This window comes from Anarhichas minor, unplaced genomic scaffold (assembly GCF_050575085.1).
Source record: "Anarhichas minor isolate MPS153535 unplaced genomic scaffold, ASM5057508v1 ptg000054l, whole genome shotgun sequence".
Classification (NCBI taxonomy): Eukaryota; Metazoa; Chordata; class Actinopteri; order Perciformes; family Anarhichadidae; genus Anarhichas; species Anarhichas minor.
Genome location: NW_027466500.1, coordinates 205,518 through 493,875, shown reverse-complemented (window position 1 = coordinate 493,875; position 288,358 = coordinate 205,518). Strand labels below are relative to the sequence as shown.

At 41.0% G+C, this 288,358-nt stretch overlaps 2 protein-coding genes and 1 pseudogene across 5 annotated transcripts; 2 read left to right on the top strand and 1 right to left on the bottom strand.

Moving 5' to 3' along the window:
- Positions 1–8,619: 8,619 nt before the first annotated feature.
- LOC142931767 (cGMP-dependent protein kinase 1) lies at positions 8,620–87,702 on the top strand. Of its 2 annotated transcripts, none has more exons than XM_076075849.1 (18): positions 8,620–9,880; positions 19,115–19,281; positions 38,129–38,242; positions 58,099–58,204; positions 61,173–61,236; positions 65,368–65,445; positions 66,959–67,053; positions 75,855–75,920; positions 77,957–78,031; positions 82,123–82,219; positions 82,334–82,473; positions 83,000–83,089; positions 83,255–83,396; positions 83,843–84,006; positions 84,524–84,646; positions 84,749–84,811; positions 84,917–84,983; positions 85,117–87,702. In XM_076075849.1, the coding sequence occupies exons 1-18, from the start codon at positions 9,579–9,581 to the stop codon at positions 85,213–85,215; spliced, it is 2,052 nt and encodes a 683-aa protein (XP_075931964.1). In that variant the 5' UTR covers positions 8,620–9,578; the 3' UTR covers positions 85,216–87,702. The 2 variants fall into 2 exon arrangements, with proteins under 2 accessions (XP_075931964.1, XP_075931963.1); XM_076075848.1 differs by lacking the exon at positions 8,620–9,880 and adding an exon at positions 13,186–13,646.
- Positions 87,703–89,464: 1,762 nt separating this feature from the next.
- LOC142931846 (dickkopf-related protein 1-like) lies at positions 89,465–90,828 on the top strand (annotated as a pseudogene).
- A 30,409-nt stretch (positions 90,829–121,237) lies between these two features.
- LOC142931822 (protocadherin-15-like) lies at positions 121,238–250,374 on the bottom strand. 3 transcript variants are annotated; one of them, XM_076075937.1, is made up of 37 exons: positions 250,284–250,374; positions 238,606–238,620; positions 237,186–237,251; positions 218,244–218,404; positions 215,858–216,013; positions 214,598–214,717; positions 214,360–214,470; positions 211,955–212,125; positions 208,191–208,299; positions 207,924–208,036; positions 204,702–204,908; positions 202,200–202,334; positions 199,090–199,239; positions 197,367–197,560; positions 196,342–196,474; positions 195,941–196,020; positions 189,699–189,792; positions 185,492–185,620; positions 179,565–179,870; positions 178,206–178,436; positions 174,967–175,083; positions 169,258–169,398; positions 167,933–168,045; positions 153,783–153,892; positions 152,365–152,505; positions 148,446–148,573; positions 143,997–144,212; positions 142,234–142,322; positions 140,974–141,150; positions 137,932–138,150; positions 136,554–136,562; positions 135,329–135,448; positions 127,998–128,013; positions 127,297–127,335; positions 127,081–127,151; positions 125,367–125,481; positions 123,315–125,204 (listed from the first exon to the last, which is right to left on the bottom strand). In XM_076075937.1, the coding sequence occupies exons 1-37, from the start codon at positions 250,372–250,374 to the stop codon at positions 123,315–123,317; spliced, it is 6,483 nt and encodes a 2,160-aa protein (XP_075932052.1). The 3 variants fall into 3 exon arrangements, with proteins under 3 accessions (XP_075932054.1, XP_075932055.1, XP_075932052.1); XM_076075939.1 differs by lacking the exons at positions 123,315–125,204; positions 136,554–136,562 and adding an exon at positions 121,238–122,532; XM_076075940.1 differs by lacking the exons at positions 123,315–125,204; positions 127,297–127,335; positions 238,606–238,620 and adding an exon at positions 121,238–122,532.
- Between the last annotated feature and the right edge of the window lie 37,984 nt (positions 250,375–288,358).

Here is a 288,358-nt window from a genome sequence, read left to right as displayed (position 1 = left end):
ATCAAACAATCTTCTAGGCCACTGTTAATTTGAACGACTTACTCTGAATCAGTAATCTTTGATATTCAAAAGAAACTCTGTTCTGATGTTCTGTAGCTGCTCCATTCAGGTCTTTTTTTAAAAACTCAAAAGTAGAGCCTGTAAACGCAGGTTCAGCCGCTGTCTCATCTTTATTGTAATTTAAAAAAAGCTGATTTATGTACCTGATCCTCTTAAGTCCACTCTGTTAAGTAGTCGTACTTTCTTTGGCCGTAGGAGACCTTTCGCTCCGCGATGAAAAATTTAAAATGGAAGACAGGTTTGTGTGACAAATAACCCGACTGGAGATCAGATAAAAATGAAATATATATACGTCTGACATGGCCTCAGAAGCAATGGTGCTAGAAAATAGAGAAACACTGCAGCTGCAATCTAAATCTATGCGGGTGAAGAGTGACACTGTTTGTCTTGATGAGCATGCACAAGGTGAAAGGTTTTTCCATCATGAAGGCCTGCATGGCTGATTTACTGCAGCACACGCAAATGAAGAGCGATCACGCCTGGAACATGAAGACGAGGAGTGTTTAACAGCTGACTTTTTACCAGATACCTCCGAGCGCTCTTTCCGGCTGAGTCATCCACCAGTTTGTTTTTTTCCCGCAGCAATACAGTAATGTGTGCTCATCCAGAAAACTATGGTCAGATTTTTTTTACTGTACGCTGTTACGCAACATAGGCACAGATTCACCCAAGCATCTATGAAGAAAGTCTCTCTGTTTCTGTGAATATCTCACACACTATCCGTGATATCCAAGAAATAGATGGCCACTCAGCTCGTGCATATTACATTAGTGAGCGGTTGCCCCTGGAGGCCCGTCCAGTTATTCTGGGTGAGCTCCTCTGGCGCCATATGATGTCGATTGGAAAGGAAGAGGGCGTCGCTGGCTACTAGGCAACTGCTATGAAGCGCAGATCAGGCGATAAGATCTCAATCTCCCCTAATATCAATCAGTCTAGTCTTTGTTATGCAAATAGGGAAATTACATTTGCACTTAATCCACAGTGAACCTCGAAGATTTCTTAAATTAAACATCAAAGCCAATTGTTGCATTCAGCTGCCAAAGAAAATGAATTGTGTCATCTTCTTTCTTTTTTTTAATCACATTCAGTCAAATCTTTTCAAGAAGATGACTAAGGGAAACACTGTACACAATAAGAACGAGACAAAGAGAACAAAAGATGTTCCAGTGTGGTTTTATTTGGCTGGTGGAGAGGGGATCTCAGCTTGTGGAGGTGACTGAGAGATGTGGGCATTGTTTTTCTCACGTTTTTCCCACCACAGGCTCTGAAGTGACAGCTGAGACAAGACGCCGAGTCTTTCCTTCCCCCACTGTCAGCACTGTGGGCAAATGTCAGTCAAAGACATCAGCCTTTTGTTTTGAGCGTCAGCTGTATCCTCAACATCTCTTCTTGGTACATTCTCTTTATTGTGTATGCAGCATCATCTCTGTTCTTCGCTTTGTGTTACTGTATATCTTAAAAATACTTTTAAATCACCCCTCTCTTTGCCTCTGACGTTTCTATTTCCTATTATTATTGCTGGACAGTGTTCACTAACAGGTCCTGTAAGTGCTTTCAGACACTATTTGTTTTACAGCACCTTCCAGTTAGGCTGATGGTAAATGGTTTCACAGTGAGGGGGGGATTATTAACCCCGTAGAGTTTGTTGACATGCCGCAGGTGGTGGCCTGTTGAATGTCCAGCTGAGCCAGGAATGTGGGGGCCCTCTAGGTGTCAGGCTCAACCGTGAACAGTTCTCCTACAGAGCTAATGCTAGCACTGTTAGTATATTAACGGTATGACACGTCCTCAAGTCATTGTTTGGGATATTAAAGCACCGTAAGAGGCTTTGGAGCATTATAGGTCTTTAGGTGACAAGTTGAGAAGGGTGTAGTTCAGTGACAGGCTGAGGATCGGCACAATGGCAGCAAGCTAAGCAGCATCCGAGGGCCCTGGGGGTCTCCTGCTGGTTTATTGCCGTGTCCCTCTGACCGCATGTGTCTATCTTTAGCGGCGCAGACTTTTATGAGTTTGCTGAGTTTGCTGAAGTGTGGCACGGTTGTTCCAGCTCGCTGCAGACGCTTGGACCAGCCTCCGCTGTGACTTTACATTCTGTCCTTTCACTGGTTGTGCAAAGCGAGCTCAGTTTGCCGGGATCCCCGGAGAGAAAGCATGTGCCGAAGAATTCAGGGGTCCAATAGCTGTGATTTTACACTTCTGTGCGCCACAACTGCCACTGTCTTCTAGCTGTCAAGTGCTGTACTTAAGTGCACTTCTACTTGACTATTTCCATTTCCTTGCTCTTTTTTTCTACTCCACTACAAATCAGAGGGGGGAATATTGCACTTTTCACTTCACCGCATTTGTTTAACAGCTATAGTGAAAGTTACTTTGAATAACTTCTAAATGGTAATGAAATGCTCTCAATTTGCTAGCCGACTGATGGCTTTCCATGACATACACAAGTAAACGAGGCCGTCAGCGAGAAGATTGATTCCTAAATAGTTGCTCTTAATAGTTGTCAACTGGGCCACTGGGTTCCAAAATCAAATCAAATCATACTTCACCAGAAACTCCTTCAAATCAGACTACAGATTCGGCTTTGCTCCCGCTTTTGACCTTTAGTTGGAGCTCTGGCAGAAGGTGGAGAGCTCATACACTGTACATCTCTGAAGAAACCTCCCAAGTTACATCAAACTCCATCTAAGCTACATACAACATCTTTCTCTTTTCATAGCAGAAGCTGTGAATAGTTATTGCTGGAGCTGAATAACAGGCCAAGGTGATTTGTAAAAGCTTTACAATAATCTCATTTTTAAGAGGAAAAATATTTTTCACATTTCTCAGTTCCTTTTCGGCACAAACATTCAACTGACTGCACAGTTGTTGTCCATCCATCCATTTTCCTCCGCTGTCGGGTTGCGGCGGCAGCAGGCCAAGCAGGCTGACCCAGACTTCCCTCTCCCCCGCAACATTTTCCAGCTCATACTGGGGGATCCCGAGGCGTTCCCAGGCCAGCTGGGAGATATAATCCCTCCAGCGTGTTCTGGTTCTTCCCCGAGGTCTCCTTCCAGTTGGACGTGCCCGGAAAACCTCCAGTGTGTTCATTTTCTTATCTCTGTTTCCTGGACTACAGATGTAAATTAGCTTATAGTTAACTCTGGTAAACCAAACAAACTGAGCTCTGTCATTGTCAAATAAATAAAATAAATGATTACCAATATCATCAGTCTCATTCTGTGTTGTCTAAAAATCATCAGAAACATACTGATTTAACAACAAATAAACGATATAATGAAATGACATTAGATATCTCACATGACAAACAATTTATTACCAGAAAACTATTTGGTTTCATTTCTTAAAATATATTTTTTCCATTTTTTTCAACAGTACATTTACGGATGGATATTTCTATCAGTAGAGCATGTTTTTGAATAATTGTTAAAATTATCCGACTTTTGAGGGCTATTAATTTACATAATTCTGTTTATTAACCCCTCAAAAACTAAACTTAATAATATGTATTGTCAGAAAAACTCCATGTGTGCTTCTTTTTCCCTTATTGGACATTATCAGTCAGGCTGGATAAAGCACAACTTGTTTTTCCACAAGATATCAAAGCTCAGAATGTGTTCTGAATGGTTGATAAAACCATTATTAACTCATTGTATGTGAAAGCTTTGTGCAGATTCATTCCCTGACCCTCGCAGAACAACGCCTGGCATACAGCCTCCATATGGTATGGTTTACAGGGGGAGGAACGTGCTCTCTCATACTGGCTTCCATTAAACGCATTCCTTGTTAACAGCCTGATAATGGCACGCTAGTAGATCCTATAGCTCTCCGGTGATGTGACTCATATCTCAGGTGTGTTTACAGCTTGTTACACAAGAAAAAGAAGCTTCTCTGGAGATGGACTACCTCGCCTTGCAACACATGTTTCGAGCTCCAAGAAACAGTCCAAGCAGGTCATCCTCTCAGGCGGTTATTCATCGCAAATGTGTGGCAGGTGACGACCTTGTCAAACACGCGCTTTCGCTAACACAAACACAAAGGAAGAGAGGCAGAGATGGAGAGAGAGAGAGTAAGGCAGCATCCATGTAGGCCTACTGTATGTGTGAGGCTGAGAGGGCTGAGGTGAGCTAAAGATGTCAACGGGGTCATTTCATTTCACTCAAAACCATCAATTACATCCCACCTCCACTGCTGTATTCGTTTGTTGCTTTAGTGCAGCTGCTGCACGGCCAGCTGGGGAGGAAAGACGGCTACTTGTTGTCTCGCAGCCTGAGAGATGAGAGGAATTCTCCACAGCTTATGTCACATGTCCCTTTTCATTCAATACATCCACGGCTGGTCACCATAATATTTCGTTTACAGAGGTCAACTCCTCCATCAAATGCCTCGGTGCAATGGAAACAAACACACGCAGGAATTTTTCCTGTGATGACGACATCACAACCCTTTTGTCGCTGCTCCTTGATGGTAAAGTGTCAGACAGCTTGGGACAGGCGTGAAAAGAGACACCTCTGTTTCACCCGAGAACTGATAGGGGAGCAAAAAATAATCCGGTTTCGAGCGAGCGAGTGCAGAGTGGCACAATATCCATTTTCTCAAGAAAGGTGAGCTGATTATGGAGCCATCTGGAGTCAGGCATGAGGGATAAGAGCTGATGAAGATATCCGTCCGGCTGTTGTATGTTTTCTCCTGAAGTGTCCACTCTGTTTGTCCATACAGCTAACACCTTCAGAGCAATATACTTATCGTGACTAGAAAACATCAGTGGACTTAGAGCGTGACAACAAAGTCAACAAAGTATTTTCATTTGCTAAAGCCAGTTTATTTTAATCACTAAAACAAAGGACATAGAAATGAAATACTCATTGTCTGCTAGATATGAATAATTCATTAACCTAAACTGTTATTTTCAGTTGACATTTTGCTGACAAAAGATGTAACTCTGAGACAAAGTCCCTCTGTCACAAGGTTGAAGACCCCATCAGTGTACGGTGGCCCTGAGAGCTCAACACGTGCAACTAAAGCAAACACAAAAAGACAAAACACAGCAAAATAGAGAGCATATCTTCTCCAATGTGACAACACGTATACAGCATGACGAAATGTGACGCAAATATGAGGCTGTTCTCACACACCGTTCGCAGCTAAACTCAGCTATATTCCATGTAATCACCAACAAGAAAGTATACAACGCGACAAACACTGCTCAGAGAGGAGGTTAGGGTAGATGGCTGGGTAAAGCACCGGACGCTTATTTGGGAGACCACTGTTCATGTCCTGTGCTTAACCAGAAGTCACAGCGTTGATTTATTGTCAAGTAACTTCTGTAGTTATTTCAAGACAAACCATGACCTTTTCCCAAACCCAAAATAGTTGTGTTGCCTAAACCTAACAAATGGAGCAAATGGAGATACACAGAAAAACTGTAAAAGAAAGCGGTTAGCTCGCACTAAGTACACAGATCAACAAATTGTGTGTATTTGCCAGCATATGTTGTCAGTTTCAATGAATTTGGAGGCTAGTTTGGCTAACGGTAGAAAATATTTTGCAATAAGATTTGAACCATGAAATCAGAATGTTTAACCTAGATTAAACCTAAAGTTTCTGGATTGGTTTATGTTTCCTGTATTGTTGCTACACATGTTGTCAAGTTGGTGATTGTATTTCCCAATTTGCCCATATTCTATTTACCTATATTTGCTGTGTTTTTTGCTTATTGCATTGTCAAACTGTCGATTGCTCGTGTTTGTGGCAGTGCTTTGAGCTCTCAGGGCCACCGTACAATTGACTGAGGTCATTTACACAGTTAGTCACCCAGCACACCTGGAAGATGACGAGAATGCAGCATTCCAACCAGTGACCCGTGACCTCCTGTTCGCCTCACAGACACATTTCTTCTCTCCGTCACACCAGAACCAGAGCTTATTCTCACACTTACTGTCATCTTCTGATCACAATACAGCTTTTTTTTTTCTAATTAGACTTTTTCTGCTCAAGCAGTAAAAAATGTGTTGATGGCTATATGGGGGCAGGGGAAACAAGCTGTAAACTACTGACATATTATATCTTTGTAAAGGTGATGAGGTGATGAGGTGATGAGGAGATAGCAAACTGTTGCCTTTTTACACATCCAACAAATACGGAGCAACATCAGCATTCACTTGTGTTTGTGTTTCTGTCCACTTGATGAATTTAAGTCCAATATTCGCTCTATTTTCATTATTCTCTAAGTCACAAACTGTAGAAACAGCTCTGAGTGAACCACAACAGTAAAACAACGAGTTAAAAGATGGTAAAAGCTCTGTAAAGCTGAGGGGGAATGTAAAGTCGGGGGAGGAGTTCTCTTCGGGTTTATCCCTACAGATGTAGGTTCTTTGTTAATATAAAAATATTGATCATAGACACTTTAAAGATGATTAGCCTCCTCTTAAATAATCTACTGGAAGTCAAGTTAGCTTTGACCGAAGATCTTCACAGAGATTAAGTGAGAAATAAATTAATGATGAAAGTAATCGTTAGTTGAGGCCCAGGAAACGGTGAACGATCACCTATCTGAGTTTGATAGTGCTAATACAGGAAAGCAGGAAGTAACTATCATCATTGCGTTTTGCTAAGTCAATTTCCTGAGCTATGGTTCTACCCATCTCCGGTGTGAGCGGAGTGATCAATCTGCAGTTCTGGATATGATATCACGTTACGACGTGAGACTACATCTTTGTGATGATATTGCTGCTGAAGTGCAGGATTTGCTGTGTAGTCTTTTACGGGACTGGGGAGGCTCAGAAATAGATTGCCCCGGGGCTAAAGCATCTCTCCCGTCCTCGTCCCAGGATGTCTCTCTCCGTCTTCCACCTTCTCCCAGCGCCCATATCGCCTCTCCTGGGATGGCTGGTCCAGGCAGGCGGCGATATGGGCGGCAAGCAGAGACACCGACAGCACAGTCAGATGTAGTATCAAAGACAACGGGGGCTTAAGGGGGACGATACTCCAGAGACACAGCAGCATACCTCTCCTACCATTGCACTTACAGTAATCCCGTCTAAGGTTTCCATACTGGCATGATCATGTGTGTGTGAGTGTGTGTCTGTAGGCAGTTCAGCTTTGTGAATGGTTACATAAATCTCTGCATGCAAGTGTGTGTGCGTGGGTGATAATGATGTGCAAGCATATGTCTGGGAATACCCAAGATACCTCTCTCTAGTTCTTCTGTGTGTGTGTGTGAGCATGTGTGTGAGAGAGAGTGTATTACAGGAAAACAGTGACTAATGTCTGCCCTCGTCTCTTCCGTAAGATGATCTGTCCCTGAGGCGAATGAGACGTCTCTGCCCAGAGACGCTTCAGAAACAAGGCAAGGACGAGCACATGGAGCCCTTTATTACAGCGCGGCCATGCTCAGAAATCATGAACTCAATGGGACCCGTGAACGGCCACTCTCGCAAACGCAGCCAGAGCATATATCTCTGGGTGCAGCGGGGTTATCCTTGGCGTCCATTACCTATTGCCACAACTCACAAGGGAGATGACCCGTGTAGTGCTCAGACAACACAAGCTGGAACTGGTAGTGCAGCATTACTCACTCTGTGTAAACATGGGGAATAGTCGAGTACGCAACACAGATGCACCTCTTAGGCCAGTGATGCTGATATAGTCGTGGCGATGATGTAATCACAGTGTACGGGCGCCAATGGGGGTATTAATTGTAGTAATGACATAAGATCAAAGACATTCTAGATTGATGATACTCTGCATCTTTTTGTCTGAATGCATGAATGCCCTTTTTGTGAATAGGCTGTCAGTAGTGCTTTTCTCAGTGCACCCATATTCCCAGTGGATATGGACAGGGTCACAGAGAGTGACACTTAATTTTCCACTGTCATAATGGGCGCAGTGTCTGCTGCATACATAATTAATCGATCACTGTTTTCCACATTGATAACAACACGACCCGGGTCCTCACCTTGTCTTTGAATGCCGAGTGCATTCACTTCGCCACTCATCATTACTGTGAGACACGTGACCCACTCACAGCACAGAAGCAGATCATATCTGTTTCACCATGCATGACTTGATAACGCTCATCAGCTAAGCTGGCCATCACAAGTGTCACATGGGAGATGAGGGTTTTACAACCATGTTATGGTCCTCTTAGATGCATTTAGGAGGGCTGCAGGTTAAAAGGGGGAAAGAAAATGTCAAACAGTGTGTATTAAAACTCTGGAAAAAGACTCATACAGACACGCTTTTCCGGCAGAAAGCGTTCATCCCTCACCCAATAAGGAGTTGGAAGGATAAGAATGCAAGAAGTAGACAAGGGTGAGATATGTTGAACCACACCAGCAAAGGGAAGATCTGTTCACTCTATTTTTAACTCAGAATCTTAATGAAACATCCCCCTAGCGCCCATAAGCCCCCCCCCCCCCCCCCCCCCCTCAATGAATTCATTGAGTTGAAACTGATTTAGGCAGCAGAATGAAAAATGGTGCATAGAAATGACAGGCTGGGGTTTGGAGATTAATATTACAGTGGGAGAAGCGATGATCTACTGAACTCTCTTCGGTCCGCGCAGCACACCGAGGATGAAAGTGATGAGCTGCTGTTGCCAAAAGTATGGAAACTGATTACTCTAATCATGAAGACAACGGGCTCCGGATCGGTTGTGTAATTAACTTTACTTCATGCTGGATGCATCATGATAACAGACATTTATTTTGTATCTTCTGCAACTTTGAATCATCCATTTTGTTGTGTAAGACAAGATTTCAAATGTAACTTAATAGACTTTTTGTTTATCAACAGGGACTGAATTTGATGTTTCATAACCAACGCATTTTTAAAAACTAACTTTTTTTTATCCTTTGAGTTTAGATAAGATAGGATCAATCCCCTTGACAAAAAAAAGGTGCATTGATCCTAAAAAAACATGCATGTATGAAATAAACCAATCTTCACATATAGAGGGCAACCTCTATAAAGGCCATCTGGCTCATTGCTTTCACTCCACCGATGTGTGCCTACACCATGTGACCATTGCAAACCAGCTACCGTCCAGTCCACTGTCCTACGAAAGGAGTGCGGGTGCGGGACAATTGATTTTTTATTTTTTTTTAGTTGCAATAGGTCGGGGAAGGTGATGTGGGTGTTTAACATTGCGCTCAAAAGGACGGCTCGGGATCGTGCATATAGATGGTAAACAAATATCTGACAGCAGCAGCAGCAGAGAGGCGGTGAACTACAGGAGTTGCCTCGGCTCTTTCAGTGCCCTGTTTGACGGCCTGCCCGCGTCCCTCGGAGAGAAAGAGCTGCTGTAATTGGTTTCTCAATGAAGGATCACCAGCGGCTCCCCGGAGGCTTGGTGGACTGTAGCGCAGCGCTCCTTTTCTCCTGAAATAAACAAGTGGACAGCGAAGGGAGCATCACCATCCTGCGCGTTCTTAGAGGGGAGGGAGGGGGGGGATCTGTGTCCGTTTTCACAACCTGTGCGAGTACTGGGAGATTTACTCGCTTTATTTTTTTTGCCCCGTATGGCGGAGAATCGCAGGCAAAGTTTAACGTTAAGAAATTCCAACATGAGTGACCTGGAGGACGACTTTGCCAAGATCCTTCTGCTGAAGGAGGAGAGGATACGGGACTTGGAGAGGCGTCTGGCGGACAGGGAAGACGAGATCCAGGAGCTGAAGAGGAAATTACACAAATGTCAGTCGGTCTTGCCCAGCGCTCAACTTATTGGACCGAGGACCCGCAGGGCGCAGGGCATCTCCGCGGAGCCTCAGACGCACCAGGACCTGTCGCGGCAGGCGTTCCGGAAATACGCCAAGTCCGACTGGTAAGAGCGGGCGTTTGTGCTTTGTTTGCTCCGTGACGCCCATGTGCAAACTTTGTGTCCTGTCTTAAAATATATTTCTGAGTGTTTTTCCTCTCCCTTTACTACCAGAATCATAATGTTTTGCCATTGATGGTGTGCATGTGTAATTGGGAAGCACAACTGTCTCTCACAGGAAATGTGCTTCAATGAACGTGCATGTGTTGATGGCAACTCTACACACTCGAATACACTCTCATAGGTTATTGTGTACTTCCGTGTCCTCTCTCTCCACAAAGCTTTTCTTTCTGTCTGTTTTCTACCTTTACTTTTTTTTTTTTATAAATGGGAGATGGAGACGTTTGCCATGAATGGACAAGCACTTTCATTCTTGGCGGCCGATGACGCAGCTCTAAGGCGAGCTTCAGAAAGAGCTCCTAATTGATCAGATCCATCAAGGCAGTCCCACGGGACACAGACAACAGGAAGTGCGATGCATTATTGGCTTTTAGTAGCTTGACGCTGAGGACCCGAAGTGCATGTCTGAGGATATTTAATACTCCATTAGAAAACGCTTTGTTTGACCATATGCTTCCTTCATCACCTTTGGGTGCTCGTTTTAGCTTCACGATATGGTTGTTCTGATTTTTGAGGGTTTCAAATCAGACCTGAGCCTGAATAGCAGCTGCTATCTCATACTTTTCACTTTGCTGTAATTGCTCCCAGCAAAAAGTTTGACCCTCTTTGTCCTGATCTTTTAATTTTTTCTTCTCATTCCTATTATAATAATCTCAGCAGGATTAATTACTTGCTATATTGATATCACACACACACACGCACACGCACACACACAGGCAGAAACCTGACTGAATTCATGCCATAGACAATGGGGTTAATGTTATTAAGATGGCTAGACAATTTCCAGTCTTCATTTGTATTATCAACTGGTGCTCAGTGTGCGTTCAAACAAACACAGAAGTCTTCAGAAAGAGTCCTGAGGGAAGAAAAATAAAACAAAAATACTTAAGAATGAAGTGCGGAGGTCAAGAATGAAACAATGACTAACAAGCTACATTCAAAGAATACTAATCGTATTCCCAACCTTCCTCAGGGCTCATTATGAGTATACCCAGCTGATGAGGCATGCTGTGCTTGAATGGGCCTTCATTGGTTAACTAGGTTAATTGCACATGGCCGTACACTCTGTGCAGTGAAACGGAAGTAAACCTGTTTGCATTCGTAAGGTGACATGAATGCTCTCAGTGCCACCAGTGTGTCTGGAGGAGGAGGGGGGATCCGCCTGCACTGCCGCGCCCGCCGGGCCGCTGCGGGGTCGGAGACAGTGTGACCCCCCATTAGAGTCAGGACGTGGCACCAGCCGGCGTCCCGCCCTGCTCATCGGATTACCGCAGCATGGAGCAAAGGATCCTGTTTCTATTGATCTGCATAGGAAAAGGGCTGAGCTGGATGGTTAGAGAGGTGAAATTTAAAGCGCAGAGGTGCTTTGAAGGACAGTGGGAGGGCCTTTTGATGATGGGAGGATGTGGGGATGCAACCCTGGACTGGAGAGAGCCTGAAGTCTCCAGGCACTTGCAGTTTCCCGATATGTAGGACACTTTGCTGCTGATCAGGCTTTGTGTCCTGCGCCCTTCCCTTGACAGAGATTACAAGAAAACATGATGTTTTTTAATTGGCTCAGAGGAGAAAGGCTGCCTTGTCTTCATTAAAACACCGCTTTGGAGGTGGAAAAATATACTTATATTACTTTAATGACTCAAACAGACAATAAACATAATTGTTTGTTAATCAGGTGTTCCTCGCAGTTGCTTTATCTCATTCATACTTTTATATTACTCTGATGTCTGAAAGCAGGTTTAGAATTGTTTGCTTAGATGTGCATTTGTTTTTCACTGATTGCACGTGTCGCATGTCAGTATTTGCAATGGAAGAAGTAATTGTTCATTTCACACTGTACAAGCTATACCTATTTCAGTCACCCACTAAGGCAATGATACATGCAGCATAGGATCATTAAGTGTTGGGCATGTCTGCCTGCAGAGCAGAGAGGCATGATGCCACCGTGTTGTTGTTTGCATGAGTCGACGCTTTATCCCACCACAAGAGGGCAGCTGCGATCTATTATTAGAACAACCGGCTCTCTCCAGGGTTGTTTACACGCTTTTCGTCAGGAAAAAGATGCTATTTACCCCCAAACGCAAAAAAAAAAAAAAAAAAACTATCCTAACAGCCAAAACAATCTCCTTCACTCTCCTTTTTATAGTCAGTCAGCCTGCTATACTTCCCACTCGTCTCAGCGCAGTGGTCGCTGCTGTGGCTCCTCACCCTATCAGATTGTCCTTGGCAGTTTACCCTCGTCTGAATTTGTCCAGGGCGCATGAGGCTAAATGCTGTTCGCTGAGCTTTCAGATGACTCATTGGGATAATATGGACAGACACCAGCAGCGCGCACAGTCACCGCAGACATGATCAAATGAGGAATGTGGAGCTGCTGTGGAGAGTCGTGAGCCACTGTATCTTTGGCATATTCATGTCTGCTGCTGCTGCTGCTGCTATCGTTTTTCGCCTTTAGCACCTTCACTTGCTCCTCAGTCTTCAAAATGAATAGTGGACATGGATTTGGGAAAAGCGGAAATATTATTGTCCACTTTGTGCCCAAAGCATAATTTGGGTTGAAATATGGAGCATTGCATTTTTGTCCATGTAGACAAAAACACACAAGTAGTCCGACACAATACATGCAGTCTCCTTCCCCAATGGTTAGAGAAAAAAAAAAAAAAAAAAATCCGCGTTGTTTATTGTAACACTGAGGGTCATTACGTTTCCATCACCGTCAACCTCCATTAAGGCTCCGGTGCTCATCTATTTGTAACTCGGCAGCCTCGGGGCGATCTGCCGAGGTATGATGCCACGGTTCTCCGAGCAGTGGCTTTTCTCACCGAGTCCATTATTCATGTGAGACGAGCGCGCGACTCTCTCTGGAGTGACAGACTGCACTGTGCCATGGATTCCTGTAGGCGCCCTCCTCACCATGCGCTCTCCCCGGGTCGCAGCCTGACGCACTCGGAGAGGACTGTCCTCCGCCGAGGGAGGGAGGGAGGAGAGAGGGAGAGAGAGAGAGAGAGAGAGAGAGAGAGAGAGAGAGAGAGAGAGGGAGAGAGAGAGAGAGAGAGAGAGAGAGGGCAAACTTTACGTGATAGTGGTAGAGACGCTTTACGGGCTCACCTTGGCAATCGCGTCAACCACCGAACATACCTTCGCTTACATTCCCAAAATCCGCAAGTGACGGACAGCGACGAGGACCCCCCCCCCCCCCCCCCCCCCCTACAGGAGAGACAGGGGCTGCATCCTCTGACGCTGTTCATGCCGGATAAAGTTTATGAGCAGCGTGGCAGAGGAGAGGGGACAAAGACTAGACTGCATACCTTTCGATAAACTTATCGGGAAGTCGCTCGTCGCCGTCTGAAATGGGCACCTTGCGTGACCTCCAGTACGCGCTCCAGGAGAAGATCGAGGAGCTGCGGCAGAGGGACGCGCTCATCGACGAGCTGGAGCTGGAGCTCGACCAGAAAGACGAACTCATACAGAGACTACAGACCGAGCTGGATAAATACCGCTCCGTTATCAAACCGGCGACCCAGCAGGTCCACAAGCAGAGCGAGCTGCACGAGCAGCAGCGGACGAAGAGGCAGGCAATTTCGGCCGAACCCACAGCCTTCGACATCCAGGATCTTAGCCATGTCACCCTACCTTTCTACCCCAAAAGCCCACAGTAGGTGTAAAAATTATAAAGGCATTATGTTCATAATATATATTGTTTTGCAGTAGCTGTTGCGCTCCAGTTCTTTAATCCGTTGTCACCTTTCTGATTCCTGTGCGTAATGTTACGTGTGGCGCAGCAGGTACGGCACCTGTAGCAAGTATGGATGAAGTGGTGCTCTGTAGCACACACGCACACACACACGCACACACACACGCACACACACACACGCACACACACACACACACACACTAGATATAAGGAAATTGTGACATAGTGTCGTCAACTATGAAAATGAGCGAAACAATGTCAGGAAACTGTCATGATGACAATTATCAATAGGATTATCAGCAGCTTGGTGATAAAAGGCTGGATATCAATAAGCCTGATCCCAGCCTAGCATGAGAGAAAATTAAATGCCATCCAGTGATGGGAATTATAGGTTTAGAGAGCCAGTGACGGCAGCTTTGTCTAATGTACCAGTGTCAATTTTATACAAGCTGCAGGTTCTGTGACAGGCAGTCTTAACAGGCTCCCCGTGCATGTTTACCTTATGATTTGTACTACTCCCCCTCTCTCTCTCTCTCTCTCTCTCTATCTCTCTCTCTCTCTCTCTCTCTCTCTCTCTCTCTCTCTCTCTCTCTCTCTCTCTCTCTCTCTCTCTGTCTTTCTTCTTTTCAAACTCTCCCCCAAACATCTCTCTCCTGCAACATGAGGTCTGGCACTCAAACTGCAACTGGCGCTAAAATAGCCATCTGTTGTGAAATAATCCAGCTGTGTGTCGGGTTTCAACTTGAAGGTTGTGATATTATGAATCAATACACTTACCCCCCTGGTGGACAGGACAAACATCCACTCTTCATTCTTCAAGCGCATTGAAAAATAGACGTATTGAATATAATCGATACATTTAAAAACTAAATCCATCTTTGAAATTACATATCAGGGATGTCAAATCCCAAAAAAAATGAGCAGAATGCTTTAATATCTACTTTTAAATCCATTATATGAAATAACGCTGTCATTGTGTTGCTGTTTTCAGACTTTGCAGAGAGATCAGATGTGTCAGGTATGAATGTAATTCATCTCTCGACACGCAAACAAACGAAGCTCCGTGGATTTCATGAAAGAAGATTCAAATATGAAGGGGATTTCTTTTATCTGAGCGGGGAAAGGCCATTAGTCTTTGTTGTAGCTGTCAGCTTTGTGCGTTGGCTGAAAACACAGAAAGCACAGAAAGCAAAAACACAACACAAGGAAGCACAATGCTTCCTTGTGTTGTGTTTTTCTTTTCTTTGCCTCGCTATAAGCGTGAGACCCTGGACATGTAGCTTGGAATGGCAGATGAGGAGAACCAAATACAGTGACCATTTCATTATGATATTAAGCTTTTATTTTGTATACATATTTTCATTAAGAGAGTTCCCAAAGAGGCTTTTAGGGAGACCTTGATGGTAAGTTTGTTATTATCATCCTTTCGCAAAAAACAACAAAAAAAAACCCCAAGAACAACCATTATCCTGCATATTGACATTTTTCAAACAACCCATTTTGATGTCTCGGCCATTATGGAGTTTCAATGTAATCATCTGTCAATTACGATGGGGAAAGAATGATTGACCCCCACAGATGAAACAATCAAATGAACTGCTTCTAACCGAGTTTGAACTTCCATCAAAGTCTCAACTATAGCTTTAATGTTCATAGCGTCAGCCACACCTTTTCATGACATTTATCCCTCTTCTGATAAGCAGATGGATGAAAAATTATGATTGGAGAGAAGCCGACTGTTTAATGCAAATTACTTGAGCCTGTTTGAGCACTGTTCTGTTATTCGTTCATCATTATTATGACTAGAAAAAAAGAGGAATAGAAAACCTTTCTTTTTAATAAATTACGCAAGTGCCCTCAGGAGATGAAAACAGCTCCATTACATTTTCATTTTGTTTTGGTTGTTGAAGTGTAGCGATAATGTCTGTTGGATTTGGCTAAATGTTTAGATTTTTCTTCCATTCGCACTCACTTTATCTTCTTTACAAGACCCATAGACCATTCCTCACACATAAGCTATCCACCCCTTCCCTCTGTCCCACTCTTATTTTGGTTAGCCTCTCCCACTTTTCTGCCACCCCTCTTATTTTTTCCTCCCAAAAGAGCATATCTTCTCCTTTTAAGGAAGGCTGAACTTGCCTCAGCCCTAAACTTCACTACGGGATGAAGGCAAATATATCATCCTCACAAAGGAGAGGAAGGCAGATGTTTTTATAAGGGTCTGGTTATAAGACGTTGCCTAACGTTGCTATCAGAGGCTCAAGTCGGAGGGTCCAGATCAGGGTTGAGAAGGCCAGACATCTCCTGGGAGTAAAGTAACAGAAAGAGGGTCAACGAGGCACATTTCCAGAGGGCTGGAGGTCCATTTGGGGAAATAATGGTTTCCAATCGGTTCCTGTTAGTTAAGTTAATGATATGCAGAGTTCTGCCATAAAATGGATACAATTAAGTAAAGTTAAAGCATCATTAACTCAGCTGGAACATCACAAGAATCATCACAGTCCAGACTCACTTCACACCTTTATTAAGAATCACTCCCTATGCATATCAGCACAATGTAACTTTACATTTTCAACTTCAAGGTTCAAGTTTGAGCTTTTACTTGTCATGGATACAAGTATAATCCTGAATAGACCTTTTCAGACTTCACAACATAAGCATTCAAAATGGGCCGTTTTGTATTTCTTCTAGCAATGTTTGACAGGAAGTAAACAGCAAGGCCGGGTCCTGACAGAATGGCTTTGAAAAAGTATATATATATATATATCTCAATCTGCAACATAACCAAACCAAAGGCATAGTAGTACAAAAAGTGAGTTGCATATTTTTTGAGTGCTTTGGAGGACTTTTGTAAATTATTTCGGGGTACGATGAGTCAGAATTGAAAGAAGATTTTTCATATCTTAATATAAAAAATATGTTGCTGTTTGGAGCCCTTTTAGTTGGGGGCCCCAGGCACAACAGTTATGTCTAGTTCACAGGCAAAAACCCACCAGGGCCAGGGCGTTTTTTCGCCGGTGTTTCTGACCGTGACTTGGGTGTGTGATGCAGATATGGCAGGTGTATTGCTCAGGACCCAAGGCAGCACATTGTTGAGTGTGAATTGTTTGGATGAGCGGTTCTGGAGAAAGCCGCAGACAGCAAGACCACAGGCCAAGCAATCGGTCTGTTCTGAACAGATATGTTTTTAAACGGGCACTGCAGTAGTTAAGTCTAAATCATTGTCTCCTCTGTGCGCAGTCTCTGCTTAAAAAAGTGAAGTTTGAAGAACATAGATTGTGGGACGGGAATTTAAAAATAAGTGCAACACCTTAGTCTTCTTTCAATTCCCAGGAGTAGGGCGTCAGGATTGTTCTGACGCCCAAGGGTGGAATAAGATACCATTGGATCATCTTGGTTGCTGCACTGTCTAAAGTTCAAATAGATGAAAATCCTGACACTTTAGATGCTTGTTACCCCATTGTCTCTTTCTTCTTTCTCATATCTGGGGAGTGTCTAACAAATGAGTTCCCTGAAGTAAATGCTGAAAAGGCATGTCCTAAAATGACGGGGAAATCTGGGATAATGATGCTACCATAAGAAGGCATTGTCTGAAAATCAGACTTTTGTACAGTGGCATTTACATGGTGAAATTTAAAATATACTAGTATTTCTGACCTGTCACTGATATTATTATCCAATCAATCCAGTGTTTGCACTTTAAAATAACTAAGTAAGTAATCTGTGTATTCCCAGCAGATTGTGACAGCTAGCTAATGTTGGTCTTTAGTGATGTAGCTCCTATAGTCTCACTGCTCTCAGAGAGTAAAAGCAGAGTTGTTGGTCTTGGTACCCTTAGTGAAAATTCACCAGACTGTTATGAATACAGAGCACACATTATGAGAGTCTTGTTTTTTGATATTATTGATAGCATGCCATTTTGAGACTCAAACCAAAACGAATCACTCAGCTGATGCTGTAAAATTTCAGTTGAGTAGATGCTGGCCGGGGTGGAACATTTTGTCAGTTTTTCATCTGAAGGAGCAACAGTGTCTCTCCACAGATTTGATAATGTGTCTCAAGAGTTGAGAGAGAAGCGGTCGTGTGACCTTATAAATTCAAGATAAGCCCTTGAGGAGAAGTAAGACACTGACTATAAAACATAACCTCACATCATAAATGTGCAGAAGGGGGTTTGCAGACACTGAAGTGTAAGAGCTTGAAGTTTGTGTTGCTGTGTGTTAGCACTTTGCTTCGGGCTGGCAGCAGGTCAGAGGAGCCTGTGTGTTGTGGGAGCACTGCTTCATAAATGCCTTCCAGGTTATTTGCCCTTTTAGCTTTAAGCTCTTCAGGTGATCAGCGTCAACAATGCGCCCAGAAATCAGTTTCTGAAAAGGGCACAGAGAGCAGAAAGGCAAGGCAGTTCACCAGTGCCCTTGAATCTTGCAAGAGCTTGAGAGTGCTTTTAGGTTATACAAGTTTAGCTCCTCAGGAGGGGACTCCTTGTTGAATTAACCTTGATACATTTTTTTTTTAAACTTCATTCGTCCAGCTGACACTCTGTCAAAACCTGCCAGACGAGTAACTTTGACTCAGATGATTAAGCGCTTCAATGAATGAGTGATCTTGATTCACTTTCTGGAGACGGGTCCGCTTCATATTTCTCTCCTGTCTCTCTGGACACTTCTTTGACTGTTGCTTTGGCAGTTTGAACCTTCGCTGCGCCTGGCTCTCGTTCACATGTTGTCAACACATGAACGAATGTCTCTCTCCTCCGTTGATGGTTCATAATTAGCATCTAATTGTCTCTCGTTCCAAATGATAATTTGACATAATGTCCCCTTTAAGGCCGCCTGACAAATTGCTCTGTGCACCGAGCTGCACTTTGGTGACTGCACGTTTTACAGTTAATTGCATTTTCTCCTTTCCTTGCAAAGACATTGCAAAAAAAGACTTACCTGTGGAATGTCTTAATGACTCCACAGTCTTGAGGCCTTTTTGGCTTTCAGAAGTGCACCTCTGAATCCAAACAACTTGCTTTGAGTTGGCGACTCATCAGTCAGTACAGCAGCAACAAGGCAACACATTTATAAAAAACATTAAGACAAGACATTTCTGATTTAAAACAAGACAGTCAATAAATATATACAAGATAAAACACATGCATGAATGGCTTTAAAGTGAAAAAAGTTGTTAAAGTGTCGTTTTATTGCCTATTTTTGTTTCTCCGCAGCATAATTAACAGGCCTGCTTGTTGAATTGTTATCTCAGCCAGGGTTTTTGCTTGAGATGTGTGTGTGTGTGTGTATGTGTGACACATTTAGACTCTCTAATACTAATTGATATCCCTAATCCGATCTCATTATGTTTTTCTACTATAATACCACCGATGCCATATGAATCTGTGTTTGCACAGTGATGGTCTCATTTTGTTTCGCCTTTGTCTTCAGGTCCAAGGATCTGATCAAGGAGGCCATTTTGGACAATGACTTCATGAAGAACCTGGAGCTGTCGCAGATTCAAGAGATCGTGGACTGCATGTACCCTGTGGATTATGGAAAGGACAGCTGCATCATTAAGGAAGGCGACGTGGGCTCACTGGTCTACGTCATGGAAGGTAAGAGCACACATGCACCAATGTAAACATCTATCCTGCAATGAAACGCAAGCCACAATGAGAAAGAGTAGACTTACCCCAAGAAGAATAGCTACTCTTGTTAAACTGATTCAAGTAGATCTGTAGGGCTGCGTCTGGCGAGCTTTAGGAGCGCCAGCATGACAATGACAGAAAATAAATGAAAGGACATTATTGATGGGTATCTGCGGAGCGATGAACTCAAATTCAAAACTTCACTTTGTGATGCTCTATTATTCACTCATGTCCCATTGATTTTATTTTGTGGGATGCTGGGATCCTTTCTATTTCATTCTTTTTTAGCGGTATTGTTTCAGCATGGGGTATTCATGCTCATCTTTTTCTTTTGAAAATGATCCTCGATACAGAGTGTGAGAGCTCTGATGACGTGAACAACAGTCCACGCTGCCTGGCGCTGATGGGATTTGTTGAAAGGGCATTTTTTCGCACAACCGACACCGCTACAAAATGTTGGTCAATGACAATAGATTTGACCTCAGGGAAAATGGCCTCAATCAGTGCTCGCACAATATAACTGATCATTACATAGAGCTGAACTTCGACACTCGCCTATTAATATAGATTAAAATATATAACGTCTAAATTACTATTATTGCTCACTGCCTCTTTAAAACCTTAATTACTTGCATTTAGCTCTCACATACAATCAATTGCATTGACGATGTAAATGATCTAATATGGATTGAAAATGTTTCACGATGGAAATATATTCCTCTAAACTAAAAACAACATGGCACAATGACGAGAAGGAGAGAATAAAGAAACTGAAAAGCCATAAGCTTGAATCTTTTTGGTTGGTATATAGCCAGTGGCATTTAAAGGTTAATACTTTACTAGGAAGAATGCTGATATTGATTGTTGCCCCCATTGTTTCATGTTGGCCACTTACTATTTTAATTATTGAGTTGGAAAGACAATTCCCAGATGTGGGATGGTAGAACCAAAATAATGAGAAAGCAAATTTTCGAAACTTTTTTTTGTCAGTTCAGTTCCATCACAACTCTATAATTCTATAAACACATTGTCTTCAAGCCGAGGCAGGTAGGATTTGTCACACGTGAAAGGGCTCCAGAGACGGACGGTGTCTGTGTTGGGATGCCAGCAGAAGTTTTATGGCTGCTTTCCATCTTCATCTGGTCTTTAGTGAGTCACTGGGTCTGAATTCAAAGACTTTTTGTGTACGCATCTAAGAACTGTGACTTTAAAGGTTATTGTATTAGGGAGCTGACTCGCTCATATTGATTAGTAGACCACCAGAGATCTCTCTCTCTCTACTGCCATCTTGGAGAAACGGATAAAGGGTAATTATATTAAGCACAATAAAACAAAAGCATAATGTATTACTTTAGGTTAACCAAAATTTGCGCTTATGCATGCGCACACATCAGGATGGGGAGCAATTACTTCAGTGTTCAGCACACCTGCCGAGCACACCTTTCAACACCATGGACAGCGTCTCAGCAGACGAAAAAGTTATGTTTTGTCTCCCGAAATCCACCAGAACATAGTTTATTTGAAAACTGTCTAATAACACTCGTAAACACAAAATACAAGGATTGTATTTGTGTAATATAACATATTTATTGATTGTCAGATACCCTTTGAAAACTAAACAGACGTTATTAGCCAGTGTGCACAAGTGCAGGCTGCCTGCTAAATGGCCGACTGTGACATATTTTCTGCCAGCTATTGTATATTGCTATCTGGCCGTCTTAATATGATCTTTTTTTATCGGCATTTCCACTGTACGTGACTGATAATGTACTCTTGCAGTGTGGCCTTATGAAGGAAGGAGTAAGCCTCCTGGAGCTCTTTAGAAAAGACAGACTGTCTCTGCAGCGTGACAGTTAACTGTTAGCCTACTGTCAGGTTCTGTCAGAAAGAGCCGCAAGCGTCAACGCAACAGCCTTAACAACGAAACACTGATTGATTGACACACATACAGGCAAAATCAGTAATGAGTTCAGACACTGTTTATGTTTTTATATTGGGTAAGGCAATAATGAGTAGCATAGAACATGACAAACATCTATGTGAGGGCTGAAAACAAGTATAGTATCATCATCTTAATCGGTGTAAAAACGGGGACAATGTGGTCGTGAGTGTTTTACAGATATTAGAACTCAGGACAACCAGCTTGAAACCAGGACAATCCCACACAAGAGGATGAATCCTTCTGACATTATGTCCAAATACCTGCTAAACTAGTGACATTTCCATCAGCCTCAGCTGTACGCTGTGCGTTTTGGGCTAATTCTAGCACGCTAACATGCTAGATACTAAGATGGTGAACATGTTAAACATTATACCCGCTAAACCTCAACATGTTTACCTTGTAACTGTGAGCATGTCAGCATGTTGATTTTTCAACTCACAGAGATGCTAGAGTGGCTGTAGACGTATATCAGTCACAGGGGCCATTGTTCTGCAGAAGTACCTTTTGCTGATAATACTTTACATGGTGGTATTGATACTTTTACTTCAGTAAAGAATGTGAGTGCTTCCATTCACATCACTGTTGCACTTGTCATCACTTGTCGCCCTTATCTGCAGACTGCAGAGAGTCATATATGTAAAGAGTCTGACATATAACTGGCATCATGCTAATTAAATGCAAAACTGTGGCCTGTACAAAAGTCACCTGAGAGCAAATTTGGGTATTAGGCACTGTAAAAAACAAATCGTGGATTATGTTTTTAATTCACTGGCAACCAATGAAAGAAATTTGAAGCCACATCCCTGTTTATTGATCCACCGTGTTCTGTTTAAAAAAGCTGTGGATGAAAACAGGAAAAAGAAACCGGTTCAGTTTTCCAGAAAAAAAAGCGAAGGCACGAACCCCAGATGCTGAGCTGGTTGTCAAAAAAATCTGCGGTCTTTAACGATTGCTACCATTTAATAGGTACTGAATAGATTTTAAGCTCTCCCTGTTATGAAGGCTGTGAGAAGTCGATTGCACCAGAGGTGACTCGTCATGCTAGGTCACAAATGAGCAAGCGCCACACTGACATGATGAATAAGTTCCTGTTGAGTGCAACAGAAAGAAAAAAGATACAAATCTGTAAGAGAAATAATTGTTGAAGGGCTTTGTGATTTCCTCTCAGACAGTGGTAGGGGAAAGACCTGTAGAATGAATTAAAACAGGGCTTCAATTCAGCAGTGCTCATGTGCCACTAATATCAAATGTTTGGTTAATTGATTTCCATTTTGTAATCCTTAAGGGAAGCTTACCATATTTATCTTCCATGAATGTTGTCAGCTCTCTCTTGCGGCCCCAAACTCTTTTCTGCTCCACTTTCTGTTCGTCTGCATGTTTCTCTCTCTCTCTCTCTCTCTCTCTCTCTCTCTCTCTCTCTGCCTGCAGTTTTCACCCTAACTGGCCTCGTTTTGTTTTGCATAAAAAGCAAATGTTAAAAGCGTCTGCCCAGGGGTTGACGACTTTGTGTCAAGGTCTGTAGAGGCCCATCATAGTCTGTGACTTTTTAATGCACGCTGACGGGATGTCTGACTGTGCCACGCCTTGTAAAACATACTGCTGCGCGTGCTCATGGTACATCATTATTCGAGTAGATGGAGTGTTCACTGCTCAGCCACTGGTGTCATTTCTTAGTGAGACTTGGCAGGCTAATCATTAACGCTTTGCCACGGGGCTGACATCGTTTATCACGCATCATCTAACCAAATGAGGCATGAGTCACTTTTTTCTTTTATGATACTATATTGATCCTGGAAGGGGAAATTTGTCTCTGCATTTGACCCATCCCTGTATAGGGAGCAGTGGGCTGCCAATGACAGGCACCCGGGGAGCCGTTCAGTGTCTTGCTCAGTGACACGTCCCAGTCAAGGATCGAACCGTTGACCCTGCGGTTACCAGACAACCCTCTTAACCTAGTGAGCCACGGTCGCCCCAGAGTAAACTACACCAATGCAAAAAAACGCAAAAAATGGAATCATTGTGTGTTACATCATAACCATTTTTTTTTTTTTTAAAGTTCCGAAAGCATATGCATAACGTATTACCCCCTATAATAAAGAAAAGACTGATATCACAGCCTCCCTGTTTGAACACCTGTTTGATGCACCTGATAATTAAAGATCAGACGACACACGAGCTGACGAAACAGAATGGATTCCGGCTCTGGCTCGCATCTACGATGAGGCCGCCGTAGCTGCCTTAATGAACGTTTGCTGTATTTTGGGCATCCACTGGGCTGTAACTGACGGTCCACTTTAACATATTGATTGCAACTGAGACAATAGCTCTCACGTTTCCATGGAGACGAGAGACGCTTTTGATTGGATGCGTCGTCCACGAAGACCCGTACAGGTGGCTGATGATAATAACTAGTATAATCACATCCAATTACTATCAAGTACTGCCATGACAGTAAAACCCCATTGATTTTGTTCATAGTCGTTACTCAACTTGATCTAACGAGAGGTAGCCCTGGCTGCTGTTGCAGTAGTACACAGAGTACGCCTGTCAAAGGTGTAACACAGCCAAATCCTTAGCTTTGATATCGTGATCAGTTCGGATGGCATGAACACATGGAAAACTGAGCTGAGGCCAAAATGCAAATGCACAGGAATATAAAGGGCACACGGTCGATCTAATTTCAGTCTAATCTGCAGTAACAATGGTGATCATTTCACCAGAATATTTGAAGTTTAATTTAGCTTGAGTTACAAAAACGGATTGACCTGTCAGCATTAAAAGGTCAGCTTTAGTTTCGTATACAAAATATTTATGTTTTTTGCTGCGAGTAAAGACTATTTTCATTACTGATTAATATGCCTATTTATTGTTAATTGATTGACAATTTGGGCTACAAAATGCAAGTAAATAGACAGATTGACAGATTTAAATGGCATGTTTGTCCCACCAGTGGTCCAAGGCCTCAAGACATTCAATACATCAACAAATATCCCCATTTGAGGAGCTGGAACAAGAGACCTTGGGTCATTTTTAAAACAGCTCAACTGAATTGCTTCAGTTCTAGTTATGTCTGGATAAAGGCCTTTAGATGGTTAAGTTAAATGGTTTGGTGTTGTTAATATAAGAGTAAACATCTGGGCTGTACTCTCTGTCTGCACATAACAACCACTTGGAGAGGAAAGCATTACTGAACAGTTTTGTCAGCTTCATCGTGATAACAGGATGTATGAGGTCTCTTTTAACTAGGTTTCATTTTGCCAACTTCGCATTTTCATATGAATGAATTTAATTTAGGATTCCTTCTTTGCTTCCTTCTTTTTCACCTTGTGTGGGAAACAAGTACAAGTGCATTCATTGGCAAAAAAAAGCCTGGCCTGGAGGATGCAGGCATAGGTGATACTGACTATACATTATTCATAGTATATTTTTGTTATTTTTTATACATACTTTTTGGGAGAACGAGCTGTCTTTTACTACGTTTACTGGGAGGGCAGACTGAAAAGTGAGGAGAAAGAGTGTTAATGTTACAGTACGAGTCAGCTCCAAATCCCAGGTGTTCACAGTGCATTGACAGGTTCTCTGACAGGTTACCATATTCAATGCGACCATCGATGCACTGTAGACCATTTTATTCAGCTGGAGATGTTCGGGGGATTTAAAAAGACGCCTAGGATTTGGCACTTTCTCAACACAAATTGGATAGAGTCCCAATTATTTTATTTGACCTGCTCTTAGGTAAGACAAATACAATATTTTGACAGATTTCTTCAAGGAAAACTTAAACGGCATCCTTTTTAATGTCTGAATGTGACAGAAACAAACGTGCTGTTTTGAGGCTTATGCCAAACTACTCCTGTCAGTCAATTTTCCTTTTCTTTTGCTGCTTTTACTGAGATATACCTCTGAATAACAATGAATGGCGATCTTTACCCACCGTGACTCGATACTAGTTTCTTTTGAGGGGGAGTATTTGATGGTTTTTTGACTCCTTGACACTCAAGACGCTTGGTAGACATGACTGTGTGTGTGAGCACTGACACTGATCTGTTTGTGTGCTTCTCTAATCAAATATAAACAGCATATTTTACCCTGTTAATAATCCCCCTGTAGCTTCCACTAGCACTTTATCTTACCTGTCACCTTGTACACTACCTTACAGGCTGAGTTATTAAACCTGACATGAAAACAGATATCCAGAGTTCCCTTTAACATTCAGTATTTTATCTGTTTCATCAGCCCCAGGATAAAATATATTAGTTCTTCAACCTCAAAATAATATGAACTTGATGGCAACCAGCCAAAAGAACAACCAGTCTACCACCTGAACAAGTAACAAGTGGACCAATGTGTTGAAGAAATACAACAGATGAATGTCTCTGTCTGAGGCTCGTCCTCTCACTGTGCCACAGGCTTGAGTCCATCGAGAGATGCCCTCTGTGCTCACTGGCCTACGAGGCAGAGTAAAGGGAGATGATCACCCGTCTCCTCCTGAGCAGAGTATAGAGATGTAATCAACAGGGGGCACCCGAGTGTGACTCAGTGTCATGTGTGAGAGGACATGAAGCACATTACTACTGTAGCCACTGCCTTTGATAAACTATCGGCTGATTATTATGATATATTCGCATACTAATAAGCTAATATGGAGATAGAGGATGCATTGGGTTACAGAAATGCGAGTGCACAAACCCACTGCACCGCATTGTTGCCTGGCAACTTAACTAATCCAGCCCAGGAAAGCAAAGATGCTCACAGAATTTGAGTTGATTGGCCCCAGAGAATACAGCATGTAGCACGCATTCAATACAACAACCGCTGCCTATTGTATCTTGACAGCACTGTACAGCGGCCAATTGTAGTTCAATAATGAACCTTAACCCACCGCTGAGGCTCAAACTCACCCCGCCGGCTTCTCAGGAGAACTCAATTTCAACTACTTGGGACTTAAATCGAATTGAGGATTGACATTGTGTGTGTGTGTGTGTGTGTGTTTCTTGGTAACATGGCATGCAATACTATTATGACCAGGCGATTGAGTCACATATAGCTGTCACTCTTCAAGGCTGTCGGCTCTCATGTTAACCCTATTGAGGTAAAAGGTGAGGGGTCTGTAATTGGACTGACATTTAAACACACTCCCTGGTCAGGATCAGGGAGTAGCCCTTTATCTGTCCACTTAAATGTGGCCGCCCCTCCCCGTTATAATGAAATGGAAGAAAGTGCAGAGGAACTAGGTTGACAAAGTTGCGCATTACTAGATGAAAACACGTGTAATGGCATTTTTCCATGTTGCTGCAGCCGGAAATGTCACAGCGTGATATTAATTCTCTTACACCTTTTAGAAATCGATACAGCACGTGTGCATGTGCGTGTGTAATCCTTTTTATTCACATGACTGTCTGCAACTGTTGAGGCATGACAAATCAATTACAGTGAAATAAAAAATCAATTAAAGAAATAAGATATTTGAACTTTTTAGCATTTTTGCAATTTGATTTCTGATTCAAAGCTGAGTTTTAACCAGATGCAAAGGCTAGTTCAACGCAATATCAGAAATTGTTTTTTTTTATTCATGAATGAGTGGTGAGAAGAGATGAAAACATGTGGACAGTTTTCTACACACGACACCGCATTCAGGTGGCTTGTTGGATTTTAAGAAGGAATCCGCCAGCATTTGCTGACACACAATAGCCAAATTATCTGAAATACCTCTATCAAGATGAATAAAACGTCCGCTAATGTGTCATTTATGTGCAAATGGTGTGCATGCGTGTGTTGCAGACTAATAATCCCACCTACGCTGAGCAGTGCACCATCTGCCCTGAACTAGTGAAAATACTCTTGTCTGGCAAGTGTCTGTTCTCATTTGCCCTGTCTACCTCGAAGTCCTTCCCTTTGTTACTTTTACACAAACGCACACACACACAGGTTCAAGTTATCAATTCAAAATGCTTAAATACAAAACCAGAGACATGCACCAGTTTCCCCACCGTCACTCCTCACATTTTACCTACTTTGACCCCAATCTGTCCTCTTGTCACCATCTTTCTCCACTTGCTCACTTCCACCTTTTTTTTTACAACTGCCTCATTCTTCTTTGTCTCTCTTCACCCACACACCTGTCCATCATACCTCATTTTCATTCTGCTATTCTCTTGATACTCTTTGCCTTTCTTTCCCATACACCCCCTTTCTATTCTGTCTTTTAGTGTGTCTTTTAGTTTTTACACCTGGATAAGAATTGATCCCCATTTTCACTCCGCAGAGGCCGATGAATACACCTCGGAGCAAGAATTAATGTGTGATTTGTGAATGATCCCTGAGCCTTCATCACTCCTTTGTGGTTAACACCACTTTTCAGAGTTCCTCTACTGGAAAGAGGTTGAAAGGTGTGTGTGTGTGTGTGTACATGTGTGTGTGTGTGTGTGTGTATCTTAAGAGGAGTGGAGGAGGAGGAAGAAAAGGCAGAAACAGACAAAAAGAGCTTACAAACACCATTAAGTATTATGCAAATGTATTATTTGAAACTCCATTCTTTGCTTTGACTTAAATAGGTATAAACTGTACTGTATTGAGGACGTATTTGTGTGTGTGTGAGTGTGTGTGTGTGCCTGTGGAGGTGGTGGCCATGGACTTGGAGTGATGCTGTGTGTCTGCTGTGACTGGATAAGCTGTGTGTTTGCTGAGGTTCACACTGAGGATACAAGATAGGGCACGAGTAATATGCTGTGCTACAGTGATAGATGAATCCCTTCCCTTTCATGGGCCCCTGGTTGTGTTTTAAAATGGGGGAGCAGACTTGGAAAGATACATACTTGGCGGGATTTTGGGGGGTCATGTCCCCAAAATTCCTTTAATTTAAAACAAATTCCATGCATTTCTACACCATCTAACCTCTTGAATGAAGTCAGAGAAAAACGGACACTTGCCTGGATTAGATAGTTAGAAGATGCTATGAAAACCCCAAATATGCAGAGTATACTGTAAATAGCCATGTAACACTTTAAAGAGCTGACTCTTTGAACTGGCTCCTTCGCAAACGTCCAATCTCCACCGCTGAATTATGTCTGTTCATCGAGCTAATGGGCTGGCTGGCTAGCAAAGTTAGCCGACATTTTGGTAACAGTACAATTTAAAGATTGATTGGAGTCGGTGGGCCAAGCGGGTTCATTCGACATACGTCATTCATCACAAATGAGTGATTACTTGTTTTTGTCAGTTGCTGACAGTATTAAAATGATCATCTATATAGGCTGCTTTAATATTATCACAGGATTGCCGGGACTGTGTGATGATAAGTTTAACAAAGACAAAACGTGGGGTAGCAAAAGACTTTGCTCCCCCTGATTAAATAATGGGGATGCATTTGCTCCACTTGCTCCTTTCATCCTTAAACCGGCACATGCACTGCACACACACACACACGTATTGTATATATTTGCATGTGAAATAGCTGCAGGAATAAAGGAAATGTTGTACGCTCTGGCTTTAAACCACCTTCTCACCTGAGGACAGTGTGACGATGTCAAACCTTGAAAGTTGGTCTGTGTTCAAGGCTTTTATTGAGAAAAACTGAATACGGTGAGCTTGGAAAGGCCAGTTTCATCAATCAGTATCTCTGGAGTCAAGGTTTACAGGAGACTGTGAGATAGGGGTTTCTTTTAAATTACTGTTCTCTGACTACAGACTTTTTTTTATTGAGTCTGCTGTGTTAGAATTCATCTCTTTGATATTTTTTTTTAAAACTTTGATTGCTTCCTCCAATGTCTCTCCACTCCAGCATAGGAATTTACACATTTTGTGCTGTGCAAAGTACAATTCACTGTTATAAGCTAGCATATCGCTGTTGTATCTTAAATATCTCAACTTTTGCGATACTAAGAAAAACAGCCTTGTTTTAAGCTTAACAAAGCATTTTTTTTTTTACATTAATTAAGAGATTTTGAAATGATTACATGAGCCAAGAAAGCTAAACAATTCTCAGCCCATCAAGCAGCACGTAATCTTTAATCAGTCGGGGGGGAGGAAAGTCTTTTTCTTTTTTCCCAAATACCTACAAAGCTAATGACTTTCCCATCAGCCTGAGCTTCACTTTGTGTTCAGTGCTAATTTGAATGTGCTAACATGCTAATAAATAAGATGCAGGACTTTGTCAACATTCCGCCCACTAAACATTAGCATGTTAGCATTTAACTCAAAGCTGTGCAGTACACCCTCACAGAGCCACGAGCGTGACTAGACTCCTGGCCTTGTTGCGTATTCGTTTCCCTTTATGCATGGAAATATTCAATGTGTATGTTGGTGAAAAAAACGTGTGTCCCTAACACTTTGACAACACTGACAGGGAATACAAATTTCCATGCAAATGCCCTCTCATGTCTACAGCGATACAGCGGCTACTGAAATGGGAGAAGGCTGCGGAAATGAGAGGGGCCCATTATTGTAGTACTTCAGATGCCATATTAATTTGTATTCTGATGTTGACGCTGTCTAATTAAGTCTGGTCTGCATAAAAGGAACGCCGCAGTATGTGCACATGGCATGGACGCTAACTGCTAATTACAACACAGTGATTTTGTCTGTGAATATAAAATGATCATTTTCACTGCCCCCTGCTCAAGCCATCAATCAGCTTGTCAAAACAACAGCCATAATCAGAGGTTGATGACTAAGAGACTAGCAGGGAGGGAACCAGGACTATTATAATGTTTTAATGAAAAAAGGAGATAGGAGCGGGTTCTAGACAAGGGAATTTAACTGTCGTGTCTCACCTCACATGTCCTCTTACTCTCACTGTGTGAAAGTAGCCTACAGTGTGAGGCTGACAGGCTCCAAAGGTAGACGCGGTACTACTGTGTGTTCTTGCTGAATCCCAGTCTCCAAGGTAAAATGATGTAAAGAGGATGAAACCAGCTGGCCCTCGTATCCCATCGACGACGCTCTTTTTTTTTTTTTTTTTTTGCGTCTTTAGGTCTCACAAACCACTCGTACGGAAACGGCAGTGCAATTTCCCACTGTGCTGATGGCAGGAAGCCCTGCATGAGGGTGCCTCAGTTGAACTGAAAAAAAAATGTGAATTGCTCTCATCTCAAATGATGCGATGTTCAGCATCAGGTGTCCGTCCTCGTCTTCCTGCGTCGGCCCCCCCAGCTTTCCCTGTGTTTCTCTTCAGCGCTGCCTTCTTACATCTCTCACCCCACTCGCATTTTCACAGCCTTTTTATTTGCCTTCTGTTCTTCCTGAATGTTTTGACGTCAGCCAGTTTGAACTGAGAGCCGACATGTAAAGCGGTGAATATAAACACAACTGTCTGCTCTCGTCGGTGGTGCAAAAAAACGAATGAAGGTGAACTGAGTGCACTCCAGCCACAACAGATAACAGTCAGAAAATGTTTATTTTGATTCTATTCTGCTTTTCTACCTTGATGACGGGAGTCTTGAGAAAAACACCGACATGACCACAACAGCGACCAATGAGATTCACAAAGAATCTTGAAGTTGAAATATTTTGGCACCACTTTTTTACAGCATAAGTGGATTTCCACTGCACAGTATAGGAACTGCACTCTCCTCCCTCCATCTATAGATTCGTGAAGCTGGAGAAGCTTTCACAGACTGCTCCACAAGTCTGTTGACAGAAAGCTGATGACAGTCAATAAGGGTCTTTTTCTTTGGAGATGATGCAGACGTGCCGCTCTGTGGAACAGGGATAGAGGACTCTGGGTAAACATCAAACTGTCTTTATGTTTATAGGCTGCAGCTTTTCCACCTTCTCTAACCACATCATCATGTTGCTAAACAGCGCAGGTTGTTGCTCAAAGGTTAGAGAATGGTAAAGCAGTATAACATAATTAAACTGACTCGTATCATACTGTTCATTCAAGTGTGTGGTCATTTTGGAGGCTGTAGTTTGTTGTGCTGTTGAACTGTATTATAGAGAGATGTTTCTGTTATTTAACCTGCATTCATTGATATAAATGGGGTGGACAAAATAATAAAAATAAACAAAATAAACACCTGTAATATAACTCTAAGATCAGCACTGCCAACGGCAGCTTCCAGAATAATAATAAAGTTGAATTAATACCTCTTTAAAACATATTAAACAAAAACTGGCTTAGCCACCTGGTACAAAGTAATAGTGGGCAGCATTTCACCTCGGTCATCAGTTAAAAAAAAAATCCAAGCAAACAAGGACATTGCTGAATAAATGCCAGCGTATAGTTTTTGATAGACATCTGTGTGTTGGTGCCACTGACCGGGGGTCTAAATCTAAAGGGGCAGAAACAAGAAAACGACCCACACCTTCATCTCGTCCTGCCGGAAGGAGAGCAGTCGGCACTCTGCAGCTCTGGGAGACCTCAGTGCTATGGATTCACAGCGGGCTGGTGGAGCACTGGGTCTAACCTCTGTAAAACGGCAGCTACAGAAGGTTTGCTGATCCTGCGGGGGGTCAGGGCAGTCCCCTGAGGTCAGATTCCCGGATGTTTAATTTGAGCTAATTTCTAACTGGGCGTAGCTGCAGCACGCTCTGCTCCCAGAAAAGCAGTCTCTCTGCGATGGGGAGGACGCGCGAGGGTGGGAGTGATTTTCTTGTTTCTGCCACTTTAGATTTATTCCAATTAACTAACTTTCTTTCAGTACATGGACCATGGATTCATTATTGACAAGCCCTATCGTGCAGCTCTACTTCTTCCTTCTCGTGACTGAGGGCAGACTGCCACTCCAGTGACTCACCACCGCCTCTGGAGGAACTGGTGGTATTACAAAAGATGACGGGCTGGGTCCGGCAGTTTTATTGCCATGTACATTACACATACAAGGAATCTGGCTTGGTGATTGGTGCGTGACAATAAACATAGTAAACAATAGTAAAATACATCATTTAAAAATGGAAAATATTCAAATTTGCAAAAGCAATATGATACATAAACAAACAAACAAACAAATTAGGAACACCGTAGCTAGGCGATGATATGAATAGAGTAGATAGCCGCGGCGGCAGCAGCCTGCAGCGCATGGTACAGCTTTATAGTTGGATTGGATCTAGCTGTTAGCCGTGACAGCAGAGTTGCACCCTGCTGCTGCTGCTGCTGCCCATTCAAAATACACAAAACCAACACAACCGTGTGTCAGGTACAGAGGTGGCCACTCACTGTCTGAGAGTGTCTCAACATACGCGTTGCACAAATCAAAGACAACACACCTCAAAACACTGGCGGTCAGCTAAGCATCATCCTGCTGCTTGTATTGTTTCCGCCTGCAGTTATACACACAAGGATTCTGTGAAACAACAACTTTCAGTGTTTGTCATTTTCAGCACCGGGGCGCTTTCAACTTAATACAAGTCCCTCCAATTCTTAGCCCCCCTACCCAATTAATAACACAACAGTGCCCTGACTCTCTTTCTCTCTCTTTGTGTTCATTCTTGCTGTTGGCTCCAGCTTACATCTGTATTTTCTTAAACTTTAGGGTTTGTTTTGTTTTTAACTGGAGGGAAAAATAATGTGTGCTTTACGCCTGAATGCTGCATGGTCACAGTTCTGTGATCAGGAGGAATGGCCAATTTAACAATCGCTAAATTTAATTTAGCGATTAAATATCTTCAAACCCAAACACAATCAGTTTGATTTCCAGCTCTTTGAATAACTCTTTTTTTTCTGAAAGTACAAAGAGCTGTTGCTTTCATCTTGAGATCTATTTATTTTATTTTTCATTTCCTGACGGCTGCCCACTTTGTTGATTCATGTGTGCCATTTTTCATGACTGGGCAGCTGTGAATATTTGTTCAGCTTAAAGTGTTTTTTGAGAGGTCACATTGGGTTCTTTGAAAAACAAGGTGAAAACACAAATAACAGCTCAGAGCAGATGCACAATGAAAGGCTAACACTTCATTCGATATTTGAGCTTTTTTAAACCACATCTATTTTTTTAACAAATGAAAAGCAGATAGCGATTTTTAAAACTTCAGAATTTTCCGAGGCCATTTCAGTCCCTGATGAATAGATCCCACGCTCGACCAAAAAGAGCTTTCCGCATCAGTCTTCTTCCTCTCTTGGCTTCCTCTCCACAAAACCATTCCCACTGTCAGAGAGAACACAACGTTTTTTTTTTCTCACAGATATATCATTGCTGAGCTGAAGTCCCTTTGTGTCAACTTTAGGGTTTGAACACCGAACACCTTCAGTGGTAATGACCCCGTCTTTCCAGTGAGAGCAGGATGCAATAATGTTCGGCTTGATGTACTTTCAGTGTTGCTCTAATGGATAGGGATAGTATCGGGAAATCAAACCTCTGAGCAGTGACGGAAGAACACGGCCCAACAAGATGGGATAGTGGTTGTATGTTATGTTATCCTCTTGGGATTTTGAATTCCCCCACATCCTGTTTCCTGATGTACATTTTGTGATGCTTGAAAAACATAAAAACTGTCAATAAAAGAAGGGAAGTAATAATTGCGCCTGACGCCTAAAACGTTATTTATAGAAGCGGCCTAATGGCCTCAGTGTGAAAGACTTTACGTGGAAATCAACAGATTCCCTTTTAAGAACATTGTGTCACATGCAGTTCACAGAGGCACAGCTGAGTAGACTCATTACAAAAATGCCTTTATCTTTAATTTAACCGTGTTAATCGTAGCCATGAGGTTCAGTCTAAAAGACAGATATCTTAATAGAAAATATCTTTTAATTTGGTCAGATATCCTTCAGATCGTAGAGGATTATTTAAATCACTCCTGTCAGAGGGTTAGTCGGAGCACATTTGCATTGACTTTTCATCTGTGCAGTCTTCAGCACCAGTGTGAGATAAAGTCAACCCAAAAGACAGCAGCTTTTTGATTTGGGATGCAGCCAGAATCGCATCTGATCTAGAGCCAGAGGGAAGTCTGCTCGGTCCGTCTGTCCTAATGCCCCGCTGTGTGCATTCAAATGATCAGCCATTAACACAGCGACACCACCTCAGGGGGAGTATACACGCTGGAATACATTGACAGGAGAAAAATAATAATCCCTATTGCCAGTTAATATTATACAGGTGGAATGTTATGCATATTTTCTTTCTTCCTCTTATTGAGTTTTGAATTTGCTACAGACAGGACAGTAAACGGCTGTTATTAAATGGCTCTGTGAGATGTAAATTTGCTGTACTTTGATATCAGATCGACTGCCCAAGAGAGCATGTATTTGCCTGTGGTGTTGCTATTTGAATGGGATTTGAGTAGAACCTGCATATGTGAGGGGAATTACAAGTAACTGTGGAGCTATTGTAGTAAAGAAGTGTGATAAAAACAGGTTTTATTGAGGACAAACACAGGAAATGAGCTGGTTCACATGTTGGTGTGTGTGGATAGATTTAATGGGGACCTCTGAATAGCAATTTCTTTGCTATATTGCTAATCATTTAATAATTGGATTACTTAATTTCCTACCAATTCCCTCACAGCCTTCAGCCAGCAAGTCGTCCAAAACAAGCACTGTGCTCCAACTACTCACCTCTCTCAGGGATTAATTACGTGGCCATCCACAGGAAATGATTAGCTTTGTCCATAGTCAAGCGTTACGTTTTTGCTCCCTTATGTTGTCTGTGTCCTTACACGAACCCATCCACAAGACACTGCTGTTATTAAACCTCAGACCGCCCTTCATTGCACTTAATGAAGCTCTGTGTCTTGTGTCCTTTTGAGAAGGGCGGCCATTATCTGTATTGATACAGAAATAAACTGCAAACGTTTTGAGTCACTTGATGTTTTTCTTCTTTCCTTCAATAATATATTAAAGTATGGTATTATTCAGACACCAAATGTATTATTTACATCTGAAATAGTTTATGGCCCCAAAAGTAGAAGAATTAAATTATTCAAAATTACTTTTAGTCAATGTCCCCTCAGTGTTATATGTCTGGGGAGAATGTTGTTAGAACAATTTCTTCCTGATTTTGTATTCATTTTCCAGTCCAGAAACGTACAAGTGACTCTGGATCATTATTGAACCACATGGTGCTTAAGTTTGGGCTCTAATATTTTGGGTAGCCGTTTCTCTTTGGGCCCTCTGCTGTCTGAATAAACTGTGATATGTCAGTCCATAGTATCTTCAGCTAATAGTCCATTAGTTCTAACCCTACTCTTACCTTCTATTTCTATTGTGACCTGTTGATTATACAGGCTTTATTGTGCGCTTGACACTGAAACAGGAACTTGTTCCTATTTAAATCTGCACACATTATAATGCTAAGCTCCAGTTTCTTTGAACAATTGTATTCTTATTCAACAGTTTCAGGTGGATTTTTGTCTCCTTCTGCACTTTCAATTGTCAGTCTGGTTGAACAAATTATTGGACAGCGTTTTCTTCTCCACGTACAAAAACCCTTCATACAAAGTAACATTATTTGTAAAGAGGCAATCTACGACCTTTTAATAATGCACGGAAGATGATTCGAAACATATCGAGCGTTCCTCTCAGCCATCAGACTGTAACACATCAAGCTCTTGTGGCAGGCAATCCCAAACCTTTGAATAACAGTGTACATTGCATCTAGTTCACTGCAGAGACTTACTTTGTTTCTTTCTCCTGAAACACAACGTCCATGTTGCTACTGATGGATCAAAGCCAACCATTTTTGCTTTGCTTATTGTGATGTGGCAAGGCGTTAAGAGGCACCCGAGGGGGTCACAATTGTTGATGGACAGTCTCCTCCCTCACACAGAAATCAGTACGAACTGAACACCTGGTGAGATGAACAAACAAACACACAGGGTTTTGTCTTTGCTTACAATTTTCAAACTGAAAAAGGGGCTCAGGGGCTTTGGGAGGTAACGACTCAAATGAATCATCTCAACAGCCCTCACAGTCCGTTGATTAGTTTGGCAGATATATGTTGGGCTCATCGATTCTCAATGGGTGTTCTTGCAGCAAATCAAAGCTCAATAATAACAGTCATTACTTTGCAAAACTTGATTGACACTACAAAAGATAATTCAGCCATACTTGGGTTATGAAATGTTTTTACAGTTCCTCTTGTGAACAAGCGTTCCCTATTTTTACTGAGAGAAATCCCAATGTGCACAGGAAGATGTCTGTTTCATGCTCATGAAAGCAGAAACACGAGTTTGTTTGGAAATTGGAATTGGAAATGCAAGATGCTACAATCTACAATGAGTGTTTTCATATGTTTTGTGCACTGAAAAACAAACTTCGAAAGCATGGCACTCGTAGCTGTAATCTATTAGATTCGGACTCAACAAGCTTCTGAAAGCAGTCTGGTTAATATGAGCCATGCTAAACCGAAAGAGGTTTTTTAATCTATTTAAGAGAGCTCTTAAGTTGATAATAAAGAAAGATGCACATTGTTAAAAAGCTGAATGGCGAGACATCCCAGTTAGGTTTTTTGATCTCCAGCCGTGTCTCCCTTCGAGTGGAAATGGGAGTGTTGCAGGAAGCTGAGACACACAACAAAAAAATGCTGTGAAACATGGGCAGTTAAAACAGCGGGGAAGTAGACAGTAAGATGGTGACGCTGTTTATGAGCTGAAAATTGTGTGTAAAGTTTCATGCTGGGTGTTAATGGATGATGTATTGTTTACCACGATGCAAAAGCTGCACTATCGTTCCAATAAAGTGCAACAAACACAAAGCGGAGAAGATAATTAGTCCCGACACATGGCAAGTTTTCTGGAGGCTTTCTGTCAAAGGAGTTCACGGCCTTCTGCAACAAGATAAAGTGTCAAACTCTTTCCTCCGTGGATGACTCGCCTGCTCTTATCGTCATGCCATATTTCACCAGTAGCTTAGAGCCGACTTTAACTGTTTTCTTTGGGATTTTTGCTCTCTGTGAGTCAGAGTTATGGTCCTGCTGCAATGCTGACTTTCCAGGAAAGTATACATGCTTGGTGAAGCTTTTCTAAACACGGTGGCAGCAGCTTCTTTCACCCTGGTAATCGTGGAAATAAGCCGCTTCATCCGTGAAAACTCAAACATGAAAGAATTTGGAATCATAAACATAAACGGACGGGACATTGACGAGAAGAGCAACGGTATGACGTGCGTTGCAGAGCTTAAGATTCCGATGCTCTGCTTTGCGTACATTTCGCCATAGTGTTGCTCACTTGTGACAGTACTATGGTGAAGAAAAAATAAAGAAAACTCCCCGACAGGAACAAACTGTCAGCTTGCTGGGATTTGGGAGGTGTGCACGTTGGCTCCTCTTCGACCTTCGGTTGCCCTTCTCTGCGTAGGTTCGCCAAGACGTTGACGTGTATCTCTGCAGCCACATGATTCCAGCTTTAATGTTTTTTTAAACATGGGATTTTGTTTGCAAAAAACTATTGTTATTGGAATATATTAGATTAATAAATTAAAAAGAAGTTAAATGGTAGGCAATGCTTTTTTAATGCAGAAATAGATCTGATCTTAATGGTGACTTTGTGAATCAACCAATACTGCAGTAGTCTTATTATTTGTGTGTGTTTGAATTTACTGGTCCTTACCTGAAGGCGTAACATACTGTGTCTGTGAGCTATGGAGTGTTACGCTTTCAGTATAATTTTCACACGTTGGTACTGCTGCATTGCTGTTTAACAGGGCCACGTACAGGCTTGGTAGGAGGCCAGTAGCCCCTGGAAACTCCACGTTGCAAAATAATCTTATTTTTTTCCAGCCCAGTGAGTCAATGGCACTGGCTGGGTGCCCCCCAAAATGCAGCAAAGCCCCCCAGACACCTATCATCCACTCCATTTCTTCACCGAAATTTTGTTTGCTGCACATATTGAATGTAGCAGAGGACTCTCACGCTTGGGTAATCAGGCGGGAAAATGAATGTGCAATTTGAATATCAAATATGCCTTATGACGCACCTGTATTTCTTTGCATGTTTTCAGATGGTAAGGTGGAGGTGACGAAGGAGAGCCTGAAGCTCTGCACCATGGGGCCAGGAAAGGTGTTTGGAGAGCTTGCTATTCTCTACAACTGCACCAGGACCGCCACTGTCAAGAGTGAGTCTCCACAGACACCTGGAAAAACATCCGTCCAAAGTGCTCACATCATTCTGTGTTGAATGTCCACAGGTTCCCCCAGGTGACGGATCATGTCACCTGTTCACACACACACACATACCCACGTCCACTGAAATCTGCTCCCTTGGTGTGGAGGATTAGGGCTCTTTCTGCCTGTAAGACATCAGTCTTGCGTTGACACAAAGAGGATGATCAACCAGTCACTGTATAGCACAGATAGCATTGTTCCTCGGTCGTGATGAAACACTCATCGTCCCCCTCCGTGTTTCCACAACACTCCAGGCAAGTGTCTTGCGAGACCCCCCTGTGAGGTGCATGTCAAGGTCTACTCTTTCATGTGTCAAAGCTCCAGCTATCAAGGACGCACAGTGGGTGAGTAGGTGGTCTAACTTGGGATTTGAACAGTCAGCCTAATAGAGTAAGGAGAGGAGACAGAGAAAGGACAGGACAGATGGTGGACTGCGCACATTTGAGACGTAACGTGTTAGAAGAGAGTGTGTCAGGAGGAAATATGTGTGTTTATGTCAGGCAGGAAATAGGGAATAACTGGAAACGTGTCTTTGGATAGAATATTAAATGGACTAAATGGTGAGATAAGGTGTCATGGGTGAAAGCATTTCTGTGCAGATGAATGCAGCTCAAATCAAGTGTCTGGGTAAGTGCTCCAGCTGGCGCTTACGGTATCATAATTCAGTATAATCACTATTGGCCTGGTAAATAATTCCACACACCGTGAGGCGGTGGATTTCTGCGTGTGACCCAGGTGGGAATGATTGCACGAAGGGCAGTAGGGGTCCCTCGGGCCTGTCGACGAAAACGAGGAAGCGCCAGTTGGAGTGTTGAGGAAACCAGGGTTGATGGTGGTGGCAGCGAGGTCGCACTCCCCTTTCTGACCCCTTTCATGTCCTGTGATCACCTACCACTGACCAGCCAACCCGACGGAAAACTCCTGACTCCCGTTGCTACGGCAACGGGTGCCCGCAGGGAGATGAGCCAGCTCTTAAGGGATAAAATATTCCCCTTCCCACAGGCGACAGTGCGTCTGTCTTTTTCTTCTGTAAATCCTCTTGCCTGCCACCAGCCCACCGGCAGGAACTTTCTTTCGCGATCTTTAGAAGTGTACGTCAGCGCTTTGCTGGCGATGTGGCGGCTTCATAAAAACTCTGCATGGAACAAATGACGTAATTGTCTACATAGGCAGAAGTGTGTTTACGGTCTAACAGGGTCGGTGGCAGTGTCTTTACACAAGAGTGTACCGAGGAATTCAGCCATTAACATAGGATATTAGAAGTGACGGCTTTCAATGGAAATCATGCAACGACCTGATGAGTGTGCATGAGTTATCAGCTTCCAATCAGATAACTTAATTTGATCTGCTCGTGGAACCCTGTAGGAGGATATATCCTCACTGTAATTTCATCATACATTGCATGGCTTCATATGCATGAATAATTACATATCAGTAGAATTTAGATGATTAACCTGCTCATGTGGACTCCATAAAGGTGTGTACAGTACCCCCTTCTGTCCTATTACTGCAAAGGAAACTCAAAATGTAATGACATTATTGCTAACTGTGATAATTATGAGATTATTGGAGGCTCACAGAAACAATTAAGAGCCATTATGTGCAATAACTAATTTAAAGAAATTGTTTGCAGTTATGATTTGAACACAGTCAAACTGATCAAGCACACCTGAAGGCTTTAACGTCACAATGTGTTTAGGTAGCTGACATAATTATGACATTTGTTTGTTTGTTTGTTTCAATTTGTTTCAAAAACATGATTTCATTCACTCCAACAACAGTAAAATGAGCTTGAACTGTTGCAATCCAGCTGCTTTTAGTCTTAAAGCGCCGTACCAGCATATTTTAGCCCTTTAACTTTACATTAGTGCCAACTATTTTCCAAAGCATTTGGGATTTTTCATTGTTTCTTTCCTATAATCCTCCAGGCCTCATTTGGTTTCTATTCATTTTAGAACATCAAGAAAGTCACTGACTTGAAACTGGCTACATTTTGGAAATTCGTCACAGCCAGTGTCCGTCTGCTGGCTTTCCAAATCAATTTGCACTTGCAACAATGGGATAACACGACTCTGACAATAACAAAAGCAGACTGTGATTGATTGTCTATCATACACTTTATTTTCAGTTCGATGGAAGTTGTTTGTCAAACCACACTGGTATGAATAGAAACCAGATCGCCTGGAAAGAAGAAATAACACATTTTTGACAAATGGTTGGCAGTAATGGAATGAGCAATATCCATGATTTATAGAAAAATGTCTAATATGAAAAATTATGGATGTAGTCTATTAAATTAGAATAACATACAAAAACATAACACACTAAATCAATAATACAGGTTTCATTTTCAAAATGTTTAAAAAACACTAATTTGTGTGCAGAAATGTGCAATTTTTTTGTCCAGTTATACAATTCTAATAAGACAAAGTTGCAAGCTCTTCAAAGTAATATGAGGATTGATTGAATTTGTATTGATTCTTGCACATCATACAAATCCCTGGAGGGACTGACAAAGATATTTGCTTTCCACCAACCCCCCTCCTTTTTCAGCCTTTAGGGGATTTCACGTGTGAGCACTTGCTTGGACTCTCCCAAGAGAAATGGATCCCGTAAAGTAAGCCCTGATTTGAGCGCATTGTCTCCAACAAGCGCCACCAATCAATATGTTGTGTTTAGTTTCAGGATACAGACACTTAAGTGCAGAGTTGTGGACACATTTGGGGTTTGGCTCTGCCAGTCCTGGGGAATGAGGTGGGATTTCATATGCAGCCTGAGAGAAAAATGTTCCCCTTGCCATCAAATTCATATCAGATCATTTTCACATGATATCAATTGGGAGGATGCTGGCTGAAGATTAGAGAATAAGAAAGGGGTAGGAGTGAGACAAAAGAGAGAGCTGGACAGCAGTGATAACAAAATGAGGGACCCGCCTCAAGGGAAGCAGGACAAAATTGGTATTTTTATTTTGTCTGCAGACTGACGGACAGTGGCCTTCTGCTAAAAAATATTCTTTTATAGCATCAAAATGTCACTGTTTCACGAAGACTGAGACAGCATAACAGGATGCAATTCAGCATGGTGCGGCATGAAGCTGTGCAGCAGTCGACTGTAGTGAGCATCACTGCGCCACATGACAACAGCAGGAAAGCAATAATTTTATCTTGTTGTTGTGGCTCAGGCTTTTGTTTGGAAAAAGCTTTAACTTTAGAGTGCAAGAATGTATTTGCAAACTTCAAAATCATGGTAAAAGGTTTATCTCGGCTAATAGCAACCATTGTCATGATCGATTAATATGACAATTATCTTTCTTGATTTCTTTGTTTGGTATATTAAATGTCATAAAATAGAGAACAATGACTGTAACAGTCTTCAAATGTCTAATTTATTTTAGAACTAAGTCAAAAATCCAAAGACATTTAGTTTACAGTGATATAAAACAGAAAAGCAGCAAATCCTCACATCGGAGAAGTTGTGACTACCTGTAGGTACTGTCTGGCATTTCTGATTAAAAAATGACTTAATCAAATAACCAATTACTAACATAGTTGGAGATTACATTTGCTGATTGATTTAACAATTAAATAATTAATTTCAGAACTGCACCATCAATATGGTCAAACACTAGTGTACTTTACTCTGCAGGCTTTGTAGTTCCATCTAAATTTGCCTACAAGCTGTCACCTCTTCTAAACATACTTGCTCTAAATATTAACCAATCACAAGCACAATCTGCAGATGTGGCCCTTATTAAACATTCTACACTATGAATGTAGACCTTTTGAAATCCTACTTTGTTTTCTTCTTCTGTAGCTTCTAAACCACATCTCAAGGTCTGTCTTTATAAAAAAGTGGACCGACAAAGATTTTTGTTGTTTCAACAGTAAAATTAATCAGTAAAAATGTATCCTCACATTAAAATATAGTCTTTTTTATTACTAGCAAATAAAATAGAATCACATTATGGCTCTAACAAATATGATACCAGATTGTATCACACACACACAAATAAGCGTATTGCTTATTCATAGGAGCACCAAACGAGTGTCCGGAATCCTGACATTGTTTTTGGACTCGTCCTCTCTTAGAGAGTGAGGTCACTGCCAGTCACTAACATAATCAGTCAGACTGATTATCAGTGTGCTCCATCTTAATGATGGTGGTGGTAAAGCAGTCTCAGACGTCTCTGCAGAAACTCAGCACAGCTCTCAGTTGCACATGCACATGAATACTTAAACATGCACTAAATTGTACTTTTGTAATAAAAACAATGTCATAATGTGTTTTAATCAAAGGTGGCGTCGGGAGGTGGTCGGGGTAGATGGATGGGTCCAACATGGGACTTTCACCCAGTAACCAAATTTAAAGCTGTTACGCGGAACTTTCATTTCCTGTAGATTTTGGCTGCCCCTGTGGACAAAGTGTGTTTCCAAGCAACAGAGTCTCTTTGGAAAACCTCTAGTTTGACAGCAACAGGGTCTAACCGTCCGCTCAGTCCTGGTTCTGGTTCTTCTACGCCTCCCTTCCCTCCAGTGGGCCCCCACTGCATTCATTCCTGTGATCTTTACCTGCTGAATGTTTGGAGCTTTTGTAAGCACCCTCAAACATCTTCTAGACAGCACCTGACAGCAAGCACAGGCCCAGTGCTTGGGCATCAGTATCCACACACACACACACACACACACACACACATACACGTGTTACTAAAAAAAGCACTTGGTATCATGGTATCACAGAAAGAAAATTACACCTCAGCAGCAGCATTGTCCTGGAGACCTCTGGAGAACGGCCCTTGTGACAGAGTGATAGCTCAGCTGTTTAAAACCCTTCCTTCCGCTGGGGATTGAGCAAACAGTCGTCTTTCTAATCAATCTGAGAGAGGAACATGTGCATGCCCAGTGTGTGTAAATGTGTGAGCGTGTGTGTAGTAGGCTACGTCTGCTCAGTCTCAGGAATCTCCCTGTTCCCAGTGAACCTTGTTTTGGCAGAACTAGATAAGTAGCAGGCATGACTCCTTGGAGAACCAGGCACCGAGTTATTAAACATTATGACTGGTGGAGAATGGCGGCCTTTGCTGGGGACTCTGTTGTGTTTACACAATAAAACATGCTGATTGTATGGCTGTCAGTGTGCCATCTTAGTCTCGTGCACTAGAACTCTCAAAGTACAGCATTGATTAAGAAAATAACGTTTCTGCACTTAACCATTTCCACATGACTTGATAATGAAATGTGAGATTGCCCTCCAGCCTTTCTTTGACCAAGCAGTATGATTCCTCAACATCATTACCTGGTCATGGTCTCCTCTCACTCTTGGGGACTCCTCTCATGTTCAATCTGGCACAGAATCCCATGCGCCGGCTGTTTGCCTCGCCAGCAGAGAAAAACAGCAGCTTTATTAATATGATTTGTTTACAGTATGATTCAAATCAAGTGAGTGCAGAGAATATAAAAGCACCCTCCAAACAAAAGGCATTATTTTTGTGCTTTTTGAAACCCAGAATGAGCACTTTCACTTTGCACTTGAAATATGCCTATAAATTCAGCTGAATATTAGAACGACGACATCGCTATGTGTCCTCCACAGTGATAAAGGTTTTGCATGTCAACGAAGGAAATATGTTGGAGCAAGTGTTATCTTACATTCATTCTAATAATTAGCAACTGTTAGCAGCTACGTAACCCACATTCAACATTCAAGCAAACAGCATTAGCTGATGATATAATGCAAGCATAAGCATTAGTTTGCTGAAATGCTTTGCAGCCGTTTGCCTCTTTTTCTCCTGTTCCTGCAGAACATTTTATAAGCGGAGTATACGCTGCTTGTATTTAATCAGCTGGACATGTTTTCTAGCAGAATGAAGCATAAATGCAGCCTCGCGGGCAGCCTCATTCTAGCTATCTGTATCTAGCCAGCTACGTTATTCGGTGGTGCTAAAAAAAATATAGATAAAAGAAATTAGCGACAGTACCGGCAGAACACCACAGTAAGTGTTTCTGCAATCCAAAACGTTAGTGTCAGGTTGTGTAGTAATCTTTTTAAATGCGAGGCTTTATGATACATTCCAGTTACAGATATATGAAACCTGGAGAACACTTGCTGCCTTATATCGCATCATTTACCTATATTGGTTTTATTTAATTTCAGATTTTTATATGTAATGTAAAAACTCACATAAGACACATTTGTAATTTGCCAGCTTCTTTCCATCTTTGCTTATTTTCATTCAATCATAGAGATAAGGTTGGAAAAAAGTGGAATATTCCTTCAAAATTCTAGATTGATTGTTATTGATGTACAATAACGCTAGTGCTATGTCGCTATAATTCATAAAGGTGTGTATGTATATATACAAGGCCCTATGTATTAAGTGAGAGAAGAGCACATTTGCTGAAGATGGTAAAACATTGTACTGTTGAGACAATTGACAGATGGCTCAGAGAGTATGCTAAGAGTATTAATTGCATATAATGAATATCTTGGAGATTCAAAACCACTGCAGCTCTTAAGAGAAATGACAAATGATACTCTTTGTTGTATCATTTGTCATGAGCACCGTTATTAGGCTGGGCCAAGCTGTGAAGAGTTGGAGATAAGGGCTCTTAGAATCAGGAAAGCTATAGCGAGTGCACTCTTAACAAGAAGCACAGAGGAACCATCTATTCTGCTGCTGCAGGCTACTCAACACAATTATAGGTGCAACCAAGAGCAGCGAAATAAGAGATTGATGGACATGCAAATGTGAATATGAGAGTAGGCATTACACGTCGGCATTCAGACAAGCAATTCGACAAACGAAGAAAACACATCTAAAATCGCACAAAGCAATAGGAAATACTAATGACTCACAAATTGGCATCTCGTTTGCTCCGACCGACATGTCTGTAATTTTGCTCAGATATTTTGTTGCAAAAGTTGAGACACAATCACTCTGTCTCCATCACCCGGTGCAGATGTGTGCAGAGCTTCAGGAGCGATGTATTGCCGTATGATAAAGGGTTTCATTGGTAAAACAAATGAAATGCAGAAACGGGGACAGAGAGGAGAAGACAGGAAGAATGGCGTCGGTAGATAGAATTCCAGTGGGACAGAGCGGGAGAAGAATCTTCTCTGTTTCCAGGGCTGCCATGGTAACACTGTTGCCACAGTGCAGCAAGAAATGTGGTGGCGACATTGTGATGGTGGCGGGGAAGCCCCCACCCAGCTGTTTGAAGTCAAGGTTGTTCCTGTCTGGTGCCTTTAACTTGACAATGTGGCTTTTTTTTAGTTCAATGAAGGCATCTTAATTTGTGTGTAAGTGCCTCTGTTAAATGTTGTTAGTGTGTGTGTGTGTGTGTGTGTGTGTGTGTGTGTGTGTGTGTGTGTGTGTGTGTGTGTGTGTGTGTGTGTGTGTGTGTGTGTGTGTGTGTGTGTGCTTCTAGACTGAGGGCCCCTGCTGCTGCTGTTGTCGTGATACTCGGTTGGAGCGCAGGTGTGATCCCGGAGCTGGAGGCTCTTCAGGGGTTTTAGACTGCTTGAAAGGTTAAAACACCCAGAGAGGCAGCAATATACAGTCAGTCAGTCAAAAAAAAAAACGCTCCACGAGTGTAGCTTTAAGCAACTGCTCCTTTTGTTTTATGTGACAATATGGACAGGCTGAAAGAAAGAACATACAGTTTGCTTCGGGGGAATATCAGGGTAACTCAGGACATTTCTCTGCGCTCAAACATTATTTTGTTGTTGTTTTTCTTCCTGCTTTACAAGCTGTTAGTTGCTGGTGAAGTTATAGCCCAGTGTCACTGAGGGAACGTGGCTCAGGGAACTTTGTTGAGCTGCTTCTCTTAGCAGTACTGTGAATCAGGCGCTACTTGTCTGGAATCTTCTACCGTATCTACATAGTCACTTAAAGGTGCGGCGTATTATTTGGTGGCATCTAGAGGCAAGGTTGCAGATTGCAACCAACTGACATTTTTCCCGTGTGGTGTTATAATGAATACTTCAAGAGAGACCCTGTGTATTATTCGAGCAATCAGATTTGTGATCTGGCCAACGGAGGCGCATATATGTGGCTATAGGTGTGAATGGATGTGCCTTAAATCTCATCTGGATTTGATCCAGATACAAGACACTTGAAATGGTAAGTGTTAACGGGCTCTCGGATACATATAGTGATCTTTGGAAGATGTTTGCTTGAGAGGAACATGAAAGGTAATCCTCCATAGACGAAACTGGGGCATGTGTGACTCACACCTTTGGCTGTTTAATGGACTTATTGATCTTAGGAACTTGTTGATTCATCTGTGGAAAAGGAATTCTGTAAGCGAGCTGTTTCTCACACAATGTAGAAAATGTAGCATGAAACAGTGTGAAACCAGATGCTTGTTACAGATTTAAATGTGTCGTTTTGTTTGATTTTCCCAGTGCAAAGATCAGATAGGTCTAGGATACATACAATTTTGCAATTAGTCACTATTTGTTGAGCAAATCTGGGAGAGAAGGTGTGACTAACCGTTCCCCTTTGGAAGGTTGGATTGTCGTTTGTTACCTGACAAATACAATCATACCAGAACAAGCTGTATGGCTGGCACTGAGTGCAAGGGCAGAAGAGGAAGACATGAACGTTTATTAATCAGAGCACTTGCATAAGAACGTAGCACTGTCAGAGTGCTAGATATATTTTGAATTTATGAACGAATCTCTAAAATCAGCTGGGGGAGGCGTATAGAAACAGCTGTGCAAGCAGTGCATATCACAGCTGTCTGAGGCTTGATTCTCCGTCTCCTGTTGACTGTCCCTCCACTACCCTGTTGTTTCCCCTCTGTCTGTGGATTACTACAGTGAGGAAGTGGAATTAGGACCAAAAGTTGTTCTTACAACCAGGAAAAGCAAGCAGGCTAAAGAGCTGTACCTCTTTGTCCAATGATCTTGGCTCAGATTCAGTGCTACAGACAGCGCAGCAACTACACACACACACTCACACACACACACATTATTCTGAAACAGTTAAGCGATAGTCACATATATCTCAGCCAATAATGTTGTTGTTGCTATTTTTCTGTAGATACAGCTTAAACAGTGGGTGATCAATTCGCAAGGGAAAAAAGGGTTTCAATGATCAGTTGACTATGGGCAAGACTTGAGCAATTTGACTCTGTAACTTCTCACTCAGGAATACCTCTAAAAAGGGAAAGAAATTATAAGCCAGCTTTTACGTGCTATTTTGCCCACAATATTTCCTTTCCCACCTGCTTTCGTCACAATTTCATCAAGTAAATTGTGTCTTGCCAATTCTGGTCTGAGGCAGCGAAGAGGCCCTGATGTTTGGGACCATAGCAATACAATTAAAGTAACTGACAGAGAGGCAATGCAATTTCTATTTGCTGACCTCCATCCTCCCAAAACCAAGCTTAATTTCATGCCCTGTAAGAAGTGGACGATGGCGAACAAGATGTGCTATTTTCTAGCATTTATTTACAATATATCCTCTGCCCATTTTATATGTATAGGTGCTAGTGCTTTGTAGCAAGCTAAACACACCTCCTATAGAGGCCGAAGACAGGGGATGGCCGTCAAGTCCTTTTATTTTATTTCAATATTTAACAGCGACTTCAATCTTTCCTTAGCCTTAACCAAGTGCTTTGACTGCCTAATTGTAACCATAAAATGCATTTATGATAGTTGCTACAAGCAGATAATGGATTGTAAGTGCAGATAGTGCAGGAAAAACCAATTAAGTTTGTTGTTTTGTTGCCACATTCAGTATAAACATTCTCCAAATATAATCATCAAAAATGTTTACTTATTATGTTAATAAAATATAATTCAGATGGCATTATGTGACTCTAAAAACACATTTGCAGTTGCAAATGTTTTATATACAAACACAATTTCTGGGAGACAGGGTTGCAGGAAGAAACAAAGGAAAGGATAACTATAAGCTAACAGGATGCTATAGGAAATGAAGTACACATGATGGTCCAACAACTGCATTTAGAGGATTAATCGATACTTATCAATATTTGCTTGGTCGCAGGTCTAACAAAACGGTGGATGTACCAATCATAAACTCATAAACTCCTTTAGGCTGTTCTGGTACTGGTTGCTACTAGCAACAGACTGTTAAACTGAAACTAACTGTTGGTGGCAGAATGATAACACTTTATATGTGTTGACCAGTAGGTTGGAGATCGTGGACAAAGGATAAGGACGAATATCAAAGGATACATACTAACGTGTGCGCTTGAAGTTGAAATGTATAAAGTAAGATGTTATATTTCAAACATGGCAGAATTGTTCTTTTTAATCACACAAGATCACTGAACAGAGGAAGCCATCTGTAATATTCCGGGCCACACATTAGTTTGATTAATATTTGCATGGTTATGCGTCTTTTCCTCCTATGATGAACAGTTTCTCAGTTTCAGAACCTGAGCTGAATCTAGGACTCCTGCAGAGTAAAGAGTCTCTTGTCAGAATAATTGCTGCCTCATAAAACAAAAAAACAAAAAAAGATCAAGAGTGGCAGACAAACGTATACAACGAGTATGTGCACCCATGCTGGCATGCAGTCACTCACTCACACACAGTCGCAGAAACATACATTCATCACCTTCTGGCAAAGCAGTGGGGGGAATTATCACGCCGGCGTCGCTCTGTATTTTTGGGTGCTGATGCTTTTTGCCTCAACGGGTTTCAAAACATCAGCTTTGACTGACAGAAAGCCTGATGAAATGCAACAATGACACGAGTTATTTCTTCTTGTTGACAGAAACCAAAACAAGAACTCACAAGTCTGATGTAATTTTAGTGTAGACACTATGGTTACGTAATTCGGTAGGGTATCATCTGCAGATATTAGACAGATGGTTTAGTATTTGTCCTCAAGGAGGAAATTATTTTCCACAGTAGGTGCATACATAGCACAAACAAGTAAGACATACAGATATAAACTAAATTATACAAAAAGACAAAGACAAGGATTAGCAATACACACTAATGTCTGGATGTCTTGTGATGTAAGTTACTTTTTTAAAGTTTGGACCGATGTAGGGACAATCGGACAATGCGCCTCATTCACTAATTTGTTCTTATAATAAGCACACACCAAAATTAGCATCGGGATACAGAACACACGTGCACTGTCCAAACCAGTAATTCTTACCGCCGTGCGCATGTTAGTGAATCAGAATCATTCTAAAATGACAGGCACATGTTCGCTATTTTCAATCAGCATACTGCCACGCCCACAAGGAAATACACATTTGACTGCCTGAAAAATCAATAATTTGACAAATTTCAGTGTGGAGTTTGAGTAGTCCACAGAACCAGATATATAGAGAAATACATCATCTGCTGTAACCTGCACCAGGGCCTAAAAATAGCCTACATGCTGATGAATAGCAAACACACTTCATTTCCTCCATTTGATTTTCTACAGCCGGGCAGACTGAAACTTATCAGGTTATTTCCAACTGATTTCCTCTGTGGCAAATAGTTTCTGGTAGCTTGTATATGACGATGACGACAACAAACAATTAAAATTGATCTTACAAACCGACGACGAAGCAACTTATGCTGAAAGGTAATGTTTTATTGGAGTTCAGAGTTCCTCCTCCTTTTGAAGTCATCAGCTCAGTTAGCAGTACTTCAATCATGACGCCATGAAATTAAATCGAAGTGGGAAGAACAAAAGATGAATTCCTGTTAATGGAAAATGTTTTCAACAAAAGACAGAAGCCTGTTGAAAATTGATTTGGATAATTAAAGGCTTTTAGAAAGAACAACATGTTAACAGATTGCTTCATTTTTCTTTAATATAATGCACTGGTCTTTTGTTCAAATTCACTTTGGTCTTTTCTTTTCTACCGTTCATGAATTACTCCTCAAAGAGAAATTCCACTTTCCTTCTTGGCCCTCCTCCTCCTTTCCTCTCTATTTCTAGACTTCAGATACTTCAAATGGAAAAAATTAAAACACATGGCATTGTATTGTTTTGCCGTTTCACTAATGTATCCCTAAAATTACAATACTACAAATATTATGTGTTTACATGTTATATTAAAATATATAACATTACACAACATTTTTTTATTTTATTTTATTCCCTATAGCCTGTTTTTCCCATCCTTTAGAGGTTTATAATCCGTTCACTCTGCACCACACATAACATTCTCCCCGCCAGTTATTAATGTCAATACTACTCAAGTCCATTAACTATGACTCAAAAGGTTGGATTGCACTCATCTCATTGTACTATAAAATATATAATCACTGCTCTACAGTACTTTCCAATTCAACCTATTTCCTTTTTACATTCCTTATAAAATGTGTTTTTTGCTGTGGTATTGAGCAAAGCCTTCCTGTTTACATGTTTCCCTTACATTGGTGACAGTTTGCACATTTCTTTCCTTCTGCTTATTTGAATTGTTAGCAGTGAACAAGTGAGCGACAAGACTGTTTTCAAAATAGCATAAGGTAATGAAAATGTCACCCATCATGAATGATTGTCTACGAAGACAGCACATCCCTTCTCGAGACGCTTCTCCTTGAGTGACTCTAGTAGATGCTATTAGACAGTATGATGAGGTCACCTCAATTCAACTTTTCAACAATAATGCTTTTTTTATGCATAAGATTACAAGCTGGCAATGAGAAATATTTACTGCTTTGCTTCAGATATGAGTTAGATCACAGAGCTAACTTTAGACGGATGAACGGGATTCGTATTCAGTCCCGACACCAAAACTCCAGTCTTCTAAATGCGTGCATGTTTATGACGAACTTCCAAACAAGATAGGCCGTAATTGATGAATAAAGGTTGAGAGTGAGGTTTGTTAATGTTACAGAGACGAGCCAAAAGCATTTTAGATATACTCCTATTCAATCAGCCTTTTTGACACGGTTTCCAACCGAAATGTATACCGTCTGTGCTCACTGTTAGATTTATGCATTTAAAATGCATTTAGATATTGTGACTCCCACACGTCTAGGTGTCTTTTTCATTTTTAATGGTGTACATGGTTAAACATAGATAGTTTTGAAATTAAACACATTTTTATGTCACTGCAGCTGAAATAGAAACCCCGAATGTAACAGCAATGAAATCTGTTATTCTCTAAAACAAAAGATGGGTTTTCCTCTATACAACATAGCGTGGGTGGCATGTCGTTCAGCACAATATTTCTCAAGCAGCTGCTGCTCCAAGTCCATGGACTCCTGTCTCCCGCATGGGAGCATTGGTAGAACTGGCAGCTGGAGACGGCATCTGATTAAGCCGGCTAGTTTTCCATGTCGTGATCCACTGAGATGTAAATGCTGTCAGAAGAGCACACAATACCACCCTACAGACTTGCAATGCTCCAGATAACAAGGAGGAATCTGTATTTCCTACACTGTCTTGTGTTTCTTTAAGCCTCAATATTCATAATAATTAGATCCGTAATTATGAGGAGAATTCCTCTAATGTTTTTCTTTTTCGTTAGGCTGTGTGACACTGGCGTAAATGACCTGTCCTGCTTTCTCACGCTCTAAAGAGCTCATCCAGATGTAATCAGACTTGGCTGATATTATTAATGACTTAGGGGGGAAAGAGATTAGACTCTTCCAACCTGCCGCCCTGGCAGCATCGCTCTCTTAACGCTTTCCAAAACAAGATATGTGGGAGGCCTCGAAGGAGTAGAGTTCACGTGACTGTGATTTTAAGTGTGTGTCTCTGAGTCAGTGAGAGGAAGACGGTTGATCTTCTCATTTTCTTAGACATTACTAGGAAGTAAAGAGGGAGAAAGTTTAGGAAAAAATGTTAATGAGAGAAATAAAGTTGCAGGAGGAGGCAAGTCACAGATTTGACAGAAGAGTTTTTAGAGTGACGGTGAAAACCAATTCAAATGCCCACAAACCCAAACATTAAAACAATATTCCAGGGTGAAAATTCGTATGGTGGTTGCTTCCACTAATTAGTTTGGAGACGCCAACTCTCCACGTGTCTCAGAGCTGTGTGTAACCCCAATTTAAAAATCTACAAGTGCTAAAATGATATTTCACAGCCGAGCACATCCCAATAACCAACATGGCACCAAAGACACATGTTGATTAACTTTTCCAAGATTGTCTAATAAATGTTCTTTTACAATGATGCTGTAAAAGTGTGAGAACACAATGAACAGAAATCACAACTTAAAACTTTGCTGTTAATAACATACAGTATTGTGTCAAGATACGTGTCATTATCTGTCTTCTACTTTAGTGTAAACACAGTGACGTACATTGAGCAGTGCATTACACTGGTGTTTATACTGTGTTACTAACAAATATTTTTCTTGCCAACAGAGTGTGCACGCTTCTGCACACACTTCACTGCTTGCGACTCTGGTCTAATCTTTATTTAAGTACCACTTTCATGTAGCCCTGTGGTGCTTTTGGAAAGGATTGTGGATACTTCAGATTAATAACCATCGTGGGGCCAGACGTAGACAGGTTTGAGTCATTTTTAAACACCATTAGAACTTACAGCACACTACCAAAATCAAGATTACAGTCACAGTAACAAACATATGCCAGTTCTGATGTGTCCAACCCCCCCACACGCTCTGTGGATGTAAACTGTCATGACCCGAATACAGAGAAGAAACATTGTTGAGCTCATCCTATATTTATGTCATTTAATGAGCCAAAATTAGATTACAAGAACAAACACACATGGAGCATTTGCATAATCCCCTAGGCTTAAATTCAGTTACAATGAATTATGACTGTGCCAAATGAATGGGGAAGGCCTTGTCCGGCGCTCTATCATGTGGCAACATCCATATGTATATTACCTCTCACTGTTTTCCTCAGGTTAAAACACAGATCCTCTCTTTTGGGCCCTCTGGCGTGTCAAAGGAGCTAGTTGTCCAGTTTTGCCAGTATTCACAATCAACAATCTATTGTTGCAAATAATTGGGATGAATTGAAGGCTCAGGAATAACAATCCCTTCATCAAGGAGAGGGAAGGAAAGGAAGAGCACGAACAAATGCTAATGATAACGTGCTCGGCTGTTGGCAGCATGGCTATGAATAGCCATCTCTTACTCCGAGGTGGGATTACATTCAATTTAGAGGAGCTTTCAAGGGGCAATGAGAAAATAGGTGTAAAACAGTAATCCGCAGGGTTATAGTGATTTTCAATTTAGGGAGCAGCATTTTTAATTCAAATTTGTCAATTACACACTTTACATGCACTTAGAAAAACCAGCCGTTGTTGGAATGATGTGATATTTGATGAGTAATAAGCAATAAAGTGCAACACACACCTGTTGCACATGCACCCATTATTGTCTATGTACACCCACACACCGCTGGATGGATGCACGTCAAGAGGCCACTTTCGCAGCGTCAATGGCGGTACATCTTTTCACAATAGCAGCAATTTGATCCCTTTGCCACCTGGAATCGGCTCATCCTTGCTACACTATTCAAACTACCTCCTCTGTCTGCATGACGGCATGTTTGCTACAGGTGTCAGTCGACGTGCATCAACACTCAACACTGCCAATGTGTGTTGCATGAAGACATTTTTTTTTTTGGAAAGAGAACGGATGTGCACATGTTAAACTTTTCACCACCATATCCACTGCAAAACAGAAACGACTGAAATTTGACAAATGCTAATGATCATGTTCTCAGGCTATATATGATGTGCATTACATGAAGTGGGCATGACAACAGCAGATAAGTTACAATATGATGCAACAACAATACAATGCAATCAAGAGCAACATGCTCACCACCAATTTTCTTTAAAAAAGTACTTGTCAAGCCTCAGTTGTATTGCATTAAATTGCACAGGTGTTCTTGTTTTTTTTGTCTACCCCTGTACACATTTTAGTTTCATATCGCATGCATTTACAGCCCACCATCGCATGATTGTTGAAGCCCCATCCAACTGGAACAACAAACTGCCAAATTCCTCAAAAGCTTTCACAGACAACACCCCTTATCTTTCCAGCACTGCCTGGGGTGATATGAGCATCCAGAAGGCTGTGAAGCTAATGGTCGGCAACCCATGAGCATTATGACATTCATCTGCGCCCTCACTACGGGATAACTAGCTCCCTGAGTCTCACCGCAATTTATTCAAGCCTCCGAATAATACGTTTACCTACTGTGGTGCGCTGCAGGCTCCCTACATATCTTATTTCCCAGTGCCCAACTCTCCCACACGCCAAAACACTTATTTGCACACTGCATAGTGATGTCTAACCTCCCACTCTTGTTGCTTCGGGGTCAAAGTAGACGACTACTCTTCATAATTTCACCCAAGACCGATCTCCATATACCAGGTTGGCTAGGCCCTCAGTCTACCTTGAAATCATTTGTCCACATCACCCCTGCAGAAATAACCTTTTTGATTAAAAAAGACATAATGATATCCAGATAGGGAGTATCTTTTTTTTTTTTTACAACAATGCCTTTGGAAAGCTTGCAAGAAGGAGGGGAAATCATTGTGGAACATGTGTGTTTGGACTCTGATATCAGTGTTCCTATCCACTGTGCTGACCGTATTTCACGATGTATAGTTTTACATTATTACTTCAGGCAAATAATATAACAGCTAGAACAGTCTGATATTTTACTTTACTGTAATGCAGCCTTTAAAACCAGGAAAAGACAACACTGCCATATTATGATATCCGAAATTGAAGAAGATACCTCTCTTATCACGATATTGATATAATATCAATATATTGCACAGCTCTATGTATCTGATGTATGTGTGCGCTCGTAAAGGATGTCTGCATGTCTGTGTCTACACACATCTGTGTCTGAATACATTTATATGTCATGCTGTGTGTTTTGGGTTTCCCACTCCGAGAAAGTATCTTTCACCAAAAACCGTGTCAGGCTGTTTAATGAGGGCATTTCTCCTGTGGTTTGGCCCTATTTTAAACTGCAGCCAAACTCTTGGTCAGCAGAGGTAAAATTGTGGTGTCTGTGAGAGCGTGTTCACTCACTGTGTGTGTGTTTGTGTGTGTATTTGTACATAAATACCTGGAGTATAAGAGTTTGTGGGTTAGCACACGTGTGTATTTTTGTCTGTGTGTTCATGCAGCTATATTTAAATTACTAGTATTTTCCAGGTTATCACAGACAATTTTAACTTGAGCATTAATCCTAAACTGGTCAGTTACATTAGCTATTATTCTTACCTAAAATACATCCTAAAAAAACAATATTCCCATGAAGACATGACAACTGGTAAGAATCCCAAAATATCCTCACTCTCTGAAGGTAGACCTCTATACTCACAAGAATAGAAACATATGCTGGTTTGCTGTGTGTGTGTGTGTGTGTGTGTGTGTGTGTGTGTGTGTGTGTGTGTGTGTGTGTGTGTGTGTGTGTGTGTGTGAGAGAGCGAGAGCGAGTGGGCATCACATTTGTTAAGTGTAGCAGTATCAAATATACACTATTAGGGAATGCCCATTAAACTGCAGCCCCAGGCCTGCACTGTGCCTTGACAGATCCAGATCAGCTTTATCGTCCAACACCGGGAAATTTGTTTGGTCCAGTGCTTCAGACACGAGGACACCATAAAGTCCACAGTAAAAACAACAAGACCACAATATACTCATAATAAAACACATTTGATAATGCCGAGACTGAGACAAAATAAACAATAAGGTGAAATTAAATTGAAAAAAACAGTCAATTCACTTTAAAATCAAACGTGACTTAACAAGAGACCTGTTGATTATTAAGCTATATGTTATTCTGGCTGATGACTTGAGGGAAAAGAGTTCCTGTATCCACCTGTTTTGATTTTGTGACGAAGTCTTTCCCTGCGTCAGGTTGAAAATCGAAATGAATGGGGTTGGATACTATCCTGTAAAAAAAAGATTTTTGTAGGATAAGTTTGGTTTACAGGCTAGTGGCTGTTTCTTGGTCAATGCCATTGATTTTTCCTGCTTTCCTGATTTGTCGTTGCAGCCTGGCTTGGTCCTTTTTGCACAAGATACCAAACACACAGATAAGACAAAAAGACAGCACACATGATCAATACATACCACATTGATATTGACAAAACTGGATTTTATCTTAAAAACTAATGTTAAATACGTGTCGGACTGGGAGGATGAGATACAACGATCAGCTTCTGCAACAGACACTCAAAACAAAATACCAAGCAGTCTGACTCTTATCTGATGAATTCTCTTCTAATATTACTACACGTCCCTGTGGCCACAAGGCTCCTTGGGGATCTCCAGTTTTTGGGGTCAGACTGGAGATTTTCTCTCTCTTTTCATTATCTCTAACAGTCTACTGTATAACTGCACAATTGAAGCCGTGAAGTCGAAATGAGAGCATTTCTTGCAAAAGATAATGATCGGGGGAGATACTCCAAAGTAATTTTGAAATAATTACCATGAAATGCTATTAACAAAGTGAAGCACTGAATTCTGGAAGTTACTTTACAGTTGAAATATGGGGTTTTGACATGTTTTGTTATAAAGTTTCTGCCCCAACAAGCCAATTTATTCTGGGAAATGGAGCTGAATGTGGAAATATAATGACATGCAGGTGTGGGTTAGAGGTCCACTGCTCTGATGAAAACCTGCATGGCCTGGTTCCAACAGGGCCGGCTCTTCACAACAGAGATCTGTCGAGGTGAAACTTATTCTGATTAAAAGTGACTACAGAGGACCTCAAAGCTGCTGAGGCTCAAAAAACACTGAAAATGAAAAGAAAGGGAATTCTGAAAGACCCACGCCTCCATCAATCACCAGCTCGGCAGAGGAATGGAATAAAATGCAAGAGATTCAGCACCATTTCTGATCAGGGACTGGGCATTCTGTAAGGATTGCTGCAAGAGAACTTTATTATTCAAAGGGGTGTCAAAAAAATGTAGCGTAACAGCGATGCTTTCTGGGTATCTCTTGCGCCGACTAAATCCCACAATAAGAAAATCGCCAAAACATGAGTTTTGCCATGCAGAGAAAACTATTACTCTCAAAAGACAAAGTATTGCTGCACGTGTAATGTTTGTCTCACATTACCTGGTTGGTTCATGGAACAATGCTCTGTGGACAAACGAGACACAGTGCGATATTGAAACAAAGAAAAACACACTTTAACCTCCATCTACTGAATGTACAGCGAGCATTATGGTTATGGGGTTGGCGCCTCAGGGCCAACGCAGATTGCAATCATTAGTGGAACATTTAATTCCAAATTGTTTTCAAGAAATTTTACAGACAAATACCAGGGGTGGCTGTTTGCCATTTGAAACTTAACACAACTTTCACAGTTTTACAATTGTCGTTAATACAAAGAGCAATCAGTAACTCAAGGGGTTGAACTAATAAAAGAAACTTGAGCATAATCAAGTCAGACACCTGACCTTACACCAATTACAATGCTGCAGTGTGACTTGGAGCAAGCCACCCATGCAAAGTATTTCAACAATACCAATTAACTCCAGCTGCTGAATAAGACTGAGTATCCAGAAGTCCTCCTGTTTGCTTTGCAGGCCTGATCAGCAGCTAAAGAAAACATTTGGATGCAACTTATTGCAGACAAAAAACGTACCCAAACATAAAGGTCCACAGATTCCCCCACCTTCTCTCTGAGCAGTGATTTCAGTGTAGGGTTTTAGTTTGAACTCTCTCATGCTACATGCAATGACACAACTATGATTATTCTCACATCTCAAGTTCAATATCAAATGCTTTAAAGTGCATTGGATATTCACAATATCCATAATGCGTAAAATGTGCTGTTTAATTAATCTGAATGCCTGAGGGTAAAAACTGTCTTTCTCGACATTGCTTATTTCGTGTATTCCTCTTTCCAGCTCTAACAAATGTGAAGCTGTGGGCCATCGACCGACAATGTTTTCAGACGATCATGATGAGGACGGGTCTCATCAAGCACCAAGAGTATATGGAGTTTCTGAAAAGGTGAGAAACCCCAATTGTCCCACAGACAAATGCCCCTGAATAGGACTTTGATTTGAAATGCAATGAATGAATTAACTAAATGGATGAAGGAGAATATGTGTGAGCAGTTTCCCTGAAGATTCCTTATTCATTTGTACTAACAAATTATCTAACTCTAAATGAATTGCTGGTGTCTCACTGAAGGTGTCATTCATCCAACTGAAAAAAATACCTAGTAACTGTATCATCTTTCTTTAATATCCTGATCTCAATCGGAGAGCTTTGCAGCCTAACCACCAGAAGCCCATTATCACTTAAAAGGCCTGCATGGAGTACAGGTTAAAAGGAAAGACTCATCAAAAGACAGCGGGAGAGCAGTGATCCGGATGCATGAGAGATTCAATTCTAGTATAAATCTCTCTTGTCCCCCTGTCTCTGTTCAACTTTCCTGTTTTTCTTTCATCCACTTTGGTCTTCATCAAGCCAATTATGAATATTATACCACATCTTCCCTATATTTCAAATGCCACACCATTTTCTCATGACTTTGTTTTCAGGGCCGATATTAGAAGCTGCTCTATTGTCTTTCTCTCGTCCTCTCGTATGTTTCTGTTTTTGTTTAAAGTTGCCGGTGATAAAAGCACACGCTCTGCCGAGGATCATTTCTACTGAGCGAGGCCTCGTGAATAACTGTGATAATGATCAGACTCTGACACTACAGAGATGTTTCAAGGCAGGCAGGAAACCAACTTTTCACTAGATATTTCCAACACATCCTCATACCTAAACTACAAAATCGGTCGTACGTCAGTACCTTTCAACTCGTTTGACTGTTCCAGAAATGACTCCTATGCTGGTTTTTTGATGTGCAGCCTTTAAGGTAAAAGTATAGTTATGTTTTGGAAATGAAACTACCTAATTAATGATAGGGAAAGATCACAGACATGGTTAAAAGATACCATTGTTTACTGTTCGTAGTAGACTGATGTAAAGTCAAACCCTTTGTACACCCAGCCATTCTCTTTCACCTCTTCCCTTAGATGTAAGGGCAAGGGTAAACCCAATTTTAACTCATTTGCCTTTGCAGCAGTATAAAAATGTCAGACTAATTCTGCCTTTGCTTCTGAGAGTGGACTGTATTATTCACAGTAATGTAAGATATTACCGGTTTGGGAAACATAAACACAAGTTGCTTCAAGTGTTTGACCATAATGACAAATGCTTTCGTTGTTTCTGGCGAGAACAGTCTCCATGGATAGTGTAACAGTCTGTGACATTTGCAGGTCAGTCACAATAAAGCCACTTTGCTGTATCCTCAGTACCCTTTCACCACAAAGGAAGACATTTAATACCAAAAATATATTTTCCAAAACAAATCTACGAATCTTACTTTCATGTCCTATGACTGAAGCAATTTTCGTGATGGCTTTGACTAAAGAAAGACGCTTGCTATCTCTTCACTGAGAGCATGTACTTTGTGGCAGCTATGGCCTCTCAGCAGCTCTTATATAACAGGCCAACAGATGAGTAAATATTTAATAGATATCACTTGGTTTGGGCTCACTCTATGTGTGTTTGCTTTATAAAGGGGCGGGCAATCAGATATTTATCGCATCATTTGTTATTGTAATGTAAATAATTATATGTGCTGCTTCCGAGAAGCAAATCTAATAAAAGAGCTGTCGTTAATTCATGCGTATAAACAAACATGCTGGTCCCTAAGTCTTCTACCCACTGGTAAATTGTCCAACTATATATTTGCTCTCACAAGTTGTGGAGGAGGAACACAGATGAAAAACTGACAGGGAAATCCCACATGATATTACATACGGGTGCTTGTGAAGACCTTTTTCATTACCTCTTTCTAGGTCGGTGGGCTAATAATCTACCCTCGGCCCCCTTCCACTTTAGGTAAAAGTCTAGCTATAAGGCATGGAATAAAAGCAGACGGCCATCCGCTAAACAATATGTGAAAAGGTGCAGGAAATGAGCGTGGGGAAGCGTTAATCAGACCCCAAAGAAGTGCTGGTTTCTCTCTGCGTTTCCAGGATTGCCAGAGAAATTATTTAAAGTTGTCCTATGCTTTACTCACAGTGGCACAGTGCCATGAGTGTAGTGATGTTAGAATGTTTCAAATGATCAAAAACACCACATGAGCGAAACGGCACTTCCCCACTTGCCTCGTAAACATAATTAATTTCCTGCAACACAATTAAGTTGTTGGATTGGAATTTGACTACAACAGAGGCTTTTTGTTTGTGTCAACAGCTTCGCAGCTCAAGGGTTTGAAACTCCATATGTTTCATGTGAGGTAGGGTCAGCTGATTAACTAGAGCCACTGTGGAGGAAGCAACAACCCGAGGATGAACACAGCGGCTTGGGCCCCGGGTTGGGGGCCAAGGCGAGATGGATCAGATTACTGTAATAAAGCATGGAAAATGAGGGGGAAGAGGGAGATGGAGGAACACACAGAGTGATAGATGATATAGGGAGATATGCCCTTTGTTCACCAACAGGGGTTATTTTCCTCCTTGATAAACACTGGGCCAGTTTTATTTAGTAGGCCTGATAACAGGCAGATAGGGTTCATTTAGGCTGCCGGGAAGCCAACAGAACAAACATTAGGGCCTCATACTGGTGTATTCAACCTAGGATCTGATTCCCTGCTGAGTAACTAGACACGTTGCCGAGGTTATGCTGAAATATTTATATGCACCATCTGTAATACAATATACAGGCCAACTGCCATAGCATAATATTGATTTAGATGTGTTCCTGTTGCTAGTTTTTATGTTATTCTCTACAGATCAAGGGTCTGCTTTGATTCTCGTCAACACTTTCAAAGCCAATACCTATACTAAGCTGCCATCTACGCTGCTTTCTACATCTTTTGTTTTCCGACAACAACAACAAGAGTCTGAATCAGTAATATATGTAATATGTAGGAACCTTTTCGATCTAAAAGCACTTTATTTTCTTTCTCCTGCAGCGTTCCCACATTCCACGACCTGCAGGAAGATATTCTGAGCAAGCTTGCCGATGTCCTTGAGGAGGTAAGTGCCTTGTTCCAAAGCCTGTGACACCTGCAGCACAAAGCAGATGTCACAAGCTTACTCCACACATCTTAATAGATTTCCATACATGCCCTTTCCTTTATTGCAGAGAGAGCGGTGAACCAGAAGGGGAATGAGGACATAATCCAGATAGTGAGCTCTGGGTGAAGGCAGGTGCAGATTTTGGAAGGGAATTAAAGAAACAAAGTGTGCATAGTGGGGATTTCAGAGTAATTGTTGCTCTTTCAGTATGTGCTCAGTGTGCTGATGTTAAACCAAATAGTCCACCTACTAAATGACAGTTAATTTCATGAACCTGTACAAGAAGTCAGTATACTGCTGCCAGAAGCTATTTCAGGTTTCGATGGGAGCGGAGGGGGGGGAGGGGGGGCAAACAATCTAAGCAAGCTGAGGCACATCGTAATCACAAAGTGAACAATGTATTTTATAATGTAATGTAAACCAATTCTCAAAGAAAGACTTCAGAAAAACACATTCAAAAACCTGAAACACTTCAGCATATTTTGCAAATGGACAGCAGTTGAAATATGTCTAAAATATGCCAAATAATTAGTATGTCCTCGGTTTTTTCATGCTGATTTCAATGTGTGTTTTGAGATGTTTCTCAATATCACATTTTCCGCCCATGTGCATGTTCGTTTGATGTTTTTGCCAGCATAATTTAGTTATGCAAACACATTCTCATTTACACTTTTGATTTGTGCTGCTAACATTGAGGCTTTCAATATGTTGAATTGCATTAAAATATGGCCTTTGCCTTTTTTATGTTGTTCAATGTTGATGTCTGTGTATGTGCAGTCAATTATGTAAGAGGAGTCTGTTCCAGATCCTTTTGCTTTTAAGAAAAGATAAAGAACATTGATTATTCAATCTGTTGCAGAGTTTTTTAACTATAGACTCATCCAGAGGATACCTGATTATGTAACGTTAACGCTGGTTTTTAGGAGTTTCTAGTTGTGTAGTCTAAAAATTTGAGATATAATTTAGTTCTTCGATATGAACATGAATAATCGCAAACATCCCTGCAAAATGGTGGCTACTGTTACTCAGACACATTTTGAACCTGCAATTAGTTCCCAAACACTGAAACTATAGAAAAGATAGCATCACATTCAATTCATCATGTCATCATATCATCTTTGTATCAAATCATCATAGTGGAACAATTTCACATAATGTGCTATTTCACATTTCCCACACAGTTTAACAAAGGTGAGAGTCTTACTGGGCTGTTATGCTGCTCAGTCACCCGTTTGTATGTGCTGTCAGTTTGTGTAGCTGTTAGCTATGTTTGCTCTGCCGAGCAAGCCAAGTTTCACTACGTTGTCCCGCTGCTTTCAAGTTTGGTAATCCTCTCAAACAAATGCTTGAGATCCTGAAAGTCTGTTGTTGGACCAGGTACCATCCCCTCCGAATAACACACGGGAAACGTCCTCTCTGACAGGCTAGCAGTTAGCCATTGGAGGACCACTCCACGTTAAATCTGATTCTTTTTACCAGACGTTTGGTTTATAACAATAATCAAATTCCAAGGAGGCAACAGGTAATCAGCCCAATAGCTTCAAATGTGTGGCACGAGCTTTCATTGTCAACGGCTTTGGACATGTTGTTGTTTTCACACACTCGGGGGCACTTGACATTGCGTGGGAGACTATCCACTCACATCGGCCTCTTGAGTCAAGTGCAATTAAAACACAATTTATTAGATTGTAGAAAAATGATAAATAAAAAGCAGGATCTGAGGATTTATTAGCTATGTCATGCATTGATACAGAATTACTAAATGACTCAGTATCACTGGAACTACTATTTTTTTGCTGCCATCAGGTGGGTTTATATACAAATAATGAAACTAGGTAATAGTGTAAATAGTTTACCTGTTTACAGCAACTTGATAAACATACATAAAGTCATGTAACCACTGTGTCAATTGTATACTAATCAATAATGCACCACTGCAAAATCTACTGCATATGAACATACTGCTATGGTTTGACTTACACTGCTGTAATTGTCAGTGTCATAGCACAGTGTTGTGACTTGGACCTTGGCCAATACCATTGTGTGTTATTTATGCCATGGTGAATAATAAGTCCCTTATTCTTATCATTGAATGTACGATGTACAACAACAAAGACAGCCGCAGTATAGAACTTTGTTAAAGGTGGTTAAAGGTAAAATTGACGATAATTCAATCGGTTAAAAGGGTCAGCAGAGCAAGAGACTCGAGAGAATCAGTTCAGTTCAGCAGGATGAAGCAGCAGGGATGTAGATGGCCAGGAGAAGCAAGAAAAGGAAATCTATGAGCTTTCACACAACAACCTCTATAGCGAAGGACAACTCCATGAAGGAAAAGAAAGAGGTTGTAGGAAAGTACATTGTTGCGGGGGAGGCTGCAAGCTATGCCACCCACATCAAAACAGTGTGAACGGCTGAATTTTAAAGTGTAAAATGGGAGAAACGCAGCTATAAGGAACTTTGGGTTATGCAAGCAAACATAAAGCGGTTTCACAGATTTGGGATTTTCAAGATCTCTGTCTGCCTAAAACAAGCCTGTGTGGCGATATATGGCCAGTGACCCACAGTCTTGTCTGACAACCTTCACATTTCCGTAATCAAATCCTCCACAGCCAGAGTGCAAACTATTTTGCCGGCAAATAAAATTAATGAGATTATCATTTTTGGCTTGGTACAGGGATGACACACCATGCCCAGTGAAAATGAGATGTTTTGCATGGCATTCTAGAAATGCCTATTAAATGTACTCTGATTAATATGTTTGCACTGTTGACTGAGGGGGAGATACTGTATTAGTGTCGGGTAGTTGATTGAATTTGTATTCAATCAAGCAGGGGTGCATGCATTTGACTTGGCCTATGCACGTCCAATGTTTCTTCTATTTTTAAGAGTCTGCGTTTTTCCCTCTACAAGCAGAGGTCCTATAGGTTGGGTGTGCACATATGGCTAACTGCATCATGCTGTCCTATGTCTTGTCCTCTACTATAATAAATCATTTTTGTCTGTGATTGATTTTTGAATAGATAGAGCAGTTCTTTTCTTTCCTCCAGCTTTCTTCTCCTTGAGGACATGCTTGAGAAAAGGGGCCACATGATATAAATAGATAAACCTGAACTAAACATCATAACTGCAACCTACTATCAACAAGAAGCTCTGCTTTTGAGTGACGCACAGCGGAAATGAATCCTACACTCACTGCTTTGTGTGAAGTAAGATGTGAGGTACCGTAGGTGAAATAGTGTGAGAATAGAAACCTGGCAAATGTCAACTGGAGTGCGGAGTCTGCTTATGATCAAACAGGAAAGAGTGAGCTCTGTCTTCAGTCTAGACTTAGTGCAGCATATTGTGTATACAGTTTGCTGGGAACGTCAAAATTCCACCGGAACGTGCATTATGAAAATCAAAAACTGATGCTTGTTAACCTTAGGTCCCCTATAAGGGTTTTAGTGACTCCTTTAGCTTCTTGTGCCTTGGTTCTATAAATCATGTTATACCTCTGTATCCAGTTTTCTCCATGGCACGAGAGGTTTTTCACATCATATGAAGTTGTGTCACATCTCACGCATCAGGCAAGCAAATGCATTTCTTATCTGGCACGAAAGGTTATTTTCAACGCAAGGAGGGAATGTCTTTGTGAAAGTGTTTTTCTTTGCTCAACCAATGAATGCTGGGATACGTTCCGGCACCAGCCACCCTCAACAGGAACACTTGGTGTAGAAAATGGATTGATGGATGGATATATCAGTTTTGCTCTTGGGAAGGAGGTGTGATTTGCCTTCAGATTTGATGCAGTACTATTCATTTTATTTACTCGTTTTCTGTAGATGCTCATTCAAGGTCACGGTGCATGTCCAAGCAAGCAGTGGGTGGAAAGCAGGGAACCCACCCGGACAGCCGGCCAGTCTCTGCTATTAACAAGGAAAAGCATCTAATTGTTGTATAGCTCACTGCACCCAATTCAGCCTCACTTCCTCTGAAGGGTACATTTTGGTCCGTGGAGTGAGGAGTCTCACTCCCAATGTGGGAAAGGAGATAAAATAATGATAGTGTGCCTGAATAACACGACTCTTCTCTGGTCTTCTCTTCTGACAGACACATTATGGAGATGGAGAGTTCATCATCAGACAAGGGGCCAGAGGAGACACCTTCTTCATCATCAGTAAGGGAAAGGTGAGAACTGTCCTTCTAGCCTACCACCAAAATAATCATCATGACATCGCAACGGAGGGCCTTGTTGCACACATGGCAACAGACTTTGCTCTTTTGGAGCAAAGTGCTAGTATTTTTGGATGAAAGTTGGCCGTCATCAATCATCTTGGAGATAAGGGAGAGAGGCCGCCTCTGTCATCATCTCCTGCAGATGCTCTTGGAGCATCTAGAAAGGAGGATGGAGTCACTTTCATTTCACCTTTCTGTCGTCAACACTGGCTTTTACACTGAGCACAGATGACACACTGACTCGTCTGGCATCAACACCGTTGGTGGGCTTTCATGTGCTTGCATTGTTAACATGTTTTGATGCAGCTACTCTTTCTCCTTTGCTTTCTCTCTGCTCTTTGTCCTCATTTTGTTTATCCTCCTTCTGAGGCTCCTTCCACTGTTCATGTTTCTCCTTCACTATCCTTCCTCCTCATCATCGTTATGTGCATTTGTTAACAACATAATTCTCATAAGTCTCTTAAATCCACATATGCTAAGATTTGAACATGTCTTACTTTTATATATATGTTTCAAATTCCCTCACAAATCCCAGTGAGTGAGACAAATTCACAGTTATTATGTAGCATTTTCTAACAGTTGACATTTCCAGGATGTACCTGTCATTGTAAAGGATAAAGATACATTATGTTTCCTGTCTTTTTTTACTCCCATTTGACCCCAAACAGATCCCACTTCACAAGGTCGGCACAACTACATCAAAAAAAGAAAACAAACACATTGGCGCAGACATGAGCGGACACGCTCCAGATTTTATCAATGCTTTACGCTTGGCTATTTCCACATCACTCACCACACAACTGTCTCCAGCCAGACCACAAACACTAGAGAGCACACACAAAACCTGCCGTTCGGCTGAACCTTTTACCATCTTTTGCTTCTTTTTGCTTTTTTCTCCCCTGCCCCCACGCGATTATATTAGATCATGAATACTAACGCTGTTACTCAGGTGTTGTTGTGACAGTGTGCTGGTGCTGGATACGCTGCTACACCTGTGCAGAACTGACTAATGGATGAAGACAAGATCCTTCATTAGGCGAAACGACCGTCTCCATTCACTTCCTCTAAAGATCTACGTACCATCACTTTGATTTGAAAAGACAACCGGCACGGCACAGTGCCATCACTCACATGTCATCTGGCTAATGAAGTAGTCTTCCAGATGCTCACAGAGATGGCAGTCACCTATTTGTAACAAACCACCCATGAACAGAGATATCGGTCACACCAGCGCCCCTCCCCTGTTTGTAATGGTGTGATTAACCTGCCATATTGAGAAGTCATATACTATCACTTTCATTTGGAGCGATGTGTAAATGAAATGTCCTCTCCTTTACTTGGCACACATCTTCATACTGTTATACATCAAGCCTTCTTTCATCACTTTTTTTTCACATCTTCCTTCCTGTCACACTATACTCTTCTGTTTAACTCTCTTCCACCTGCATTTTCCTCCTTTCGCCAGGTTAATGTGACCAGGGAAGACTTGCCCAATGGAGAGCCTGTCTACCTGCACAGCCTCGGAAAAGGAGACTGGTTTGGAGAGAAAGCACTGCAAGGGTAAGGTTGTTCCTAATAACAATGCCTCTTCCAATTTAAATCTTCTGTTCTCCCGCTGTTTCTGTCTGCTTCTCTGTCACCCTCTTCCCTTCTAGTTTTCACTCGCACCCTTTCTTTAATATCCTCCCTCTTGTACCTAACGTGCATTTATCCTTTTTAATTTGCTGTCATCAGCCTCCAGCTCTTGTCTGTCCCTATTTGTTACACCACTCACTCATCCTGAGAGGCATGATAACTTGCTAAGTGTTTGGAAATGAAAGCCCATGCCACACATTACACAACTTCAGGCCTGATTTACTGTCGCTATTACAGTCACATTTTATCTGTCTCTGAATCACATAAAATATGTTTAGTCTGACCTGATCAGACAGAGGGAGTCATTGAAATACATTTAAAAGAAATACAGTATATATTCTGCAACTGAAAATACGCTGAGATACACTTTGAGTCGCAAACATTGACAAATGATTCGCTATGTAATTGTATTCCTTGCAAAATCTATATAAATAGCATGCATATCTAAAGATGCAGCTATTTTACCTTCAAGCACCTTCGCATAAAGTAAAAATGAGGGCAAATACAATTACTGATGCATGCTCCTCTTTCTCAAGCTCTATTTTTGCCCAAATCAAATGAAAAAAACAGTGTGAATGTTCAGCGGACAGTGGAGATCCCTCACAACCACATCAAGTCACAACCCGTCTGTGCTATATTTTGCAAACAGCTAGTCACACAGAAACTACAGGGTAAAAGTCATTATTTTGAGTGGACTTTTGTGTTTGTCATATAGTGTGCTCTTAGCTGGAGAATTATTTTATTTAGACAATAATATATATGTGTGTGTCTCTTAGATTCTTTTGTCTTTTCTTCTCATTCCCTGTCTTGGTTGCCATATCAAGGGCCCAATCCCAATCTCCACACTCACAGACTCAGACTTTGAGGCGTGTTCCCGCAAAGACCCTGAGGGTTTAGAGTTGTCCCACTGTCAAATTGTCAGGTGCTTGAGGGCTCTCTCGCAGACATCTTGAGCCCTCAGTCCTCATTTGTGCAGCCTTTGCCTGTGAGAGTTACCCACAATTCATAGTATTGTGACGTTAAACACCGGGTTACTAAGGGGAACGTAGAAAGCAGAGAAACAACAATGGTAAATAAAGAGGATGGCACATGGGTGTTCAGCCTGGAATATTACAGTTACACAGAAACATTAACATCAATAATTTAGTACATATAAAACACTTGAAATCATTGGAATGCAAGCAGAGGCTATATTAAACACCTGGTTTATTCATCAACCATTTCTTATAATTTTTCTTACTTAAGCTGTGTTGACAAAAACAAGTAAATAGATTATTTGACAATTAACTCTCGTCTCATAAAGCAGGCACATGGAAGACGTTGAAATCAGGCATCAAAAAACATAAATTAAAAACCCACAATTGTACAGAACACGTTATGATGTTGTCATGGTACTGGTTATGTTGCCGCAAAGTGCTGTCCCACAGGTATTCAAACCATTTCATGCCCTCACTGCCTCTCACACACCATTCGCCAGGTGACGTCAGGGCCTTTGGGTGGACATTGGGATTGGGCCATAGACATCTTCTTGGTGTCCCTGATTGTAACAATCCCTCTCTTTGATGAACACGTGTGGTAAGTATGTGAGCATAGTGGCTGTTCCTAACACAGAAGCGTATTTCAATAGAGAAAAACATGTAATACAAACATCATGTACTTTAGACGCCTCGGCCAGAATTGTCTAGCTCTGAAGATGTACTGAGGCAAGTTTGAAGTAACCAGGCTTTATAGACTGTAGGGATCAGATGACTCACTGCTGCCGTACTGCTAACATTCAGTGGCATCCAAGCTCTCAAATACTTTCACTGAAAGGACACTTCAGTATAATAAAAACATTTTATGTGGCTTCTGGCGTCAAAGCACCGTGCCCCGATGGGATATTTTTACCCCGCTGTTTGTCCTGTCTTATACTGTGTGCATCTGTGTACAATGTTTTATTAAAACAGAGGGAGGGGAGAGAAGAGTGTATTATACCTGTGAGGGGAAACAGAGACCATATGCACTCATGAGAGAACATTTGAATGCGTGCAAACACACGGCCAACAGTGTCAACATGAAAAAAATGTAGATGTTGCCATCTTGTGGCTGATGAAAGTGAAAGCCTCCTGATGTTATGTCTCAAGCCCTTAACAATCACATCTCGAGAGCATATATTAACGCCTTCAAACACAAAGAGACTTAAATTGACCCAAAGCAGTGTCCTGTGAAAAATACATGCTCGCTTATTTGTTGTCAAAACTGTCAATCATTATTTTTTTGATTTTTTAAGAGGTACACTCCAGATGTTAGATGTGAGGTTCGGGCGACAGCTGGAATTGCACAGATGGTTGGGCTTCTTCCCGTATGTTAAAGCTAACAACCATAGGATATAAAATATGACAGAGCATTAATATTCATGCAGAACATGTGAGGCACGGGAAGCTTGATCTCTTGGCAGTGGGAGGAGTAGGTTGTCCCAAAACAGACATTCAATACTTTACACTGATGAGATGTCAACAAAAAAAAATTGCTGTTTGATGGATGAGATCATGACACAAAGTACTAATTTATTATGGATTTAGCAGCTGTGCTACTTTTGTGTTGAACTATTTGAATTTTTCAGGAATTCAATGATTTTACGTAATTGTTTAAAAGAAAGACCGCAAAACATCTGGATGTCTCACGCTGACGATTTTGTATGTCCACACACACACACACACGCACAACACACACACGTCTCTATATAAATACATGCCATATCACGCATTTCCGTGAATATATCTAATACATTTAGTATTTCCCAGAATAGTAGTGTGCCGTTTTGAAGAGCTCTTCAAAGCACCTTCGAGAGCATCTCATGCTTTCTTTTTTTATTCAAGAAAACAGTACCTTTTCTACATCCCACTAAAACAAAGTGCTCTCCCCACCTCTGCATCTGCTTGGTATTATAATCCTCTTTTGGCCTGACCGCCTTTTGTCTTGGAGTGTCTTGAGCCAGAGAAGCCCATTCAACTACACCTTTGATGGTCAAGCATGACTCGTAAATTTACATGATTGAGATGCTGGCCATCTTCGAAGTAGGCTTTTGATCACAGGGCTCTTCTGCAGGGCCATCTTTGTAATCAGAAGTTAACTGTCTGTGCCCATGCTCATGAAACTCAATAGCCCCTACTCAAAGGCTACTGTGTCCATCTGAAGACTTTGCCTTTGATCTGTGAGAACAACATATTTAGAAATCAAAGTCTGTTCCCCTGCCAGTGCCAGACATAATGATTTTGTTCGGGCTTATGTGTATATTGTAACAGCTGAAGAAAAATCACATTACATGTCTTAGCCCTGAATGAATCCTTCGTTGGTGGATGTTCCAGGAAAAGATGGATCAACAGCATATCTCATATCACATTCTTCCTGTCATGCTGAAGTGTGAACTCCCAGTTGAGGTGTAGATCCATCTATAGCACAGACAATATGTGCCCTGACCTCCTCACCCAAGTGTACTTAGTGTGTGTGTGTGTGTGTGTGTGTGTTTTAATAGAGAGTGAGAAATAAAAAAAGTGTTATGTCACAGACAGAAATGTGATTGGGATTGGTGTCAGTGTCAGACCACTTGAAGACAAACAATATAGCCCTCTGATTAATCACCCTGAGAGGCTGTGTTAGTGTGGGTATGTTGCTAAAGGTATATGTTGAGAAGATGAGACATACATTGTTTATCCTATAGACACTAGATAAGAAGTGGACGTAGTCGTTGTGACGTCACCCATTGGTCTGTGGACTGCGGTTTTGAAGCCTCCCCATCTTGGGTTTTGGCCGTCGCCATTTTGGGATTTTTTTGTAACTAGTGAATGGAAGTGACCGTATTTTGGTACCAACATTCATGTCCCTCTCAAGATAACTTGTAATCACTTCGGCGATCTCTTAAAGGGCCTTAGAGGTTTTGCACTCAGCAGCTCATGATACCGCTGTCTTGGAAAGGGAGGAGTGAGCCGAGGGGGATTCAGTTGGTTGCAATCTACCAACACACGGCTGATACCACCAAGTCCTACACACACTGTGCCTTTTAACTTTTTATCTAGTGCCACCATTAATTCAAATTGTTTATTTGTCTGATACTTTGGTTCACGACTAAACACAAAAACATGACATTCACATCAGCCTTGGCTGTACTTTATGTTTTGTGCTAATTAGCAAATATTATCCCAGCACGCTAAAATAAGATGATGAACATTACACCTGTTAAACATCGGCATGTAAATATTGTCATTTTAAACATGTTAGCATGCTTATGTTGACATGTAGCTCAGCACAATAGATGTGCTACCATGACTGTAGAGTATCATTACACCTGGTCCGCGCCCATAATTTTGGCCAGGGCAATCTGCAACACAATGGTCTCATTGAAATCAATGCTATATTTTGAAGTGATGAAGTGCTCATTGGTCTAAATGCTGCTTTGTAGAATCACCCATCTCCCTTCACTCCAAGCCGTAGCCTCAGTCTTTTAATAGCTCATCCCCCACGAGTCAAAGCATTACCTTCTGCCATCTGCTATTAACTACAAATCTGTATATTTGTCATTGCTGCTGTATGTTCCTGTCCGTATCCTCTGTATATTTTAGTTTGGTCTAAAGCATACCATGGATCTTTAGACTGAAGACATTTGTTATTTTATACAGCTACTGCTCACAGTTCATACCATTACAGCATGCAAATAAACCAACAATGATTTGAAGCTTTTTTGAGACATCTTGAAAAGTACTTTGTCAAACTGAATCCCATGTTGCCCCTTTTCTTCTTTTTTTGCATGCACAATTGTTGTGTTGATATGCAGATATGAACAGGGACTGTTTATTCAGACTTTCCCGCAGATCACAAATGTATTTCAGATGTTGGAACCCAACTGTAGATGGGAATGGAGGAGGGGGGAGAGCTGAAAACGTTTTCAGCTAGAGACTTGAATTTACAAAATAACGAACAATTTCACAAGTATGCCCCATTATGTCAGACCGAAATAATTTCCATACACGAGAAACACTGGTTCCCCAGTTAGTGTTTTCATGTGTCTGTGGCAAGCTCAGACATCTTGAGACTCAAGAGTAACCATTCCACATTAGCATTTTCCTAGTGTGTTTGGTTAATCGACAGCATAACATGTGACTGAAATAATCTTCAGCAGCTAACACTTACATCTTGGATATGGAAGAAAAAAACAACACAAATGCACCAATCAGGAAGTTTTAAGCTCCCTCTGATTGGAATAATCTACCTGTGAATATCCGATCAAAATCATCCGTCCACTTTCAGTAATAACGTCTCTATAACTTTATATTTTATAACTTTATTACTTAATGTGATCACTGACTTTAATACTCTCCGATAATCTATGAATGAATGGTCTATTCTCAGTTTGACGTCCTAATTTGTTTTGTCTTATTACTTGATATCTGTTTATTTTGTTTGTTTGTTTTTGTCACATTTGTATCTTTTGATTATCTTGTTTTGTTTCGTGTTAAATGTTTTGTCTAATTGTGCTCATGTTGTATTGTTGTTGAGGCACCTTTGAAAACGAGATGGTGCATATCAAGGGTTTGTTCCTAGTGAATCATTTCCAGCCAGTGTGAAAGTGGCTGCCCGAAAGAGGAGGATAAATATATTCATATATGTAAAAATGTCTGGTATTGAAAAGTGGTCATACTTTGCAGTTATGTGTAAAATCCACAATTTTGTAGTTAATGGGAAAATGCTGCACAAAAGCACTGGCACAGTCATTTACGTAAGTGCTTTAATAGAAATCTGTGACACAGCTATCCAGGCCCACCTGAATACCTGCCAGTCACAGAGATTAAGCACAAATTATTGGCTGTGTGTCCCACAGCCACCTCTTGTTCCTGCCCCAGTCCTGACCCCGGCTTTACTTCCCTCACTGCAGTCCCGTAGCTACTGCCCCACTCTCAGCCTCCAAGCCTGTACGTTATTTTCATAACCCCCTTCCCGGGACACCAGATCACTGTCCAATTACCAGGTTCATTTCAACTATCTACTGGAAATCAACACCACGGGCTCCCTCCTGTGTACGTCCAAAGGACATTCCAGACACGGCATGCAGCTGTTTTTAGTGCGTCTGTGTGCGAGTGGGTGTCTGTTTTCCAATGCGTTTCTTGCTACAGTTAACAAGTGCAGAGCCTTCTTTGGCTTAGTGGATGATTTAGGCTCATCAGCATGCAAATGAATCATTCTGACACATATTGTTTAGCGATTGTGTTTCCCATAGAACATCGCTAGCATCAAACGCAATTGCACACTAAGTTGTTTTCCTCAGCCACACTCGAGCAGCAGGGGACAGGTGTAACAAGCTGCTCTCTAACATGAAGCCCTTGCGGTCTCTAAAGGATAATTCATGCTTAATCACTCTTTCAATATAGCCCAAGTGTTGTGTTGTGTTGTCTTGTTCCATCACCATGGTAAGTGAATTACCCAAATGCTTTCTTTTATGAGACAAATTAAATCGTGTAACAGATTGTTACTGTCGTTGTAGCTCATTGTCATGAGAAAACGGATGCGTTTGTGTCTGATGAGTTGACTCTTGTTTAAATATCGGCCATTTAGAAAATGTGCTGCATAAGCTTCTTGAACTTAAAGTTATGACAAAAGCTATTTAAAATGATTTAAATCCTTGGCATTCTTGAACAGACACACACTCTTGAGGGAATAGCATTTGAAGATTTCGGTTTTTGGTCACACATTACATTCCCACTCAGTTCAATGCAATTAACAAATTGGATTCCAACTGGTGCCTTCCAGTCATTAGCTTCTCCAGCCTCTCAGCTTCATTACCCCACAATACAATAGTGCATCCAGCTAAGGACATAATGATAACAGTGGAGAATAATGTGTGAAGTTCCACTGTGAACCCAAATGTTGGTTAAAATTAATTGTGTGTTTTTCAACAGCAGTGAGCAGGATTTTTTTACATTCATTAATTCAGCTTTATCGTTCAAAACTTCAGTTTATTGGATTACCCCGGTGTACTTAAATCAAACTATTATCTTAATCTGATTACTTTGTATTTTTGTGCATACATGTAAACATAGTTAGTGTATAGCTGGAAATATTTAACTATTGTTTCTCTGTAATTCATTCGTGTTAATTGTGCGCTAAAGTTCTTAGTTAAGTGAGAAAATATTCAGCACTTTTCATTCGTCAATTGCTTGTTGTTATTTCATAAAGACTACCAGAACAGTTATGAAAGGACCTATATCAGGATTAAAAGGGATACAGTATTCAACTCCGATATACAGCTAGGCCAACGTTTATGAGGGTTTCTTACGCCTCCCTTTACGAATAACACAAATCCAATAACTTTTCTTCACATCTTCTCTTCCCACCTCACATCTTCTCTTCCCACCTCAGTCTTGAAAAATCATTCCCACTGACTGTCAATCATCACGACTATTGTTCCCCAAACAAATCAACACATAACCAATAGTGACAACCACGTTGTGTTGTGTCTTCATCCAAACGGGGACATCAAGTGCTTTCACCCATTAGCCTGGTTATACTGTAAGTGTGCTTATTCAAATGGTTTTGGATTCTGTTGTGTGCAAACAGAAGAACAGGTGGAGCGGTGTTTGCCAGAGTATTGTGTTTTAAGAGCATGGAAGCCGGCCATAGGAGCTTATCGGGCATGAATGAAATACTGTATTAGCGATGATAGCGCGAGGGCCCCAATGTATCCTTTGCCCCCTGACAAACACTCCTCTGTAGTCCTCACCTTTCACAATGTGTTGTTCCCCCACCAGCTGTGCCCTTTTATTCAAAGGGGTCAGCCGAAAGAGTGAGGCAGAGTGTATGTGTGTGTGAGTTTGTGCTCGAGAAGGGGGAGGGGGGGGGGGGGGGGGGGGCGGGGGCGGTTGACATGGCATGAGGAGGAATTGTCACCTCAGCTCATTGAAATAGGCTGCCATGTGTCTGAGTTCGGATCAGACGCAGAGAGTGATTGTCAGCTACTGTCAGCAATTCAATTTAATTGAATCAACTTTTGCGAATCTCGAGCAGAGTCTGTTTTGGCTTTTTATTTGCTCCCCAATGGGACAGTAAATTCATCCAGAGTATGATCTTTTTTTTCATTTTAAAAGAAAATGGGGCACGGAATAATCTGCTTGTGGGACATCCCCTGAAGAATTTCCCGTCTTTTTGTAATATTTTTGTCTGCGGCAAAGTGGGTAACACTACAATTGGATTGGAGATTAATGTACAAGTACGACAGACGTGTCTTTTGTCGGAGGGCTGCCCTGAGCAGTGCGCTGGTTCAGAGTTAGAGCTCATCCCTTGTGGGACTCTGTGTGCAGAAAGTCCTTCACAGTGAAGGATGGATTCTTGGGATACAGACTCTGAGGACTCGTGCGGTTGGGGCGACTCCTCTGAAGAAGCATCGTCATCAGAGGAAGACAAACTTGATGTCAAATATAATAAAGAGTAATGCCAATCATGCATCGATGTGTGTTGCCCGTTGAGAGTAATGCTTTCATTGTGTGCCAGTGGCATTTATGGAGTGAATGGAGTTGAATAGCCCATCATTGATATGCAGGTGTTACGTTTCGACTGTTTCCATCATCACAGCTCTGATAAAACATTTAAAACTAATAATAATGTGATTTAATAACAGCCGCACGGTGTGTGTTCATATTGGATCAAATGTGCCAATGTGGCTTCTGTGCCTGATTGTGTTGTATGTTCTTTTTGTTCAGGGAGGACATCAGGACAGCCAACGTCATTGCAGCAGAGGCAGTCACCTGTCTAGTCATCGACAGAGAGTGAGTATCAATAAAGTTTTGCCTCAAGAAACATAACGACTGTTATACATTATTGATCCTTTTGTTCCATCGGCATTAAAGTGGTCTGCCATGAGCAGCCTTGCAAAACAAGCCCACAAACTCTGCTCTGCTCATCGTGGTTATGCAAGGACAATTTCTCGGTGGTACCTTCACTGAGACATCCACATGAACCCACTTCTGCACCTTATGGATGAACATGGCACACATTTAGCTGTCAAAAAACATCAAGCTCTCGTGGAAAATGTATCCTACATGATCTAATACATTACATTTCTACACATTCAATAAACGTGATGTGAGACAAGAATTGTGCATTCTCCAGGATCATGCTTCCCCTTAGCTTCAGCTCCAGTGTCTTGTTTGAGTGCTCACAACGTTTGGGAGTCCTAACAGGCGATGTTCAGGACTCACCGAAGAGCTAAAATTATTAGATTTACTTTTCAAGTAATGCCAAGAAGGCATGTGTGTTGAATCCTAAATCAACTTCAGCAAAGAATTTCAGTTTATGCCATGACTCACAAGGGCTGATTTTCCAGTGGTGTTCGTCAGGAGATTATCAAAGAGCAAAACCACATTTTTAGCTTTGCATTGCAGGGGCATGGTGTGACATTTTAACACAAAGCTTATCGTGTTTTTGTACTTAAAAATGTAGATCCTCAGAAGTTTATCTCCGGTCGCTATCTAAGGATTAAGTCCTGTGGTGAGAATAGAGAGACAGATGGATTGGGGCGCAGGGAGGAGATGGTATCAGTTTACCCAGGGCCTCCCTCTAGCCTCAGGGAACACGGCATCCTCAGGGCTAGCAGAGGGGATCGTGAGTGAGTGAGTCATCTAGCACAGGTGATTATCACTGCCTTTCACTCTGCCTGTCATACGAGCAGCTAATACCCTCACTGCCCCCAAAACTAGCTCATTGTGTGTGTGTTTATGTCTCCCAGCCAAGACGTCGGTGCAGATTCCAAGTTATAGTATTTAAACCTTCTGTGTGCATGTATTTGTTTTCTTTATGTCCGTGCACGTGTGATGCATCAAAACGAAACGGTGCAGCTTATTAAGAGGTAAGATGAGGATAATTGCGGGAGGAGATGGAGACAGTTGGAAAGAGATGGGGAATGAAAACAAAAGGCAGGGAGTCGCCGATTCGCTACTGCAATAGAAACTGTAAGGAAAAGCTCAGCGTGGAAGCAGTCCCAGCTTACAGGCATTACAGTCTCAACAGGAGAAAACACCAGATGTATTACATTGTCTGGCTGACAGCTTGATGAGCCTTGAATGAAAACTGTCTTAGTTATTTGTTCTTCTAGGCAGCCATACATAGCAATGAGCCCAAGCGTAGTTATTATTTTTCATGTACAAGATCTCCCCAGAAGTGCAACTTTGGAGGATTTTATTTCAGCAAATTAGCTTATTATGTAGCTTGTTATTCTGCAGTCAACCTCTAATCGTAAACTTTCTTTAATGTTTGTATCCTCTGTAGTCATACTAATAATAATTAATTTTTTTCTGATATATCCAGTGACAAAATTGTTTCATTCACTATTGTAATTGTATTATTGTGGCCTGAAAAGAACATGGTTGTGCGGTTTCTTTCGGTAAAATAACGTCAAGAACAGAAAATATTGTTCTTTAGGTATTATAATATTGGTCATAATACCCAGTGACTTTTTAAAAAATCCCCCAGCAGGGTATGTTTTCTATTCTATAATTCATTCATTAAAACATTTCTTTGACTTTCTTTTGCCGCTGAGACATCCACTCATCCCACGTCTGCTATCACACAGTTTTACACCTCTTCGAGGTTGCTCTGTCTTCTCATCTCTTCCACAGTAAATGCAGACTGATGAATATTTAATAGTAACCGGCAGTGTTCTTAATGACAGTCTGGCCATATATTGCACCAGCTACTTATACGGATCGCCTGTAGTGTACAAACTGCATTAAATAATTACTATAAATTCTCGAACAAATCAAATCATGAATGTTTGCTGTTTTAACATTTTCTGTCTGTGTTTCAGTTCATTCAAGCACCTGATTGGAGGTTTGGAGGATGTGTCCAGTAAAGGCCATGAGGATGCTGATGCCAAAGCCAAGTAAGACAGTTATAATTTATTAGTACGCACAAATTCATTAAAATACCCACTATGCAAATATATCTTTTTACTTTGGGCTTACTTGAGTCATTTTTAGATTCAATAAACAACATTGTGACGGCCCACCGGCGGCAACACTTTATAAAGAAACATGCTCGAGGCCAACTGTTAATGTATTGTGTCTTATATAACAAGACCATACCCATGTGGCAGGCCAGAAAGCAGAGGCTACGACCTTCGCCTCTATTTTTGGAGGAATTGATATGTACTCTATTTATCGTCGCTATGGAAACAAGAGAATAGCACTAGAGAAGGCAATGAGGTGGGCATCTTGGGGTACATGCAGCTACATATTGGCATAATCTGATACCTCGCTCGCCCGGTGCTATGTTGCGAGTCAAGGTGAGGAGAAACAAGAAGCCGGTAATGACAGATTACTAGAGAGCGAGAGAGAAGGAACAGCTTATCGCCCCGGAGAGGAAAAGAGAGCCGTAGATGGAGGGACTGAGGGAGGAGAGAACAACGCGGGGGACAAAGCAGATCAGACTTCTGTCCGACGCTTTGGATTTCTAGCTGACTGCCGAGAGTGTCAGTCACCTTTTGCAAGTCAGTGGAATTTAGTCAGCAAAGAGCGGAACACAACACCCTGGTGTGTTGGACAGAGGCACTTAGGAAAGAGAGAGAAGACAATGGGGGACTGGTATAATGGGAGGGCTCGCATTGGTTTTTGCCTGTGGTATTCAGCTCTGGCCAGGTCCCCCTTATTGCTCACTACCACTGATGATTTCCAGCAAATATGTGTGATAGAAAGAGACCGGCGGTGTGCATTCTCTACCCCATCCCTCTCTAGGCCTGTAGGGAGGCTGATTTAAGACTGATTTCATGCAAATGAGCAACACATCATGGCCATTTGTAACCTTATAATCAACCCTATTTGCTACAGAAGTGTATCTAAAAAGCCACTCTCTCCCTCTGCTCCCTACAATCTGTCACATCAAAGACATTAAGGTATCTCTCCCTGCTGTGTGTGTGCCGTCTCTTGCTGGCGCTCCCCGCCCAACAGAGCACATTTGTTTCTTGGTGAGGAAAGCCTGAGTCAGGATCCCACAGTGATGGAAACTATCTCTAATTGGTCACAGCGGATGAGCGCCATGCAGCAGTATTCTAACTATACAGCAAACTACTACAGCTGCTCTCTGTGAGGTTGACAGGTCTTTTCTTCAAAGACAAACCTCACTGCTGTGCTATATGTGCACACTGCTTTTGATCAAGTCGCTGCTTCTCTCTGCAGGAGAGGAGCTCCACGCTACAGAAAGTAGAGCCAATACATCAGTCACTGTTGAAATGTTTGACATTTCTGCATGCATAAAGCATAGATTTAAGTATTTTGTTTAGTGGAAGGCAAGATGAGCGTCTGTAGATGAGAGAAAAAAGATTACGTTATCTTATCTAAATTCCCCTATCTTGAATACAATTGCAAAAGTCTTTAAAACATTGGGCCGTGGGTTATAGCTCCTCCGACCTCAAACTGCAACATCCCTGGTTTGCATCCGGTCAGGGACATTGTTGCATTTCATTCCTTAAAACTTCTGTTTCCTGGTTCTCAAATTTAAAAAGTAATTTATTTAAACTATCCTCTGATAGGTCAACAGCTGCTTTTGTTTTCCATTATTTTGTGAAGAACTTGATCTTGTTTTCCTTTCAAACTGTCAAACAAATTTCTCAAATCTAAGTTGATGAAACTTGCAGAATGTCCTGTATTTAGTATAAATACTTTACTTTCCACTCACTGCTAATCATGGCCCGTCCTGCATGACGAAGATTGATGAGAAAATACGAACCCAGTATGACTCACCACGTCCAGTGTCTGTTGAGCAGGTGTAGCAGTTCAATAAGCGGGAATTGCTGGTTAATAAAAGTGACATTTAATGAGAGTCAGCTTTAAGGTCAGAGATGCTGTCTTCTCCTCTTTCCTCTCCCTTGAGTCAGGCTAGACCAAACGAAATGAGGACAATAGCACACACACACACACAACCACATACACACGCACACACTCTCAAATACACTCTCACACACTTAGACACATGGGGATTGCATCATTTATTATGATCTCATCCGTTCACTGATACAGATTATCACCCACTGGGGCGCTATTTGACCTGCATAGGAACACTTTGCATTGCAGTGCTAGTAACAGATTTTCCACTTAACAGTAATAAGTTACAGTTCAATTTCATGTAAGGCACCTCAGAATACACAAAGGCCTCTATGTAACTTACTAGGGTTCAATTCTAATGTCTTTATTTGAAAAGGGACAATGTGCATTAATCAACATTCATACCAATGTAAATGTACACGAGTTAGCTGGATCACGCTGGATCTACTCGCCAGTATCCCACAGTGCTTCTTCAGCCATGGACATAGACGAGTGAGGTTCTGAAAAAAATCGATACAGAGTGTTTGTGTTGCCGCTTTTGTAAATATCTCTGCAATACATCGACTACCAGAGAGCCTACGTGTCCTCGGCTGAGACATTCAGCTAAGGGAAATGTTTTTCCTGTAACACAACTATTCATTCCCATTCATTGCAATGCTCTGATAACTTCACCAGCTGGTTTCAAGGTTGTCACATTGTATTCACTTAGAAGAGTTCATCCTTAGCACAGAATAGAGTGCGTATTTGGTCCTTACCTTGAAGCTCCTCATGGAGCAATGCTGCCATCTGTTGGCCAGATCCTACTATTACTTTAAAACCTTTTTAATGGCCTGCATGATGTAAAATGATGCATGATGTAAAACGATCCCCTCATTCCTGACCCCTTTATATCGATACAGAATTTACGGGACCTCCCTCATTATGGGCGCTCGTACATCCATGTATGCGCACGTGTCAGGCATCACGATCTCATTAATAATCCTGTTCCACACGCAGGAATGCATGTACTCTCGGTTGCATCTCTCCATCCTTTTGTTAAGCAGAGCGCATTTGGGGATTTTGAGTGTTTTCTGGGCCTGCTTCCAGTTGATGGGAGTGGAGGAAAAGATGAAAGGATCACCTACAAATCTTACATGCTCGTAGTAGTGCCTGTTTAAACACAAATAAACAGTGACTGTCCTAGAAACCCGATGTGTTTCTGAGAAACATCGTGGCTCAGTGACCTGCCAACACATGCCCTCACGGTGCCCGCTGGTATTCAGCTTAGGGAAAAGGTTTTGTTGTCCTGGCTTGCAGTGTAACCGATGCATCTGGTGGATCTGGTGGAGTAAAATCCTCTTTCCACATCTCAAATGGCCACATGAGCTCAGAGTATCATTTGCCATTTTATTTATCAAATTCGAACCCAGAACTGAGTGATTGTTGAACTTTTATGTAAATAAACTCAATCCCTGCCGCAACATGGAGGAAGACTTCTGACTTATCGAAACAAGTATTCCTTGTAGGGGTATTTTTGGTAAATGTCCACCAGTGGAATACAGCTGTGCTGCTTTTGGTTAAGAAAAGGCCTGATTTTGAGGGCGATAGTCTTTTCTGACTGACCCAGAAAAGGCTGTCCGGGCTCAGAACCGTCGTAAGCCCACTGATCCAGAGACTGAGCTGATGAAACTCTGTCCGCATCAAAAAATAACCAGAGAAAGACACGGGGGATCTGGAGATACAGGTCGGACACGAGGAAGCAATCTTTTTCTGCCGACATGTGCAGGTCTGCAGTGCCATGTTGGGGTGTTCGGTGGCAGAGCCGGCGCATGTCTTCGGAGCCAGATGAGTAGTGAGCTTGTGCGGCGGACGTCCCATCTTTGGGTTTTTTCTATCAAGCCTGGGGACAGACAGTATGTGTTCAAAGAGAGGTCAAAGTGGTTTACCAGAGGACTAAACTCAAACACATCCTGTTCCCATTTATACAATCCACATCCTCAATAACATCCTTGTTAGATTACTCTGAGTTAAGCCCTCTAAGATTTGCAAACAAATGAGCACACAGATATTTTGTCTCAGGTTGTTGAAAGTGGATTATCTCTTCTTTCATCCATCAGCTCATCTCTAATCCTTTTCCTATTCTGTCTTTTTTCCCCGTCTTTTCCCGGCACCGCAGATATGAAGCAGAGAATGCGTTTTTCTGCAATCTCAACCTAGCTGACTTCAACATCATCGACACTCTGGGAGTTGGTGGATTTGGCCGCGTTGAGCTGGTGGGGGAGCGCTGCACATAGACAGTAACATCTTCACAGTCGTCTCAGCAAGCTGTGCGGGTTAATGTGCAGCCCATCTTTGTGTTTCAATGTCTTTTCTATTCCTCACTGCAGGTTCAGCTCAAGAGCGATGAGAACAAAACCTTCGCCATGAAGATCCTGAAGAAGCGGCACATTGTCGACACAAGACAGCAGGAGCACATTCGTTCAGAGAAACTCATCATGCAGGAGGCCCACTCTGACTTCATTGTTAGGTACACCCCCTGAGCAGCTTCATTGACTGTTTTTTTTTCTCCATTCATGTCACGAGAATCAGTGCTTTTTTGCCTCAGAGGACCTGATTCTTTAAGTGCTTGTGTGTCTAACTGTGATGCTCATGTGATGCTTCGTGTTGTCTTCTCTGTGTATGCTGGAAGATGTTTGAATCTCTTGTGACCCTGAAAGAAAATAAGAAGGCACATGAGAGTTGTTGTTATTCTACACTGTACAGTTAAAGGTGTATAAAGGTCTAGTAGTATCAACATCACGGCTCTATTTCTGGCCATATAAAGATACGTACCTGAGGCATTTGACTGGACGTTGTATTTGTGTTAATAAAATAATTACATTCAAAAGCATTCATACAGATTTTTAATTTAGATGCACTGTGCACTAGTGTCAGCAATCATTTTGTAAGAGTTTAACTTTGGAATATTAATTAAATTGGACTTATCCAACTAGATATTCACAGCTTTTGTATTTAAAAGGTGTTTTAGGTAACATTGGCTTTTGTGTTTTCAGACTCTATAGAACATTCAAGGACAGCAAGTACCTCTACATGTTGATGGAGGCTTGTTTAGGAGGAGAGTTGTGGACCATTCTTCGAGACCGGTAAGCTTCTTTTTCACCAGGTCAGATACGAGTGAATTGTTTTAGCTGGTTCATATTTCTGTTCATGTGAGTGATGCTAACCGTAAGTACAGCGACCTGAATAGAGTTTCAGTGACAGTAATAGTCCTAAAACCTCCAGTATCTGTTGTCCTGCTGTGTTGCCAGGGGTTCATTTGAGGACTCAACCACCAGGTTTTACACGGCTTGTGTGGTGGAGGCCTTCGCCTACCTGCATTCCAAAGGAATCATCTACAGAGACCTCAAACCAGAGAACCTTATTTTGGACCACAGGGGATATGCCAAACTGGTAAGAGACCATTAAGGGATTACCACCCAAAGAAATTGCCTTTTCTGTCTTTTGTGAGAGAAATATCATCTTCCTATAATGTTACCACGAATAAGCAAATGAAACTTGTACACTTGCTTCATGTTGGCAGTAAATAAAAGTATAATTAAACTATAAAGAAAAGTATAATTGAGGTTTAGTCGAGTTCTGTGTTTTTTGGGTTCCGCCACTCCCTTTGTTGCTTTTGGCAGAGCAGCAACCAGCTGCTCAACTCTTTCTATCCATCATGTCAAAGCATCAAGTGATAACTGCAATACTGAAATAATTACACCATTTCCAACTTTTCCCTTATTAGACACAAGAATGTACATGATCTGGTACAAATTAGGAAGAAATTGTTATGACATGAATTCATATTCCTGTTCAACTTCATCTGACTGACGGAACAAAACCTTTCTTCTTCTTAGGTCGACTTTGGCTTCGCCAAGAAGATCGGATTTGGAAAGAAAACGTGGACCTTCTGTGGGACGCCGGAGTATGTAGCACCAGAGATCATTCTGAACAAGGGCCATGACATCTCAGCCGACTACTGGTCTCTAGGAATCCTCATGTTTGAGCTCTTAACTGGCAGGTACACACAAGCCCGGGCATGTCCATACAACTAATATCTTAAAGAAACAGTGTGTAGAATTTAGGGGGATTTGTTGGCAGAAATAAAATGGTGTTGATGTCGATGTTTTCATTAGTGTATAATCTCGTGAAACTAAGAATCGTCGTGTTTTCTGTAGCTCAGAATGAGCCGTTTACATCTACATAGCGAGCAGGTCCTCTTCACTCAGTCAGTTGTGTTGAGCCGCCATGTTTCCACAGTAGCCCAGAGCTACCAAACCAAACACTGGCTCTAGAGAGGGGAGTACCTGAAAGCCATCATAGTTCTCCAACACATTTGGAAAGGGAGGGGGGACTGGAGGGGTATTCAGTTTACAATCTGCAACCTCACCACTAGATGCCACCAAATCCTACACACTGCTCTTTTAAGTGTTCCCTGTGATGGCATATATGGTTTCAATATCATACACAGCAACATACAAATCTACAATAAATGAAATACTATTAAGAAGACAACAATCTTTGCCTCTGTTATGTAGCCCTCCATTCTCTGGCCCTGATCCTATGAAAACCTACAACATCATCTTAAGAGGCATCGACATGATCGAATTTCCAAAGAAAATTACCAAAAATGCTGCCAACCTAATTAAAAAGCTATGCAGGTGAGTGCTGGCACTTCCGGCTATAGTTGAAGCTCAGAGTAATTCACTTAAGTGGTCTGTGCTGAATCATCATGTGTTTTTTTTTGTTTTTTTCCATTGCAGGGATAATCCTTCTGAACGACTGGGAAACTTGAAAAATGGTGTCAAAGACATTCAAAAGCACAAGTAAGCCTTTCTTTAAATTATTATAATCATCTTATTTAATAATTTCTCCCAGTATAACTGTGTAGTAACACATGGAATTAAGAAGCAATGCTGTTTTTCCTTTAGATGGTTTGAGGGCTTTAACTGGGAGGGCTTGAAGAAGGGTACATTGACACCCCCTATCGTCCCTAATGTAAGTGCACACCGCAGATACTCCTCGTCATTTTCTTTCTAGTTGCTCTTTTGTAATTAATCTCACATTCAAAATATTTTTTTTTTCTTCTTGTCTAGTCGTTCTGTGAACAATTCTTCTGTCTTTCCACCAGGTCACATCAGCTGTCGACACAAGTAACTTTGACAGCTTCCCAGAGGACAACGAGGACCCGCCTCCTGATGACAACTCCGGCTGGGACGTTGATTTTTGAAGTCCTCCTCTCATCTTAAAACCAAAAGAAACTCTTCTTTTGTTGGCTTGGAGGCTGTCTTGAGGACATGGTTGTGTTGTAAAAAAAAAAAAGAAAACTGCTTTAAAAAGAAAGAGAGGATATGGAAAAGAAGATAAACGGATGGATGGGTCACCGATATGCCTTTATTTCACTGTGGCTCTGGAACAAGCATTTATAATGGGACTGCTGTAGCACTTCTTCAGTATTGTCTTACACTCGGCTCTAAAGGCAAAGAAAGTGCAGGGATACACACATATACACACAACATAGGCTGATAATGGAGCCAGGTTTTCCCTTTGAAACGGGGAAAGATGTTTAGCGGGTGGATGAATGTTCGATCGTTTGTCTAAGTTTTGGTTCTAGGATAAATAAGAGTGAGAAAAAAAAAGAAATCAATCATCGGCCTCCTCTCTTTTTGAGCAGTCCACATTTTTCAGTGTTTGTTTCTCCGCAATATTTGATGAAATGTGTGGAGGGTTTAAGATGTCACTGCAGTTGCTCCCTGGTTTCTGACTTGCAGCTGCTTGCTGCAATCTCCGATACTTTCCAGAGGTCGACACACCACAGTTTGCAAGTAAAACTGGTATCAAGTGCTCAAGACTAACCTGAATGTCTCTGATTATCTTCTAACTTAACATCCTCGTGGCATACAGCATGCACGGAACCTTGTATTTGAATGTACATTCACACACAGGACCACAGCGAAATTAAATACTTTCTATGAGATTAACCTTGAAAAGCACAAACACTGTGCATTCAGTGGAAAGAGACTCTTAAAAGTGCCCTGCTCAATATTTAATGAAACACACCAACACACATTAAATAGTAGCTGGTATTTCCATGAAGCAATGTGTCATTATGCACTTAAGACCATTAACTGAAAAATAAATTAGCAGTTACAGCTAATTTTAAGCTTCATTGGATGAAGTTACACTCTTTTTGTTGTTATTTAATATGCTTTTAATCACTCATATGAATGCTTCTCTGCATACTTCTTAATTTTGTTTTTAAATCACCCAAATGCCTCGTCCTCAGTTCGCCCCTGTATAGTTCTGACATAACTGTGAACATGGTTTCAATGTATTTGGTGCTGTTGATAAATTATAGTAAGCGATGGTGAAATGACAGTACTGGCTTTTGTTTTGTGAAGTGTTTTTTTGTGCTCGATTCCTTTGTGGCGTACTTGACTTCGCTCTTTAGAAAATTGGAGACTTTGTGTCAATTTGTAAACTTGAGTGAAGATTTGTTTGAAATCACTTGACACCTGTTACATTGTGCTAAGTGGTATTCTCGAGGTTTTTAAACAGGTTGAGTTCATCCATATAAATTAAGAATCCTCATCTTGAGAGGCGAAAGACCAGATTCATATAATCTTAAAACTATCTTGACTTAACTTCATTTTACGGATATTTAAAAAAATATCTCCTAAAAACAAAGAAGAAAGAATGATAGGCAGATGATATTGTTTTAAACTCACAACTTTGACCACTAGCTCCACGATCTCTCACCCAGCTCATCACCTCTCATGTCCAAAAATCAGAGCATTAAATCTAAAGAAATATAAGTGCCTTAAATCAATGGCATACAAAATTAACATCACGAGTCCTATTCGATGCTGCATGAACACATATACACCTCAAAAAACGTGTGTCCTCTTAGATGGCTGCTTCTCATCCGTTTGTTATATCTAATAAATACATTAATCACCATGGAAAGAGAATTTCATTTGATGGCTGACAAAACTGCATATGAAATACAATTCCTGCTTTCTGCTTTTGATTTCTCTCACAGGAACATTATTATATTAAATTATGGAGAAAAAAGAATAGATCATATGATACGCCTGCAATGACATGCTTGTCTCTACATTCTAAAATGGTCTCATGAAGTCGACCACAACTGGCCTGATATAAAGTGAACTGTAAATCAAGGCTCAGAGGGACCATCCATCCATCACCTGTTTCAGTCATGACATCTGAGCATGTAGAGAAAGCGAGAATGATTTGCAGTTTGGAACATTTCACGGATTGGAAAAGCGTCATTCCTCTTTACCACTGTTGACAATCATTGATGGCATGATGGCATTAATCGTAATGTATCGTCATCCAAATTCTCATTCTATAACAGCTTCAACTCGTATTTCATCCCAGGAAGCCAACCAGACCGACACACTTACATTTACGTGATATAAATCGTTGAATGATGTCGATGGAGAGCTAAGGAATCTTAGTTCTGTGGGTATACCATAAGTATTTTTGCTGTATTAAGGGCAGGTTATGTTTATCACAAAGCCTTATGTATGCCATCACTTTACAAACCACTGGTTTTGAGTCTTATATTGACCGCCTTCTGCAATGTTACCTGATATTTGCCTTGTGTTATGTTGTTTATTCTGCTGTAAATTCATTTTGCAGAGTGCCACCTGTAAGATTTTTGAAATTATAGAGTAAAAAACAATACTTTTGAGTGCTGTCTGTCTCTAAAGTTATTTTAAACAACTCGGATGAGTGACTGAAAGTGGGTGCTGGGGAGACGTTACAGTTTGCTCGTTGCCACGAGAGGGAGCTGCAGGTAAGTCGGATCTCCCTCGAACCAGCTCTGCCTGATGTGAACCGGTTAAAGTTTGCCTGAGATCTAGTAATCGGTGCTTTGGTTAGTGTCATCCACTTTACTGGTAAGTGCAGATGATTCAGCTTCTCTGGTCGCGGTGTTATTCGCACAACAAATCTGTTTGGGGGGGGGGACAGGGAAGTGGCTTCAGTCATAACAACAGGGTGACACCTCTGCGAGATCAAAGGGGATCAAAGTGCATCAAAGGAGCTCACCTTACCAGCACTGACATTTAGTAAAGTGGAGATAAAAGCTCCACTTCAAAAGAGATACAGCAATTCAAACGTGCAAAGTGCCACAGTGTGTTTGTCAGGTGTCTATAGCGCATCTCTCTCTCTCTCTCTCTCTCTCTCTCTCTCTCTCGCACACACACACACGCACACATCCTCACACTCAAACGTAAGCTACGTGACCAGCAGATGACGTCCAAGTGCCAAGAAATCTTCATAGATACACTAAAGGACTCGTTTCCCATCACGAACTTCAGCACCTTGATATCGGAAACTAAAAAAACAAAACAAAGTGGGTCCTAGAATGCAGTTTCACTTCCCAGGAGCAAATTAAGCAATTTAACATCGCTGCTTAAGCAAAATGTGACTTAATTCAAGAGAACATAAAAGGGTGGAATTATCTGACTTGGACTGTGGTTGGTGGACTGAAGTGAAACACATGCTTTTAAGACTTATTTTGAATATTTCAGGGTGCGCATTTCTTCCAGCCGAGGAGCCCGAAGGGTCAGAGAGCGGGAGAGATCAGAGTTGCCTTTAATCTCAAAGTGCCAGTCAACCCTGAAAGGCCGCGCCACGGAAGTCCATTAATTCGGTAAACTTTTCACACCCCTTAATGGTCTGCATATCCCACACATTGATGTCCGCCACTGGTGTAATCAAGCACACTTTGGAGGATAATTGCCACCCTTTGCAATCAGAAGGATCAAATGAAGTAGACCCAGTTAATCGACGCGAGGAACTTCAATCGCTGACTTCACACAGCCGAAGGGTAGCAGGCTACTTGAATGTCAAAGAAAACTAGTATAACCAAACAGCTTGTTTAAAGAAGCGCAATAGAGCTGATGAAGAAAGAAACCATCCCTCATTTTGAGTTTCTGTCACGGCTATAAAGAGAAATCGCATATAAATTGTGCTGCAATATTTTGCAGCAGATGCATTTGTTGTTTTAAGTTAATTTAGTCAGAAAGTCATTCAAATAAACTATAATTAATAAATGGCGAACTGTTGGCTCCAATGTTTTTGGAAAAACAAATGAAAATTCGTCATCTGAATAAGTGATTTTTTTGTCTCATGAATGTTTTATTTGGAAACAAAACCATAATAAATTATAGGAGTTATATCAATGTGGTGAGACTATCGCATTTTTTTTTTCCTGCTCTGTTGAAACACAAAACTGGTGGACCTTGACAACATTTTTCTTTTCTTGTAGAAATTCCTGTCTGCACATACTTTTTTTTTAAACTTAGTGATGGTAATACAGACTTTGCAGGTCATTATCATTACACACGCACATTGTGAAGCAGTCCTGTACAGTGGGGCTCTCTTTGAAATTCCACCCCTCCGCCTTTGTTGTGCTCAGCGAGGGGCGGGCAGACAAACAGGTCCACATGTATAAAGAGATCATCCCAGGACTATGAGGCAGGAGGCTCCGACAGCATCGTTCCCAAAACTCTCTGGAAACGTTGTGATTCAGGATTCAAGGGCCCTTTGGACTTTGTCACACAGCCACTTTTTTACAGCAAAACAGACGGGATCTTTTTTTCCCCGTGTTTTGGCAACACAGCAGTATTTAACAGGAGAATCATGGTGTTACCGACAGCGCATCGCTTCTTGGCTGTGTGTCTCATGCTGTTTGGATATCTTGGGGACGTTTACGCGGGGACAGTCCTGGTGAACTCCAATGCCATCAAAAACTTGCCCGGTGCTTCGGGTGTCAAAGGCACCGAAACCGTCAGTCCGAGTCCGCGCACCTCACCCTCCGGTAGCATGGCACACAAATTACCCGGGGACACCTTGCAGGTAATTCGCTTTCCCGTGCGTAAAAGTCAGTTCTGCGCGCCGGGACAAAAGTTATCGCTTGTGTAACGTTTTATATTTACTATCCAATGACACGCTGCTTTTGTTTCTATCAAACTTTAGCAGACAGGTGTTTGCACGGATGATGAAGACTGTGAAGGTGATGAATTCTGCAACGACGCCCGCGGCGCCTGTCTGCCCTGCCGTAAGAGCCGGAAGCGTTGCGCACGGGACTCCATGTGTTGCGCAGGAAACCGCTGCAGCAATGGTGAGCAGAGGCATCCCATCCGAAATTATTACTGACATTCATAATGTACTAATTTGTTGATGATAATTCTGATAGTTGGGAATAGTTTGCTTGTAGTCATACTGTCTGTATGTTTACTGACTGTGGTAAATGCAGAGCCTAACTGAATTTATTTCTTTTGACCATTCTAGGTGTTTGCCAGGCAAATGACATCGACCCTACAGATGCATCCATCGTCACAGGCTGGCAGAAACACAACACCACTCTGGAGCATCACACCAAGAAGCCCACTACTGCCCACAGCATTCAGCCTCATGCATCAAAAGGTGAGTGTCCTGTTAAGAATTATCAGTCTTTATTACATAAAAAACAACGACAGCACAAGCAGTTTTTTAGTAAAGTCTGTTTCATGTAACATACTTTCATCTCCCTCTATCTCCAGGCCAGGAGGGGGATACTTGCCTGAGATCTGCTGACTGCTCTGAGAGTCTGTGCTGCGCCAGACACTTCTGGTCTCGCATCTGTAAGCCCGTGCTGACGGTGGGCCAGGTGTGTACGCGCCACCGCAGGAAAGGCACTCACGGCCTGGAGCTGTTCCAGCGCTGTGACTGTGGCGACGGTCTGGCCTGCCGACCAGAGAAAGGAGAGCGAGACCACAGTGTCAGCAGGACAGCAGCCCGGAACCTACACACCTGTCAGAGACGCTGACACCAAAGCGTGCACACACACAGAGACATAAATACACACTCACACACACACACACATTCATCAAACCCGCAAATCAGTCACAGACACTGACAAACACTTTTTAGCCTTCCACACACCAGAGATGCTGACACACACACACACACGCATAGACACCCAACACCTAAGACATTCTTTCCTGCCAAAGTTGCTGACACAAACAGCACCCGGAAGGATAGACATGATTCCTGGAAAAGTGATACACCCAGAGGGATGCAACAGTGCAAGACGGACTGATCCAATTCTCCATCAACAAATGAGGAGTCGGAAGTTAGGAAGTGACATTTCAGAAGTCTTGGGAAGATCGATACATGTCGTCGGTAATGGCAGAGCTGTTTTGTTTCTCTTTTTATGGAACTTCAAGCCTCAGTTATTGCAGTAAATTACTGTATTGTAAATATTATTCTGAAGGTGGCACTTAATTGAGCTATTAAATTCTGTCAACACTAGTATTATAAAGACATGATGCTGCATGATTTGTAAATGTGTTATGTATATTGTTTTTTATAAGAAAATGTTATAAATAGAAAATTTGAATATATTTGTTTTTATTAAACATCATGTGATAACCGTACTCCTTCTTTCTGCCCATCATTTATTAGCAGTAGTCTTCGGATCTACTGTGTTACAAAAACAAACAAAATAAATGTCTTTTGGGACATTATTTCAGTGAGGTTTCACTCAAAACGTCTTGAATATAAAGTCTTCTGCAGCAGGCTCCAAAACCATTTAGTCGAAATATTCAGCTGGTACAAGTGGGAAATGTTTCTTGCAAAATAACCACCACCCCCCTTTCTGGAAAGCAAAAGTTATTTGAACAATCACTTGATGGTGTTTAACTCGTAGCCCAGAATTCTCAAATCAGTGGTTGAGGCTGAGTGGATGGTTTGAATGTTTGGCCCAGATATGCTTCTCAGACTCACTACACACAGCTGCTGGAATATGTGCAGACAAACACTCCGAAAACATACTTACAACAAACTTTGATGAGTCATTACTGGAGCCTCAGCTGGCCACATCCTGCTATAGAAACAGATGATGGTCCATCAGGGCTATGTCATCAGACGAAGATAAAAAAAACAGGACAGGATGCTGTATTATCCAATGATAACTGCAAAGGGGTAATAACAAAGTATGTGTGTCCTGGCCAGTGTTTGCCACCTAACCCTTTGGTGTTGCTGGCTAGTTTCTAATTATACTATTACTTCCCTGCCTTCATGTGCAGAAGAGCAGATAGCTAGCTATCCAAACTAAAGCCTTTAATTACTTCATCTTACTCAATCTACACAAGGATTCATGAAATGAGCTGCACCACAGTTTTTGTGACGCAAAAAAAAAAAAAAGGATCTTGGTTCTCATTCGATCCAATTGCTCAGCACACCCCATTTCCTGGCAGTTGTGCGGTGGCTGTGCTCTAATGTGTAGGCTATGAATCCACCCAAATACACCATGGTGTCTGTAATTAGACCTGTTTAGATTAGAAGATGGTGAGGAAATTACTGTACTTTCTTCTTGATTCTCATGTCAGATCAAAAGGAGCACAAGACGCTGTTGATATCTGACCGAGCCAGATAACCTCATCTGTTTACTTCCATAGACATTCATTTGAAGTTTGTCAACGGAAGACACGGTGAGGTTGAATCTGAATCTGTCATTGAGGATCAGTGTTTAAAAGTAACTCATGTCATGTACTCAAGTGCTTTAATTAAGTATAATTCGGAGGTACTTGTACTTAACTTGTGTATTTCCTATTTAAGCTATACTTTATACTTCTTAAGTACATTGGAGAGGGACACCGTGTACTTTTTTCACCACAACACTTATCTGGCGGCTGCTACTACCGGTTACATAGCAGATCGATTTTTTAGAAAAGTTATAATGAGCCTATAAAATACAATGCATTGTATAACAGCACGTTAAACTACCCAACAGTAATAGCAATAATAGTTGAAATTTGCTGTTTACATGTAGATGCATGTGTAATAATAATACACCATTATAATATATGAAAATATAACACTGACAGGAGCCATTCTACCTGCATATCTACCTGAGAATGGTACTTATAATTTTGCTGAGAAATACTTAAAAACTATCACCGAAGTTACATATGGGAATTTTACTTGTAATAGAGTATTTTTCCACTGTGTTATTGAAACTCTTACTGAAATAGTGGATCTGAATACTTCTTCCACTGTTGAAGAGTGATGCATTGACAAAGAGGCCGGCAGACATACAGAGACACACTCCATTTAAACAATTTAGTGTCCATTCTTCAGAGTAATTAAGAGTAATGGGAGCATTGTCAGCAGTACAATATACCATGCAGGCTCGGCCAAGTCATGTTTGTGGGGGTCCTGGAATCTGCGTGTGTGTGTGTGTGTGCCTGTCATCATTACACCAACCACAGGCTAACACAGGCCACAGGCATGTGCCCTATCCAGCAAGGGCACTCACAGACACACACAGACACACACACACACACACACACACACACACACACAGCTACGGTACATTTAGTGGACTCCAGAGAAACAACAGCAACAACATCCACGATAACATACGCACACAACCGTGTCCCCACATGCCACCTCACAGCGATTACACATATACAAACAAGTTTACTCATGTCCACACATGTACACACACATTCACACACCTTTACACTGTAAAGGCGAATCTTGGGGTGTGAGAGGTTTAGAATAACATGCCCGCCAAAACAATGGCATCCCTACCAACAACATTTAGTCTTGTCATACCACAAGAATGAATCAGCATTTCCACCGACATGCTTTTTCATGCGACTGTGCTGAAGCCGAAAAATGTAACTACAGCAAATATGTATCTTAACAACAAGCATGCATGCTACGATTCAAGAAAACACTGATTAACGCCTATATTTATGTGTGTTTTATTTGCAAACTTAACACAAACCATGCTCTGATTCAGCTGGTTAAATATTCATCAAGCAAAGTGTTATATGAAAACATTTAATGGGCAATAAAACCCAGAACTTATTTGTTTATACCGATGCCTTAGAATCTGTTATCTCCCTTCACGATCTCAGTGGTACAATAAAGCTTTTCTCTGCTTGAGTACCTGGCGTATCTGCAATTGTTTTTCCAGCGTCGCTGCCAAACACCCTTGACAGACATCCCCGAGTTAACAAACTCGTGAGTGAGAGAGATGAAAGGGTGCCGTGTACACAGAGGCAACGCATGTCAATTTGTCAGATAAGGAGATGACATACTTCTGGAATGAGCATTCGGATCAAAACCTATAATTGCTATGTAAACAAAATTTCACAGGGAGGTGTCGAACTTCTTAGAGCTGGTCCTAGAGAAGAAGCACAATGCTCACTATTCATCTCAATACTCTGCCTGATTGAGCAATACGGGGAATCCTTGGGAAAATAAAAATTAAACAAAGGACAACTCATTCGACACAATACGTTGAGTGTGTGAATGCAGGTGGAGAACAGATTTGCTCCACTGATTCAACTTCTAGATGATGTCAGTACAACAGGAGAAACAAGGGGTTTCACAGAGCGAGGCGATGACTTATTGTACTTTGATTGGGTCTCATGTTACATGACCCGGTAATTCACCGGTGACAATTGTTCTCACTCACCTCCTACGTATTTGAATATTGTATTTCACCCCTCACCTTCTCTCTTTCTGTGTTTCTCTCTCTTTGCATATATTTGCGCCTAATTCAAAAGTATAAGCAATCTTTCCTAGAATGAGATGATAAAATCAACACCACTGACTATAGACTCAGGATGCATTTAGCTTAACGCAAAGCCTGGGCACAGTGGGAGATATCTAGCTTGACTCTGGCCCCACAATTTTTTTTCCCAGAACGTTGAACGATTTATTCATTGTGATGCTTGATAGACATTTCCACTTAATTAGAGAACTGCGTGTGGTGCTAGAGGCCTAGCCCGTCTCTCACTGCTGTACCCAGACATAGAGCCCCGACACCAGGGGAGGCTCATGAATGGCTGGTTTGATCCATCCTGGTGTTCCTCCCATCTGCAGCTGACACCTCCTCTGTGGTCTCAGGTCCCTCTCTGATGATGTCATACCATGTTTGATTCCCCGTTTACCACATGAAGGCAACTCGGCTGCTCTGACTTCAGCTGTAAAGGCCCACAGTTGGTAAGTGTGTTTGGCTAAAACAGAAACAATGGTCATATTATCTTGTGTAATGTTAAGTAAAGAGATACCTGACCGCATTACCATGTGTTTTGCGATGCTCTGTTGCTCTCTGGACTCGTGCACATGTTTATTTTCATTTTACTTCTGGCTTTTTCACCAAAGCCAGTGGTGGCAGGACTTGAGGACCACTTCAGTTCATCCTCCACCACCTGTATCCTTCAGGTGGATTCCCTCACTCTCTCCAGTCCCTCCATGTGCAACATATCCCAGTGATTACACAGCTGCGACCACTTCAGTGCAAACAAACAGTCTGCCCATTGTTTATATGAATAAAATCCCAATATGCCATGTCTGCCCGCTTTGCCAGAAGAGCGGGAATGAACAGATGCACCCGGAGGGGGGTTAGAGCTACAGCTGGGGACAAAAATGCCTACTCTTCATTATGGTTGGTCCAGAAGCTTGATGCAGGCGGCCTGGGGCTGGGGCTAGGATAACGGCCAGGGCCAGAGCTGGCTCAGCTCCTGGCTGCTATGTTAAGTCTGCCTCAGCCACAACCACATTGCGCAAAGCTGCTTCACACATATAATTTACTCATTATTCACGTAGTTTTCGAAGAAGTCAAAAATAATATATATTGCAGAGTGAGAGAGTTGGTGGAAAACTAACACGGACTGAGTCGCTATTCAGTAAAAAATAAAGTTATATGCAGTTATATAAGATGGCAGGCTTATTGAGTCACAGTCAATTAGCACAGCTGATTGAATAGAGGTGACCGCAGAAACCGTATACTTTGAAAAATACCTTATAGTACTGAGGAGAGACAGTTTAACCAATGATTGGCAAATCCCAGTATGAATGCAAGGCAGCTAAGCATTGCTGGGTACCATGCCGAATCCAGTATGCTCCGCGCAGGCTACTTTTTATGAGGGGCAGGAAATAGGTGTCTCTGAGCCCTCGGTTCATTTCATGAAATGTCCTCAACAGGAGATGAGCCCGTCTGTCTGGGATATGGACGAACATCCCTGTGCTTATGCAGGAGCATCAAAAGCCGAATGTTGTGTAATGGCTGGCCTTTACTCAACAGGGAACCACCCTATCAGACAATGGCACAGTAATGGCCCCAGCGGGTTAAACCATTGTCCCATTAACAGTCAAGAGGCCTTAATCAGAGCCTTTTTTCGCCACTTGCCACCTCCTTTCATGCCACACTGCCCCCCAGTCCATCTCTTCTCCTTCATCATCCAAACTCTTTAATGTCCCTGCTTGTTTTCTGTCCTTTCAAAAACACTGTCCTTAACCCCACCAAAGAAAATGGCTGATGCACAATCTCATTTGTGTAGGGACTTTGCAAAGGTGGAGTCTTTGGTATGAAAAGGAGGAGGTCGGGGCTTTGATCTCTCTGGGGGGCAAATGGATTGGATTGTCTTGCCCCTGCTGGTGGGGCTAAGCTGGGGACAGTGTGAGTCGCAGGGGGTCATATCAAAGGTAGTTATCTTCAGAGGGTCTCCTCAGCGCACATTAGTACGCTATCTAAATGTTGATTTGTTCACACCAACATCTGAGGAACCCTAAATGAGCTGACTAAAGGCAACACCCAGTGAATGTAAATGAGCAAAGTGGTCAAGTTCACTTCTTTGGACAGACGTTTGCACAGCTCTTCCCTTCATCACTGCCAACGTATACTGCTAAACCCGCCCCAAGTGCACAAGTTAAAAAGTCTTGATGTTAATTCCAAACAGCAAGATTTCCACAAATAACAGACTGACTGAATTTGCTTTATTCCCTCATGTACGTCCTGGTTCTTCCACTCACAGGACCAAACCTAAATCGTGCAGCATGCTCATTGTCTCTGTTGTGGGCAAGACAATTATTGGGAACACCCATAGCCTCAGCAAACAGCCATGTTGAGGTTGCTGTCTGTGTGTGTGTTCCTCCGTTGTGGGTGGGAAACATCATATTACTGTCACTCTCACAGCTGACATTTTAGAGAAAGGTATAAATCATACACACACGCACTCCAGCACCCACTGTCAGCTACAGCCAGAGACAAAGGATTACATTTATGTGTAGGGCATCTTTTCCACTAATTTTATAAACTGTGGACATTGAAAGGATCCGTTAACAAATACCCCTGCTGGTACAAACCACAAACTAAACATGCATCTGTTGAAAAGAGGCCACTGTTGTCACCCTGAAACCGCAGATTTCACATTAGAGAAAAGAATAGGTGTATACGTTTTGGATTGAAGGAAAGAGAAAGGATTATGGGGAAAAGAGGGAACAATTGAACAGTTGCCTTATACTTGAGTGATTCAAGACTGAATCATAACGTGAATGCCAAGAGCTCTCAACCTTCTTCACCAGTAATACAGATGTCAAAGGATATATTTCCATATTTAATATTTCAAAGGCTGCCAGGCTTGCTAGAAACTTAGACTCCCTGCCTGGTGTCACAGTTTGCCATCCTCTGTGTGCATGGCCAAAATGTGGGATTGCAAATAAGCATCTCTATTTTTAGGGACTTTAAGACCAGTAGCACCCGTCTGGGTCATTCCATATCATTAGAAACAGCTCCAGAGATGAACAAACTCTCCTGGCACTGAAATATAATTCTGGTCTTTAAGCCTACGTTGATTGAAAATGCCCACTGCTTTGGTTATCTTTGGTTATCATTAAATGTCCAACACAACACATTCCCGAGGGGCTCGAATCGCACTCAGAAGCCTCAGCCCAACCCCCTGTTACAGAAATGTACATTTCAGCCCTTCTCTGTACTCAGTCATTAACCATGCTTGCTGTCTTTTCGGCTCTTTTTCTGTTCTCTGGCTGTTGGTAAATATTTGCTAGACTCAGATTGCATTCCAAGTTGGTACTCCAATGTCTCCTTTGCATAATAGTTGTTGTGAATGCATCTGTTGTCTCATTTAAACTGACCACATAATGTATTTTGGTGATGTCGTCAAGGGTTGGCTTCTCTACAACTCCAATTAGCATTCCTTCCAGATAAAACAATGATCACTTGAATACGACTTAGCTAAGCTTGCAGGAAGTGATCTAAAGAGCTGATAGGACCCCGTGATTACTAAGTCCTCCGTGCATAATGTTTTAATTCAACATCCCCCCCCACCACCCCATTTTGTCCCATCACTAATCTTGTCTTTAGTTATCTTCAAACTACCACTTTTCCCTTTGACTACAGGCCTTATCATTTATTGATTATGTCTCTTAGATTAAAGGACTTGCTTTCATTTCCACAAGAATGTGCCCTTCTCTTTGTGTCCATATGGAAGCATTTGCCGGACAGATGTTTTTTTTTTTCCCCTCTAGAAAAGGTCCTACTGGCCAGAAAGGGATTCACAGGGACTTGGTAAGTAATGGTGCCATTGATCTCCAATTGTTGCTTGCTTTGAAGTCCATCTACCAGGTGATCTGTATTTGACCGTGAGAGAGAGAACAATGAAAAATAAACATGAAAAATGACAACAGTATGAAGCTGAAAATCTCAACATTAATCACCTGAGACAGTTTTCTTAATTCCTGCAGACAATTCATGGCTGCATAATTCTCCCCCCAAACCCCATAAAGCCTCCCAAACTTAATTCCATGTGCTGAGAAGCTGAATTGCCTGAATGTGGGTTACACGCAAATGACGGACATTTTGTCTTGGGGTAATTACTAATATGCCACTGTTGTTGCCCAGGCTGCCTGTATCTGGGTTTTGGTTTAAATGTTGGGTTTACTCTCCCTGGGCTGTGTGGTTTGCAGCAGCTTAATCACGAAGCCACAAGCATCTCAGACATTTTGATAGGAGCCAAACTGGGAAGGCTTCATACTGTTTCTGCTAGCGCAACATATAGCAGCCTTTTTTGCAGAGTCAGCAGGGCAACTAAATTGAAATAGTTCATGTTGACAAATTGAAAATGTGCAAATAAAATGAAGATAAACTCAAGGCGGTTATGGACTGTTAAATGTTATAGATTGTAAATCTACTGAGCAAGGCCAAGGTTGACTTGTGTAGGAATGGGAAAAAAAGGTTAGAAAAAAAGCTCAGGGATGTGAAAATCTTAAACTTTAAAAACATATTATTATCAGGATTTCAAGAATGGTGATGCCAACACTGTATTGAGTAATACACATGTGACATTTAATATTGTTATTGGGCACTTTACTCTTGCTTTGACAAATCGAGTCAGTTACAAAAACTGGAGCATCTGGAGACAGTTTACAGATCAGCTTCAGGTTTGGAATAGAAGATGTGTAAGAAACCAAAGCATGGTTTAAAGATTAAAGAAAATAAAGTGGTAAAAGATCCTTGATTGCATAACAAGAACCACAAGCTTCTGTGAGATAACACAAATCACAAGCCTGCGAACAATCACACTGGTAGCTTTTCACTTATTTGCCCAAGACAGACTCTTCAGCATCCAAGTGTCCCGATCACGTAGAATATTTCCCAGCACACAGGTGTTTACGATCCCTTCCAAACAACCTTGTTTACAAAAACAACAGCGTTAAAAAAAGGATTCCAAAAAAGGTTATAGGCAACGAGGCAATTAACGCCTGTGTACCACGTCGAGTGACTCAGCTCACTGCTAATGGTTTGGGGTAAAGCACCAAGTCTGCTTTTTTATTGAGCGTTCTACTTGCGGAGCGTCCAAATGTTGCCACAAGGGAGATTTTGAAACATTGGCTCGCTGGAGAAACAGAGGCTTTTTTGTTGTGCTATGCATGTAATTTGCAATCAAACTGATGGGACTTAGAAAACTTGCTACTGTTGACTCCTGCGGTGAAATCATATAAAGTTGAAGATATTTGAACTTGGTGCACTTTGGAGCTGTGAGACATTACATTCGGCACGGTGCCAAGTTTGGCCCTCAGAGCTTCAGTTTTTCCAAAGAGGGGGATAACTGATGCAATTGAGATTGAGAGAAAAGATGTAGTGGCTCATGTATGATAAAGCTAAGGTAGAGTTGTGTGTGTTTCAAGTTTATCTCCCCATGTATTTCTCAGTTCTTCTCAAATGTTGCATATTGCTGCTCCTCTCGTCTCCGTCTCTCTTTTTCTACCCTTCTTGCCTCTGATCTGTCACACACATTGTGAGGAAGCTAACCCCTGCTCCTCAGAGATCTGTGAGTACATTGTGAGGAATGTGTGTCCTTCCTGACATTACAACGCTCTTTATCAACTAACAAGTGGAGTAGGAGGGGAGCGGGGAGGAAGAGGGGAGGATGTTGAGATGTTAGGTTTGGAAGTGGGGGGGAAAAAAAAGAGAGCTCTTTGTGGCCGCTTATCTGACAGGATATGAAGCAACTCAATGGCTTTGGCATTTGGCAAAATAGCTTCCTTCAATGGGCATTCACTACAAGAGGCATCCCCTGACATGAGGCCACATATGTCTGAGCAGCTGAAAGAGAGAGAGAAAAAGAAAGAGAGAATTTCAGGAAGAGAAAAGACAGCCGGAGGGTGTTTTAGAAGTTCCGTATTTTGTTAATTGCCCACGATAAGATGCAGCAATTTGCCGGTAGTTGAGATGATTATCAATGGCAGCAATTTAACAGATGTTGGTGGACTTTTAAACACATTAGTCTTTCCAGCGCTGACTAAAAGGCAGTTCTGACAAATGTATGAATTCCAGAGCAGCTATATGAGTTGAGGAGCCAAATTTAACTCACCAAAGAACACTTAAAGTTCGTCCGACATGCACAAACACACACGGCACCAGACACACACACGCTACAGTTTCTGAGTATTATTTTTGTTAATGGGATCTGAGGGGACATCGTTTTCCTGATGTGGTGTAATTGAAGCTGCTGTATTAAAGGGTTGTGTTCCTCTCCTGCTGCTGAGACACAAAGTAATGCAAACCCCATCCCAGTTATTAACCCAGGAAGTCCCCACGGTGCACTGCACTTTAATGAGAGAGGCTGAAACGTATTTTATTTTTTCTCTCATTTAGATGTTGCCCCTTTGACCCCTGTGATGCTTATCCAGTGCTCAGTGGTCCACCTCTGCCCCTGGGGGGAACTTACACATGCTGTCAAATGGTCCATTTTTTGTGAATATATTTATAAAAAAATCCCTGATCAAATTTAAAAAATAGGAAAATTAAATAGCAAATTTCCTTTGCCTTATTTTCATGCATTTCCCCTTTTCTGATTAACCTTATTTACACTTTTAGGACAGTAAATGTTTGAAAGTGAAAGGAAATAAAAGAGAGACTTTAATGCAGGTTTCAACCCTTTGAGCCAGTTGTTACCCGATCAGGAGCTTTACCTTTTGAACTTCATGAGAAAGATACACAACAGATTTGCTGTCTTCAGGATTAGCAATGTCATCTCAAAGAAACATGTTTATACTGCCTCATTATGTGGTTAGAAGATGATTTGTATTACAGGCAGTCCCCATTCTGTCATTTAGTTTTGATATCAAAATATTTCTATTCTTCTTTTCCTTTCTACTCTTTAGCCACAAAACACACAATTCCGATTAGTTGTATCAGTGGGTTTAATCTGAGTTTTCCTTTTTAATCAACTGCACACAAATATTTTCCATTCGTTAACCCCATGTTGCCCGAGGGCAATTTCTGAAAGGGATTCTTCTTGTTTTTCTCGATCTCACAGAATATCTGGAGTTTCCCATAATGCACTTTTTATTGGTCCTCTGGCTCATTTTTCACCTGATTAGCTATGTTTCATAAAGTGTGCGGAAGGATCACTGTTGTGTATCCAAAGAAGAGATTAACTCTACAGCACTCAAAACACTCCTGATTTTTTCACACAGGCCAAAAACCAGTCACAGTTGAATTGTTGCTTTGCTTTGATGTAGGACTTTGAGCTCTGACGGACGTATAATATCATTTACAGTCAAAATCAGGGGTGGTCTTTCCCGGTGTTAACAGCTCACCCTGCTTTGTGTCCCACTGATTCCAAAAGACTGGATTTTTCTCAGGCTGTTGAACAAGCACTGAATGGTTTAATTGCAAGCAGACTCAAGGAGATGGATATTTGAATCATGCTGAGTAAAATATGGCTCCATCTGGATTTGATAAACTCATAAATGCATTCAATCTGATGCTGATTTTACACTTTACACATCAAACAATTACATTAATTCCAGGGCACCTACTATACCACGACTGTGGAGTGAAAAGGCAGTAATCATAGAGCAGACACGTGGTTAGAAAATATGCAGTTTCATGTTGTGAGTACTTCATAGCTCCAGTTCTATCACCCCAGAAGAAAAATGCACATGACTTATTTGCTAAAAATAGAAAATAAATGGAAAACATTGCCTTCTTTATAAGCCAGAACCATTCGACTGGAAAGTCTCATCCTCAGAGAAAAGGAGTTGAAGCATTTCCACTTTTTAATACCAAAACAGTTTTTAACCAATGTTTGGAAACAACAAAACCATTTGCCAAAAGATCAACTGAGATCCCTGACTCACTAACATTTACACACCAATAGCTCTGATCACATGAGTTCAAGAAATATGTGTCAAAACAGGTAGCAGAGGAAGCATGAATCTATAATTACACAGATGGTATAATTACGAATCAAGCACGTATACAATTCATGGTATAATTATGAACTTCTGCAGCTATAAGCCACTAATGGGAACTGGGATTGAGGAGTTATTCAACACGCAGACAGCGAATTACTGTGTAGGCCTCGTTAATTGGTTGTGCCCCCTGTTTAGAACAGGAGCGTGATAAGGTTGGCAGATTTATGAAGCAGTGCACACGTACACAACACTGTTTTGAAGAAGCCTTTTTTCCCCCTGGTATCTTTCAACTGTGTTTACCAGAATATTTATGTGTGATTTAGGGATTGACCACATGGCACAGAGAATTTGGTTCACAGTGAAGAGATTTTGCAAAAAACGAGAATGATACCGTGTGTGATGCTGAGACTTTCACACATGATAAGATGTAGAAAGCAGTGGTGCAGAAACAGCCAAACGATTTGCTTTGTGGTAGTCAAAAAGAAGAAAAAAAAGCTTTCGGATCACCAAAGCAGCTTGGTTTAGCATGGAAACAACTGCGGCTGGATGTTTGGTTCTCATGGAAGCCACATGACAGGGAGGTCATGAGAGAGACAGCAGGCCCGGCACTGTGTGCGATCTCACCACACTCATTCCCCACCGCACTTTTGATGTTTTCCCTCTTCAACTTTTATCTTTGCTCCTCGAGAGACCCCTACTCTCACTGTCAGGAAAGCAGACACACACACACACACATGCAGACACACACACACACACACACACACACACACACACACACACACACACACACACACACACACAGACGCACTGCTTCATCTGAGCAGAAGCTTGGCTACTGCCACCCATTTCCAGCTTCACAAAACTATTCTAACAAGCAGAGAAATCATTTAGCGGACACTTTCCTGGATCATAAAACACCAAATGATGGCTTTGGGATCCTTCGCTTTTATTGATCTGCGCTCTCCAATCAAATGGATACTTCCTATGCCAGGCCTGGTCAGTGTGGAAGAGAGGAAATGCGGAGGGTGTGGAGGACGAGGATGGGAGAGGGGAGGGGGGGGATCAAGTAGGGGGGTGTTCATGTGAGGCTGAAATGTGATCCGGAGCCTGTGTCGCATTAGACTTAACAGGCCGTGTGGCAGACGCACTGGCACCACAGAGCGGAGAAGTCGGGTGGTGGAGGAGGAGAAGGAGGAGAAGGAGGAGGAGGAGGAGGAGGAGGAGGACAAGGGAGGCAAATAGCAGGACAGCCTGACGCAGGAAAAGTATGTGGTGCTACAGCAGCAGGAAGGAATGTCATCATCCTCACACGGAGGGATTTCTGGCACCTCCCCCCCCCAAAAAAAGGTTGACAGAGAGAGAGAATGATGCCTATCCCTCGATCTAAGTCACCTTTGTACCCACAACACACACATCATCATGCATCCCCTGTCAGCCTGTCATCCCGCAGGGTCACGGTCAAGCTGGCGCTCCCTGTGTGTCATGTTGTCTCTCTCCTGTAATTTCCTTTCTTCCTTCTCCTCTTTTACCGGAAAGAATGTGTCTCCTGCCGCTCCACCAGTCAGTGTCGGGGGGCTAAACAGCCCATTTTGGTGTCTGACTCAGTTACGGAGTCCCAGAGGTGCCTGAAGGATTCCAAGAATTCCAGCTTTTGCACAACTGTGACGCCACCTGAGGGAAGGCCATAGCGATCATACCAGACACTTCCTGTGCACACTCGGGATTCATCTTCCAGCAGCAACATATATCTCTTTCATGTCCAGATGACAACACGCTAACTGCGTATGAAGCGTGTTTTTCAGTGGAATATTCAAAACGCTCTCGCTTTGTTTACGCATGACTGTGAATGGAAGACAGAGTGATGATGACAGAGAGGATGAAGGAGCAAGAGAACAACGGAGGAAAGGAGAGACAGAGCCAGAATGAGAAGAGTGGAGGGGGTAATGACTAGGTCTGCTCAGGACAGAGGAGGCGACAGAGGGGGAAGCGTCTCCAGATCGTCTCCTCGTGGCTCCTCTTTGGCGTCTGTGATCCTCGGACCCTTCATGCAATCTCCCTTATTACAAGGCTTCCCCTCTCCACACGGGCACAACTACAAAATGGAGCAATTACATTTAATTAGGCTGCAGAGGGTAGCTACCCTGCCCCATCCCAAAACCTCAGAGAAGCGCAGACTGCAGGTAACACAACGGTCGGGGAGAACTTCAAAGAGATGCAAAATTACAGCACCATTAGTGGAGCCACCACAGAACTGATGTGAAGCCAGGGAATTATTTGACCCAGAGAGGAAGATTCAAAGGAGTTAAAACTGAAAAGCAGAGCCGTAGAGACAAAAACATCTCAGCAGCCAAAGATTAAGGGGCAGACTGAGCACTTCTAAACACTGTTTGTGTTGTATGGAAGACTTGAAAAATGAAGGAGTCTTTTGCCTATTAGTTATCACATAGTCCTATAGCTTCGCTGGAAGGATGTTCTTTTGTCAAACATTTTGTGGTTTTACAGTAAAAAGTGGAAAAAAAACACATGTTTTTGTTCCAAAACAAACAGACCGGGATTTAGTGTCCTAATAAGCCATTCAGGCTGTCCTGGAAAGATGATATGCGAGACAATCCCACTTTATCTGCTTGCTATTTGTAGTGCTGAATTTTGGCTCACAGAAGGCATGATGGCCCTAAAATTTTTATTGATGCTGACTCACTATGCCTCCAACCAGAGTGGAAAATTCTGACTTAAATGCTGTTAGATCTGCGTCTGAGACAGAAGGACTCCTGTTTAAATGCACAACATCCACACAGGTGAGCTAACAAACAAAAATGACTCATTCTGCATTTTTCCAATTTTTGTTGTTGGTTGTAATGTGATTACGGAGATTAAATCAAGCGATGGACCTGCATAAATGAGTGGAGAAACATAATAAACAGGACACAACGGGTCTTTGTTGGATATGATACTTATGTCATGTGTAATGTGTTGTGTGTGATGTGTTAGCCCTTTAACCCACGTTCTCCTCTACCATCATCAAAACATCAAATGAGGGAATATCTCTTGAAAGAGTGGTCTTCATCCCTGTAGTAGAGTTCACAGACATGTAGGATCTATGCTAAGGTGAATTGATGTTGGCGAAGAACCTTTCTAAGACACCTAATGTTGGTGTTTCCCTTCATTTGTTTGTACATTATATCATGAGCATTAAACATAAATATACAATTTCATGGTTGCTCTTCTGCAACTGAAATGTTCTTTTGCACACGTTAATGTGTCTTTTGAAGTTAACTGCGACTCCATAAAGAAAAGGCCGGGCCCCCCCCCCCCCCCCCCTCCCCCCACCACAAATTAGTCTCCTGCTGCGTCATGATTTACTGTCTCTGTTATAGTAATCACAACCAGATCTGTGCTCACCGTAGACTACAAGCCACCGCTGGAAATTTGACAGACAGCCAGTCGTACTGTTGTTGCCTGTGTCACCAGTGCTCTGCGTATGAGAGAAACGCTAGCCGTATTTCAGTGACTGGGCCGATGTTCAACTGTATTCACCCACTGGTTTAATATTTTGTTTTCTTCATGTGGTCAACTAGGATTAGGGATTGCAGTAACATTCCTTATGAAACAGTGTGCAGAAATAATAATAAAATAAGTAAATGTATACTTCAACCGAAAGGAAAAAAAGGGACAAGCTCACTGGGACATTCAAATGAATGGAGCAGGAGATACTAAACAGCACTGTGTATAAAAACTGGTCCCTAAAAGAGCTATTTTTATTTGATTGTGAACCATTAAAGTGCCATAATTCAACACGAAAACATAAATTAGATGCTCCTACAGGAATCTACTTCGAAATATGATAAGTGGCACTCTTGCTCTCACAGGAGTTGCTTGTTTGTGACTTGAAGCTGTAAAAGTAGTAGAGGGAAATGTTGATTTAAAGCGTGACTCACAGTGTTGCTCAAACCTCTGAGTTCATGATGACATCGTGTCTCGCTTGCATGCGCGTCGCTCGGGCTCGGCCTGCTGTGGCTGGATAGTGACGACAACACGATAAGACCAAAAGCATTCCAGCGTTCATCAGCTGCTATACAAGCAAGGCCTGCCTCCACTTTAGACAGCATGGATGTCTTTAAAGAGAACTTAAATGCAGTGTCTGATGATGGGTGCAGTATGTAGATACAGTGACTGATATAAATCTTTGGATAAAAGAAAGCGGCACAAATAGACGAGAAGCCAGTGAAGTGAAACAAAGACGGGAGCAGTATCTTGTCTGAACGGTTCATGGAACGCACCAAAGATATGAGGCATGTGGTGCCCAGCTGCGTTCAGCCTGAAGCAAGTCAAGTTCTTCCTGGTGAAATATATTGCTGCAATAAAGGAGCTCTTAGTGTGCTTCTATGTGAATAAACTCATATATTCTGCTGTATGAAACAACAGGGAAAAGTGAGCCAGTATGTAAAGAAAAGTAGACTGGACATTGCTAGGTGATCAAACATAAATTCGAACCAAAATTTAGGCACAAATTATAAAATTACAGATGATATTCACGTCTGTAGGGGTTTAGCTTTAAGATGTGGAGTACTGCTTTATGCCAGAGCCCACAGCAAAACATCCAAACAACGTCTGGCATGTTCCCCCCACAGTTCTTGAATGTAAGGCAGACGTCTAACCGCCTCTACAGCTGAAAGAGCACGCTGGCGCTCGCTCATCTGTGCAAGCATGTCATTGGTCACATGTGCATGGCATTAAAGAAAGACACAAACAAAGCAGGGGTGTACCACAACCCTATGATTAGACTGATTTATGAAGATGTCACAATGCACTCCACAAAACTATGATCCACTTTCCCTAAAAAGCCAAATGGATGAGCATTTAATCCAGCGGCCTTTCTTAGTGACATCAAATTCCAAATTGCTCTAAATTATGGAGGCCGCAAAGTTCTTTAACATGATGGCAGAGTTTGAAAGTAAGCTTACATTTGAAAGAAACTCACATTTAAAAATACATTTTTAAAAACAAGAAAATCACTAAGGCCAGAGAGGTCATAAAACTTCAGGGATCCTCACTGCTGAAGCGCCCTAACAATGACAAAGAGGCCTGACTACATCTGTCCATCACATCACTGATCAATGAAATCTAGAAAAACACAAAATACACTGCGGGCAGCATTGCCGCAAGGCCCTACTGTATCATAAATCACCATTGAGACCACCATGATACCAATCCGCACAAGCCTTAGATTTAGGCTATACTTCTAATGGGAATCACTTATGTTCAAACCCATACAAATGATTAACAGCTGAGGTCATGAGTGACATTTACATGTTGACAGCCTCTCTTACCCTAAACAGTTCCCTGGAGTTTCAGATGCTGCATTTTTGCCTCACTTTCCCTGATACATTGTGGAATTACTTTCTCAAAGAGACCTAGAGTGTGTCTTACAGCTGATGCTCCACTTTCATTCCCAGAAAGCTGTCATTCTGTTTGCCACATTTTAGCCACATTCAGAGATGTGCAATTTGGTTATGTGTCAATATACATCATTGCAGGATCATACCTAATCCTACCTATCAACACCTCTGCTATTTCTGCCCTGATTGACCAAATTTAGCAGCCCTGCTCCATGGGAACCCTGGACCACTGGTTGCATAACTCTCCCTCTCAAGAGGTCTCTCTCTGTTTCTTTTTCTCCCTTGTCCTCCTTTCAGTAAACACCTCTACTTTGACAGGGGTGGCAATTTTCATCTCACTGATTGAAGAGTAAAGCTGCTGCTGGTCCGCCACACAGACTCCTGCCCTGCCCTGCCTTGCTCCCTCTCTCACTTTGTGCTATCAGCCATTTAAAAGAACCTCCCCCAAAATCTTAATCCTTCAAGTCTCAAGGCCCCTTAAGAACCAAGTCTGAGCCCTCAGTGTCTCCTCTGGCTTGTTTTCATTTGCTCTTGAGACGCAAAGCAGCAAAAGCAGTGCAATTTTAAGTTAGAAAAAACTTCTTCACTCACAAAGCTGTTTTTTTCCAGGAGCATGACTTGCTCAAATCCCAACATGCACGCTAATAGGTATATTTAGACTCATGGACAAACAAACAAAACTTCACAACCTTTAAAGAGTTGACTGCTTGCAATAACACAATGATCCACTTCATTTCTCTTCTCTTAATCTGCCAGTCAGCTGTCCTTTTAATAGCACTGCTTAATTGTAATGACTGTGTCTGTTTGTTTTGGGATGAATGAGTCTCTTGGATAGAAGGGAGGCGGCAGGCCTTGACCACAGCAGCGAGGCTGGGCAGTGGTGACGACTAAGAGCTCATCAGTATTGGAGACGGAGTGCATCTCATCAAAGACTAAAATCTACTAAACTGTCCCCCCGCAGATTAGAGCCACAAGTGGCCGAAGCCTCGGAGCACTGTCTTTGGATAATCTTAACCTCACCAAAGCCTTAACTAATGTGAAGAGAAAACACAAAACCAACCACAGATTATGTCTAGACGGAACCTTAATCTACTCTGATGACTTATTCTAAGAATTTGCAGATGAGGATATTGACATCACTGGTCTAGTTTAGTAAGAAGAGTACACACAGTGGCACACGAGTAAAGTGTGCACACATGCTTCTGTCAAAAAACGTTATAATGTATATATATTTCACTTTTTAAAAGAAATAATCAGACAACAGAGAGTAAAACCAAATGTTGATTTTTGCACAAAAGCATGTCTACAGAATTAGTTTTAAGAAGACACTGACACACATTTTGACATTGCTCTGATAGGAAAAAGAGATGTGTCCACAGTTTCCCATGATGACACACACACACACACACACACACACGCAGACACACACACAGACTTACAAGGTGACAACATAACCAGCCACAAGCTGTCGCGGCAGCTAATAACATGCTTTCCTACAAAGTAGTAAGGTCAAAGGTACCCATAAAGTTTGTATGTGCATGTATGTGTAAATGAGTTTGAGAAGTTTTATATTACTCTTTCTTGCTGCAAAAATACCTATAGCTTTTAAAGACACATGTACAATATATTCAGCATTTGCCAGTGGCTGGAAGAGGTGGAGTGAATATGAAGGTGCTTCAAACACAGTATTTGTTGAGATGGACAGGAGAGCAGCAACAAAATAATAATAAGCTCTAAGGAGAACTCCAGACTGCAGCATTCATTAAGGCATGTGATGATAACACTACGTGTGACGAGAGGAGCAAAACAACATGCCTTCTTTGCATTTCCCCCACTGCCTCAGTTGAGGTTCCTGCATGATGAAAGCATCCCATAATCCCGCTGGAATGACAGTGGACAAAACATGGATAAGAGCGGGGAGGAAATTGCAGTACAAACAGCCCGATGAGTGCCAGAGACACGGCCCAATGAGTATGGTCTGATCTGTGTTTGCACAGGACCGAAGCATGCAGATTGAAGCTCAAAGCCTTTTGTGTGCGTGTGTGTGTGTGTGTGTGTGTGTGTGTGTGTGTGTGTGTGTGTGTGTGTGTGTGTGTGCTTCATTGAGCAACAAGTTGAGGTTGGGGTAACAACAGAAAGCGAGGCCAACAGGTGATTCAGGAGACGACTCTTCTGCAGAGATGGATTCCCATGGGATTTGTGGCCAACTTTTTTCCCTTTGCCTGTTTCCTCTCTTAGATCCCAGAGGTATGATCAGAATGACTTTAACTAAGATCTGAAGTGGATTATTGACAGGCAGATTCTGACTCACAATGAACCTCTTTTCTTTTCACACGAATTGAGCAAGGCACAAGGTTTTGGATGATAATCTTTTCTTCCTCTCAGAAAGCGTCTAATTGCATTGGCTGGCAAGCCCACACAGAATGGTATGCAGGTATGGTGTGTTTACGAAGGTTGTTTTTATGTGAAGTGTATGTTTGCTCTCATATTGCATATAATTTGCCCAATAACATTCACATCTGCTATTAACTTACCACAGAGTTACTTCAGGCAAAAACACAAGGGATTAACTCTTTGTGTTCTAGTCTGGACAGCGATGCAATGTTAAAAACAACAACAATAAAAAGGACTGCAATTTTTCTGGTGTGGAAATTAAATTGTAGGTTTAGAATTAGGAATTCAGCTCTTGTGGAGCGCAGACGTACAAAACATCATATTAAATTGCTGTTTTTTTAACTCTACATATAACCAGCCACCCAGTGGCTATTCCAACTGTCCCAGACGCCACAGGCACAGATATTAAAAAGACATTCATATCCAAAATCATTGTCAGAGCAGCTGTAGTAGGTGGATAGTGTCTATCCCCATGCTTGCATTGTCCCCCCCCACTCCCCCCCCACACACAAATCCATAGCTAAATCTGTGGCGCCATGGCCGCAGAAGCAGGTAGTAATAAGGCTCTGGATGGTGGCCCATAGATGTGTTAGCTGATGTGTTACTCAGAGGGCCCCTATGAAAAGACCCCAGGCGCCTATCCCAGTGCCTGTCTCCATAGCACTAAGCGACCATTAGGCTGGATTTAAAGGGCAAGACATTTAGACTGCTGTCATCTTGTGTCAGTCCACCACAGGGACCGCGCCGTGGTTAAACAGGCTCGTAAATAAACACCACACGCATACAGGCTGTGGTGCTGCTGCTGCTGCTGGTGGTGGGGGAGCCCACCGCAGGTTTGGACCAAGGCTCCTTTCAACTCCCCCCCCCTCCCCCCACCAGCAGCTCCATGAATTGCCAGACCTAACCTTCAACTTCATCAGTCATCGACTAGACTGACAGTTCCCCACAAGTCGCTTTGTCCCCATCTTGCTTTCTCTCCTCCATATTTCTTTCGCTTCCCCCCCCCCCCCCCACACACACACACACTAACACTTTGCATCTGCCTCACACTGTCCCCTGGCTCTGCTCACAGGCAACACCGCCACCATGGTGGTGGCGACAGCATCGATGGAAAAACTGAGGGCTTCTTTCTGAGCCGCCCTGGGGTCCCACCACCCCTCCCCTGGCCTGTTCCTCACACTCTGTCTCTCCCCTGTCTGTCTTCTTCTGAGCGGGGACCACACAGATGTTCCAAACCACATCCAAGCCGTCTGGCCGTGATGAGCACATTTGCACACATAATGTTAGCTAACAATCTGCCAACAGCCAAAATGTGTCTGACTGTGGCCTAGCACTAATCTAAGTCTAAGACAACGGCCACTGAAACTAAAATCGAGGCTGCTTACATAACTCTGGTAGACTTACTGGGAGATACACACAAATTATCACATGGAATATGGGATGAGCTGCTGCTTTGGAAACAGGGCGAACAACGTAAGAGCTCATGGGTTGCCTGTTGAAGAGTCTCAACTGTCAGCAGCAATGTCATCAAAAATAAGACCAAGTATAAAACACTGTTTGCAGAAAGGCTTGTGCCTGAAATCACCCACGAAACGAATTTACCTTGCAAGAAAGCCTTGGATTAAGAATGTATTACAGTCAGGAACAGCTTAAACGGTGCGATTCAGTCAAACTCCACCGAATAAAGAGAAATATAATAAGAGTTACTGAATGCCACGTCCTCTTTGAGTAATCAGCCATCTTTACCAGCCTCACAGACATCAATGCAAGTATGTCTCAGCCCCTGTCATTTAAAACAGCTACTGTTTTAATGCACCAAAAACTAGTCAAACCCCTCAATTACTCTTCATGTGAATACTGCGTGTGTGTGTGTGTGTGTGTGTCTCTGTGTGAGTGTGTGAGCGTGTGTGGTGAGCATACTCATCTGAAGTCTGTGGTTCGGTATGGTTTGGCGGGTGTGGGAAAGTGTGGTTAGAGCTATACTCACACAAATAGCGGTTTTCAGTGTGAGCAGACAGTGAAATTCTCATTTTAAGACAACAACACAGTGTGTACCTCGAGGCTCGCCAATGTCCAAACCGCACGATGTTTAAATCATTTTGGCTTAATTGCTTTTTAACAAGGCTCCCTACTGCGTTGACATTATACATTAACACTGTGGGTGCTGAAAGCTCTCAGTCGGACAAGTCTGGCCACGTACAGCTGCGTCTCAGAATAACACAACAGAGGCTTTTTGTGAAAAACTCCATTATGTGCTGTTTATAAAGTCATGAACAATGAGAGCAGAGAAAGCCTCCAAAAAGCATTAAATTATATTTTTATGCCTCAAAAGCAATCAATTATTATTTTTTCTTTTTTTTACAGTAATGGCTTCATATCCTGGAATAATGTCTCCACTGTGTCTAATAGACTGAGCTCTCATTGCAGACTTGCATTGCTGGCAGATATAGGATGAGATATGATCTGACCTTGTATCCAGTGATAGAGCGGTGCATGATACATGGTACAAACACAGGACTGCCAGTCCTAAACCCCTTCATTAGGAGAGCCAGACAGTGTGGAGCATGTATTTTACTACACACCCAACATTTCGGATAGAATATAACCTTTGGGCGGGATGTCGAAAGGACTGGGCTCACTGAGCTGCACTTTGTGTGTGTGTGTGACCTGTCTGTCAGTTAAACCTTACTTTGGGTTTTGAGTACATTTCCAAAATAACAATGTGCAGCATAGAAATTATAAAGCACTTAAGCTGTACAATATATAGTTATGGAAGCCTAAAACATCAGAGATGACTTCTAAAGTGGCATTAAGTCAGATGGCACACGCTTTGTACGCGACGGCTGACGAAGGTATAGAAATGTCAAAACAAAACATTCTGAGACATCCTAATATCCTCAAATTAGTTTGAAAGCAGGTCCCCAGATAGCTTCGTCTGCGGTCATCGGGCGCCTATTTTGGAGAGGCATAGTCTTAAATAGCTGCAGGAAATGAGGAGATGATGATGGACTCGAATCTACCCTCTGCCTAAGCACCACTCTCTTAAAATAGGAGTGATCTGTTGTCCTCTACATGCCAGAAAGAAAAGAAAAAATCTGATTGAAAGAAATGTTAGCTAATTAGGCAGACAGGAGCAGTAACAAGTCACTGATGTTAACTGTACCATCGTGGCCATATTTATAGAGCAAAAGCATAAAACTCATTGCAACTAATTATTATTTGAGTAAACTATTAACAATTAAGTAAAAAAAAAAAAAGGTCAGACAACAAGAGAAGAGATATGTTTAGTTCAGAAAGACTCCGAAAATATGAACGAGTTCAATGCAACAACTACTCTTTTAATAGCATTTTCATTTTTTGGTCAAAGATAATGATCAGTGTCATCATTTACAGCATGTCCTCACCTCGTGGAGACATAAACCCACACAAGATAAATAGGCAGCCATGCTGCGGGGCCTCTAATGTCAAAAGAAAGTAAAAGTCAAATATATGCATCTTTAATTTCCACCTCTTTATAAGCAATTGTCATCACTTCATTTGCCACAGGCAGATGTCAAGCCACAGTCGTGAGTTTTAGGCGCCATCATGTGGCCGTTTGTGTACAACATCTGTGTTCACATGAGGCCGAAAATGCATCATGAATTAATCAAATGGTTTTAATGCACTGTTCAACGCAAACATCAGATGATGTTTTCTTTAGTTTTGTATGGTTTGTATGTTTTTTTCTGGTTTTACTCTGATACTATATACAATTTAATGTAGTGTAAGAATTACTAAGAGGAGGAATACCCAGAGTGAGAGATATACATACTACTATTACTACTAAAAATTCACTCTTCAAGAGAAGCAAAGGCACTTCAAATACAAGTGGAACATTGACAATGTTGCTGCCGCCAACCCTGGCAGGCTGAAAAAGGTAGAGAGTATGATGCAAGACCTGCACAAGAATACCTTGTAAGAAGTGATTGAATGCAAGTACTATGTTCCTTTAGAAAATAATGTCTCGCTCATGATGTTCTTGCATGACATTTATCATTTCTCAGGGTGTCTCTCTGTGGGATTAACAGTTTGGGATGCTTCCACGGGGTCAAGCAGGGATTCTTCAAGTTGTTCTCAGTTGGCTTCTCTTGCTATCTCTCCGATCAGAGTTTCGACTCCACTGCACCCAAGAGGGAATCTAATTAGCGAGCAGTGATGTGCTGAAATGTGAAGAAGCTGGGTTATGTGTAATCCTAACAGGTGGCTGAGCTGCAGGGCAAAACTGAAAAAGTGAGAGCCAAATAGATCACCGATGAAATTAGTGGCTCCTGAGTGCCCCGAAGATAATTCACAGAATGTTTATGAATAGGACTTTAGTGTGGTTAATCAAGTTATGGGCGATGTGGAGGCTTTGATGAATTTAGCATTGATCGGTAAAGGCCAAAGCTCCTACAATACTATCACTTGTCAGCAGGATTAATTAACTATCAAGAGCTGCAAAAACATCAAACCCGATAAGCAACTCAGCTGAGGGCACAAGAACAATACAGTACATTAACTTCATTTGACACTGTTGAAGAAAAGACCACACTGATCCGCGTCTCTTGAGAGTAAGACAACGGATCAATCTTAAAGCTGAGTGCATCTCGTTTAAGGTATCCATAGAGGGTAGACCGCCAGGTCAGGTGACATTCTCAGCGTCTATGTATTCCACAAAATATATTCAAAGATTAAAGAGAGCTTTTGGCTTAAATTGTTATCTCTGTTTTTCTTGATGGTTATCTTTTTAATCTAGGAGTTCAAGTTTCACACTTGCTTTGCAATCACCGTGGGCATCCAGTTTTATGTATTTGCACGTCATGATAGTTTGATCCAGATGAAGCAACAGTGAACTATAAACACTATAGACCGCTTTCACAGGCTGCCAACGGCAATCCGTTTTATGGAGGACGATCACTTTTGACACGACACCTGTGCCTTATGAACCTGTCTTTTTGTGTTGTGTAATGCATTATTTTGTACACTAGGTGGCAGTCACATATAATGGGACTGCACTTAAACAGGAAAGGTAATGCAGCCTGGCGTGTTGCATGCCGGGTAAAGGATACCGTTTTTGACCGTGGCCATGACGCAGGTAAACAGTACTGGAAAGCCACTAGATGGCGGCCTTAAACAAATACAAACACATGGTCACTGCTACCGTGGCTAGCTAGCTTACAGCTAACCAATGCTAACGTCTATGGCTGTTTGGGGTGAATAAACCTGCATGGTTTATGCAGAGGTTATATTAAAGATTATTGTGAGGAAGAACATGGCGTTTCATATTTTGTTATACGTTACGTTACCTTTTCTACTCAAATGTGTTGCTAATGCTCCTCGCTTGTTTCCCTTGCTGTGAGATAATGTAAGTAACAAAACAACTAAATAACAAAAATGAATACATGTTTTTTCAAAGTTATAGTATGTCTTGAAAATGAAAAACTAATTTCATAGTAAGCCCTACAATTGTCATGAAATGCATGGTATATTATGCATGTCATTGTAAAGCATGTCATTGTAAAGTAAGCCATAGGGGTCATAAAAAAGTCATGCCATAACAAAGTATAAAAAACAATGTAATTGTGCAGTATGTCATGAAAATTTGAATTATACAGTATCCCATAAAATGACATGAAAGGCCATAAAAAATGCCATAAATATAACAAATGACATAAAACACGTCATGAAAATGTCATAGTGCAGCCTGCAGTAAACATGTCATAAAAACTGTTAAACTATGCAATACAATATGTCATAGTATAGCATGCTATGAAAGTGTCACATAAATATACTAGATATGCACCAGTAAGTCTTTTTATAGCACCTTAAATATTTAGAAATTTGCTTTTTTGAATGCACAAATGTAGGACATTTACTTTGGAAAATCTCTTAATTGGTGCTGTAAAAATGTTTGATTTTCATTATGGATGTAGTCAGAGATGTCCTGAACACATATGCATCAGTCAGTCGCATATTATTCATTTAAATATCTTTCCCTCAAATCAAAGAATGAAGACATTTCACACAGAATCCTGTACTCTACCTGTGTGCTGAAGAAAACGAAAGACCTGCACCTCACAGCTTTGTATATCAAAGAAATGACCCCTACACTGGATGGCGTGTTTGGAAATGAACAGTATTGTACAGCACCATCTAAAGTGGCTCCGCTGTAATAACCAACCTGTGACCAGCCTCAGTTTTCCCTGCAGGATTGAACTATTCCAATCAGTCCCTGTGGCGGCTGCAGGGCAGATCTGATCTAGTTTAATGAGTAAAAAGGCAGAGTTCACTGCATAACAAAAATAATGACACCCAGATGCATGGCATGAGCTGTAATTTCACCAGCTGTGGTGTGTGTTCACGAAGCACACAATTCTCGGCCTCTGTATTTGGGCTCAGGATCAGAAAATGTGTTATTTATTTTTTTTGCAGTTGTATTCCTATCCTCGGCTGATTTTGCAAAAGTGAATAAATGCGTGACCTCCAAGACTGAAGTGATGAAATGGATAATTTTATTTGGGAGGAACCGAAGAATCCTGCCCTCCAGGTCTGGGTATGCAATAAGCAATGGTGAAGGATAGGTATTATGAGGAGTTTCTCCTGCCTCCGTTGGGGATTTGTGATAATCTCCTTTAGAATGAGTCATGGGTAGATTACCATATTGCCTGCTGTAGGCCAGGATATCCTCTATAGGCTATGCTAATAGGTGAAACTTAGGGGGCTTGCCGGTGGACTTGGAATGAGAACAATGCCTACCTGTATCTGGGAATCCTCTTCCTGAGCAAGTGAACATGACAATGTATTAGCCGCTCCTCCTGTGCACACAGAAAATCAAATCTGCATGCTTATGTTTTGGCTTCAGCGAACAAACATCTCTACACATTTATGACATGTAGTATTTACATGTGATACAAGTGGCTACTGTATTTGCTTTTTCACACACACGCTGGGTAAAGATCAACAAATGTGGGCAAACAAACAGTAATTCAAATGCTGCGTCTACTCTGTACATGCAAACAAGGACTGTTGTTTCGTTCTGGACAATTATCAATGCTGTATTTCTACAAACGCAGTATTTGTGACATTTCCATGACTTTTGATTCATCAGTGTTTCAAAATTGAGCAGTTTGCTAGTATAGCACAGAACATTCCTGAAACGTGAATTATGTTTTTAAACACTAGCGATAACAGTAATAGGCATGCTCTTTGCAATGGCATCAAAAGTACGTCGGATAACCTTTTTTTTTAACCTATCAACGGGCAAGCTCTCCAGAATATAATTCTTGTTACATCAAATGCAAGAAAATGGCATGAAAAATGTGCCATATAATGTCAGCAGGGAATCATTACTCCACATGGTTGATACATAACAGACTACTGACTCTTTTGTATTTGAAAAAAAAAAAAAAAAGATCTGAATCCAAGTTCCTATTGAGCTTATGTTTCTATTTTACATTCACTATGAATATTTCATTACAAGGTGATTTAATATTGATACATTTCTGTGAAGTTGCTCCCACTTCTTCTTCCTGTCAAATTGAATGTTCACATATCAGGAGCTCTGTGGCTCTATCAGCGACAGCGGTACTACATCCTCAGCAAGCCAATAAATGTGTTCACTTGCTGAAGAGATCTGATCGGCATGCACAAGCTCGTTGCACTGATTGAACTAAAGGGCCAGGAACAAGGCCTCAAAAGACCATTTAGATTAAACAAACTGTCACAAGCTAGCATAGAGACAGAGCGAGACTCTGCTCCATTGTTTGGTGCATGCATTGCATTACCAACTTTGCAGACTCCCCGGTGTATGAATAATAACCCTCCGTAAAACCTTTCAAGATTTATGAATCTCTGTGAAGCACAGCAGTATTTCCGTGTCGTGATTTACATCCACGGGTCTATTACAGAATTACTGCATCAGAAAATTGCTTCACATAAACACAAAACTGTGGCAGAACCTCTTTTGCAGGACGTATAAATGTTTAAATGAACCCTGAGGTGGATTATATGATACAAGGGTACAGAAATACTGCATGCCACTACTGTGATCAGTTCATAAAGCGGAATTTCTACACATCTGCTTTACTATGAAGCCCAGATTACTGTCATAACAATTTACGGACACGGAAACTGATGATATATTACTGCAGATGTCACCCATTCGTACAAACTGTCATGAGCGCAACTATTCATGTTTTGATGAACTAGAAACGCACCTGGAGATCTACATTCATGTTATATCCCACACAAGACTAAAGGCGTACAGCCATCTGTAGGTATTTGGTCATAAACACAAGGTACTTCACAAATAATAAATGTTGACCTGATGATTGGTCTCGTTGAAAAGTTACCAAAGCTGTTACAATTCAGCGTGGGTCAAAGTCAGGGGATCACCAGTCACTACTTGTCCCTGAGATACTCCAGTTTGGACCAAAGCGATGGCTTTTGAAGTGCATGTTACATGACAACTACTGCATATCTGTATTAATGTAATCTATTCCCATAGTTCCCATGATTGTAAAGGAAGGTCATGAGAACACATTTAGAAAAAAAGGATTATACAGGTCACCTTGTCGCAGCAGAATTGAAATGTAATGCAACTCGAGAAAGGGAATACATATCTCTGGCTGTTTTCTAGATAATAGAAGAGAACTTCCTTCTCTTCTTTGTCTCATCACAATAAAGACGAATTGGGAGATGGGAATTATATTTGTGCAGCCTTAAATGTCAACTATCAAATTAAAAATTGTTTTTTGAAGCAATAAGCGTTGGTGGCCTACTTCCCACTGAAAAGTATGTTTTGCCATTTTTCTTCCAGGGCAGGAATGAAATGAAAATGTTTTTAACATCTAGTTTTTTAAAATTGCCTCGTCTTGCTCAGTGGCTCGAGCCTTTTGTGCTGCGTGGAGTTTAAAAGATTGTTTTTAATTTCTATAAACTTAACGTCTCCCCATATTTCATCCTCTTATTTTATCCAATTATACTGGCTTTTATTAAGTTGTTATTTAATTTGATCTCATTTAACTTTGATGAACCTGTTCAAGGATTTGTGACGACAGTGTTTTTCTGTGGATCAGAGCAGGGAATCTCTGTGTTGCAGATAATCACTTTGTTTTTTCTTGCCTCTGCTGTGACAGATAACCAATGTTGTGACAGTGAACAGTTAATGGAACTTCAGATCTTCTTAGAAATATCCGGTAGGTGTGCAACATTTCATCATCCTTTGACAGTCTTGTTTTAGAAATATTTAAATGCAAATGATAAGAAAATCCTATTTGAAGAGACATTGGATTGTGGGTTCTCTCGAGCCCAAAAAAAAAAAATTACCGCAGGGATATTTCCATTCTTAATGCTGTAATTGAATCTACTAAGTGAAATGATCAGGGCGAAGAGTCAAAAAAATGCTCGGGACATAATCCTGTGACAGAAGGAAATGCTCGGTAGAAACGCTTCCTTTAATCCAATTCATCAGGAGAGATTGGTGAAGTGAGTCCTTGTGTTTAAGGAGACGAGGGCACAGATGCATTTCATATCTAGTGCTCTATTTTGTCTTTCTGGTTCCTGATTTTTTTTTTTTTGTATTTCATTTAAAGATTTTTGAACGATAAAAGTTGTCTAAGAAAACTGCCAAAAACATTGAGCCCTATCTGCACTGAACAGGGTTTGTACAGTGCTGCTCTCCTGTGAGGGTGCATGCAGAGTGGAGCTCTTGATAGACAGTGAACAATAGAGAGACCCTGTTCTTCTCTGTGCACATCCCAAAATGTATCCACACAAGATGTCACACATTAAACAGTTGCAAAAGACAGAACTGACAATTAAAACAGACTGATCTTTTTTCTTTCCCCCCCCCCCCAGGTCGTGCTTCCATATCTTGTTCTTCTCCCATCAGCACAGTGCAGAGGTTTGTTTTGATCCTGTAGGACACCGGGCTCGTTGTGGTGGGAACCAGGATCCCTCCTGACCTATTTTTCTGAGCAGCTTTTTCAAGCTACTTCACTCTGGCATTCAACTCCGTCTCCTTTCTCAACTACAGCCTCCAAAGAACTCTGTGAACTTGATTGGCATTCTCACAGCTTGATTGACTGCAGGACACTTTTTTGTAAATGTCATTCTGGATGTGTTAGAAGTGTCAATCTCCTATCAACCAAGAAACAAACAAAGAGAATGTGCTTGAGATTTCCATCAGATTTTGCCTTTTTGGTTGCAATCACTGCCATCTTTTCTTTTTTTTTGCAGTTTCTGTTGACAGGTGAGAGAGTGGGCTCAAGAAGGCTGTCAGTTTCTCAGACTTCTCCGCATACTCCCCACTGCTTTTCAGAGATATAGTAACTATCCATATCCCCATGCGTGTTGACCTGTCATTGCTCTTCTTTAGAAAGAAAGCCCACTGCACAGAGAAGGCCTCATTCTGACATAGCTCTCTCTGCAGACATATTGTTATGAGCTTACTGCTGAGACCTTCTGCTGTGTGCTACCCTATTTTCAACTTTCATCCCCATTATAACATCCAAGGACTGTATCTTTATAACCCCAAGCGTTCTTCACATTGTCATAAAGGCACACAATGACGCACTGCAATATTCTCAAAAATGAAAGCTGCTATTAACCAAATTGTCCACGTTGCTAAAGCACCTTGACATTGAGGATAGGATGAAGTGGCAGAAATAATCAAATCCTGCAATTATGCTTCACAATACACATTAAAATAGGTTAGAACATTAATGATGATTCTGGTACATTTTTTGGCAGTCCTTTGCCACCCTAAGGGTTCCTGATGTGTCGGTTAATAACTTATTATGAGCAGAGTGAATCTGTATCATGTAAAGGGGTTACAAATACCACATTCTGTAGTTACAAACGTCCTTATAAAAACAATATAATCACACCGTCATATCTCACTGTTGAAATACAGCGCTAACATTCATGTGGGTATTTTGTCTTTAATGTCATATGTTAGATTCTCCATCTCTGTTAGATACAAAATAGACAAAAATAATTTCATATAATTTCAGAAATTTCCAAAAACATTGTCAAGTGATCACGACATAAAATAATCAAGACAATCTTACTTATTTGCAAGTAAAATGCTTTTAGCAAAATAATTTTCTTTTACTTTATCATAGACTGTATAATCACAATTCTGTAAATATCTATAGTGGAATTAATTACAATCTCTTTGTGATCTGTTTAATAAAAAACAAAAAAACTCAAACTGAGAAAATAAAGTTAAACATGGAATCACTCAATAAAGGAGGCCCATCTTCTGTCTTGAATAAAGACTTAAAATTACAGTCAACGGTTCACATAAAAATTAATTTTTCTTTGAGGCACTCATTGCCTCGCAGCTCTATGGTCCCATCTGTAATAGCCCTGTCTTTGATAAACGCTTGGTGAAAGTAAGCTTAATGTATTATGGTTAAATCAAATTTGACTTGAAGTGCAATCGCCTGTCGTAGACAGTGATCGGAGCTTATCCACTTGAGGCACACAATCATTTTTTTATGATCATTTTCTTCACAAAGACAACGTGGTAAAGATAGGAAAATAACAAAAAGGAGATGTATTTTCTGCATGGTAAGTCAGAGTTTTGTCATCGGTATGTGCAGGCTGTTCCAGGGTCCCATCCATAACTCTTCCTCGTCTGATAATGTGTGGTCACTGTGAGACTCCAGTGTCTCCCTACTCTCCTTGTGGTTGTCAACTGAAGTCTCCTGCTCCTCATTGACACAAGGGCCACTGCTGTTTCTGTCAATCAAGACCTTGGAAATATTGGTTTTGGACCCAAAACTTTTAAGATCTGTGACGGTCGATCCAAGGGAGCCACAGGAGGGCCGACTGTTGAGGTTGATGTCCACGTTAGAGGGAACACATGTACCTGCTCCATTTTCTGTATCGTTTCCTGTGCCATCAACGCCAAGAATGGGTGGGGGTTCTTCATGAGTCACCCCCAACTTCTCTAGTTTTTTAAAATGCTTACCGAGCCGGCACGGAGAGCCCACCTTCAAGTTGTTTGGGTGGGGTGGCCGCCAAGTTCGGACGATAGTGCCGTTCTGTGCGAGATAGACGTTCCCGTTGATGTTGCTGTGGCTGTTGGGGAGTCGGTTTCGCTGAGTCTCTGTGGTGCTCTCCTCCCCTGTGGAGCTGGTCTCATTCTCCCGATCTACCACCAGCTTAATCCGCTTCTTTTTCCCAGGCTGAGGAGGAGCGAAGGGGTCAAAGTCATTAGGTTTTACAGAAGGTGCAGTATACATAAAAAGCAAACAATGCAGATAGCTAGCTAGGTTGTACACTAGGTATCAAGATCATGGTATTCACAGGGAATTCTCTCCATCATTTTCTCCCTTGTCCCCAAAAAAATAAATACTCATGTTTTTAGAAGAATTTATGCTCGTATATATTTGAGGACTATCATATACTGAAACAAAGATGTCTTCCGCAAACCTAATTAACGCTACCAATCAAATATGGACATCCAACCATACAATAGTGTATTTACAGCAATATAACTGCACTTTTAAGTGGGATTGTTGTACTACCAAATAAATCATACTTCTGAAAAAGATCAAGTATCTGCAGTTCTGTGTTAGAACTGAATTTATGGCGAGAACTCTTATTTTTCTATGGAAAAGAGTAATACTGTGTATTCAAAATGACAGGAAAAGATTCAGTAAAACCAGATAGTACTGCAACATGCAAAATCTCACAGCAGAAACAAGAGTATAATGTTATACAAAAGGCACAGGCGTAAAAAGACTCTCAGAAAACATCAAAGAGAGGAATAAGTCAAAGGTGTAAGAAAGAGAGCAAGACTCTGATGTTTTGCAGCAGGAAACCACCAACGCTTTTTCTTGCTTGGGGGAAATGAGGAAAAAGTGGACGTTTGAAACACTCTGCAGTGGCAAGCAATATTTCTTCACTCCCATGCAAGGGTAATTGATTTTATTCACTCTTACTTCACAGTGGACAATATATCTCTCTAGAAGGCAGTCGAGTTTCCTTCAGACTCATCCGACGTAGCTTCTTCTGTTTCTGAGTCCTTCGAAGCACTGCCGGCCTCTGATGCGGATCCACCCTCTGAGGATTTGTCAGAGGAGATGGCGTCCTCGTCCACCTCAGTGATGGGGGACAGTCCTCCGTATGTTTCTACAGAGGTGTCACCGATGCTCCTGATCTCGGAGCTGTATGGTGTACCAGTATAGGAAGCAGAGGGCCCAGGGTCTCTGGACCCCACACTGGACCTCGAGGGCGATGCGTCATCACTGAGCTCACTGGCTGACTCTTTGCTCTCGTCAGCAGTCTCAGATTCTTCCTCATCCTCTTCTTCACTCTCCTCTGTGATTGTGTCCTCAGATCCGCGGCTCAGAATGGACTTTTGAGAATGCCGGCTGCCACTGGTGGACCGGGATCCGGCTGAACTCTCCCTGCTTCCCAAGGAACTCTGGTCTGTCATCTGTCTGCCGGATGAAGAGCCTTCACCGGACTCTGAACCAGACATTTTCCTCTGGCTGGACCCTCGGGACATAGAGCCTTCACTTCCTGACTCTGCCTCACTGGTTGTCCCTGTCCCTGACTCGCCCTCACTGAGTTCTTCACTGGACTTCTCTGAGGCCACTGTGCTTCCTGATGATCTGGTCCTTTGTGACGACCGAACACTTGAGCCAGATAAAGATGCAGCTCTACCTGCGCTACCGCTGCCACTCTCACTTGCACTTTCACTTACTCCGGTACCAGTCCTACTGCCACTTCCACTTCCACTCCCACTTCCACTCCCACTCCCACTGATGCCTGAAGCGCTGCTCCCCTTGCTGGCCTCAGTAGCTGATGATCTCATAGAAGAGCGGGCAGAAGACCCACTTCCTTTAGTGCTCCCTGAAGCCTCTCCTTCCTCAGACTCTTCATCAGAGTCTTTTTCTGTCCCTGAATCCTTTTCTGTGCTTGTTTCCTTCTCTGTTCCTGATTCTGTTTCTTTCTCAGACTCTGACTCTTTCTCAGACTCTGAGTCTTTCTCAGTGTCTGATTCTTTCTCTGTGGCCGATGACTTCTCTGACTCTGACTCTTTCTCCGACTCGGATTCTATTTCAGTCCCAGATTCTTTCTCACTGATGGATTCCTTTTCTGTTTCTTCTCCTTCAGATTTGGACTTGCTTTCTTCATCAGAATCCCCCGGCTCCTCATCAGGCTCTTCCTCTGAGTCCACAGTGCTTTCATTGGCATCATCCCGGTCCAAATCTACTTTCAGATAATCTCTGTCAATACTGCTTTTCTCCGAGGATTCTTCATCAGAGTCTTTCTCCTGACCACTTCCGCTTCCACTTGCACCTGCTTCTGGCTCACTTTCTGTAACACTAATGGACACTTTAGACTTGTCATCTTCACTGGCTACTTGTGAGGCCTCCTCATCTCTCTCGCTGCCTGTGGCCGAGTCACGACTCACACTACTTTGTGACTTCCTCCGAAACTGCAACCTGTTGCCCAATTTGATTTTCCTCAAAACCTTGCCAAGCCGGCTGCGGGTATCAGACTTGCTATCGATAGGTCCCAAAACTGCTGGTCCGCCACTCAGACTCTCCTGGCTGTCAATACGACGGGCTGACATCAGTTTGGCGTAATCCTGGTCCTTCTTCCCGGCACCAAACATCTTGAGCATCTTGGCTTTCTTCCATGGAGATGTGCCAGAAGGACCAGCATCAGACGGCTGCTTGCTGGCTGCCAGGAGTTTACTGAGTTTCATGACAGACTTCAGTCTCTTGGCAGCCTTAGAAGGCTCTGCTGGCTCAGCTTGTTCGATTTCATCCCCTGGCGGCATGTCCCTAAATGCAACCCTCTTGGGTGGACCTCGACCATGTCCCCTGCCTCTGCCCCGATCCTAAGACAGTCATATTTAATTCAGCAACTTTTTGTGATGATAAATCAGGGTTGACACTTTGCTTTCAAGAACACATTGGACACACAACCTGTTAAGACAATAATTAACAATCTTGACATTACCAATGCAAGTATGAAATTCACATCTAAGGAAACATAATACCTCGGCGCCTTGAGGACTGTAGAAATACCCATCATCCTCCATGATCACCTCTCCATATTCATCATACATGGGAGGTATCAGCCTCCTCCGGCTGCCATACTGAGGAATGTCATACCTGAGAAATAGATTCACACAAAATATGAACAAGAACACAGGGTTTATAATTACTGTGGACTACCTTGACACTTAACTTGTGATTTGAATAATTCCTAAAGTAAACAAGATGGCATAGGATAGGCAGTAATTGCTGTGGTGATTTGCTGCACTTTGTAAGTTTGGAGGGATATAATAGAAAGAAAGGAAGTTGCAGAGGCTGACAGAGCTTTTAAAAAAACAAAAAAAAAAACATAGTGGAATACATATTTGCCTGTGTTTGTCAAAGGGGTCTAACAACTTGCAAGAATGCAGACATGCTGAGATGGGGACCTGTGGAGTACTACTAAGTAATGCCTAAAAGGCCATTAAAACACTTGAACTTGAATATAATCTGGTTGCATAACTCTTCTCCAACGTGCTGTTTTTTATTCCAGCGCATGAGTGCCTATAAGATCCAAAACTACCTACCAAAGAGAGCAGAATGCAGTTCTATTTTTTTGCCAATTGAGATTAAAATGAAAGACAAGGAAGAAGAAGAGATTTAATCATTTGACTATTATATTTGTATATCATACTTTTAATATTTCAACCATTAGGTTGTCTGCATTAGTGTGGTGGATGACCTCAATTAGCTTGGATCAGTGATACTGAACATGTAAATTATTCCTCTTACTCAACAATAGCAAATTACACAAGACCCTGAAGGAAAGACGCTGATGGTAATTTGTGTCATCGCCACCTTCTGAACATGTGAAGGCGGCGCATTGCACGGTCTGGTGATTGCCAGATTAAAAGCTTGACCGCTATTACAGTGTGCTCGGTGCATATAGAAACACATCAAAGGCATCCAGTCACAGTGGCAATAGCAGCTTTTACAATGAACTTTGTGACATACTGTTCAAATATAATTACAGCTTGTTGCAAATGAAAGCCAGCGTGATTCAAACAGCGTGAGCAACAGCTGAGTTAATTAGAGTTTGTAAAGATTACATACAGTAAGTCGCTGAGCAACTACGAAGGCAATTACAATTCTTAATTTCAATATGGTAGGTTTTAAACTTTGTCAGATTTTCTTTCAGCATTTTAAGCCGGTAAAGTTCAGAATCTTCTCCCTCTTTTGATAAACTTGTGATTCCCCAGTGTGGTGCAAGTCACCTGCCATAGAGTGGGGGCGTTTAATGAATAACAATTTCCCAGCATCTGTTACAGCTTTGAGTTCCATGTTTTCCCTCTTTAGACCATATGGGCTATGTAACAGGCAAGCCAAAACACCCTCTATCCAATAAACCACGGGAAAACACTATCACACTCTGAGGTGCTCGACTCAAGGCAGTATAATTGATCTCATTTGATGGGAGTAGAAAGGGTAACCGCTCGGATGTTATGTACAGCTGAGGGGGAAGCACAAGTTATGATCATCATTTTATTCTGAACTTCTTTAAAATGCTTGCCTCGCCCCAAGGACCTAAGGCATTGGAGCTGGAAGGCAAGGTCACAATAAATAAAGTCCTAATGATGTTATTGTTTTAGCTTTAAATGAACCGAGGGAGATCTGTTCCATGGATTAGAGTACGAATGATGAGAGATGAGACAGTGGGTCAGCGGGCTGCATGCTCACCCTTGGTCGTAATTATAGTAGTCTTGTGTGTAGTCCTGGCCTGGGTCGATACCTGACTCCATGGAGAGTTCCTTCATTTCAGAGAGGCAGAGAGAGAAATTACTCAGCACTCCTCGGAGAAAGGCAGACGAAGAAGAGCAGCAGCAGCATACAGGGCGAGTATACATCAGAATACTACAATCCCTGTGAATTAAGGAAAAGCAGGAGGGTTTCTACCTCAGGTCTCAGAAGAGATGGCCTCAGCAGTTGCTGTTGCTGCCAAAGATTAGTACAGAAGAAGGATAAGGTAATGAAAGGAAGGGATGGTCAGGAGAGACACAAATATAAGGAAGAGTTCACTCTACACATTTCACATTTAAATCCAGACAGTGCAGGCATGTTGTATGTGTCTTGTTAGGTCTATGTTATACACAATAGAGGAGCAAGATGAAAAGATTGATACAATATTGATGGAAATGAAGCAAGGAAAAAGTGGGAAGATGTTAGTCAAGCAAGTAAGAAGAAATTGAGTAAGTAAGAAATTGCAACAAAAACATCCTGTGTGTGTCAGATGCTGACAGTTCATAGATTATTTGAAGGTGACAAAAAGAAGAAAGAATTTGAAGTCAAACAGAGTCACTTTGTTTGGTCTCTGATTAGTTTTCTTTCTCCAACACAGGAGGAAAAAGTCCAAATGCTTATCTGCTGTTTGACAGGAACATTGAGGACTACAACAGACTTTCAAATCAAACCTAAACTGTAATGTCAGTGTCAGAAGTCCTATCACCGGGATCTTCTCGTAGTCTCATTCAGAGTTTTCCATCAAGTCAGTTGTAGATAAGAATAATAGGATATAAGCTCTCTCAACCTGCTTTGAGAGTGACAAAATGTCTCGGCGCAACAATGAGATAAGAACAAATCACAACAGGAATGCTTACCTGTCTGCCTCGCCTGCTGTGTGCCGCAGAAAGGAGAAAACAAGACAAATAATGAATATGGATTGATCGGAACATTTCAAGTGCTTTTAAAATAATTGAATTGTTAAGTCTACAGCACTACATTCTGCTGACCAGTGAGTAAATTGCAGATTTACTTACTGTGCATTTTCATATGTTAAATTACAGAGTTGCAGATATTGTTCAGTTAAAAAAAAAAAAAAAAGGATGCCTGAGGCCACAATGTTACCGTGCTGGTGTGGACTGTTTTTCCCAATGTTATCTCTTCCAAACACGGAGAAAAAAAAGAAGATCGAATAAATGCAAATATCAAAGAGGCTGGGAAGATTGGAGTTTGAAAAAAAAAATCTGTGTTCATACAGAAAGAAATCTCCTAGCAGATATAAAAAAGGACATTGTGATTCAGGGAGGAATTACTGACTCCAGGAATGTTAATAAAATCGTCTTTAGTTATCGCGTCACAATGTGCCAATTTTCTATCAACAGACGGCAAAGTAAATTTTAGGAATTCCACTCCATCAAAGACTTAAACAACAACTCAGAGCTGCTCCTGAGGACAACAATGCATCTGCAGCGCATTCAGTACAAGTCAATGAGAAACGGCGAGTAATGGAGCAGCCCGGCTGAACCCTCCAGTTTCACAAGCGTACAACTGTAACCTGTCTGGGACCATAAATAATGACGACTTTCGCACTCAGATATATGGCCAAGCCATGATGTGAGCTTCCTCAGGAGAGCTGTAATCTGTTATTATGGACAGGGGACAGGGCACAGCCATATGGCCACACCTCCCAGGCAGAGTGGATGATGGGAGTGGGATCTGATGGATGACCTGTTGGCTTGGCTGCTGGCTACTGCTGATTCATGACACATCAAGAGAAATGGCCCAGTGGACAGCAGCCATAGGACTATTGCACAAGAGGGGACTTGGGGGAAGATTGGTGATAAGGTAATGTTGTAGAAAAAGAGGTGAGAGAGTTGAGCTCAGAATTACAGCAAGACTTGAATACTGAAGAACCCAGTGTATTACATCAACAACAGTAAGGTGATCTTCACTAATAACTAGCTTTACATGTTTGTCACTACACATTTCTATGTAGAAAACAATGCAATAAGTTGTACTATTCTGCCACAAATACCCTAACCAACAACACACATTTACATAACCCGTTGTAGCAGAAATGAAAGTGAAACGATTAGTTCAAAATTTTGGGAAATACGCTTATTCTTGCTCTAGTGGTATTGATCTACTAATCAAACTCTCGGTACAAAAGCGACTAACATATTGACCAAAATGTTGACCAACAATGAAAATATGATGCACTATATGGTGAAAGAGCAGGTGGATGTTTTCATGCGACAAGGATCCCTCTGATAGTATTTTGTGTGTACATATTTATATACTGATTGCAGCCTAATATTTTGAACATCATAAGGTCTTTGGTTTGTATTTTCTTGAAGATACTATGATGAGATCTGGTGAGTTTGTCTTGATTTTTGATCCCTTATTTTCAAACTTTTCCTGAGAAAAGTTACTTTGATTATTAATACTGGTAAAAAGTTTTAATTCTGTCTTCCAAGTGATCGGTTTTTTTTATGTTACTGCATTGATTTATCAGTAAGGACACACAAAAAAAACGTAAAATGGAACATAAAGAATACCATTCATTAACGCCTGCTGCTCTTTGGGTGAAAAAAAACCCAGCATGTGAGCTGCTTGCCTTTCACAAAAGAGATTACCCCATGTCGTGAACATGGAATACAGAATTAGCAGGCCTTCGATCTGCGCATCAGGGGAACGTTTGATAAATCAAACATAACATTGCTCTGGAAAGGAGGTATGCTAAGACCATTTGCCTTAGGCCATGGAGGGTGAAACAAACACATGAAGGGTATGTGGGAGAAAGACAGAGAGGAGTCGAAGTGGGAAAAAAACCTGAGCACAAAAAAAAGGAAGAGAGAGGAGGACAGAGGCCGCATTGCAATGAGTGTAAAGAAGGTAATAGAATCTCCCGAGAACCACGAGGAAAGATTAACAAGAAGAGGCCAAGGATTGGAGAGTATTAGAACCAACTACAGGGGAGAAGAAGTGAGAGAGAAACACAGACAAATGGGAAAGGCAGAAGGTCAGAGAGACGGAAAAAAAAAGGAGAGGGTAACAGTAGTTGACAGTCCCACAGGCAGCGGCCCTAGTTAACGATTGATTGGTTCTCTAATTAGCCTTTTCCAGTGTGCACCCGAACATCACAGTGACTACTTTATCATGCTGGGAGGATCTCTGCAGACATGTGAATAGACAGGTCCCCCAGAGGTTGGCTCTCTTCATTCAACATGAGCCTGCCGGGCAACCCAGTCAATGTATTTTTATAGCCAAAATAAGACGTCTTCACTTAGGAGTGCTTGGCCCTGTCGTATCTGCTTTCAACTGTATTACATTTTAAATAAAAGGATTTACTGTAGCCTGTCTTAGCGTAATAATATCCAATGCAATTTCATGTAATGTTGCTTTATATATATATTTCTAGATTCTTTTTTTCTTTCTGTGTATATTGTTCCCTTGCTCAAGGGTGGATATGACAATTAGTTGTAACTCTTTTCGCTGCATCATACATCGGAAACATTTATACCTCACATTCATTCATCACAGTAAGTAGTTTAGTTTGGTTTCATAGTATTTGCATACCTTTGGGGAATTCTAAACAGTTATGGTAATTTCCCCTAATTTGAAAATAAAACAAACATTTAACATTATTATTTACCTAATTTGGATTCTGCATGAAGCAACAGCATCCTAAATATTCATGCTCTGCTCTTAGGTGAAGAAGTCAAAAATGCAGCCAGAAAAAGGTTTAGGAAACAGACCGCCGGGCTTTGAGATTTATAAATGTCGGTGTTTAGTATAATCAAATTAAAGGAGCTTTGGTTTTGAAATGTTAAGATTATGAACTAAAATAACCTATACCACTAACTATAACCTATAATATGGACTCTGGGGTATGCTTAACACTATCATACCATAGATCTCATCGCAGTTTAGACAATTCAAACATGCAAAACGGGGCCAAACTGACTGTATATGCAAGCCTCTTTTATGTTCTAATGCAAGCCTGTGAGCACATTGTACAGTCAATGTGGCAGAGCTGAGTACATTTCTTGGCAGATGGCACTACAATTTGATTTCCACACAAAGTATCAAGGGAAAGAAATGTTTTGTCTGAAAGACCCACACAGTCAAACCCGTCAGACTTGGCTAACGCTTATATAAAATACTACCAACTGTGCAGAAAATAAAGCATAGTTAGAAACCAGAAAAGCAGGCATGGATATGTATAAATGGAAATAATGAGAGTGCGGAGACAGAGAGAAAAAGTCAGAACACTGTGGATTGAGAGGAAGAGTGCTCAGCAGTGTTTGGGCTGTTGGAGTTCAATTGGCTTGTCTGCTGAACGTCTGTTGCCATGTTCAGTTCACTCGTTCCATTGTCAGCATAGTTCACACTTGTTGTCGAGTTGATTTGGACTGCAGTGCTGCAGTTTGTTGTTTTTGGCGTGCTCTGCTCATCCCAGGGATCACAGCTGTGCAGTTTGTTAGCACCTTCTGATTCTTCAGTCACTTGTGGTTTCTTGTTAAACTTGGGCACCTTGCAAGTTTTGTCTACTTGGCTGTACAGATTGGCAACAGATCTCTCTATGTCGGCTAGATTCTGGATGTTTTTCAGGATCCCTTTGAGTTCCTTTTTCCCGACATCAGTTTGTGATGTGTCAAGAGGAGGTGGATGTTTTCGCTCTGAAACGGGGCGAAGCGAGGAGACGGGCGGCAAAGAGGTTGGAACGAACTGGACGACTGGGCGTGACTGATTGCTGATAGCGGGTGAGGGTGGGGAAGGGAGAGGCGGGGGAGGAAGAGGCGGTGGAGGAAGAGGCGGTGGAGGAAGAGGCGGTGGAGGAAGAGGCGGTGGAGGTGGGGGCGCAACCTGTTTATTGACAGGAGGAGGAGAGGAGTGAGGGGAATGTTGAGGTGGGGGCGCAACCTGTTTATTGACAGGAGGAGGAGAGGAGTGAGGGGAATGTTGAGGTGGGGGAGCAACCTGTTTATTGACAGGAGGAGGAGAGGAGTGAGGGTAATGTTGAGGAGGGGGAGCAACCTGTTTATTGACAGGAGGAGGAGAGGAGTGAGGGGAATGTTGAGGTGGGGGAGCAACCTGTTTATTGACAGGAGGAGGAGAGGAGTGAGGGGAATGTTGAGGTTCATGAACGTAGGGGGGTGAAGGTGGAGAAGAAGGTGGACTAGAGGGAGGAGATGTGGGTGGGGAAGGTGGATGTCGCCGTGGAGGAGGAGGCGCAGGATTTTCTGGTGGGTCTGGTATGATCTCCACTGTGATGTGACAAGGCTGAACTGTCATGTAGCTGGAGATGCTGGAGATGCTGGAGCTGAACCTCCTGAGGATGGGTGGTGTCGGTCTCTGGCTAGCAAGGGGCCTTGAGTCATCTCCCTGATTAATGATAATGCTGGGGGGCACATCCCTGCCCACAGAAGTGGTGCTGTAGGGGTAATCCATGATGGAGAGCAGAGTTTCTGAGGTCAGCTCCAGCATGTCATTGCTGTCTCTATCCCTGACAACGATGGAGCAGAGGGAGCCTTGGGAGCCACTGCTCTGCTTGAGGGCCTGTTGCTCAAACTGCCTGGCATGTCCACGGACTGACAACTTGGTCTCTGTACTGCTACTCAGGCGAAGCGTGTCCAAACTCTCCGGCCTTCGCCCGCCGCTCATGGCTGCTTTGCGTAACTGGATCTCCCAGTCGTCTGGGTCCAAAAGAGCTTGTCTCCTTGGCGCCTCATAACCGTGCAGCCCATCGTGAATGCGAGCAGGCATTGACCAGACGTACTCCGACCCCGCTGAGTGGGCAGGGGAAAAGGAGAACCGCTTTTCAGACGGAGAGACCTCAGGGCTGCTGTCATCGTACACGGGGTTGTGAGTGGTGAGTGGGTTGCGGTCAGAGAGGATGGTCACGTTGCTCTCTGATTTGGGCAGGTTGACATGCAACGCTCCGTTGCCGCGGGCTGCATTGGCGCGACAGGCAAAGGTGCCAAGAATCCTCTGGTGGTCGGCCTCCTCAATGACAGACTTTTTAACCCTGCCCCAGTAAAAAAAAGTGGAGGTGAAGAAGAAAAAAAGACTTGAAACAGGTGAAAATTGAGGGTCTAAGGGTGAGCGAAGCAAAGAAAAAAAGAGTGAGGCGAAAGCAACACTGCTATCACTTGTTCCTGCATCTTAACTGATTACGACTCTAAGTATTGTGACTGTTACTGAGAACGTCGGCACAGTAAAAAAAGGTGACTTTTAAAATACTTTTTTGTTTTTTAATTAATTAAATATTGATATTTTAAAATGATTATGACAACAGATGTGCAGGGCTTTGGTCCAAAGATAAAGTATGATGCAAATAACCAACATCAACCCATATTGGATGCATTAGTGCAGCAATCAGTCACAACACTAAGAGACGTGAGGGTAAAGGCAACAAAGCACATGAGGAGACAATTGTTCAATGGGCCGGGAGAGAGGAGACAGCTAAAGTGATATCTACTGAAGTTCAGTGAATCTAAACAAGGGTACTTCACGTTTCCTCACAACATGGAAGTTAAAGTCGTTAAAGCCTAAAAAACCTTCCAACTGCTACCACTTCACCGAGGTCAATTAACAAAATATATTTAAGCACAAGGGGTATTAATGGTGAAAAATCTTACCATTTGAATGAGTGTTAAGTACATACCAAAATCACATACTATATATAGTATATGCATATGCTTAGCAAAAGCTACCAGCAAGGGGGAAAACTAGAGTGCCTCCCCTGTGTTATATCATACAAATAATATTAATCAAAGTACTCAGATATCATATATTTTGGGATTACTTACTGCAGTCTGAATCCAGAGAGACGGGGGAATAGAAATGATGGAGAAGATAGAAACACAGACAGATGGTAAGAAGACTATAGCAGAACTGTCAGAGGTGTGGATGAAACGTAAGCTTATATATGCTGTGTGTACCTGCAGAGTATGCTAGACTGTTGGCACAAATACACACAGACGTCGCGTTTTCATGACTTGTGGGGACATTACATTGCCTTGCACTCAATTTTTTGGAGACTCACCCCCACACTAACCGCTACCAGCCTCACCCTAACCCTAAATTTAACTTTACCCTTAATCTAGATGTAAACTTAAAGCAAGTCCTCACCCTAAAATGTAATGATTTACGTTATCGACACACACACTCACACACACACCCACACACACTATACCTGTCTGTATAAAAAACTTTATACTAACTTTTAATGGGGTTGTTTATAGGACTAACTCTTCTTGGAATATAATCCCCAAATAAACGTTGCTCGGCTACAATCCAATCCCCACGAGAGCTCTTCTGCTACAGAATCGTAAGCTTCTGCTTGTTGTTGAGTGTTGGTCAACATCTGTTGCAAACATTACACAAGCTCTTTACAGCTTGCCGTTGAGCTTTTATTTTCTTTTTTATCACGCCGAATGTAATGTTAATAGCAGTATTTGTTTATATGCTGTAAATCAAAATGATTAAACCCAGCGGGGCAGCTGTTTAAATTCAATTTAGTCTCATTTAAAATTCCTTTAATCAGCAAGTATTAACAATTCATTAGACGTTCGGGGTATTATTCTAAATGAAAGGAGGAATGAGATGGCAAAACACTAGACATCAAGGTAAGCTCAGGAAGCATTTAATGTAGATGTTAATCAAAGTAATTTATAAAAAACAATTACGAAGCACAGGCCAGACTCTGTGTTTGTTTTTGTTTCCAGTAAACTATGCAGATATTTTACAAACACAACACACTCTTCTTACCTTGAAAGAGCGTCTTGCAAAAATGCATACACAGCCAGGTAAGAACACATATATCAGCTCAAGCCTTATCACAGGCTGTGCTGTGTGGTTTGCTACATTTAAAGTGGACAATGGTTAGGAAGCGAAATAGCAGGGAGATCCATTGATGTAGGTACGAATATGTCTAAAGCAGAAGGTGGATGTCTGAGGTCAACATGCAGAGCTGCCAGGAGTCATTTTAGAAAAGCAGAGGGGAATTATTCTGAATAGTAGACAACAGCTGGTGTCAAAAGCAGGAGAATACTAAGGCAGTGGTACTGGCATTCAACATGAGAGCATTTCTTTTTTTTCAGAGAAGAAACTCAAAGAAGGGAACCTGCAGACCAAGAGTACCTGCTTATCATGGGAACAGGTGGGGTGGGAGGCAGAGAAAAAGGGGTCAGGGTTGACTCACATGCTGCTGTCGCCCAGCTCCTCATAGAGGTTAGCACTGGGAGCACCCGCTGGAGCTGCTTTCCCTCCTGGTGGTAAAGCCATCTGGATCCTGGCAGTTTTGGCACACTCTGCCTGTCGCCTGTGCAAAGTGTCAACATTTTACGGTCACCAAGGTAATGTTTCTGCTCCACAGAAAAACAAACCTCACGCACAGACAGACGAAGGAAAATCAACCCCAAATGTTTCTTTCACAGTTAATGTAGTTAAGAAGGAACTACTCCTTTCTAGAACAGTGTGGTTAAAAAGTGAGCAGAAGCCAGACACATCACTTATGCATGAAGTCTACCATGAATTAACGATGCGTTTTCACAAGTTTTCCTTTTCAAAAAGGAGGCACATGCAGTAACTGGCAGTAAAAGTAAAGTTCCTGTTATGTTCAGTCATGTCAAATAAATATTGTGGGAGAGGCAAAGAATAACTCCATATAATGGGATGATGTTAGCGATGGGACGATATAGAGTTTGTGGAAAAAGAACAGTTGCTATTTGTTTTATTTGTATTTATCCTTTATTCATGCAGGGGGACTCTATGATTTACAATCATCTTATTTAAGATTGTTTGTTTTCCACTACAAACATTGTTTACTAAAAGGAGATGTGTGTCCTATCTGTGATGCAATAAAAATATTGTGAATCACATTTATTTTGGCCCGGACAATCGTGACATTATATTTTCCTGTCGTCCCATGCCTAGATGAGGTTTAGGTGACATCTATTCTTATATTATTAAAACTGCAGTAAGCTTTTTTTTTTTGACTGTTAAGGTCAGAAAACAGATTCCAAAGCAAACTAGAAGCTATTTCAATTAGGTTAACTTCTTATGGATAACATGCTAGCTGTCGACTGTAAGCTTGTTCAGTTCTCTTCACCAGCTACTTGTTTACTCTGAAAGCTGCACAGAACCACATGTCTTGTTGACTTTGGGTTGATTTTCCTTTCTCCACATGAATCTAAACTGCCAAAAATAAAAATTCATTCTGTAACCTACAAGATGAGTCACTGTTGCTTTATGTCATTATACTGGCAGACATTTCCCAAAGAGTGCCATTAGATAGCATGCGTTTTGTTCATTATCTTCACACATTCCACTCGTCTTTAAAGAACTACTGAATAATGAATACGAGAGAGACACACGCACTTCAAGCAATCTCTTGTAAAACATGAAGAGAAGAAATTATTACTTACTCTTTGAACCTGGTTATTGGTTTTGATTCAGAAGAAATGAGAGAAGACAGGAAGAGAGAGGAATAAGAGATAAAAAAAGGTGAGTAATTGCATAATTTGTCAAGAGTGTAAGCTTCATACAATTTTAATGCTAGGAGGTATTTTAATGTTGGGAGGTGACACAACACAGACACGTTGGATTAAGTGATAAACATTAGTCATGCAATCCTTTCACAGACAACAAAATATCTTCGTATAACAGATAGTGTTAATCTATTACACCACACAACAGCAGAAAACTTTCTGTACGTTCACTCCAATTTCTACACAAAGTAGCAAGCACTCAAGCCTCCAGCAGTGACTGCAGGGCTACATGCAAAAGTAGCCGTGGCTTTATCCTTAAGTGAATCTACTGTGCTTCATATCAACATAACTTATTCACAACAAAACTCAATTATTCCACATGAATAAACAGATTCATGTTTTAAATATTACCCTCATTCCCAAATTAAGGCAACAGAGAATTATGTTGACACGCAGAAACTGATTTCCTAAATCATTTAATTTGACCAAAGTAATACTACAACAAAGTGCCATCTGCTGTGACAGTTTGTGTGTTAGGTGTAATGTCACCATCAACAGCTTTCTGCTGTGTGTTCTGTGCATTTGCATAGGGACAACCACTCTGCCCATCTGCCGTGAATAAACATTTCCCAAACATCACTGTTTATGGAACATTTGCAGCATACTAACGATTAGAGGTAAGACCCCTACTCCAGCCAGGCAAGAGTTCCACTACCTCACCTTCGAACAAAAAGCATAAACTGCACAGTGTGTGTGTGTGAATGAGAGAGTTTGAAGTTTATTGTGTGTGTGTCAGGCAGAGATGATTAAGTAGCGTGAAGACGCACTATGACGGTCACAATTGGCTGTAGATATTTGTCACAAATGAGTGTTAATTAATCTGCTTTCACAGAGCATGAGCAAGGAGATTAGCCCAGCAGAGTGCGCAGTCAGCATGTCTGATGAGAGAGAGCGAGAGAGAGAGATAGAGATAGAGAGGGAGAGAGAGAGAGACACACACACACACACACAAAAAGGCAGCAAACAAGCAAGAACTGCTCTCGATTTATCTTAAAAACCTGACAAATACCCTTTTCAACAATTCTGTTTGCGGTTTTGTGGGCCAGAGGGTACAGAGAACAATAAAATAACAATACATGTCTGATTAGTCTGTGAGGAGCAAACGTTTCCGCTAAAACCAAGTGAAACACAACATCTCCCAAGCCAATGGTCTTCTTAATTAAAATGTATTTCCCTCTTAACTTCCTGACAACAGTTTAAATATGATGAATCGATTACAGAAGCCAGTGATGATTACTGAGGCGAGAGTACTCACTGTTTGTAGGTGACCATGACGATGAGGATGGCAGGGATGCAGCAGAGGATGATGATGATGGCCAGGGCCAGGAGAGCTCCCTCTGTGTAGCCCACAGCTTGGGCCGCCTTCTTCACACTGGCCACAATGTCCGGGGAGCGGATCTCCAGGACGCGGCCGCCCTCGCCCAGATATGGCTGGAACTCCTTGTTGATTTCCAGCACATTCCCATCGAGAAATCTGTGATTTACAACACATAATAGGAACAGGAGAATAATCCCAATATTAATCTTGCAAACTGATATTTATGTTAAAGCAGCTATAATCAATATTTTAGTAAAAACAATGTATCAAATGATGATGTGAAAACAATGAGACAATGTGAAAGGGGTCGCTCGCTAATGATGAACCTTACAGATATTTATCACCCGGATCTGCAGCTCAGCTTTACAAAAACTTGCTCAAAAGTTTTAGCTCATTGTTTAGCCCACAGCTTTACTGTTTTGGTTTACTCCCACAGCTCTCATAGTGTCATCTTTCACTGCAGCAGGCAGCTGTTTTCAGGGGAAATGTTTGAAAAACCCCACTGTACACTAACTGGCAGATGGCATAGCTAAAGAACAAGACATTTCCCTTTAAAGCTGGTAGAGACTAAGCTGCAACCTCCGAGTCTGAAAAGTGAAGCCAATGTGCCTTAACCTTACATTCTTTCTAATAGCCAGCAGGAGGCGACTCCTCTGGTTGCAAAAAGTGTGATTGTGTGATTGTATAGAAGTCTATGAGAAAATGACCCTACTTCTCACTTGATTTATTACCTCAGTAAACATTGTGAACATGTGTTTATGTCTCAGTCGCTAGTTTCAAGTCTTCTTTAATCCAGCATGATGTTCATTTAGTTAATTATTGTCCCATTTAGAGCATAATAGACGACAAAGCGGGGTATGCTTTAGGACGGGCTACCTTGTGGTGGCGTTGTCTGGTCTGGAAGTTGTCCATTTTTTCATCTTACAACTTTAACCCTTTCACATTGTGTTTTCAGTTTGTAAAAGTCCATTTTAATAATTTTGGGAGCCTAAAAATGTCTTATTCGGCATTCGGTTGAACTTCACCCTCTTGTGTCACTTCTGGTTGTAAAAAGCCAAGATGGCGAGAACCAAAAACCAAGATGGTGCCGACTAAAAGTGCAAACTCAAGGCTTCAAAACGGCAGTCCACAAACCAATGGGTGACGCCACAGTGACTACGTCCACTTCTCATCTACTGTCTATGTTAGAGACCCAAGATAGAGCTAAATGAATGATTCTGATCTGTAACTGCTGGATTGGTAAATACAGTAAGTAGAAAAAAAAAACACCATAACAACTCAAAAGGTGATAAAATGTTAATGTTGTGCTCTCATCTTGTTTCCACTGCCCCAAGAAAAATAAAAAGTTTAAGTGCGTCATTTGCTGAGACACAATTGTTTCAAGGTCAGTGGAATCTGGTAAATTAGATCAGCACATTATTATTATTATCTACATACTGCTCATTCATTTTAAACTTTAAGTGCAAATGATGTGTCAAAAGAAGATAAATTAAATTCTTCGTGTGACCTTTCTACCAAAAATGTGTTTTTTCACTCTTGCGACAGAATTTGCATCAATATTATATATATATATATATATATATATAAAATGAAGATGCATAGGAGCAATCCACTCATTGTTCTCCCATTGTTATTTTGTAACAATAACTCGAGTGGCTTTCAAACATTCTGCTTCACAGAGGACTGAGCAAACTGCCACATCAAATCACTGTCATTTTTGTTTTTTTATAGGTGAATAAATGAGCGGAGATGAAGGTTATCAACTGTTTTCTCTGGCAACCCATCCTCTAGAGAGGTCAAATGGTAGAGTGCTGTATTCAAGGTGGCATAAGGACACTCTATAATACAAGAATTGTCTCACTATGGTGTCTCTCTCTTTTTTATCTCTGTATTCTGACAGGCAAGTCACATATATATTACATGCAATTACCCCACAACATTGTTAGACACACACACTGCATACATAAAAAGCCTTTCTCCTCTAGTCTAAATGATTTTCCTGCCAGTATCCGTGTCTATGGAATCAGACTTGTATTAAAGCAGGGATGCAGCAAGCCTCCCTTAAAATGTGGGTTGAAAAAGAGCTGTTCTTATGACACAAGTGCCACCTTTTCAATGGCACCGGCCTCAATCCCCCACTTAAAATAACAGTTTGAGGCACTCCTCTGATATATTAAGGACACTAAGCTAATGTCTATAGATTAATTAAATACATACACAAAGCACCTCTAAATGTCATTTGAGTGGAGCATTTCAAAAGGAACTGAAATGGTCACAATCTCATTTCAAAGACAAGGGGGAAGGTTTCTTAGAAGCCACACACAAAACAGAATTGGCAGCAAGCATATAATGACAAATAAAGACCGAAGATACTGTCAGATAGTTCAATGTAAGTCAAGCAGGGGAGCAAATTGGTAGAGAGTGAAGGGGACTACTCAGAAAGGGGCTGTTTCCTATTGATTGGCCACTGTCATGCTCTGATGGAGTTGCCTTTTTAAGATTAGTGTCTGATCGGTTTGACAGAGGGGCTGAATAACATGAGAAAGGTGAGATTGTTCTCAGGTTTTGCCAGCTCAGGCTGTTCTTTCTTCTGAAGGGATGAAATAGTGTCATGTAGGCACTTTTTCTCTGTTGCTTTAATAGCATGTGAACATGGTCTCTCAGTGGTCCAACAGAAACAGAAATCTCTCCATCTCCATGTCCCCAAACAAAAGGAATAAAATGTGTTGTTGGCATTTCTGCAGGCTCTTTAAAGGCTCTGGCATGACGGGTTAAGTGGACTCATTGAAATACTCCCTGCTTCACTCTCACTTTGTCCCTTCCTAACCACACCCCTTCCTTTTTCTCCCTGATATTATCCCCTTTTCTGTGACATATGGAAGATTGGCTGCACCTGCAGGATAAACAAACTCAGCACGGCACGGACATGTGAACATACATTTAAACCTATACATCTTGTAATAAAATACACCCACTCACTTGAAAAGTTCCTTGGGTGAAATGGCCCTGTTGGTGAGCGGGTCAATGGCGTACACCATCAGGTCCGACTTACTGTAGTCCTCTAGTTCAAAGCCATCCCCATGACGACGTGGCCCGATTGACTCTACAATCACTTTGGCACCTGGAATCTGGTCCTGGATGTGGCGCTCCAAAACACTGAAATGAAAACAAAACCACAGGTCAAACTTATATAAGGAAAGCAATAACGGCGTAAATACACCAAAAACCAGGTTCCCATTAGTTCAAATATTTTCCTGGCACCTCTGTGCCCGAAGCAGTATCAGAGCCACCGATCTTAAGCACTCCAATTCTGACAATGATTGTCTCATTGGGCTGCTTTTTGCTTCCCAACTGGGCTCTTGGCAAAGCAAGGCTTTGATAATCCTGTTCAGGCAGGGAGCAATCCACACCTCAAATTACAGCCAATAGAGAAATGCTTTGCTGTCTGCCTTTGCCAAGGTGGATAAACAGTTTGAGCACTCAGGTAAAATGGCCCGGGATCATGAAAGGCACTGTGCAAAATCGTAGACTTCTCAAATGTCATCACTGGAAAGAGCTTAACGTGACTAATGTGTGCGTTTTTCAGCCTAAAGAGCAGTGCCATTTGTGTGGGAGACACACAGCAAGCTCTTGAAAACAACTATTAACACCCATTTGCCTTTTAGATTGACTAATTAGATTAAACACGGTGCCCTAAGACCTGCAAAAAGACGTTTCATAAATCTCCATCATTAATTAATTTGGACCAGGAAAACAGACTCTATAGGATAGACTCAACCGTCTCATTGGCTAATCCATGATCCTAATTGATAACAACAGACAAGTTGTACGTAACATTTTTTCTTATTGGTTCCTGTTTATTTCCAATTGTCGTTTGGGACAGCTGAATCACATGTCACTCCAGGCCTCCTAAAATAATTGTATATGCAAATCAAGGTGCCACCTTGAACCAAGTTCACCCCTTTACCATAGTGCCGCACAAAAAGATGCAATTAATTTTCCAGTGTCAATTAACAAAAGGAATATTAGAGGGCAAGGAAATGTCCTGAAAATAATATGTTGTATGGAAGAGAGCAAGATAAAAATGAGGTCATTTGTTGAGAGGTGAATATTTCCCCTCCTTATTACACAGTAGCTTGCATTTTATTGAAATGATCACAAACATGTACACCGACGTTGGTTTCTACTGATTTAACAAAGTAATTATTTTTTTGTCAATATCAATAAAGGCTGTCTTACCTAATGAGCTGCTCTTTATACTCTTCCACTAAAGTGGGCGGGACAGTGGACACAACAACTTGCATGTCCAACGCGTTGACCACAGAAACCTGAGAAAGAGAAGGATTGAGGGAAAGAGAGAAATAACAGACCAAGTGGTAAAACAGACAGCAGAAAATAGAAATAAATTGCGATTAAGCCAGTGTGTCACATATGTCCTACTGTGAGTTTGGTCGACACATTCAAATGCTTCAGTCAAATCAAAAGGGACCCTCTAATTGCCTGCTTGCATTGGTGCCATGCGGCAAACTTAACAGGCTTTAATTCTGATGCCGCATATAAGTGCATAGGCAACAGCCTCTGTGCTCTGAAGCCAAATCTCCCATGCGATTCCTGTGAAATTAGGTTTCCCCTTGAAAATTAACGAGCACCATGGTTCCGCACTTGCTGCTCTCCCATAAGCAGGCAATGTCCCAGACCCTCCTTCTGTCTCGTTAGAGGCTTGTTAGCCAGACATATTTCACTGAAACGAAAAATAATCCTTTCCACAGTCAGGAAAGATAAGCATTGAATTGGGAACAAAGCTGAACCCAGTCACAGCGTGTGCGTGGGGAAATTATTCGGAAAAAAGAAAGCCAGACAAAGACGAGAGACACCCATTTAGGCAAACACACGCACAGACACACACAAATGCACGTAATGTGAACAAAGTTAATACACATTGCTGAAAGAAACAGTTTAATTAGATCATCAGCCGGTGGCAGAGGCCACATGTTGTGTGTCCTGTACCTACTGTGAATAATTCAATAGACTGGAACCAAAACATTTGGCACTGAGTAAACACAAACAAAAAAAAGCACTATCTAGGCTCATCATGAACAAATTAGTTTGGGAAAAAAAAGAGGTTTCAAAATGAATAAACCATAACTAATTTGTGGTGGTTCTTCATGGCAGACATCTTTTGATAGACATAATTATTAAAACAGACTTTCATGCTAACAATTCTGCTGCATAAAACATTACTCTATAAAACAAACAACATGTTTATGGTGTACTCCAGCGACTTGATATTGAACTTCCAGAAAATAGTAAGTAAGTACGATTTATTCATAAAGCGCTTTTCACAGACATTAGTCACAAAGTGCTTAACAGGAGCAGAATTACAAATGTAAAAAATATAATGTGACCATATAATGGCCAATAATTTACATTTAAGAATGCGGGACTTTGAAAATAGAAGTCTGTGCAGCAGATGCCAAGATATCCTGACTTTTACTACGTCAAGCTAAAAAAAACACTGGAGCCTACACTTCCCATATCGCAACTTGAAATGTCCTTTCTTACACCTTCTTCTTCTATTCTTATGTTTATAATGCAGACTTATCTGTTTAATATAAGGCTAGCTCCAAAGTGATGACCCTTGAGTCATTTTCTCAGACACGACAAAACATGTAAAACTCCTCCAGAGCTACAGAAGATCTCACTCAACAGTGTTCACAGTCTGTGCAACACTCCCCGATGACTACTACATTGACTTTGATGCTGGGATGCCCCTTTTGATAAGGCTCATCTATCAATGAAATATAGACAGATGACATTGAAAACTGATTTCATATTTCAAAGGACCGTTCTCTGCTGAGATACCATGCTGTGGAAGCCACATGCAATCAATATGCCACCAGTGTGCAGGTGACCAGTGTGCACACAGCCCCAATACCCGTGCAGTACATATATTGATCAGCATACATATATACGCTATAAAAGGCACAATACTGGATACTCACCACCACTTCAGCCCTGCTGCTGAGACCTTTTCCATAGTCGTCTGTTGCAATAACTTCAAACCTGAAGTAGGACCTGCGCATATTTCGAAACATGGTGGCCGACTTGACGTCACCCGTGTATGTCTCGATGACAAAGCTGTCCTGGCCCTCTGGTGTGGGTGGGATAATCAGGCGGTATGCCATCTCACTGTAATTCCCAGTGTCCTTATCAGTGGCCTGTAACACAAATGCAGCGCACACATAGAAAGTTGGACAGGAAAAAAATACTGTGTTATACTCAAAACAATGACAAAAAGAGAACTGTGTCATGGAAAGAAAAGTATTGATTTAAGATTTCAATACAGCCTGAGCTAGAATCCACCAATCATTGCTTGAGCCCTCGACGGTATGATGGTGGCTGAAAACACTGAAGGCGGGATTTTCTTGTTCGACCCCCCCCCGTGATGCATCAATCTTGCATTGATTTACTACACAAACATTCTGCAGCCATGTGACAAACTTAAACGATTCAATAATCTGAAGACAAGCCGTCCGGTTATAGAGCTTCTTTTCTCGAGAGCAGTGTTGCCTTTAGTGCAGCCATGATTTTTGCCATGGTGTTAAGAAATGTTATCTAATAATGTCGGAACCATTGATGGATAACCATTATAACATTGTGTTGATCTACAGCTGGCTGGAGTGGGAACCACCGACAGTTTGGCACATATTTTATGATCACAGCAAACTCAAACATGAGGGGAACATCGTTTTTTGATATATTGTTTCTAGAAAAATATAAATGATAGCAGTTTTAAATTTGGTAAAGCTATTACAAGTTAGCAAAGACTTTTTGATTATTAAAAAAATAGCATTTCTTAAATCAAAACAAGAAAATGACCTGGGTTAAAAAAAACATTAAATCAACAAAAACAACATATCATTTACGAGTATCATAATCTCCATGAAGTTTGTCAAACCACACTGTGTCATTGTTGGCAAAACAAGTCAGAGCGCTTGTCTGTAGTTAGTGACACTGATAAATAGGAGCAATCTCTCTTTTTTTTTTCCAGCTATTGGAAGAGGAGAGGGGGGGGGGGCGGAGAGGTCCCACTGCAAGGGGCTGCATAAATCAACAGAGTGAGATATCCTCGTTGGGTGAAGACAAATTTATCGAAAATATGTACTCATCATGTGTGTCGGGCAAACCTTGTAAAAGTTGTTGCGGACACTGAGGGGGAAACTGAGGTTTGTTTGCAAGCTGCCACAAGACAACAAAGTGAAAATGTATAGATTTGGATGGTTTACGTTAAAAATATAAACATTAAGGCATTTGATTGTTGTTCAAAAAGCTTTTTTCACTCTTTTTTAAAACAGTAAAGAGCCAGAGAGGGTCCTGAAAAAAATTGGCGACCCATGAATCCAATAACTAACTGATTAAAGGGTCATGTAAGTGCCACAAGGAGCAGGGGGTAATTATGCAATCAAATCTTCCTTCTGAACAGAACACTTTTACCTTGCTAATGAAGTATTTTCCACTTATCTTTCCAAACCACTGAAACCTGTGTGGCACTGCAAAGGTGCATTTGCTGACGTACAGATGTCTGCAAATTACTCCTTAGGACTGTATAACGTGACGATACTATTTTGGACTAAGTGTCAGAATATGTCAAATGTTGACGGTATTTCTCCAGAGAAAGCAGCGCTCAGCCTTATTACTAATGAAGTCAAGTACAAACACTTCTCACTAGCCATACTCCAAAGAAGCCTCGGCCCAGGGGAAATTATAGATAGAACTTGACCCATAATTCTACATGTTGGTGTCTATTCCAAGTTAAAGGAAAGACAGGAAAGGGATTCTGAGCTGGTCGAGGGGTTGAAGCCACTGCACAGTGTTTAGTCATTGATGATCTACTGTACATCTGAGCCGACACGAGATATGTTTTTTTACATATTCAGAGGTCTTGGGCATATTTTATAATTATCGTCATCATTCCTTATCTGAAAGCTCCCATGACTTCAATCCATGTTTTTAAGGTTTCAGTTTGTACATCGTTATTTTTACACATTTCTTCTCACACACAACATCTGATTTTTAATTGCTATTGTAACAAATGACAAGTATTTTCAGTTAAAACACATTATAAGTAATTCAATTGAATGGCATCCATGCCAAATTAATTATTATTTTCTCCATCCCATTTACATTAGCCAGTTACAGGGTCCTGGTATTTCCTGATAGTATGGCATCCTGGGACACTAAGAGTAAATGGACCTGATTCATTGTTAATGTTATTAGTTACACCTGTGCTTTTCCTGCTCTGGAAAATCAAGATGTCAATCCAAAATTCTATTAGTTACAGTCCCCTTGACATTTCTCAATGGGTATCTGTTTAAATGGTAGATTGAGTTAAATCAATCTCTAGTTTTTCAATAACAAAGCCCTTATGCGATTATGACAATGTAGGATCATGAATGAGGCCGTACAAAAAAATGCACACTGAGCTCGCACTTTAACCAATTGAATTACCAATAATTGAAAAAAGTTCATATCACGTGCATGGACATATACATGTGTGTCAGACTAATACTTTAACCTCTCTGTCTGATGTAATAAACATCCAACCACACAATGATCATGTACTGAATAGTGGTTCTAGGCTGAATCTCCTACAGTGCCCATGTTTGGAGTTGTCAAATGCAGTAAAGAATGAGTCACATAGCTTAAATAAGCCCCGGAGAAATGTTTCTGTCCTATGAGAGCTTTTTTTTCTTTTTAAAGTTATAACATAAAGATTAAGGATAAGCTCATTTCCTGCAGAAAAAGCAACCCATGACTTTTATTTGAGACCATCAATAAAATGAATATAATCCCCGGCTGGCCCTGGTATTCCAATCTTTTACTTTTAGACAGCAAAAAAAATTCTCTTGAGGATTTAAAGGTTGAGTAACAGCTCCCTCCTCTGTATCCTTTGATGATTTGGGCTGATTTCCCCAGCTGCTCGAAGGTCTTAAATACTTTCTATGAATCTCCCTTCATGACCTTTGTACTCCCGCTTGCCTGCTGTATATTACACCTTCTTCATCTTTCCTTAACTATTCTCAAGACACCATTGTCGTCCATAATACTGTAAAGTTCCCATGTTTCTGGCCAGTTCCCAGTTCAATTTAAACCACAGTTACAAGATACAGTTCCTCCCAATTAAGTTTTGTTCAACTTCTAAATATTTGAAAAGGTCCTCCATAATGCACTATTACTATATTGTTAGTCTGTGCTGTGTTGTGACCACAACACAGTGACATGCAGTTGAAATGATTTTTCATCATCCTTATGCAGCGTAAAAGTCTCGAACCAAACAGGCAAATGACCCAGAGTTTGATAAAATTGCACCAAATGAAGAAACACCACCGTATACCTATTTATATGTCTCCACTTAGACACATTTCTGTTTTTTGTCGTTAAGTGGATGACACTCAGCTGAAAATCAGTTTTCAAGGTACAGGTTAGTTGTGGCCCATCAATTTCCTTCAGCTAAATTGCAACAAAAAAGTCCTGATTATAAGCATCACAGAGTAGCATCACATTAAAGACAAAGCTTGGCCTTGGTCATGCTACACTAAGTCGTGTTCTGGGGAATAAAAAAAGTGAAAAACACCCGTCGGCTGATGACTAGCTATGGAGGCAAAGTCAAGCTGATGACGCTTGTTCACTGACATTGAAAGCAGAGATGTTTGGGTTGATCGTGGGCAGAAAATATAATCTATATCAAATTCCTGATCTAAAATTGTTAATGACATAGGCTTTGGTGGCTGGAGAGAAGGGTAATTCACAGCATTTTGTATTAAATTCACCCGACACATTAAAGGTGTGGGGGACAAAAATAGGATTTTGAAAAGTGGAAATTACATTTTTGCATGGTTGTATTTAAATACTGTATACTTCAATTACAGATAAGACACCCTGTTAAGACAAACTAGACACATAACCCCAACAAACACCGAAAGCCTGACAAAATCACAAATCTGTTGCCGTGACACATTGTACATTGACTTAAATGCATGACTGTTCGTCAGGTGTAGTGCTGACATTCAAGGTAGGCATTCAGGACACTGGCACCTCAAGGATTTTGAACACAAACACAAGCCCGAGGACACATCAACACACACCCACGCATACAGAAACCAGACATACAGTGGAGTATACAGGATGACAAAGTGAAACCTCCTTGGCAGAGCAGGCTGATAACCAGACAGGATGTCCAGCCATGCTTCTGTGAACATTCTGGGATTACACCGTTCAACTCACTCTGATGAAGAGATGTAGCGAGTGATAGTGGGAGGAGATGAAACTGTGTTGCAGAGAGCAGATCGGATGAATTCTCTCACCATGGCTGCATGGTAAGTGTTGAAGATGCGGGACCAGAGTCAGGCACAAACCAACAAGAAGAAAGACCAGAGCTGATGTTTTCTTACCACTATCTTGAGCACAGTGCTGAAAATCTTGGTGTCCTCCGTCACGCCGCCTATGTAGAGCCTCCTGGAGAAGACGGGAGGGTGGTCGTTCTCATCCTGCACCTCAATGAACACCTTGGCTGTGTTAGCTGCAAAAAGCAAATGGCAACAGAATGCTTTCAAGTCCTTTGGGGTTATAGAGATCTAGTATACAGCATATTATAAGGCTTAACGTCGCTTCAATTCATGTGAAGCAGAAAACAAATAACTCCAGTCTGTGTACTTCAGTGTAAAACTATTCAAGCATCTGATAGCCACGGTTTGCTGCATTCTCACAGAATAAGAATTGGGACACACGTGCCCAGAAAGTTTGTCGTCACGGCCACTAGCTGTTGAGTAAACACATCTCTGAAGTCATCCGAACTGGCGTTGATCAAATGTTGCATAATTTAGCCTCGAAATTGTCATGTCAATATATTTTTTTTCATGGTCATCAGTTGGTCCACAACTTCAAAAGACAGCTTGAAATCACTTCCCGGAATATTTTGAAAGTTAATCATCGCTGAAAACTTCACAGTACGTCTTCAAATAAGATCCTGTGGCTGGCCATTGCCAATAAAATCTATTTAATTTATTCTTAAATTGGGGAGTCAGAATCACCTAGATTTTTAAATCTGACTGACAAATGTGGGAATAGTTTTGCTATTTGCTTGTTTTCATTTTGACCAAAAGTGGACTGAGTGAATATGGTAATACCCCGCTTCATTTATTAGCAATTTTCAGCTGCAACGATTTTTTAAAGTGGATTTGTAATTCCATGCTGTAAAGAAACACAAGTTCCCTTAGTCCTAACTCAACCCTTTCCAAGGAAACAGTGTGAGCAGCTATTTTGGTGAAGCGTACAACTTTGAGTCAATAACGAGGAGGTTAAGTTTGTTTTGATTACAGCAAATATTTTGAATTGAGAGAAACTGGGTCTGAAGTGTGTTGATGACTTTTTCTCTCACTGCCCCACGACAAGTAGATCAGAAAAACAACTGAGCAAGTTTGCTTTTTGTTTACCAACCAATTACTGAGAACATTCACACTTTGAGTAAAATATGGCTCTGTGAAATAATAAAAATGATGACGAAATCTTGCCTGCGAAGCCATTAATGTTAAGTAAGGTCTACCTCGCATCATTTATTGTTGAGGAGTTTGTTTATCGGACAACTTGCTGCACTAAATAAAAGGCTCTGAAAGCTAAACTGGCAAGCGATATGCACATTATAGGAAATACAAATTTGAAGGGCAGCCAATAATCAAGGAGAGGGGTTAGAGAAAACATTGTGAAATAAGAAATGGGGAAAGGAGGCAGATCATTTGGTATTTTAAAAATACATTTGTTGGTTAACTGGTCTTTTTGCGAGGCTTGTAAAATGTGAATCCTGCCCCTTTGAAGAGAAAACACACATATATTGAGAATAAAGATTTGTGCCCCCTAATTTGTCACAGTTACAGCTATGCAATGAACAGCACACATACATACAGCATCCTTCCAACAATGCAGTTTAGGGAAAAAATATTCAGTGTCAAGGACCATTTTTCTTCTGGCGGCATGCACAAATGTAAAGCCATGTGGCATTGGTGCTAAGGATGCACCAGGGGAATTGGACAAACAAAAACACAGCACATCAAATTACAGACACAAAAGCTGGAGTGCGAGGCGCAGAGGGAGGACTCCAGGGGATGGAAAAGAGGTCTGAAGAGTTTCTCTCTCTTCCCTGTCCTTTGTAGAAAGTGGCTATATTTTATCCTCTGAGTATCAGGGTATGAAAACATAAATACAACCCTCCTCCTCCTTCCTCTCTCACACACTGATAAAGATGCATGAAAGAAACCAGTCCATTAAGAGGAGGGATTGCTGCTAAGGCAGAGTGAGCTTAAATGTGCGAAGAGTTTATCATTTAGAAAATTTGTTGAATTAAATCTAGTCGTACTCTGATTTTATTACATGTGTACATATAAATGTCAGGGTATGCAGGCTTATGCGTACATATACAGTGTACTAGTCTTAACAGAGTTAAAATGAATCTATCTGACAAATCAGTCCAGTAATGATCTGATAATTTAAACTCAATACAGAGAAGAAAGAGTCACGGAGTCCTGATCCACTTATATTACTGCGGTACAGTAATATAAGGGAGAAAATAAATGGTGTGTCAACACTCTGCCAAGAGAGGGTGTCAGCCTGTAGATGCCAGGGAAGTTCAATCCCCTGTCAGAGAGAGATAGTCCTCTACTTTACATCGATCAGACAAGTGATGCGAGTGTGTGTGTGTGTGTGTGCCTGCGTATTGTGTACTTGTGTTTGCCGTCATTAGTATATGTGACAGACAGATGGTGCTAGAAGGAGAGATGCAGGTAAAGTAGGCCATTGATAATTCAGTTCAAATGGATCGACAGTGAGGTATGAAGAACCCGACTTGTTGTTAGCATTTCACAAAATGTTTGTCGGTTCACGGTCCACAAACAAGCCCAATGATATTCCAGCTGAAGCATGGTCAAAAAAAAAAAAGAGCGTTGTCTGAAGGGCTCAGTATGCGAACTATCAAACATCGTCAAAACCTCATTTCTGACCGCGTGTGCGTCCGACAAATGAATGCCCGCTACACACAGCAATTGGCCAGGTATGATACAATGTAAATATGAACTTGTCTCTCCGACTCTCTTCAAGTACTTCCATAACTTTGTTGGGGTGTACAACCGAGTGCAACATCATAAATGGCTTTGAGGGGTGAACATATGCGCCATTATCCCCCGTCGTGCTTGGACTACAAAGACACGCCAAAGACACTGCAGTCTTGGACAGAGATCGGGGAAGCAGTTGGACGCAGCCAGGATGAGACTGTGACAGCAGGCTTTTAGCTTCGCCTTTGGATGTGGTTACTAGCACACAGAGGCCTTCAGAATGGGAACAAACTATATGAGAATTTGCAATGATTAATGTTTTGTCACCCACCCTCGTTTTGGGGGAGTTCTTACTTAATTAAAATAAATGGGCTATTTCTGATCGTTAGACCTTTGTGACGAATTTAGACAGGTCTTTAGTGATTTATGATAAGCTGCTTTTTAAGCAGATAGCGATTTAAAGATAGAGATAAATCATATTTTAAGGTTATTTCTAACAATCACCATCACTGATAGATTAGTTAAATGTCGATGCATTTATCACATACTTGATATTTCTACATAATCACACTCAACTTTTCATATTACTCGCCGTCTAGCATCGACAGCTCGACAAAGAGACAGCGCTCTGCGGGTAGAACGGAGGGTGTTCAAATATTAACCACATACTTAAAGCATTGAGTAATTCCACAAAGGAATAGAAAAAAAACTGCTGGTAATGCAGCATAGTCACTCAAATAATATGACAATTCATCTTAGTCTGAATGTGTGAAAATGCCATAGTGGTCAGACATAGAGTCAGACAAACAAGCAGACTGAAGTGTGAAACTGAACAACCAATTACAGGCTGCAGTAAACCTGCCAACAAGTATACAAATGGATCAGTGCAGTGAAGAAAGGCAACAGTGCATAAAGCATAAAAGTGCAGCTATACACACTGTGACACAATGTTTTCCTGGTTTTGATCCAAATCTGCAGGCGAACAGTGTCGGTATAGCAGACTTAGATTTAATGTGTGAAGGGGGCAGAATTAAGCATGTAATAATCCTCACATACGTACAAACATATATAATGCAGGTACAAATGAATATAAATATGAGTGTTAAAAATAGGCACAGCAACATCATTTTTTGAACTGTGTTTAACCATAATCTGTCACAGTGAGGGATTAATATGATTAAATACAAATGCAGCATCTGGAATAATATGAAACAGAATTCCATCCCTGATTTCCTACAACACAACTCAACCTCCATATTCTATTTCTTACTTTTAGAAGGCACCCGCAGGTTGGACATGACAACCAGCATAGAGTCTGCCTGCACCCGGAGGACATAGCTGGTCACATTTTCGTAATCCAAAGGTTTAGCTATGGAGATGACACCGGTCCTGTTGTTCACCCGAAAATGACCTAGAAACAAACAATATCAGAGCACATGAGGTGAGTGGACATAAGACAAAACTAGGAGATAAGTAACATAATGGATGAACGCACTGAATACTGGACACACAGTAGTGTTCTGATCAGAGCTATATGGCTCGGCTTTGTTTGCGCTCTTGGCACAACACATCTCCGGGTCAATATTGGTAAAACGTGACTCTGCATGTATTACAACTGACTGCAGTTATACTCCCTCACAGGCTCTTTAATCTTGGTCCGTCAGTGTGAAGCTCAATGGGGCCTTTTTAGCACCCTTCACACAAAGAACCTGCAACAATATTGAGTTCAATTATCCAGATGCTAACACAGATGTACATCTTGACACATGTGCTATATAAAAAAAAAAAAAAAAAGTGAATAAAACAAGCAGTTGTTGGCAAATACAGAAATCACAAAAAAACCTTCATGAATTCTAATGGAGGCTGCCTTAACAGTGATTTTAAAACAAATGTTTAGTGTAAGCACAGACAAATAAAAAATAAAAAATCACAGGAATACATCTAGCTATGTAAAAAGACATTGCTTCAAAATACAGAATGCTTTTGATTTCCCTGAGAATATTACTGCAAGGGGTCTGGAGGTAGAAATAGAGCACTCTCGTTAGGTCTCGAGCCTGCAATTTCCACGAGCATCCAAGGAAAAGTGACTCTAGCTCATGTGTCCATGTGAGGTGCATGGTGGGAAGGAGTTACTGACTGACAGCTTCCTACTGCACTCTTTGCTCTCTCCAGCACAGAGCTATACGTCTCCGACTTTTGTCCTAAACGCCCGAGCTAACCTCACACCTGTCTTGTGTTCTCTCTCTCTCCCAGGGTGTAATGATGCTCTTCAGACTTCATTTCAGTGTGAAAAGCAGCCTACAGCGGCAAGTATGTCAAAACATTCTACTTCCAGACAAAGACAGGACAAACCCTATGGCTATGACGTGCAGCTTGCAATTTTCAAATTAAGTATTTATGAAATTGGTTTCTGTACCTTTTGATGTTAGTAAAAGCACATATTATATTTTAATTTTTGTTATAAAATATATAAAACATGGTTTCTGGACATCTGCAGTTGATGCGCAGAAAAAATGTGTTTGCTTTATGTAGAAAAGTAAACGAAAAACAGGAACAAGAGGGCTTTGTAGCACAAACTCAGAGCCTACTATATCATTTGAGTGAGTGTGTTTGTAGGAGTGTTGGTTAACAACATTTTGTACTTTGAAAAAATACTTAATTGTATATGATCTGTAGCACATACTCTACCTAGTTCATTTCCTGCCACAATGGAGTAGAAGATGGTTTGATTGACAGCAGCAGCTAGAATAGTCCCCACCGGTGTGCCAAATGGAGCCAGCTCACTAACCAGAGGAAACCTGGAAAAACATAGAACACAAATCATAACTCAGCGATCAATTGAGACGCATATTTCATAGATACAGTATACAAATGGTCAAGATGAATACAAAGGTTGTCATAGAAGCTCCAGTATATCTATGTACATTATAAGAAACAATACAATGTTTGGAATAAAGACAATATGACTCATAAATAAATAATTCAGAACTGCTTGGACTGACGCCATATCTTCCCACATATTCATTCAATAATAACCACGTAGTGAGTAGGATAAGAACACTCAAAAGGCGAGTGCTGGCTTTGTATCTGAGTGTGGAGGTTAGGGCATGAAGCACAGCTCTCATTCCTCAGCTCAGCCTTTGCCTCGACTGTCAACTATGGTCAAGAGCTTTGGGTAGTGACCGCAAGAATAAGATTGAAGATTAGAGCAGCTGAGATGAGGTCTCTCTGCAGGGTGGCTGGTCTCACTCGACTTGCTAATGCGAGTAGTTCAGCGGTTCAAGAAAACCTTTGTATTGAGCCGCTGCTCCTTTGTGTTGAAGGGAACCATCTGAGCTTGTTTGAGCTCTTAGTGAGGATGCCCCTTGACAACTTTCTGACGGGCGGGTTTCGGAAACAACCCACTGGGAGGAGACACCAGGAGGAAGACCCTGCATATTATGGAAGAATTAGATCTTTCAGCTTTCCCGGAGAGTGCTGGGGTTTTCACCAGGAGGGAGCTGGAGGAAGTTGGAGGTGTAAAGCATGTTTAGGCTGCTCTGCTTATTGTGGCTTAAACCCTGACCAGGTCAAGCTGCTTAAACATGGAATTGACAGAAATATATTGATACACACATAAAAATGTCAATTCAACAATACATTTTGAATTGCTTGTATATTTATTAATTCATCAACTGTTTTGAATATAATGTTCTTTGAGCAAAGATCTTTCGAACTTCCACGTAGACTATTTTATAATCAAACAAAAAACAAATATCCACGCAAAAGATTTGATAAGTTAATGCAGCACGAATTATTCTGTGAAACAAGGAGTGTTTTTCTCACTGATAAGTGAGACTTTGTAACAGCTAATGACTATACTTGAGTATTAGGCGTAATAGTGGGTAATCATCTCCAGCATGATTATCACCACTCTCCACAGGAATAACTGCTACCATAAATGGCAGGGAACCCTGTCTTGGCGGTGTGTGAGCACGGGCTGATTTAAGCTGATAATGTCATCTCACTGTGACACCCCTCTTACGATACTGTGACTACTTTCTCACTTATACTCTCGTCTCTGCGTACGAGGTGTGTACGCGTTTGTGCACGCATGGTGGTACGGTTTCTTTTGCCGTTTTCATTTAAAGTTTGACTATTATTCAGAGCAGCAGGAAGAAATCGGTGACATCGTCGTGGGAGTAATATTCACAGCATAATCTGTGACAGTCAGATTCTATTATACAGTCAACGTCAGTGTTATGGGGTATTTTTGGGAGAAGACGCTATTTTGGCAGTTTGTGTTATTAACATAGACCGGAGGCGATTAGATGCCTCTAGTCCATATTTATACTGTAACATTGTATTTAATGCTTCGACTTCTCTAGTCTTTGCTGACCCCACAGCTGCAACACATTTTACTTTATGAATAATAACATTGTCCAAAGAACAAAAAACGCGGTCAGGCAAAATTTCTCCATCAGGGTTAATTGTTATTTTATATATAAATGCAGCTGTGGGAGGTTTCACAAGGGAGATTGAAACAATTTCCGAAGGGTGAAGAGGAAGAGTGGGAAGAGCTTCATTCACACAGAAGCAGAGAATTTGGAGAAAGATATGCAGGTGTCAAGGCAACAAATGACACGGTCTTCGCAGGAGGACAGTTGGCACGTATAGCAGTCACTTTAGAATATGTGTTTACCTCTCTCAAAGTTTCAGAGGCAAACACAGGTGCAAACAGAAGTTCTTGAAGGACATTTGAGTAAAAAAAGATCCGTCTATCCACCTTAAGAACAACGCTTACCGTCTCTCGAGACAAACATTCCCCAAGGACATTTTGGGTTGAGAATAATTCTGGAAGAATCGAGTTATTCTCCTGGACAGTGGGTGATATAACATACCATCCTTGGAGGTAATGTTGTTGAGAGTGTGCTGCAGTGAACCTAACTCGATGTGCTCCTAAAGCATTTCACGAAACATACAGTGCCTTTATTGACGTGTGAATAATGTGTTGTTTGGATAATACTAAATTACTTCTGATCAATTTCCCTCGAGGTGTACTGTTGGTCTGTAACCGAATAATTGCTGTCTCTGTGGCATTAAGGAACATTAAGCCGCACCATGCTCCACAGTGATTGAACCAATTGTTGCTTTAACATAAGCAGATTAACCGTACAGAATGGTATAGGCTGACAGAAACACAGAGGCAAGCCCTTGAACAATGTGAGCACAACAAAGTGTAACACAGCTCAACATGTGACTCTAAATCAGTCCCATAAATGTGCTATTCATTGGAACCAAGGGTAGTCACTAAACGTATGTGACTTCACTTTTAAAGCACTTTTAAACGTCTAATGTCTGTCCTGGAGATTAACAGCCCAAAGGTGGGGGTGTCACTGGTCAGATGAGACTGTTTTCAACACACGCTAACAACTCTCTTGCTGCTCAGCGGCTGTAGTTGACGCCAATACAAGTGTGTGTTTATGATGCAGGTTTCTGAGCACAGATTAAACTAGTGTGGGACTATTTATGTACCTGCTGTATAGGCCACTGCTCAACAGGGTTTGGATGTTACTTTAAGTGGTTGCGTGCAATACAATACATAGAAATATCAGGGTGAACGATGTGAACAATGAGGAATCATTTTATTGGATTACTTGTCTATATTTGGTGAATGTATGAAACAGTTATGCAAATAATCATCTTTTTCAACCCAGTTGTTACTATTGCCTGCTGTAGCTGCATATACTTACAATACGTCCACCATTTAATGTGAAAACCAGGAAGTTTCAACCACATGTGTAGCATGTCTGAAGCCTGAAGCAGGGTTTTCTGCTCAACCCATTCTTGGCAGTTATTGCAGCCAGAAAAACAAATTTGGGCCTCAGTGTGACGCCCGAGTTAAGCGGAGGTGGAGGCAAGCACCAACCACTCCAGCTGAGCTTTATAGGTTGAAAGACCCTCCAAACAAATGCCCCCAAAATACTTCTTTTTGAGCCTTGCTGTGTTATACATAGCCACTTTCAAAATCACCACAAGATATGGCAGACAACATGAAAATGTGATCGATTTGGTCGTACGATTGCTCCCAGCCCAGTTGCAGAAACGTAAATTGCTCTTTTCAATCTGATTAGCATCACCTGTTCTTGAGGAGGTTTGCACTCATGAGATTTGAACATTAGCATACTCAATGCCTCCAGATTGCTATATAGGGTGAGAGGAGCAGAACAAGTCAGCCATTCACAAACAAATGTGTCACTCAAAAAAGACAAGAACTGTACAACTTCAGCAGACGACATATAGCATGTGTAGTGAATAGAGTGACATGAAGTTAGACGCGGCTCTCTAAAGCAAAGCAGTCCATCATTAAAGGAAGTCAAGGGGATGTGACAATCACAGAGAGAGATTCCAGATTATTACACAATAGGTGATTCCTAAAAGAATATTTGATACCAGAAGATTGTTGAAATTGGTGAATGTTACAAATTCTCATGGACGTGCCCCTTAGGAACAAATCTGTTTGGACAAGTAGTTCTTGCATGAGGCCCTATGCCTTTCTACAGAGATTCTGGGCCTTTTCCAAAATATTTCATTTTCTTGGAGCAATCTGCTCTGGCGGTTGCAGCTTTGGTAAAACTGTAGTCTGGAGGAAGGCTGTGTAACCTGTGCTGACCCACTCATTATGTTCTTTGAGTGAGTGGGGTAGGAACTTCTGTGTGAAGCCAGCACTGGGCTGCGTGATGTGATTGCCAGGAAGAGGCAGAGCTGACATGTTATCACTTCCCTACAAAGTAGCTCTGCCTGAGGGTTGTAAGCTGCTGAGAAATGCCGAGGGAGGTGTAAAGACGTATGACGTGTGCAGATTAGTATTAAGGTGTAGTCGCATGAACACAGAAAGGTTGGATACAGTAGATACTGATAGGTAGATAGACAGATAGAAGAGCAGACTGAAATAAAAATAGATATGTCTAGGCACATACAATGTCAAAGAGGAACAAAAATCTGAATAGCTGCTTGTGCACAAGCACTCCAATAATATCTGATAATTAAATGGAGGGCGTTATGAGCTGGCAGACATACTGAGACTTGAAGATACCGGAGAAGGTAAATAAGTTGTGTATTCAAGAGTCAAGTGGTGGGCGAATTCAAAGACTCAATTATGCATAATGCAATACCATGTACTACTGAGCGCGGCCAAAGCCACTTTTCATTTCTTTAATATTCCGATGAGGAAAAATCCCATCCGAGAGAGAGGGAGAGGGAGAGATAAAGAGAAGGGAAAGATGCTGACATGTCTACACGCAGCAGCAGAGAGTCTTGGTGTCAACATGAGAGAAGGTGAATGACATGCCACTGAGAAGCGCGGGCGGCACACAGGTGCCAGCGAGCACTCTGCCCCAGGGCCAATGGCTGAGTGATGCTTACGAGACAAGGCAGAGGCGTAGAAACCTTGTCGTGCACCGCAGGGGCCTCTGTTACCGTGTTGACTCTCTTTCTACCTTGCTTTCCCCTCTCTATGCAAGGATTGCATCACAGAGTGTACGAGCGGCGATGGACACGAGGGGAGATACAAGGAGTGACCTCGCTGTGCGCAAGTCTCTGATTAATTCAGTGTTCTTCTGGTGAATGTGTGGATCCAGGTCTTGAACAACAACAAAGACGGATATGAGTCATTTAACTTTAATGTGCACGCAAGCAAACATTATACACATCGTGCGGATGTGGATGCCCATATGCACTTGCAAATGTGTTGCAGCACATTTCTGCCTGACTACTGATGGTGGTGTTGCATGGCACATTTCGTTCAGCAATTATGAATCAGCCTAATTCAATGACTGTTAAAGGGCGATATGTGCTTGAGAGTTTGCTAGCTCGCTGTTATGTCACCCTGGTGTTAACTTGTTTGTTCCTGCCTGGAAGCATATTGGGAGAGTGACAAACAGACTCCTCTGACTTAAAACAAATTACACATAGGGGATGCATTTCAGCGCCTCCTCGAACATAAGCAGACAAAAATGAAAAACATTGCTGAGTCCAGAACTCATGTTCTCTATCAAAATCACATTTCTAAGTGATTTTGACTGCAAAGGCAAAGTCAGCTTAGTCACACAGCATGATGTACATAAGAACCAGCCTTGCAACCTGAATCTTATTACGGGTTTTCAAAATTCATTATAACATAAACAATGAAAGTAAAGTATTGCATTTTAATCACAACATCCCAGTTCCAGATGTTGGAAACTGTATTTTATTGTAAAAATCTAAGCCAGCAACTGTAAATACTGTATCATGTGTGTCATTTCAAAAATGCATAACTGTTCTTTGAGAAAAATATTGGTTTCTTACCATTCAACTGAGTCCTTAACATATTGTGCTCAATCCTTGCCCAGCATTAAACTTCAGTGAACGCATTTTCCTTTTCCCCAGGACTGCAGTCCATTCAAATCAAAGTTCACGCTGAGATAAACCGTCACTCATTTAATGTAATGTTATCCTAATGTTTGAGCTGTGGTGTGTTATTGACTGAAGAGTGAACTTTAAAGATTATAGGTTATGTTTGGCAAGAGGAGAAAGGGAGAAAGGTAAACTGGAAACAGAGATAAAAAGAGCTTTTACAATATTCTGAAACCACTCAAGATATTCGAAATGTTTTGGAAAATAGTGCAGGGTCTAACAGCCAGCCTCTTGGTACTGCCACTGTGGATAAAAAACACCCAACTGTGAAAGCAACATCCACAATGGCCCAGCGGGATAAAGGTTACTGCATCAAGTACAGATTAAATTGCATTAATACTTCTTAAAGGATGCATGAGCACACATCCTCCACCAGAGCTCTGTGCTGCCCACTAAAATACAAAACTGCTACTGAAGAAAAAAATAATAATCCATGTACATTATAATACAGGGTAAAGTGTGATGGTAGATAAAAGGTCCTACTGCATTCTGGCGGATTGTATGGAAATCTCTTTATATGCATATGTGTTTGTACACCATCAGAGTGCAGGGCATGGGCAGGGTACACATAAAAGATTACAGAAAAGTTAGATACAGTAGATACTGATCGGTAGATATATGTGACGCTGTTTTCAAGCCCCCCCCCCAAAAAAGATGCAGTCTGTGGATTATCCAGAGAAACAGGGACATTGTTTCCGCTGTTGACTTTTTCAAATGTATTGTGGTGGTGGCAGAAATCTAAAGGCAGATATCTCAACTCAAAACCTCGGCACATAAAACCAAACACACCTGCATGGCCAGATACCAATGGGGTTAGGTGAAGATATTTGTTTTCTGCCACCATTTAACAAAATAAATGCTCAGGAGCAAAAACAAGGAAGGTGGGGAAGATTGTATATATTTCAAGCTGTTTTGTTGTTTTCAAAAACAATGAAGAATGCTGCATTTTAGTACTTATTTTTCTTGGATCAAATCCTTAATAGTAAACCATTTTCAGTAGCTAACATCACTGCTGAGATTGCTGCTCTGCTTCTGATTATTGTTGAATTATTATGAATTCTATTGAATTATCTTTGACCTTCTTGCACCTAAGCATTTATTTTGGTTACCGTCTCTAAGCCCTGTTAATAAAGGAGGTGGTGGGGGCGGGCAATTTTGAAATCATTCTTCATCAAATGCTCATCTAAAATAGAATTTGTGTTATGCATAACAAGTGTAAATTTGCTGTTCGAGCTCCCTAGCACTGAACAGTTTATTCTAAGTATCAAAGCCCTGCAGCTTTCAAACACAACATTATCCCTAGCTACTTAGACTCCAAACTATTATTACACGTTTTATCTATGCCAATCGAGGCTTCCTCAAATTCTTAAAATTCTGTACAAATGAACAATTCATCACTTCCTCCAGCAAAATGCTCTCTCAGTTGTAAATCAACTTCAACACTAGCAGATATTAGCGCATAATGTTTATGAGCTGCTGACTCACTGGCTAAGAGGATTTTGCACACAAATAAAACGCTCTGGTTCTCACAAACATCTCAGAAATCCAACACCTCTGACATGAAGCAATGCAAGTCTTCACATTAAACCACTGTGTTCTATAAAACAAGAAAAAGAAATGTTTACAACCCCTCGTCTGATCATGTTCCTCCCTGAGCTATTCCTCTGATCACTTATCTTGCCACACCAGACCCACAGCTTCTTTTGTATTCACACTGAGCCCTTTTTCTGAGTTCCATGAGAAATAAAGGGGGCTTCAATCAAACAATATCTTCCGGAGGGCAAGATGGAAAACATAAGCAAAGCTGGAGAAACAACATTTACTGTGCAGCCAGACAGTGGTACACCGTGTGCCAGCTTAGCAATGTGAGCCCACGGGACATTACTTCACATATCATCCACTGGGTCATTTAGCACACAGGAGGAGGCCTGGCCGTCAAATGTCTGGATGCTGGTGAATGAATGTGTTGTCCAAACTGGCCCGGCCATTGAGGCTTGCAAAGTGATATACACGATGCCATATAGGTACTGATGCCATCCTGCGTGTTTTACTGTCAAATTACTGCTCCTGCACAGATGATCTATTCCACCACACCAACACCAGGAGGCCTGGCCCACAGAAAGACACAAGTACCTTTCTAACTAGCAAAAATGCTGTTAGAAATATCAGTATCCGAGATTGTGTGTTGGACTGGCTACCAGAATTTACAGAAACCCTCTTTGAATGTTTTCAGTAACGGCCCATTCACATGTCTCTTTTACCATGTTCACATATTGTGGGAGTGATGGCAGAGATGGGGAAATAATTCAATCATGTCTTGATTGTGAGCAATCATGTCTTCAAGATTGCAGAGAAGGTCTTGTTACTGGATTAAAATTCTGTGCATTGACAACATAATACCAAATCCATTACATTTTGGTTTACTCGCATTGAGTGATGGACTCCTCGACTTCCAAATGATTAGGGGACAAGTCAGATAGAGAGGAGCTTTCAGAAAGAAATTGAGCGTCCCTGTCGTAATTATTACTGGTATGTCGGGAATGACAATAATTCCAATATGACATGAATGTGGCATTATGTGAATGGGTTGAACTGTTTCATTTCACCTTTACTGGTTTATTAGGTGATGTCCAAAGCAGTCATTTACAAAAGAGATACCAACCATACCAGTCATAACTATTTGTCATATCATTTCAAATATAAATTCTGATCTTAAATCACTCACAGCAAAGAAATATTGTTATTTTGCCATGTTACCTATTAAATGTGTTTGAGGAAAGTGATGCGTTTGTCCTGAACATTGGAATTTGTGTAAATAAAACCCTTGAATTGCACTTGTCTCTCACAGTTACGCTGTTGTATTGCTTTCATCCCTTGTTCTGTTTCATTTAAGATGATTAAATAACTTGCATCTCAAAAAAAGTAAGCACCAGTGGGAAAAGGCAGGACAGATTTAAGAGGAGTTCTTTCATTTGTACCAAAGCTTACACAACATCTCATGCAGTAACATCCAACTTCACCACCACTCTCAGTAATATTGGATAATGTAGCTGCTCACCTTTCTAGCAGGAAATAGCCGTTCAGACCAAATACAAACACTAAATTAGTCAGCAGCATGCACTGGATTAGATAGTTTGCATCTACACATACTGTTTATACTTACTGATAATTATCCGGGAAGTTAGCCTTTAATAATAGGTCATCCTGCTTTTCTTCCCTGGCATTCTGCACCGACCTTTAGCTGAGACATGTGGGATGCGTGCTAGGAGTGTGACTTGGCGGCTGTTAGACAGCAAAGTGATGCTTGCCTACTTAACAAAGACAAGTGAAAGGTCAGTACACTCTTGATGCTTAGAGGTTCAAGACTCAGGGCAGCAGATTCAAACCTGCGGCTGAAAATCAATCATGCCCTTCAGAAGTATGAGAGCGCTCCACACCTTATAGCAGAGGAGGAAGGATGGAATGATAGATGGATGGATGAATAGAAAGAAATAAGAGAGGGCTGAGGTTTGCTTTTATTAATGTGTGTTTGCAGTGAGGCATGACGGCAGTGTGTGGGAGAGTACACTGTATAGGGTTTACAGCTAACCCTTTAAATGCCTGGCAATGAGCATAAACGAGTAGGCTGTGAGCACCTCCATCACTTGTGTATACGTCTGGCAGGACAACAGTTCCAAGAAGGCAGCCAATAAAAGAGCTGTATGCCATGAAAGCATGTCATCTGCCTAATTATGGGAGAATTGCAGCCTTGTCTGAATTAGAAATGATATGGATGGATTTGTTTTCTCTCAAGATGATGAATGCTATTTTCCTCCACATCTCAGGAAGAGTTGATGGAGGGGACAGAGTTCAGTTTCTTCCTTTTATATCCTCTAAAATGAGAAGCAGTTTTTTTTCCTTTCCGTTAATTTGCCAATTAATTGCTTTTTGATGAGAGGCCAATGGCTGTGGAGTCCAGTGCGGCTTGTATTTCAAGCTACATGACATGTCTACTTCAAGTACTTCAGGTGCAGCCATTTGTGAGGCGGACCGCTGAGAACATTAAATCAATGGTCACACCGCGGTCACAAAATTTACACTGGCAGTCTCCATGGTCTGTAAACATCAAGAAACTGCAGGAAAGAGACGTGTTGTATAATATTCCACAGTTTGAGCTATTACCACCGACATTCACAATAATGGCCAGAGTAAGAATGGCTAATGGAGAAATAGGAAAAAGCAATGTTTAAAGGCTGAGAAATGTTGTCTCTCTCCATTACATAAAAAATGCACCTTTAAGAGTGCCGGCTGCAACCAAGACAATGTTCGATTTATGTGCTTGCAGATGTATGTATGGAGGAGCAAACAAAATGCCTCCACAGTCTTTTTAGCATGCAGTCACTAATTTGAGTAATTAGTGGGGCGGCAAGCATATAGTGACAGCATGTTGTTGATTGTAGTAATACTCCATGTTGACACTGTTTACTATGCAGTACAACTTGAGCCTTGCTCAATAATAGGCTGTGGTGCTCTTCTCAGATTTGACAGACTGCATAACAATGTGACAGGTATGGCATAACATCTGCTGTCTGCGACTACAGTGAACTAAATAATGGTGTGACATTTCACTCCCAAATGATATCCTCTTCAATCACTAAAAAGACCAACTTTTGAAATAGTTTACGAGGTAACTGTTAATATATTAATATGGACATATATTAAATGACAGTAGGCCCGAAAGCAAAGAATTGTTTGGGCCAAAATAGGTTAATCTAGAGCAAAACACATATCAAGTGAGGACTTTATATGAAGGAATGCACGCATCCAAGTGTTAGCACAGGCACACTGAATCACACAGACAGAAATTCACCCTCTCGCTGAGGAGAAAATGAAGGGCTACTGACTGTACAGTGAGGAGAGAAGAAAAGGGAAGACAAAGTGAGAGAGAAACTGACAGAGAGAGGTATAAGCTGAGAGGAGGCTTGGGGGGGTGAAAGGAAGAGGCGAGCAAAATGACTTACTCAGGAGCAGTGAGGCAAAAGTCTCATGTGATTTAGAGCAGATTTAGAAGGGGAAGTGCTGCGGGGAGATAAGCAGCACGGAAAACTGCTCAGACCACAGGTTTGTAACACCGAGGCCAGAGAAGTGGCCTCAGTACAAGAGAGGGGAATTCACATAGTGTGCCCATGTTAGATAGCAGCTTACCCCTCCTCATCTCCAGCCATACACACAGGGGAAAATACATATTCATTCCCTTCCCATGTGCCCAGTGCTAAAGACTTCCCCAAAGGGTTGTGTCCGTGAGTACCATATAAATGAGCCGTTCTCAGTGGTTTAATCATACCCCCCCGCCCCCCCAACATTTTTGGAGGTGGTAGAGCTGCTGTAGGATGCAGCATATTCATAACCACAGTCCTGACTCCATAGTCACTTAAAGGGACAGTTCACCCGGAAATCAAGAATACATATTTGTATGACTCTTATCAGTTTTGCTGTCTCTCAATCTGGATCGTTTTGGTGTAAATTGCCAATTTGGGATATATCTGCCGTAGAGATGTCTGCCTTCTCTCCAATATAATGGGACTATATGGCCCTCGGCTTGTGGGGCTAAAAGCGCCAAAACGACATTTGAAAAGTTTCATGAAGGAACTATGCTTGAAAAAGATAGTTCCTTCATGAAACTGCTCAAAACAAGGGATGTGAATTATCTTGAGTAACCAAGTCATTGCTGTTGAGTTTTTCAAATGCATTTTTGTGACATTTAGTCCCATTATATTTGAAAGAAGGCATGGATCTAAGGGTAAACTGTACCTTTAATTTCTCCCTTTATGCATCAAATAATGACATCACATCACTAATACTGCACAGGCCAGACAAGGTACATTTATTTGAAAATAAATTTGAAAAGCACATTTTTTAAGACACGAAAAAAAGTTTTCTGGGTGTTTGTTCTAGATATGTGGTGCATAAAAACTGAATGCTGCTTTTCCGTGTTTAGTTTTAGCCGACCATCCGAGAGGTCGCTCATAAAACCGAAGTTGACTCAATAAGAACTGCTGCACTGTTTTCTTGGTCTTGCCAAGTTTCAGTTAAAAACAAGGCCAAGACGGTGCTCGATTATTAGATCATGAGCTAAACATGTCTGCAAAACACCTGGTGTTTGATAAAGATACATTTAGTGTCGTAAAAGCATTATTTGAAAACAATAAGACAGACTATGTGTGACAAGGAATTGATATCAGATATCTACAGTGTTTATGAGAAATAGAAAAGTAAAAACAACAACTAAATAATAAAGAATGATGATGACAGTTATAACACAGATACTTTGCAAAAATGTTGCCAAAGTTGCAGCAGATTTTGCAGCTATCAAGATGATGTTATTAAGGCTCTAAAAAAACAGAGAATCTCTCCCAATACGATATAGCCACAAGGATTATGTTAAAAATAATTTCAGAGAGGCTGTGAAACTCTAAACATATCATTTGTATTTCCACAGAAACAACACAAGGTGTTTTGCTCAAAACCTTTTGAAAAGCAAGTGGCAACATGCTGCTACAGTAGCAACTGCGGTATAAGCCATTTATTTTAGCCAACGACGACTAGGAGCCCCTCATTTCCCTCTGACAGATGGAGGGGACCGACCATAAAGCAGGAGCAGAAATCATTAAGTCAGCCAAAGCCCTGCAGAGTTCTTTTAATTGTGTGCTCTGGAGCTGTAGGCATAGCTTACCTGATTGCTGCCATAACTAACTGCCTGTACGGAGACAGACGAGATCTTCTGTGGACGTTTAGAGAGTGATTTGTGCTCAGAAGGTTCCTCAGGGAGAAGACGATGGGGAGAGATAGAGAGGCGAGGAACGAGGAGACAGATCATCGCAGAGCGAGCAGATTGGATGCTCTCCGCTGGAGAGAGCCTTGTCCAGCAGGAGAGGCTTGCGCACCTGGTTAATGCTTTCATGGCTCACAATTTACAGCAGGCCTGCCACTGCGTGTGGTTGGCACTGTCAATGTGACACCTTACAAAGGTCTGTGCCTTTGGTCCCGACCCTCTGTGTGTGTGTCAGACAGAGCACTCATTCAAAGTGTTAATCAATGGCCTTTCAGCGGCTGTGCCGCTCTGCCTGCCTATCAATCACTGAATAAAGCTGAGCGGGAGTCCGTGAGCGCACACACAAAGTGCTGGATTACAAAGGATGTAGGCAATGCACACAAACTCATCTGTATTAGGAAATACACAAGTACTGACACAAACAGGCACACAGTCACGTAAGTAAGTGAGATGGGCAGAAAGGCATACTAGTGCACAAACAAAGATACGCACACCTCGCTTGATGTGTTGACAAGTTGGCCAGGCCTTACATTCCCTGTCTTATGCGTAAAGGCATATCAAATTCTGTTATAGAGTACAGTCTGCCAAGACTCCCTACTTTGACTGACATCCAAGTTAGTAAAACAATCCGCTTTAAACAAGCTTTACTTTAAGCTCCCAAGAACTGCATGTGCCAGGCAACTTTGCCATCAGACCTTGAAGCTTCTCAGTCTGGCTAGAGTCTCCTGAACACTGCAGACAGGTACCTATACCGCAGCGTTACAAAATAGACAGCACAGTTAGTGCTAGCATTCGCTCATCATGGAGGATTTTTCAAAGCAGCTTCAGCTGGAGAGTGTTAATAATCCATGTTTATCTTTAATTATAAATGACACCTTGGCCTCCTCCTGAGTCACAATACCATCAGTACAGACAAACTCCACCGAGCCCTCGCCCGGTACAGCCGTATATCGCATGTGTAGCAGCCAGTCATCTCAGAGCACCGCAGATTATGTTGCCTCATCCTGCATCTCTCTCTCTCTCTCTCTCTCTCTCTCTCTCTCTCTCTCTCTTCCAGTTTACCAGTCTAAACACTTAATCTTGTCAAATGAGACTCTTCATAAACTCAGAGGCTTTACCCTCGGAGAGAAACACATGTGGTTTACAGCAGTGACGATCTGCAGCATCTACCCCGAAGCTCTTATGCATATTTATACTCAAAACTCATTAATCAGTCATGCACGGAAAAGACAGCGTGATAAAGACGGAGACACAGAATCAAAACTGGGGCCTCTTTATTCGGGAAGCGCAATAATGCCCAGATAGCTACCGTTATCACAAAATAATAAATGTATGAAGAATAGTCACTTCACGGCCATTTGCGGCAGTTCAAGTGAGAACATATAATTTACCTTGTGATAAAATAATAGAATAACAGAAGCTGAATGGAAGATGTGACATAAATGTGTGGTTTTTTTTAAGATTCTTTGTCCACTACTTACTCCAGCCTTTTTTCACAATCGCTCCCTGCCTGGTGCTACAGCCTAAGCTGCTCTTTGATGTGTGAATTTACAGGCAGAGGCAGCTGCATCAACAGTGTGTCAAGGAGACATACCTGTAGTCCTCCTGGGTGAAGATCGGGATGCGGGAAGGCTGAAGAACAGTGATCTCCACCGAAGTGCCGTTAGACTTCACAGGCTCTCCATCATCATAGGCTATCACAAACAACTGCAGTGGGCAGGAGAGAGCACATAAACAACACACACACACATGCAAATGCAAGCACACAATTATTATTATTCTTTACCATACTACCACTCACTACACAAATAATAACCTTTTTGAGGTTGCCAGGCATTTTTGCTCGACATGTTTGGAATCCTAATAAAAACAGACTGGTAAAATATGATCTGGCGAGCAGCCTGCAAAGCTCCCAGAGAGCGAGTGTGAACGTATTGATCTACATTCATAGACTGTGGAGAATGGAGCCTGGGGGGAAGCAGGGGGAGCGAGGCGGCAGAGAGGGGGAGATAGGCGGAAAAAGAATAAACACAGATAAATGTTTAAAGAAAAACAGAGGAGGACAAAAAGAGGCTAGAGGTGTCCAGACAAGATTGGAGTGTAAGCAACATATCTGCTCATGTCCCAAAGCACCAGATCCACCGTAAAAGACCCTTTATGCGAGTACTTGGGAGGGAATTTGTTTGATCGATAAAAAAAACTCAATATTACTGGTCACAGACACACGAGAAGCAATGACATGACCACTGAGACAATTGAGTAATAATGCCTGTTCTTCGATTTTAAAAAGTCAATGTGCAAATTTCTGACCCGCTGATCTTCAGTGCAACTTCTAGTACCCTAAAACATGCAGGCATGTTAACATCAATCAGGAGAACAAGAAAGCATCCATGCTGTAAATAACGTCTCGTGTTTGTGATACAGGATGAGATTTTAATGATGACTATCATTATAATAGTGTTCATCAATTATACTTACTAGTGCCCCCATAAGATCCCCATCATCATTATTAGCTCAAGTCAAATGTTGAAAGCTTATATACTGTAGTTATTTTGTACATACTAACGACAGTTTAACATTTTCCTTTTTATATAAGTCCAACACGGGCATCTAATTAGGATGCCTCCTGGACGCCTCCCACTGGAGGTTTTCCAGGCACGTGCAACTGGGAAGAGACCCCGGGGAAGACCCAGAACACGCTGGAGGGATTACATCTCCCAGCTGGCCTGGGAACGCCTCGGGGTCCCCCAGAATGAGCTGGAACATGTTGCCGGTGAGAGGGAGGTCTGGGTCGGCCTGCTTGGCCTGTTGCCACCGCGACCCGACCCCGGATAAGCGGAGGAAAATGGATGGATGGATGGATGGATAAGTCCAACACACCGACATTACAAGGGGCAGCAGATAATCACCACCACTCACCTTAAAGGTGACACTGGGCTCCTCATTGAGGTTGACCTTAGTGATGACTCTTCCAGTTACCTCTTCCACATCAAAGATGCTCCCGCTGTACGGTGACCTGTCCAGGTCCACTCTGTAGCGGACAAAACTTGCCGGAGTACCCTGGAGGAAGGAGAAAGAAGAACATGAACCACATCAATCCACTTATCTGGTACCCACCTATCACATTTTCAAATGAAGCTGTGAAGATGGAAGACAGTGTGTCAAAGTAATTGGGTTCTGTAGAATGTATTAAAGCCATAAGGGAGTAGCAATATTGTTTGCTTAGAAATACTCTCTTGAATAATCTCATCACACAAATTCCATGTACTGTATGTATGTATATATATATATATATATATATATGTATAGATATGCATCTGACAATTAGAAAAACTTAAAAATAATGGTTAAAGTAAGAAAAGGTTGCTCTTCTCTCTATGTAACCTGAAAAATGACCCTAATGTCTTACTCGTCTCTTTCCACATCAGGCCGTCTAATGTATTCTCACTGTTATTCATTGATTCAGACCTCTTCCCTTTAATTTGGAATAAAAACCTTCTCCATTAAACCCACCCCTCTTGTCTCCAGAGTAACACACTTACATTCATTAGCGAGAGCCTGGACTTTAGTATGACCCTTTGATTAAGATTAATCACAGTTCCTGATTAGTAATCGCATCTATAATTTATGTTATACCGGTTCATCTCTTTGGACCTCTTCTTTTTGAGACTCTGCTCCCTTGCCTCAACTGATTTGGCTCCCCTGGGACGAGGTAAGAACCTGGGGCTAGAGAGAGAGAGGGAAATCCTGCAGTAGCAATGGATCCCTTGGGAGGCTTACTCACACAAATGCGTCTCTAAGAGGTTACAAAACTATCTGAGTGAATTCACTCAGGGGATTCTCAGAAAAAGGGCCTCGTCTCTAAAAGCTCTTCAACTTGTTTTCCAACATTTCATGGAAAAGATGTCAGGACAGGGCCAATAATAAAAAAAAGAAAACACCTCCCACAGAAGAGTAGAATACAGTGACTTCAGTAGCAAGACTTTTACAGAGATGGCAGCAGATAAAGTTGAAAGTACTTTGCTCAAGGATGTCTCTCTGTCGACAGACATTTGCAGCTGCACAGACACCTTTCTTGTCTGGCATTTGACTCACAGACTATGAATGTTTCATGCCCACCCCTGAGTGACCTCACTGCTTTATTAACATTGCAGATGAGCAACAAAAAATGTCGATATACTGTTCTTAGTACTTTGGCATCAAAATTATTCCTCCTTGTTGCAACATAGAACCCAATTCTCTTCAGCATAGAATAGCTGGTTCATGAATTAAAGAACAAGCTCAGAAGCATGAAGAAGCACCGACTGATGCGTCAGAGAAAAACAACGTAAAAACAAGGATTGAGCAAGCTGAGAGTGTAAAACACAAAGTCAACACATTCATACAACTTAATATGGTTGGGTTGTGAAACAGTTAGTGACCAATAAACAGGGATAATGCGCTATACAAAACAAGGAGGGATGTAATGTACTAGAATAGTGAAGAAATGTGAATCTCTATAACGTTCTCTGCTGTGATGCATAATGCCGTAGAGAAAACAACAACTTTTAAATTCAGTCACAAATAACAAACTCTGCAAATCTTGTGCTGAAGAATCAAGCTTTCTTCCTGGAACATTTGTCTTCATGGTGATCTCCTCTCTCATTCACAGTGTTATTAACATGGAGGCTATTGGTTTGAGTGGCACTGCCCAAAATACACTTTTTAAAAACCATTAGAATAACTCCCAAGGCGCAGGGGGATAGATATTGTGCCCTCTTTTCAAAATAGGAGAAGGAATGGTCACTACATCATTATAACCTTCAAACTAAATATGCACGGCTCATGTTTGTATCATTAAGACTAAAAGCCAGAGTGAGTCACTTCCACTCTTTCTTTTGTGTGTGCCGTTTTTATGAGGCTGTGTAATAGAGAGAATGTGTGTGTGTGTGTACTTAGTAAGCACTCAACTAAGCCCTGTTCAACCATGAGATGTCTATGACAGGCATCCTGTCAATAAAATGCTTTGGGCTCCCAAATCCAGGTCAATAAGAGACTGGGTTAGTCAGCTCCTGTTAGAAAATCTAATCCCTCTGTCTGTCAAGCCATTTCACAGAGTCATTCCTATGTCTCACTCGCTGCCACTGTGCTCATGATAACATGATGATGATTTCCTCTTGTCACATGATCTCCTGATGGGTTTCCATTTAAAAAAAAACACCTGTCCTCATTGCACTTCATAGCCTGATGAAGACTTGAGTCAAATTGTGTTTTCCCTTTGTCAATGAAAACTTACAATCAGAGATTGTACCAATAACATGGACTTCATTTAAAGTGAGCTGGACAGTCATTGGTTTTTATTCTTACTCGACTACTTGCCTCTTCCTTGAAGAGAAACCAATTTTTACTTCAACCTCACCAACAGCGAGTTTCTTGACCCAGTACAGCACTCCCTATTCTTTCTTCAGAATCAGTGAATTGGGGCTTAGTCTGGCGAGTCGCTCCGTTCTGCTGCTCCGGATAGTGGGCCTTTTTATAGTCAGGATGTCACAGAGATTGAGTAATACATTTTCATTCACCATCGAAAAAGGCAATGATATCATTGTGAAAGAGTCTTTGTTCAACATGGATTCATTATAAATCACTGAGGCACAGGTCTCTTACCTTGATCTAAGAAAAGTCCTGGAAAAGGACAAGAAATTTGAATTACATGCTATCACACTTTTTGACTACTGGACAGAGGAAATTATGCCCAGAGGTTTAAGAATCAGCTTCCCTTCTTTGGTAGGGGCAATCCAGACTTTAAAAACAAATGGAAGACAATCCTTAACAAATGTTCACTGGATTTGATGTGTTTAATCAAGGTAGATAAAAAGACTCAGGGCGGAACTACGTCATCACGGAAAGTAAAACGCCGCGAAGACATTGACAAACTTAGTAAATCTCTGGCAAAGACTAAATATATATTAAAAAAATAGAATACAAGACATGGATGATAAGTAAGCCTCCACTACTAGGAAAAAACGACAGGGCAGACTGAGGAGGAAGGCGGCACTTTAGGACTACCGCCTATGGCCAGGGGGATTTCACTGGACACAAACCAGGAGAAGGTAATCAATATTTCCGCAAATGCTCTTTTCTAATGACTGTGTACAAGTCCTGTCAAAAGGTCTTTCCTTTGCTCCTATAACACAAACATCTTTATACAGGTTATATTGTGATCTAAATTTGGAGGCATGGTATAACAACAGGCTCGCTAATGCAGTAGCCACACCATCTGTTAACTACATGAATGTGCCATATAGCCAGTAGATAAGGGATGAGGCTCTCGGACAACTCAGGGACCCACAATATTATGTCCCTTTAACCTCCAATCCCACTGAAATGATGGAATACAAACTTAAAGCCATGGTAGACACTGCTTTTGAAAACAAATGGATCACAGTGACTTCCTTCTGCCTCCAAACCCTAGTTTGCCTTCAAATATCAACAACATCTGAACACACTCCTAGGCAGGCCCATCATAATATCATTGATACTATCACTGATCCAGCATCTAAATACATTCACTCTCTCATCAAACCAGTCACCAGCTCTCTGGAAGCATATCTCCAGGACATCACATGTTAAAACGTTTGAGGAGTCACCATAGTGTGGAGTCTCTGTACACAAACAAAGACTATTTGACAGCCCAGATGCTTTATCACTATTTACAACAGAGACCAAATGTGAACTCTTCCCACAGACTTTATTGTGAAGTTCATAAACTAGACTTTACAGACAGGTGAGGGGCACAGCTGTGTGTACTCTATCTATTGGGAACTTTGGAAAGAAAGGCACATATACAGCCAGACCAATCTTTCCAAAGAAAACATCAAGTGGAACAGGATATATATTGGTGATCTTTTTTGTTATTCTTGTACCTTATATACCTTAACACCACTAACTCCAACGTCAAATTCAGTTTGTAATACACATGTTCTGGACCTGAGAATCATTGTTGATCGTCACCATCTTGAAGGTGGATAGTTACCACACGAAATGCCTCATATCAAATATAGCATATGGCCGGTTTCAAAGGCTGAGAGGGATTTGAGATATACTGAGAATGATTTTTGAACACCGAGCCAAAGACATGTATCACCGATTTGAACATAGGGCTTACAACAAAAAGGGCCTCGATCAAGCTTTCACTGGAGCCAAATCCTTAGACAGGAATCATCATCTGAACAAGAGACCCCGTTAGCAGCACCTCTCAGAATCTACTTCACCACACAGTACAGCAACATGGCCTACCATATAAAAAAACATCATTACATCACTAAAAACTGGTACATTTTTCTCAGTGACCCCAGCCTTTATTAAGTGATTCTGAATTTCTTAATTTCTTAATTTGTGATTCAATATCTCGTTTTGGCCAGCAGAATTGTGCTTGTTAAAGTACATGTTTACACTTATTTTGTTATTGCCATTGTCATGTCTTGTAAGTGGTCTCTTTAAGCGGGCAGTATTAACATGCCATGCAACACATGTCAAATAAGGATTTTTGACTTAAAATCATAGTGCCTTGGATGCTTTAAAGACTGCCAACTAGTATTATGGACTTCAATAAAAAATAAGCTGGATAATGATTATTTTCTTTAATTCTTACTTTTCCTACCTAATAGTTGGGTCTTAGCACAATACTTCTCTATAAGAATGTTCAGGGAATAAAATCCTAGAGGAAAAGTTGACATTAAAAAGAATGATTTCCTAGCTGCATAGACAGTCTCCCTCTGAGAGGAGAAATAAGATGAACGGCGGTGATTGTGGCGCTCTCAGAATGTTTTACCACCCACAGCTGGGACTGACAGGCATCCATATCCCTCAGCATTTAAGAGAGTACATAAACTCACCCAGACCCTGGTGAGATCCCATCAGCAAGAGGGCCATACAGTACAAGACTTCATTGAGAAACACACTCAGAGCAGGAGGCTATTTCTATTCCTTTTGTTTTTCACAGAGAAAATTTGAAAGTAATGAACAAAAGACACATTGTGTTGTTATGAGAGAAAAACGCTGATTTAGTGAAGTGTCCACGACTAGAAAAGAATCTACAACCATGTCCCTATTGACTTAAACTAAAAAAAGTCATGTGATTCTCAACCCCCAAAAATGTTCTCCATTGCTCCTGTGTTGCCTCCTCTTAGTCATATCATTTATAGTCTCAACATTGTGGCACAATTGCTCTTCTGCATTGTGTTCCTTGGTTTGCAGATTCCATAAAAAAGAAAAAAAGCATCTTCACAGCTCCAGTCCCACGAGAACCTGCTCAGATGTAGTGGTGTGAAGGAGTCTGAGGAAACATGAAGCTGTCTGAGGCAACTGATAGAAGACTCATACAAACGAAGACCCCTTACTATATATACACACACACAGCACTAGCTCTAATGAGAGCATCGGAAACATCTTTAAAACGCATTGTATTAAATGCTATGGCTGAAATTACCTGATGTTCTGAGAGCACAGCATGTGCTGTACTGTTACCTTAGAAACAGATGGAGTCAACATGCTCTGTGTGCTTTGAAATTTAACCACCAATGTGGTCTACATTGCATGTTTTGAATATAAAGTTAAAGTGTGACGTGTGTTTTTTTTTTTTATACTCACTGGTGGGTCTCGGTCCTCAGCAAAAACAGTTGTGATGACAGTTCCTTTCTCTGCATTGGGCGCCACCAAGCCCTTATACAGATCTTGGGTGAAGATGGGGGAGAAGTCATTCATGTCCTAAAAACAAAAAGAGATTCCATAAAAGTAGGTGTATCAGTGTTGGTGATATTTGTAACCTTGGTTACATTGCAGTTGTGTTATTAAGTCAGCAAAGAACACAATGTTCAGCTACACTGCGGATTAACAGGCTATAGAGAACGGGCAGGACAGATATTCTTTCGGTGACAGATCAGATTTGGCATTTATAGGGTCAAACACATTTATCAAAGTATTCTTCTACTACTTTTGCTGATGCTGTCTGCATGTGGAAAGAGTAATATTGTAGCAGTGCAGATTTTGCAGCTGCTGCTTTGTTTGATGTCAGCTAACACTTCAAGCACGTTATTGTGGATTCAGGCAAAAATTCCCCACTGCAGCAATTCACCGTGCCCCAGGCTTTGTCCATGTACTTTAAGAACTGTGTGTCTGAGCTGAATGTGACCATACGATATACTGTTTACTGTAATCACACCAATACAGATGAAAAAAATCAATCCATATTGTAAATAAAAAATTAAGAAAATCACACAATATATTGTAGCTGGCTGATTAAAACTAAAACGTAGATGCAAATTCAACCAATTTTTAACAAGGCCTTTGTTAATTAATGTATCGGTCAGCAGAAATGGAATATAGTATTCATAACTATGTTTTCACTCGGCTGAAACTAACAATCTTTGTGTTTCTGTTACCTTAGAATGAACCCTTTATATCTACATAGAGAGCTGGTGTTCTTCACGGAGTCTGCAGCGTTGCACCACCATTTTTCTACAGCAGCCCAGAATGGACAAACCAAACATTGGCCCTAGGAAGACCCTTTCATATTTCAAGATAACCAGAAGGCCACCGAAGGTCTCTGTTACCACCACTTTTAATCACCTTTTCCATGTAAATAATGCACAGCAGAAGTCTACCATTTTATCGGCCCGCAAAGCAATGGGATCTTGTTAACTGTGCCACCCTTTGCTTTGCTTTGTGAGAAGGAAGTAAGCCATCGTCATATCTGTCAGGAATAGATTAGTTCTGTGGTAAAACTGCTGGAGCATGATCTTCCTTTCTCTTGACTTTTCTCTTTACCGTGCACTGTTTTGAATGAGCCATGGGCCTCAAAATATAAACTCAGTAGTGGAGGACAGCCTCACTATGATCTATACACAGGTTTAGTGTTTCCTAGCAGAAAATCTATGATCCAGCTCTTACTTTGAACAACAAAGCTTGATCATCGTGCTGCAAGTTTTCACAGGATGCAAGCGAAGACACAGTCGTGTTTGCTTGAGACATGCTGTATCTCCATCCATGCACGCACACACACGCACGCACGCACACACACACACACACACACACACACACCTACAAGCACAAAGTGTATTTTTTCCATTTCTAAAGTACAAGAATAGAAGAAGAAGTTTGGGAGAATCATTCGGAAGAAAGAGACAGACAGGACACTCAATCCATCACTGCAAGGCATCCGACCAAAGAGACAACAACAAAACAATACAAGGGGAAATCAAACACAAACGACATCAAATAACCCTCTGGAGGTGTTATATGAGGAAGGAAATGGAATCAGTTGAATCAGCTCCAACTCTAGTCCCCGAGAAGCCTGTGTGAATCCATTAGGCTCATTCGGATTCATGTCTACCATTTTCAAATAGCAGACATGGATTTGATATCAGTGGCTGCAATGCCTTATCCTATCAAACACAGAACCTGGGTGACAGAACAAACACTGCAACAAAGCTTGTCCTTATCAGAGGACAAACTCACTCTACAGGTTGGCAGTTCATGTAGCGAGCCTGCCTAAATAAGCTTAGATGCTTCCCATTCAGTGTAATATTGAACTCTGGACCTCTGGAGCTTGTCCAGAAAGCTGCAGCTCGCCTGGTGTTCAATCTCCCCAAGTTCTCCCACACAACTTCCCTTCTCCGTTCTCTACACTGGCTCCCTGTAACAGCTCGCATCCAGTTTAAGACTCTGGTGCTAGCCTACAGGGCAGTGAAAGGAACAGCTCCTTCCTATCTCCAGGCCATGGTCAAGCCCTACACCCCCGCCCGACCACTTTGCTCTGCTGCCTCGGGGCGACTGGTTGCCCCGTCGCTCAGAGGTCCCTGCGGCTGATCGACCCGGTCACGGCTTTTTTTCTGTCCTGGCCCCTCAGTGGTGGAATGAACTCCCCACTGACATCAGGACAGAAGAGTCGCTGCCCATCTTTCGCCGCTGGCTGAAAACTCACCTCTTCAAGAAGTACTACACCGAGCCTTCCACTCAGCACTTACTGTATTCATACTAGTTTGTTGCACTTATTGTATTACTTTGTTTCTGCACTGTACTTTTGCTCTGGTTTATGCTCTTAGATGCTTGTTTAAAAAAGGAGATGCACTTATGACTTCTGGTGACGAGTAGTTCTCTTGAATACCCATGTTGAATACACTTATTGTAAGTCGTTTGGATAAAAGCGTCTGCTAAATGACTGTAATGTAATGTAATAGAAAGCGTAATTCTGCAGACTTTGAGATGACTGAATTCACACGCATAGATGAGTGTGAATGCACACATTTTGAAGCACAGAATTACCCACAGAGCAAAAACACACACCCATTAACACACACAAATGCGCACGCGTACACACATGAATAGTAGCACAACATAAGGCGTCTAATCCTTTCGTTGGGATTCAGCCGTTAATCTCTTGAAAGGTTGTAAAGGGAATACAAGCTCCTGAAAAAGCTGACATAATTGCTGTCACAAAGCTAATGAGTCATTCAGCTCGGAATAGCACTGTGTGCGAGGCTGAAACACCTATCCATCAAATTCTCTTTGTCCTGGTGATGATACCAGGACAAGCAGGTTGGGAGGCCAAAATATGTTTTACAAAGGAAATGCATTCAGCTTTCGCACTGAATGGAGTAAAACTGAATTTAATATTACAAAAGGAGCACAGGTGCAGCTCTGTACAATATGTCTCAAATCCCCTTTCGGACTATGGCTTAGACGAGATACTATTACTGTAAAACTCTGCTAATGAGTCACCACATATTCACTGCCAGTGCTGCTGCTGCGCCTCAGGGACAATGAGGATGGATGGAAGGAGAATAGATCTCCGAGAGGTTGTGGTGGACTGACCATGCGGGGGCTCTTACCGTGATGCGGACTGTGACGGTGGCCTGCCCTGGGGGCATGACCCCTCCTTGGTCGACAGCTTCCGCCTGGAAAGTGAAAGAGGCCCCCATGCCCATACTAGCCAGGTCCTCGAAGTCCAGGGTCTGCAGCACAGCTAACTCCCCAGTGACAGGGTTCAGAGAAAACAGCTGCCTGGCCGACTCAGTCTTGATCCGATACGTGACATTGGAAAAGAGGTCTGAGTCAACCGCCTGTGAGAAGCAAGAGAAGGATGAGTGAGAAAACAAGTTACAGTACATTTGTGGAGAAAAAGTGGGGTGATGGAAAGAGAGAGAGGACATATATTTTCTAAATTTCAACATACATATATATTATATATTATATATAAGCACTGTGGCTGTGGAAATGAATATTCATGTTTCTATTTTAATTCTGCGTTTTTATGCTGCAGTGGTTACTTACATCAATCATTAATACGTTCTGATTAAATTAAACCAGTAAGGGGAGCTTAAGTTGGTCCTCTGCATAAAATCACACCTCTACGTAGATATCAAATGCAAAGGCTACTGTAATAGAAAATGGTAAGATGCAGTATATGGATGCTGGAACACATGTTTGGATACGCCCACACGCACAAACTTTATTTATTGACACACAACAAAAGGATAGAATAATCTCAGGTGTAAGCATTAGGTTTCAAGCTACCAAACTCATCCACTTTCTTTTTATATCCATCTCACTTTTGCTCTTTAGGCGTCTTGCCAGCCACCCCCGTCCGTTTAGAGTTGAGGTGACGTTGTCTCGGGGATTAATGGTGTCACAGTGCCACTATCATTCACACCCCTCGCCCCTCAACCCTCACCCCCTGCTAACTTACCCTCTCCTCCTGCTTTATCCCTCTCCGGGAAATGTCACTCACAATATGCCAGCAATTACTCACAACTCCGCTCTGTGTTTGCTCTGCATGCACATGGTTTCCTTACACTTCACTGCAGTGCAAGCGCGTGAGCAAGTTGAAACATTTGTTTCAAAATGTGTGTAGTATTATATTCATGTGTTATATTAATTTATTATATTCATTATATTCAAGGTCAGATGGCAAAGGCTGGTTATGACTTGAAAAATCTAGCTTTAACTCTTATGAGAAAAAAATAGTTTCTCTCTGTGTATGTAAGGCGTTGTACTGTATGTTTCTGTCACTGTTAATGTTTCTACCTGGAAACTATGACATTTAAACACTTGAAAGATGCTAAAAGCCAGTTACTACATATGTTTAAAGCACTTATGCTACTTTACATAAATGGAGAGACAGACGACATTTAAGGAAAGAGAGAGAGAAAAAAAACGTTGGCAATAAACACATGCACATAAGTACGTACGCTTAGCTTTAGGACCAGAGTTCCCACTGGGCTGTTCTCAGGTACGTTAACCACATAAGTTTGCTGGGAGAAGACTGGGCTGTTGTCATCGATATCCGTGATCTGGACTGAGACGGTCAAGGTGGACCGCCGTGGATCCACTGCCCCATCTGATGCCTCTACCACCAGGTCATATTGGCTCCTAAACTCCCGGTCAAGAGGCACTCTTGTGTAGATGCTACCGTTAGCACCAATTATAAACAAGTCTGGTTGATTCACGATCCGGTAGCGCACCAGTCCATTAACCCCTGCATCTGGATCTGTGGCCTGGGGAGAAAGAAAAAAGATTTAATGATATAAATGTAGTTATTTTTGTTAACTCAGTGTAGGCCTGTGGAAAGAAACGTTTCCCCTTCAATAGTAATATCTGGGGCAAGTGTGTTCGACTTCGCTTCGGGGATCTGATGGGTGACATTATGCAGTTTTTGCTGATAGATTTTTCAACCAATTACCATTTAATTCTGCCAAGCTCCCAAAGCAAGTAAGTGAACTACAAAGATTGTAATTCATTGGTCTGTGCCAACGCAAACTGAACCAAGACAGCCTGAAATATAGCCTGAGTAATCAGATGGAAGCATAATAGTCGGCTAATGTTGCCTTGGCCATTATTTTACAGTGGACTTAGAGACTGCATGTGTTGGAAGAAATGTGAGTTAGTGGGCTTGCTGAATGAAACGTCAATAAAACATCATCAATAAACCCCGTTTTACCTCCTGATGCCGCTGAAATAAACTGACAACCTGCGGAAAACACTAAGAATCCATTTACATACATCAATAATAGCATTGTGTTATTCCCATAGGAAAAACACATTTTAAAACTGAAATGCAAAGCTATTTAAGCAAATAGCCAGTGCGCGTGTGATGCGATCCATTACATGATCCATTAGGGCCTGGCTTCATCTTAACGCCTTACGTATTTACAGAGGGTCCAAGCACAAAGCCATGTAAGCTAGAGTTCTGCAACCGAGCTCAAACAACTGCCATACGTTTGCTCCCATTTCCTGTTCTTCATATTGAGATTAGGGTTTAAGTCACAGATTCATTAGTAATAGTGATTTCAAAAGGGCCAGAACCCCTTTTTTATGCAAACTCTGCATTCCCCAATCACCCTTTTGTAGTATACATGTTATACTTTGAATAAAAAGAGTAAAGTAAAAACCTAATAAAATAAATGGTTAGAAAAATATTTATAAAATATATTTAGGAAAGGCTAAAATAAGTTATCTGCTTCACAAATATTCATTTCTGTGTGGATATGACAGGCAATCATTATGCCTTGTGTTTATGTGTGTGTGTTTATTATCCAACTGTCCCCTGTGTGGTGGTAATTATTTGTTATAATTAAATAGAGACAGAGGAGAGAGACAGAGAGGGGAAGGGGAAGGGGAAAAAAAGACAGTGAGATGAAGCCACATTTCATCTGTCTGTCTGGCAATGTTTTATCAACATCAGTGCAAGTAAGGACAAGGCAGCACAAAGAGGGGAAAAAAGAGGAACAGCGGAGGAGGGAGGAGGATACGCATATGGGTGGTAAAAGCTAACCCCAATTTGTTTTGCATGGAATGCCTGACGAAGATTCAAAGCCGAGGCTAAAAACTGAACCTCAGCATTAAGCCTTTGCAAAACAGACCAAAGCACATTGTGTCAATATGTGCACACGGATCACGACTTCTCTAAAGTGATTATATAACAAACATTCACACTGCTCCTTGCCTTGTAAGGGGTGTAATCCAATTAATTCACAGGCACTAACATCAATAAACAAATCTTCATATTTCCATAGCCTCCAAAGGACAATATACTGTATGTATTATAGAGGTCTGTGCAGGGCAGGCCAGGTCCTACACCACCTGCAGCAGATGTTGGAAGACATAACAAACATGGGTGGTCATGTTGTTGGCCTTGGTGGAGACCGTAAAGCCTTTGTTTGTTTGCCCAAATTATTATCAAAATATTATTTGGGTATTTTCTGACTATTTTGCTCTAAATCATCGCTCACCGTCTTCCTCACACTGTGACAGCGTGTGTGGAAATGTTTTTCATAGTTTTTCAATCCGAACGCCTTCAGTGATCAGTAACTGGTACTTTGGATTGTGAGCTGATGGGAGAGCTCTTACATCTATTGTGGAAGTGGAGGAATATCGTTGTGATTGCAGCACAAGAAGCAGCTTGAACAGGTGGCTGCAGTCTTAAAAAAAATAAAAGAAGCCCACATGCACAGTATTTTTGAAACATATAATTAAGCTGTCAGCCTCACAAAACCAAACCAAAGGTTGTGATAAGTGTATGTGACTTAACCAAGTGAAATGCTTGCAAAAACTCATTTGATCGGGGAATCTGCTTGTAAAATAAATAAATGGCATTATTTTCAATTAGCAACAATTCTACATGATGCTGCCATGATGTGTCTGACACGAATGCTAATCGATTTTTCCTCCGGTCATCTGCATGCTCAGATTACGGCTCCCCGCTGTGAGCAAACAGAATGAGCTCGTACGGTTTAGGATTTGTCAGTCACAGAACAAATTACTCTATTAGCACAACCAGCATCGCTGTCAATTTTGATAACCTAGTTAATCGTCTCCAGTGTGAGTGTGTGTAAAGTAAGAACAGGTGGGAGCCATTTCCAATTACTGTAACGGTAATCCACAACGCTTTAGGTTTAGCATTAAGCTACTTAATAACATTATGCATTTGCACTGCAGTCATCTTCACCGTTGGCAATTGCCTGAAGCTTCGTAGTTGACTGCATTATTATTCCCTCTCTGGAGGGAAATTCAAGGTGTTACAGGAAAAGGTGAACTGATTTCACAGTAACACATCACATTTACATGTGAAATAACTGAAAAGACACAAATAGCATCTTAATTCAAGCAGTCGGCATCTCATCAGCCACTTGACTTTTACCTAGCGCGTCGTATGAAAGTAAGTCGGCTACCGTGCTGATAGGAACAAATGCTGACAAACCTCCACATCACACAATGTTATTCAGACACTTGGAAAGCTAGCAGTTACAGCATTGTAAGCCTAACTGGCCGGATGATGAAACGGCAAAATACTAAAGTGGTGTGCTTTAAGTGACAATCGGGCTCCACTCATTTTAGCTTTTCCCATTTTGTCAATGACACATCACAGTGTGTGTGTCATCCAGTGTACAAACTAGACAGATCTGAAATTCAACAACTTGTTGTCTTTCTGTGTGCAATCTTAGATTGTAGAGTGTGCTAAATTAAGAAGACTATCTTTCTATATTTTATCCCTCGTGACTACCTGTGCAGCTTGCGGATTAGAGTGTGGATACCCGACTTCGGATCGGGTTCAGTCTACTTGACATGGTGCTTGAAGTTCTTTTTAGTGAAAATAGTTTACAAATAAATGTAATGATCGACCTGCATTCTGTGTGAATTCAGTCGTTCATCACGCATCGACAGCGCAAACGGTCCAGTTTGTGCCAGAGTGTGCTCCAGCACTCGGAGTGACGAGTTACGAACGCACCCCGGTAACACAAACTTTAACTGCATCTGGCTCGGCTCAGAAATATGTGAAGTGCACTTTATTGTGGGTGACTTAATGAGGCTAAATGAGACTTAAAAAATTTGAATTTTCATATACATTATACAGAGTTATTGGCAATTTGAATCTTAAGGCCACATGTCTTTACTGCTGAAATGGGGTAATTCATTAAACCAAGAGCCTTCGTTTAGATTTAAATTACCTTGCACCTTGCCTGCAACTACATATACACACATACACTAACACTTCCCAACCTATTACAAAAACACTTCAAAATGGTGTTATGTATGTTACAGCACAAGTGCTATCTTGTTTTGAAACCTCATCCTGACGGGCATAATCTCCTCAAATACTGTGTTATGAGCATGAACTTTTAAAATATGTGCTCTTGCCATGAACAATTTGGAAAATGTCTCTCCACCATGAAAGGATTTAGCGAAGGGGACAAACCCGGAAGAAGGATTCAACAGAGACAGGCAACAGTAGTAGGTTGTAATTTAATGGCACTAAGGCTGAATCTTACGGTATTGCAAGATTTTGCCTAAACGCAGCATAACAATTCAGACAAAGGAAGGGTGTCCACAGTCAACCATCAGCAGAATGTCTCATGACAAAAAGGTGTAAACGACATGTCCAACTCATGGTATTATCTAATCTATTGGTGGATCAATATATTCACTAATGTTTGTCTACAATATGTGACCTTTGTTTTACTTGAGATTTTATGAAAAAATGTTGCATCAACTAAAAAAACAAATCATCCTTTCTTGATCATCTACAACCGGCAACATTGTAGCCTCTCTATGTGCATAGAAAGCAGGATTGTGTTGTGCTAAGTACTTTAATGTACTTTTCTTTCATTCAGAAAAGCAGTCTCAGCTCAAGGCGGCAAAACCTTCCAAAGCAGGATAGGGTGAGAGAGAGAGAGAGAGAGAGAGAGAGAGAGAGAGAAAGAGGGATTGAGAGAGAGAGAGAGAACGAGACAGAGAGACAGATTGAGAGAGTGAGAGAGATTGAAAGAGAGAGAGAGATTGAGAGAGAGAGAGAGCTTGAGAGAGAGATTGAGAGAGAGAGAGAGAGAGAGAGAGAGAGAGAGAGAGAGAGAGAGAGAGAGAGAGAGAGAGAGACAGTGGGGCAGGCTAAACTCTAATCTAGCTGCTGGCTGCATTTGTGAGGAAAATACTTGGGAGCTTTACCTCATTCAGACACAAAGCTTCCTTCACATGTCCTTTTGTCTTATTTCACAGTTCATAAACTTGCTTTTCTCGTGGTCTATTTCATTACCTCCTGAAAAATGTAATGGGATGCCTAATGTTAAAAGTATATATCCTGAAAGGCAACAAATGTTACTCATATGAGGGTGCCTGTTTACCCGTGGCAAATGTATTGTTTGCATAAGCAATTACAAGGACATGACAAGGAATTGAAAGAGCGTACAAGTCTCATCAAAATGTGAGTTTGTGAAGTGATCACATGCATACTTGAACTTTTCGAAGGCTAGAAGTTTAAAACACTTTGTATCTATTAAAATGAAGATGAAGATATTTTGGAGATACAGAGATACAGATAGCGCTGTGTGTCCAAAATGCATTGATAATAACACATTTTACTGCACATTATCAAACAAATTACATTCCATTTTTATTAAACTAGTTTATGAATTATCTCACTGTGGACAATAATTATTCAATGTTTCTGATATTGTGAGCCTGCATCAAAGAACAGTTGCTGAGACAACTTCCAAACTCAGAACAAACTCTTTAACAACATATAAAAGGTGCGGACTGATTTTGTAATATCGCCCAAACCCTCCAGCAAATCCCCCAAAATGTCGCTTGGTCCACTGTTTTGAAACTTTACTCTGAGCTGTATTGAGCTTTGAAACTATGTTTCAAACCAGTGACTTGGGGATTTGGGGTCGCTATTATGTTTGACAGAGAAGAGAAACTGATGCCATAAAAAAACAAAACCGGTGGATTGTATCGCCTTGTCGGCCACGTTGTAAGCCTGTACTGTATGTGCAGAGGATGTCTTCTGTCATTTTTTTCATGAGTAATTCACTGACAAACATCAGGCCAATTAATCTACAACAGTAATTACAAAAGTCTGGCAGCTCACTGGTGCTGAACTAAGCCATTCAACAGAGATGCAGCTCCGGGTGATAAATCTATCCAACAAAATTGGCCATGTTGGAAAATGTCAGGTAATTTTTTACCTCAACGAGAAATGAGGCACGGTTGTGAGTCAGTACAATTTATGAGAAACCACATGTGGACATACAACAGTGAACAGGCCATGTTGTATCTAATGTGGATGTTGGTGAGACAGAAGCTTTTTATTTGTTTCAAAAGGACAACAAGACATCAAACTTACCGTGACTTGTCCGACAAACAAATTGGCCTTTTCTTCTTGGACAGTAAAATTTGTGGGTATGGTGAGGTCAAACTCAGGGTCATTATCGTTGACATCAGTGACGACTATGTTCACAGTAGTAGTGGATGTCTAAAGAAAAAATAAATGAACAAAGAGCACAATAAAGACCAATGTTATTCAGTGTTCCTTTGTATAGCATTACTTTTAAATATGGTGTATACTGTTTATTTCATCTACTGTACAGGCAGATTTACTAGGCGCTGGTTTTTGCAATATTTTACTCAGATCCCCATCAGCTGTCACTTTTGCGGCAGCTTTTCCGCAATGACAAAATCAACTATATGTTGTAACAGCAAATGTATACTATAACAGTACAAACACTAGGCTATCAATAGGGACATGGTCATTCCTGCTGTTGACACTTTCTGCCAATGAGTTTGTCAGCCATTACTATGCAATCTTGACAATTAGTGAATGGATTGCCATGACATTTTGCACGGACAATCCAAGTTCAAGAGGATGAATCAAACAACTTTGGTCATCCTCTGACTTTTCATTCACAGGAGTATCTTCTCAAAATCTTTAATTTGCACAATGCTTATCCCATCCAGTACACACTCACAGAGCTGCAAAGAGGCTCTTCATCTTGTTGACACAGAATATAAATGAATGTCAAATTACTGACATCAACATTGACAGTATCACAACCCCTGTAAATGTGAATAACACAACCATCAATACAACTTACTCATATCAGTAATATGGAGTGAAATTTGAACATCGACACTAATGCTTTGTTTGCAGAGAAATATGGCGTACTAATCCTGGGTGTATTGACCTTCTTACATTCCCGTTGGGGCAGATGCTTTGGTGGTAGTTATTAAGAGCAAACTGTAAAAGGTTGTAAGATTGGGGGAGCCAGTGGCATAGAAACATCAGATTAGATCCATCACATCTTCCTTCCTCTGGAGGACGCAGAATACTCAACACATTTACATCAACACTGGCACTTTTTTTTATGGCATTGGAGGATGTCATAGACTATATTTTAATCATGCTTACGGTGAATTAAATCATGCTTGTGTTTGTCATGTAAAATGTGCTGGGTTTGTTTGATCTCAAAGCTCATTGGGCAAAGCAAATCCCCCCCCCCCCCCCCCCCCCCCCCCCGGCATCTGCTGGTAACCTTCAAACAATGACACACCTATTGCACTCCTATAAATCAACATAGAGAAATGGCTGAATCTGTGTAATCTATAAACGCTCAGTGCACTGAGAAGAAGCTGCATGCAAACAATGGCATAAATGGTCTCCATTAGGGGGGGAACGATGGCCTTGTGCAAGAGAAAATAGTTCCCATAAGACAGCCATTTGAAGTTACCCTTGCAGCTGAGACACTAAGCAGCAATATCACAAATGAAATGACCTAGTTAATGTCACCTTCATCACACTGTCTGTAGGGAATTCCTCCACCATTGTTGTGTTCTTTGTTCTAGCTTCTGAGACGTACATAATCATTCCTTTCACGAAACCACTTGACATGGCAACCCAAGCTGAAAACCATCACACTTCATGCCTCTCATTCACTACCAGGATACAAGAGGACGCAGCTCGCCATCAGTATGGTGATTGGATCTACTTATTTTCAATTTCACAGAGGACCCGAAGCCAATTAGCGTCTCCATCCTGGCGTGGGTGTTGTTATCAAAGCCAAAAAAGCCTACCTCTACGACCAGGAGTGTGATTAATGAGCTGCTATTATTTATTTAACATAAATTAGATGGAGCTCTGTGATGTCTCGTCTTCTGTCCTCACTGTCTGAAAGATCTAGAGGTGGCTGATGGTGCTTTTGCCTTTCAAGTGACAACTCTGGACCAGAAGCCATGTTGCAGGGACTGATATGATCGGGCTGTTATGTAATCCCTTCTTTGAGGGCAAGAGAAACAGCTTCATCTGTCCTCCCTTTTGGGATCGGAGTCTCCTTGATGGTAACTGTTGAGAATACAAATTTTGAATTGGCCATGCAGATTAGCACAAATTCTTCCATGTACTAGTTGATGTAAGAGTTAAAATTCAACAAATGACAAAAAGTTTGTCTGCAATTTTTTGTTTAAAGTTTAGATTGACTTTAGATTGACTTCACGCGGGGAAAATTGAAACCTTAATGTAATAAGGCACTTAAATGCACTAAGTGGGTTTACTTTTGACAGATAATATTATTGCATGAAATCAAAGCAATACCCACGTTGGTTAGTAGTTCTGTCTTGTTTTCTCTTTTATGTATTTACCATTGCTCCTTGATGAAGCAAAAGTCTTATCAAACGATTACTCAAATAATCAATGGAATAATTGTTAGAATACTAATAACTAATAATAATCGACAGCTGCACATGCGAATCCCTGGTGTCCCCCCTCCTTTACTCGGTCGGTCTCTCCTTTCGGTGTCCTACTCCTGTGCATATTTTGATTGTTTCCCTGTCTCCAGCCTTGCTTGCAGCACTTTGTCTTGCTGAATGAGTCCCTCACCTCTAAACCTCCCACAACGTTTTACCCATCTCAGTCACTCCACTTCCTTCCTGTTGTGACAGCATTTCTGCCTAGCTGTGACGTTAAGCCCACACAAGTCTGCCAGTAATTTACTCTGTGGACGAGACGTTTCGCACACACAGACGTACACCATACAGGCAGCGGGCGTTGCTTGTACAATCAGTCCATTACGATTAGGACAAAAAGCACCAGCTTGTGGTTCCCTCATTCTGTGAGGTGATGCTCTTTTCTCTCTGCCCCGTCACTGTCCATCTCCTCTGCCCCACACACTCCAACTGTCTCAATTTGCACTCCTACAGTTCTGGGAATCTCACAAAAACTGTGACACAGCGGCAGCATATAATACTTCTTATATAGCTCCATTTGACTGACAGACGTATGAGCTGCAGTTCTGAGTGTTTGTGCGTGCACAGGTGAGTGGGGGGGGGGGGGGGGGGCAATCAACATCACTCCTGTAACAGCTCATCAGCTAATGTTTATTACCTATCACACTGCATCTTAAAAAGGAAACCACGTTTCACCTCTGCCTGGAAGACAGACAGCTGTGAAAACTCAGCCAACTGAGGTGCAGTCTAATTAAATTAAGAGTGTTTATATGATTATCTGCTCTCGGTGGGAGAAGGAGCAGCGAGCATTGCATTCACTCTCAGTTGTAGTGTCTGCTGTTTCCTTAGACTAAGTTACAGAGACAGGTCTGTGAATGTAAACACTCAAAAGTCACTCGTGATGACATCGTATGGGCAGCAGTTAATAAAGGAAAACTCCACCAATTTTACAATTAAAGCTTGGTTACTAGTTATGGTTAGTACTACTCAGGTAAAATGATTTGCTCTATATAAAGGAAATCATTGTACTCCTTAAAGACTTTAAGATTGGCTTAACACTAGTGCTGCTTGTCCACTCCTTTGCATCTATACATGCATTGATCTTGCTCTTGCTCCTATTCTTGAACTATTTCAGGGAACACTATACACCCACTCTTTTATTATCTGATCTTAAAAAAACTCAACAAACTATTTAAATTATATCAATGTTTCAATACTTTGGCCGTTCAAAACAACTGTTCAACATCTGTGGAGCAAAACTGCTTTGATAGCTCAAATTAACTGTAGTTAAAAAACACGGCAACAAAATATACTTTAGTCAACTTTTAACAGTAGACGTAAGAACGGACAAACTTTTGAATGTACAAAATACTTTGCAAGCTCACGTAGTTATAACTTTGTCTTTGACAGTGAATAACATTCAAATTATTGCAGGGTGGTTATATTCAGCAGAGGCTTTTATCAATCAATGACGCAATTCCACAACTCAACAGATTACCAAATCACAAAGTTATGATTTCTGCACGGACTTAAATGAACAGGCAGCCCTTATTATTCTGGTGTCGTATTGGTTTGGCACAAAGACACCTGACTCTTAATGCGTCCACAGTTTTTAGGAATCTGTGACAAAATCACAGGGTATTAAAGTATGCGAGTTCAAACGCACTACTACATTTTCCATACCAATGAAGCGCTCGGGTTCGTTAAGCCACAATTTCTGAACTAATAAGCTTGTATGTGAAGATCTTATTTGAGTTTCATGTTTTCAAAATGGTTGACGACCACAGACCCCGAGGATTCAGGCTAATAGTTTAATAAAGAGGATTGTGCCTCACCCCTCCAGGGTTCCCATCGGAGGCTGTGGCAATCAGACGGTACTGATCTGTGGTCTCTCTGTCCAGAGACTCTCTCAGAAGCAGTAGGCCAATCCTGTAGAGGGGGGTCAGAGAAGACACTTGTATTATTATTACACACTGACAACTAGAGACATTAATACAACAACCTTACAAAAAGAAAGACAATATAGGGCTCTGTGTAGACATGGTCCTGCATTACTTGTTTGTGTCATATGAAGAAAGAGCATTCACTTAAAGAGATTTGTACAAACGTTTTGAATTCTTTATCGCTGATCCAACAGAGAGTGATCGAGAGGGCTGCACTTCAGAGTTTATTTATTTCCAGATTAGACAGATTTATAAAACACGGTCGCTGAAAGAGAAGGATACGTTTCTGGCTTAGAGCACGTGGGCTTTTAAATGCTCCCACTCTGTCTTTCTCTCTCTGTAGCCTGCCTCTTGCTCCCAAAGCACATGGACTACAGACTGAAAGATTCATGTTTCCTTTCCAATGACTGCAGCAGGCACAGCGACCCTCCTGCTCGTTCACAAGGTATAATTTGGCACACGCCAAACACAGAGTGTGGATGCATTCCCAAGCAGAACGCTGAATTATCGTTGTTTGCACACACAGGCACACGAGACACGTGAGTGCAAGAGCATTAACACATATAATCACACACACACACACACACACACACACACACACACACACACACACACACACAAACACAGCATGAACAAAACAATTTCCCTACCACACTCTGGAGAGGCTCTGCCAGAACCACAAATGGAAGGAAAGACGAATGCATCGAAACACACTGCTAGATTAATGCCTGTTGCAATTCCCTGCTGTCCCCATGCACCTTCACAGTTCTAATTTAAGGCTTCTTTGGCCAAACAGTCCAAGCAGAACCTGACCGCTGCCTCCTTCCTGCCTCTCTGGCTCATAACCATCAAACTGTAGAGCCTCATCTTAAAAATCTGAAAGGCAAATAACAGAAACCTCGATCAACATCGTCTATTTCTTTCAAAACACTTGCCCCAAGTTAAGGTGAACACATTGCTTTTTATCGAATACATCTGATGATCGGTGGTTCAAGAGGGCAAATGCGGCTTTCTAAAAACACCATAAATATGCAGCAGACCATCCTTCACTGGCTGCTGTGCTCATGTTTATTTATGCATAAGCATGCCGGTAGAAAATAGTCCACTGTGTGCTCAATGAAGCTAAAGGTATAGGGAGCTGTGATGTGAATGTAATAATGAAGATATACAGTGATAACTATCCTAATTACGGAGAGAATGATGATGATCTCGGTGCTGATGATAACAAAGATTGGAATGATTAATGTCACTTAGTCAGCTTGGGGAGTTTGCTCCTTACTACAGCTGCAGTGCTGAACTACACTTGAGCGGCTGGGTCTGAGAGGTTCACTGATCATGTGTGATAGCGTCCTGCCTCTTCTCCCCAGCCACTGCAAATGAAAAGATGTTGTCAGACTGACAGTGTGCTGTTAACAGCACTGTTAGAGCGACAATGGTGCAGGTTAGAGGCCATCCATCCGAGTCACACCAAGTCAGTCTTTCATTCTGCTTGGATCCCTAAATGGCAAATTCAACTTGATATTGGACTTGATGTACAGGATGGTAGTGCCAGGTGGCATGACCTCAGATACAGATTAAAGGGATACTTTGCCAATTTTCAAACAGCTTTCTATCATTATAATGTGGGAGGTATATGCAAATGAACAGTGCCAAACTTCCCTCCATGTTGCCAGCACCCAATAACCACCCCCCCGCTCATTAACCAGACACGTAATCTGAACGGGATGTTTGTTCGAACTGCAGATTGTACTTTTTGTTTATGCTCGCCCCCTCACTCCTCCAAAATCACAACATCCACTGGAACACCGTGGCAGAAGGCAAATGTTTTAGTTGATAATGAAGATTGCCATATTGTAATACTGGATTCAGACATTCTGAGCTACTTCGGCTATATGAGCCCAAGTACAGTGCGGGGGCGTATGGAGGAGGAAAAGGCCGCCACAGCAAAGAGTCTCGCACTGCCAGTCGGTGAGGGTCGGGGTGCAGAGCCGCCCTATGTGGGGGACAACTCGTGGTGCCGCTGGGATAAATGTGCACCGATGGAAACACAAGTGGAGTCGCTGTATTCCAGCAAATTTCACAGAGGCCCGTTTCTGTTGGATGAAGTTGTTGAATCCAACTTCATGGAGTAAGGCTCAAGCAAGTGTAACGTTACATCCAAGCTTTGAGCCACATATGGACAGGGGAGTGCTGAAGATATATTTCAGGATCCCGAAAAGGAATTGGAAAAATCAACCAAAGCCCGTGCCACAAAACCGACGTCTGAGCATAGAGTAAGTACAATAGCAACTGTGTTTTCTTTCTTCTTCTTTTTAACGTCACCTTAAAACAGTTGGAAGTTTGTAGCAAAAGCGTAACGTTTAAATTACTGAAAAGAGCATCATGCTTTGTCTTCTCAGTGGCAGCAACAAGCCCAGTGCATTCTGGATGATGCAGGTTTTCTACCTTTTTCTGAAAAGGGAATACCACAGCCACTATTCTCTGTTTTCTCTGGTCATGTAGCACCAAATAAAAAACAATAATTTGTGCCTTTCTATTTCACACACAGCCTTGTTTTATGAAGAGACAATCTTTCCAGCAGTGGAATACTTCTTTATGATAAGATAAACCTCAACTATTCCACAAGGGGAAATCAAAGACAAATCTGTGACATACAGTATATTTGTACTTTAATTGGGTGATTTAAAACCCTTGTTTTGAGTCAATTTAATGAGAACTGAGTGTGCAGTGTTTGGTTTCACAGGGCTGTAAAAGGTGTACCTTCTTCTGCACTCTTTCAATTTCAGTTTCAATTTCTCTGTGAAGCAAGAAACTCAGCTGCCAACTGGATACCTGCGCACTGAAAATGGCTCAAGTATCAAAGTTGGCGTGGCCTCTTTGGTTTTTGTGACTTTGAGGCGCTACAAAAAATGTTTTGGCTTCAAAGGGGATGCTCTCAGGAACAATAAAGAATAGCAGCAAGATCTGCTGATTATAGCCCAACTGACACTGGATATTTGAGGCTGTTACTGAAGTTTATACTTTGAAGTGTAAAACAAATCAGCCGATAGCATTTTTTCTAAACATAAAAACATAGTATTATCAACCTTGATACAGATCCCTTATTGATTTATTCAAGGAATTGTGACAAAGAAAGATATTTTAAGTGTAAAAATAAACTTTTTATGTGCTTTATGTAATGATGACACTGTTTCTAAATGATCTCAAACCTAGTTTGGCATTTCTATACTGCCGGTTCTTGTTACTTATTGGCGAACATATACACTAATAATTATATATCTGCATTAAGCTAATATAGCCCTGGCTACTTTGTCTAGCCATATTTTCACTGCACACTTTCACACTGGAATGTTACACTTCTCTCTCGACAATCTATAAAATTGAGACAGTATTTCTAAATTACTTCAAACACATTCATGTACTTACATTTCGTACTAATCAGCCAACATATACGCCAATGCCAATATATCTGCGAAACACTACAATCAGGTTGTATATTGATGCAGCTGACATGTATATTTAGTGGGTCATCAGGACGTACTTTTCCAGCACTTGAGTATATACTGGATCTATTTTGTTCCAAACTGACACTGACCATAATATTCAAAGTTACTGTAAGTACTGTGTACTGAATATCTGACACGTCTTAAGTTTATTAGAAATACTTTAGACTTGTTTATGATGTGTGAACCGGATCTGGCCTCTGCCTGCTAGTATGTCATTACTAAATGTTCTCTGCATAGCGCCTGGTGGCTGACAGAGCCACTGACTTTAGGGTGAGACCTGCTCACTACCAAAATGGTGAGTGAATCTGAAGTAGTCCTGCATCTGAAGCAGTCCTGCCTCTTCCCTCGAGAGAACCTGCCCCATTTATAGGAAGTTATAGACTTGAGAGCTCATTATTCATAATAGCTGGATTGAGCCAGCACCACATGTAGCCTGAATCTGAACATGCAGCAAATGTGAAAATCTCTTTACTGAATCATATTGGAGTTCTGACGGGTTGAAAAATGAGAGCGTGAAGGGCTCTGTAAACTGCACACTCATCAAGCACACAAGCTAATCATTCTTTGATTGATCATGTGCGAAATAAGCACCTGCCTGACGGTATCATATTGCTAGGTTGCTCAGAGCTTGTGATGGGGTTGTAGTATTTTCTCAGTATTTCTGAGAATGCACTGAAGGAGGTTTATCTACTCAACAAGATGTCTGTCGTTTCTGGTTGAAGAGATTACAGTGCTAACGGCAGTAATCACAGTCTCCCATTATTTGATCGTATCACAGTTTCAGCTTGCCGCTAAAACTATGAAGCCACAAAGTAAACATGCCTCCATAAGACAAACAATTTTAACACTGGAGCAGATTAAGAGTAAACAACAGGCAGGGATTCACTGCTGCAACACAGCTTGTCCTTGCGTAGTTGGGAGACTGAGGATGCAGAGAGAAGCGGCTTTAATCAATTAGTGAGAAACGTGTCTGGCAGGGTCCTGCACTTTCAGTCTCTTCCTTTCATATCAGCTTGCTTATTTAATGGTAAAAAGCACAGACCACTTAAATATTTGATGCCTTTATCTTACTCCCGACTAATGACTTAGTGGGGTGCGTTTTTCATACACTGATTTTGATTATGATACGTAAGGTAAGATATTTGGGGTACATTTCCTTTCTTTTCATTTATTTGGTGTTTCATGCCCCGTCTTCTCCCAGACAGCAGATGGCTGAGAATGGAACTGAGAATGGAGAAAAAGAGGAAAGAAGATCTGAATAGAAATTGCTATCAAATAAAGTTTTATCCTGTGTGATTTTTTTCCACGGAGTTCTTCTGAGTTACAAGTCAGCTTTGCCTTTCGGCTTCTAGTAGCTCTAACCTAATCACCCTCGCTTGGTACAAATGTATGTCTCTCATTGTGTTCTTTCAGCTTACATACATAATAATGGTACTCAGATGATACGTTTTCACCTCATCATTCCATGCAGCCAAAATGAGTGTTTTGCAAATAGTAACCAATCGTACAACAACAGACTTCTGATCTAAGATACATTTACTTACGTAGCAAATGTAACACTTAATTAATGCATTAAAAAAGAGATTGGTTGCTTTATTATTATAATTATAATATTCCTGGATTTGTATTCTTCATATATCTGCACTTTATTAATGTTATTATGTTTGTCCATATGTGATTGTTTATGTCTACATTTTCCATTGCATGTCTATCTGTCCTGGGAGAGGGACTCCTCCTTTCTTCTATTTCTGATGCTTTTTTCCCCTTTTTCTTCCTGCGACACAGATTGTAAATCCCTTTGAGGCAAATTTGTGATTTGCTTTTCAACTTGGTTCATTGGGATTCTTGATGGTGCCAGCAGCCAGCGCCAGTGTTCATAAAACAAAGTCATGTATTGGCTAATAAATCAGCCAAAACCAATAATAGGCAAGTCAGCATCTACTCCCTACTATCACAATCCCTTCTACTCTCATTCCCACCACCATCACTCGCTCTGGCAGTCTGTATCATCAGAGGGAAGCTAATGATGATGGTTAGACCCTGCCTCTTCTGCTTCAAGGGCCTCTTTTATTGCCAACACAGTCAACGTTGTGTTACAACATATCATTACTGATTGTCTATGTATAGCCTTTGCACCTGAGAGAACAACATGAGACACAAAAGCTTATCAAAGAATTTAAGCTGATTTGTCCTTGTCCGTGTGATATAAAAAAAACACTGCGTACAACAGCTTTGTCTTATTGCTCAAAAACCTCAATAAACTCTCAAACTGATGTCAGGGTTTGAAGAGTGCCCTTGCAGAACCTTTCTATAATAATACATACAATAGTTTGCCAGGAGTTTGTTATGCTAGCTTGCCAGGAATCTAGCAAAACATTTTGCAATCCATCCATTCTCCATGCAACTATGACTACTAGACAAACACATTCACACCTTCAAACTATTCACAGTCTCCAGTTCACCTACAATAATCTGCGTGTTGTTGATCATTTTAAAGGAAACAAGAGACCTTGGAGGAAACATATGCAGACATCCATATAAATACTCAACCATCCCTCCATTTCAAGTGGGCCTTGGTGAGAATACCTTCTGGGGGCTCGTCTGTACTTGAAAAATATCTGGACTTACGTTTCAGAGAGGTTGAAGACCTTCTGGGAATCCCCACTCACAATGCGATATGTGATCGGGTCGTTTTCTCTGTCTGTGGCCTGGGGAAGGAAAGGGAAAGCAGGATCTTGAAGATAAAATATTCCCATTAAAGTTGAAGGCTATGAGATATGACAGCTGAGCAACAAAGATGCTGGACTGGAGTAGAGGTGAGCATATTGTATGCTGGAGAGTGAAATGTGAAATGCTGCCTGAAACTACAACATACCTTAATGTATTCAATATGTCACTAAACAGTAGCATCATAATGAATGCCTCATTGAATTCCACACTTTCTTATCTGCATGTGCCCTGTGTGTGTGCGTGTGCGTGTGTGTGTGTGTGTGTGTGTGTGTGGGGGGGGGGGTTGGTTGGCGACTCACCTGCAGATTGAGCAGAATAGCTCCTATCCTCATGGCCTCGCTGACTTCCAGGTTGTAGGCGGGCAGAGGGAAGCGTGGGGGGCTCTGGTTGTTGGGAGGCAAAACTTCAATGTACACTGTAGTGATGGAGCTCCTGGGAGAAAGATAAGCACACATCAGCCCACTTTACAACCTAGTGAAAAATGTTCATAATATATAATTTGGATTGCAGAACAGAGAAGAAAACTCAACAGGTTTTGGTGTCATTTATTTTAAGTGGGATATCAAACACAAAACAGGCCTTGCATTTATGATGTTTTTTGTTCGGCTTGTTCTCAGTCGTGCACATGCAAATGGAACTGACTGTGTTCATTGTTTACTCATTCATTGTGTAAGACATATTTTGTTCAAACTGCTATGCAGGTACATTCATTGAAGATGATCTGACAAGTGCAGTAACCATTCAGGCTACACTGCGCCTGTAGCCTGCTGGAGCTTGTTTAAATCCTGGCCAGTTTAAATGTGTCTTTGCCAGACTTTGTTTTCTTGGTGAAATCAAAGAGGCCACCTATTCCTCAACCGCAATGTCTGACACTTTGAGTTTGTCTTTTTTGCTTTTGCACTCAATTATTTTGTTGTTTTTAATCACAAGCTAAACAGTAAGACAATGTATGAAACACCCCGAACCAGAATCAATGTTGGACGAAGCAAGACCATCTGTTGTTAAAATCACAACAGCTTGTCAGAAATGTTATTTCTTTATAATTCAGCCGCAGAGAAAACTTTCCATGTCACCCAGAATCTTGTGCTGTACTATGAACACGTATTGAATTAAATAAGACTTGTAAACAACACATGCTGGGAGCTCCTCTGCAACCCTGAGGATGTGAGTTCGGAAGAACTAGAAGAAATCAGCTTTTTTTATACAAAACAAAGTAATGAACTGCACATCACACTGAAAGAAGACACCTTCATTCTATTGATGGCAAATTTTTTGTTTTGTTTTCAAAGACATCAGACATCAGAGGAGAACTACTGTAAAATACCTTCTCTGGGTCTCTGGCGCATTGTCAGAGGCCTTGACAGTGAGTGCGTAAGATCGTCCCACAGTTAAAGTGACGCCAGGCATCACAGTGATGCGTCCAGTGCGATTAGTAATGATGAAATGTCCCTGGGCACCAGCCAGTATCTCATAGGTCACCAGACCATTCAGTCCCTCATCAGCATCTGCTGCTGTTAACTGGAAGAATGGAGAGAACGACAGAGATACATATTACAATATGTTGTAATACTTCTATCCAAACTTTGTAGTTTTGCAGATGGAGTTCTGCACAGCTGAGAGCTACATGCTTACTGAACCAGTCAAGCAGTAAATATTTCTCAGTAGGGGGTTGTGACTGACTTTAGTCAAGTTGCCAGGTAATAATAAAATCCATTTTGGTGCCCTATTGTCAACTAATAGAAACATGACCTTTGTTTCTTGTGAAGATAGCAAGAATTGGTTGGCATTTAGCTGAAAGTATACACACTACTGACTTGCAATCTGACCGTTTTTCTTTCAGCGGGTTGCAATATCCTCCCTCGTTGTGATTGCAGTTTAGAGTTGATATTGGATAGAAGTAATTTCATGCTACCTTTCATATGAGATGGATTACAAAGATGTGGAAATACATCTGCTAAAGATGAAGAAAGCATAATATAAATATATAAATAATTTCTCGCACAGTCTGTTATGAAATGAATTAAGCAGCCGCAATTTCATTCACGCCCATTATTTAGGGCATCCCGCTGCTTGTAATTATGAACTCTGGTGTAGTTGGCTTCTTATCTTTAAGGCCTTGAAACTTTAATCCAAGCTGCCCAGACCACCTCCTTTTTCATGCTCCTGACATTGGAGTAAAAGCTGTAGCATCAAATAAGCAGCAGCATTCTCCGGGGGCCTGCAGCTCTCATAAACTGCTTATAAAAATCGGTTAAGCGGTCATACCAGACACTCTGTGACCCCTGGCCTCATTTCAGGGAGGATGAAATGGCTGATTTTGAAGACAGATCAAACTTGACCTTTTCAGGCTCTGACATTTTTTTTGGAGTGGCTGTGCCGAGAGGACAGATCGACTGAAGGACGAAAAGATCACGCTCCAACTACTAAACAAGAGACAATGAAATGATCGCGCTCCACATTAATAGATATGGCAGAATGGGCTTATGGGTTAACATTTTGCCGCCTGTGTGTGCATATACTTGTTTATGTGCCTTCGCATATTCTTACACGCATCCTGTGCATGTGCATGAAAGCTTGCTTTACTTGGTTTTAGAGTGTGTATATGCAAAGGAAAGATCTGACCTTTAAAGCCGGTGTTCTAATGAAATCAAGCAAACAATGTTCCTAATACATAACATGGATCAAAACATACAAAATCCTGCTTTTAAAAAAAATATTTGAATGCAATGGGAACGATTGATAAATGGCCATCTTTGATGTCTGCCACAATGTATTCACTTCAGTCATGCCAGCAACTGTTCTGCAGGGTAAAAGGTTTCCCATGCCTGTGCGCTGTGGATGGAGAGAAACACTCTCTCTGACTTGCCTGTCATGACTGCAGATGAGACCAAGGGAACTGTAATTGGGCCTCGGATCGTTGTGGTTATTTACTTTAAGAATGAAAGAATGTGTGTGTGAGAGATTCTGTGCCGGGACTGGGACAAAGGCAGAGGCGGAAAGCGGAAATGGCAGAGCAAGAGAAGAAATACGATTGTTGGATTGATTACCTGTAGTACCGTTTCCCCAGGCTGCATGTTTGTGAAGACCTCAATGCTGTAGGAGACCTCGGCAAACGTGGGCGTGTTGTCATTGGCATCAATGACCAGGATGTTGACAGTTACTGGGATACTCTGCTGGACGCCGTCCGTTGCCACCATCTGTAAACACGAGAAAGAGAAATACACATTGTAGCTTTAGAAACTGGAGACAAGTAAACAAAGTCCGTCCGTTGAAATAAATCAGAGAGAGTTGATTCTTTTATTCAGGCTTATTCCTTCAAGACTGTTTTGCTTTGATACGACAATGAGTCAAACTGCACCTTGTTTCTACCAGCGCCATTAAGTCACTTACACTTTGCCGATGTTGATTTTTCATACCCTTTGATTGGAAGTGCCTTTTAAAGAGATGAGAAGAGAGAGCTTCTACAGTATAAAGCCTGCCTAAAGGACAGTTGTACAGATGTACATTTGTCCTTGCCAGCTCTGATCTCAAGGACTTGGCGGGGAGAAATAAAATGGACTAAGTTGAACAACAAATGAAGTGTAGGAACAACAACTGTGGCAGCAGCAGGAAATACATGTTTCTGTTGGGGAAATGGCTTTTCCACAAACATTTGCACTTAACGCTGAAATGGAAATTACGCGTCTTGCCGGTTATGCTGTACATCAGCAGGGTGCCTTCAGTAGCAGCTACACATTCACGGTGAAGGTGTTGTACAGACACCCATGATATCATACACGACAGCAGCTACTTTCACTCCCATCAAACAGTGTCTCTGTTCTCCAGCCAGCCCCAGGAGAGAGACGCCAGAGACTTTTTGGGAGCCAAGAGGGAAAACAGATTTGGATTCTCTGAGTGATCACAACTGTATGTATAGACACTCCATACATATACACATGCTGACACGTCCCTGCACAAACACTCACATACACAGAACAAATGTCAAATGGCAAGCCTGCCTTCTCATGCCTCTCTTCCTGTCTCTCACACACACAAACAGTAAGATATGACACAAAACACAATAATCTTTGAAGGCTGATATTTATCTTAATTGGATCTGTGTGCTCTCTCTCCCTTCAGTCCAGGATATGCAGAGTAATTATACAATTGATTTGATGCTAGCATTCATACCAAATTTCCCTCAATGACAATCTCTGAAATAACAACATATTCAGAAAGCCAAAGCACAACTTTCAAAGCCTCGATGCCGTTTTCTTATAAACACTGTATTAAACAAGCTTTTAGCAAGAACTCAGAAAGCATTGTATTCACATGTCATATCTGATAATATAGCTAATTAAGATTATTAACGCAAAATACCATGCCACAATTCAGCTAAAACCCATGCTGAGTAGACAACAAGTTAGTTCATCTTATTAGCTGGTGTAGCATTTGCTCTACAAAAATATGATTGATGAATCTCGTGTGCAAGCTGGATCGAACTCTATATATACACTATGTATGTACCAGTATTACATTTTCAAGATTATTGTGAGCAAAAATATCACGATGAACATAATTATAATAATCAAACTTTCCAGAAAAACTGCCATCAGTACCAAAATACAGAAACATTACTTGACACCAGGACTGCCTTGAATTTAGTTGGAATTGTATATTGCGGATTTGTTGGACTTCGCAAAAGAACATAAAATACAGTTACAACACCATGGTTGGACAGTTGACTGGGAATTACTTTGAATGCAAAACGTTTTTAAAATTCACGAATCTTTGATCAAATTCAGGTTATGGTCCAACACACCTGTTTATAAGATAATCTGCAAGGCCTTTGTAGTGAGGTGCGTAATCGTTGAAATCTTTTTTAAAAAGGCACCCAGAACATAAGAGCGAAGGACAGCGGCACAGCTATAGTGGGCTCTAGCACCGACTCCTCTTGGTGGAAAAACTGCTTCATAAGTCAGGAGCGTGTTGCTGTGTTCATGGTGCCCTCTGAAAACTGCAAAGCGGAGGCACACTGTCAGCTCTCACTGTATTGTGTAGTCAGAATGTATCCTGACCTTAAAGGAAACAAAACCAGCATTTGAGATCCTCATACCCCAAACAGGAGATAAAAACATAATAAACATGAATGGAGGTTGTAAAGAGATACACAAACCTGGGCACATCAACTTTCCACACACACGGGAAACATATCATACCTGCATAAATGCTTATGTCCAAACCAACAAATCCAAACTTGGCATTATATCTGAATGTACAGTGAACCCTCCCTGTTCAGAAACTCCTGCACACTCCAGGGAACCGTTCCCAGAGAGCTCGCTGTTGGTTTGCTGATGCTCTCTGAACCAGAAGAACACCCTTAGATGTAGGGACCTACTGTATTTCACAAGGTGCTAAGCAGCAGCGCAGAATTAAGTCACTTTGGTAAACCAGGCTGCTGACGTCAATGTAACAGCAGTAAAAAATAAACTTAACACACTAAATACACCACACAGCAAGAAGATTAATAAAACATTATAACGATTAAGTAACACACTACATAATCCTAATGGAACATGAAGGTTTAGCTGCAGAGTTCAGTGAGATTGAACCATCTCATATATCAAAGGATTAGAGAGTTCCCACCAAATACACTCTTTATAAATTAATTAATTAAAATGAATTGATCAGTTTTTAAATGACATTTTGTTGCTTTGTTTGTGTTTTCTGTAATTGCAGCATATGTCTTAATGGCCTGTATTTGCTGGAGAATGTGATTAATTTGCAGTTCATTTTCTCTTCGCGTTGTCAAACTGGCGAAGATGGGTTCTTCATTTGCTTGTGCTTTGTCGACAGAAATTAGTTAAATTACGTAAGATAAACAGAAGATAAAAGTTGTTGTTTTTCCCCCAACTGAAAGCATAAAACTGTCGAGGTCTGATGTGCCTTCGGTTTACCCTTTGATGGAACTTTGTAAATTCAAGTGACTTAACTTCACTGCTATTTGACTCCTGATAAAGGTCATATTGTTCTAAAAGTGTCAGGTCAGCTTTGTATCTCCAACTGCCTCTTGGTATAGGCGCTAACCTGAGACTTCTAATATACACAGAATAGGAGATGTAGGTCGAAGGGCTGTAGTGCTGTCTTGCAGATAGCTTCCCCTGAGTCCGAGGCCTACCGTGAAGGTATAGGCCATCTGCTTCTCCCGGTCCACAGGTCTGATGAGCCTCAGGTAGCGGATCATCCCAGTTGGGGTCAGGCTGAAGATCGCGGCGTAGTCATCCAGGGTAATCTTCACCATGGGGTCTTTCGTCTTCCAACAGAAAGATATACAAAAAGAAATGCATTACCATAGTGACATGAGTGTTTCATCATTTTTCCAAGGCTGCAGCTGTGGGGCTGAGAAAACCATCAAACAGTACATTTTGATCTGCCAAAGAGTTGAAAAAGTAATCTACTGGCAGGTTTCTCATCAGTCTTTAGAATACAGTGGAGAAAGAACTGAGGACGGGAACCAGAGACCAATGTATTTAACATTATAGTCTCAATAAAAAAAAGACAAGAGGAAATTACTTCTGCTCAAACATACACCCATTATAGCCTCTGCTCCTTTTTAGGGAAAAATAGTGTCCACATTAAGCAGTCGTTAAAAGGTTTGAGTTATACAGCTTTTGTAACATTTTTAAAAAGAGACATTTGCTTAAGATGTGTTATAACTGCTGTGGTTGGATTGTGTTAACAAATAAACGTTGAGTCCACTGTGGTCCATTGCTGCGAGTCGGCTTCGATTCACATCGATCAATGAGTCCTCTTAAGAGAGTTTGGTAAACATCAGGACCGGGTGGCTTATTGATTTTCGTTATCTCTGTTTCCACTCCTCTTTGATTTGTTAATCTTCTCCAAAGACAGAGTAAAGGGATATTTTGAAAGATGAACTAGAGGTAGAAGTCATTTGTTTTGACTGTGTGTGTGACTGTTTGCTTCGACCCATTCAAATATAAATCTATCAGTGCAGTCAGGGTAGAAGGGAATTCAATGGGCTCTCCACTGTGGCTGTTGACACGCACACAAAACATGCAGCCACACAATCACACCGTTTGTTAAATGTGTCAAACGAATGTTTCAAAACACCCGCTGTATCCAACTACACACCCAACAATCAACATCAATTCATAAAATAACAATACAAATATTGTGAAAGAGCAAAGTTGGTACTCAAAGAGAATCGTTGTATAACTTTTTACTGAGGAAACTGCAGAAACCACAGCAAAACACCCATCTGCATATAAAGACGACCAACACAGCACAGCAAAACACTCCAAACACACACTCCCATTAGGATACAAATGTCAGTGCATCAGCTAGATTAATCTACACACACACCCATCTTTACCGGAGAGCTGTGGAGCATTTAATACACCGTTTTGTGAAGTTTCGAAACAACAGAAAACATATAATTTCTGATGTTGCGAACACAGTGGGAAGCTCACAAATTGTTTAGGATGTCTCCAGCAGTGATGAGTGCTCAGTTTGTTTTTACTTTTTGCAAAGTGATGCATGAATTAAAAGTAGGGATGTCCCGAGTCAATTTGCAAAGTGTGAATCAAGCTGATCGAGGCTTTTTTTAATGGGTCAGTATGTATTGGCAAAGTAAAGTCTATCCACTTCTGATCCTTTGTTTATAGAAACTTATTGTGCTCCAGGTATGCCTATGCTTCTGTTAATTTATTGTTTATCTCCACTTCTATCTTGTTAGTTTTCTTTATCTTTATTAAATTAGTTTTGGACTTATTAGAAAGAAAGAGAGAAAAAAACCCAATATTGTCAAATTAGTTTGCACTTTTCTGTAATCTATAGAGTGAAATAATCAGTCAGTATCATACTTGTAAATGAATACTGATACTGCAACGGACAGTGATCATCATGTCCATCTCCATACAATTATATTAATGATAATATAATAATAATAGTGGGATTTCTAATGCATCCACTTCCACAGTAACGTCCACCATCGCAGGTCAAGTGACGCCAACTCTGAGCTGATCAGCTTTAGGCACTTTTTTTGTTACCTCCCCGGCTGCAATCGACTACTCTACTGTTGAGGCAACCTGCAGCTCATCTCTAACATCCCCAATGGTTTTATAAACCCCTGTCGTCCTCCTCCAATCAGAAGTGGCCTAAGGCGACTGCTTATACGCCCACTAACAACAAATATTTGAAACTGAACTGAAGCTCAACTTAGAAAATTCACATCAGAAATCAAATCGCAATCGTCAATTAGATATTTTCCCAAAATTGCTCAGCCTTGGTTTTACTAAATATTGGATTAATCACTGAAAACATACTCAACAAGAACTTGATCGGGACATCCCTAAATCACACTCTGTGTGTGTGTGTGTGTATGTGCCATAGCACCTAAAAGCAACCCCCTTTACCTACAGGTGTATCACCAGGAGCCAGCTACAACAAGGAGAAAAATACAGCAGGAGAATGACTCATGAATTTGTGTGTTACTTTTTGATTGCACAACATAAACACATGAATAAATGTGGACCTTTAATCAATATTCAATCAATGCACTACAAGTGCTTTGTGTTTGTATATGCACACATTCATGGGTGGACATGTGTAAAGTGTAGGCAAGAGTGAGCATAGCCAGATAAAGGCTCTTTCTTTCTACCTCCTCAATGTCATTATCCAGAGCGATGATTCCCAGTGGGGCAGTGAGGTTGGCACTGGCTGAGATAGTCGTACCCACTGGGGAGGACTCACTCACATAGCCCTGATAGGTGAAAAACTGGAAATATGGTGCCTGGTTATTCTCATCCAGGATTTCGATAATGAGGTCAGCATAAGCTGGGAGGGGGTGACCGTTGTCCTGTTCAGCCTGAAATGAAAAAAAGAGAGAAAGAAAGAGAGTGAAAGTCAAATACCAACAAGCTAAGGAAGTCTTTATTTACTGCTGGAAAATGTATTAGGAAGGACTAATAAGGAGTTGGATGATGAAAGTTATGCTGTCCAAACTCTTACGCAGGCACAGGGACAGAAAGACATCATTTCTCAGAATGTCATTTTAATTACAAAAAGCTACATTGACTAAATTTAATCAAGGGTCCACTTTGGATTAGGCCTTAGTAATTACCAGAGCACTTAACGCAAATCCCATCATTTGTCGGGCAGAGGCAGTAATTGGTAGCTCTTGCTACACCGTTGAGTGGGTGACCAGTGATGGAAGGAGGCTCAATGGAAATATTACCCACGGAGTCAGTGCCAGAATTGACTAATAAATGAGGGTACTAGCAGAGTGGTCTTTCTCCATTAACTCAACTGAGCTGAATCCTGTGTGTTTCCATACAGTGTTTCTGTTTTGCCTGAAAGCTTGAGTGAACCATGGAACAGTCTGATATGACAAAATCCCAGCTGACACCTCTTCATTTCTTCCGCATGTTAATATCTTTGTCCAAAAACCGACATGCAGCGCTCAACTGTGGAACACAACTCATTTAAATGTCACATTGCAAGTTGATATAAATAGTAAGAGTGAAATTGCTCAATCAGTCAGTTCATGACAAAACCACCAATGTTCTCCAAGATATACTACATGTAATCAATGTCATTTCTAAATCTATGAAATATTTCAAAATACTAAAACATGCAGGGTCACTGAACTACTAAATGTGACAAAACAGCTCAATAAATTCCCAGAGCTGTACACTCCCAAAAATGCATGAATGAAATGTTGACTCACCTGCATCCAAAACCAGCTTGTATTCATGCCACGTTCAGTGGAACACGAATCAAACTGTATCGCACAATCATCAAAACGTAAACAGTCCTCTCCCCTCATTTTCCAGCACAGTTGGTGACATGACTGCTTAAGTAGCTCAGTACATTACCACAAATCAAAATGTGTGTTGTCCCAGCTTTTCAAACTGCAAGAAAAACCTGAAGAGGCTGCACTTTAACCCGAGTTGTGTCTTAAACCAGCCCAGTGAGAGCGGACCAGATGAATGTGGTCTGGCCAGGCTGTCACTGCAATCTTTTCCCTCGGCACATATGTCACTATTGGCTCCCACACTGGGATGCTTCATAAACATTAAGGCTTTGAAAATACAGATGGAGAGGGGGAGAGAGGCGACATCAGTTTAAGCCATGACCTGGAACAGATTCTGCACATTAGCTCGATTTCACTGGGCTTGTGTTGCAGAGAACCGATTGCAACAGGAGAATATAGTTCTACAGCTAAACGGTAAAGTGCTGGGGCCAAAAAAAAAGACCTCTGTATTTTCTTGTCTTGTGTGTATATCATATAATTGCAGAGCTCTGCTACACTCTTTTTGCAGTTTTGGCACATCAAGTTTCGAGTTTCACTCCATTTCATATTTTTATTGGCATCGCTATATTATGCCAGCCTCTCTTTTCTAAACATCTTCTACCTTTTTCCCCCTTATCTGAGTGGTACTAAAGAACACCCACACTGCACTGACCCAAAGATCCAATCTGCTCACACAAACACCGGAGGAAAAAGTGGTGTCATTGACGGACAAAGTGTGTGCGCTTGGCTGTTCTCGGCTCTTTTTCTCGACATTGACACACACATTTTTGTCTGAGAGAGAAAAGACGGGATGTAGATCTACAGTGTTCCCTGGTGATTCGGCTCTTTAGCGGTGTCCCTATATCAGGGAGGCAGCGCTAAATGACCTGCGCTCCACCGATTCAACACAGAAACCTGGAGGAGATTCACTGCTTCTAAAAGTCAGTTTATTAGCCTTGATTCCTGTCCTGACTCCATCATTCTGAGAGTGTCATACTGGATCTCTTTTTTTCTCTATTTCTCAATCTGCCTTTGTCACCTGTCTTCATTTCATCCCCAGTCATTCTGACTCTGTCAGGTCTGACCTTTAAAGAACAAGAGATGTGTTTTCTTAAATATGCTTGAGATGCTGCAGCTCATTCCATCACTGTTTTTTTTTTTTTAACGTCCTAAAGCATTAGCTATGTGCACCACATAACTGTGCTGCATCAGAGCACTCTCAAGATACCAACGTCTAATTCTCACTTCCCTGCCCCTTGGAGTCCTTGAGCAACGATTCCGCCCCAGTATTAATGACTGAGGTAGATAAGGCTCCTACATTGCCTCCTCCACACACATCTCTCCATCTATCTTGGTGTTTTCCTGCTCCCCCTTTGAACTGTCTCCATTCCCCTAGCTATGCACAATCCTCCCGAAGACATGCAAAATGCCTCTCATATGATCAATTGCCCATTGCCTTCTTCCTCTTGTGGAAATCAGCTCTTCCTCTCATCTCTTTGCTCCCCAGCTATTCCGGTAAACAGCAGGTTACACAGCGCTCAGAGGTGTCTAGCGGTTAGTGATGGCTGGATGGAAAGTTCATCTGCACTGCTGCAACGAGGCAATCCCTGACTCTGCTCTAAATTAGGATTCAGGAAAGTGCAGCAGGCCATCCTCCTGCTAAGTCCATAAATCATAACATCTTTTTCCCAATCTCCAAAGCAGCTAAAGATAAGGTTCATGGCCTTCAGGACTGAGGTTATCTGGAGAGGGTACATGCTTAAGTTTTCGAGATATGAGTTAAACTTGATGTGGCACAAGCATTATACAGAATTAAGGTGTTTCATAAAACTTTGCTTACCTAATGCAGAGGCAGCAGGAGTACCAATATTTTACCTTGGGCTGAACCCTGATGAATACAATCAAGCTCCATCTGGTTCAGTAAATGCAGGGTTCATTCATATTTTGGCCAATGGATTTCCATGACTTTAAACTGACTTTTTTATTTTTTATTTTAGCTATTTCTATCTATGCTTGAATAGTATAGGTGATGTCCCTGTGACCTTTGACAAAATAAAACTAGCACTGGTTCAGAATTTGAATGTTTACCTTGATGATGAGAGTGAACCTTTGATACAAATCCCTGCTGATAGGCTGCAGGACACGCAGCTCTGCAGTGGTTCTATTCAGGGAGAAATACTCTGGATATGTGACTGGATGACCTGCAATAAAGAATAGAAATATTCACAGTTTTGGATTCAGTGCACTTTATGATAACATCAAGAACAGCCCGAATGAACATCCCAAAGTCAAGTCACGGCTTCCCGACTGAGCCAAAGAACATCAAATGTGTAAAATCAATCAAGATGAACCTACCAACCAGGATGTAGTAAAGAATTATAGGTCTGTCGGATGGAGGCTGTATGTTTCTGTCCATGTCCACGGCCCGGATTGCAGGGGTGACATTCAGTGGGTTCAGTTTGCTCTGCAACAAGAGGAGGGGGAGTCAGTCAACAACACAGCAAGACAATCAGATGCAAACCTGTTTATTTTCTGTTGCCTGTGAAGTTGTAGCCCACAGTTGCACAGATATTGTCTCCTATGAGAGCATGATTATGCAGAGACAGACGTTTCAGTGCGTTATGAAACGGAAAATTCCACTTTGATGGGATATCATCAGCCCTGGAAAACATATTGTGTGGGGTATATATCAATAGTTTAGCTGCTGTATAATCTTATCTGATGTGTTGTATATCCCTTGCAACTGTGCTCCTCCGGATGAAAACATCTCTTTAGAGAAGCTTCCCTGGACTCTCTTCCTGGCCCATTAAAACTGTTTTCTGCTTTTGAAGGGGATGAGAGGAGCTGCTGCAATCTTTGAAGAATGCATTTTATGACTTTTAAAAGAAACAAAGAGAATATTTCTGATAGAGATGCACTTATACCGATACTGATATTTCAAAGAGCTGAATCGGGTAGAGGTGACAATGGGCTGATTGCTGGTAACAGATATCATTAATTTAATAAATAACATTTCAGGTCATATATACCGATGTGTTTACTTGTTGTAGTTTGTTTTACAAAGTTAAAAAAAGCAATGTTTAATCAAGCCTGATGTTGCCGTACACATATCAGCCGATACCCAAAGCTCAGGTATCGGTACTGAAATAGTTGGATCGGTGTCCCTTCTTTCCGATATCCAATTAAAGAACCAAATGCTGGATGTTGGCCAGTAAACATGTTTAGCACACTAGCCAATTATGAGGATATTTAATTAATAAGCCAGTGCTATAAGATATATTTCTCATATGCATACTTTTAAAATGCATAATAGAGTTGCACATTGAGGGTAATCTGTTGTGGTGCTGCAGGCTACTTTTCTGCTCATGCATACTCAGACGTCATAGCACTAATTGCCCAGCTCTGCCTCTCCACTTTTGCACCAACATATGGCTAAGTGGGAATATGTTTAGCACATCACATTTAAGAATACCTCTCCTCATGCAAAATACCTCAATATGGCCGATACAGTATGCGCGAGTATGCTAAGAGGCCTGTGCTAAACTTCCTTAGCATAGACAGGCACATGGCTAACAGCTCTTTGGCAGGAAGAATCCCTCCCTGAGGGGGCACAGTTATGTCCCTCAGCTCTGGAGTAATCCTTACACCCCTCCCTAACCAGCCCTCTCGCTTTTACAATGTCTGGAGGTGCGCTAAATCAAATCCCTCTAGCTCTGCACAATGATGATTAGCTATAATACCCTCCTCCAGCAGTCATTATCAAGGGGACTCCAGAGCCCACATTATATCCCCCCAGGGCAAAAAAATAAATATAGATCAACTTAATAATGCCTGTCTAGCCATTGTGATTAATTACAATACACTCATCAATTATGAGACGACAAATCTCCCCGTGGACAGATATGTTAGCATAATGGTTACACTGCAGAATAGAGAAAAAAAACTGATTAAAAACTGCAAAGCTATGAAATTAAACACTGTTTAAGGAAAGCAAAAAAAGACTCATGTTATGAAACAGACTTAAGAAACTCTAAATGTAAAGAGGAGACATCCTATTGAGAGTAATACAACCGTATACATACATTAAAGGGATGTAATATCAGTGTAACATCAGGTTTTATAGGCATGAAGCTTGGGCAGGATGAAACCATGCAGTGTTTCCAGGGGAAAAGCAGGAAGACAGGGAAAAAGGGCAACATTTTCTCACACTAATGAAAAAGCTTTGGTTTGTGCACCCGGTGCTCCCAGGTCCTGCATACTTAGCAGTCTGCAAACCTTTTATCATAAATTATACATTACATGGGCAAACTCTGAATGGAAAGTCTGGACAAACAACTGTTACGCACTGTGGCAGCTCCCCTTTTCTCTCTGTGGGCCGCAATCTACAACCTTTCATTTTCTCAACCAATCCAAATAGCTTCTGTTGTGTCATGATTGCAGGCTTCTGTGCTAGTTAATCTCTCTCTGTCTCAGTTCAACTCTATATGTTCGACACATGTCAACCCACACACTTAACCCAATGCTTGATGCAGTCTTTTCCCAATACTGCTTCAGAGCAGAATTCTCAGCTTTGTGTTTCATCATAATTCAGTTCGTGGAGCTAATCAAACTATAAATTAGTTTGTCAAGCTCCAATTAACAAAAATAACAAAATAACTTGGCATTTATTTGTAAATCAAGCAATTCTACGTATTCGGAAAATGCTCTGACGTCACAATAATTCACATTAACAACACATACTCAGTTTGTTGTTAATGTGAAAGTGTTATTTTATAGTTATAGTAGTTATTTTCTCTGTTTCAAGCAGTATATAATACTGCAACGACTGCAACAAAACTCGCAAACCCTCCTGCTTTGAAGACACTGCAATGCCAACCTCAATCCACTACAGTGCAGTAAATCCAATCAAGTCCAATCCAGACTTCTCCAGTCCAATCCAATTCAAGACAGTTCAATCCAGTCCACTTGTCTAATGTGGTCTAGACTGCTGATGACGACTGTGTAATACAGTTTAAAAAAAAACAGAACAAGCGAGTAAGTAGACTTATAGTTGAGCTTGTTTGTCAACTACTGTTCCCAAGTTAGGGCTGGGCGATATGTAGAAAACCTAATTTCACAATTTATTTGACCAAATACCTCGTTGCGAAATTGGGACGATATTGTAGGGTTGACCATTGGTGCTTTCACAAAATATGTGATGTGAAAATAATGAAGAAGTGAGTTAAGTTCAGAAAATACACCACTTTACTGTAATGCAGCCTTTAAAACCAGAAATACACAACACTTCTTTTGCCATTTTACGAAATCCAAAATCTATGACGACATCTAGAATAGTATATGGATATAATATCGCTGTATTGCCCAGCCCTAATTAAAGATCCAGAATAAACTGTCAAACTCTTCACTTATATAAGAAGTCCTTGAGGTGCTCTGAATAATGGAAAGTCTACACGTCTGTAGTTCCATGGCGGCTGATCAGACTCCATCTTCTGATGAAGACAATGTGATATGATAGAAACCTCCAGAACAGTGCTCAGATGACCTTGATGTGAGATTGTTTTAAGTCTAGTTCAGTTAATATCAGTTCAGATCTTGTAATACATAGAAATACACAGTATATATAGATTTCTATAGACATAGATATAGATATAGACATATATATAGATATAGATAGATAGATATACATATCATTTCTATTGGTGCACCACCTCAGACTCTTTATCTCATCTCCCTCTCTATTTGTCTTGCTTCTGTGAATTCCAGTAGTGTTATGGCTGTCATCCCAGGTCAACTCAGCCTTCAGCTCTAATTGCTGGTCCAACAGACCAGAAAATGCCCCTGGAATAACCATGCTGAGACACAACAGCAAAGCTTACTCTGCCTACATGTGAGGAGGCAAAGACAAGGTGTAAGCGGACAATTAGGCTTCTTAACATGCTGGCATAGTTGAACATTTGTAGTACAAATGTATCGCAAATCTGAATCTATGTGGCACACGCAGGATGACTGGAGATACAAATATAAACAAATGCGCATACCAATAACAGGAGGAATTCTGTTAAAATGACCTTGTGGAACAGCAGCGTGTTCACAGTTGCCCGTCTGCCTGGTTCTCTTACCGGTTCAGTGAATTCAGGGATAGCAACACGGTAGGTGAGGGGGTTGCAGTCACGGGTGTTGTTCACCAAAACGCAGGGCAGGAACATGGGGCCCAGGTCGTCTCCGTCCAGAACGTCCACAGTCAGAGTCGTGGTAGCAGTTCGTCTGTTGGGGGGGTACGGAGCGCGGTCCTGGAAGATGAAGAAAACGCTTTCAATTTCAAACTTCAAACTCCCAGACGATTTGTTGATTCGTGCACCGGAAACACACACTGCTCGAGCTCTAATCAATACCACATTTTAAAACCATGACAGATCTCTGCAGCTGTTCTTGAGCATATATTACAGTTGTTTGCCGTTGTGGAAGCTCACAGTCACGCATTCATTGTTTTTCTTCCTCATTTGTCTGGCTTCAGGAAAGGGTACTGGAACACACTTGCCTTAAGTAGAACATGATTGAAATATTTTCTGCAGTAGAAAAAAAAAAAGAATCATTTTTGAATGTGCTGTTTTGACAGCAGACCATCATCACTTCTAAATAACCCATTTGTTATCTCAATGCAATAAGGAAAACTTGTTTAAACAAGACAATTTGAAAAATAGGTCGTAGGAGCGTTTTGAAATAAAACACCTAAACAAAAGGCTTTTACTTTTACTACAATGTAAAGTATTTGTTAAAGCATCATGTTAAATGTCAGAAGTTAGCTGCCTGATTAGCTTAATGTTTTGCAACATAATAAATTCACATGTTTTTAAATGTAAGCGATATTTTGATGCAAACATTAAACCTAACATAAGACCACTTCAAACCAGGTAGAACAGTACGACTCTATATTCTACTTGAACTCATTCTTATGAAATAATTATTGCCAATAAAACACATCTTTTCAGCAGCTATCGTTAAAGATCGCCCACTGTTGTACTGCTGCTTCCCAGAGTTGTGCCCTGAGAAGTGAGCAGCACGGCACATCAAAGATCTGCACTGTTAGTGTAATTGAACTCTTGACACAAGCAGCACAGAGTTCTAGTAAATACCATGTCTTCTTTCTTTCTCTACTCTGATGTCCTCTTGCAAGAGAAAATGAAAATCTCCCTGGAGGACCTCTTGCCAGAGTAAAGGAATGAGTCTTTTGCTCCCTCATGCAGGAAATGGAGAGAATAGAAGATTGGTTAACTGCTAAATGCTTATCTGTCCTGCAGTGCTTCCTTTTTATCGTATAGGGTGTAATATTCGACCACTGCTTGTTAAGGTAAATTATTATGTTATCAGTGACCGGGAAGTGATTATAATGATGTGACTTATGATAACTGTTGCTTTTGTTTTTTTGTGAAGAAAGGTTCTGTATATTGAGACTCACAGCTTTCAATCAATAAGGTTCTGAATCATCCACCACTGTTTATATAGAAACAGGGAACCCTTAAATCCCAGCCTGGGTGTTTGTCTAATTGGCCAGTGGCTTTGCAGTAGCTCTTGGTCAACAGACATTTACTGCCTAGTGTCTTAGGGTGAGGACTAGAAAAAGAGAATAAAAGTGCCTTCATTATAACTCGTACTGACATGTTTACTTGTTTTACAGACATGTTGCCCCGTGAGAGTGGAAAGGAAAATTCCCTCCCTCAAGTAACATCCATAATTACGCATCCATAATTAATTCTGATTTGCAAAGTTGCTCTGGAAAATACATACTACCAACAGTTATCATAGAATGTCTCAAAGACAGCTTCAATCATTTTTAATGAAAGAAAAACAAGTAAGTAGTATTGAAAGCATTGAGGGTTCAATCGTCTCTGCTTTAATCGCCGACCGTGAGCGATCTCTGAATTTGTACTCGTTAAATGGGAGTTAAAAAGCTTGTTTGTGTGATTCCCTTACACTGACTGCCAACTGAGAAATCTCTAATTACTTCTTCTTAATATGTGTAAAAGAAACAAGAATCCAACTTATGACTGGTAAAACTTATTAAAAAAAAAAAGATAACAAATAAAATAAAAAAGATGATTTGCTTAATGATGACCACATTTCTGGAAAAAAAGAAAAAAAGATGACAGGTGCTTTAAAAGTTGACTCAGGAATAGAAATGATGCAGTTTATTGATTTGAACTCATTGAAGCAGCAAACTATTGACCTCATGTTATTAACATCCACTCTCTAGACCTAGAAAGATCTGAAATATGGTGGAAACACTCTCTTACTCTCTTAGGCCAAAAAAAAAGAGGACCTTAAGTGATTCAATTCCTCGCTTCAAATGTGAATACAGCCGCTGCTACTGAAGAAAAAGGGAATCTTGATATGTTTGTGTATTTGCAAGTGAGTTCTTTACCTCACAAAGAAACGTATAAAATCAGAGTCTATGTATATTATATTATTATTTGTTGACATTGAGCACTTACTAGTCTTATCACTAGATTAATCAAAAGCCACTTACATTAGCTTGGACCAAAACCAGGTAGCGAGTTCTCTCCTCATAGTTTAGCCTCTCTGCCAGAATGATGTGTCCAGAAAGGGTGTTTGCAACACTCACTGTACTGTTCGATGCCTGAAAGAAAAAGAGAGTTGATATGATTAGACAGGAGGAAAGGTGGATGTGAGCAATAAGTCATGACTCTTGAAGAAATTTACAATGGTGTAGAGGGTGTTTATCATGGCGTGACTCGTCCATATACCGGGTCATTGGGGTTGTAAAGGATGCCGTATTCTATATGTCCATTGGGCCCATCGTCAATGTCCGTAGCTCCATTATTTCCTGAGAAGCCAGTGAAAATGGTCGTTCCAACTGGTGTGAGCTACAGGAAAATATGAGATTGAAAGAAAAGTCAACTGCTCAAACATTCCCCTGTGAGTACAACATCTACTTACAGCAGGGAGCCTGCCATGCATATAGCTATTACTGTTGCCACCCAAGCCCATTAGTACACAAAAAGAAAAAAAAAAAATCTAAAAGAGGAAACGTTGCAGTCAGCAGCAGTCTGAAGACTTACGTGCTGACAGAATAACAAAAAGTAAGTATGAGAACCACAGCTTTTCCCCAGAGCCCTCAGCTCTGGTCCACATGACCAGGCAGCGAGCAGGAGCGCTTGTTCAGGGGAGAAGTTGACAGCAATGTAGAATGACTCACTATGCTGCTGGGGCAGCTGCATACGGCTAGGATAACACACTGTGACAGGAACCTCTAACATGCAATGTACACAAAGTGTAAACAACGGAACTCAGCAGGGAATTATCTCCTAATCTCAAAACACATGAGCTGTAAATTCAGAAGATTTGATGAATTGCAGGTTTGTTCTGGAGGCAAACGGTTGTCACGCCTGGTGCTGAGAAGAAGTATGTAAATGAATGCAGAGCGAGCAGCAACAAAATTCTTTGAATGCTTTCCTGACTGGCCAGTTAGCATGGATCTCTACGTACTGTAGAGACTGTTATGTCTGACAGGGGAGTAGGACCTGGTTCGTACAGCCACATTGAACAGAATTGTTGTAAAAGATGAAGATATTATTTCTGTATCAAAAATGAAACATAATAATGTGTAGTCAACAAGAACCTAGCTAATAAATAGCTGCAGGCAGTAGGATAGTCCCGTTCCTCAATAATATTGAGTCAACAACTTAATTTGACTCTTCAGGACCATGTTGATGATCATCAGTGTGATTTGAATAATTCAGACTCTGGTGACCCCACTGGTAGGATAAAAACAAACAGATTCTGTGGCAAACAGCGATGTATGCCACTTTGTCCTCATTTGTGGATCTGACTCGGGGAAACCGAGATGAATAAGGATGAAAATAGCTCACAGGCTGCACCAATTTTCACTGGAATCGGCTAATTATTCACATTAAACAAAACTGGTCCAATCAACATTAAAGTTCTGCACAGAGTGTCTTGATTTACAAATCCCACAGAGACAACAACAGGAGTCGCTCGCTTACCTCGTTTACGGCAACATAGTAGCGTGGCTGCTGAAAGCGAGGGGTGTTGTCATTCATGTCCCTCACAACAATCCGTACCTCGTGGAAAATGACAGTACCAACCAGCTCATTGGTGCACTGGACCTGAACCACGATGGTGGTGATGTAGTTGGGTGGCTGAGAGAGAGAGACAGAGAAAGAAAGACACTTCATTCTCTGGAAGAATCACACTGAACGTTGTTATATGTGAACAACATGTGTATTTTGTCGGAGATAATCAAATGAGAGCCGCTGCCCTGACCTCCACTGGTTTAAAATACTCCAAGTAAACAAGCTACCTAACCAGTACAGCAAACAAACAAGACATACAAATGATAATTAAAGCTATAAGACAGAGGGGAGAGAGGTTTCTGGGGGGGGAAAAGTCTGTTTTCCAGCATCCACCAGTGTTTTTTACTAAATCAATTTACTTGAATCAATGTGTTTTTTTTGGTGAACTGTATTCTGACATTGAATCCATCCTGACTGATTCTACTTCAGTCTGGATGAATTGGTGCAATTATATTGGTGTAAACAAACCACAGCTATTGTTTTTTTTAATTATTATTTTACTGTGCAGCCTTATATGGCTTTTTTAAATAAATAATGTAGCAAATTATTCAAATGTCTGATCAAGCAGAGCTGCCGGCCTTGTGCAATGTTCTGTTTAAAATGTATATTGGACAGCGACAGCTTGTCTCACCGCCACCACTGCCAGTCACCTGGATTTAGAAACAGTAATGGTGAAGCCTGGTCAGCTTCTTCCTCCCCCTCTCTCCTTCTCACTTGTAAAGGTTTGATTCCCATGCGCTCCTCCCCTGTTGTCATTTCTCCTGTTAATTGGCCATATTTCTAAGATATTCCCATTAGCAGCTTCAAGTATAGCTCCATCCCCCATAGGCCATAAGCACACACTTCAAAAACAGCTTCTTTCCCACGGCAGTCACCGCACTTAACACCCAGTGAACCCCACACCTCACATCCTATACTCTACCATTTTAACTGATCTGTATTCACTGCAGGTGTACTGGGTACCCTGCAGAGCTGAACTGAACACATTACATACAGACACAATGTCTGGATTTATTCCTTCACTTACTATATTTAGCACTAGGGGTTAATTATCAATCTAGGCTGAACCAATGCAAAATTGATGCTACATTACATCTACAATGTTTTCTCTTTGTAGCTAAGCAACAGTAAAAAACATCATGAGCTACAATTAGTTATTAAAATGAAGGTAATGATAAAGATTAAACGATTATAATCAAGATCAATTGCCTTATCGTATTGATCACTTTGTCATAACTGCTAATATCAGTCAAATTTGCAAAAACCTTATTTAGGCCATCTCACATGCCATGTTTGATTTATCCCCTTCCTTATCTGTTTGTAAGCATGAAGGATGAAACATAACCACAAAAAAGGCGGCAACATAACAAAACGAAAGAAGCATCCTGCTGTGTTGCACTTGTGAGAAACGTGGATATGCTAGCTGGAGCACTCTGATAGCAACCGGGATTGTATGGAAAGTTAACATCTTATCCAGGTCACTGATCATTCTCTGTCATGTGTGCAGGTAGTAGTTAGTCAGTAAAAACAAAAAAATATGATCAGGGTTTAAAATACCAGAAAGGCATTTGAGAAATTTAGGGGGAGCTTTAAAATATTGTAATTGTTCGTACCACGTCCTGTATAAATATGTATTTCCTGTATAGATTCCTGAAATAAATAATAATAGTAAAGTACGTTTCAAAGTGCATGGACACGCACAACAATTTGTGTCTAATTAACAAAATGCTGTCTATTCCTGCTGTGGCCATCCACTCAACGCACGTTATGCACATTATGCACATTATGCACGTTCTGCACCGTACTTTCCAGTGGAAATCTTCTGACTCATTGGTTGCTTTTCTTCTTTGTATTATGAGCACAAGAAGATACAACATTTTCAGAACTTCTTTTGAACTTTTTGTCACTGCTACTGTAAAAAGACCACATCACCCTAAACAGCCAATTAAAACCTCTGAATATGCTTTGTTTTTTCATCATGTGGATGGCCTCCCACTGGCCTCAGAAATTATAATAATGTTGACGAATTAGTACATTTAAACGGCCCTGGTAAAAATAAATATGAAGAAACTGACTCACCTATGATTAACATTAAACGGATACCGTGTGTACACAACACTTAATCATTACCATGAGACCAGTGATTAATAGCTTGTGTGAAATACTGTTCCGCACAACAAGCTCACATGTATTCATAAATGAAGGAAAATAGATTTACTTAAAAACACAGAGACACAAGGGTGACTTTATTTCCCCTGATTTCCATACACATCACCATCCTTAGTCCTGTACTCACGTCTCTGTCCAGAATGCGCCCGGTGCTGTTGAGGTAGAGCCTCTGTCGTGCTGGTTCCAGTATCACCCAGTAGTAATAGTTGTCAAGCAACGTCAGTGAGATGGTTCTGCCTGGGTCTTGGGCTCGGCCATTTATCTGCATGTTTTCCACCAAAACGGTACCTGTGAAGGCAGAGTAGTCTTTACTTAATAAACGGCCCTCTTGTTGATGGAACAATAAATATGTTTTCCAAAAACTCATGTTTGGCACTGAAAAAATGTTTTGTTGTTAAAAAAGAATACTAAAAAAGCAAATGCACTGGAGGATAAAGGTCATATTAGTTACAAACAATCAGCTGAAATGAAAAGAAATGAAAAACAAAGAACACAGTTTTTTAAATAATACCCCCATGAAGCTTACTGGAATAACGGTTTTATAATATCTAAAACAGTAGAAGAGTTTTTCTCTGTGGTATAGGTTTTTTATCTTGTAAAAAAACAACTAACATTACTATTTATATCTACTCCTGCGTTGACCGCTCAACAGCCCTAAAAGAAAAGAGGAAATAATGCCTCAGATATATGTGGACTATTCCACATGCAGGTAAATCTCTAAAGTCGATAATGATCATCCTTGAGGGCTCCAACACTTTCTGGTTTATACTCCACAGCTTTCAAACAGTGACTGATTTAAACTTTGCCACATCAGCCCTCTGGGATAAGTCTCCCAAAGCCTGTTAAATCTGAGGATTGTTTTATTCATCAGTGGCTAAATTGGTTGATTTATGAAATAACTGGTGGTTCATTAAATCAAGAAAAAGCCAGCAGGAGCAGTGATAAGGTGTTTCCATTGAGATCAGTGGCGCAAAATGGAATTCAAATACATACTTAAGTAAAAGTACACCTTGCTGAAAAAGTGAAAACCAAAAGACTTTTATTACAAAACTACTGTTTCAAAAGTTTTAGGAAAAGTAATTAGAAAGCTGCCTGCATACTACAAAAACTATGAAAAGTAATAAATTAGTGCTATGTCACACTGTTTATTGGGGTATTGCCGTCACTTTAATAGTTGATGAATATAGCAAATACAGGTACAGCCCATTATTCTGGTCTAATCTTTCTTATTCTATCTTTCTGAAGCAATTTACAGTTACCTCACACATACATGCTGACTTGAAAAATAACTGATTCATTTCTGTAACAAAACAAAAACTTATATATAAAAATATTTTTGTAGGTAGATTGAATCAAATTAGCTTTTAATCTCAGTGTATCATGTTGTTACATAAAGTATCAGTATCGTTTTGGTATGCTATCCATCCATCCAGACAGTTTTTAAAATATACGAGACAGATCATGTCGGAGATTCAGGCGGAGATATTGTACAAAACTCAGCGCCGGTGCTTTTGTGCCAAAGTGAAGGATGTTTAAATTAATGGCAACAACAGAATAAGCAATTCACATTATCAAACACAGAGTAACACAAGTATATTTAGGCTACACATATTCATTTACTCATGCTGTGTAGGAAAATCATCCATGTCATTCAGATATAAGAGAACGTTAATTTAAATTTCACTGTCTAATCAAATATAAAGCTTTCAGTCATTAGGAGTTATAGCACCATGACAGGCTGAACCGTGTGAGCAAAACCACCGCTTCCAAGCATTCAGTTAAAAACACGAGTTATACAGAGTTCTTATTCATGTTTTGTTTTTTCTTGAATTACCTTAATTCATCCCTTTTACATTCACACATATTTCACATGTAATCAACAATATGCCTAAAGTGAGCTGGTGACAACTCGAGTATATATATATATACACAGTATATATATATATATATATATATATATACACAGTATATATATGTTGAATACTGTGGAAACTAAAAGTACCTGACATGCCAGCTGTAAAACCTAAGAGGGTGGTGATGTTTTAATGTGGTTTTTTTTAATTACTGCCCATAACATCTTGAATTTCATCCTTTCATAAAGCAGGTTCATCGCTCAGGCTCTCTGGAAGGAGCGCAGACGGAAGTGTGATAGAAGCTTTTGCCTTGTAATTATAATACCCACTCCTGCATTTTTTTATGCTACTATTAATGAGCGTGCTCCCCGTTTGCAGCAGTCAGGGTTTGATGCATTTGTGTGTTGTAATCACAAAGACCTATAATTATCTGTCTTACTTGTGCTAAACCCCGTCTGAAAAATGGCTCCACTAAGAATTTAATTTAAAAGTCAAAAGACCCCCCTGTTGCTTGTTCATTAATCTAAAACACAGCTTTTCATAAATATATCTGCCTCAGTAACTTGAGTGGTGAGCTACATCTTTTTGAAACTCTCGGGTCGTAAATTACACCGCTAATAATATTACAAGGAAGGGCGGAGTGAGCCTTCTTTCTCAAGTTATTTGAACTTCAGCTTTTTTTTTTGCGTTGACAGTCAATAACAGTCAATAGCATTTCCTCTCTCAATCTCACACAGCAAAGTTGTTGTCCTCATCAGTCATTGGGATGCCAGAGTCTGTCAGACCTTTACAAACAAGTGCTACCCTGAGTTCCACCGTGCTGAATATGTCCTTCATTTCTAAATAAATAAAATCTCTCTCTTTAGCAGCCTGTGATTCAGTCAGGCTCATCTCCGGTCAGAGGAGCCTCTGATCTGGCCTTCACAGTGGACGAACCCCACAGAGACAACACAGAGGGCTTACTTTTATCCCGAATATCAATAAAGTTGGCATCCGTCTGTTTCTGATAGGGCTCCAGGTTTAGTATGAAAAAAAGCTGTATTGGTTTTAGTATGAATTCGTGTTTGAAATATGCTTTGAGTTTAATCCAAGATCTTAATTCATAAAAGGTTGAGGGTGCCACAATGAAGCAAACCAAAAGAAATAATGGAGCGCCACTACTGTCATCAGTCTCATGAAGAAAAAAAGAAATAAGTGGGTATGATAGCGTAATAACAAGCAGTTAACTCATAACTACATAAGTAAAGTTCAATGATATAATTGTTTCAAAAGGCGAGAAAACAGTTAGTGAAACAATATTTTCAGCATTTCATCATTCCTTTAAATAATGGTAAATGAGCACTTGTGTAGGTGGTATGTGAAAATAGATGCAATTATTGCGAACCAAACTCTCTTAAAAAGCTGCAGGATATACATATATCAACAACAATTTCAGTTATAGCTCATTAAGTAGGAAAGCTGTCCTTAACAGTAGTTTAATGGTTATCTTGTCACTCACTGTTGCCATTGTCTTTTTTTGAATGCACCATTTGAACCTCTGCTGCAAAGGTTTGACTTTTGGACCCATCTCAAATATCTTTTTTTGTTGGCAAACGTTCTGGAGGAAATTATAGATCAACTGCCAGCTTTTATTAATGAGAACCCAGTCTGAAGGTTTCAGTCTGGTTTTTAAAGCTTATCACAGAGCTCAAACTGCCTTCCTCAAGACAAGAAATGAATGATTATGAAACAATAAGAGAAATCCTTTTCAAGTTTTCTACATCATGCAATGTTTGATAGTCGATATAGTTTAGCAGACTTAGCTAGCACTGGGTGGCCATTGTCAACAGGGATGTGTAGGTCATTTCAGAACATCTCTGAGGGGACCCTCATTTCTTCATGGCATGTTTTCAAACTGCCTCTTCCACATCTAATTCACACTCATAATATCTATTAAGTGGATTCCTCCCCAAAACAAGCCGGGCGACTTTCTTTGTAATGTCCCATTTGGATTATTGTAATTCCCCTCCTTCTGGATATGGTAAAAAGTATCTTTCTGGCACTAAAATGAGAGCATATTTCCCTATCCTGGCATCACTTCACTTGCTACTTAATTTTAGAAGTGATTTTAACATCTTACTGATTACTTTTAAAGCCCATTGGGGGACTCCATATGCGACAGCTTGCTGACTGAGATCCTGTGAAGTTTGTGTTTTGGATGTTCAAAAGTCTAAAGACCAAAAGGAGATCAGCCTTTGCAATTCAGGTACCGAGACTCTGGAAAGAGTTAATTAGGAGCTCATGGCCCATTTACCTGATAATGAACAATCTTAGAGTGCAATATGATGCAGGATGATCTAACTCCTGCAACTGAGACATTTCCAAACTGAACACGTCTGTGCGCTCACAATGTGTGGAGTGGTCAACCAGCAACTAAGGAGCAATTATGGAAAGTGTGAAATCACACTTACAATGCAGGGTATTTGCTTCAGAAAACTCGCACAGAAGTGTTTAACTTTCTCACTCATGCACATTCAGTACAAACACGAGCACAGCTGTCAAGGAGCCCACTGTGCAGCATGCCCTGCCATGAGTGAAATAAGTGCATTGCAGCCATCACCAAATGAGGGGGGATGTAATATCAGTGCCATCTTAGCACTCCAAATGCTTAATTGCTTTTGATATAATTTGACATGAAAAACATCTGTCTGTTTATGCATGTCTGCCAAAGTAAACCAGAGTCAAGAAGACAAAGGGGGGAAAAAAGCTGCAGCTGTTTTATTCAGTAAACACGGATCCCAAATGGTGTTGCAGCAATCTCTTCCTCCAGGGAATTATGAAGATGGATATGAATGATTTTTTATTTCCTCCCATATTGAGTGAGTTGCATGTCATACGTACGTGCATGCTGAGCTTATATCGCATAATTTTGTCAATACAGGGCATAAAATGAACACCCTGCTATTCATGAAAATTGGGTTAATTTCAGCCTGAGTGAAACCATCCACTCTTTCTCATCACTTTGGCTGACAGCTAATTTGCCTCTGTGGATTGCCAAAAACCGCCCAAATACAAACATAATTTCCTGACTGCAAATTGATAATTGAAAATAACTACGGTACAAAAAGCGTAGCGATGTCAAACTTACTGATACAACTCTCTCCCTAATCTCAGCTTTAAACCACACACTCTTTGAGCAGAATATGCATTGTTTACATTTAAGGAGCATTATGACTGAGAGAGATCTTAAACCACTTCACACATACAAAATAGAAACCCCTATACAATTGATCTAATGTTTACATGTTCAACATCTTAGTTTAGCGAGTTAGCATGCTCATATTTGCTAATTAGCGCTGAACATAAAATGACAGATGAGGATGGGTGTGTCAGTAGATTTGCAGGTATTTGGTCATAAACCACAGTATTGGACAAATCAAAACTTTGACCTGATGATGGTACAACATGAATAGTCAGGGGATCATAAATGCGATCAATCAACAACCTACAAAAGGCCTTTTTCACAGCAACTATTTTGAAATGTCATTGTAGGATAAACACAGGTGAATTAATACCATTTATTATTGCCCTGTTACATTAAGGAAACATGGCTGCAGTGAAAAGGGCATTTTGCCATCCATAGCGCCACATAACTAGCATGGCCATTAATGGCTGTTCAAAACTTGCATACAGCACATCTAGTTGTTAATTGTCAGACTCTCTCTGTACTCCAAATTTAGGAAGCGGTGTTGGAAGATGTTCTACTACCAACACAACTCTGATTTATTCTGGGGATAACCGGATGACATAGTCAAGTCAAGTGCATCAAGTGAGTGCAGAGAAGAGCTCAATGCAATCACTAATAGTATGACAGATGAGATATGATGCAGCTACGCCATTCAGTGTTGTAAGCTTTGAGAAGAACTTGACAATCAGATCTATCTTGCATCAGCAGCAAGTACAGGAAGGCCATTGTGTCTTTGAAAGTTTTTGAGCTGTAACATTCTGTAGAGGCTGGAAACTTCAGATACATCATTCACCCAAGCTGCAAAAAGGGCTATTAAAGGAATCAAGCAGAGATGACATACTTTTCCAATCCAAAATAACTGATAAACACACGGACATAAACACAAACTTTACTGTCTGCAGACAGTACATCCTCTCATAATGTTGCACAATCTTAAGTATGAATTGTGGAACCTCTTTGGCTGCTGGCCAATTGTGGCTCCTGCTTCCTGTTCCCACACTGATCGGTGTCTCAAGCTCTCTGTGGTGATAAGTTGTACCTATTTTAAAAGGCTGGTTGGTTTAAGTATATTTAGTGTCGATAAATGAAGATGACAGAAAGTCAGTTGTTCCTTTTCTTGCTTGATAAATAAGCCTGGGATGTTGATTTTACTTGTTCTATGACATGTATAGACTGTAGGTTTGTTATAACTCGTTAGTTTGTTTTAATAATGGCTGCCTACATCAACTGCTCGAGTTGAAGATTAAACAATTTCCCACACCTGCAAATGAATAAATAAATAATTCAATTTCAAAGCATAATATGAATCACTTGACAAAAATGAGGATGTTTTAATCACGAGCCTCAACTTTCATTAAAATCAAAATAGATCTCTTGCTGTGTGGCAACAGATGTTACACTGCAGTCAAAATAAACTAATGCGAAACAAATGTGACACATTATTGTTTCATTCAGTCTGATCCACTATGTGCCACATAGTCAGGATGATTTCATATCTCTTGTGTAATAACAATAATCCTTTTGAATGTAAGCCAAAGAAGCAAACTGGTCCTGCAGATTAGTTTTGACAGTACAACTTGCATAAAATCATAATAATGAACGGCTTTGTTTTGTAGGCCAGATTACGGTGTGGTGAGAACGGTCCAAGCAGCCAGTCATAGGAGTAAATGGAAGAAATACACTGAACAATAGACAGTCACATACAGTATGCCTCAAACCATCACAGAGGCCAGTATGTTAAATGTTCTACATCTATTTACATAAGAATCAAGGGGCGTCGCAGGCTTTCCAAGAGATAAACATGGTTGCTTTGTTGCAGGAGATTGTGTGGAGAAAGGAAAGATGGACAACACAATCGTAATGATGATGCTAAAAAGTGCCATCAGCACTGTTTCCAAATTGAAAGCATTAAAATAGATAGTAAGGCTGTTGTTGCCTTGTCGGCTGAAGAACAACACCAGAGGTATAGCCTATTTTGCCTATATTATTGTAAGGAGGAGAATGAAGCTTCTAGTGCGTTTTAGGACTACAGCAATAAACGTCTGTGTCGCACAATTGTCACTTTGCTGCGACGCTGTTTTCCTATGATGAGGGCGTCCCCTGTCTGTGCAATTGATGCAATTTTTGACATGTTTTGTCATCAATTATTTTGCTACTCTTTATCAAACACTGAGGACAACGCTCTTGGCTGAGCGTGCGCACACACACGTCCCAAAAGAGCATGTGGGGGCGGGACGCACGTTCTCTATCATCATGCTCACAGTGCTTTGTAGCTGAGGCTAGTGGTCGTAAAATGTATAGTACCTGCACAGCGTACTTTTACATATTAAATACTTTCTACAGACTGCTGTCTTGTACAATTCATAAAAACTCTGTTCCTGCGCCTTTAGCACAAGGTGGTCACATTTTCTGACTTTTGGAACGGATGTAAAGTATTAGCATATGTCCTTGATCAGGTCACTGACATCACATGCAATGTAGTGTAAATGTCAGTGGATTGTACATCATCGATTTTACATGCGAGTGTGCCAGGCATTGCAAGACCTTCATCCCTTAAAAAGAGGTCGAAACCTTTCAACAAGAACCTTGTAGACAGAGCATTCATTACCTTGAGTAACATGAAGGGGTGTGTGAGACGAGTTCCGTTAAAAAAGAATAGACTGCTTGGATCTGAATAAAGTCCTATCAGTGCTTTAATACCAGAAAGCTTTGTGTCTGTCTTCAATGCTTTGGTGGTTTTCGATTAAATGAACGCATTTTAGGCACATAAATTGCAGGGCACGTCTTTAATAGCTGCGTTAAAGAGGGAGGGAGCTTAACTTCTTTGAATAACGTTGTAATTGTTCAGGATTAGCAGATTCACATGACTGGTTATAACTGTTCAGATGTGCTATTTTACATAAAGAGTAACGGCCAACAGGAGAAATATTATTCTTAAAACTTGGATTGGATTTAAGGTTAAAATGTGCACCACAGTAGTCATAATGTGAAATTGGACAAGTCATGAGTCATATACTCTTCACCAGTAGAGGTGTGTGAATATCAAAAAACTGGGGCATTAAATAAACCACCGCAGCATGAAGCTGAAGTGTCTATAACAGACTCAGTTAGTATCTGAAGCTCACATAAATGTGAGCTGTCCAAAGCTCAGATTTCAAGATCCAAGATTTTCATCTGTGATGTCATTCTGATTTACGGCCTGGAGCTGCTCAAGGTATTGGAACTGACTCTCACCCAATGACTGCCATCATTTTTAAGCAATTCTCTATGCAACTGTACATTGGAATGACATCAGAGATGGGGCAAACTCATCTTTCTTATTTCTAGCTTTGGGAGCGAGTGATGAATATCCTCCAATACACCCCAAACTGTTACAGGGCAAAGGAAAGCCTTATTTATTTTTAGATTCTGACAGCTAGATTTAACCCAGGCAGTGTTTCTTGATCACGTTTGACAACGTGTATCCATATTTGCCATTTGCAATTCAAACATTCTTTCTGAAAAACATTTCACTCCCTATAACGAATACACTACCTGAAAGATTTGAGTTGTCCCATGTGAACGAAAATAGCTATGTGTGACACATTTTGCAAGAGCTCCAGTGTAGTAGGCTATGCAACAACCGCATTTAAAACTAAGAACGGGGTTTGCTTCTCCACATGACTGAATACTTTGCCGTCGCATCATACTTTTCCCATTGTCTCTACTTGATGCCAAACCTGAGATGAGTGAAAACATTATCTTAAAGTCCCACCACAGTCTCTGTTAGTCAGAGAAACTCCAGGCAGTGCAAGCTCATTAAAAATAAAACTGCATCCATTCGCAAGTAACACATTTATCATAAACATGTGACGGAGAAACACGGTTTCTTTAATTGGGGCATGGTATTAAGAGGAACCTGGTACATGCAGCTAGATTTCTGATTTAATGGCCATTAGCTGTGTTCTATGTGAAGGACGAAAAAACAAACTCTCACACTACAAAGTATGTCCTCCCACTGTGCTGTGTGACTCCAAATACTCTGAAAACCTTGAGCTGAGGTGTTACATACAGTATCACCACTGCACTTTAAGTATTGCAGCCAACATTCAAAAATATGGCAAAGCACCATGGGGGAGAAATCTCATTACTGACCAAACATGGGTTTTATGCTAACCAGGTTACTGCAGTGCATGTAAACTCCAATTTGCTGCTTTAACCGGATTTTCCTGAACAGACTGGCTTCTGTGTGCATGTAAAGAAAACAGAAGGCACTATATTCACCACCCTGCCTTCCAATTTCACTGTTGTCTTTGACTCATATTTCATCCCATCCCCCCTCATTTGTAACTAACTATGGGGACTATGATTACCTTCTATGCCAAACCAACAGATGAGTGATCAAGAAAGCCGGCGCAAGAGTGGCTCAGCCTTGGCATGTACTGTAGCTGTGTTGTAGATAGTAATAAACACCTTAATGTCTGAGCCATAATGTGAGAAATACCCACTCAGTAGAGATCTCCCTCAGGTGTGTGACTGCAACACCCACTGCTGTGACGGCAAGTGTATCAGTCGGGGGGTTCTCGCACATTTCACAAAACAGATGTGCCCTCTGGCTTTAATCTTTGCACATATCTGCCCCGGCTCTGTGTAGGCGCACGGTCCAGGAGAGCAGCCACAGAACAGCCGCAGCGGCGATGCAGTCAGCAGTGTGTGTGTGTGCATACTGGTAGTTCTGTTAGCCGATCGCAAAACACACCGTCCAAAAAAGCCAGAGGCCGGTAGGGGCCACAGGTAGACTAGTTCCAAATCCATCTTGTAGAAAACTTTGACCTGCTGGTGCCACCAGATGAAAAGCTAGGGGATCCCCATTATTCCTCTTGGGACGACAAATGCTTGTACGAAATGCCATGGCAATCCATCCAGTGGTTGTTAAGATATCTCAGTTTAGAAAGTGGCCGAGCAAACATCACGTCAACAGCAGTCAGCAAACTCCTACAGCCATTCCACATTAACTTAAAGCTCAAGTAGGCAAGGCAGATCAGGATATTGTGTTGTCGCCGAGGAGAAATTGACAAACGGAGGCAGCTGTAGCTCAAGAGGTAAAACGGCTCGTTGGGTAAAAAGCAGGGTTAGTACGTAAATCCTTGAATAACTTAAGAAGCCTCAAATTGCTCCCAGTGTCAATGGGTGGATCAGAAGCTAACTGTAAAGCACTTCGTCCTACAGAAAAGCTAAATATAAGTAGTCCATTTGCCATCACCATTTTACAACCATGATGATTGGAAGAGATGCATGGTTCAGTCTCCACAGCAACATTTCTATTGTTGAACAGCACGGATTTAATTTGCAGTGCTTAATAATGAAATCCAAACATGAAATATGAATCACCAATAATTTGAATGTCTGTTCAGCCTAATGTGAGGATTAAACTAATCCACGATCTCATTACAATATGCTGGCAATGAATTAGAGAACGCTCCATATTTTATCAACAGAGGACTGCAAATTACCAGCTGACCTTACACAAATAAATCCAACAACACAGATAGTTTTTTTAATGTTTTACTTTTAAAAGTGATGCAAATAGCTCCAATTCTTTGAATTTTAAAGACAAGCATTAAAAAAAAGATTTTTCTTTTGCTAGCACGCTTAAACCTATTTACAGTGTATGTGCTTCCCTACAATGGAAAGTCAATAAATACCTTTGGTCCTGCTGTTGACGAGTTGTGTGCGATTCTTCAAGACTCATGGAGGTGTTGATCAACCTTAATTTTCTTGCAATTTTAACAGTTATGAACCAAAAAAATGCCAGCATTCATGAAACCGCCCTAAGCATCAATATGGTGTCCACAAACTTGTTTCAGTGGAGCAGCTCCAGAATCTCTCTAGTGGTGATGCCATCAATACAGTGTTGGCTCTGCAGCTTTAGGGGAGAAACCCTTTGAATGTCAAGTGATTTAAAATATAAAAGGCTGATTTTCTGTTTTAAAACCTCACCTTCTACACAACTGGTGATCAATTTTCACTGTTTAGCACATTTGTGAAACTATTTAGCTCATGCAGAGTAGGGACCAAGTGTGCGCACATCCAAAGATGCTACCAGACTAACACAGGCCAACACAGTGCTTTGAACGTACTGCAGTGATCTCTGCTCTTGTCTGTGCCACAGTACAATGTGGAATACTAGCAACATCATTCTGCTCTATAGTCTCTCCACGTACATACAGTAGGGGAGGGGGGTGGGGTGGGGGGAGTGAAAGATGCTGCAGAGAAAGAACACATGGATCCCTTTAGAGGAATGTGAATTAAAAAAAGACATTCTTTGATGACACTATTAATCTACGTTGACAATCCTGCAATTTTCTGGGGAAAATACAGTGAAGATACAGTGAGGGTAGTGTGCTCACACCAGGACTCATTAAAAAGGCATTTCATTCTATCAGCTTTAAAAAAAAACAACTAATGATTTGGCTAATTTTAGTTTCAGACCCTTTACTTTTCATTCAGAGCATTTCCTTTCTCTGATCGTGCATGAAGTAAACACAATAAATTAGATTAAGCAATTTGACTCAGAGATTATTTGCATCTCAGAGACTGAGCATTTTACATTGATATTTAAACCAGCGAATCAAAGAATGTTCATGCAAATAATATTACAGTGCAGCAAAACACATGAATAGCGTAATCAGGATAAGCACAGAGTGATTTACAACGGGAACAGAAGCAATTATGCTGACCGTTTATCTCCACAATATTCTATAATTGCTCTCTATATTTGCACATCAAACATTAAAATATGTTTTACACTTAGAAAGAACAACAATAGCATTAACACACTCGTGGTCTAATTAGGGGCAAGTAGCCGAGAACGTACCGGCTGTTGCGACCCACTTTAAATCTGATTAACCTTCAGCGCCTGGAAACCAGACAGAGGTTACCATAAATTACGTTATAAAAAATAATAGCTTGTAAGGTGCATAAACCATACAACAATAATGACATATTGATATGGTCACAATGTACTATATGTAGTGTTTAATTGCGCCTCACTGCGTGCCCCGCCCCTGCCCTGCTCTCTAATCCACAAGGAGCAGGTGTTGTGCACTAATCCCACCTTTCAGCTACGCTCTAATTACATATTGATGACCGAGCAGTCCTCACAACTGGACTTGATCATAGAATTGAGACCAGTGTGTGTGGGTGTGTGTGTGTTTGTAAAAAAGAGAAAGCATGTTCACTATGTCCCCCACTCTCACACACACACACACACACTGTAACTCGGCATGAACAGAAACAAGCACAAACACACACACACAATTTTGCAAATGCTTTAATGTGTGTGCGCACATAAAACAGCAGTGCTCACAGCTCCACAAAATCAAATTGGTAACTTGGGACGCTGTAGCCAGATTTGCCCAGATGTTTCGTCTCCTGCTAAATTGCAAATATTATGGAAAGAAAAAAGCCAGCCTTGTGAGAATACCAAACATCTTTTCAATTATTTTTTTAAAAATGGAAGCTGTTTTAAATCGACCCACTCACTAAACCGAAGACACTAAATTATAACTTTTTTTTACCTGCAATGCAGAACTATTTTGAGGTCAGGAAAAGGCCAGCTCTGAGACACAATACAACCACAGACTGTGGAGTCAAGGGTTAGGGATAAGTGCTACAAGTGGGGTTAGAAGAGATGTTAAGGATTTGTACATGGCTGCCTGCACACTGGCACTGAATAGTTTAATTAGAAGTTTTGTTTTTGCATAATGTGGAAAATGCCTGCATCGTGAAAATCAAGAGACTATAAAGTGCAGAAAAGGTTATTTTCGGTCAAAAACAGTTTATATTAAAGCTCGCTACGAGAGTGGAGGCCATGGGAGATGGAAGTCGACTTAACAGTTTGCAGATTCTACTTATTTCCGCTATTCCTGCCATTTAGCCGGATAGCTAACGCTAGCTAACCTCATCAAGCTAATGTCAACAAACATGAAAAGAGCATATTAATTATATATTTGTTTAAAGTACATTCATGATATCTTCACACCTGACAATTATTTAGATATATAGTTCGGCAACGGTGTTTCATTTGTGAATTGTCACTTGAAGATGGAGCAATATACCTTGTACAGGGACCAAGACTTTTTCACCCAACTTGGCAAAGAGGTTACAAATTATTCCCTTGCTATTTGTACAGGGCTTCATTGAAAGCACAATACATCAATTTGCTCCCCTGCTGACGACTACTATTGTTTGAAAACCGTTGAATTCAGGACTCTGGGTGTTTCAAGATTCATCATAGTAAGCCATAGCGCTATATGCCCACTGTTGGGCTAACCTCGGAGGAAATGTTACTGCCTTCCAGGTGCAACTGCTGGAAGAAAAGTTGCAGACTTCTCATGCAGGTCTGAGGATGTCCAGTTTTAATGAGGAAATTTGCCCCTAAATTTGAACGACAAATTTAAATTCCAGCCAGTGCGTTTGCTCTTGAAATGTGACCATTGCTCAAAAGCTTTGCTTTTAAATTCAAATTGAATATCCACTGTCTGAAAGAAGCATCACAGATGTAAGGTCAATATCTAAGGGTATTAATCCATATTTTATTGTTGTGGTTTTCTTCAGGCTCTTGTTTCGTTTCTTATTCAGCTTTGTTGTACTTGTTTTTACCTCCATTTCTATCTCTGTATATGTGCAGAGAGAGAGCGAAAAAAATCGGAGTCAAATTCCTGGTATGTGTACTCTTACTTGGCCAATAAAGCTGATTCTGATATACAGTAGAAGGCATGAACAGACAACATTAAGCTCCAACTAAAAGATAGTAGTGTAATGGACATTAGCAGATGTAATATATATAAACAACCAAAACGATCAGTACTGGTCAATATGACTCATGGACAATTAGCATTTGGTATTGCCGTAAAAAAAAAAGAAATCATCTCTAAATGTTATATTTGCTCCCATTTTCTTCTGCTGATATGATCGTTGCACCCCCAACAACAAGCTAGATGTCGTGTCTGGGAATATAGACAAAATAAGAGAGAAAGAAGTAGACATAAAAGAAAGGGAAAGGCTACAAACAGAGTAACGACACAACATGTTAATGTAAAGGAATGAAGCAACAGAGAGTATGGTCGGACTAATGACAAGCTCTGTTTAGAGAAACAGTGTCAGGGATTGAATTAACTTTTAGGAGAGAAGCTAACGAGTCCATGGTGTCTGAGAAAAACACTCACATAGCCTGGCTCAGTGCATTAATTGTTTAAACCTGCTAACACATTTAACACTTTCTTGACCTGCCTCCAAGCCCTTCAATAGAGACAAACCGGTGACACAGGACCTGGTATTGTGCTCAGGAATAAAGGCCACGCAACTCTATGAGAGCTGCACAGGAAAGACCTTTAAACAGGCTGCATGGTATTTCGCAACTGCACTCTCCATTTGCTCTGTTTGCCGTCATTTCAGCTCCATCAAATCGTTTAATGCCGTGTCAAGGCTGCTCTGTGGCCAGTTGTCTTGGGTCTAAAAACAGAAGCACGGAGTCTAAACACAACATACGAATAAGACGATGAAAGTGAGGAGATGACAACAGACCAGAGAAAACAGCTGAAGCAGAAGATTTAAGTTGATGTCTTTCTTCGTCTTCATACAGACTCTGGCACAGTTGTCACTTCACTTTTTATCAGAAGAGCTTCGTGCAGTTGACTTTAATGCAAGTTCAGAGACGAGCGTGAGGAGGCAGAGACGAGACAAGGATATTGTTTCCTCCCAAAAAGAGTGTACTTTCCATCACACGAGTGATTGGTCTGAGTACTTGGAACAACAAAAGGGCATAAAGTGATGGAAGGGTAAGGAGTGCTTTGTGTTGGAGTGCCACTCTGAGATAAAGTCTTAGTTTTCATCACTATCGTATTTGAATAAAGGTAATGTTTTCTGTTTAGGACATAACTTAGCTGGACTTCAATAACCATTAAATACTCTCCCCACCTTTAATGTGGAGAGATGCATGCAAGCTGATACTAAGCCTCATTCTGCTCCGCAATATGTCATAATATTCACAGCTTGCAGTGCAAACATGAAACCTTAACCGTTATCTTTCTCTTTCACGGCTTAAAGACGGGTGATCACTGTAGCCACTATGGTAGGCTTATAATGAATCACTCAAATAGCTTGACACAAAAATGAGTTGAAGTCTACTGTAGCCACATTACAGCAGCTATAGGTTAAAGCTGGACCACTGACGTGCTAGACTTGCAATGGACTACCACTTCACTAGTAAGAAGAAAAAAAAAACACCTAACTCCTGGCTCGAAGCTAGTGAGTTACTATGTAAATGATGAGGTACAACAACCAATGGGATTCCTCTTCCACTGGGGAAAAGGTTCAATCGGACCATTAAACCACTTGTCGTGGACATTCAGTGTAACTGGGGGCGTTGGGGTTTCAGGTCAAGCATGCATTTTAGTGACTGACTGATACAATTACTTGCATCATCAGCCTGTTGAGGGTTTTTACTTTTATTGCCTCATTCAAGTAAATGTCAGCCTTCCTCAAGATGCAATGATTTGTCAGCATTTAGAGTAAATCTACCTTGGCAGATACGCCATGTATCAAGAATGTTAAACCGACTTCTTTTTCATGAAGCCCTTCAGCGACACTCGTTTCTGACTTCCTATAAGCTGTTGCTCAGCATACAGAGGGTTGAGAGGGTCCTCACACGCTTCAGGCAACAGTTGATACAAATCATGAATTTGCAGAGACAAGATAAAAGCTAGGAGACGGCACGCTCATTTATGGACACACTGATTGCTGTGGAAGCTTCATGTCAATGAGGAAATACCCTGCTCTCTTTCCTCTCTCCTCATAGCCAGCTGGCCCTATCCAAGAGATAGAAATCTCTTCAATCTGATTAACTGCTTTTGGATTTAGCTCATAGCCTGAATAAGGAAAGGAGCCTATAGAAATAAAAGCTTTGTCTTCCCAATAGAGATCTACACTGCAAGCGGGTTCGACTTTATATGTTGTGTCTGGCACCTGTCAGTGGGTCTGCAGAAGCAGCAGCTTGGATAAATTAAACATGTAACGCTTGATTTGAGCAACCGGGTTGCTATCCCCTCGTGACTATCTGCTTCTCTAAAGTGAAAACCTCCAAGAATAAAACACAGCACGCTGAAATGAAAAAAAAAAAAACACAACAAAAAAACAGAAGCTAGGACCAAGAAAATGGGCTTATTTCACAAGCTCTTAGCCATGGTATATTGCCTTAAAAGAGCCATATATGATTCCACCCTTGCCAATCAATGAACAAACAACTGTTGATAAAATACAGAGCCTTGACAGTTGCAAATGTTAACATATTTCAGAGCAACACACCTCCTCCACAGGGAACCCTGTATCTTCTTAGCTTTTCTGACTGAATTTGTTCTTCTGAGGAGCCAAGGAAAGCAGGATTTTAAATGCATGCGTTTGTCTATATTTTCTCACCTAGGTCACACAAATCCAGACTGAAAAGTGATTATGTTGTTTGCTTTCCTATTCACTGACATGAACGAATGTAAAGGCAAATGCTCCGAAAAGATGGAATCTTATTACGTGTCATGTGTATGGTTTCTGTGTGACAGAAGAAAAGTGATGAACCACATTTGGAAGGATAATTGCTTTGGTCAATAACGGCTGGTTGCCTGTTTTACATTCCATTATGGGGAGGATGGGCTCCGGGCCGTTTCATCACGGAGAGATAAATAAAAGGACGGTGGAGCCAGAAGAGACCCGTATCCCAGGTAAATGAGTGCTTTATGAGGAAGATTAGCACAAATCCTTCACACACAGAGCACCGGGCGCATGTGGGGCGAGGGAGGCTTTCGGATGCAGGCTTGGCTACCTCCATCTCACACATTCCCCCGGCAATCGATCAGAGCCCCAAATCATAGCTGCATACACAGAGAGAGGAAGGAGTAGGTGAGACAGTATGACAGTCTGAATTGGAGGCCGTTGCATTGACGAATGGCAGCCTCATCTGACACAGCGCCACCCAATCATGCTCTTGGGATACAAATATGCATATAAGGTGTACGCATTATGTGCACACAGACAATTTCTCCTCACAACCACCTACAAAGCAGTGCCCAGAGCACACATTGCAGGGAAGTGGAGTATCTGTGGAATAGTACTCCGATTGTATAAACAAGCCCTGGATTCTATCTTCAGTCAGAGCTGCTCATTAAACTCTATTAACCTGCAGTACTAATATCTGCAGGGAGAACTGAGTGAGACAAACACACACCTGCTCCATTTAGGGGGAATGCATTTTTCATTCCCACAATGAACATATAGCTCCTCCCCAAGCAGCAGCGAATACTCCCTATCACATACACACACACACACACAGTCACACGTACACACACAAGCTCTTCAGTAAAGAATGCAGATGGCAAATGCTCTGCACTTGTTGCGAAGAGGAAGGTGAAAGATGAAAAGAGACGAAAACTAGAGAGAGCTGAGAAGTGGGTGCATGTGATGGAGAGGCCAGAGGATGATGAAGGAGGAAAGAAGAGAAAAAGAGATAGTTTCACATGATCCACTCAAGTGCTGCGTGTCTATTTAAAGTGTCTATTTAAAGTGTCTATTTCAAAACTAAACAAATTTAATTATAAATATCAGTCATTCCTTTGTCACTGGTAAGAATAATGATACAGAATATCTACAATTGAATTTTCACATGTTGAAAAAGGATTGTGACTAGTGAAAATGTAATTTCCCATTTCAAATATCAACAATTGCATTTCAGAAAGGTCAACAAATCATTTTGTATTTTGGGCATCATTAGGGCTGGTGAAGGAACTTTCCTTTCGGTGATAATGATTGGCATAACAGCGCAATATGTGGAAATGTTAGGCTATTTTTAGGGATATTGCTACTTTTTAAATGACAACAATGACTTTTTTGTTGTTAAAGGTGAAAGAGACGATATTTGGAGCATTTCGATTGCATTTCGACTACAGTCCAAACAACTGCGATAGTGCTGACAGAAAAGTATTTGCCTCAGGGGGAACCAGAAGGTGGGTGCTACGCTTCCACAATGATGCTGTCGGTCGGGACGACGTTATCAGCTGTAACTGCCGTTGAGAGCAGTGCAGAGCAGCAGCTGTGAGCTAGCCAGTGGGGCAATAACATGCACTAGCAAGCGCTAAAAGCCCGTACAGCCGGCCCAGTTCATCATGCTGCTGGTTTTTCTATCATAGTGTAAATATGTGGCACTCCATTGCAAAGAATTTGAATAGAAGTCCATGGTTAAAGTTGACCAGTTGTAATTGGGTTACAGGCATCTATAATGAACTAGAAGTAAATTCATAATTGATGTCAAGAATTGACATTTTGACTAGTGAGAAATTAATTGTAGATATATTTAATTAGAATTGCTACGAGTCAAAATTACATGATGGATCAGTCGGTTTGTAATAATAATAAGTAATTGTGTGTATCTACAATTGCAATTAATGCTGCTGATTAAATATTAGAAGGACTTGCCATAATGTGTCTGCTCTATGCACCAGCAATTCCTGTAGTGCCGTAGCACAGGTATACCATAACAAAGAGAACCTGCGAGGGGAGCACACAACTCATTAATGGAGCCCCATGTCACATCTGTATGCCAAACACCATCTGTATTAATTCAATCAGACACACACCACTGGGAGAGCAGAACAAAAATACAAACCAAGAATAACTATAATGTATTTATATTTGATTTAAAATACGACCAGAATGACATTCCAATATGTCTGACAAAACCTCTCCAATAACCAACCTGCCCCGAGAGATCATCAGCTGTGCGACTGTACAACACCGAGCAGTCCCGACAGGGGAAGCATTAATATGCATTACCAAAGCAACAGAAGCAATCCCAACAGTGTAATACAAGCCACTTGAGTGAATACGCTTTAACCATACAGGAACACAGAATGAAGTGGAGCAAACAGAAGTAAGGAGCGTAGGTGAGCAACTGTTTGATACATACCGTTGGGGCTCTCCTCATCAATGGTCACTATGGTTGCAGGGGGGCCTGGCCGGGACAGCTTGCATTCTGCATATTGAATAAAGAAAAAGCAAATTGACATCAAAGAAGCTCAACTCCACTGTGCTTGATTTAAACAATTTACTTTGCAATCCCAACAGTATGTTGCGCTTCATGGCAGCTTATGAAAATGACTGCATATCATAGAGCAAGGGTTTTTAAAGTTTGAGACAAAGCTTGGTTTACCCCTAGTTTACTTGCTTAGTTTCATTACCTGTTGCCTATGGGATCATGTTTATGCTATTTGATCCCACAGAATCTCAACAATTAAACCACGATAGCCTAATATTGCTGTTCGACATATTTTCATACTAGAGGCACAGGTGCCCTTTAAACTTCTAAGATAGTTTTATCCAAATTATTAAGTTTGAGGCCCAAAGAATTCAAACTATAGTATATTTTACCAAAAAAGTAGCAATTATAGGAAGGTCCAAAAAATGTGTTCAAATTTGTGTATCAGGCCTTTTTTCCAGCTTTCCTACTCAAATAATCCTCTCCCCCTCTCCAGATTGTGTGACCCACTGGCGCCAAAGGTGATACCTTATTGTATCTATAATGTAATTAAAACTAGCTGCACCTCGAACAGCCTCAGCAGGAAATGCTACTTACAGTACGCACTGATGCATCAGTATTACAATTTGAATATAGTAATATATAATAATGTGTCATATTAGCTGTTTTTCAGGTGAATAATGTCTTACTTTTGATAGTTCGAGTACATTTTGGTGCTAATACTTCCATTTACGAATAATATCATTTTGAATGAAGGACTGATATGAAATATTATTTGAATATAGCCCACAGCATGTTAGAACAATATTGAAAAAAGAAAACTGACAATGCAATCACTAACATTTTAAATATTTAATTGAGCTGAGGAAATGAACCTCAAATATTGTCTCAGTGTCTTCCTGTCATGCCATAAGCTGTCATGTTAAAACATTTTTATTTTTTTTAATATAGCAGGAGGCATCTATGGACTGTACGATACAGACACCAGACAAACAGGGTGGTCAAAGCATGTGGCACCCTCATAAGCAATGCACTGACGAGAGCGGCTTCACAGAGAGAGGTCACAGCAGCTAGATGGTATGAGCACACGGGAAACAGGTAATTGCAGCTTGACAGACAGCACCAGATGGGGCAGCAGGAGAGGTGGAGACAGGAGGAAGGGAGGTGTCTAGTGTAGAGGAATAGGCGCTGCAAGGTGAGGCTCTGCAGCTGATGTGAGGAAAGTTCAGGATTAAATGTCTTTCAACAGGAAAGAGAGAAGTGGAGACAAAGATAGAGGGAAACAGTGAAGGAGAATACAGGAATGCAATGAAACAAAAGGAAAACAGACAACGGATAGTTGCCCTCTTACCCTCATACTGCCAGTCTGAAGGGGTCAGGGGTTAGTGGAGCCAGAGAGAAGCAGAGCAGAAGCATGGAAGAAAAGAAAAGTATGAAACAGTTGGTTGAGGAACAGTTAGGAAAGGAGAGAAAATCATTATTTTAAAAAAAAGACCAGATATTAGAAAATAGGGGGAAAGAGAGACAGTTTCAGGGAAGCCTCTGCTAGACTGCTAGAAAAATGGTTTATGTGAGTGAACCACACACAGTTTTCACAAATACAGCCAGTCGATCTCTTCTCGCTGCCAGTAGCTGCCGGCTGACATTATTCCACAAGAGAGTCAGTGGGGTGCATTATAAATATGAATCAACTCAAAAAACAAAAACACTTTCTCTGCGTAAATGAAGTGGTGCCATGTGTTCTGAAAAAGGAAAAAAAAAAAAAAAAACTGCATGAATGAGCATGGGCCTCTTTCTTAAATCGCTCTGCCTGCATCTTGTAAGATATTTAATCTCAAGCAGCTTGCTGTCAGTTGGTGTCCACTTACATTACATGTAATCAGAGATGGACAGAAAGAAAGACACATGGTCAATGACACCACAGCAACAGTCAGCGCTCTAAGGTTTCACACCCGCCTCCTGTTGCCCGACTAGGCACCTGTCGCCAGGTGCGTAACAGCGGATAGTTTTCTTATTAAATATGCATGCCAATGAGCCTTCCCTAAAGTGGTGGTTCGAGAGATCATTTTAATCAGAGATAAGACCTTAGGATGTGATGTTGCTGCAATTTTTATAAACATGGCTACTTCTAAAATGTAGACATACACAATAACTAGCAATTGAATGGCAATAAAAACCTGCGTCAACAACACGGAACATTTCATGCAAATCATTGACTGCATCTTCTTGTTTCTAATTTAAGTCAGTGTCATGATCTGAAAAAAAAATGTTTATGGAGAGTTTTAAAGAGCAGAGATTCACATCCATGCACAGGATCTTATCTCGCTCCATATGAGATAGGCTGCATGAAATTCCTTTCTTCGTACAAGACAATACGTCGGTAAGCACAAACAACCTTCTCTAATCTAAAATCATTTGGGAATAATTACCAACACATACTCGTCTTGCACTGCTTATTCCTAAGGTGTACTCACTGTTCGATTTTAGAGTTCTATGATTCCATAGCAATTAGAAAACCTGTAACCGTCTGCTGGAGAAATAGCAGGATGAGGGTTTCCTTTAATAGCGTCAAAATGAACAGAGCAAGTGGGTCACACCTTCGCAAATGGAGACACAAACAACAAACAACATCAAAATAAGTATGCAAATCTGCTCTGAGAGAATATACTCTTTGTGAAGTAGAAAGAGTGTGTACATGTGTGCGTGTGTGTGTGTGTGAGCGTGTGGAATAAAAGTTACTTGCACTCATTTTGAGAAGCTTTTTAAGGGATCACAGTCTGTTTAGTTAGTTTTGCATATGTGTGTTCAGGCACGAATATATGTGTGTTTGTGCGGGTGCACATGTGCGTGCGTGTTTGTGTGTGTGTGTGTGCAGCTTGAAGTGGAAGTTGTGGCAGTAGGGGAGAAAGATGCGAAGAGTCTGCTTTGAAGACAAAAGGCAGAACCAAGCAGAGAAAAAGAATAGTGCCTCCTTTCGCGGTGCTAACGGGCCTATATTGCGATCAGAGCACAAACATGTTCTACTGATGAAGTGAGGCATACACATGCATGTGAATACAAACACTGCTCAGTCATGTTCACTACCAAGTTCGAATGATCCCAACCTCTTGCCAAATCTACATCTGTAAGCAGTGGGTGATATTTTTGAACGACATTCTACATCAAGCTTTCCTCCCATAAAGAAGCCTTCTAGAATAATACTTCCCCATAGCTCTCTGGTTACACAAGGGTACACAAAGAATGAGCCAAATAGTCCTACCAAATCTCCTGCGACACCCCCCCCCCCCTCCTGCAGCACTCAAGATAATAATATCCATCCATATACTGTAACATACATGATTGGAAAACTACTTAGATTAATCCACTTATCTAGAAGACCATGTCCAATTCCTAAAAAGCTACATCCTTGATTTAAAAATACAGAATAGCAGCAGGAGGGTCAAACTGCAAAGGAGAGCCAAGCTTTTCATAAAAACACTATGGTGATATGAAGTATGTACACATGGAATGCAGAGAAAAATTGAAAAATAAGGCATAAAAAGCAAAGTGTAAATATTGTGCCCTTCTCAATCTGCATGAGCGAATGTTATGTCTATCTCATGATGAAATGCGATGCAGTTGTTTAGTCAAAAACAATACAAAGCAGAAGGGTGGGAGCTCGATGAAAGACACATTCGATCACACAGCTCAGGGAGAGGGGTATGCAACAGCACGGGGAGCTCAGTTACTTAACAAACAAATCTGTTCATCAGGCTCGGGGTTGTGTGTGTTTTAACCAGATTGATAGTAAATAGATTCATATGCCTTAATTTTTGGGGTAAAATGTGATGGTTGTGGGGAATTATCGAGGTATCGTGTTGTGTTGGAAAGAATGTGTAAGAATATGCAGTTTGCCTGGTTGCTAAACTCTGGTAGCCTAGTTACCAACAGTGGCTGAAACAGTTCATATGGGGGTGTAAACTATTTTTGACTGACCCTTGACTGAGTTTGGTTTAGCTGGCTGCCTCACAAGAGACTCCAAACTGTCCTAAACGATGAGAAAAAAAAGTTTATTCTTGGCTAATATTGAATATATCTTTATGATACTTATACACCTGTAAGATTGCATTAGGTGTTCAGAACATTCACAAGCCAAATAGTTGAGGAGACAAAAGTAAAGCCCAAATAATTAAGTCTACAAAAGATAAGTATAGCACACTGTTTGATGTTCATACTATATATTTTTTTCATTTCCAAGGGAACATAACTTCAAAGCAAACCATTTCATTCAACTTTTATTTTTTTATTATCTCACACAGCTGGAGCATTGCAGACTAACTTTGCGTTTGTTGGGATACTGCATCAAGATATCTTCAAATGGAGCAACTAAGAGCTGCGGCCCTTTGCCTATCCTCAACAAAGAGAGCAGCCTCAATATTACATGTTGTACTTCCATTTCTAGCTTTTATGGCTGTAGTGGCTCCCTCCCAGTCCTCAGCTGATGCTCAAAAGGCTTTGGTTAAATACATCTCAGAAAGAAAATATTTTAACGACCTGATCTCTCCGTTCCAAATGAAATGAGCATTGGGTAGGGTCAGGGTAGAGTCAGGGATTTAAAAAGACGGGAATCATAAACAAATGCAACAAGCAGCGTTCAATCACTAATCAGGGCACTGTACACTTGAGGCCTAATCCAAAGACAATCAAAATCTTCTAATTCTGACCCAGGGGTAATTTACTCTCACCGAAAGAGATCGTCTCCCTAATCAACCGAACAATGCTAACTTGAAGCCGTGAAGCTTCAATTACGAAATGATTACTGCTTGTGATTGAACAAATCTGCATTTTTCCTTGCAAAACCACGACATTTCTCTCAGACGGCAAATAAAACAATAAAAAATGGCTTGTTTAACATGTTCCCTTTTTAGATAAGCAACTCTTTAAGACTAGGGGACTATTAAACATACTCAGTCTTAGATGAACTACTCACAAAAAATACTCCAAGATAATAGTGATAATGACTGAATTAATCTGTTGAACAGTGTTGAGATACATTTTTTGGGCCAGATCCAGTGATAGGGACAATAATATAGTCAGAGGAAATGAAAGCTTTCATATGCAACGTACAGTATGTGTTTTTGAAATATACATAGTTCTTTCATGATACTTTTTAAATATAATGGTCCGAGATGCAGACAACCTGCTAAGAAATTCAAGTCTTTACGAGGCAGCTCGCTGTATTACCGAAGCAACAAGGCAGTGGCGAGATGAATTCTGCTCACTGACATTTACTTTCAAAAGGCTTTTTTACCCGACACTCAATTCAATAGCCTGTGCTTTCCTGTGGCTTCATCTGCAAAAGCATCTTTTTAGGAACCGATAAATCAAACTGCTGCTCCCTGGGAGTGGGGATCTAAAAAAGAAACAGACTTTAAAGGACAAACAACCTAACAAGCAATGTGGTCCATGAGGCTGCACTGTCTCAATCAATCTGGCACACCTTCACAATAAACCTACAAAGGATCCGAGGCATCGCATTTAGATAACCAGGAGGTGCATATCATTTCACAATTACAAACACCAACACACGCTTGCCCTCTCTAGATGTGGGCAGCCACTAATGCTATCCACATTTGTCAAAGAAGGAGATGGAGAGAAAACAGACGGAGGCAGAGAGGGATTCTTGAGAAAGTGCCAAAAAAACAAAGAGGAAAGTAGGAGCTAATTTCTCATTCTTAAGATGGACGGCAAACGGCCAACTCAACACAAGGTTCCATCATAAAACATCTCGTACTAAATGTCCATATGCAAACATAAACGCTCCTGCCCATTCATATAAATATCAAGCCTGATGTGATGATAAGGAAATGTCTAACGGAGCCTTTGGAAGGCTCCTCCAGCAAGGACGGGGATATGTGGATGAGGTTTTCTTTTCTTCTTTTAGCATTTAACAGCAGTGGTCCACCCAAGGGAGGAATGTCTGCTGACTAGGAATGCACCGGTTCGACCTTTTCAGTCCCGATACCGATATCGATACCTGTGCTTTGGGTAGCGGCCGATACCGAGTACCAATACAATACCAGTGTTTCCTCAATAAGCTGTATGCCTCACTGCATGGACGTGACTGGTATCGTCCTCGTATGTGTAAGACTTGATTATCCAAACTTGTAACAAATAAATACATATTTGAAATGTACTGAATTGTTATTTGTTATGTAATTAATCAACAGATTTACTTTACACTTTTAATTACATTTAAAGTGTGAACCTTTTTCAAGCAGCAGCAACGCTGTGGAACATCGATACCTGATCCAGCTATCTGAGTCAGTATCAGTCCGATATCCGACCCGGTATCGGTACGTCTCTACTGCCGACCTCTGGTTTGACAAGCATCTACTTTAAAAACGTCAAGGTTGGAGGTTAGAGTTATCACTAATCTCAGCAGTGGCAGGCAGCCCAGGGCAGGGATGAGTGGAAACAGAGCAAACAGGGCCACTGTTTTAATTTCCCAGTTGGATTGATAGTTTATTTTGCATGGAACCATGTCCAGAGGGGCATTCTGGGACAGGTCCAGTAGGCCCTGGCAAAGGGAAGTGAGACCCCACAAAGAGGAGCTGTCCAGTCATACACATTGCCTTGTAATGGCTGCTCATGGGCAGACAGCAGGTCAAAACTGATGAGCTGTCTCTGTTATAGTAGGGGGAGCTCGGGCCAGTCGTCCACTGGGGTTGGCTGTCAAAGCTGTGCATTACAGTTCATATCATGAAGGTCTCTTCTTCTTCTTAGTATGCTCCACTGGTCATTCCTTTGTCACATCTAAAACCCATTAAATGTTTATATGAGTGATTTTTGGAGAGTTCATATTGTAGATCAGTTTTTGCTTAAAACTTCATAATATTTCCGTATTTTGTTATCCATATGTTTAATATATAGTATCTGTAACTATGTGATGTTCTTACAAATCCCTATAATAAGCCTCATAAAGTTATTGTATTTGATTGCATTATAACATAGAGGTGTTTCTTTCAGTCGTCTCTGTCTTTTTCATTATTTTAAATATTACCGATTGTACTCTCCCATAAACTGCCATTAAAAAAAAAAAACAATATTCATAAAAAAAAAATTATATATAGATTTAATTCCCCAAGACACCAGATGTGAGAGAGTTACAATAAGGAAACAATAAGGATGGTAGCAGCTAACAATCTAAGAATTCAAACCCAACGCAACGCAAAGCAACCAAAACTCTTGCAGCACAACCTCCTTACATGTGAGCCAGTCACCACTTCCTCAGAGGAAAAAAAAACAGCTAATTTAATGTGCAGACAGACAGACGTTCTTCTTGCAGCGTGTCTATGTCTGGCACAAGAAATGCAATCACTGCCTCTTTTTCTCGCCATCTCTTTCTCACCAGTCTCTCCCTCTCTCCTTACAAATCACTAAAAGTATGGGTCTCTCTGCGAGGCTTCTCGCTGTAATTGTGTGTATGTACTTAGACGTAGGGTAGAATATGTCATCACAAAATGGAAAGAAAAAGAGGAGACAGGCAGTGAAGAAATAAAAAGTGTATTAGTGATTGAGAATGTCAGAGATAGAGATGGGAATGAATTCCTGCAGCATCATCTAAATCATTAGGGGCTGATAATGGAGAAGAGAGAGAAGGGGATTACTTTACTGATATGTAATCCCTCTGCAGAGCTCTCATTCCTTCTCTTATCCAGACTTCCTCCTCATTGCTGCCTCTGTTTGTCTCCGTCAGGTTAACCACACAGGCAGCAGGGCAAGGGTTGCAATCACACTCCCAGTAAACAGTTCAGCACACACATGCCGACATACCGAGCCCCAGGTTGAGCCCAGGCAGCACGGGGCCCAGTCTTACCAAGAGTGACCCCCGGCCCCCCTCCCTTCTTGTGCTACCCAGGGCCTGATTACAGCCTGCTGGTGGGCAGATTAAAACCCCTTCCCCCTGTCACTCCGCTGCTCCCCCACTCCACGGGCTTCTGCTGCAGCCAGACAGTCTGCACATCTGGCCCCTAATCAGACAATCCCAAAAATAGACAAACAATTGTGGGTCAGAATGGATGTGCAGATGGGAAGAGAGGGAAGAGAGGGAAGAGAGGGAAACCGCCAGAGAGAAGGAAATTGTGTGAGAGGGGAGGTAGGCTGATGTCACATGGCAGAAGCGTCCGCAGGCATGTTAACTAATCCGCACACTCACACAAATACAAGTGAGCATGTTTGTGTGTGTGTGTGTGTGTGTACATGCATTTGTCCTACATCTGGATTTGGCGATGGAGGGATTTAGAGGTATGGATAGCGTGCATCCGTCTGCTCTGCTTTGGATTGAAGTTTGTCCTTGCTAGTGCTAGTCTCCAGTCACGCAAGGAACGATGGACACACATGTCGTACACTGCATGGGTTTGCGTGCATGTGTGCAGTCAAAGATTAATCTCTGTTGAGGGAGACTACAGTACAGTGGAGTCGCAGTCAGATGATGCAAGGTAAGGAGAAGAACACGAAAGCATGGCACATGGAAGGGAGGATTATTAATGAAAAATGAAAGCAACAAAGGTGTTAATAAAAGGTATTAAGATGTAGAATACTGAGGAAATGTGGGAAGCGATATGGAGGAGAAAAACACACACAATGCAGCAGGAAGACGACAGTGCTTGAATTTTCCTAATGGCTTCCCCCTATTATTTGAGACAAAGCTGTCATTATAGTCTTGAAAGACGCAGACAATTCTCAGCTTAAAACTTCTTTAACCCGACCGCGGACCATTTGGGGTTCCATCGAGAAAGTTTAGCGTACAGAGTGTCATAGAATGCACTTTTCAGGAACGAAATATAATGATGCACACATGTTATATACCCAGTTAAAGAAAAAAGTCTGGGCTAAAAGATCCTGCAAGACATTTTTACATGCTCCAAAGACAATTCTACACAACTAATATAAGCAACTAAAAGAATTACCACAATATCACGTATTTTTCACCATGAGTCCGCCGGCTACGCACTCCGGACAGAGCTACCAAGCCAAAGATAGAAGCTAACACGGACAGCCGAGGTAACAGAAAGCAAGATCATTTGACAAAGATTCCACAGATATCTTCCATATTTCTCTCCGTGAAACCATTACAGAGATATCAGCCAACAAGCACCAGAACCACAAACCGCTTTATCGATAATTATCAGAACGCACCTCACCTCATCGTCGTTTTCGTGTAGAGAACGGATAAATTCCCGGCTATTCCTCCTCAAAATCTGTTCACCGGATGTCCTTGTTTGCCATAATTCTGTTTCCGTGAAGACAGGGGTGGAATTTGACCCGGAAAAGCTGGGGGAAGGGATTTGACTTTCGGCGTATCGGATTTTACGCTTCACGAGAGACGGTGCGTTTTTTGATTCTGACTGGCTAAGAGTGCAGTCAATCTTTTCCACGTTGCCCCAGCTCAATTCTATAGGCTCTGACGCGTCGAAGGAGGGTTCAGTCACTGAAATCGACCAATGGGCTGCTGACTTAGGTCTACATAGACACAGAGAAACTGCAGTCAGACGAGAATGCTCCATGGATCGCAGACACAGACAGGGCTCACAGAGGATTCTGGCTCTGAAAATGAAGCCAAACTGCTGTATTTGGATAGATTGAACACTATTAGTGATAAAACAAGTGAAATATATAGTTATATCGTATATTAAATTACAATGGAACAGCTGGTTCCAAAATGGCCATTTGGGTGACCTCGCCTGACCCCGTCTGTACTAAAACCTCTCTAATTTTGTTCTGCTTCACTTTATCAAAGTCAAAATTAGCAGAGACTGTTCACATATTGTGCTATGATTTGGGAGAGGTTTTAGACTTGCAGCTGCATCATTCCAAAGAAATAATAACAATAAAAGTGCTTTTTTTTCAGGCGAACCTGAAACTTTTCAATTGCAGCTGTGTGCCATCTATATTTACTCTTAACCTGTAACGTATACACTGATATTTACACATCTGAACAAATCTCACAAGTGTTACCTTTATTATAACATCAAAATGATTAAAATAGAACTTGTAGTTGCAGAAATACACTCTTTTTAGTATGGGTATGCAATTTTTGAGCAGAGGCCTAAAAAAAGGGCTAGGGTTAAGAAGGTTTAATAGTTGTTTTTATATGTTCTTTTTCATGTTGAATAAGCTATTAGTCAGTCATTACTGGAAACTGACACACAGCAGTATTCATAAAAACACTTATCTTTAATAAAGAATATATTTCAGATCTCTGCCTAAATGTATTCATCGGACGGGGGACAATAACACTGACCAATTTTACGCTGTATTTCAATTACATTCACTAATTGATTGGTTGAAGAAATCCTATTTTCCTCAAGGGCAGCCCTTTTCTCTCTCAGTGTCCACATTCACATTAATTAGAAGCCTGATATTCATATTGTCTCCCTGCTAATTAATTCAGGACTTTGAAGACACTGTGACATCCACTGGAAATTGATGTATGCATCACTCCTCAGCTCAGTGCCATCAATAAAAAAAAACTCTGGTTGCTATTTTTATTTGATAGACAGACAACAAACAAGTTGACAGAGCCAAATACCAAGAGCACCTTGAGGTGGGCAGGGCAGGGAGATTTATGGGGGGGGGGGGGGAAGATGCGGCATGTGTTGAGGGAGGGGATGATCCCTGCTCAAACCAAGTTCATCCCTGGGTGACACTGACCCGTGAACGGACTCAGTGTCCACATTCGCCCACACCCCTTGCTCTGATGTACTCTATTTCACCCTCTGCTCCCTCATTACAACAATGACACTGTGGGTCATTCATTGGCAGACTCTGATCCAAACAGAGCTTGCAAGCATCACTAATACCTAGCGAGCCCCTTTCGTAATTATTTCTGTCTGCAACCTGCCAAATTACAGGCTGCAGCCCCATTTCCAATCAGCAGAATGAAACCAACCCTTTATGGTTACAGGACCATATCAGACAGTTTTTGATTGTATTCCAATACAGGAACCATTTGATGATTAAAGATGAAAACGAAAGCCTTATCGTTCCCGCATTTGCATCATTTAAATATGCATTTTTAGCAAAAAGGAAACAAAAAAATCTGTAAACAGCAGTTGTATGTTGAGAATGAGTTTGTTTCTTATATTTTGTCAAACAGCCTGAGGTTAAAAAGCCAAACTGATATAGAAACTGACTAGAATTTACGGCGATATACTTCTAATGAATACATTTAGTAAGAAATGCAATGCCATCCAGGAATGTTGTTAATAAATGTACAGTCTAAGTGAATAACGTGACAGACATGGTTACTCTTAAACCAAAGTGTTTTTGTCACCTCAAGATGGGAATCCCCCGGTCTCCGGTGTCACAATCCTGCGTATTGAGGCATACTGACCTCCTCCCTAACTACTGTGCAGTAGATACATGTTCCTTCAGAAAAACGTTGCCAGAAAACAGAATCTAGGCAGCAATTATATATATTTACCCTTAAAAAGCAATTGGCAAAGCAAATTAGCTCGAGTTGGATTTTAAAACAGAGTAAAAAGTAAGGAGGCAACTTGTTTCTTTACCTGCTATGTTAAAAAAAAGTGGTTGTGTTTTTATTAAACTGATCCAATATTAAAACATAAATTACAAAATAAAGATATTGTAATAATTTGCCCTATAGTCAAGCAAAACCAGATGAAGCTTTGATAAATAAAATTAACACTACTTTTGTATATTAACGCCATCACAAGTTAAATTATAAATGACCCCCAAACCCATATTCCACAGGGCCGTTCTTGAGTTCCACAGCTGCTATGCTTGGGGTAAATGGCTTCCTCACTCCACACAACGCATGTCTATTAATGCGGTCAGAGCCTGGGAGGGTTACATCATTAAAGGAAACCACAAGGCACTCATTCACCGTCAAAGGATCAGTCAGTCATGAAGTAATTTCTCTGCTAAAATCATACAAACCCATGAAGCAAACCTCTCAAAATAAAATATTGATTCAAAAGACAGTAAACAGAGATTATGCTCTTATCTAAAAATGCATTTACATTATTGAGTTTATCAGGGAAAGGCTGGGAAGCAGGGAAAGGGATGAAAAAAAAGAAAGAAGGAAACGGGGTTCGGATCTCAAAATTGACCTGAATTATGTGCAATATTGCCACACGGGAGAATTAAGCACGTCTCTGTGCATGTGTAGCTTCATCTCAGCACCTTCTTTAAAGACCTGCCAATCTCATGCAGCTGAAATTCACTTTGAACTGGCATCTGTTACAAAAGGCAGTGAGATGAGACAATAAATGCTAAGATTCCCTCAGTAATGTGGGAACGTGTTCAGGAAAGTACAAGGAGAATCCTCTCGGCATTATCAGTGAATTGCGTAGGAAGTAAGCTGGATTCATGCCCTCTCTAACTTATGTCTTTTGAAAAACATTATGTACATTTTAAAGAGAGGATAGTAAGACTATTAGAGTAATAATAGAGTATTTTCACTGAAGCATCGCTCTATGCATGTCATTGAAAGCGCACCTGAGAGCACCTGGAGGAGGACTCTGCGGTCCTCCTCCACTTCAATGAAATCAAACTCTCATGAAAGCCCTTCAACTATGTACTGCCTTTTAGAAATGGCACATATTTGGACTGGCATGAAAAACAATCATCCTTACTATCCATAAACACAACATTGCATTATTTGTAAGATCGATACAGCGAAGTGGGTAGCAGGAGTACAGCACATAAACATTACATATTCATATATAAGACTTTTCAGATGGCATTCACATCTCAAAATCTTAAACAGATGGAAACTCTTTAAATGAGTTTTACTTTCGATCCATTAAGAGTTTTTTATATTGTTCAAGTGGTCCACACCTCAGTTTGGCACACTCAGTAACAATTTATCAGATTTGCTGTTGTACACCATACTGCTTCTCTGACAGCGGCAAGAAACATTGCCTTTTCCACATTGCAGCTTTCCTCTCTTGGCAGTGCAGCTATAGTAAACTGAAAAAGCGGAGGCCTGAGGGTGTTGGCCTCAGTGTTGGCTGCTCATACCTTCTGTGTCCTGGCCCCAGCTGTGGGTTAGCAAAGAGAGGATTGCCATTCCTGTCCCCAGCCATCTGACGAGCCACCACCCCCGTCGCATCTTCTGTCAAGCCTTATTGCCTGCCCACCTGGACAAAACAAAAAACGAGAGAGAGGATTTTTCATTCATGTCTCAGCAAGCCCTCCAGCCCTCACACACACACACACACACACACAGTGACCAACACACAAGCACATCTACCTACAACATCATCATGAGGTTAAAGAACACATTCATCTGGGAATCCAATTTTGTTTACAGAAAATGAAATAATCCGCTGGATTATCTGGATCAATCGAAATGTATGCAGTTACTTCTGGATTACTCAAAAAAAAAAGTAATTTCTATATTACAGCAACAATTTGATTCCTCATACATGCAGACTTATTCGTATTAACCGACATTACGTAATTTGCATTGTCTCATGGTCTGAGCAGTATATCAGAACTTCATGGATACCAATGTGTAACATCTCTGTCATTTAATTTGCTTGAGAATTTATTTTACGCAAAAACATTTTCCTGACTTTTGTTTGGAGAATTCAGTGCAAGTAGCACTCAATTTTCCTTTCCTTAACAGACAATGGATGAGTGTTTAGTGAGTCACCAATGAGAGCATGATGGGTCTTAGGAGGTGTACTCAGCTGAACACTGAGCAATCAAGAGTCAATCTGTCTTGTTACCCACAACAGACATGCCACCACACAACGGTTTAGTGTCCAGATAGCCAGCTAACTAATAAATCAGCTAACAGATGCATCTGCTGGCAAGCTTGACTGGAACGAATACAGACTGGAACGAAACCAGTGTGCTCAAGTGAAAGCCCCATGAGGTGCATTGGGATTTATAATATTGGGCTATATAAATAAAATGTACTTGACTTCACAAATTTTGGTGGAATATTATATGAATATGGAATACAAGCATGTTTTAAAATGATGCAGCAAGTAATGCTTGAGAACCTCCCCTACAGTTTTGATACTACTTCTGACTAGAATCCAACCACAGCCTCCATTCTCAAAGTCCAGCAGTGCAACGTTGTTTAAAGGTACTATACGAGTCTACAGGAAGGGAATATTTTGCACGCGCAAGAAGAAATACATTTCGTGTGGAATTTAATGGCATACCACAAAACATCCTCATCAGAAGTTATGACCTTGTATCGAAACAGTCGTACGCAGCCAGCGTCCAAACATTATGACGGTACCTGGATCAAACTGGCTCTAATGAAAATCACCAGCAAAGCATACAGTTTGTATGTGAAGACTCGGGCACACACAAATCCGTAGCACACAGCCTCCACTCTGAGCTTTAGGAAACCAAGGTGTCAGGAGGAGGAATAGAGGGGGTTTCTGTCTGTCTGAGCTATTTGATGTCACACCTTCCTCACAAGGCTTACTCTCAGAGCAGGCGATAAGCTGTGAAATCAGCTTTCATAGCATATGCTAAAGGTACGGGAGGGGACTCACAAGTATCAACACTATCATATCAAAACATGTTGAACAAAATCTAAATCTTTGACTCGTGCTATCAGCACTCAGTGATTCCTCTCTCTTTTTTTTTTTTCGCACTCACTTTCTCTTCACCACGCATTGTACAGCATGTATTTACGTACTGGCTTTCTTACAAATCTGTGCAGTCGTCCACCCAAATAAATTGCACCCCGCTGCACCCAGCGCTCCCAAACAACAGACATCTTACGTGAACAGTCTGTGGACGGCAGGAGACAGCTGTGTTCTCTTCTCTTACAGCGAAACAGGAGCGATTTCACACTGGTTCCCTATTTTCTCACTGCCTTCTCATCTCTCTGGCTCCCCAGTGGTGTTCCCTTTTGAAGCAGATTTGATTCCCCACATTCGTACATCCATCTTTCTTAACAGGGCTGAGTGAGATCGCTTTGATCCTTTTCACATGAGAAAACGCAGACCTGCACAGACAGCCACCCTGAAGAGGGAAGTCGTATCCACAGCTTCCTCCAAATCTCCACTCGGTTGACATGGGAACGCTGTATCTCATTTACATAGGCTAACAACGATGTTCCTTCAAACTTAATGAACAGGGAAACTGGAGAGATTGTTGACTGGGTGCTGAAAGAAGGAATGGCTCCAATGCTCTGTGTCTAACGCAGTGCTCTCATTGCGGCCCATAAGACATATCATGAACAGATATCCGTGTCTTCAGCTTTCATGAAGCTCTCAGCGCAACAGGTCAATCCCACTCTGCTCTACGTCAACGCATATCATTTCACCGCAATCAAACCACAGCTCCCTCCAAGTGATTCTGCCAAATGAAAATGCTTGCCTATATCTTCCATCATATCTCTTTGGTGAAGGGGGGGATAAGTGGTTAAACTTATGATGTAGGGGGTGAACAAGAACAAGCAGACAGTGTTTAAGGTAGGGTGTGGAGAGGCAAATGAAGCAATCACAGTTATGGATTACTCGAAAAGTCAAGATGCCCTAAATTGCAGGGGTTTTGCGCTCCCTGGAAGAAGAAAAAAAAAAAGCAGCTTGTCTCTTTCTCTCTTCCGCTGTCTGTGTTCCTTTGATCGACTCTCCTCCGGCATCGAGTTCTTTTTCCACCTCTTCCTGTGCTCTGGTGTTGACAGACTGTCAGAGATGTGTCGATAATAGAAATCACAACTTTTAAAGGCCAAGCAATGCTTAAGATCTTTTCATTAATGGCAGTCGCAATGAACACCAAACTGGAACATCACTGAAGGTTTGTTTATAAGTTTGGTGAAAAGTGACAAAAAAAAAAAGTTACAAATCAATTGCTAATTTGTCGTCGTCATTAACTGCTGAAAGCAACTTTGTGATTTTACAATGGCATAAATATCCCATCCAGAAGTGAATTTTGTTGCATAAACGTTAACGTCTTTGAATTCCAGCAGTCATCTCTCCGCTCATCCACAGCCTGACGCTGGATAAGCCAGCTAAGCTGAATTGTTTCGACTGGGCCTGAAGCTCGTGCTTATGGGATCTCAGTTTTTTGCGTCCAGAGTCAGGCTGTACCAGACTCGCCCAGTGGTTTTAAGGGTAGAATTTAATCTTTAATCTTTGGGCTGTTAAGCCACCTCACCCTCCAGCATCTCCACGTAGCAGCATGCACCTTCAATGTTGATTTTATAGTCTGCCAGCAAAGAAGGGTGAAATGCTCTGAAGCAACCTCTACATTTTGAAGCAACACATTTTATTTTTTTTAACAGTTTTGTTAATTGATGTTTCATTTCCTCAAGCATAGGTAATAATCGTTGGTTATCAAATCGTCAGAAATAACCGGAAAATGCATAGATTCCTGTCGTATAAAGACACACAGATACCTATACTATATACTGTATGTACACAGACCGATCATGCTTAATGTCGTGCATAGTCACCCCCTAAAGACCCACTCTGAGCCAGAAACAAACCCAGAGGACGTGAGCAAATCACTCAAACGTGGAAAAACGTGTCTTCCAATTCACAAGTCAGTGAGTGAGAGTCAGTAGACTAATAAGAGTTAGTTCAGGTGCTGCTGAGGTGCTCCCCCATGTGCCATCGCACTGGAGGATGCCATCTGAACAGGACACCATCGTGACTGGCTGGATTTCATGCCCTTGCCCATTTCCCTGCTTAGAGCCTTGTTATTATAGTCTCTGAGGTAAAAAAAATTGGTTTTGACCCACCGTGCTAAACAAAAAAAGTGTTTGCCTTTACAAATTGTTTCATTTTCTTTTTACTGACTTTTTAAATTTACAGAGCTTTTGAATCCATATTGACAAAATAATTAAGTTAAAACTAGTTTGCACTGTCAAATAAATAAAGAACATTTTTGAATATGATAAATACTAATGGGTGAAAAGGTCTACCCTGCACAGCTTGGACCTCAACAAAAGAAGCAGCAAAATCCTTTCATGTGTAGACTGTATGGAACCTAGTAGTGCTGCTTTGTCCCCATGAATTGTATTGTCTGTTTTATGTCAAAATAAACCCATTCAGTTCTGCGAAATGTGAAACTGAGCTGGTGACAGTGAAGTAATGACACCTCGCTGTTGTTTTCCAGCCGTTAAAGTGGAGGTGTGGAAGCTGCTCGTCTTTGATAACTGGCAGTGGAGGATTTTTTAGTGGGTCACAACATGGTCTCTCAAATCTACAACAGTGCAGTTAATAACCACTGTAGCAGAACAAAATGGACTAGAGGTAGAAAAGCCAAAATTCACTTATATAATCTGACCGATGTACCACTCGGACAATCTCTTATCTTGACCGTTACATATTTCACTTTAGTCTAAATACGAGTGCTGGGCGAAATTGTTCAAATACTTATCACTGTACTTACAAGATTAATTACCGATAGATACACATCATGATGCTGCAAATGTTAGATTATTAAAGCAAAGAACTGTATTCCATCGTTATGCATTACATTAGAACAAACTCTCACAACAACAACCAGTAATTATACTTATTTTGGAAAATTTGCGATCAAAGTTTGCTCAAAATCACTGCTTTAGAAATCACAAATGTGTAGATTAATATCATGATCAGATTGTAACAACACAATATGATTCTGCTTAAAGTCGATAAAAGATCATACTGAGTTACTGTTGAATCTTATCATAACTCCCACGAACAGGATTTGACTAAATTTAATAAATTACATTTTCTACCTAAGACCTGATGGTTAAGGTGCATACCACAAATACAGCATTACCATGTTACTGTGTTGCTAGTGGTACCCCTCTCTCTCTCCCATTGTTTCTTGTATGCTTCTATACTGTCCATCCAATAGAGCTGAAACATCTAATGCAAGCTTCTTAAAACTGGGAAACTGTGATACACACTTCTCACTATTTTCTGACATTTTATGGACAAATTGTGGACACATCAATAATGAAAATAATCGAATTGCAGATTTATTTATTTTTTCAAATAAATACTTCAATACAGCAAGTCTCAGTGTTCTGCCAAATATCTATTTTCAAAAATAAGCGTCATAGTTATGGTATAATAAGCTTATCTAGGTTGTGGAAGGCAGTTCCTTGGAATCTATAACTGAGCTGAATATTCAGGAACAAAGTGACTCGTATATTAACTAAAGAAAACAGGTAATTTCTCAAGAGATTTGACATCCTCATCAATCTCATATCAGCATCCTCCCTTTAGTGCAGGTAATAAAAATTGCGGACTCATCAGTGTAACAAAAGCACCAGATTGCATCTTGAGTGGCTCCTCCCCATCCCCACTTACAGTGCAGAGCCATGTCATCCGATTGATCAAGTGACCAAACGAAAAACAACGCACTATAAATTATGCAAAGATCTAAGTTATAAAAGCCTTGAGATGCCAGCAGCACATGGGCTCATACATTAGTTATCAGGGGACACTACCCATAATGCAAGAGTGCTCAAACAAACTGCAGCACAAGGACTATTTGTTTAATCACCATGTTTACAACTTTATTACAACCCAATTAGAATCATAACAGCAGCAGACTGTCCTGTAATATTCATATTTAAAACACCCGCAGGAAACAAACACTCTTTGTCTTTTTGCAGGAACACAGGGAACAATAAGTTAAAATGAACAATGGATTGTGTTTTGTACAGCCAATACAAATCAATTAAAGATGCTTTTCAACCAACTTACCAAACAAGCAGGCAAGACAAGAATTGGAACAATATAATGTAAAATGATTAAGAAAAAGGGACTGGCAGCTCAGCAGTCTTTCAACACAGCAAGATGACTCCTTTCTGTGTGTAGGTTCTGACTTTTGTTGCGGGAACCAGTGCGATGCAAACCTCCGCTATAGCCTAAAATAATATGTAGCAATTTATACAGTAAATGGCATGATGTAACATCTCCTTCACTTTCATCAACAAATTACTCCTAGAATAAATTTAAGCAGCTGCCCCTAGTTGAGCTTCGGCTAAGTTCCGCCCCTCAAATGCAAACTGGCCAATCAGAGTAACTTCGGTCAGCTCTGACCAGGGTTTGACGACTGTCCCGCTAACTCATTTTCATGAAATCGTTTGAGATTTTTTTTCATTTTCAGACTGGTTTTGTGGATTTCAAGCTAGTCATGGTTAAACATAGTGATACACGCGACCCACCAGTTGAGAATCACTGATCTAAACACAGAACGGTACGCTATGGTACTGGTCTAACAAATAAAAAAAAGAGCCACATAGTGCATCAGTCATCACAGGTAAGGTAATTACCAAAAAGTCCCAATAAATGACATCACAGGTGTGTAATGTCTTACCTGGGCCTCTAAGTTGATCTTTACTTGGCAAAATCAAGCACGTAATATACCCGTCACAGTAATGTAACACCAGGAGCTCAACTCTAGTGTGTAACTCAAAACTAGGGAACGTAAACGAGAACCTGTTGCCTCTTTTTAAGCAAGGTCATACACAGACACAAACGTACATGTGCACGTACACCAAATTCCGCAAAAAAAACAAACAAACAAAATGATGAATAAATAAAGCAAATGTTAAATCACTTTGGTTAGGTGTGCTTGACCACTGGAGAGCTATTTATTAGCTACTGTGAGATGTAATCAGTGGAAGCAAGGGAGACCCCGTGCTCTAATGATGGGAGTGATTAGCCCGAACAGACCGTCCTGCACATGGCTCACACCCAGCTAGAGATAGCATTCAAATACAGAAAAGAAAGCAGGCTACACATCCAGTCAAGCAGCTGGAGCTAAAGTCTTATCTCTCTCTCCGGTCCATAGATACCAAGGAAATTCATTAACTGATTAATGTAAGGTATTCGATCACTGAGGCAAGGAGACTTTTGAGAGGTCAGTGTAACTCATGCGTTGCACTGCTGGGCCAGACTCTCCCTTCACACTCTCTTCACTCATTTCAGCTGCACCGTGCAGGCAACATTAACTTTAATATGAGAACTAAATGTTTCAACTGGACTTGACATCAGTAAACTGCAAATGTCATGCTTGTGTTTACTAATCTAGCTGGTCAGAGATGTTTTGGAAGGAAAGGAAACTACTAAAGGGATGACTGACAGCAAAGATCCAGTGGCCTCACTTGCTGCTGTTTAGAAAACACCTTTTTTAATTTGCTCTCAAAGTCACAGTGAAATGAAAAATGGCTTTTACTCTTCAGTAGTTTTTCCATTTTCCATGCCATCATACACACCTATTCAACAGTAAATTCCTAAGAATGTGCTTACATTTTCCTATCGAAATCTCAGTTTTACTTCCTCCAAAATAGTGAATATTTAATGGTTTATGTTATGGCAAAAATGTATGCCCAAATAACTTCAATCAATAGATATTTTCAAACTTAACAACAAACATTCTAAATCGGTTTATTATTATTACCTGCTGCAATGTTTGTGGATGCAGTAGCTGACAGGAAGTAAACTTGGACCAAAGAGTGTCAAAGAAAAGGTCTATAATGTATTTTTTCCTAAATCAACTGTGGCTATGCCTGCCTTACATATATCAGACTGGTTTAAGCTTGAGGGATCCCTCCCTGCATTACTATACATAGCCTGCCCTGATCTTCCATTACAGGAAATTTAGTACAGTATGAAAAAGTAGGGAAGCAAGACATTCTCAAACATTCAGTTTACTGACAATTTGAGTGTTAACGTATTGCTTCCTGAGGGAAGGAACACAACCAGAATGTGAACGACAGAGCTAGGCGATATATCAACATAATAACATCACAAAGGCTGCGCAATTATGGTGGCCATTAGCATAATTATTCATCCATCTTTGTGAAAAACACAGTTTAATCTACTGTCAAATTGTACTACAAACTGACACTGTTGTACTAAGCAATTAGGAATTCATTTAAAATAAGGTGTTGAAATATTTTTTTATCTCCGCCAGGATGATCATGCGAACAATCGCGTGTGTGTGCATTTGTCGGTGAGTGTGCACCTCTGTGTCTGTCCACATATTGTATGACGTGTCCTATACGTCGACATTGAGCCGATTGCTTGCATACATAGCAGCGTGTTTTTGAGTTTTAATGAAATGTGTTTTACAACACTTTGCAGCCCATTGGTTGCGTACAACCCAAGCTATTTTTTGGCTCACTTATATTGCTTTTTACAGTTTGTTTGACAAACCACTAATAGCTAACGGAACTACCAATACACACACTGCTGTACCTGCAACTCAGCAGCAACTTTTTGTTTTTGGCAAGATTGTATGACATGTTTCAAACAACGACTTTGAGACTTTTGCTTAAATTTAAATTAAGTGTTTAACGATGCCTTACAGGCTATTTGTGTCTAGACGAAGGGTTAGCCAATTGTGAGTTGTATTCATTCAATCAAACAATACCGCAGTGGTTCTTCCAGACACATGAATCCAGCACAGCTACATACACCAAAGCAGAACTATAAATACAGAGTGTAAATATGACAATCAAGCTTAATTAATTGCACAAGCCACAACTGTGTGTAAACAATCTGTGTAGTCCAATCTGACCCTGATACAATTGCACAAATATTGTTTTATCCTGTTCTTAAAGGTTGCATTTGTATCTTCTTAAAGCACCAAAAGTAATCAGGATTCACTCGATCAATACCAATAGTATTTGTATCTGCGGCGGTTTGGTAATGAGTTGTAATAAACCCCCATTGCATTGAACTTAAATTCAATTTACTTGTTTGTCTTCAATCACTAACACTGCAGGTGATGATGTTACTGCTATTATGACGAGTGATTCTTAACTGAGTGCTCACTGGATTTATGTGGCTGTGGGAGAGAGTAGCCCTCAGTGCAAACAGCATCCTCAATGTTCACTTGACACAGAAATGATAAGCTGTTATGCAGTTGGTGTTCATTTGGTTTCCCTAATTATGTAACTACGTTTTTTTCAGCCCACCTCTGACAAGGAGTGCATTTTATCATGTTAGGGAAGCGTGCTGAGCGGACTGGTGCTGATTCGAAACACAGACATAAAAAGTTGGGGGTTGGTGTTGAGCCTGTGTAGTTCGGCTGGAAACACTGACCCTAATGGGAAAATGTAAAAACACCATTATGTGCTTTTGCAGTGCTGCTAGCAGTAAACGAAAGATTTACTGTGGGCCTCAAGTGCTCTCATGATTATAGTGATGGGCTGGGATGGCTTGATAAACCCTGTGCACCTGTTTATGCAATGTACTTTCACAGACAAAAAATATGCTTGTTCTAAGTAGAAGAACAAAGAGGAAATTAGCGCTCCACTGTGTGTTGCGACTGTTGAATGTCTGGATGACAAAGAGGTATTCTAGATAACTGACAATGATGAGTTAATTAATAAGTAAAGATGTGATGTTAATGAACGGTATCCAAGAATATATCAGAAAGTTGTGTATAATGGTTCGCCTCACAGACAAATCATCTAGACATGTCCATTGTGCTCTGGCTGTTTAATGTTATACTAGTCCTTCCCTGCAATCCTTAAAACTGACCGGCACCTCAAATATGTCCATGTCTTGCAGCGTCGATTATTTTATTGAACAATAGCTCTGTCGCTGCTTCACAAACAAAGTCTTCTGCTTATGGAAAGCTTTTAATGTGAAGTAGCATAGGAGTGAAAATATCCTTCAAACCACAGAGATTCAGTTAGAACCTAAAAAGTACTGAGATGTGAATACAAAGACTTTAATAAACAGCATTTTCTCTCTGGCCATCAACAAAGCCACACATGTGTTGAGCCAGTTTAGCACAAGACAGAGCTTTGGTCTGAAGGCCATGCTGACTAATAGGACCACAATAGCGTGGGTCGCCTATTTACAATTGTGTGGCCGCAGTGGAAACGCATGTATTCAGTGCGTGGCAGAGCGGGTCTTTGACAAGCTACACCAGGCCTGTGGAAATACAGCCAAAGTAACAAGCAGGTATCTACCCTGGTAAAGACCAGGACCGTTTTAATGATGTGGAATATAGTGTAGCAGAAGGGTTAAGGTAAAGCTACAATCAGCAAGGGGCTTTAATCATACATTATTGCACATTTGGATAAAGGCTATTACATATAATAAAGGAAAGCAGCATATCATATGATCAGCAGTAATTAGAGGTTGCCTTTTATGTCGCTGAATTATCTGTCGAGAAAAAGTGACAGCTGCAGGACATGAGGGAACTTAAATGAGGAGCTGGCAGGGGGGAAGTCAGGATGATGTGGATGAAAAGTGTATATGAGGGGTGCACTAACATCTTCTGTTGTATATATATATATTATTTTTGTTTTGTTGAATAAATTAAAGGACACTGTATAAAACAAACTAATTAAAAACTGAAGCGAAATTGGACCATATACACAAAAAGCACAAATCAGCACTAGTACATACATCATTACAATGTTCAAAAAGACCATAATTGCACACCATAATATCTCTGTGATTTTTCCTCTCATTTACTATTGAGGAACCCGTAATAGGAAGCTGAAAAGTAGACCCACATGCAGTGCAGTAAGTAGATAATGTCAACAGAGCCCGGTGGTCTACTAAACCTCTCATTTTCTCTAATTCAGAGCGAACGAGGCACAGATCTCAGAGGGTCTAATCCCCCTGCCTTAGTCATCTCATGACCACATTTTATATCTCTAAACCCTCACTGAGCTCAGTCCATGTGGGTGCCACCACCACTCTGCGCTGTCTGCTTAGCATCAACAATGCCCCATCCACGTCACAAGGCGCACAGCTCTGCACAATAGGAACATGGACTTAAACACATGCAGCTGATGCCAGACAAAAGATTTTGTTTTTGACTTTTTGTAAATCTTCCACTTCAGTGGGCGACTTTTAACAGCCGCTAGCATGGCTGTGATGGTCACAAGGTTGCTCTCTGGAATGACTAATCCTTTCATCGTGAAATAGAATCCAAAAAGGGAATGGTTAGAATTATGAGGCACGATTCTTGGTGCATTTATCTAGATTCGAAATATTGTCGGGAAAATAGATATATTGTTCACTGTAACGATTCATCAGCCAGGCTGGTCGATATTAGCTTATTGCAGATATATTGGTATCTGTGTATATGTGGGCTAATAAGTAACAAGAAACTGCAGTACAAAAATACCAAACTAGGTTTGAGGTAATATATAAACAGTGACAAGATTATTGTTCAACTTTAAAATCCTCTACATCTTGGTCCGAATAAAAAAAACGAACAACAAACCTATACTGTATTCTGTTTATGTTGTGTTTATGACTTATTGGTCTTGTTATAATTCCCTGCAAAGGAATGTCTCGGTAAGTTCACGAGGTGCAATTTGTGTTGCAAAAACCTGATGATGCAGTACGTCGAGAGAAGATTTTAGAGGACTGAGCATTGAGTTTATTACAATAATATGCATTGCCATCTGCCACTTGCCTGCAATGCAGACGTTCGATAAACCGATGAATATATCGTACTGTTCCATCTAGTCATCCAAGGTCAGGACAATCACTTAATCCATTTCAAAAATCTATATCTGGCAGATGCGCGACGCTCAATGGATTTGTATGATATCTTTTTTAGATCAGACATCTCAATTGGATTTTTTATTGCTCACTTTTGGTAAGAAGTTTCGCATGCGTTGTGGGCTAAACCAAGATATGAAATATAAAACTTTCATTTCTTCTTTTAAGAGTCCGCTTAAGTGGCATGTGAGCCACCACACAACGCAATCCACTCACCTCCTTAACTTCTTCTGAATGCATCAAATGCTTCAAAGGATTCTGTAATGGCTGGTATAAAAAAAATGAGTGCACTCATTTGTATTGAAATGGGTCATTTATGTGCCAACAAAGCCCTGTGAGTAACATTTAGATGAATATATGTCACAGTGATCCTTCAAAAATGCAGTAAAAGCACAGTAAGGCACTACCGGTATAAGCTTAAATCCAGAAGATCTCTGAACTCAGCCCCAAAGATACACTGAAATATAGTACAGTAGTCGAAATAGTCTGCATCGGAAACCTGGTGATAAGACAGCCAAACCACAATGTCTGGTAAGCAATCTATCAAATGGTGACAAATGAATAGTTGTGTTCGTTGCGTCAAGTGTAGCAATGGTACTAGATACTGAACATAAGGTTTAGATTGTGTATAAGTTAAAAGATGGACACCTTTGAGTAAAATGTTAGTATGATAATACGGCAATGTTAAGATATTTAATGAGAGCTGTTTATATTTCAGCAGGTGGTTCATTGTGTTATGGTCAGAGTAAGAATCTGTGAGGGTGGTTATGAACTGATGTCTGTGGTTGGAAAAGACAGCGTGGTTTTAATTGGAGCTAAGTTGGAGATTCAACAAGGCCTTGACGCTCTTGCCATCGTTTTCTCTCATGCACTAGTCCACCTTTGTATACTCACACTGGTGGTGTAGTTTGTTTATAGCGTAATCTTAGTTTTTTACTTTGCCGATTGCGTTCAAGCTCCAAAAATCATTACAGTGGAGTTCCTTTATCTTGCTCAAGAAAACTTGTAAGTGTCATAAACGTCTGTTTGCCACAGAGCTTATTTTATGCAATAATCCAATATAAATCTCATGACTTTTTGTTGAGGGAACCAGAATGATGCTAACTTCTTGTTTGGCCTACAAAAGTGCATCATTCCTGCAGCACTGTTATGCAATGAAATATAATTTAAGCAATCTGGGGGTGGAAAACATACTGATGTTATGGTGTTTTTTTTACACTAAAGTTAAAATAGTTTGAATCATGGTTGAGTATAAGTTTTTAGAAAGTTCGGCACACTGTTGTCTCCAATGCAGAGAACCACAGGGTTTAAAGCGTGGCTCAAGGGAATTTCTGCAGTTACGACAGGCACCACAGATGTAATGCCAGCCACCCTCTAGTCACAGCTGGAACACACCCAGTCTGATTAAAGTCACAATAAACAAATAAATAATGCAAATGCCCCAAATTAAACTTTCAAACATTTTTTTTTTTTGCTTTTCCTCAGCATGGAGAGAAGGGCAGCTCAAACTTTATTTTGTTCGTTGTCAATGAACTTGTCTTTACAAAGTAAACAAATAACGGGTCAAAGGCCAAGACATATTTAGTTTATTCTCCAAACCAGAGCATCTCATTAGCATTTTCCACTAAATACATTTCTAGGGAGGGAAAAACTCTAACAGATGTTACCTAGATAGTTACAATATGTGATATGTGGCCTACAGTTAATTAAAGCAGAGCATAAAATCCCACGCTTCACTGACTTTACTGCTTGACTTCTATATAATACCTCCTGTGAGCTTATTAAGGGTTACTTATTTGCCCCAAAACACCTTGTGCTGAGTTCTTAAGACAATCCATACTGCAGTTGTATTGTAGCCTTGAGATATTACCTCTGCTTAAGCTCTCACTCTGGAACTGCAAAGATGAGATGACGGCTCACAGAACTGACAAAGAACTGACACACAATGAACTGGCACTGATGGACTGAATCTGGAGAGATCATACTGCATGAGATATTTCAACATTTAATTAGTTTTCTCACACATAATAGGTAAACTGACATGCACAATTCATGACAAATCCATAGTTGACAGTTATAAAGGACAGCTGTAGAATGGTTCAATGTGAAACAGAGCGATAAGAGGGCAGAGATGCTGACAATCTGAGACTCCCTGTGTCTTTGACTCATCTCCATGCTCACTGCAGCCTCTTATACTGGTTCGGTACTAATGTTTCCCATTCGCACATTTCATTCTACTACAGCTGGCGGAGTTTACTTCTTCTGATATCTGACACTGAGCTACTGATCTGATAATGGTGTTCTTGCTGTGCAGTACGTGCCCTTCCCCACATGGAAACAGGGAGGGAGAAGGTGGTAAATCATTACACAGGCTTGCAACCCACAGCATCTCCTCTGCATATGTGAAAGAACATCACTGGAAATTGAAACACCAGGAGGAAGGTGAAAAGAAAGAAAACACATTCCACAATTGCTCCCGTTTCCTCTTCCTCTCACTATACACTTGGGCCCAAATCATTTCAGGCATCACTACCCACGAGTCTCTTATCAAATAATATTGAAATGGTTACCCTGAGGTGTCCATTGTGCATATGAATGAAGACATATTTGCTGAATGATAAGTAAGTTATGATAGTAATCCACTGTAGGGGAAATATTTTTTACCCTATGATGAAATCCCATTTTCATAACTCATCCTGTTTCTTCACTTTGTAAAACCTGAGAGCAAGAATTCTAAATCGAGAATTAAGCACTTATTGAATCGAGATATCAAACTCAGTCAACTCTAACGTGTAACCATTCGCCTGATAACTTCCTAGATCTTATAGTCTTGCCTTTTTGAGGGGTGAAATTCTGGTGTTTCAAGGTCTTTTATATGTCCAAACAATATGTAGCCAAATTCAAAGCTGCTCTAAAAAATATTTGTATTTGAAAAATGTTTCAAATGACCATGTGTATGTGAAAGGTATAACACATACAGACGAACTCAGAGCCTCTGGCGGGCAAATTTACAGTTTTGGTCCATTTTTACTGCTCTCATCAGTGTCTTCTAACACATTCGCTATAGCGACTTTAAAATGTGATAATATGTCAATGCTGTAGTTACAGTTTCTTACGCAGACCCCAAGTGGCCAAAAAATATCAACTAATACAAGTTTAAACAACTCAGCTGAAGTAAACCTTTCAGATTTCATCCTTCAAAACACAAACCGCCTTCTAAAAACAACATGATTGTGTCATGATCAACACCATGAGGCTGGCAATGTTCCATATTTTTCTTGAAACAAAGGCCCTGAAAAGACCAAAACAAACAGTTTTGCCTGTGTAGCCAAAGCCTGATACATTGTAGCTTATTCCTCTGTGCCATAGACCTCTTTTGGATTTCAAAAAAATATTAAATATAGAGCACCATTCCACTGGGTGACATTTTGCTTCCTTACGATCAACATGGGCGCTGTGTATTTGGAGTCGATCCCACATATGTGGTCCCGCTGCTGTAAATATTTGCTTCTGTGGCTGGGTGTAGTCAACAACAAATGCACAAAATGTTAATATAAATATAAATATATATATATATATATATATATATATATATATATATATATATATATATATATATATATATATATATATATATATATATATATTTATATATATGTGTGTGACTTATTTCTGAAGATTTACATCTTCAGTTCCACTCTGAGTGTTTTTAATGGGATTTGTTAATAATGACCATAGAATATTGCCAACCTCAACCTAACTAGCGACGGCTAATGTTACTAATTTTGACAAAACTACGAAAGCCTAAATTTAGAGAATTTTTTGAACTCTGAAGATGGTTTTCTGCCTTCAGTGCTCAAGGGCGGCAAAATTAGTGCAGTCGTATTTGTTTCAGCACCAGAATGCATTTTGTGTGAAGCGCTGATGCAACAGTGAAGATTAGATCATTAGTCAGCCATGGGATTGTTGCAGCCCTTGTTAATTACCATTTTATCTCACACACACACACACACATCTGCCTGGTGTGAGCCCATGTAATAAAGAGGTGAAGACTAAATGAATGCAAACTGCTCACCCCAAGCGATGCGAGCATGAGGTGCCTTGAGCTGTGGATTGCTGAGCATTGTATTTCAATATGAAAGATAATGCTGAGGTGGAAGAACATGGAAAGCCATCCTGTTCTCTAACAAGCTGCTCCATCAAAAATAACCTGCTACATCGAGTGGAAGCCAAGCGCCCAGTGGAATGATTAGTCTCATTTGGACTTCCACCTGTATGAGCCACACCCCAAGGCTTTCCTTTCCATCCTCTGGTATGAACAACACCCTTCATCACTTCTTAGGATAATTCACCGCTGCTTAATTTATCCCCCCTGGCTCACTTCAGTTACCAGTATTTTATAACCTCTTTACAGCAGTTCACCCTATTAATACTTAAAGGGAAGATCCCCTTGAGCTTCCTCTCTTCAATTATGACAATACAAATGGTATACACCTTTTGTCAGACCGGAAGCTCTAGCAGAGACCTCACATCAATCAAGCAACAACCACCAAAGCTGAAGTGCAGAAGCCCCTTAATATGCATTTAATCTGATGGCAACTAAACACTGGCTCCAAGAAATCCCAAAAGAAAGAAAGTTCAGGGTCTTGATGCTAATTGTACGCCATCGTATGCCCGTCCTGATTGGCATTCTGAAATATAAACCTACTTCCAAGTTTTAAAACCTTCACTGACAAACCTCACAGATACCTCATCCAGATTTTCATAATGTTTATTTTACCTATAGCATATTAAAACAGGGAGGTTAAGCTAACAGGGGTCAAGTTTTCCACCATGCTTTTAGAGCTGCAACACCATCAACAGAAAATTGATCAGCAACTATTCTGACAATTGATCAATCATCAGAAGTCACTAAAAAAGTGAAAAATATTTTCAGCAAAAATGCCAAACATCCCTTAATTGCAGCTTCTCAACTGTGATACTTTGCTGATCCTCTTCATGAACTGGATCATACATTGAACATCTGAGTTTTCAACAAATAATAATTCGAAGACATCACATTGGGCTTTAGATCATTGTGATGTGCTCTTTTCACAAGAAAAAGTAAAACAGATTCATTGACAATGAAAATGATTTTTAGTTGGACTCCTGCATATATATATATACACTATGTCGTTTTAAATCACGATGATATAATTAATGAAATAGTACATTGTTTTAAATCTAAATGACAAACAATACGTAAAATATTAATCAAGTATGTCTGTTTTCGGGCAATTCTGTGAGTTAAATGGCCGACAAATCAATATTCTGTCATCATGTTGATGTAAAGACCTGTTAATTCAATATATTAGCCTACTTAATTTGTCTTACAGATAGGTGTGTGTGGTATGACAATATTAGATTGTGAACAATTACGTTAACATAATTGCTTTTACAGATAGATTGTTAGTATCGCCATTCACTGCACATTCTATCAGTTGCAGTTCTATGGCCAATGCCTCTCTTCTCAATGCCTCTCCTTCATACAGCGGTACAACGCTGCTGTATGCTGTATTTTTGGGTTTTCAGCTGTGGTAGACCAGGGAATATTCAGTTAAAACAGATCCTCATTGTTCTCCGTTAGGATGTAATGTAGCCCCCACGGTGTGTTTAATGTTGAGTGAGCACCGCGCCAGCCTGCGTTTAAAAAAAATGGACTTTTAATTCCTACATTGTTCGTCCGCAACCGGTCATATGGTAACTAAGGAGGCAATTTGGCCCTTTGTGCTCTGATTAATTTGGCATCCAGTTAAAACAAACTTTTGTTTGAATAAAAACCCTTCACCGCTGTTTTGGAAGAAGAAAATAACGAGAATAACTGGCAAACCAGCTTTAAAAATGACATGTTTTCTTTTTAAATAGCTGCACGGTGGATCTATTTTATGTCGATGTGAAGAGGGGTCCATGTGGATTTCGAAAAAGTAATTGATAAATATTTAAAGAGGTGTGCAACTTCAAAACAGAATTTGGTGGGGTATTGGTTTGTGTCGTTCTTAAAAACAAACAAATCAAAATCCTGATAAAATCGTGGTTTGTAAAAAAAACAAAAACAACCTTTTTTTTTTTTATGTCTCCTACGCTGTCCCTGACATTTTCAGACCAATAAAAATAATTGGTTCTTATGTCTTTCAAATTACATTCTTCACTTTTGCGGTTGGTCGAGTATCCAGAACAGTATCCAAGGCCACGGATCCTTCTACCTAGAGTGTACAACTGCACACCAGTTTCCCTCTCGGGAAATGGCTCTACATACAGTGCATAATATAATTCCCTATAAGCACTGCCCACTGAAAATAACATTACATACAAGTGCTTCAATAGAAAGAAATGTGCAGGAAATTATGTCAGGCACTCTCATTTTTTTAACTTCTGCTCCATCTTCTGACGAAGTGTTTCAGAACTTGTCACACATTAACGAGGTGAACATACGGCACAGAGACCATTTCAAGTCGATTGTCTAACAGGGCTGATGCACACACTATTGGCATAGCATTGCCTGTTAAGAAGCCTGTGAAGGATGTAAATTACCTGTGGATTGCAATGTAAATTTAAGGGTTAGGGTTAGATCAGCTCCTCTGAGTTTCAGACAAGTCCTTACTTTAGTTGTTGTTTTTCTACAATGTTATTTTTAGCCATTTGACAGTAAAAGTTTTTACCCTTTTTTGTATTAAAGTAGAAAATAGAACTGTATAACACTGCCTTCTCACAGGAAAGATTTGACTCAACATAGCAAGAACACCATAGGTAGAGCTAATAACATCAATGAGGTCCATTCTATTAAAGTGCAAGCCATTATGCACACTTAAATGTAAAGCAGCCAATTATACCTACACCTTTTGCTGCTATGTCAAAATGTCTGCAGAGGAAAATATCTATCCTGGGAATCGATAGACCTAAGCAGTAATAAGATCACAACTTGAATTTAGCTTTAGTACCAAAATGATGCAAACCGTTATCAACAAAGGGCCATAATTAATTATGTATTCAGGTTGGCTGAATAGCCACTTGGGTTAATAGCATTTCGCCTGACAGATATGTCGTCAATGGAAACATGAAGCATCAAGAAGAACTGTCACACAGTCATGTAGAGTTAGGCTGCTTTGCAGGTGATGAATCTACAGCTGTTTTTAGGTGTTGAAAATGTTGCTATATGTGTGTATGCAAGTTATCGTAACTCTGACCTTTCAAAGCTGTATGCGTTTGTAGTTTAAAGTGTCATTTAGTAAGGTACTTTGTTAGAGCCAAACCTACAATGAGCAAGAAATTAGACAACATAAGCATTCAATTGAAGACTATACTGTGAATACATCATTATTGCTGTATTTTGCATGCAAAATAAATGATGGCATGCCTCTAATTTACCTCAGACACGTGAGATCCCAAACAGGACTCTATAAGGCTGTGAGGTTAGTTGGTGGTGTAGTCTATAATATGCTGCAATCATTTAAGGTTTTAAAACGGTTTCTAATGTCTAAAAAGAGTACGCTATCGAGTAGTCTATGGCCCACTTAAGCACCAAATCATCCATGTCACAGTTTTTTAATAATATACCTTCGTGAGCCTGTCAAAAGACCGTGTGAATGAATTCAGTTATGAAGGGGCACGCGCCGCGCCTCCTGCAGCGCGACACCGTTCACACTCGCAGAGGAAGTTATTGTGCCAGTCGTGTTCCCGATCAAATGCTCTTATTGATATGCATATAAGGCGGGATACAGAAGTCAACTAATAACAAAAAAATGCAGCTGTCGACGCTCAGCCGGTGAATTGACACACTCATCGAGGTTTCCTCACTTTAAGAAAATGTGGGTAATCACTCGCGTAATAGCTCATTGAAATATGTCAAAAGCTTCTGCATGGTGTGTCAAATGCATTTTGCAGTCAACCGCAGCCATCGATGGGATATCATCCTTAGATAATCCAAAGTGAACGCCGATGCGCTAAATCACTGTTTGAAAACTTCACCCTCCAGAGATTAGCGGCACAGATCAGAGTTGATGTGAACGACTGCGCCTCGCCAATGGATTACTCATTTCACGGCCGGGAATCGACATAATACGGCGACAATGCTGGCAATGCATCGCCCCGAACAAGCTCCTATTTCATGGTCAAAAAGACAATTACGCAGTGAGAAGAGGAGACATTTGGGCAATATGTGTGCGCATCGTAACGCCCATGTGGTAGTTCAAATGATGGTGCGTGAAGCAGAACGACAATCGTCCACAAAATAACAGAAAACTTCTTACCATGTTTGGGCTCCAGAAGTACGTACCAAAAATCCCTTTCGGACGTGAAAAGAAGCCACAAACAACGGCGGGCAGGGCAGCTACAGCCTCGTCACACGGGCACATCCGCGCTCTGCTGCCCCGGTGTCTTTAGCCCGACACAGCAAGAGACGGTGACACCTCACCGTGGGGATGTATCATGGGTCTAATGCGAGAGGACTGCACGGAGCAACACTGCTTCAAGTCTCTCTCTCTCTCTCTCTCTCTCTCTCTCTCTCCCCCCTCCCTCTCTCTCTCTCTCTCTTTCTCTCTCTCCCCCCTCCCTCTCTCTCTCTCTCTCTCTCTCTCTCTCCCCCCTCCCTCCCTCTCTCTCTCTCTCTCTCTCTCTCTCTCTCTCTCCGGTCATGACGTGTGAAGCAGGTAGGCTAATCTTATTACACCGGTCAGCAAAGGTGAGCCCGGCTAAAGCTCCGTTACCCCTCCTCCCACCTCACATCTGCTAGATATATGCACCCAGCCAACTCATGTACACACCCGCTGAGACAGATGCATCATATTTAACGGGATGTCTTTCCTATATGTGATGAACAAGAAGGGGAAGAAAAGCCACCACATCCACTCACGAAGGTCAAACTAATCCATAACTTATTACGGAGTGTGTGGACTGCAAGGCCATCCTCTCAATCCAAGGGGGACCTGTAGTTTCTGACTGACGGTCGATTGGAGTGGAGCAGAGAAATAATACCACTGGAGGCGGCTAGCTATGATTCACCCGTCACTTTGCAATATTCACTCGCCTTTTCTTCCCTTCATCTTAACCAGGAACAAAAAGCCTCCCGTCAATATACCCTAATTAGATGTTGTGCTGAATAAGTCCCAAATAAAGGTTGCAGGGAATATTGAAAAATAACAAAAAAATATACAAGGTGGGGTCTTTTCAGTGGTAAAATTTGATACAAATCTCCTGAAAATATGAAATTACCTTTCTCAAACAGTACATGTAAATGGTGAGGTATGAACTATTTGCCAGTGTCTATTAATAAAGGGAATACCATAACCATCCAAACCAATGTAAATAAAGCTGACACTCTTGAATCCATGCACCATCAAAATCAGCTGTTATGATGACGGCTGAACAGATTGCCGGTTCAAATGTGACCCCACATATATGTGAGCCTTAAAATGAAGGATTCCTAAACTGTCTCTACTTCTGCAGTTGCAAAGAGAAATATAGACAGATTGTGGTGTAACTCAACGTATTTTAGAGATGATGAACAAAAGAAAAGTTCACATGCAGTTTTTAATCAACAGCAGTATTTTGGAGTTCCGCTAAACCTGAAAAATGTCACTGAAAAGATCCAAAATGAAACAAAATGTGAGTTTCACAAGGCAGCAACATGCTGATGTTGAGCAGGGCAGAGGATCACTAAAGTTTGGAACAAAGAGGCGGACCTGTAGAGTGTGGCTAAAAAAGAAAAAAGGAAAGACCAGACATAAACATTTTAATAGTATGTGCTTTTAAATAATCACACGTTACATAACCCAGTTTAAAATGTGACATGTAGTTTTCGATGAAAGGGTATCTGAGGCCTGTATACCTCGGACAAAAAATAGTCGGGAACCACTGCTCTAAATATTACCACCGACATGCATAATTCAGAGCAGAATGGATGTTCACTCTTGACCTTTGAGAGCAGGAAAAAGCTCAACACAAAAGGTCCACTTACTAGCATTTGGAGTTTTAAATGGCTTCTCGCAGTATCCATTGAATGGATTCTTAGATTCTCTTCTTCACATTGTATAATTCAAGACCGACGGCTCATTAGAGAGCGGATCATGTCAGTTTGTGTTTTACAGCAGTTCCATGTTTTAAAAGAATGTAGCTATATTTGTATCGTTAATATTATTATTGGGTGATTTGTCATGTCAAAGACATTGTAGAGGCTTGACTTGATTTGACAAAACAAGAAACCTAGAAGCCACTGAGGGGCTGCTATACCGGTGCTAATTGACGCATCGTCTTTGTGTATGCCGGTTGAATAACTCGCGTCCCAAACGCATTTTAGTTTATATACAGACACATAAGGAACACAATACGAAAACGGCTCCAATAGACATGTAGCAGATTTGTAAATGATACAGGAACCATTAGGATACAGACAAGGCAAGATCATTGCACAGTTCATTGCATAATGCAAGCTAAAATGTGTATAGAAATAGCCCTCTAACAGGCATGCATAGGGCCTGGATGAGTATGCAGAGCTAATCCGGGTTAAGTCATCACTACCTCCACTTGGCCTAGCTTGTTTTTGGTATGAAGAAGGCTTGGAGCAGAAGCTCTCTAATAATCAGCCCCTGCCACAGCACTAATTCTCCCTCTCATCTTGTCTCTGTTGCTGCAGAGAAAAACGAGGGGCCAGGGGTTCAGGCAGGAGTGAAGACACTCCACAGAGGAGGGTGATTAAGGGATATCCTGCACTTGGGAAGATGTCTCTTCTCAGCGCCCCCGAGGAAGTCTTATTAGTGAGAAATTGCCAAACAGACATCATACATATCCATGTGTGTGTGTGTGTGTGTGTGTGTGTGTGTCTTTGAATAAAAGCAGTATGTGTGAATGCATATGTCTGTTAATCGGTAAAAAAATGAGAAAGGAATAATGGAGAACAGAAATGAACAATAACTGCAGGCACATATAACTAAAAATGAACAGGCCTCTCGCTCATCAATATTCTATTATTCATAATATCATTCCTCAAATAACTGCAGTGTATTTGCCCATCCTAATAATGTTGATACAAAGAGGAGTATGGAAACAGTCTGTTTCATCTAAAATGTCCAAGCTTTGTCTCTCTAAAACTAATTATACAGGCACTAAATACTTTTGACCAGGAGCGGTTCAGTTGACTTTGCGGTACTGTCTATTCTTCTGAGAATGCTCAAAATTATATCAATGTTTGTGGCTTTTTCTTCCCTGTACAACCAGGGAAGCCTGAGGGTCCCTTTATGAATGACGCACACTGCCTATTTGTAGTTGGTTGAGGGTTCAATCGCTAAGCAGGGAAGTCTTCTTCAGGGAAAATAATTCCTATGTGTGATGTTGCATTAACACAGCACCTTCAGTCATTTCTTTAAAGCTCAGAGAACTGAATTTGCCTCGCAGATGTAAACTCCCTGCAGTGACGGATAGCAATGGTTTCATTATTCTCAATGAATGCTTCTTGTCTCACATATGGGGACTAGAGAAAGTGTTTATTCAATATTTTGTTTTGAATGGAATTGTTTGCCCATTGAATTGTGCCGACCCATTAAATTGGTTTTGGGACCATTAAAATGTTTGAATATGACTCGTTTTCAAAGAGTGACTGGATGTTTTCAGACTGTTTCCGTAACTGGTTGCACAACATCTTGGTTGCACAACATCTGCAGCATTATTTAGCTTTATCAATGTATTGCACTAAATGTGTGACTCAAACAACCATCCAGTCAACATTGATCTGGAAAGGAAAGGCAAATGAAACGATGCTGTCCTCTTATTAGAGAAAAACTCAACTGATGGTGCAAGCTCTATGAATCAACGGCAAAATATTTCATCCACAGGTCCGTTTGTAGGAGAGCGTGGTCATACTTGGATGAGCAGAAAATGAACACAATTCTTCGGATGTCTTCTTTTTAAGATCCTTTTTTTTGATATTGCTTTGCCTCTTTAAGGTGAGCGCTTAGAGCATATTGTCAACAAACTCATCAAAGCAGTGCCAGTGATGATACAAGCCTTGTGAGAGAGAGAAATCAGGTGCAACAAGACACTGACTTTACAAAAAGGCATGCTTCATCTTGAATATGTTTTTTTTCCAACTGGGACATATTGAACAATTCTTCTTGTTGAAGCGTCATTTCCCTGGACTGTGTCTATGCACTCAGCTGTACAGTCCCCAAATCCTCTGCCTGTGAGCTCCCTTTAGGCAATCTCATGGGCATAGAACTGCATGTGCACCTACTCGCCCAGACACACGCAGATCTAAAGCTGCAAAACAGCTGAAAGACTCAAATCTTAGGCCTGCAATTTAACTGGCTGCCTCTTTCAAGAAGTATGCTCAGGGTTTACTAACCTAATGCCACTAAACGAGGCAAGGCCTTCAAACCTTACCTCATTACCTTAGTGTGCTCTCCATCCTTTTTCTTTTTCTGTTGCTGAGGTACTAATACTAGAGCTGGACGATATGGTCAAAATCTTTTATCCCGATATATAGGTAATTTCATATCTTAATAACGATAGGCCTATCATAATATTGCATGTGTTCTGGTCATTTGTTTTTATACTCTTGTGTGAATAAAATACTTAACAAATGAAAAGTGCTTTTCTCATTTATTTAAGAACTTGAAAGCAAAATAATAATTAGCTTTTCTGAGACATTCGAGTTAGTTTGTGCTTTTTTTTTATCAATTAAAATGATGTAAATGTGTATCACAATATCTCTATGCATGATTTAAATCACAAAATGATTCCATTGAAAGATAATAAATCATCATATTGAATTATCACCCAGCCCTAACTAATACTGTTACTTGAGAGAGAGACACAATGACTCCAATCTATACCAAACCCCAGAACCAAATCTGCTAAAATACTAGCACATTTCTTGCTTTAGACTGAGACGATTTCTAAACCACATTTTTCACTTAACACTACAAACAATTCTCTAACAATTGGCACAATCATAAATCAAATCTCTTGTGTTGACATTGAACAACACTCCAAGCAGAATATCAAACTTAAATGTCCTACTATCCCCTACTATTCACTCTCCTCCTAGAGAATATAAATATAATTAAAGTTGCAAGGAGCATTGATCGGGCCCTCACACCATCACACACGCCGAGGGTACTGGCAGGACTCGGTTTGACGCGGCCGTGCATTTCTGTGACAATCAGACACTGCATGCACGAGTTAGATGGTATTTCCTGCGTGGACCAGCAGCGTAGCCAGGTCATTTTGCCAGGCCTCTCCTGCTCTGATAAAAAAAAAAAAAAACATTGTCAAGTTTGGCACAGTTTTGACAAAGTGCAGTGGAGTTACAATGGCTCGATGGATGATGGCGAACCATGTCAAATGGCCGCCATACCACGTTCCCGCCGTGGTACAACAAACTTGATAACTTTTCATCACAAAGGTCTTTAGATTGTTGTGACCAAATTTGAAGTTGATGTGATAATTTCGCTAGGAGGAGTTCAATAAAGTACAGTGCCTGGAAACAGCTGAAAAAAACATGAGAAATTCATACAAAATTAAAATGGCTGACTTCCGGTTGGGTTTAGAACATGGACACCTAGACTTTTTTTTAAGTCTACATGTGATACACATGCCTACCACATTTTTTTTTACATTTTTAGCCCCACAAAAACACTATGGTTTTTCATGGCGAATAATGCATCGCCACGGCAACACCGTTCCACGAAACAACAGACCTTTGATAAAGTTTAATCACGAAGGTCTTTAGATTGCACTGACCACATTCGAAGTTGATCCAATTAATTCCCTATTGAGCTCGTTAAAATTCAACACCTGGAAATAGCAATAATCTGCAACTTTCCTTAATACCCTGCCTACAGTATGCACTTCTTAACCTTAAACTTGTTTTAAATAAAGATAAATACAAATGAAACCATGTGTTTTTCTCTGGAGCTAAGGGCATTAACAGTCGTCTTCCGACCATCTTCTGGAAAACTGATTGAGCAAGTTTCTTATTATAAATACTTAGGCATGTGGATTGATGACAAATCTACTTTAAAACTCATATAGATAATTTATGTAGCGAATTAGGATTTTCAATAGGAACAGCTCTCGTTTGCCGTTGTATTGTAGGAAAGGATTGTGGAAGTGTCCTTTCTCTCTGTATTGGTTTATGGTGGTGTTATTTATAGACATGCTTCTATCTCTAACCTTAAAACATTCTAGATGCTGTCTATCACTCTTTTATTACTATTACTGACAACCATATGGCACCAACGATCATTGTGTCTTGTATCAGAAGGTGGGCTGGCCCTCCCTCTCTGTCAGGCAAGATCAGCACCTTTATATTTTGACATATAAAAAGGGCTACTTTAAAAGATGACCACCTTATATATATAACATCAGTTCTCAGGACTGGCGTACACTATATGTTCTTACAGTAAATACCCATCTTGAAAATTCAGCTAATTTATTACTATTGTCATAATCTGCTCTACCCTTAGGTTATGTTTTGTTTGTTTCACCTTTCTTTCAGATCACTTCCACTTCGCGCCAGTTCTGATTGTCTGCCCTCGACTCACTTCTGTTACCTGCTTCTTTTTGGGATTTTCAGCCCAAAGTTTTTTTCTTCTCTTTAAATCATTGAAACTCTACCTGCTGCCTCCTCATCACTTTATCTGTGTTTGGGTCTAAATCTTTTCTCAACCTTAATCCCGGAACTGTGATAACTATATTTCTTTGTTATTACCATTATCACAATATTTATTTTGTTTATTTTTTCTGTACTCAGATTTGGCTTGTAAATGAGATCCCGATCTCAATGTGACGTTTGAAACGAGCCGTCTAATTACAGACTATTCTGTTATTTTAGAGGTTTATGTTGGTAATACAATATTAACAAAATAACACAAAAAAGCCTTCTCACTCCTGTCTGTACCGCACCAAGTACCACAGGTTGAAAGATGAGTAGACAGCTAACAGACTTGCTGATGCGTGAGACCATGTGTGAAGAAAATCTAGGATAGGATAAGGATGTCTTGCTTTTTGAGCACAGCATGGTGCAAGGACACATTCCCTCTTTCTCTACCGGCACATTTTCTAGAGGCATGTGAGCTGGACTTCATAAAGCACCACCCCTTGCATTTGCTTAGAAGCCATGCACATGACTGAGCAAAATAAATAACAGAAATAACAGTGTTTTACTACAATTTTGGAGCTTTAACATGACAAATATGCACAAGGACACATTTGAGACCAAATAAATACCAGAGCTCCAACCGACTTTTCGACAAAATATAGGTGCTCCTGCACACTTGAATGGTGAGTGTGTGATGTCATTAGCTATTTATGTATACACCGATGTGGGCAGAATGCAGCCTCCCACAGTGAAGTAGTTGATGCTGTCCATGGTGCTGAATTAGAGCCATCTCTGTAAAGCACCCTGCACTCCCAGCGGTGCCTTTTCTGCCGTGAGTCTTCATTAGCATGCCAACAGATTGTTATTAATTAGGCTGATTTATCTTAAAAGTAAGAAAGTCAATATGTGTACTTGTCGAGCTATTTAAAGAATGGTGGGTAGTTAGTTCGGATGGTAGAATTGCCAAAGGTGGGCTCAGCTAGCCTCCATGGTTGAGTGAAAACCAACACAGACACACACGGGCATTCACACAAACACACATAGTTCTGCGCAGGGTGCTTGTTTCCGTTTTCAACTTTGGCTTATTCTGACTCCAGGCTTTGCACCAGCCCCCACCAGACCCACTATAAAAATTGAAATTGGCTCTGTGCAAATGGAAATGCCGAAGGGAGTCTTGAGTCGAATAAGTGTCAAGGGACATTCATAGTTTGGCACTGACAGCTTGTGTGTTATTGAGAGGTCAGAGCAACTGAGACGGCGGGCAAGCAAGAGGGAGAGGGAGGGAGGTCAGAGGAAGCCGACAAGACAGTGTGTAAGAGAGAGAGAGAAAGAGGTTGAAGAAAAGAAGTGAACAAGACAGTAAAACACATGGAGAGTGGGTAAGTCTTTGAAATATATCATTGCCAGAGATAATAGGGGCGCTTGAACATCAATACAAACAATTATGTCTCATTGTAACCTGTCAGTTCCCTGGGGATGAGTTGAAGAGCTAAGGGGTTCACGCGAACAAATTTGAGTTTATAATGAAGTTATTCAACTGTTATTCAAACCAAAAGAAAAGAAAGGGGGGTTTAGGCCAAAGACATGCTGACTCACCAGTTTAGCATATAATATCCATGGGCTTAAGTCTGCACAGGGGTTGGACTTAAAAATAACTGTGACTAGTTTGTTCAAAATGCTGTGTTGTGGTGTTTCCCTGCTCCTTTTGATGCAGGAAATATGATCTGCAAGAATGTAAATTTAAATCCACAAGCTAATCTGAAAATGGCCTATGCAATCGTGTTGAAATTGCATAATTCTGCAGAATATTTTACTGCTCCCAGATTTGAGCCACTTTGCAAATATTGACATTGGAGACCTGAAGTCAATCTATACGCTATAGCTGGCTGAGTTTTCTGCATGAGAAATCATCCAAGGTGTGAAAAGGCTTTTAGTGTGGTAAAACCTTGATCGATGTCCAACTGTACAGTTTGGATTGTGACGCAAAGGTACATCAGGTCAATCATCACACAAAAAGGAACATGAGCAAAGCTACTCATTATATCATTATACGAATACAAGTAATCATGTGATCCATTGGTGAGGGAATAATGTCTACTAGTTATAATAAATAATTAAGTAATAAATAAAAATAATTGCATGTTTATTTCTGTAATACTCTTTGTCATTTTTCTTTCAGCTGCCCTTCAGCTGTGTGACAGCAGATACTCATGAGATGTGATTTCTTTGGGCTGCTCACGTGGGCATAGAAGCTGAAGTGGTTTGATAATTGGAACACATGGGGACCAGAGTACTAACACCAGAGTTGTTACTAGAAATCCCAGCGGCTATAGAAACCAACAGTATGGGCTGTAATGAAAATGTTCCCTCTTACTTTTTTTAATTTTATTTACCCCTCTTCCTGCCTTTTGTCCTCCTTTTGAACCTTGGCAACCTTGGGGAGGGAGCTCTTTGACAGCAACCACAGATTATTACTTTTGTGTCCTGGGGCAACCAGACCTCCAGAGAGTCCATTAGCACCTAAAAGAGCAGTTGACTTCTATAACTGACTCTCAACTTTAAAAGTGGACAGAATCGAATCAAGTCCTTATCATCCTTTAAAACATGACAGTTTGTGCAAACAAGGATCAATTAAGTGCCAGAGTGAGGGCTTTGTGAGGACACTGATTGGTGTCACAGCTTGTTTGTGCACGGAGCTGGGATAGTCACAAAGTGCAAATCAATACATAACAAAACGAGAATGTAAAGACGCATTATATTCTATCCAAACAAATGTAGAAGATAAAGGCCTGGCCAGAATCCTTTGCAACAAAAAATTCATGATGTGAAATAACTTTTTTCAGAATTGAATAGAAATATTTAAACTATTAAAATTGGAAATACATACATTCATTTGGTTCTGCAGTGAAGAGGGTGACTGAAAAACACAGACAGACTTACTTTGTGTGATTATGGAGCTTAACGGCACCGATACAGAAAGCCTTTGAATCCTTTTTCTCACTTTCTTACACCATCTACTCTCCAACTTGCCCTGATTCTGTGACTCATTTTGTCCCTTTATCTCTCTTTTTCTTGTACTGCGTTTCCTTGTGTCTGGCACTACAGATAAGATGCAGGAGATAGGGGGGCGGAGATGCTATCGGGAGATTAGTCCGATATGGGGCTAAGATAAAGGAGTAATAGCAGATACAAAGAGGAGGGGAGAGAAAACAAAAGCTATAAAACTTCCATTTCCTGAAAAATGCCCCTGATCTGCGTGCCCGGTAAGCAGATTGCTAAATATCCATCGCTGATGGTGTTCATATGAGACAAAAAGACTGTCTTGTCAAATGGGTCCTGACAAGTCAAAAGAAAATTCCAAATGAACTGATGCAGCCACCCTGAGTGGCTGCTGCAACTTTATTTTTGTGCTCACTTTGTTACCGTTTCCTGAGTGTGTGTGTGTGTGTGTGTGTGTGTGTGTGTGTGTATGTGTGTGTGTGTGTGGACCACGGATGTATAAAAAGAACTGGATACAGTTTCGGAGGCGGCGCCCCGTTCATTCCTATGAAAGCTACTCAGTGACACATGAAGCAAATAAAGTTTGACTTCAGAGTCAAATTCAGATGAAAATATGCGGCTCTTCCGGCGATCTTCCGCTTTAGCGTTTCCTTTAACTGCATTCTGGGGCTCATTCATATGAACGGACGAAGGGCTAATAATGTGTTAATGTTGGGAAGTTGGTTTACCTCAAGAAAAAAAAAATCTCCTTCCCAATGTAAGTCTATGGGGGAAAGTATTTTTGGGCCCTATGGCATCATGTGACAGACCTCACAGTTTGGCCACGATGTGAAATCTGCTTAAACGCTTGGCGCTCTTCCTGGGGGACTTGGCGTGTACATGCATGTGTGTGATGCATGTGTGTGATCTACAATATGTAATTTCAGACTTTCATAAACACCTTTCACACAGGCAATCAGACAGAGGTGATGTGACGGAGATTGGATTTGAAGGTGGTGGAGTGGGCTGATTTTCAAGAACTCCCATAGTCACAACATCTAGAATACACTGGGCAAAACAGGACCGGAGACAGACAGCTGTCAGACGAACAGCAAACGATGTGAATTTGGATTTGGCCCTAATCATAGCTTTGGGCTCAGCAGCAGACTCATGCATTATTACTTGTCAGGTACTGTGTCTCCTGAATACGCCCTTTCACCACAGACACACCGGCTCACTGATGAGTAGACATGGAAAAGCGGGCTTCGTTGTTTTCAGGACGACTTGAAAATATATTTTCCTTTATTAAAAAGAACTGTGAATGCAACTAGGATGGATTTTTGGCATGATGGTCCACTTCTGTTACAAACAAACTTAAACTGAAAATCAAAATGACTTTCGTTCACATTCAAACTGTAAATATGGCAAAAAAAATCCAGAGATAATGGTGAATCAAATCAACCTGCCGATGTATTGGTCATACTCTGTATTAGATACTTATATAAGATAATTGTCTACATGAACAGTGGACTATGAACCAATGGCCAGATACAAATGTAATCTTCTTTGTGTTGCATTTCATTTTCTTTTCGTCATCAATGGTTCGAACTCCAGCAATGATGATTATGGGGTTATTATGCTTTAATACAAATCTTCATTGGTAAAGTCATGAGAATATGATGTAGGCCAGGTCATCTCTGCAATATCTAAATTATTTAGACACACTAACAAATATTGCGCCTCCTGCAATTTGAAAATTGAACAAGGCCATATTGAGATTTTGATAAAAATTTGATTAATTGTGCAGCCCTAATGCCAAGACACACAAACACACAATAAAAAGGCCAAGTTCTCAGACAGCACAGCCTCCCTGAATTGCAGTTTGTGTTCTGCCTACTGGAAACATCCAAATGAAATTGGAGATGAATGAAACAACAGTCATAAACTTGCTGCAGTTTTTAACATCCCATTAAGGGATGCTAGACAGAGCACTGATTACTGTTTTGTCAGGGAGATGCATTCGGAGCTTGAGTGATGAGGGAGCTTATATTAGTGTTACAGCAAAGCCGTAGAAGAGGAGCACTGAATTGGATTGCCTCAAAGGCACGCTTTTCTCACCCTCCTCTATTCCAATAGAAACCCCATGAACAGCCAGGGACTGTTTTAAAAGACAACCCAACATGAAGCACGAGCGTAAGTTCAGTCAGGAACGCTAACACGTTTGCATGCTGAGGCCTGTAGTTTATTCCTCATGCATTCTGCCATTTACTCGTCTCATGCACGCTCAGTCATAATCTCCTTGCTTTCATTGTTTGGGGCTTTCAATCATGATATCCGCTGTTCTCATCAGCTGGTCACATCCATCCAAGAACACAGCAACACAACTACATGTTAGCCAATCATATTGCTGCTGTCTCCTTTCAAATAGGATTTTCTCTCTGGTACACACGCCCCTCCAACTCCCCAACATTGCCCAGTCTTTTCGGATTCATCAGATTTAACATTTTTTAATTTTTTTAATTTAAACCGTTATTTAACCAGGTGAGCCCCATTGAGATTAAACATCTCTTTTTCAAGGGAGGCCTGGCCAAGACAGGCATCAACATAAGAAACACATAGTTACAGATTTCATCAGCCTCGTCAGCCTACAAGTCTCCCCAGAATCATCAAACACCACCACCAGAGTCTGGACTCCACGGGGGGGGATTTATCTCGCTGCTGGTCAGGGCAGATGCCCCTCGATTACAAATCTCCCTTCAGAGTCTTAGCTTAGACTTTCTGTTAAGACATTATCACACATCATTTGTTATAATAAACAATGATATTTTCTTCATTCGCTTGTCTCTCCTGAAATATGATTAATAAGATAAGTCTCTGGTTCGGCACCTTCGTTGGTTTCTCTACAATGAAGTGCAGGTATACCATATTCCTTGGATTAGGACCAGCTGTGATTTCCTGTTCTTACACATATAATGTCTGATCTTGACCCCCATTATAGTGCCATGTGAGCCTGATGTCTGTGCCTGTGCTTGACCGAACACGCCATCTAAGAGTATAACCATCTGAACCTCATCTGCGCCCCTTACGCTCCAACCACTTGCTCAGCCTCGGCTATATTCCCTATATGCTGCGGTACATTCTCCTCTTCCTGCACCGCTGCCTCTTTATTCATCTCATCTCATCTCTTTTCTCCTTCTTCCTTGTTATTTAACTTACACACAAACTCTGAACCTGTCACAAGTACTGGGCCTGTTGCCTTCAGAAGTGGTGGACCAAAAGCTCAACTCAAACTTTTCCTATTTCCACAACAAGCAAATTGAAGAAACCGAGAGTGAATGTGAGGCAGTCAAAAACGGAGTCGCACAAAGAGAGAGACATTTAAATGATCAACATACGAGTCCTAATTTGCATTTGCAAAAAATATGAGTACTTGCATCTGGCAGCTATGAAAAGACTTTTTTTTCCGGGAGAAAAATTAGAGAACCTGCATTAATTATCAGCTGTGCAAAGATTTTACAAGACACAAACCTCATCTAAAACGCATCATAACCTGGTGGGAAAAGCTATTTTTATAATAATTCTGTCAGAAATTACATGAATCTCAGTTTGAGTGTGGCCCCCTCCAGCACAAAGATGTAAGCTCAACTTAACTGATGTTACTAAGCAGAAGATCAATCAATTGATGTATTTCTGATTCGGTCTTGCATGGGTAACATTGAGTTGTCAGTCACTTTCATCATTCTGGTTTATGAAGAGTGCAAATGTTCAAAAGAGTCGAGCTGTTTAATTCAATAATTAGCAAAACACAATGTTTCCTCGTGAGTTCCGCAGAGGCAGCAGCAGCTGCTGCTCTATCAACTGCTTTGTCTTCTGAATGCCTCCCTCGCCCAATCAGCATACAGATATTGATCAAGATGTGCTGCTTGTTTCACCCTTTTCACAACAAAAGAAAGCCAATTGCAAAGAAAGAATCATCTGTTGAGACAATAATAAAGGAGGGGTTCGATCACAGGTCTGGGGCTTGTCGAGTCAAAGTGTCTCAGAGACCCCTGAACAGCAAAAGGTGAAGATTACTTAATCAAGGTCAAACACATCTATAGCTTAACTTAGGCTACATTCACACTAGCGTCCACACTATTCCGCAATTTTAGAATCCCTAAAACAGAGATATTTTAAAAGGCTGCTGATGCCGTTTTAGTTTGAAAATGCCCAGGTTGAGCATGTCCAGTGGCTTCATCAGCCCTAAGGAGCGGGCGTTTGAAGGCACAGTTTGCGGCTTTGAGGAGGGCAATGGACGTAAAACGGAGGACTCACTTTTCTTATATATACTCATGCTTATTTCAACAACTATTGTTCACAAAGACACTGTTAACGAACAAAAGCCTAAATGCTGCTCTCCAGAATAGAATATTTGTGACACTGAATAAAATAATTGAATCCCTCTGGAAATTACCTCCACAGACAGCAGCTCTTTCCAGATCTTAGCCACTTTCAGTTTTCTGGTGCCAGGCTGTTTGGTTGACTCACAACGGCTCAAATGTGTGTTGTTTATCTTGTAATTTAATTCCTGTCCCAGCTTTAAAGGTAAGAATAGACTTTGGTAATCCCTAATAACAGTTAATTCTAAAGACAACACAATCTGGGCCTCAGACGCTGGTCAACACTGATAGGGGGGGGACCCTTAAATATTTACCAAGTGGACCCTGGACAAGCTGTTTTATGTTTTATGATGGCAAGAGATTTCCTTGAGACAGAGAGCATCAGAAAATGTCAGGGTGAATCATCTTAGGGACATCAATAAAACATAGCATAGCAATGTTTTAAAAACCTCCACGGTCCATCCTGTCCGATTCAGTATGTCTCTGGGATGTCCCACTCTAAGTCCACCAATGCACACATGCATGCACGCGACGCAAACATTAAAATGGGAAAGACAAATACCTGATTTGAGTTCCTGTGATCACACCACATCTCGCCCTGTTGTCAAACTCACACACACACACACACACACCTATACAGAAAAAAGGAGGAAAGGATTAGATCCATAATGCACATTACTGTACGAAAGACAATTCATAACATCTATTGTACATAGAAGCAAATACAGAGGCAAACCACGCCTCAATAAACTGAAGTGCAATCATCTTCTCACTTTGTGAATATGGGCAAAATTCCTAATCTCATTACCAGATAATATCCCTTCACTCTCCCACATTTCCTGTCAGTCTCCTTTATACTGTTCAGTGATGCATACAGTAGCTGCTCCACAAACAGCTATTGAGTAGCCTCGTACTGTAGGAGGTTGTATGCTCTAATGTGGTGGATCCTGAGTGATAATTTACCGATACCTCCATGATAACTATCAGCTTGGTCGTACAACTGGCATCATTAGCCTGGTAGTTAAGTCTTTTATCCGATTCAAATCATATTTGTTGATGAACACATCTGAACTCTTTTAGTACACTGGACATGTAAGTGTACCACAAGTAAACTGAGCCATGCAGATCTACCTTCGTAACTGTTGCAACACACTGGTAAAGCCCTGTGTTATACATAAAGGCCTAACCTGCATCATCACCCTTTTCTGAATAGAGACAAAGAGAGGTGTCTTTCTGTTTACTCCGTTTACTCTGTTTAGTTTGTAGCTTTAATGAATTTTATGAAAGACCGCTTTGTCTTTGGGTACAATAAATTAAACCTTGATGTTGACCCTGATCGTTGAGTAACAGCATAAAAAGCATTAAAATCCCTTTTATGCCAGTTGTCAACATGCTGCATGCCATTTGGTTTAGCACCTAAACTGGAAATAAGGAGACGCTTACCTAAATCAACAGTGAAACAATATACCTTTAGACAAACTTAATAACTTCCTTTTTAACACATACAGTACTAACAAACACACATATAAACAATTCTACAATAGAAAACGCAGTGGTTTCAGCCAGAGGCAGTTAGCTTCCATGTTGGAGCTACTTCTTGATCTGGGAACAGTGCAGGATCTCAGAAATCTTGTCCTGTTACTGGCTGTCAGCTACAGTCACTAAGCTTGCTGGCTAGCATTTATAAAGACAGTTAAGGGCAGTTTTAGAGATATTGGGAGGTAACTGCTTTACCCAGCAAATAACCTTAACGATAAGCTAGGCTGTCCCCGGTTTATGACGAACGCTATTATACAGAAATACTAGTATTGCGTTTATTTAGTCAAACCCGTGCACATAAACGTGCTACTAGCGCACAGAACCGTCAGCGAGCGGAAAGCATCCTGGTGAGGGAGCATTTCTGCTCCGCCTGCATAAATGCTGTCCGCGTCCAAGAGGCCGTGACCATAGACTGTTATGTGATGTGGAGCGAGAGCTCGACCTTCCCTACACGCTGGCGGCTGCTCAGTGCTCGCCCATGAAGATGTCTTTTGAGACTTTTATTTGGCTGCTGAGTGCTGTCCTTTGGTCACTTTGAACACCTACAGTCTCCGGCCTGACCTGTCATGTCTCTCTCGTGATACACACACACCACCGTTCAAAAGAGTTCAATCCTAAAAATATAATGTTTGAAATGTTATCATGCTCACATTGGCATTTAACTCAAAAACACTGCGGTGCATTGAGGACCACTATACATCATGGATAAGTTGAGTCTCTCATACAAATGTCCTCATACTTTACAAGGTGCACATGGATATCACTGTGTCAATTATGATGAATAAGAAAACGTATTATGACATACAAATATTATCACATGAATCAATCGTCACGTTGCATTTATGAATAATAATACTATTATTATTATTTATACAATTGCCAATGACCACTGTGGCATCTCTCAAACCTTCTGCAAATCATTTTCAGTAGCTTATAGGTTCAGTAATTATCAAATTGTGTTTCTAACGACGTGAAATGACCTGCAGAGAACTAGGAATTCAGGCAATTCGATCAGCAAGGAGAGACCTTAAGACTTGCTCACCTCATCAGAGTAATCAAACAAATTAAACAGCCGTGAGACGAAACTGCAGAGCCCACTGAGAATGAAGCAATCTTCTACCCACATGCTTCACAAACACCACTGCAGGTTTTAATAGGCAGAGAAAAGGCAAATGTGCTACATTTGTTTTCGCTACAAAGATATGAGCTCAGTAATATTCTTGATTCATGAAAATAAATGTGAAATGTCAAGTTGTCATCCCAAATCCCTATGTGGAATGTGTCATGTCAATATGAGGAGGAGGGCGGTTGATGAAGGGTGAATTATAGAGCTTGCTCTTTAAGACAGACTGACTCAAGAAATTCATCAAGGGCCACATAAAAGAATATCATGCAGTGTTGGAATTTGCGTGCATGAATATGAGAGAAAGAGACAAACAGCAGAGGAAATTGTAGAGGAGAGAGGCCGTATCAGATTTCAAAAGGAGGTGCATACAGAAAAATGTGAGCAACTGGGAGATAAAGCTTCAAGAAAACATGTGGGAGTGGATAAACACATGTCTCAGATGCTTCAGCAGACTAAAGTAAATGCCCCAGTCATGGATTGCTTTCCAAAGTACTCATTTTGCTTCATTTCCCGTTCCATCCTTTAGTAATGAATAGCATTCATCACTGCATGGATGTGTCTGCATACAAGGACAAAAGACAGGAGGGGGAAGACAAAGACAGTGGAAGGGCAAGTGATTGTCTTTCTCCTCCACACTGACATGCTGTACTAATGAAACTCAATAATTATAGTCAATAGGGCCCTGACATGCGAATCTTCTGGTCTCTGTAATTACACCCCGATAGTCTTGTACACACCCTGTCAAGAAACGGACAGTTGTCAAGGTTCAACAATTAGGCACAGATAGGCATGTTTCTCTGGAAATGAGTCATAGCGTTCATCATGCTGTGCTGATGTAGTCTGGTGACGGCTTGTAGGATCAAGGCTCTGTGCAGCCATTGTCACTGTCACCGCATGCTGACTATACTTCTGATGTTGCCTCCACCCCTCCCATACCCCTGTGGTCCCGAGGACAAGATTCAGCTTCGCTGCACTGTGCCATGCTGTTTCAGCCTGGATTTTCCATACGAGCTTAACAGGGAGTGAAGCCCTCTCATTGTTTAGCACTTCAAAGGAAACAAGAGAAAAGAGAAGGGAGCAAGAGAGAGAGGGAGAGAAAAGGAAATGATAGGCACAGGGTGAGAGAGGGAACATGAAAAAGGAAAAGGCAGAGGGGAAGCAGCAAAGGAATAGAATAGGGGAGTGGGAGGGAAAATATGAGAGAAATAAGAAGTGAAGAGCTGGACAGAGCTTGACTGCAAGTAGTTGCTTTCACAGCCGGCCTTGTCTCCTCAAAAATTACGATCCCATGCAAAGAAGCTGCATTGTGAATTACGATGCGAGGGAAACTTACTTTGACGTGGATTACATTTGCTTTTACATTTCAAATGAGTCCATAAAGTCTGGGTAGGAAGGAGGGTCAAAAACCACAGGGCCTTCACCCAGAACGCTGCTGTTTGGGTCCCATGTAGACAAATACTTTTCTTCCTTGAACATAACCAAGTACATTTTTGTTTTGTTTCAATTTAAGCCAAACCATGATGTTTTTTCGCTAAATTTAGCGAAAATTTAGTTTAGTTAGAAAGTTTTGTTTTCTGTCTAATCACATATTTCAAACAGTTAAAAACGTTGACCATTCAGACGGTAAGAAGATATGCTTCCCTCAAAAATTAATTGAGAGAGTAGTAATTAGTTGTATGGGAACGTAATTTCATAGGAGACAGGGTGACAGCAGCAGCTAAACTGCCAAATGTACCCAGTAGACAATGTCTATCCAAGAAGAAGAGATTATGGAGAAGCAAAGCAGGTTTTTTTTAGGTAATACTGCAGCTGTGATTTATTTAGAAAGTACTGCTTCGGTTCCTTAAATCCTATAATATTTTTAACATTTTGCCAAATGCCAAATAATAATGACGCAGATATCCTATTTTGACCATCTTGCACATAAACTCGCAATATATTAAGTGCACACAGCATCTCTGTTGAGGCCATATGGTGCT

What these genes read in the sequence shown, in the direction of transcription:
- LOC142931767 (XM_076075848.1), top strand. Translation starts at nt 13,342, where the DNA reads ATGGGCACCTTGCGTGACCTCCAGTACGCGCTCCAGGAGAAGATCGAG. An exon ending in TTCTACCCCAAAAGCCCACA is followed by an intron (nt 13,647 to 19,114) that starts GTAGGTGTAAAA and finishes CTTTGTCTTCAG; the next exon opens with GTCCAAGGATCTGATCAAGG. An exon ending in GATGCTGATGCCAAAGCCAA is followed by an intron (nt 78,032 to 82,122) that starts GTAAGACAGTTA and finishes CCGGCACCGCAG; the next exon opens with ATATGAAGCAGAGAATGCGT.
- LOC142931822 (XM_076075937.1), bottom strand. Translation starts at nt 250,374, where the DNA reads ATGCGACGGGGGTGGTGGCTCGTCAGATGGCTGGGGACAGGAATGGCA. An exon ending in ACTATGTTGCCGTAAACGAG is followed by an intron (nt 214,718 to 215,857) that starts GTAAGCGAGCGA and finishes ATTTTCCTGTAG; the next exon opens with CTCACACCAGTTGGAACGAC. An exon ending in ACAGTCCTCAAGGCGCCGAG is followed by an intron (nt 125,205 to 125,366) that starts GTATTATGTTTC and finishes TGACTGTCTTAG; the next exon opens with GATCGGGGCAGAGGCAGGGG.